This window comes from Tiliqua scincoides, chromosome 1 (assembly GCF_035046505.1).
Source record: "Tiliqua scincoides isolate rTilSci1 chromosome 1, rTilSci1.hap2, whole genome shotgun sequence".
NCBI classification, from domain to species: Eukaryota; Metazoa; Chordata; class Lepidosauria; order Squamata; family Scincidae; genus Tiliqua; species Tiliqua scincoides.
Genome location: NC_089821.1, coordinates 70728056 through 71015215, shown reverse-complemented (window position 1 = coordinate 71015215; position 287160 = coordinate 70728056). Strand labels below are relative to the sequence as shown.

Here is a 287160-nt window from a genome sequence, read left to right as displayed (position 1 = left end):
ACCTGGGAGTAAGTCCCATTGACTATAATGAGACTTATTTCTGAGTAAACATGCTTAGGATTGGGCTGTGAGGGCCAAATCCTATCCAATTTTCCAGTGCTGGTGCAGCCATGCCAACAAGACATGTGCTGCATCCTGCAGTAGGGGAGCCATCATGGAGGCCTCTTCCAGGTAAGTGAATGTTTGCTCCCTTTCCTCAGGGCTGCATTGCTGCTGCACCAGCATCAGAAAGTTGGATAGGATTGGGCCCTAGCACAGCTCTTGCAGCTGGAACTTGAATATTGTACATCAGTGGACAGAGTGGTTAGCATGTTTGTGGGGGCTTTTCCTACACAGGGTGACCATCAAATGGAAGACACAGTGCCTATACTGTTAACCATTATAAAGAAGAGGAAATTTTGGCAGGTGCAGCTGTTTAAACCCTTCCAAGTTGAGCTGCACCTGCCAAAATTCCTTCTTCTATACAATGGTTAAAGGTATAAACACTGTCCTCCACTGTATCTGGTCACTCTGTCCCTACAGCACCAGTACTCACAAGAGACATCATAATTCACAAAATGCTTATGCAACACAATCCCATTCTTTCCAAGCACTTTTCAGCCCGACACATACTATATTACAGTGCAATCCTATGTATGTCTACTCAGAGAAGTAAGTTCCACTGTATTCAGTGGGGCTAACTCCCAGGAAAGTGCATATAGAACTGCAGACTTATGGATGCCAACACAATGAGATTATGCAAAATTCAATCTTTTCCTATTAATGAGCAACAGCACCATTTCCCATACGGCAACATTCAGCAACACCTGTAGCTTGGACTCACGCCGCTGGGGTGCTGTCCCCATTCTTGTCTGCTCCATTGCAAAGAAAGCAAATGAGTTACTAACACCACTGTAAAAGTCAAAAGCTAAATACATCCTCGGAGTGAGAATGGTATACTTTTAACACCCTGGCCCCAAAGCTAGTGGATGGAGCAACAGCAAGCCTTTTACCAACATGCAAGAGGTCAAATAGCAATGGTTACGACTATTTACACCTTTCAGAGAAAAGTGATCACTAGAAGAAGGCAGCTCCCCTGTTGGTTTCCTCTTCTCCAGCACAACCAGGAATTGCTCTAATCTAGGGTCTTGTCTAAAGAAACACACAGAGAAGCACTGCCAAAAATGAGCCTCTCAAAGTATGTACTATGGGGTTCAGTTACTTACTCCACACTGCTCCCCATCTTTTGACTGGAACAGAACAGTCCCAAACAATACTGGGAAAGGCCCAATGTATTTGTTGCTAGTTCAACATTCTAGCACAACAGCCCATCCCACTTTCTGTATTAAAGGCTAGTTTCAAATACTGCTCAAGATTACACTTCCAGCATACAATCTTACGTAGGACATTGCAAAGCTGAGGACTTAGGCTTCAGTTATTCCAATGAACAACATGATCCTGCATTAATTTGCCTATTTTTAGTCTTTTCCTTTTGACCATACTCAATGGCAGTGAACTTCACAGGTTAATTGCATAATGGGGAGAAGGGAAAAGAATTTTGTGTTAATTGCAGCAGGTACCTACCATCTTACATGATGCAGGAGTCCCCAGCTTCCTTTTCCAAGCTATGAATGATTTATCACACAACTAGCATATTTCTCAGAAATACCTCTTTTTCAAGCAGAAAGGAAAAAGTAAATTGGACAAGATGGCTTTCTTATGGCCTTGCTCAGCTGCAGTGAAATGAACAAAAAAGCCTAATGAATGTTGCTCCTTTTGGACTACAGTAGCCAGAGAGAGGCCTTTCCTCTGGCCCTTGGTGTTCACTCTAGATTGAAAAAAGAAGCAAAGGGGATGATGAAACTGGGAGCTAATTCTGCAACTCAAAGAGAAACACAAGAGTGTTTTGCACAGGGTAAAATAACTAACTTTTACTTTGCAACACAGAAAAAGCCTGTCACGTTTTGATCAAAAGTGCAGATAGAGTTGAACTGAACCCCACTGTCCTGTGTACACCCAGGGGCTGTGATTGCTGGCTAAAGAGAAATGGAGGAACTCTGAGAGATGCTGGAAAAGCACTTTTCCTTATTTAGCCACCCATGGGAGAACACGACTTCCTCAGGGAAGGTGGTACCACAGACTGCTGACAAGTATATGACTATATGAGATGGCATGAACTCTTTTTGATGTTCCTTCTACTTTTATTATACCACTGTTGAGAGACTGCAGAGCCAAAACTGCAGGTTATCTGTAAAACATGTGCATACTATTTTTTTAGACCAGAGTTGCAGTATGTGCAGTTACTACTTTGGATTAGAACCATCACTCCCTACACTAATGGGGAAGACTGGAAAATCCAATCCCAGTTCCTCAGTTTCAGGACCATCTGGGCAGGGCTGAGAAACTTTACATTGACGAGTGATGGGGTAACCAGGTTATTTGGACCGTCTCCAGTGCTATGTAATAAGAAAATCTATTCATGGAGGAGAAGTCTATCAGTGGTTACTAGTCATAATGACTACATGCTATCTCCAACATCCAAATATGGCCCTGAATACTAGTCGGAGGCATATGCCTTTCCCACAATGCATCTCTGCATCTCCTGCACATGGGCTATCCCAAAGGACCCAGTTGGCCACTGTTGGAAATACGGTGCTGGCCTTGAAAGGCCTTTGGGTTGATTCAGCAGAGCTTTTTATGTTCGTATATATATGTTCATATGTATGTTTTTGCTACTATGATGGTGTGGAGAAAATTGTGCTGAAAGAACAGTGACATGCAGCTACTCAGCCTAACATAGCCTTGCATATGTGCACCTTATTTAGTGATTATTTGTTAACAACATCTTGCTCTGACATTTTGAGAGAACTATTATACACAGGGCGGCAGCTGATTCAGAGCCCAGTGGGGTGCTAGGCAAAGAATGTGAGAGTGGGATGGGAAATTCAAATGTGCATCATTTGGCATTTACCAACACTGAATTTCATCTATAATTTCAGTGCCCACTTGGCGCATTAGAACCACGATTGAGATCTAACTACCCTGAACAACACTTCTAGCAATGGCAACAGTGGGGGAACAAGCCCTTCTATCCTACGTGCTCTCCGGATGAAGCCCTAAGTGGTGCAGCCAGCAGTGCAAGAAACAAGCCTGGATACTGAAGCAGGACACTTAAGGTGCCAGATTCAGTCTGAAGCTTGGCTGCAGAGAAACACAATAATCCAGAAACAGTTCGTCAGAAGCCCCTGCACAACAGATAGGCCATTAGAGGAGATATTAATGTGCTTTAATTGCCATCTAGCCAAGGGTGGTGGTGTGGTGTTTGCCTCTTCCTGCACTTGAGATGTCATTCAGTTGCTCAGCAATCCCTGATCCAGTGTTGGAAACAGCTCAAAGAAGCCCTGGGAAGGAGAAAAGGAGAGGTGAGGGTTGGACTGGATGGAGAGAACAGTCTGGGGGGGGGGGGGCAGAAAAGCAGGGCAGCTGTCAACACACACATGATGGCGTCACCATGGCAGCTAGAGGATCATGAGGCACAATGTTGCCATAGCAACCAATCATTGACTCAAGGCCACCATCGTTGCTATAGCATACAGACAAGATTACAAGGAAGAGATAAAGAGTGGGAGGCAGCCGGGGACCAACCTCCTAGTCCAGGGCCAGTGAGAAAAATTATAACCCAGATCTCTGGGAGAATCCTGCTTCCCTCTGCCAAAGGCCTTTATACTCCACTTAGGATCCCCTTTCTAGCATTCTATTCCCCTATCTAGCTTTCCCACTACCTTATTCTTTTTATACCCTACCTTCTTTTTCCTGGCCCCCTCCCCCCAAGACAGCCTGACTGAAAAGCATTTATCTTTTTGCTTACATGATGCAAGAACTCCCTTGTCCTTTCCCTCTCCAAGTGACATCACCCCATCCCCACTGCCAAAGTGCTGGTGCACACCTTGAAAAGAGTGATGGACTGCAGGACACCTGAGGTGCAGCACATCTCACGGATGGAGTGCATAGCTAGCTGTGGGCAGCCTATGTCCAGGACACGCAAGCCGAGGCGGGAAGCCAGGATGGGCCCGATCGTCGTGCCACACCGAGAGTCATTCCGAACCATGAATTCCTGAAACAAAGAAGAAGGAAGAGGCATTTAACAACTGACTGGCATTGGAACTGCTTAGAGAAAACCCCTTTGGCCCCTGGCTAGGAAATTAACGAAGGTGAGGCCAGGTATGGATCACTGAACTTGGTTCCGAAATGCAGGTGTTGGGGTAAGACTCTGGGCACCAGCAAGTCAAACCTCAGTGTTAAAGAAAAAGCTTGATGTTTGGGGGGGGGGGGCTGTTGCAACACCCTCAACAACTAGAACCCAAGAGAAAATGGCTAGGCCAGGGAATGAACGTGGAAGGAGCCAAAACTTCTTTAAAAAGAGAGAAGCCCTTCTCTCAGCATTAAACTTTGCAATATCACTCTGTTTGGTTTCATCCCTCACACCTGTGTCAAGTAGGGTAACCTACCCCATTTGACATGGACTGCAGCTGCCCACAGTGCAGGGACACAGCAGTCCCGAATACCCTTTTCCCTTGAGAGTACTACACAAGCAGACTCATTACCGCATAAGCTTGCTCTCTAGTGGCCACAGGCTGCAAGTACAGGGAAAAAGATTCAAGTCATTTCAGGCTGAAGATCAAGACCTACTTGCAGAGGGACATCCACACGGCTTGCAATCTCACGGATCAATGCCTCAGTGACCGCAGTAGAGGCATAACGCTGGTTATTGTTCACTTTGATTGTAGGACCCTGTGTGGGAAACCAGAAGGCTCAAAAGAGATGCTGAGAAAGATTCCTCACTCTGAAAACGGGGGATTTGGCCTGCCCACCACCACCAGCAGGCATTTATTACCATTCAGATGTAGCATTTTCACTGTGCTTCTTGAGTGTTCACATGCAAGGATAATATCAAGACAACACAACATTTCCTGCAAGGAAAGTATAATCCCCCCTACCGAAGCTGAGGCTGAGAGTGACTTGCCTAAGGCCACCTAGTGAGTTCATGGCAGAGGCGAGATTCCAACAGGGCAAGACCTGATTCACAACTCAGTTTGTGCTACACCTGGTCTCTCTGAGAATTCCAGCTTGCTCTGAGAGAAGAGCCAGGAAAATGGGAGCCAGAAAAAGGTTACTGGAAAGCACAGACCAGCAGTTCTCTTGCCTCAGATTAAACCAGCGGTTCTACAGGCATCTGTGCAGCCAGAGACACGCAACCCTCTGAAGTCCCCCCCATTCACAGGACCAAAGTTTGCCACTGCAGTCCCTCCCCCTGAAAGTTCTACACCACCACCCTTACCCCACATCAATTCAAAAATAGCTCACTAGCAAAATAACATGTACAAATATTGTAAAATCAATGTGAAGGACAGATCTGTCCTGGAAGAGACCTGGAGCAGCTGGCCATAATGTGCAAACCTTCACTCACTCACATAGCTGGGACTAGGCAGGTTTTGTTTTTTCCTCTTTTTTTAAATAAGAAATAAGGCCTCATGTCCAAAAGGTCTTACTTCTAGCGCATTTCCCCATAACTAGGCCACTGGAGGAAAAGCAAAATTCTCCTGAAGTGTCTCATGGGTAGCTGAGGACACACACAACTTGGCTCAAGAGCAAGTTAAACAAATAATCTTTTTCAACCTTTTTTCTCTGCTGTTTTCATACTTGGTCACTCTGACAGAGAAGTAAGCTTTATGCCTTCCATGTTCTGCCAATGCTTTATGGGCTCCCAACGTACTGTTCACTGGGAGTGTGTCTCTAATTTCAACTTCTTACCACTGCAGTGTAGTTTCCCCTTCACCCACCTTGTGGAACTCAGGACGGTGGTTCTTATCATGCTTGTCCCTGCAAAAGGGAGAATCAAATTAGGCTCCATCAAGTGCTCCTGCTTTTGGAAACACACACCTGAACTTCAGGGAAAGGATGCAGGGCTGAAACTAGGAAGAGGAGGGGTCATTTCAAGGGCCAGGAGCAACTTCAAAAATAGGAGGCAGCTTTGCTGGTAGTGCAACAGCATTTTTGATGGATCAAGTGAGGATGCTAGTGAGCAGATCATGTGCTGGATGCAGGACTTTTATTCGAATCAAGGGGCACATATTGAAACAAGAGGTACAAGGGGAAAAGTGAAGTACATCCATGAGAAAAAAGCAAGTGTTATTAATGCTGTGTCCCAGCAAGAGGATGAGGGATGACATTAGTGATGCTAGAAATATCATTTGTGTGTGCAGGTGAATTTAGATTGGGTAAGTACTCTGAAACCAACTAAACCCAGACTCAAAAGACTGAAGGGCACCTTGACTTTCACCATATACTGCCTTCAGATAGCAGGTTTACTACAGCCCTGAGGCTTGGGGATGTTTGCCATCAAAAGCTGATCACATCTCCAGGCTGTGCCTGACTACCCTGCTCCAAGAACTTTTATCAAGGAATTCCTGAAGGTGGTTGCTGATGAGTTAGGAACTCTGGGAGGAACCGATTCTGCAGAGCCACTTCTGCAGGAAATTCTGCAGAGCCACTTAAGAGACTTCACTACCTGCTGAGTTAGAGTTGCTCCTTTTGAAGAATCCCCAGTCAACGGATTTGTAATTTACAGACTGGCCTAACCTGATAGGGAGATGTTTTTGTTCTGCTAGGTTTTTCAGATCAAACAGTTGTTAAGGTTGTGGGTCAGTGTCTTTGTATTACTGTCATATGATTCTATTAATCAGTCAAACTCCATTACTAGTTGAGCTGACACAATTATGAAGCCTAGAATGTTTGTTTTAGAAGAGGAAAGAGTTGCTCTGAAAGCAAAATTCAACATCAAATTCTACACTTGTTAAGCAACTGCCAACAAAAATGCTGTACACTTGATAGAAGTCTCACTAAGTCAGTAATATACACAGCCCTCGTGCAGCTCCTCCTGCTGGGTGCAACAGTGCACTTACGCATAATTTGGGTGGACTGCATGAGCCATGTCCGCGCTGATCATGCAGGACTTGGCCACAGCCTCCTCAAACGCAGTCAAATTCTGGGGTGAAGCCGAGATGCGCCGAAGAACAAGTTCAGTCAGGAGCGACCTGGCACCTTGCGCGCTTTCTGAGCCCACCTGCCAGGCAAGCGCAGTCAGTAAGGAAGCTTCCAGAAGATCTTTTTGGGTCCTACCAGAATTCATCTCCTTCCCTATTTGGAGAGTAGCTGCAGCCCATCCCCAGTTATGTTAATGTACACAGCACATCTCCCTTCCTGCCCATTAACTGCTTAAGCTACAATCACCAAACATATGGGACAAGACAGACTCCTTCCACTTTCTGCCCAGATAGGAGCCTTATCCATCTGTAAACAGCTCCCACTGACCTCTTCATTGTCGTAGAGTGCAACCAGGCGCACATTCGACTCTTGGGCAAGAGCTCCAGGCCTTTCACTAGATTCAATCAGGGCCTGCAGAGACAAATAAGGGGACAGGATAGTAATGCTCTGGGAGTCCCAGAAATACTTGCTGCCAAAAAGCTGTGCATTAGTGGCTTGTGAGCTGGTATGTTAACACACAACTGAAGCTTAGAGAAGGCAAGCAGCATCAGATTCCATAGAGAAATGGACTCCAGTGCTGTGATGGGGCATGGCCATCTGGCCCATATTCATCACTCATTCATGTCAGCTCAGGAGCTGGCTGACATCACCCAGCAATGCCAAAGGAAGATTAGGCTGGAACCCAGGCTCAAGAGAGTTTGTCCCCAAGCTGGGTCAGGGTTTGGCATACTTCAAATTCTGGTTGCTGCACAAGAACTGTGAAGAAGGTGTGCAGGTGGGTCTGCCACCACATCCCCAACTATTATCAGGGCCTTGGAATATTCTCTCATTCCTGACTCAGTGTCTTCAGAAACAGCCACAGCTATGCTGTGTACAGGAGGACAACAATCACAGCCTGGCTGTTTCTAGAGTCACAAATGGAAGCTGTACAGACCATCTGAAGGTCCTACAGACGTACTACTACCCCACCTGAGGTACTCACCTGCAGGGCACAGTAGCAGCTGTGGAGGTTATCCAGACGAGGGGAGAATATGAATTCATTGAAGGCACCACCTAGTGTCTGGAAGAGGAGTCACAAGCAGGAAAAGTTATGATAGATCTACTCCCTTATCCCTTCTTCCTTCCTAGTGTCTGTCATATTCATATAGTGTGTCTGTGCAGTTCCCAACAGGTAGGAAGGGAACAGCTGGGATCATCACCCAGGAGCAGAAGAGATAGCTGGGATAGGCATCTTTCTCTATGGATCATTGGTTAAGAAAAATTGTAGGGACCAATATCATGCTATCCAAAGACCAGCCATAATAAATTCATTTTTAATGCAACACTCACTGCTGGTTGTGTATCTACCAGACATAGTTCCATCTCTATCATTTGCTCAGGCTTCACCTCCAGCTGGGAGCAGAGAAGGGAGATCAGAGCAGGAGAGTGACGATTCTGTAGAAATACAATGGCAAGTGAGCAGCACTAACAGGCACCCTGCCCCCATTTGAAGGTACAATTATAATTGTACAGTATCTTATAATTTAGGCCCATCCTTCTGCCATAACCCTACATGCTTCCACTGATTCACCCATACATCCACTTTCCCATCTCACCTGGAGAGATGAAGCACAAGTTGTCCCTGCTTGGTACATGTCTTTCTCCAGTGCCTCCTGGGCTTCTGTTGCCAGAATTGGGACCCTGTTAAAGACAGGTGTGTTGGCCAGTTGGGCAAACCAAGCATTCTCACTCACTGGAAAGACCTGGTACTGGAGCAGGTCATGGAAAAATCATGGCTAGACATTGCCAAGAACTTCCAAGGAGTCTGTAGGAAATACCTGTTCCCCCTTTATACTGAAAAATATAAAGTTCCCCCTTTATATTGTTCCCCTTTTATACTGAAAAATAGTTTGTATGCCCAAAAAACACTAAGCAAATTGCTAAATGCTAAATTGCCTTATCTTGATTATGTCCTTATAACAACCCTGCAAGGCAAGTCAGTATTGTTACCTCCCCCTCCCCACACACACACACAAACACATACATAGATTGTCAAAAGGCAAGTGTTAAGAATAATGAACAAGAATTCATGGGAGAAACATGAGTCAAACTGGGGAAATCTCAATTCTCAGTAAACCCTCTTAAGCTGTTGAGCTACACCATTTGCATACCAGGCACTTTCTTAATAAAGCAGATCATTCAAAGTGGCTCACAACTACCACAAAACTCAATATTAAAACTATATATCAAAAACCCCATTCTGTTAGAATAGCCATTAAGTCCCAGACTTAAATCACACTTGTGAGAGTACGGTAAGAATAACATAATGTAGTGAGGGACTTAAGCAGGGCTCTTTGAAGGAGGACCTTTAAAGTTAAGGTGCCACATCCCAGGCCAGTCTCATGGGCCTAACAGAGCCTCTATCAAACCAACAAGAAGAAGGGAGAAAGAGACATAGTTTCATTATCGCTCTCCCTCTTGCTGGGAAGGTCAACCACCACTGGCACTATTGCAAAATGCTGGCCATGGCCTGCCCAGACAGGTTGGCCACCTTGTTTTTCCCCAACAGGGGTCAGAGACCAAGAGAGGATGGGGGAGGATGTTTTATACTCTCACAGGTGATTCTCAGTGTTTGGCCCAAAAGACTCGTTCACATTGTGTTGGAGATGGATGGCCAAATGTGGAATGCGCAGAATGGGACGCTCCACCCTCACCAGTCGTTGCTCCAGTCGCCCTGTGACCAGATCCTGAAATTACAAAACAGAAGGGATGTCATGGGGACAAACGACAGAGTACATGCACCAGGATTAACACTGTTTTGCCATAGTCATAACATGGTAAAGTTAGCATTACTGAACAAGGAGAGCAAAATTGTAAACTAAAGACTTCGGAACATACAGGCTCAATGAAAGATTCAGAAGACGTGGTAGACTGATACAAAGAGCTCTGAGGGCCAAAACAGATGCAATGCAAGAGTTCCATGATTGGGTTTACCAATTTCTATTTTTATTTTCACTTTTAAAGTAAGACAGAGATGGTGGTAGTAGTGGTGTCAGAAAAAATGGAACGTTTTGCATTTGGGGAGGAAAAAATCAGAAGCACATGTAAAAGATTGGGGATATGTGCCTGAGCAGTCATATATATATATTGGCAACCTTCAGTCTCAAAAGACTATGGTATCGCGCTCTGAAAGGCGGTTCTGGAACAGCGTCTAGTGTGGCTGAAAAGGCCAATCCGGGAGTGACAATCCCTTCCACACTGGGAGCAAGTGCAGTCTGTCCCTGGTCTGTCTCCCTGGCTATGGGCCTTCCTTCTTTGCCTCTTTGCCTCAGACTGCTGGCAAAGTGTCTCTTCAAACTGGGAAAGGCCATGCTGCACAGCCTGCCTCCAAGCGGACCACTCAGAGGCCAGGGTTTCCCACTTGTTGAGGTCCATCCCTAAGGCCTTCAGATCCCTCGTGCAGATGTCCTTGTATTGCAGCTGTGGTCTACCTGTAGGGCGCTTTCCTTGCATGAGTTCTCCATAGAGGAGATCCTTTGGGATCCGGCCATCATCCATTCTCACAACATGACCGAGCCAACGCAGGCGTCTCTATTTCAGCAGTGCATACATGCTAGGGATTCCAGCACGTTCCAGGACTGTGTTGTTAGGAACTTTGTCCTGCCAGGTGATGCCGAGAATGCGTCGGAGGCAGCGCATGTGGAAAGCGTTCAGTTTCCTCTCCTGTTGTGAGCGGAGAATCCATGACTCGCTGCAGTACAGAAGTGTACTCAGGACGCAAGCTCTGTAGACCTGGATCTTGGTATGTTCTGTCAGCTTCTTGTTGGACCAGACTCTCTTTGTGAGTCTGGAAAACGTGGTAGCTGCTTTACCGATGCGTTTGTTTAGCTCAGTATTGAGAGAAAGAGTGTCGGAGATCGTTGAACCAAGGTACACAAAGTCATGGACAACCTCCAGTTCATGCGCAGAGATTGTAATGCAGGGAGGTGAGTCCACATCCTGAACCATGACCTGTGTTTTCTTTAGGCTGATCGTCAGTCCAAAATCTTGGCAGGCCTTGCTAAAACAATCCATGAGCTGCTGGAGATCTTTGGCAGAATGGGTAGTGACAGCTGCATCGCCTGAGCAGTACTATGTGTGAAAAGGATCTAGGTGTTCTGGTAGACCATAAGGTAAACATGAGCCAATAGTGTGATGTGGTGGCAAAGAAAGCTAATGCAATTCAAGGCTTCAGACAGACGTATAGTATCAAGACTGAGAAAAGGTACCACTGTATTCAGTTCCCACCTGGAATACTGTGCCCAGTTCTGGGCATCATAGTTTAAGAAGGATATTAGCTACCAGGAGCAGGTCCAGAGGAGAATAATTAGGATGGCGAAAGAGTTGAAGACCATGTCCTATGAGGGCAGGTTGAAGGAGTTAGGCATGTTCAGTTTGGAGAACAGATACTTAAGAGGGGACATGATAACTACCTATCGGAGGGGCAGATGGAGATGGAGCAGATTTGTTCTCAGTTGCTCTGGAGGGTAGGATCAGAACAAATGAATTTAAAATTACAAACATTAGAGATTTCAATTAAATACGTATTAAGCCAAACTTCCTGACAGTACACAAAAGTGGAACAGTCTGCTTCAGAAGGTGACAGACTGTCCATCGTTAGCTATTCAGCCTCTGTTAAAAGATCTCCATCTGATTGAGGGCAACAGCGCAGAGGACAAGTGATGAAAAAAACCTCCTCCCTCTGCGCCACTGCTCTGACCATAATCCAAGTGTGTCCCCCTGATAGCTGCTTTGAAGTTTAAAGTGAAAAAGAAAGCCAGGCTATCCAACCACAGATCTCTTATGTCACATCTGTGTCGGACAACTGTCTGTTTTCAGAGATACAAGTTCTCAGTTAATGGTGTGTCACACAAACACGAAACAAAGTTAATTACCATTTGCACACACAATTCTACTTAACACAAGCCTGTTGGCAAGGCGGTTCTGTATACCACACACAGCACTCCTGGGAAGAGGCCCAGTTACCTCATTAAGCAAGAAGAGACACCCATGAGATTCATGCCTTGACATGTGAGGCAGGGAGTATTGGCTGTTTGCCAGGATGCAAATATGGCTGGCTTCCAACTCTCTTTACATCTTAATGCATTGAGAACATCACTTCTCTTCTCTGGCCATTATGGACCATGAATCACTTTTGCCTTTGTAGTTTTGTTTCCATGAAGGCTGAACCATGGAAGGTTAGGAGACTCCACTCTTACACTCCTTGCTTGCAAGTGTCAACAGTCATATCTCACTCACCCCCGCACAGATGCACACAAACAGGAAATATAATATATAATATAATATAAACTCCTTGCTATCCACCTTCTTTCAATACCAAACAATTTAGCAGAAACCTTCAATACATTTTTAGGTGTGCTTATAGGAACCATGAAGACCAGGAACACTTGCGGAAGTCTGGGCAAGCTATCACAGACTGCAGGTCTTTTTAGACATCATCTGTCTTTAATGAAGACATGCTAGCTACAAGCAATTTGTTTTCCTTTGGGTCCCTGCACAATATCATTTTATATAATTTGCTGTAATGTCTTTCCTGGTCCCTGGTCTGGTCCCTGACCAGGGACAGACTGCACTTGCTCCCGGTGTGGAAGGGATTGTCACTCCCGGATTGGCCTTTTCAGCCACACTAGACGCTGTGCCAGAACCACCTTTCAGAGCGCGATACCATAGTATTTCGAGACTGAAGGTTGCCAATACAAATGTCTTTCCAAGATTAAAAAGGTAAAATTAACTTGTCTGTTAATCCCCATAGTTCCCCTTTTGTATCATTCTAAACAGTAGGAGCTCTTTTTTCTCTTCTCTATAATTGGAATCCCACCAGTCCTTCAAGTGCATTCAATATAACTGGAGGCAGCCTCAGAGTACCCAGTTAATATCTTCAGGCACCCAGAAGCACAGTTTGCTGGGTCCTGCTGAACTACATTACTTTCATGAGAGCAAGGAAATCTCCTCCTCTCATGATCTACATGCATTATTCAACAAAGTTCAGATTGCAGGTCTGAAATCCAAGTTAAGCTGGAGCAGGAACAGAAAAAGGTGTAATTTAGACTTTACCCCTTTGGCAAGAATGCATGGCACCTACCCTAGGAGAATGGGAGACCTAGGGCCTGAAATGGGAAGGTCAACGAGGAAGAAAACCGAAATTGTCTGGTTGGAACAATTAACTTTGCCCCCTGAATAGCAGCTGAGTAGGCAGAGTGATGTATGTGATGAGCCTTGATCCTTTAACCCATTTTTCCCAGCTCACAGATTTATTCATTTGGTCCCTGTTGCGTATATGCAATGTTGGGCAGAAATAGCTTAAGTAGCAAAAGTCCTGAAATCCCAAACAACATTTGCCTAAATCAACGCTCTACACACAAATTCTTAATGTTAATCCCCAGAATGTTTTGAAAGACATATGTAAGATTCTTTTGATTTTATATTTTGCTTTCAGAGATTTTAGACATATTGCGCCAACAACTGCTTTGCAAATGGACTTCAAAAATAAAAACTCCCAGCTCACTACTCCACAGATATATGGATTTTTAACACACCCATAATTTCAGAGTTTGAAGAAAACCAAAACACACTCTGGGATTATAGTATCCCCCTACCCCTTTTTAAAAAGAAAACCAAAAGGGAAAACATATTTGATTACTATGTTGATGCATCTCCAAAAGCGCAATTCTTCTACCACTGCACAAAAGAAAAGAGAACTCTACAGCAGTGTACGAACTAAGGCTTCTGTGGCCAGAACTGTCACCAAAAGAGAAATTCATTTTTGGGAGCTCAGGCCATGTTCAAGAAGTCTGAATAGTTCCCCCACATTACACCCCAAGCGTATGTGGGGTTTTCTCAAGGGAATGAAATAACTACACTGATACTCAAAAAAACTGAGAACAAAGTATCGCGCTCTACTGCCTCGTTCCCTTGAGAAAGCCCCACATAGTTGGGGCGAAACATTGGGAAATGTTTCAGACTTCTTGAATGTGTCCTGAGAATCCAAAAATGAATTTTTCTTTTGGTGAACTTACAGCAGTGTTTCTCAACCAGTGGTATGGGTACCACCAGAGGTACTTGAGGTGGTGTACGGTAATACTTGTGGGACCCCCAGACTTCTGCTGCCTGACAGCAAGACTAGCAACATGACATGACAAACATTGGTAGGAGGCTTGGCTTGGTGGGCAGAGCTCAAAAGCACGCTTTACACAGTCTGAAAAGCCCTCCTGTCCACCCTGAGCCTCTTACTGGTGTTTCATCTGGCCTCTCAACCCAGAAGTAACTGATGATGACATCATTACCAGTTACTTCCAGTGGTACTTCCAATAGAAGGATCATGTAACGTGGAATGGCAGGGGATAAATGTTGAGAAATGCTGCCCTCTGGGAAAGTCAGTGATGCTTCCATAAGAGTCTTGCAACACTGGCACCGCTCCACAGCTTCCAATTGACTGAAAAACACTGCACCAGAGGCAATTTTCACTAAGCAATGAGTGTTTGCAACAAGCCTTTCCTATGAAATGAATACCATAATCATGCCTCCCTCCCAGCCAAACCATGAGTTATTTGCATGTCCCTACTTGAATGCATCATTTCTAAAAAGCTTTCAATTGTTTAAGAATTGTAGAACGTTGAGCTGTAAGAGACCAACACTTCTGTTTCATCAGCACCTTCCTTCCTTGTTTAGTTTTGGTTTCAGTTCCATTCAGACAGTATTCCATTTTGGTTTCTGCATCATTGAGGTCTGAAGCCTGCAAGCAAACTACGGCACTGTACACTTTGCATACTTGAACTGGACTGCAATCCTACTCAAAAGCAGCCAGCCAACCAGGTCCTCTGAGCACACTCATGGTCATGTGGCTAAAAGCACTGACCAGGTTATTCATTAAACAGCAGATTAAAAGTGCTGATTCTTAATAACGTCTTAATGGACTCTGTCCCCTGTGAAGGCTATTCACTGCTAATAACTCTGCGCTTGCTCGCTCTCTCTCTCTCTCTCTCTCTCAAAGCAATGCATGTAAAATGATTGTTCCAAAGGATGAATACTTCAGGGAACTTCACAAAGTATCCTCAGAATATATCAATTCATGTTGGAGTTTATGCTGTAAGCCAGGGGTGCCCAAACCCTGGCCCTGGGGCCACTTGCAGCCCTCGGGGACTTCCAATCCGGCCCGCGGGGAGCCCCCAGTCTCCAATGAGCCTCTGGCCCTGAGACTTGCTGGAGTCCATGTTGGCCGACACAGCTGCTCTCAGTGTGAGGGTGACTATTTGACCGCTTGTGTGAGCAGTGGGATGAGGGTTCCCTCCATTGCTTGCTGTTTCATATCTGTGATGCAGCAGTGGCAGCGAAGAAAAGGTCAGCCTTGCTTTGTGAAAGGCCTTTTACAGACCTTGAGCTACTGCAAAACCTTCATTCATTCATATAAGTTCCATCTCTAATAAATTCATTTATTACATATTACATTTATTCAAATTTGAAATGTAAATTAATTCTTTTTTTCTTGGCCACATTCAGTGTCAGAAAGATGATGTGGCCCTCCTGCCAAAATGTTTGGACACCCCTCCTCTAAGCAACTGCTTAAAAACCAGGGTAGCCAACCTGCAATTCAATGCACTTACACAGGACCCAGTCCAACTGAATGTAGTGATGCTTACTTCTGAATAAACACACATAGGCTTAAGTTATAAATCTTCACCTTGACAAAGTGCATACCATGAAAAGCACCCAAAACAAATGGCGCAACTTGGCCATTAGGGGTCTGCTCTTAGTTTAGCACTATTCCTACATCAGGATGCACACACAGCTGCCAAGATGCATAGGAAGCAGTGGGACTGCAATGGTATATGCAAACTGCACTGGGCTCATTCACACACAAGACTACGCGTTTGCAGTTTGTATGCATGTATGTTGCAGATGTGCAAACCATTATGATCCCTCTTCCTGCATCTGAGTATGTGTACAGTCAACACCCATAAGAGCAGCGTTATTGCCTCAGCAGAATGGGAACAGATCTACTTCCCACACTTGTCCCAGGGCAACAGTGGAAAACAAAGAAGCTGCATGCATGACTCTTCCAGTGTAATGCAAAATGTCAAATGCAGCATTGGAGGAAATCTGACTCCAACAGTTCTCATGCCACCAAGAAAAACTCTGAACAAGGGACTGGATGGCCTTGAAGGTCTCTTCCAGAAGGAAAGTTCTACAAATCAAAGTGCTGTTATACCATACAGACCCACAGCCAGGACTGACCTTGACAATGACTCTTCCAGCCACAGAGAGGTCACGGTCGAACCAGGTGCTCCAGATGCCACCTCCATAAGTCTCCACTCCCACCTGGACTGTACCCTCATGGCCACGCTTTGAGCAGCGCTTCACCTGCATGACACACAACCACATGGCTGTATTCCCCCAACACCAGTATCTCCCCATTTCACAAGGATGGTGTAACACAATCCAGTAGCAGGATGGGGCCACAGTTATGGTCGCAGGCGGAGGAAAAGATGGTTGAAATAATTGGTTTTACTACCAAAAGACAGGTGGGAACCTTCTTGTGGTAAGACAAGAGAGACAAATCTATTGCCATTTTGCAATGCTGAAAAATTACAGCCACAGTCAGGGCAAACAGCTGCAGCCAGGCTGGGTATTAACCCAGAAGATGAGAAATAAAGAGGGAACATTTCACAGGAAGTTAATGTTGGAAAGGGGGTGGCAGAGAGACAATCAGTGGAGAGAAATGTACTGCAGTGTTGAGCAGAGGTGAGTCGGACTGAGTTAGGATGCGATAGATAAGTGCTTACCCGCAGACAAGGGCTGTCTGTGTGGGCGCCAATCAAGCTGAAGCCATTGCCTGGCTGGTATTCACCTCCCACGGCAAAGGCGATCAACGTTGAGAAGTTCCTGGTCACAAAGTACTAGCGGGGAAGATAAGAAGAGAGATATCAGTGCTGTGCTCAGATCCTCAGGCAGCTCCCGATTCTATCTTTCCTGCCTGCCCCAAGCAGAAACAGAGAGGCTGCAGGTCTGTAGCATGGGGGGAGGGAGGGAAAAATCTCACTATGTAGCATCCACTCCCTTTCCCCACCTTCCGCTCCGGCTGGATATCCCAATGTTCAGCTTCCTTCAGCTCCTGGAAGCCAGCCTTTAGCAGGCGGCTCCGACACTCAGCGACCACTGTGGGAGAGAAGAATGCAAGCAGTCAGGCAGGAGGCACAAAAACTAATATGCGTCAGCTTTGAGCTGACAGAGTAACCTCTCGAGCAGTGTTTTCCCAACCTTTCTTGACTGTTTTTCTGTCCCATGGAGTTGGCACATGTTAATAATAACTTTAAAAAACCAATTAATTTGGGTAATTAAATAAAATAAAAATCACCCAGTTTTACAGCCGCTACCATGCTTTTCTGCTTATTTCTCATGTTCTTCCCTCTCTTCCAGACTCAACCAATCCTTCTGCTTCCTTGCCTTCCTCCTCTTGCGATTGGTCTCTCACAGGACCAGCAAGAAAGGGATGATCTGGGGGTTAGGAGGCAGGCATTCACACAAAACAAAAGATGCACATACACAACCGGACAGGAGAAGCCCAGTCACATGTGCCAAAGGCATCACAGGCAGTGTGGAAGCACCAGGGGCAAGCCAGGACAATTGCGTATCCAGGCAGGCATGTGTCCCTCCTCCACCTGGCACATCCAAGCAGGCAAGAGGCCTACAAGCTGAACCTCCCACCTAAGTTCCCAGCGTGCATTCACCGACCTGCACTCTGGATGCTAAGGAACCCATGCAAGGCATTTCACCTGCTGGGATTGCAGGTGGCTGAGTGTGTGCTAGGACTGCAGGAGGGAGGCTCCACTTGTGGGCTTGCAACTTTGCTCCAGATGTGAGGCTATGGGATGCCATGAAGGGTTCCTGGGTGCCAGGAGCACGTGCGTGCTGGGATTGCAGAAGGGAGGGTCAGCTTGCAAACTTCTTGCCTGTTCAGATGTGCCAGGAGGAAGAGAGATACATATATGCCCCCCTTATGCTCTGTTCCTATGTTCTGTTCCAGCAGGGCCAGCTGGAAAACGGATGGATTTGCCCTTCCCGTGACCCCCCAGAACACCCCTCTGACCCTTGTCCGGGTTGTGGCTTTGCTTTGGGAACCACTGCTTCAGAGCCATTTCACTTCCCTAAATAAGAGGTATATTTCAGGGACACTCATCATCAATTTCCCTCTGGTGCGCAGGACTCTCAAATGCAGTATGATGCAGCTTCCTTTGCACTCACCTGTCTAATGAGGACCCTGAACCCAGCTCAGAGTCCTGTTGGGTTGCCAGCAGCCATCTTGGTCACCCCAGGACTAGTAGCAAGGGGCTAGTTTGGACAATACTTTAGCTGCCTGGCTAGCCACGCAAAATAACAGACATGCATGTGCATGCTCATGGACCATGTATATTCTGGCCCTTCTACCACATCTGAGAAATCTCCAGCAATCCAGGTTATCTCCAACAATCATGCAGGAAGTGGTTTCTCAGTGTATACTGAGGAGCGGTTCAGGCAAGCAGCCCCCCCCCCATGATTAAAGGAAATGTCCAAATTCTCCCAGATGTGAAGGGAGGGGGCAGGATGCATGTGCTCATGAAGCACACATGCCTCTTCTTGTGTGGGACCGGTTGGGCAGGTAAAGTACGTACATTCAAGTGCTACCTCAGACCCAAGTCCTGCACGAGTTGTTCCTCACTGCCAAACCCCACAGAATGATTCAGGATTTGCTGCTGCCTCCGCAGTGAAGATATCAAGAGCTGGATGGCTCACTTCTACCAGAGCACTTTGAGTTCAATGTCCATGCAGAGCAAACAAGATGAATAGCAAGAAAACTAATATGGTCATCTGAGGGGGAGAGGGATTTGGACAGAGGCAAAAGGATTACACAGAAGCAAACAAAAGTGCAGCTTCTCACATAAGATTCTTAAATTTAAGTTCTTGTCGTATAAGGCCCCAGACTCCCTGCTTTTTAAAAGGTTTATTAGCCATAGCTTTTCCCCTTGGAAGGTCAGGGTACCCTAATTTAGGGTTAGATGTGAAACTACAGCAAGAAACAGAACTTGTATCCCAGCCCACTGTGCATCTGGGTATGATACCCCAAGAATAAAGCTAAGTATTTGGTAAGGATAAGAGATATGACAAGCAAATATAACATAACATCTACCGCCTCTTGCAATGACCATTGGGAGTGCTGCTGTTCTGTACGTCAAGAGCCAATTATTCCAGTACAAGTATAAGGAATCCAAGGGCTAAAAGTTAAAGAAAACCATGACCACATGATCAGTAGGCCCCAAGGGAAAGAGCAGCACTCGCCATGAGCAAAGCAACTTCTACAAATCTCCAAAAATAGAGGAAAACAGAGTGATAAAAGGAAAAAGGTGAGGTAAGCTGAATAGGTTCAGGGAAGTAAAAAAAGAGGGAGCTGTTGATGCCTGTCAGTCTGCACCCTCACAGAAAGGGACTCTGCCCAAACTCAAGAATCCATTGAGAACAAACACTAAGGGAAAAGGCACCCAGCTTCACAGATGGGCGTGGGCACACACACACCATCCTCTGGTTTCAACCACATTCTCAAGTGTCCCAATGAGCCTCCAGAAAAACCTGTTTGAGCTTCAACGAAGCTGGAATCAAGGCAAGTAATCTTGCATTGATTTTCACTCCCCATCATAAGATGAAGCAGCATGTTACATGCATTAGAGCACCACTGAACATGAAAAAGTTTTATTAAAAAATAAACGGGGGGGGGGGGTCTCCAGCACCAATCAGTTCAAAAAAAGGCTGGTTTATACCAGGGGTTCTCAACTAGCAGTACGCCGAGCAGTGTTGGGTGGAACGCGCAGCACCCGCTGCCTGCCAGTGAGACTGCGAGCTGGCGGGCAGAGCTCTAGTGTGTGGTTTCCAAGCTTAAGAAAAAGCTTGCCCACCCACCCCAAGCTTCTTACTGACCTTAGAAGCTCCTGTCATTGACTACAAATCTGGAAGTAACTAGTGATGATGTCATCACAGTTACTTCCAGTGGTGCCTCCAAGGACAGTGCAGCAGCATGTCGGGGGAGCAGTATTGAGAAATGCTGCTTTATACCATGTTTATGCCCACTTGGAACAAGGATTTGCACACTAAAAACATGGGATGATGCACAAGAACACAGTTGTGTGGGAGGGATAAATGAGCAGACAAATGGGGTCAATGCTGCAGACAAACTCAAGGGTGTCTCCGGCAGCATCATGCTGACTTGGGCTTGCGCAACGTACAGGTATGGTGGGTTGGAGCAAGCCTTTCTTGCACTAGTCAGGAGCTGATGGCACCCCGCAAAAAGGAAGTGGTGGTGACATGTGCACATGTATGGATTGTCAAGACAGGCCAGAAGCCCAGAGGAGAACCATTTTCAAAACTCAAGTGCAGATTCTAGCCAAGGCAGGTCTGCAGTCTTCATCAAGGTAGGTGTGGAAGGGCAGGGATTCAAGAGTGGTGCCAGTGTCACTTGTGGCAAAGTACCAGCGCAGGTGACAGGTGGAGCAGCTCAGGCAAGGGGCAATGGCCAGCTTGGGCAATGGCCGCAGCCCAGGGGCCTCTTCTGATGGCACATGAACCAAACCCTGGGCGCCCAGCTCCCCCCCCCCCCTTACCATGAAAGGGCGAAGGGCCCCGGTTCACGAACTGCAGCAGCTCCTGCGCCGCCGCCTGCACCGCCTGCTTGGAGCCTGCCTGGAGAGGAAGGAGGGCAATGAGACGGGAGGTGGGTGGCACAGCCCGGCCCGGCTGGCACCCCGCCAAGGGACGCACAAAGCTGGCCGGCCGGCCAGCCAGCCACGAGGCCGGCTCCCCAGCCAGCCCCTCCAAGCGAGTGCAGGGGAGCTCTCGCGCTCCAGCCCGGCTCAGTACCTGCATGGTCGCCCCGCTCCGCTCCGCGCTCCAGAACGAGGCGCCGCTGCCTGTGTCACCAGCTTCGCCCAGCTCCACCCCGCACCGCTCGGCCTGCTGGGGACTTGAGTGGAGGCGGACACCGTGGCCCGGAGCCCCCTGCAGGCGTCCCTTGGTAGGGCAGGCAGAGGACGATGCTTCTGCAGGCCGGGGCTGCGACCCTCGCCACACTTCCCCGGGAGTAAGCCTCACTGACTAGAATGGGACTTACTTCTGAGGAGACGTGCATAGGATTGGGCTCTGAAGCTGCAATCCTATCCACACGTACCTGGGAGTAAGCCTCACTGACTAGAATGGGAGGCTTGGGCTCTGAAGCTGCAATCCTATCCACACTTACCTGGGGGTAAGGCCCAATGACTATAATGGGACTTAGTCCCGAGTAGACATGGCTAGGATTGGGCTCTAAAAGCCATTTCTGCCCAACGTTACATGTACGCAACAGCCATCAAATGTGTACACCTGTAGCTGGGTAGAAATGGGTTAACAGGAAAGAGAATCTCTCACTTCAAAAATGAATGACCAGATCTGGCTGGAAACCCAAACCTGGGTCTTTTTGGTTGCAATTCAAATGTAATATACACTGAGCCTTGTTGACATGTGAAATGCAAATCACAAACCAAGCACAACCTTCTTGCAGAGACATATCTTAATCATGAATAAGCCCTACCCTCAACAGCTTCATTAACCATATCTCCTGGAAGAATTTGGGAACCACTGCATTAGACGAAGGTGCCACAAGATGATCTTTTTCCCCCACTTAATTCAGGTCTCACAAGAGTCATGCTTCACTCCTGTCAACTGGCTCATTAAAGTTTTAATTCTTCCAGATTAAGGGCACAAACCTATCCAATTTTCCAGTGCCAGTGCAGCCATGCTAGAGAGGCATGCATAGCATCCTGTGGTGGGTAGGCAGTCATAGATGCCTCCTCAAGGTATGGGAGCAATGTGTTCCCTTACCGTGGAGCTGCATTGTAGCTGCACTGGTGCTGAAAAGTTGGTTAGGATTTGGCCCTAAAGCATGCAGAGGTTTGCTTCACATTTGGGCTAATTACAGTGATCCTGTTTCCCTCCAAAGTGAGTGTCAGCTGATGTCTGGAATATGAAATCCTGAATCCCATCTCATGTTCTGCAACTACACCAATGGCTATTTCTGTATTATTTTGCTATCTTTCTGCATTTTATTCACAGCTACCTGTTGATTTCATAAGAACATCCCTGGATCAGGCCTAGGGCCCATCTAGTCCAGTTTCCTGTATCTCACAGTGGTCCACCAGATGCCTCAGGGAGCACACAGATAACAAGATACTTGCATCTCGCTGCCACTCCCCTGCATCTGGCATTCTATTTATCCTCGCACCCCACAACGAAGACACCAGACCACACTTGGGTTTAACTTGGGCCATCTTATTAAACACAAGTGACCAATTTTTAACACACGAAGACTACTGAACACACTGTCCCTCCCTTTCCAGTCTGGGGTAGGTGAAGAAACCGCCACCCACGGCCAATTGGGATGACAGAAAAATATTCCTACTTGGCCCTCATGATGAGTGACCAGCTAATCTCAGATTGTACATACCCATCATGGTTTGTAACCTGTAATGGAGTTTCCAATTTCCCAGCTTCAGGTTTGGTTTCTCTTTCTCCCCCATGGTTGTTTGTTGAAATCTTTATATCAGACAGCCATGTGTATGGCAAGGTTGCCTTCCACCAACATCAAGGGAATTAATAGCAACACCGAGAGAGGGCAGAGGATTCTTGATGAGAGGACTCCTATGGGCTCTTGCTGTTCTCTAATGGTTTAGTTCTGTCCCCGCTTGGGGGAGCTGCTGCTGCAACAATAGACTTTTCTACTAATAAAACCAGTGCTGAGCAAGAGCATTAGAGTGTGAGGAGCAGAGGCTGACACATCATTGGGGATGAGGGGGCAGAGTTTGCATGCTGCCTGAGGAGGACTTGGGCCAGCCCTGTGAGAACTACAAATCAGTGACCAACTGCGCAGATCCATGTGGTCCAGAAAGGACAGGTTCCAAAAGCAGATTACACCCATGCTTCAAAGTCTGCATGACAAAAGAACAAAAATCAAAACTCAGAAAAATTCAGGAAGCAGGTATGACCTATAAAAACCTTTAATGTCTTGGGCTCACTGCCTTTTAGGTTCAAGACCTAACAGCCCAAGCGAAGGTCATCCATCAGGGCAACCAAAGCAGCTTCTGTGCCAGAACCAGGCCTGAAACTGGACCAAAATAGATCCAGATAATCAGTTACAGCTAAGAAGGAATGGAGCTGCAAGGCAAGCTGCTGTTCAAGCACCTTGCCCTATTTGCAACTGTAGTCTGTCATGGCAATATTGTGACCTGGCAACCATAAATGGGAAGCAAGGGCCTAAAATCAGTTGAGGAAGCTGAATTGCACTTATTGATTTGTAACAAGCTGCCAATTCTTTATTCGCAGGCTTCTAGTATGCTGTATTAGTTTCAAGGTGGACACTTGCTGGCGTGAGGGATGGGAGAGGAGGTATGCAGCAATGCCAAACAGCCAGGTGAAAGGAAAGTTGGAAAAGAATGGCCAGTTCCAGCAAGAGATCTAAAACAGAGGAACAACACCCTTGAGAAGACTAATGGGTAGAGGTATTCGTAAACATTTTTATTTTTTCACAGATCTGCTTTTTCCCAAGGAGGAAAAGTGCAGAAAGCAGGGTTCTGTTTTTTTAATTCCAAGGGCACATTTTGATAAATTATAATTAAAAATTATAATTGCTGAAAAAGTGTACTAGGTAGGTGATCTTGGTGTTGTAGTGTTAGCAGATGCAACCAGTCATTACCCATGCACCTTCCGCTAATCCAGTTCAACCAGTCCACAGTGACCAATGTGCAGAGGTATTTTATTTTTTCACAGATTTCAAGTTTTTGTTTTCTTACAAAATTGATATTATATGTTATGGGATAAAAGCGAAGTTATGTGTTTTAATTTCATTATCACTGAAAAAAAATCACACCTCTGCTCATAGGAACATAAGAAAAACCCTGCTGATTCAGGCCAAAGTCAACTAGTTTAGAATCTTGTTTCCCATTGTGGCTCACTAGTTGTCCTTGGGAAACCCACAAGCAGGAGAGAGACACACACTTCTCACCCACTATTGCTCCCATGCAGCTGATATTCAGAGGCATACTACCGCTGACCTGGAGCTTTTAATAGACCTCCATGAATTTGTCCAATCACTCTTTAACACTATCCAAACCAGTGGCCATCACCATATTCTGTGGTAAAAAATTCCACAATCTAGTAATATGCTGTGTGAAGAAGTACCGTTTTTTGTCTGTCCTGAAACTCCTGCCTCTGAAGATGATCCATCTCTCTGATCATTTTGGTTGTCCTCTTTTGTATCTCTTCCAGCTCTACAGTATCCTTCTTGAGTGACAACTAGAACTGTAGACAATCTTCCAAATGTAGCCACACCATAGATTTGTATACAGGTTGAGCCAACTTACCCACTGATTTTCTATCTGCAGATCTGGCTCAACCTGAATCCCACCTGAAAATCCCAGAGGACTTTCTGAAACCCACAGAGGCCACAGGCAGGTGCACATGGCCTCTCAGAAAACCCTCTGGAGGCAACCGGAGCAGAGCCTTTAATGTTGCTTCAGAGGGTTGCTTCAGAGGGTTTAAAGGGGCAGATTCTGTTATCCGTGGTTTTCAGTATCTGCAAGGGGTCTGAGAACAGATCCCTCACAGATACTGAGGCCCCACCTGTACAGGCATTATAATATTAAGAGTCTTATTCTCAGTCCTTTCCCTAATGAACCTAGTTCATCACTGATAACTTAGAACTTAACAATGTATAAGTGGTTGGGATTTTTTTGCCCCAATGTACATCACCGCACACTCACCATATATACTCGTGCATAAGTCTATATGCCTAACCGTGACTCTGAAAACCTGGGTTGACTTATGCACAGATCAATGCAGTGGGGGAATCTTCTAAGAGCAGCTACCTGGTGAAGTGGGGATGGGACTGGGCTGAGAAGCAGGACAAAGGGTGGTGGAGAAAAAAAGGAGTAATTTTACTTACCAGTAATTATGGTATTCAGAGGCACCCATTTAGCTTCTTCTCCAAACAGGTAGAGAAGTAAAGGTGCTTATGGGAATTGTAGTCTGTATGATGGTTGCTGCTATGGAAGTGCTGCACTTAGTCCTCACAAAGTGTATGAAGCTTCAGAGGCACCTTCATCTCCCTTCCTGTTTGGAGAAGAAGGTAAAATGCCTCCTTTTTTCTTTTGCTGCTGCCTCAGAACAATTCCTGGTAAGTCATTTTCAAAGAATTTCATACACCCCTACATTTTACCTCTGACTTATCTGAGAGTAATAGAAAAATTCCATGATTTTTGGTTCAAAGTTTTCCCTCGACTTTCTGTGAGATCAACTTATACACAAGTATCTATGGCAGTGGCTCTCACACTTTTAGCACCAGAACCCACTTTTTAGAATGAGAATCTGTCAGGACCCACCAGAAGTGATGTCGTTAAGTAGAAAAACTTTTTACAATCCTAGGCTGCAATCCTACCCACACTTACCCAGAAGTAAGTCCCATTCACTATCATGGTTAAAAGAATATACATAGTAGCTTGTTCAAAGTACATGTCTGTAACATTTCCCCAAATGCAGTCACATACCATGGTGGCATCAAGTCTAATCTATTAATACTAAAATATTGAAATGAATGGGGACCCACCTGAAATTTGCTTGTGATTCACCTAGTGGGTCCCAACCCACAGTTTGAGAATCACTGATCTATGGTACTTATTATTGAACTATATTTGCCATTTTATTACCCAGTCATCAATTTAAAGAGGTCCTGTTGGTGTACTTCGTAGTCCACTTTGGTCTATACCAGATTTGGTGTTATTTGTGAATCTGGCCACATTGCTGTTTACCCTAATGGCAGATAATGTATTAGCAAGTTAAAAAGCATCCATCCCAAGGCAGCTCTACACAGGACTAAACTTCTTACTTCCCTCCACTGAAGGAATTGTCCATTTATTCTTACTCTCTGTATCCTGTTCTTTAACCAATTACCAATCCATTAAAGGATCTGTCCTCTTATTCCACAACTGCTAAGCCTTTGTGCAAAAGCCTTTGGTGAGGGACTTTGTCAAAAGCTTTTTGCAGGTTCAAAGATACAGGGTCAACAGAATCCTCAAATGCTGGTTGACACTCTCAAAGAACTAGATTGTAAGTGAGGCAGGACTTACCTTTTCAGAAAAATCCTGATTCTCCTTCAGCAGGGCCAGTTCTTCTTTAAGCTTAATTATTTTATCTTTAATTACTCTTCCAATTTATTCAAAACAGATGTTAAGATGACAGATTTGTAATTTCCTGGATCCTGCTTAGATCCCTTTTAAAATATATGTGACTACCTTCTAGTTTTCTGGCATGGAAGCCAATTTAAAGGGCAAATTACATATTTGTTAAATGATCAGAAATTTTTACATTTTTGTTTTTTTAAGAAGTCTTGGATGGATGCCATTTGGACCCAGTGATTTGTTGATTTCTAATTTTTCAGTACACTTTAGATCTTCATCTTTTGACACTTCTATTTGATTTAGTTCCTTCAACTCCCACCAAGAGATGGTCAAGGCATGGGTATCTTCCCTTCATCTGTAGCAAGGACAGATGCAAATAATTCATTCAGCTTCTCTATAATCCCTCAGTTTCCCTTTTATTCCTTTTTTGTCCAATGGACTCACCACCTCCTTGGCAGGTCTCCTGCTTTTGATGTATTTAAAGGAGTTTTTATTGTTTGCCTTGATGCTTTCAGTCATGAGCTCCTCACTTTCTTTTTAAACATCCCTTACTGTCAGCTTGTGTTTCTTTTGCCAGAGTGTATGTTCCTTTTTGTTCTCCTCATTTGGGCAAGACTTCCATTTTCTGAAGGAAGCATGCTTGCCTTTTATAGCTTCCTTCACTACTTAGCCATGCTGGCATTCTCCTGGATCTCCAGGTGCCTTTCCTACTTATATTACAATCCTTTTCCTGTCTACTCAGAAGTAAGTCCCATTGTATTCAATGAGGCTTATGCCCAGGAAAGCGTGTATAAGTTTGCAGCCTCTTTTGTTGTTATTGTTGAACTCTCATTATTTTGTTTTTATTGGACTCTCTTTATTGTCATTTCATATAAGTGCAGTCTGAAGATTCTTGACTTTCCCTTTCAACTCTCTTTTACTAGTCTCCTCATTTTATAAACAGATATTTTTCAAATTAAGTCTGCAGTGTGGCTGTTCTCAATTTGTATCTCTTTACTAGTTTTCTCCTCTTCAGCTGTGGAATTAGTCTTACTACATCCACTTAACTGCTACAGCAGGGCTGAAAAACTGTAAGTTTCTGCAGAATTAACTCCATAGAAGCTCTTGACAATTAATGCTCTTCTTTGTTGTGCCCTCATTTCAAGCCTGTTAGTTAACTAACAAGCAGCCTAATCCTAACCAAAACCCCATGTTGCAATGCAGCGGCACTAGAGGGGGCTATGCTGTATCCTGTGGGGGATTTTTTGGCTTCTGGACATTTGTCCCCTTCCCCTGAGGTAAGTCCCAGCAACCACTATCAGGCAACTTGGATCTGCACCAGCAACATCACTGGCACAAGTCCATGTTGCCCCGTGCAGATGGATTAGGCACAGGAAGGGGGTTTGGTTTTGCTTCGTGCTGTCACTGCTCATGCTCATAGAGATCTCCCTAGATCTGATTCCCTGGGCCTTAGAATGGAGGAGGCCAGTCTCAGTCTCCCACCTCCTCCTCTTGCAGATCCCTCACGGAGGCAGTCAGGGATTATAAGAACTTCCTATTTGGCTTTACTTTCTACTGCATCCTGCCGTATAATCCCCATACATTCTGTTTGACCCCAAACATATCTGGTCTTTAAACGAGGCTTTGCACACTTCCTGTGCTCCAGGAACTGTGAGATTCCCAGAAGGAGATCTTGCCCAGAAATCCAATAATATTGCCAAATGTTTCTCCTCTTGCCAGAACCAGCCACGCTTTTCCAACTTCCTGATCATCTTTTGTTTCAGCTTTGCTGCATTTTCCCACTTCTCTCATTCCTCTGAGGATCTACCTTTAAACACATCATTTGTTTCCCCCCCCCTCTGTGTGTGTTGAAAACAGCAGCCGCAGCAGACCCTAACTCAGATTGGTACTACAGTTTTGGCAAAGTGTTCAATTGCTCTACCACCACATCACACCACATTCCCAATCTGGAGTGAGACCTGGGAGATGCCATTTACAAACAAATATGATGTAGGGTCAAATCCTGTGTATATGGGCATGTCTAGTTTGGCTTTTAGTGTCCCTCTAAAACTATACAGCATACTAGAAGCCTGCAGCTAAAGACTTTGCTGGTTACTTTGAACTGATATGAGTCAGCAGTGTAATGTAGCTGCAAAAATACCAAGTACATATTTTGTATGTACTGCATTTTAATATTACAAATACTGTAATTATTTTTAGAAACAATCTGTTCTCAAGTATTTTATTTATTTTTGCATAGTTCAGTGGCTTTGCTACATAATTCAGGGTGAAATCTTTACTGGAGATGGGCTGGTTCAAGTCCCTTGCACCAGCCCAGAAGTGTTGCAAAAGTGCCATTAGGCACTTTCGTGCCACCGTTAGAGGAGGGAGGCTGGCACATGGATGTGCACTGGCCTCCAGAGGACAATGCAGATCTCAGGACACCAGCAGAATGGTAAGGCTGTGCTGGCTGAAGGCGTGGGGAGGGAGGGCGGCAAACTGGCCCCTGGACAGGCTGCAGTCAAGCAGGAGATGGGGCCAGTATCTCACACTTATACCGGATCCTAACCCCAGTCCTGGGTGACCCAGAGCAGCTCTGCGCTCCTTGGTTCTGCGCCACCTCCTTAGGTGCTGCAGATCCAAGTAGCCCCATTGGGGCTGTGGTGGCATTACCCAAGGTAAGAGGAATGAATTCCCCTTGCCCCAGGCTGAGCCACAGGCACTCCCAACCCTGCTCTGGATATGGGGCAGGCCAGCCAGCCTTCCCATTCCAGCGTGGGTTAGGATTGGGCTGTCATTGGCTTAGAGTACAAATTTCTAGCACTGGCATAGCTTTGCCAGTAGGGCATGTGCTGCATCCTGCAGTTGGGGGGCAGTCACGGAGGCCTCCTCAAGGTTACGCAATGTTTGTTCCTTTACCTCAAAGTTGCATTGCCCTTATGTCGGTGCTGGAAAGTGGGTTAAGATTGCGCCCTTATTCTTTTCACTTTTTGTAGATATGGATCCTGGTCAGAGATTTCAATCTTCAAGGTAAGAGCCAATACTATTTTTCAACAAGAATATTTATTTATGAAAAACATGAAAAAACAATTCAGATTTGCAAGTAAACAAAGGAACATTCTCACTAACACTGCTCTGCCTTCTTTCTATTGGTATTGGAAAAAATCAACAATTCTTTATCTGCACAAATGGGAAAACACCTTGTTTAGAAAGGGCCAAATAATTTGACTAAAGAAATTCCTTCCATTTTAAGAACAATCTTATAAGATGTATAGAAATGGGGACAAGTGGCACTGAGTTTTTACTTGAAATTTAGTGTCATCACTAGAGATGGACTCTGCTGAAACAGAGGCGCCTGCGTTGGCTCGGTCATGTCGTGAGAATGGATGATGGCCGGATCCCAAAGGATCTCCTCTATGGAGAAGTCGTGCAAGGAAAGCGCCCTACAGGTAGACCACAGCTGCGATACAAGGACATCTGCAAGAGGGATCTGAAGGCCTTAGGAGTGGACCTCAACAAGTGGGAAACCCTGGCCTCTGAGCGGCCCGCTTGGAGGCAGGCTGTGCAGCATCGCCTTTCCCAGCTTGAAGAGACACTTGGCCAACAGTCTGAGGCCAAGAGGCAAAGAAGGAAGGCCCATAGCCAGGGAGACAGACCAGGGACAGACTGCACTTGCTCCCAGTGTGGAAGGGATTGTCACTCCCGAATTGGCCTTTTCAGCCACAATCAACGCTGTTCCAGAACCACCATTCAGAGCGCGATACCATAGTCTTTCGGGACTGAAGGTTGCCAACTAGAGATGGAAAATCTGTTTTTTTAAATCAGTTTAAAATTCATGCTTAATATGTGTTAAGAGTAAATGTCAGGTAATTATTTCACTAAACCCCCATATCATGGAGCTGGGTTAAACTGTGACTGTGCACATATTGTTGATCATTTGAGATGTCCTCAGCCAGATTATGTTGAGCATAAGAGAAGTCTCTGTCAAGAGGTTGGCAGGTCAGCAGATATTTGAACAGAGAGTGGGAGCCTTTCCAGCAAGTTTGTTTAACATACCACATCACAAGCCACATGCAGCTCTCATAACTCAAACTAGCAGAATGTAGAATGAGCTACACTAGCAGGTATAAATGCAAATAATCAGGATGAACTGGGTATGGCTACCAGACTTCCTCTAAATGGTGACACAAGATGAGTGCTAACGAGGCAAGAGTTGAATACTAGAGGACACGGAGAACTCAGCCAGAGCCTTTCCCTCATCTTCTTGGACCCTTGGCTACCTGCTACCATCTAGATTTGGGGGGAATTCTCCACATTACAGGGAAGGAGATGGGTTCTCTCAGCTTTGTCCTCATGGTGGCAGTGGAGTCTACTGATTTGGTCCCTGACACTGAGACAAATCTGACAAAAGGAGGGTGACATAGGCTTCAGGGCTCCCCTCTATCACCACAGCACCCCATAAAGAATTCAGAGTAGCAGACCCACCCTGAAATCTAAACTGCTTCCAGCTGGGAGCTATGGATTCTCACTTCAAATGCTGGAGACAGCCTGCCCTGGACCTTCACTCTGTGAGACATCCCCTGCTGCCACTCAAGCCAGCAGCTCAGCTGCCAGATCTCCATGACAACGACAGGCAGCGGGGTAAACACTGGAGACAGGAATAGGCTAAGCAGGAATACTTGCCGTCATTGCCCAAGCAACAGCCAGCAGCACATCCCCTTCCAAAGAGGAGAGGAGGCAGAATGCAATGGAGGCAAAGCTTTGCTGTAATGTGACCTGCAATGAATGGCAGAGAGACACACTTAAGCATCCCTCTTGTCCCAGCAGCACAATCTCAACTTTGTGCATTTTTGCTAGTGATGCTTGCTTCTCTCCTTCCCTTTCTGTAGGACTGTAATGCAGCATGCCAAGGGATAAAGAATCATTCTGAATTCTTTATCCCTGTGAAGCCCTGGCAGGAAAGTGAATTTACAGTTAAGTTAAATCTTGACATTCAGTTTGATAAAGCACAACAATGTGTCCTGGCCAACTGTGATGAAGGGATACAGACTTGAAGAGATGGTTTTGTTCCGTGGCAGGAAGTGATGCCACTGGCCCCTCTCTTGATACTGTGGTCTCTGTCAAGAAGAAGCAGGGTAGACAGGAAGTGAGGAAAACGCTGCAATGGGAACTTTGTAATAATGCAAGTGTTTGGGATATGACATGGAAATATTGGTTTCTGTGTCAAGAGTGAAATACCTTCTCTTTTCAGCCTGGTCAATAATTCCTTTCTGAAATGGGCAATACACTACTCCCTACAGAATTCCCCTTCCCCACTTTCCATGACATGATGCTCCCTGCTCAGTTCCTCCTACTCAGAGATGTCTCAAGAGCAAAAAGATGTGTCTGTCTGTGAAAACCATTACCCTTATACAGTAGTCTCTTGTTGATATTAAAATGTGAATGGCTTTGAGGGGGAAATGGCCTCTTGCCCCATTTATGATATTGGTTATCACACTCAGCCCAGCACCACAACTTGCTCCAATAATCCCTTATCCAGGTCCATCCATTACAGAGAAACAAGTCCAGTTCAATCGGTGTTTTTAGCCCCTGGTTCCATTTGTTACATGTGTGATGGGCAGCAGCATTTTGGTACTCTGTGTGCAAGGAGACAGCTCTCTTACCCATTCCCTGATATGTGGCAGGTCAGAGGTGTTCAGCTCTAGAAACTTCATATTTTTTTGCTATCTTCTAAAACCTGGGAAAGATTCAAAGGGCCCCAATGTTCAACATGGAATTTAGCAACCCAGAGTTCCTGCTATGAGCATTCATACATCAACCCAGAATATTTGCCAGGAAGGGAAAAGCAGGAGCTGGCTTGCATAGGTAAAGCAAAGATGCTTTTGGAGTCTCCTCCTCTTGCATAGCAGAACACCCATTCTGCTTTCTAGAATTTAAGACCGTTGTTGTTGGCATCCTTCAATCTCGGAAGACTATGGTATCGCGCTCTGAATGGTGGTTCTGGAACAGTGTCCTCTCCAGTGCGCGAAGCCTGGGTAAAGTAGGTATGGAGGATAGGCTGTTACCCATGCAGCAAATCCCCCCTCTCCACGTCGCTGAAATGATCCAATGGAAAGGCAGAGGCCAATACGGTTGGTTCCAGCGGCGTCGCAGGAGTTGCCAGAACGTAACTGTGTTCAGCCATGAACTGCCTCAGGGACTCCAGCTCTGGATTTTGCCTCGAGGTTGACTCCTGAAGCCTTTTCCATAACTGGATGTAGCCACAAGGCAGTGGAGGTTTGGGATCAGAATTTTCCTCCTCTCAGATGAGCTGCCTTCCCAAGCTAACGAGTACCATCTATCCGGTGGCTGTTTAGTCTTACGACAAGTACAGCCAAGCTGAGGGCCTATTCTTATCCCCCAGCCCACAGGGGTTAATTTAAGACCACCCTTACTGAATCAGATCAAAGCCCATTGACTCCAGTATTCTGTTTTCAGCAGTAGCCAGCCATAAAAAGCTATGGATTATCTCAGGTAGGGCATGTAGGCTGATTTGATGAGAGGTTGTCTTAAGTTATTTCTTCACTGCTGAGTTTTTTTTAATTTGTCATACCTTTTATTGAATTATGTTTAATTGTGGCTTTATATTGTTTTATATTAAGCCACTTTGAGACTAAGGGTGCAACCCTAACCAACTTCCCAGCACTGACATTGCTGTGCCCATGTGGCATGCACCGCATCCTGCAGTGAGGAGGCAGTCAAACGGGCCCCCTCAAGGTAAGGGCATGTTTGTTACCTTACCTTGGGGCTGCATTGCAGCTAGGTCAGTACTAGAAAGTTGGTTAGGATTGTGCCCTAAGTGTCTCAAGTCATATACCTATTTTGCATAAAGAAATACACTGATGTTGACACCCTGCTTTCTCCCTACCCATTGGCACACAGATCTATACTGCCTGTAAAACAGGGAGCTTTTACCCAGTGGTCACAACTAACAGTCATTAAACTGCCTAATTCTCTAAGTACTGTATAGATCTATTTACTCTCAAAATGATTTGCAGAAGTGATCAGGTAATGAGATGTTATGTTTGTTTCTAATATGTCAATTCACTTCTGACCTTTCGTCTTGTAGTTAATACAATTTTGATCCCTGGGCTGAATTAAAGCCAGCACCCACTGCTAGTTGACAGCTTGTTATCCAAAATGTCCAGGTGGGGACCTGGAAGGGTAGGACTGTGCCCACTGAAGAGGGGGATTCCCTGGGAAAAGGGATTGACCATGTCTGCCCATGCCTGTTCAGTAAATTGATAGGCCAATTGATTTCCCAAGTATTACAATTCCAACGGGATATTCTATTTCCGGAACTTTCTAACACGGTGATTGGCAGCAGCTGCTGCAGCCCTCCCCCCCATATACGCCCATGCCAAAAGGCCAGGGTGATCACACCAGCAGCTATTCTTGGGTCTGCCAAAAAAAGACCATCCACCTCCACTATCTAGGGCTGTCTCCCATCTATCACTGGTCCAGAGTCATCGACAGACCCTCACTGTGATTGTTAGTGCAAAGTAAGAAAAATAAGGCATACTTTAGAACTGTAGTGTTTGAAATGAAAATGCTGTACTGTGGAAATGAAGAAATAAGAGACAATTCTGTCCAAATGAAGCCAGAAAACATCGCACAGCAACCGCATTCCCTCTGTCACAGGTTGTAAGCCATGAGGGGTGTGTGCAACTTCCTGGTTTTAGAAGTAGGCTGCCTCAGAATGCCAGATGTAAGGGAGGGCACCAGGAAGCAGGTCTCTTGTCTTGTGTGCTCCCTGAGGCATCTGGTGGGCCACTGTGAGATACAGGAAGCTGAACCTTTGGCATGATCCAGAAGGGCTCTTCTTATGCTCTTATGTCCTCCCATCTCCCAACTCTCACTGCTTCTCCTGAAGGCCATCTAAGCCTCACTTCCAGAAAGTCTCCCTCCCATTTTACAGAATGCATCAATTCTCCTCTTCCTTAGGCTACTTCTTTCCTCACAAGCTGTCTGTGACTGTTTTATTGCCTGATGTCAGGGAGACTGTGGCTGACCCTTCTTCCCCATACACAGTTTGGAAGGAAAGGGTTGCATGGACCCAGTATAAACTCTTTTTCTCTCCTTCTACTCATTTACTCATTTACTTTGCCCATGCTTGTATCCTTTCCCCCGTACTGTCTGAAAACATTCTGTTCATTTGCCATTTAGTTCTTAACATGAAAAAGCCTCACTCCTCCCCTGCATCTCTTGCACATCTAATGGGTACATAGTCTTTCCCCCCACACATATGCTCACCTACATGCCAAAAACTTGACCCAGCCCCTCAAAGCAACATGCAGCTTCTCTCTAGTTACTCACCCCCACCCTTTTTTTCCTGGTAGCAATGAGTCTGTTGCTGAGATCTGTCAGATATGTTTAGACTTATTGATATCATGGAGTCGAGGCTTTTACAGTAACCCGATTAACTCCATTAAATGTTCCTTAAAGCAGAAGTGCAGTTGGAGTTCAAGATGTAATGAAACGAGCATCAAGATGTAATGAAATGAGCATCAAGATGTAATGAAACAAGTTGTCTCACTGAAAAAACATGTTATAGAGCACTGGTGTGTCACAGAGAGTGCTAGCACCAGGTTACTGAGGATTCTTGGGTTAAGTCCTACACTGGATCCCCTCTGGTGTCCCCTGCCTATCTTCTAATTGCACATTGGGTGCTACCATTACCACTGATATGAAGCATTCAGTGGTACCAACCAGTCCTCTTCTGAACATGGGCCCTCCACTAGTGCCCCACCTGACCAGCTTTTGATGAGAATCTGATCTAAGTGAAGCGCTTAGCTGAAGCCTAGTTGTGATGGAGAAAGAAATGACAGAATTCAGTCTCTGGGCTTCTCCTGGTATTATTGCTGTTATATTTATGTCCTAACCATCCCCCAAGGTTCAAGGTGGTGCACATGAAATTATCAAAAATACCAAGTTTTTCACAATTTTTTTTACTAGTGTCAAGCTCAGGTTGTTGCCCCTGTAAAGCTTGTTGCCTGGTGCAATTGCTGCCCCCTGCACTCTCTTAGCTATGCCACTACTTCCCAATGCAGAGCCCCAACAAGAGACAAACAGTTGGAGAAAGAAAAGTTCAGCAATCCTTTCTCACCCATCCCATTGTTCTAAAGGAATTTGATATAAATATGATTGCGATATTCAGGTCTGCAACCATCATACCTAATTTGCCCTCCTCCACAAATAGCCACAAACCCCTCCAGTTATATTGTATAAGCTTCTAGGCAGGGGAGTCAAGGTTAGTTACACATAGCAGCTTTTAATATATATAAATTTACATATAACCTACACAATTGAGAACTGGGAATTGAACTTGTTTCAGAACCTTGGTTACTGCCAGTGACAGTGTGTAAGAGTTTGTCTCAGGTGGTACTAACAGAGGTCTATGTCCATGAACATAAGCAACTGATCCATACTTATTCTTTCAACTTGTAGAGTCAAATAACCCAAAAGATTCATCCATACTGATGACTGATTGAATGGTGATGGAAAAGCAATGTCCTTGATATTTCAAATTCAATTAAACAAAACCATACAAGGTTAAACCCATCCACGTTTGATTTTGTAAAACTTGCAACTGATGTGGTAATTTTCCATTGGCAGCAATTGTCTAAGCTTTTGGATATCATCTTTTAACAGTGGGTTGTTTAGGTGATTCCCAGTTGTTTGCAATCACCAAGCATACTGCTGCCAAGAAAAAGATAATTCACTATTTATGGGGAAAAGAGACCAGTAAATAAAATCAAGAGAGCCAAAGCTACATCTGGTTATAGAGGTTGATGGAAAAACTGTGAACATTCTGCAAGTAATTCTAACCATGATCCACCAAAGATAAACATAGTAATTTTAACTGAAATATGTGAGTCCATCAACAGAGTCCATCTAAGGCCAGAAATGAAACCTGCATCTTGGTACAGGCACAGCATAGGCTTTGGGTCAGTTGACAGTCAGGCAAAAGATGTCAAATGGGAAGTAATTAACTGCTCTTGCAAATGGAAAAGCGGATTCAGTGGGACCTATGACATTGGCTAGGTATTTGTTTTGGGGGTCATTCCAGGGGGCCCTCAACAAATGCCCCACCTGGCTGACCCTTGACCCTGCAGTTTACTGCAATTTTTTTTGGCAAAAAATATGCTCCAGAGAGCTATGATTGGTCTCAGACCCCCTCTGTGCTCTGTCATAGATGAGGTTGAGCTCTGCTTATTCTACTGTAAGAAGTTCTATGAAACCTTTGTATTTTTTCAAAATGGCTGAATTATGGAATGTAAATGTTACTTACTATTAAATAAGCCTATTTTTAAATGGAGTGAAAAGTTTATCATGTCAATTTTCTAGAATTTGCCCAGGGAAGAGGCAACAAGCCTTTCTTCAAGGCCTAGGCATCAAACTGCAAAGCGAGAGTTTAGCTTCCATTGCCTGTATTCTCTGCCACGGTCCTTGATGAGGATGATCTGCCTTTGCCTCATTCAAGCTGTATGCATAAGATCAGAGAGACTGGATTTCTGCTGCCTTCACATCTGTCTCCCACTCCTTTTACAGACATGAAACTACAACAAAGATTTCCCTAAGTTGGAAGTGTCTCTGCTGCCTGGTTCCCTTGCAGTCATTGTCTAAATATGAGATTGTTTGGGGCTAGATTGGGTTCAGGGAGCCAAAACTGTAGACCATGTCCCAGGCATTCTTCCCTGTTGGGAGTTCCATACAAAATGACAGTCTCACACACAACCATTAGTGAATGAAAGGGGATAAGGACCATAAAAGTACTGCTAAACACTAAAAAGTTATGGGGAGAAAGCGTAAGTTAGTTCTGGTTAAGAAAAGGATTGTAGGACTGAACTTTGGCTAGTCTGGTTCATTTGCTTCGTTCAGTCACTCTTATGCAGTTATACCAAAGGTTTAATTCATGGAACAGCAGTGTGAAATACTACAGTAGTGAGGGGATAATGCTGTACTGTAATTGCTTCTGCAGCTTGTAAATGAATTGACACATTCCACGGTGGTCATGTGAGCAACTACTAGTGTCAATGGCTATAAAAGTACAAAAAAAACACAGCCAAATGCAACACACAAATTAGCTTTATTATGTAGTTGCCATTCTTACCCTGTGTCGTCAACAGATGAAGTGGGCCTTTGGATGCTGCTAGGAATCTTCCTTCTCCTGTGTATTATTAGGAACTAGATAAGGGCTAAAAAATGCCAAGGAAATTAATTTCTTTCTCTCATTTGTATCCTATGGAAATCAAGAGAAGAGATATAAAGTCTGCAAAGAAAGCCATGTGACCTTTGTGAATACCATTGCACTACACCCAGTCAGTACTTGTCATTTCATCTCTCACACCTGGTCATCACCAAGATGACACATTTAGCTGTTCCTTTAGTCAGTGCTTCTCCATAAATCTTCAGTCTGTCTGCACTGTGTCTCTCCTAGGCTGTCTCTTGGACGCTGAGATGCAATGCCTAGATGGGGTGTGGCAGCTGCCAGCTCTGCTTTCAATTCCTCTTTTCCACATCTTGATGTCTCAGTTTTCCAAATCTCTCCACAGGAACATGGAAGATGAAGGTCATTTTACTACAAGTTGCAACTGCACTAGCAGAGACTCCATTATGTCCCTATGACCTTACCATGTTATTGGTATCTCAAGTCCCACCATGTGCGCTCTCTCTCTCTCTCTCTCTCTCTCTCTCTCTCTCTCTCTCACCTGCACAAAACATATTCCTCTCAGCATCTAAAGCTACTCATTCCATTTTATAACAACTGGAAAGATGACAGAAACTACAAACTTACAGTGTGCTCCCAGTAGTTACCTCCACTGTGCAACAACTGTGCTTCATTATATATCCATGTTGGCTTCCAAGACCATTTCAGCATTGCAATTTCAACATTACAGGGGTGCCATTTCAGATCTCAGCATGTGGGACAAGGTTCATACACATGGTCAGGTTTCTTAATAGACAGTCTAAAAAAAATTATTATTTTTTTTTTGAGATGGAAGGCTGAGGAATGTAGCTACTGTCCACAAAAACTGGCAGCTGTTTTCAGATTATTGGAATCACATTGGAAAAAGTAGAGCAGGCTACCCAGCAAATTCTCATGTTGCTTTAAATAATATGAGACAACAGTTAGAATTATGGATGTGTGGTGATGAGGAAATAAAGGCTAAAAAGTCCTTTATGTGGAAGCTATATTGTGAATGTAGTTGTTTATTTGGTTTCTTCATCTCAAAAATTAATGCAATTGGAAAAAATAAATAAGAACATAAGAAGAGCCCTGCTGGATCAGGCCAAAGGCCCATCTAGTTCAACTTCCTGTATCTCACAGTGGCCCACCAGATGCCTCAGGGAGTACACAAGACAACAAGAGACCTGCAACCTGGTGCCGTCCCTTGCATCTGGCATTCTGCGGTCACAATCCTAACCAATTTTCTAGCACCGGTGCAGCTGCAATGCAGCTCTGAGATAAGGGAACAAATGTTCCCATATCTTGAGGAGGCCTCTGTGACTGCCTCCCTACCACAGGATGCAATACACACTCCATTGCCACATTTGATAGAATTGGGCCCTGGAGCAGCTTACTTCTAAAATCAGGAGGTTGCACATACCCATCATGACTTATAACCTGTGATGGACTTTTCCTCCAAATATTTGTCCAATCCCCCTTTAAAGGCAGCCAGATGCCATCACATATCCTGTGGCAAGGAGTTCCACAGATTAATTACATGTTCAGTAAAGAAATGTTTTCTTTTGTCTGTTCTAACTCTTCCAACACTCAGTTTTAGAGGCTGTCCCCTGGTAATGGTGTTGTGTGAGAGGGAAAACAGCATCCCTCTATCCACTCTATCCATCCCCTGCTTTAAAAAATCCTAAAGAGATTAAGGGCTCAATCCTATCCCAATTTCCAGCACCAGTGCAGCCACAATGCACCCCAAGGTAAGGGAACAAATGTTTCCATACATTGAAGAGGCCCCTGAGACTGCCTCCCCACCACAGGATGCAGTGCATACTCCATTGGCACAGCTGCACTGGCACTGGAAAATTGGATAGGATTGAGCCCTAAAAGGTTGGCTCTCATAATGTCGCACACTCCCAACTATCCCAAGTGATGAGATTGGAAGAGGTAACACTAATTGGGTTTTGTTTTGATTTCCTTTAGAAGAGAGAATATTGGAGACTAAAGGACCAATCCTTGCCGCAAGGAAAGCTGGCACAGTGACATCTCCATTAGTGCAGTGACAGCCCTGCCTGCAGAGAAATGCATCTGCCAGTGGATGTAAGCTGTATGCTGGCACAGCATGCTGAAATTGCTACACAGTTGTAAACTGGGCATAACACAGACCCAGAGCATGGGCACCACCCATGGGCTGGTGGGGACAGCAAATGCAGAGCAGGATGTGGCATATCCTGGGAAGGATGTGGGCATGTTGTGGGTGGCTGGTACTAGTTACTATCATTGCCAGGCTGTACCCATGCAGTTGTTCACATGGGTTTGGACTATCACATGAGTGAGTGTGTGGTTGGACATGCTTTGCTCACTAATGTGGTTATCTCTGGTTTTGTGCATGCAGGGCTGCTGCAGCACATGCACATGTACATGCAAATTCAATGAATGAATGAATGGCTTGATTGCAGTGCCAGCATGACAATGTTCAGTGTGGTTGTTGCAGATGCCAGCCTTGTTGCTATGCTGGCTGCACTGGTGGCCCATGGTTTCCTCTCTGCTGCCTCTCCCCTTGCTGCCCAAGCATATGATATGGTATGCAAACATCTGTGCAATGTCAGAACCATGTCCGGATAGGATTGGGCCACTAACAGCACTTTGTAGAATGGCATTTTTGTCGTATAGTACTTGCTTTATTTACAGGTAGAGCATAAGTGAAGGCAAACACAATGCAGACTCCTGTTAGAAAGCTGTCACCCCACATTAGAACTCCAAAGAGAAGAAAGGGCCTGCATGCCAGAGCTCACTCTCAATTCTCCTCGCTTCTCTTTCTGTCTGTTCCAAAATTTAAAAAAATAAATAAGCCTTGCCAAGTGCTGTTTCTTCATACACCTTACATTAACCCCCTCCCCATAGTTGTGGGGCAGGAGTGTCCCCTTCCACAAGCAGTGGTAGCGCTCTTGTTTGCAACACTCTGAGCAATTCCCAACCACCTCCCAGCCATTGGCTCCCATTAAGGAAACATCAAGCAACTATCCTGGACCCCAACAGCAATCTGTCTGACAAGGGAATAGCTAGGCTAGCAGCCATCATATATTCAAGCTGGAATAATGAGAAAACCAACAAAGCATAATATCTGCAGCCTTGCCTTCCGGGTAAGTACAAGTGTTACCTCTGCTGACTCACAGTGTCACATGTTACTTTGTTGCAAGCCATAAAAAGTAGGTTACAAGTATTGTCCCCATATTGTAGATGGGAAGCTGAGGCTATGGGACTAACTGCACTTCATGATAAATCTATATTCAGAAATTGGTTTAAAAGCAGAAATGTCTTTTTTTTTTTTTTGGAGGGTTTTTTTTTTTTAAACCACCACAGCGGGACCTAATCTAGATCTTGACTTCAGCCCATGGGGAGGAGATGGACACTCCCTACATTTTCCTGCAAAATATCACCCCCTAAAGTGCAGGGCCAGCCCATCCATGAGGCCAAGTGAAGCAGTCACTTCAGGCAGCAGATTGGTTGGGGACTCTGCCTGAACTCTGTCTTCCTACTTGATTCTCCTGCTCCTTCTTCTCTTGGATTGGAAATAGAGAGGAAGAGGAAATGTGGAGGGAAGAGGAGAGGAATGTGCTGAGCTAGAACATTGGAGAGTGAGAGGAGCAGAGGCTGGTACATTATAGGGTAAAGAAGGCAGCATTTGGCATGCCACCTCAGGCATTAGGAGCTCTTGGGCTGGCCCTGCTCAAGTGGCTTTGGGACCCTGAAGTAGCCATTTGCTGCAAAGTTTGTCAGGGAGGGAGGGAGGGCTTGCTTGAGAACCACCCAGAGAGTTCATGGCAGAGGTGAGATTTGGACTAGGAATTTTTCATTAGTAGCCTCTAAACTGTTATGCTACATCAGCTCTCATTTCAAGGTTTTTTAAGTACGTATTTATTGACATTGCCCTTTCAATCTATACAGCTACCAGAAATCAAGGTACCACTAAGGAGTAATTGCACATGATCTGCAACAAGCAATATTCAAAACATGTAAAACATGCTGCTGCTCTTGCTTTTCCTTTCCCCTAAATAGTGCCCTTCACAGACTCCTCTCCTCCCCTAAATTCACATGATGGCAATCTCACCCTTCAGTAGGGCAGCACTGAATGTATAGTCCCAAAGAAACTTCTCAGGAAAAGTACATTTGTTTTTAAGTGATAATAACTTATGAATCACAAAGGGCTTCTTTTAAAAAATGCATGTGGAGAAACAGCAATTTGTTTAAAAGGAAAGACAAGCGAAGTCCATATCAGGCAATGTAATTCATTCCACAGCAACCTGCCTTCATATTCTCAGTACATACAATTCTGTACTTAACAATGTTTCTTTCTGGTCTCATCAAACAACTTTCCTTTTCCTTTTTTTTTTAGCCTGACAATTTTCAGATGATTTCAAATAATGGTAATAATGATGATGCAATAATAATATAACTTCTTTTCCTGAAACTTATCTATACAGACTGCCAAATCACATAAAATTGTGATTGTGCTGTTTGATCACTAACCAACACAAGCAGGTATACCTCATAGAGAGAGCTGTAATATACATCCATTATCATGAATTATTCCCCTGGGGGCTGGGGATAAGAATAGGCCCTCAGTTTGGCTGAACTTGTCCTAAGAGGCGACTAAACAGCAACCGGGTAGATGGGACACCTTAGCCTGGGAAAGCAGCTCATCTGAGAGAAGGAAAACTCTGATCCCAAACCTCCATTGCCTTGTGGCTACATCCAGTTATGGAAAAGGCTTCAGGAGTCAACCTCGAGGCAAAATCCGGAGCCGGAGTCCCTGAGGCAGTTCATGGCTGAACACAGTCACATTCTGGCAACTCTTGTGACACTGCTGGAACCAACCGTATTGGCTTATGCCTTTCCATTGGACCATTTCAGTGACGTGGAGAGGGGGGGATTTGCTGCATGGGAAACAGTCTATCCTCCATATCTACTTTACCCAGGCTTTGTGTACTGGAGAGGACACTCTGTTCCAGAACCACCATTCAGAGCACAATACCGTGGTCTTCCAATACTGAAGATAATCAAATATCAATAAATTTGCTTAGTTGTTTATTGTATCTCTTTACTTCTATGAGGCTAAGTTAGGAAAAATGTCAAGAACAAGAGTACTTGTTCTGGACATTTTATAGAGCCTATATAAGGTTTTATTTATTAGAAAACAAACAGTAAAGCTTCTTCAGCACTCAGATATTTAACCTATCTTTGTGCTGACTGTTCTTCTAAAGGTTCCATTTAATTATTAAAGTTATATTTAAAACAGTGTCACTATTCAGTCCTGCGAGCCCATAATTCCATATTTGGGGGCTTGTATTTTGGAGACCAGAAGTGGAAGGCACTGGAGGAGGGAGGGCTTGGGGGGAGCATGAATGGGTCAAGGCTGAAGTGAGGCTGTGCAGAAGGCAGGCATCATGGCTGAATGGGAAGGGATGATAGGCATGGTAACTGCTTTCCATCTGGTACTTGTTTTCTCCATTCCCATCTCCACCTCCCGCACAATGCTGAGATGAGACAATCCCCATCTGGAAATACCTTCCCTTTTACAGTCAGGCAAGGAGGCTCAGGCTGCAGCAGTGGGATGAGCCCAACCTTACCCTCTCCTTGGAGGTGCTCCAGTTGCCAGAGTGGAGGAAGGGAAATGCAGGATGTAGGAAGGCAATTATCAGGGTCATTGCCTCCCATGTCACAGCTGTAGGGATGGGGAAGAATGCGAACAATGCTCCAGAGACTTGGCTGACGCACTGCATCTTCACCCCCAGACAGTTCTCTTCTTCATCATTCTGAAGGGCGTCTTGTCAGATAGGCATGGAGGCTGCTTTGGAGAGTAATACAAGCGGATCATGATCACCTGCTGGGTCCTCCGTTCTAGAGGCCTTCTCCCACCTCTTCAGCTTCTTAGTTTTGTTAGGCATGACAGCAAGGAATGCCAGCAGAAAGTGCTGAAGCCTGCATCGCAGGCAGTAAACCAAAAGCATTCATTGGCAGCTTGGATTCAAGTACCTGTACCAGTTAGGGTTCACATGACGGGTTCAAGTACAACCTAGGATTGTCATCTGCCTTGGGTGACCAGATACAATGGGGGACAGAGTGCCTATATCTTTAACCATTGTATAGAAGAGGGAATTTTTGCAGGTGCAGCCCAATATGGAAGTTCAACCTTTAACAAGCTGCACTACCAAAATTCTCTCTTCTATACAGTGGTTAAGGGTGCAATCCTGACCTTGTGTTAGACCGGCGCAAGTCCCTTGTGCCAGCCCAGGAGAGTTGCAATCATTCCATAAAGCATGTTTGCACGTCCTCGTGTGTCGGCTGGTCCAGCGCAGGGATGCACGCTGGCCTATGCTGTGGTTGGACATGCTTTGCTCACTGCATCCATCCTCCGTGCCAACTTGGGGATGGAAGGTTGCGTGGGCCAACTCAGGGGTCTGGGAAGGGCATTCCGGGAACAGGAGGATGGGGAACTAGAGGTGGGGCTGGGACCCGAGAGTTTTGCAGGATCCCAATCCTGTTCCCTGAGCAGCGACCGGCCAGTTTGTGTAAAGCTTCCTCGGTCCCTTTTATGGGGGGGGAGGGGGGATGTGGCAACACGATCTCCAGGATCGCAACACTAAGGGAGGCAGGGTTTGTGATTTCACTTACGGTGTGCTTCAGTAACAGCAGGAGTTGCGGGGAGCCCCGCGAAGCCCTCCGCAAGTCTCCCAGAGGCTTCGAATGTTGACAGTGTGTACCAGAAGTGGTTTACGCGCACGGTTTGTCACATTCTAAGCCTCTGGGAACCCTGTGGAGGGCTGCATGGGACTCCCCACAACTCCTGCTGATTGCTGAACACCACTGTAAGTGAAAGCACCCCCTCACCACCCTTAGCGACACAATCCTGGGGATTGCGTCATTGCCCTGGCCTCTCCCCCGCAAAGACTTACTTAGGGAGTAAAACTCTCCCTAAATTTGAGAACTACTGGTCTAGTGTTTTATAATCCCCATGATCCAGCAATGTGTGTTTGCTGGTATAGGACAGGGCTAACAGCCCAATCTCATCCAGGATTGAGCTGTCTGGGGGAGAAATCTATGACAGTGGAAGAGTTTTCTGCTGTTGTAAAATGGCTGCTGATGAAACCCACAGAGCTCCATTGGTGGCCATTTTGGGAGTGCTGCTTCAAGAGGTAGCAGTGCTCCATGTAAGTTGTCAGTTCCTGAAACGCCTGCTGGACCAGGCAAGACAGTGGCAAAGGCAGGAGTGGGTTGGGAGGGAACAAAAATGGGGGTGGGGAGGGGCAGGGAGTTGGCAAGAAGCAGTGGATCTGGCAGCAATGGTATCCTATCCCCTCTTTTTTTAGCCTCCCCACTACTTTCTTCTGCTCAGACTTGAGCTCATACAGGTCCAAGGAGACTTGCTGCATGGGTGGGAGGAGGAAGGACAGTGTTGGGCAGATTTCTCAGGAAGGTTCTCTTGAGGCCTAATGAGGGTTCATACTGCTTTGGTTGGGGGGTAGCCAGAATGAAGGGTGGCAAGGAGACCAAAAGTAGGAACAATGTATGTTCCAGGCATTCAACAGGAGATTTATTAGGTAAGTCAAACACAAATAAAAGAGTCTATAGCAGTGGTTCTCACACATTTAGCACCAGGACCCACTTTTTGGAATGAGAATCTGTCAGGATCCACCAAAGTGATGTCATAACCGGAAGTGACATCATCAAGCAGGAAAATTTTTAACAATCCTAGGCTGCAATCCTACCCACACTTACCCAGGAGTAAGTCCCATTTCCTGTCATTGTTAAAAGAATATACATAGTAGCTTGTTCAAAGTACAGGTCTGTAATATTTCCCCAAATGCAGTCACATGGTAGCATCAAGTCTAATATATTAAAAATAAAATATTGAAATGAATGGGGATCCACCTGACATGGGCTCATGACCCACCTAGTGGGTCCCGACCCACAGTTTGAGAAACACTGGTAGAACAGTAATGGCCAACTTTACCCTGCAACAGCCCTTAAAAGACCAATCCCTGAGTTAACAGCTCTTGGGACTCCAGTAGCCTTCAGAAGCTCTTACCCAGACTGAGACCTCAACCTTATCTGCTGTCAGCTTTTTAAACAATGCCCTCAGAAGCTTCTGGCAGCATGTCCAAATATGGGCATTCTTTCATTTGACTTTAGTTTGGAAACCTTTATGAAGCAGATTAACCCTTTTAACTAACATACACCCTTTACTCTGACCTTTCACAGGCAGTCTGAGGAGATTTTAACCATAAACACTTCTGAACATACAGGTAACATGGTGTAACATTGCTTTGCTCTCACCACTCAGAATGGCTGCGATGGCGAGGGGGGTGGCACCGCTTCCATGGTGCATTGAGATGCCCTGCAAAACATATTGCTGTGCTCCTCTCTTGGAACGCCACTGTGGACCACCACAAATAAATAGCGTAGGGATTATATTCACTTGATCATGTCAGGATTTATTTTATTTTCAGCTTGCCTTTTAGCATCCTTGCCCATTTTTGTCACCCTGCTCCCTTTTTGGTCTCTGTTTTCAAGATCACCAAAGTCTTATTCTTCTTTTATTCTTACAATGTCTTTTCTGTTGTCCTCATATACTGTGTAGCTTTTAAAATAAGCTTCTTGTCCTTCTACAGTTTCACCTGCCTGTTCTTAGTTCACTCAGGAAGCTGTGGGTTGCCATGTCCCCTCAAACCATTGCATTCAATTCCCAACTTTTTAGCACTGGGACCCACTCTTTTGGGACCCACCTAATTTTATGAGACTTTTAAAAAGTGTGACTTTACCAGCTGCTCAAGCCTCTATTTTTATCCTTCTGGGGACTGCCTTCTGGAGTGTTCATGCTCCTTGTATTGGGACCATTCTGAAGGCCTTGTGTTTCCCTTCACCTGGCTTCCTATAAGAGCCAAGGCATGGTAAAAGCGCATGTGTAAAAGCACACGTGTAGCCAAGTTTCACTTTCCAAAAGGCTCAATATACTGTATTTTCCTTGCCAGCAGTGAGGGGAAACTTCCTTCTTGAGAGTTTGTTGGAGCCTGTGCCCATTGGATTGGGACCATTCTGGTTGCATTGCTCTCTGCTTGCTTTTTGAATTGGAATGAGGCATGGTTGCCTGCTCATGAGTAAACATGCACGGTTGGCAACCTTCAGTCTCGAAAGACTATGGTATAAGCCTACAGCACCTGGTATTCCCAGGCGGTCTCCCATCCAAGTAATAACCAGGCCTGACTCTGCTTAGCTTCTGAGATCAGACAAGATCGGGCATGTGCAGGGTAACAGTTGCTGTCACATGCTGCTCCATTTCCCTAGTACTCAATTTTTTTTTTTGTCAGTTATCAGCTTGTCAGTTTTGCAACCCACCAAAAATCAGGTTGTGACCAACTGGCAGGTCCCGACCCATGGTTTGGGAACCACTGCTCTACTGGATTTTGGGCTCCCTGTTAACTTGGTAGGGAGGTTTTCTGGGAGGTAGGTCACTGCTCTGGGTGGTGGCAGTGAAAAATACCTTTCCCTATTTCATTACCCAGGCAAAAATGTGAAACAGGGAGTTGGAAAGAGGGTGCCTGCTACTAACCACAAGGAACTGTGAATGACTTGCCCCATATCTACCCTTACAGATCTCTTAGTAGTTAGTCATACCTAATGAAGCAATCTGGAGTTTGTACTGCTTCTTACCAGCCCAGGGTGCATCTAGTCCAGCACTCTTCGCAAGAACAATCCCAGAAATCAGAAACTGACCAGTAAGCCACTCCTTTCGCCCACACCTGATCTACAATGCTGCAGAATAGGATGTGGATTGTGACTATGTAGTCTTTTTCTACCCTATTCTTTGCTCCCTACATGCATATACCTCTCTCGATCCCAGGCATTTCATCTCAATATTTTCAGATGAACCCACTGTGCCAGGTATTGGAAATACTGTGATAATGAAGGTAGGTATTGGCAACCTTCAGTCTCGAAAGACTATGGTATCGCGCTCTGGAAGGTGGTTCTGGCACAGCGTCGAGTGTGGCTGAAAAGGCCAATTCGGGAGTGACAATCCCTTCCACACCGGGAGCAAGTGCAGTCTGTCCCTGGTCTGTCTCCCTGGCTATGGGCCTTCCTTCTTTGCCTCTTAGCCTCAGACTGCTGACAAAGTGTTTCTTCAAACTGGGAAAGGCCATGCTGCACAGCCTGCCTCCAAGCGGACCGCTCAGAGGCCAGGGTTTCCCACTTGTTGAGGTCCATCCCTAAGGCCTTCAGATCCCTCTTGCAGATGTCCTTGTATCGCAGCTGTGGTCTACCTGTAGGGCGCTTTCCTTGCACGAGTTCTCCATAGAGGAGATCCTTTGGGATCCAGCCATCATCCATTCTCACGACATGACCGAGCCAACGCAGGTGTCTCTGTTTCAGCAGCGCATACATGCTAGGGATTCCAGCACATTCCAGGACTGTGTTGATAATGAAGGGAGAGCACAAGATAGGGGGAAATTGAAGTTCCAGAGTCTGCTTCAAGTTTGAAAAGACAAAGAAGTGGTATGATAGCACAAAGGTCATTACCAAGAAAGGAAGCAAGAGCCACTGGTGTACAAGGGTTCAGAATTCTAGAAGGATAATATCATTAAGTTGTATAGGAGCCCTGTGATATCTGAACCTCACCTTTGGATCCTAACCCACTGATGTCAAATTGCTCTAGGTTTTGCATTGCATTGTTTCACATACTCTGAGGCCAATGCAGCTACTAATGGATTACTCAAAGACTGCAAATGTAGTAAATGAAGATATCCCCTATTTAAGTAAATTGCCTCCTTCTTCCTTATATGACAGACATTATAGACACCATTATAGAGGGTCTTATTTTGGGCATCATCTATCCAGCAATTCCAGGCAACAGTGAGCTATGCAGAAAGAACAGTTGGTGCCACAGTGTGATGCATCCAGGCCACGCCCAGCCACCTTCAGGGCACAGAAAGCTCTGCAGTGGTCCTGCTGTTTTCCAGGAACATAAGGAGTTAACAGTCTTTCAATCACCCTCATGTCCCTCCTCCCTCCCCCTTGCTCTGAAATAGAACTGTGACTGGCCACATAGTTGCAGCTATTTTGGATTAATAGCTGTCACCTGGAGAATACACAGGGGGAGGAGATTCAAGGAGTATATTGGCTGCCTCTGACATCATTGGCTCTCTCCGTTCTGGGCACATTGATAAACAGGGTGACTCACTGCAGCCTGAGATTACTTTCTTGGGAAATGGCCAATAATTCAGCCCCCAAACTGGGAGGGGGTAGAGAAGAAAGGGCACTGCTTCATTTCCCCTAGTTTCCAGGGATATCTGGTTTGTTCGTAGTTCTTGAATCCAAGCCAGGGAGATTACAATGGCCTTTGGGCTCTGTTGGAGTGAATTCATTAGGGGTTGGATTTCCAATGTGTTGGAAGGGGGGTTTCTGGGAAACACATCTGTTAACTCACTAGAAACAGCACTTTCAGCTGTGGATGAATGTCAGTGGAAACCCTATTCCATGCACTCGTATCTCAAATAGGCTTGCTCTCCTTGCTTCATCCTTTACTCAGGAGCTGAGGTGGGGATTTGCCCAGAGGCCAAGGAGGAGATTAATTCAGACTCCCTATGCATGAAATGATTGCAGAGCTCAACTGGTCCATTTCCTAATATTAGGATTAAATATAGTGTTAAATATGCTTCAAGTATCCTGGGAGATTTTTTTTCAGCCTCTTTAATAAATACTTTGAATGACTTGGCTTCCCTCCCGTCCACGGGAACTTGTTTTCCTTCCCAAATCTTCAGTTTATTTTTTGTGGTTGTGCCAAAATTTTTAACTTCTTTTTGCTAAGTTGAAATTTAAATGTTCTTTGGTTCCCTGTGTAACTTATAAGTGGCCATTTGCACATCAGAAAGTATTTGCTGAGATGGTGTTAACTTGGTCAGTTTTCTCTCCTCATGTCACCCTTTCACAATCCAAATCTGGCATTTTTCATACCCGCCATTGCCCTCCAGGTCCATGTTGGGGGCCCATGCCTGCCGAGGCCTAGCAGTTGCCAAACAGAAGCGGAACTCTTATATCCTATGACTTGCTTGTTGCCACCCCCTTTCCCAGTCCCACAAGTGCTTTCTTACTTGCTGACAGCTGTTCCAGGTTGGGGGTTGGAGGAAAACAGGGAGGAGACAGCTGGATGATGTCAGTACTCAGAGATACAAATAGCCAGCGCTCTGATCCCCTTCCCGACTCTGACTTGCTCTTTCAGAGCAGCTGTTACCTTTCTGCCTCCATCCCACCCAGCAGCCATCATGAGCCAGTCCTACTCCTCCAGCCAGCGGCAATCCTCCTACCGCCGTACCTTTGGTGGGGCAGCCTCACCCTCCTTCCCGCGTGCCTCCTTTGGCACCAAGGGCTCCTCTGCTAGCTCTATCTCATCTCGGGTCTACCAAGTGTCGCGCAGTGCTGCACCACCCAGCCTATCCAGCTTCCGCACCAGTTACTTATCCCCAGTGCGCTCAGCCTACCAAGGTGCCGGTGAGCTCCTCGACTTCTCCTTAGCTGATGCCATGAACCAGGAGTTTCTACAGACGCGCACCAATGAGAAGGTGGAGCTGCAGGAACTCAATGACCGCTTTGCCAACTACATTGAGAAGGTGCGTTTCCTGGAGCAGCAGAATGCACTCATGGTGGCTGAGGTCAACCGGCTCAAGGGTAAGGAGCCCACACGCGTGGCTGAGATCTACGAAGAAGAGCTGAGGGAGCTGCGGCGCCAGGTGGAATTGCTGACCAGCCAGCGAGCACGAGTGGATGTGGAGAGGGACAATCTGCTGGACGACTTACAGAAACTGAAGCAGAGGTGAGACTGAGATGCCCACTCTGGCAGCCACTTGCTTGTCTAAGTTCATCCTTCCTGTCCTACGCTTATCTGTATACTTAGGGTTTTTCTTAAATGGGTATTGTTCTCCAGTCAGAGGTAAAGGCCAGGGCAGCACATTACATAGAAGGCAGAATCACCTTGGGGTTGTCATCCTCTTCTGGCTTCCCAGAAAGGAAGGCAGAGGTCCATCTGTTTCATGCCACTGTTGGACAGGGTTTTGGTGAGCAAGTCTTGCCTATGCACTGGGCATCTTTCCCTCTGCTGTTGCATTTTTCTTTAAGTTGCCTGTGTATCTTCTGCCACTGCCACCCTCAGCCATTGCCCAGGGCACCAGTCTCATTTATGGAAGGTATTTGCAGCATGCCTTCCCACTGAATGGAAATAACCTTCCTGGACAAGCTAATTTTGGACCGTTGTGGACACATGAGTATTCTAACTTGCATAAGGCCCAGGGATGGGTCCCCAAATGGTTGACTATTGTCCATCTTCTTAAGTACAACAGAGTACACCTCTCCTCCACACACCTCTCCCCACAACAAACTACTTATTTTTGGAATACACATTAGAGGTCAGGGTGTATTCAATAATGGTTCTGCCTTCCTGCAATACTCCCTCATCTGAGACCTTTTTTCAGTCTTTACAAACTGAGGAAATCCAGATGGTTTGGTCTGACATTCCTTTTAATGAGGCTTAGTTGAATTTAAATGTAACCATGCCCAAGATCTAAGAAAAACAAAACTGAATCTGGATTGAAAGCCTCTTCACAAGTGGTTGAGTGGGTCATGTTAAGAACACATAGTCTGTCCCCAAACCTAGTTATCTTCTCCTGTATTAACTGGATTAAGACAAGAGGACTAAATTGTGTTCATTAAACACCCTATTTGGAACTGGAGATTATGGACAATTGAACAAATGCATGCCTACGTATATAGGCACACTTACAATGATAGTAAATTAAATGATTTATGCTTTTGTAACAAGCACACCTGATTTCTCACAGGACCACATCTTGCTTGAATCCCAGCCAACAGTCTTTTTCTCAGAAAAGGCCAAACAAAAGCCTCAAACCCTTTGACACTCACTCTTCAAATAGCTGCTTACATATCCTCATCAGGCCACTTCTTGGCCTTTCTTTTGATAAGTGGAACATACTGAGTCCTTTGCCCATAAGCCTTGTCCCTCAGTTTTGGGGACATGGCATTTTCCAGCCTGCTGCAATCTGCCCATTTATATCGCAGCTCAGCCACTAACCAGGATCCAGCAGACTCTTCTCAAGTCTGTAAAATTGCTGTGATAGTGACCTACCTCAAAGGGTTGGTGTAAGAATCAGCTTAGTTAAGAAAATATTGGATCCTTGTCTCATCTTGAGCCAGTAGTGATAGTGACTCCTACCATTTTTTCACCTGAGAGACACTGAGCTGTTAACAGCTGTGTGGGAGACAGAAATTCAACAAGTACAGCTCTTTTCTGGCATAAAGATGTAGTGATAGAGAAAGCCACACCTGCTGAACTTCCTTGTGTCATGTAATTCTTACACACTCAAAGAACTTGAGACTGAAGGTTGCCAACCAACCAACCAACCAAAGAACAAAAGGTAGCAATTCTAGTAAATATATCCCAATGGAGGATGTAGATCAGGGGTGCTCAATAGGTGGATCGCGATCTACTGGTAGATCGTGAGGCAAAATGAGTAGATCGCAGAGCCCTGTCTCTCCAAACTGTTAATATGTCAGTTTCGTCCCCAGTATGTGGGGTGGGGAGAGAGGAGAGGCCTCCCGTGTGCTTCCTGAAGCATCTGGTGGGCCACTGTGGGGCACAGGAAGCTGGACTTGGTGGGCCTCCTCTGACCTGGTCCAGCAGGGGCTCCATACATCAAAGGGGGTGTCTGTCAGACACTTCCTTCCCCCCTGGTAGATCTCCGGGCCTTGCTGGGTTTCAGAGTAGCTCTCGAGCCAAAAATGTGTGAGCACCCCTGATGTAGATGGTGTAGAAAAGTACAAATTGCTTGGAAGGCTTCTGACAGCAGTATCCAGTTGTCTGCCATGCCCCACCCTCCCCATACTGAGCTTAAGATGAAATGGGGGAAGAGAATAAAGCCAACTGCTGACCAGCAAGCTGGCTCCAAGTAGCACAAAGCAACGAGGTGGGACAGCCTCTGTTGTAGTTCCTGAGCCAGAGTTAGAAGCTGAAAGAAGGAACCAGGCACAAAGAGGGCATGGTGTAATTGAGGCTCCTTCTTTCCACAGGCCCCCTGCTGGGCAGCTGTGGATTTTGGGTAATGCTTTATGACACAGCAGGGATGGGAGAGAAAGAGTAAATCAAGTAGATGACTATTAGAAAATCAGGTCCCCAAGGAGTAAGGATCCTAGCACCCTTCTTCAAGAAGGACAAGCCTAGTCCACAGCACTATGCCAGGAGTCAACATGAGGAAATTAGAGGTTCTAACATTTCTCCTCTTGATTTAGCTCCCTTATGATGGACAGGGCACAATTAGACACAGCCGGAAGCAAGGAATTCGGAATCAGCAAGGCTGACATTGACAGGAAGTTCTGGCACCCCGGAGCAATAAAAAGGGAGAAACCCTGAGAGAGGCAAAAAACCTCTCCCAGGCTGCATTGGACATGCCAGCTCTGGCTGAAGCTATTCCTGGAGATTTTTTCCAACATGATACAATATTGTAAATTTTTGGAAGTTCAGTTAAAATCTCCAAGATAGATTTCAGTAGCCACCTGGAGAGTGATGCTGACTCTGGGACACTCAAGATCATTTCTGGGAGTTTGGCAACCGCATGGAGTAGCCTCATGGTTCCCAGAGCAGTTGCTTTAGGAAGTCAATGACCTACACTCACATACTTCAGAGAGAGTATTCCCCAGCATGCACTGCTTCTGGTGCTTTCAGTGGTCAGAAAAACACACTGGCTTTAACACGCATTCTGCACGAAGCTATGAGGGTCCAGGAAGTAAGAGGAAAGGAGCTACACAATGCAGCTGCACATCCTTTTTACTGCTACTACTTGTTTCCATGTAGCTGTGGCAAGTGAACATATTGGTCATAGGAACAGTTTTGCAATGAACTGTGATCCCTTGGCTCTGGATACAAAAACCAAGCTGGACCCTTTGCAGAGTGGTGGTGGTGAAGTATGTGTTCAAGGCAGAGAAAAAATCTACTCTACTTGGAGTTGCAGTAAATTAGTTGACTTAGGAGGAAGTTCCATTACGAACCCTACCTTGGACTTGGGAGAAACCCTACACATACTCCAGTGCAGTAGGGTGCCATCTTCCTGTGCCATCCTCCTGATGCATTTGCCCCCAGACCACATGAAGGGAGATAGAGATGGCTGCAGGATTAGGCAGGAGTCCTGGATAGAAGCCTGTTATTGTCCAAATTCCCCAAATGATGTCATCTTTCTCTAGTGCCAAATGAGTAGGATACTATCCCCAGCATTCTAGCACCCCAGTGCATTCCACCTGTTGTGTGTCTGTGCACCTAGCATCATTCCATCACTGTTCCCCAGTACTCCAAACTGGGATCCCTTCTACCAAGGGTTTTTCCATGCTTTTTCTCGCAGGACTCTGGCTCCAGCCCCCTTCATGTAGCAGAGCTCTGCTACCCTAAAAGGGAAGGGGGAGTGAACATTACCCTTTAGTGAGCTCATGCCTTTGTGCTCGAGGCTTTGACTATAACAGGCAATGAGAGGACATGTTCCTGTCCTATTCCATCTTGGCCCGGAGCCAGATCCCACCCCACCCTCTAGATAATTGCCTATTTCAGATGCATACATTATTCCTGTGGCTTGGATGGAGTCACAAGCTGACAGTTAGAGCCACAGATACCCCTCTTGGCCCCATGGGGCATGTGAAATGCAATGCTGAATCCAGGCCTATACACATCTCCTCTGCTTTATCTAGCTTTCTGACCCATGCTTTCTGCCCCACTCCCTTAGGCTGCAGGATGAGATCCATCTCAAGGAAGAAGCAGAGAACAACTTAGCTGCTTTCCGAGCTGTAAGTTACCAGGGCTGCTTTTGATGCGTTTGGGGGTGTGAACTGCATTTTGACTAATTTGCAAAAATACACTTTTAGTCATGAGAAATAGTCATGGAAGACATTCCTGGTCATTTCGACCCGCTTATGTCTGGATTTTTTGCTCTAAGTGTATCTTGACCTGCCAAGATTTTGCTTTGTGTAAAACAACTGCTGGCAGGGCTTTTGATTACTAATGCAGAGAAACTGTGTAGTGTTTTAACCCTAGTGAATAATATAACTTGGAGAATTATATATCAGTGCAGTAGAATTTCTTATTGCATTGATGTTTTAATTACCATCTATCAGAATGAGTAAAAGTACTATTCAAAAGAATGAGCGAACTCTTATTCTAGCTGAAGAGGTGAAGAATCACTGCACACATTGTCTGAAAGAGGTTTTTTTAGCTTCTTTGCATTTCAGGAAGCAAATCTCTTCTTTAAGGAGTAGCCCCAGTCTGAAGAGTAACTCCTTAAGCTCTCTGCCAGCTCTTCAGTCTTAGGGCGCAATCCTAACCCACTTTCCAGCACCTACATAAGGGTAATGCAGCTCCAAGGTAAGGGAACAAACATTCTCTTGCTCTGAGGAGGCCTCCATGAGGGCCACCCAACTATAGGATGCAGCACACACCCCATTGGCACAGCTATGCCAGTGCTGGAAATTTGGTTAGGATTTGGGCCATAGTCTCTGAACATTTGATGTCATTCTTGAATTAATGTAGTGTCCTATAAGGGCTTAGGCAGCTGCTTCACTGTAAGGATACCAGAAGCTCAGCTGATATTAGAAAATGTCACCTCGAGGATCTTGGGTACTGGCCCTAAATGATTGCATTTCCCACTAATTTCCTGGTATTTCAGATCTTCCTACATGATTTTGATTGGTCAGACCCCCAGATGAAGTTGGTTGAAAATCAGAGAGCCAAAGCCATGGTCTTCTTAGAAGCACAGTTAAATAGTTGCCCCATGCATCGATCATCTCCCTTCCCCCCTCAAAGTTATGCAGATGTAATGGCTAGGGGTGTTTTTGCATCTGTTCCTATTGAGATTGTATCCCCCTTTCTTTACTACCACAGGATGTCGATGCAGCTACTCTGGCCCGTATTGACCTGGAAAGGCGTATTGAATCCCTGCATGAGGAAATAGCATTCCTCAAAAAGGTTCATGAAGAGGTAAGTGTGTACCTCCCCAAAGGCCCTTACCTTCTCCTTTGTGACTTAGCACTTTTCAAAAGGATGACAGCCAGAAGAGGAAGAATGGCAGTTGGGTGGGTATAGGAAAGGCATGGGCATACAGGCACACATACACCCAGAGCATTAGGCCTAATCTTTCACTGGCTTTGGCCCTTCCAGGAAATCCGAGAGCTGCAATCACAGTTGCAAGAGCAGCAAATTCAGGTGGAAATGGATGTTTCCAAACCAGACCTGACAGCAGCACTTCGCGACATCCGTGCCCAGTATGAGAGCATTGCTGCTAAGAACATCTCTGAGGCTGAAGAGTGGTACAAGTCTAAGGTATGGGGCAAAGGCAAGGGTTATATTCGTTGTGATTTCTGGGTGCAGTTTGTGCTGGGTCTCATTCATAGCATGACAAAGGCTCTCTTGTATTAATCTTCATGTACACCTGTCTGCCCCGCCCCCTTCTCTGCATAAAGGTGTCTGACCTGACCCAGGCTGCAAATAAGAACAATGATGCATTGCGCCAAGCCAAGCAGGAGATGATGGAATTTCGGCACCAGATCCAGTCCTACACCTGTGAGATTGATGCACTCAAGGGCACGGTGAGACTCGGTACTGAATTGGTGGCAGTGTCAGATTCAGAAGTCAAGCATGTCCTGTTGGGCAGCTTCTGTGCTCAAAGATGTCCTCATGATGATTGATCAAAATACTTGAGGAATAAGGGACTGTGCAAGATGGAGCTTTTACTGGGCGGAGACAGCTGCATTGCTCTGGGAGGTCATGGCCAGCCTCTTCCTGAAGGCCCACAGCACTTGGTGGGAGTGCACATACTTTGCATGCCTGAAGTCTCAGGTTCAATCCCTGGCATCTCCAGAGGATCCCAGGTAGTAGATATGGGAAAGACTTTCGAATGAGACATTGGAGAGTCTTTGTCATTCAAAGTAGAAAATATTGGTGCAGATGAACTTAAGGCCTGAGTCAATGTAAAAGCTTCCTGTGTCCATATTATGGGGCCTTCTGGAACTTCTTTATGTTCAGTGTGCTGGAGCTGGAAATGTCTCTCCCACTATCTACAAAGTTGTCCTTCTCTGGGCTTGGGTAGAAATTTTGGGCCTCTTGGTTGCCACCTCCTTTCTCCATATAACAACAACAACAACAACAACAACTAGGTATTTATATACCGCCTTTCTGGTCATCAGATTACTCCTCTGACTTTATTCAAGGCAGTTTACATAGGCAGGCGTTTCTAAATCCCTCAAGGGGATTTTTACAATCATATAGGTTCTCACTTTCAAGAACCAACAACATTTCACAATGGGTCTTCCTGGTTTGGTCTCACTTCTGGCCTCCGGTTCTCCCATGCAGGCTGACAAGCAGCTCCATCTCTCACATGGAGGGCAGCCAAGATGCTTCTTGCTCACACCAGGAGCAGGTGGAATCACTCAGCTCAGCTTGTCAGCTGCTTCAAGGTCCCGCCATTCAGGGAGCTGCCGGTGTCCTCAAACCGGCAACCTTCTGATGTTATCTTTGGGCTAATGGAGGCTCTACCCTCTAGACCAGACCTCCTGCCCTAATTCCAGTCCCCCCAACTCTAACTCATTTATCAGGTTATTATTTCACCTTCATCTTTCTCCATATGGACCAGTGGCCCACACCCTGATCCTGCAGCCACCATTTTTGTTATGTGACAGTAGCTGAAGAACAAGGAGACTCTGAACGAACCAGTTCATCCCTATACCTACTCTCTGAAGTGCTCATTTCCTGTTTCTGCCCTGTAGAATGACTCTTTGATGAGACAGATGAGGGAGATGGAGGAGCGTTTTGCAGGCGAGGCTGGCAACTACCAGGACACAATCCAGAGACTTGAAGAAGAGATCCGACACTTGAAGGACGAAATGGCACGGCACCTGCGCGAGTACCAGGACCTGCTTAATATTAAGATGACTCTTGATATTGAGATTGCCACTTACCGCAAACTGCTGGAGGGAGAAGAGAGCAGGTGAGTGCTGGTTTTGTGTTTATTTATAAGGGCCTAGCGCAGGTGCCAAGACTGTGTTGTTGACAGTTCAACCCCATAGAAATCAAGAATGGAAGGCAGCACATTTTGAATAGCCAACTATAAGGGGTATTACTGCAGCACAAAGGCCCTTTGCAAACCTTGTATTTGATAGCAGCAAAAGAGGATCAGGGAATGTGCACCCAGTGGATGAAAGGAGGGCTAGAAATATTATACATGAATAAAACAAATAAATGAATTGGACTTCTCTATGATGACACCTGATGGAGTTTGCTGTCACCTATGAAACAAACACACCAGTCAGTCTCTCAGGCATCAAATTACATGTTTTGTTTTCTGTTGATGAATGTTTTGGACCCATATGGGATGGGATCCATATTTTACAATGATGCTGTAGGATATGAGGGGGAACAGTAGAAATAGTCTGAGAGGAAACAGCCTCTCAGTAAGTGAGCAAAAGAAGCACAACCTGTTCAATTTCACAAAGAGAAAGACAGAACTTAGTGATTTTCTTTAAACATCTCCCTTGGAAGAGCAGTTATGGGCTGTTAGAGCAAAAGGAAGCTGAACAGGAACTAGGGAGGCTGGACTGACTCTCCTCTCTTTCCTTTCCATGTAGAATTGCATTGCCCGTCCAAACTTATTCAGCAATCAACTACCGAGGTATGTGACATGTTTGTGAGAGAGAATATTAGTTATGGTATACAGTACATTTAAAAACAGGAGAACTGTAGTTGTGGGGTTTTCAAGTTGGGAAGCCCCAAATTGGACAGAACTATAAGTGCAAACCTCCATGCTGTAGCTTGTAGGGAAAAGCAACTTTAGAAGACAGCAGGCGAGGTGGGGAGGGGTGCTTTTCAGCAACAAATTGTGTGCCCCATGCTCTGGTGGAAAAACAACTGGAGGATGAGTTTCAGGAGAAGGACTGGTGGCGCTTCTGTGTTCCCTCCACTCCCTAGGGCACATCCCTCTGAAGTTGATGTCTTTTTTTCTGACCTACAGAGACCAGCCCAGAGCAGAGAAGCTCTGAGGTCCACACCAAGAAAACAGTGACCATCAAGACCATTGAGACACGTGACGGAGAGGTAAATGGGCAAGCCGGTGGGCAGCAGGAATGGGCGGTTTGGTTGGGAAGCAGTGAAGAAGCCTATGAAAGGACCAAAATGGACTTTTCTTGTCTGCTGTGGTTGGGTATTGCTGACCCTTTCAAGTTAGGCCCTGCCGGGAGAGTAATATGGGGAGATAATTAGCAGGAACACTGAACCCTGACCAGCTTTCTCTTCCTTCTGTAGCTGTGAATGACTCATTTTGCTAGCAAAGGGAAGGCACATGGGACTAGAGAGCACAAGAACTCATGTGGGAATGGGCATAAGGCCCTGCTAATTCACAAGGTTAGGAGATCAAGCCGGGGGATTTCCTGAACCTCTTTCTCTTTCTTTGTCCAGGTGGTGAGTGAAGCCATGCAGCAGCAACATGAAATGCTGTAGATCTTACCCAGCTCAGAGAAACAACTGGCCCGTCTCAATCTTCTTCCTCCCATGTGCATAAACCTGGGGTCACGGGCTCCCACACACTCTTCTGCACGCCCATTCTGTGATGGTTCCACTGGAGAACCCCACACACTCAACCATGTGTATGAGGCTCTCCTTGCACCCAGTTTCCCAAAGCCTCTCTCCTTCTGCTCCCCTAATGCTCTTCCTGTCCTGCAAGTGGGGGGAGGGGGGAGGAAGGCAGGGCAGAGAGGCACAGCTCTAGGTGTATGTGTGCATGCATGTGTGTGCATATGTATGTATGCGTGCATTGGAGGGAGGGAGGCTTCCTGCCATTCTAAGGGCTGTAGCTCTGGCCCCCACTTGCAGATAGAATTCTCACCCACCCATACATGCATCATGCATGCAATAACCCATATAAACATGCTCTGGTATTCTTATATAGCTTCACCCCCAATCTGAACACAGTTCCCTGTCTCCTCAAGGTCCTTCCAGTTGCAGTACTGATGTGTCTGGTCTTCCGGCCATGAAGGGACAGGGGATGGGGAGGTAGGAAGGGAGGGGAAATGGGTGTAGCCCAGAAAATGAGGATGAACCGATTGCCCAGCCTTGTCTCTGGGACCAAAGCCACAGCCCACTCTTCCCCCCAGTGGAGCGGGACTCCTTGTCTGGGGGTTGGCATGGCTTCTATCTCTAGCTTCAGTGAAAGATTGTCCCTCCAGCTGAGCAGGTCTCCTTACTGTGACTTGCAATTTTGGATAAGGGTTTACCCTTCGACCTAAGTTGGGGCTTCCTGCTAATGCAGGGGGTGAAGGTTGTGAGGGTTAGAACCCTAAAGGAGGAAGTGAACTGGGCTATCTAGGATAAGAAGCTTGGACTCTTAATGGGAAAAAATTTCCACTCCTGTGGTGAAGCTCCTAGTTTGGGATGTGGCCTGTGAGGGTCATCAAGGAGAAGAGGACCTGATGTGCCCACCAGAGGCTCCCCTACCTTAAGGATTAACCCCATCCTATAGCTGTTTCACAGAGGCTGCATTTAAGGGGCTACTTAAGAATTAGGGGTGTGGGACAAGCTAAGAGAAGGAACTGGCAGGTGACAGATATGGGGAAGAGAGAGGGAGTGAGAAATAGTTTGTGGGTGTGATTGAAAGAGGAAAGAGGAGACGGAGAGAGGCTGCTATGCCCTGACCCTCCCACCCAGCACATACCTGGCTCTGCCAAGTGATTTAATAAAACATGGAGCACAAAACTGGTTGTCTGTATTTTGGCTGAACCCCCCCCCCCTTCCTAATTGTGGTGTGACAGGATTTCCTGGCCACAGGTGCCACTTTCACAGTGATATGTGAATGCCCTTGGGCTGAAGGAAAGTTGAAGTTCCAGAATTATACAGTCTGAAAGAACCAGTGCTTGGAGAGTTTATTGTTCCTGCATCTGGGATGCATGTCCCTATATCGTCACAGACATGGCGGATGGTCTGGGAGAAATCTCATTCTCTGAATATTGGATCCAGGTCCTCATCTGTCACATGGAGACATGTTTCTCACTTTCATACATGAATCAGTATTAATAACAACAAGGTAAGAGGGCAGGGTTGCCAATACCTGACCCAAAGATGGCTTCTGTTCCATCAATAGCTGTATGACAGGGAATGACTCATATGTGCAGCTTCCCTTCCAACAATGCTCAGAGGCAGGAGGCACCCAGCACCCAGCTGCACTCCTCTCTGCCACGTAGCTGCTGAAGGTACAGGGGTATACTTGAAAGCAAGACACATGCAATCACATTTGAACTGATATTTCCTATTGCAGCCCAATGCACAATGTCCAATAAGACAGATATACAAGAATATGCACAATGTCCAGTAAGGCAGATGCTGCCTTGTATACATGCAATCCAGCTGTGATGCTTTGCACATGCTTTCCTCTGTCACTATTTCCACAGAGCTGCTGGTTCATGGGGTATTTTTCATCCAAGGAGTAGTTTAAAAAAAAAAAAAAATCTCTTTCCAAGTTCATGTTGACACAAGTTCCTTATTTTAACAACCGCTTTAACATATGTCTTTTAATTTCTATTCCATAAAGAGGAATGCATGTACCCACTTCTGCAAAGTGTGTTCATGTGAACATTAATCCCTGTTCCCTGTCTTGTGCCCCTGTTTGCCATAGAGGGAAGGACTACTTCCTATCCAGACAGCAAAGCAAAATGGGCAATGGCTTTAGATTTTGGCAAATGCGGGACAGCAGGAAGGCTAAGTGAGCCCCTGCTTCCTGTTATGCACTTCTGAAGCGGGTCTTGCAAAGAAATTACTATACAGAAGTGCAAAACAGAAAATGTTAATTTACTCATCCTTCCCATCTGCTAGTTGTCATATGTCCAAAGCTGCTGTGTGAGAACCTCATCGTGTATAGGTTGGTGAGATGCAAATGGGGGGATTGGGCTCCTGTTCCTATTGTGTAGAAGAGGGAATATCAACAATTGCTCTTTGGCATGCCGAAGCACTGCAAGCGTGGGGAATGTGAATGCCTTCTTCATACAAATATAAAAGATTGGCAACCCCACCTTCTGTTTTGCCTGATCAACCCACTCGTGTTTACTTACGGCTAGAGGCTCTTTCATCACATTAGTGAAATGGGTTCTCTTGTGTGAGGAAGAGAAAGGAAAAATACTCTTGTATGTAGAGTGCACGAACCACAAGTCATTCATTCCCTGTTGAATAATCCCAGACTATCTTGATGAATATGAATGCAGCCTAAAACAGTGCAGGAGTCATGTGACGTAACTGTAGGCAAAAGAAAAGGGACTGCACTAGTAGCCAGTGGCATCACTAGGGTTTGCACCACCTGACGCAAGAGGCCAGTGCATCACCCCCATGATAGACGTCCTCCCATGCAATGGGCGGGGCATCGCCCCCAGCGGTAGGCAGGGCGATGCACAGTCACCCCCACCATTGCTGGTTTTTTGGCTATAAGTTTTGATAGAATATTTTGACACGGTTTGTTTCATTGCATTCAGTGTTGAATTGCACATCTTGCTGTATATGAAATGAATTATTTGAAAATACCAAAATTTTAAAATTTTGGTCAGTAGGAGTGTCACTTCCCCTGTGTGCATCACTGCAAGACATATATGCAGATGAACAATCATATAATTTTTAAAATGCAGATGCAGGGGAGGGCACCAGACATAGGTTGTGTCTGTTGTCTTGTGTGCTCCCTGAAGCACTTGGTGGGCCACTGAGAGTTAGAGGAAGCTGGACTAGATGGGCCTTTGGCCTGATCCAGTGGGGCTCTTCTTAAGTTCTTAAAAAGTCCTGCATCAGTTGTCAACAATAGATCCTTAAAACACTAATCATACTCTAAAGTTGCTCATAATAAAGATAATGTTACTGTGGTCACCCAGTCAATCTACTGGGCGATTACTGGGCGAAAGATTGCTTTCCACAATAAAGGGCTACACTACATGTTTCATCAAACAGGCTCCAAATCAGAGGCCTAGTTGGGCAATTTTCTAAAAGAAAATGCAATGGTATAGGGAGGGTTCCCAGTCCAGATCAGGTTTCCCTAAAACTGCTATTTGGCCCCAAAGCTTCTATGTGCTACAAATAGGAGATGTTATAGATGCATAGGGAAAAACAGAGAAACTGCTCTTGTAAATACAGGTCCAGCCTTGTTATACATGCATTTTTTATACAAGAATTTGATTCAGCGCGAATGGCCCCTGCAAATGAGAAGGAATGTGCTGATCCCTGGAGAAGGGGAAGAATGCATCCCTTTAAAATCACAGTTTAAAAAACTGCTTTTTACTGTTGTAGAGAGATAGTCATACAAGTGCTTACAGATATAACCTAAGTATTCACAGATTTTTCTATCTCAAAGCTGATGAGAAGGGCCTTTTAAATTAAAGGAAAACAGTCCTTTAATAATGCTAGAGAGGGCGTCCGGCTGACAATCCATCAATCATTCTCTCTGCAGGCTTCACTCCTCCCTTCCCCCTGAGCAGGTGAAAGAAGGCTAAATGGCAGTGATTATCACCTTCTCCATTCTTTCCTCCTTGCTGGGGCTCTTGCTGAAGGGAGGAATGGCTGCCTCCTAATGAAGCCTGAGAGACTGATTGACTCTCTGTGCATTACAAAGGTCAGCAAGGCTGTTTTTAAATCACAAGAGCAAAGAGACTTTGTTTTTTAAATTGATTTACTATAGTGCGTTTTTTGCTATCCACTGGAGTTCTGGGAACTGAACCCTTGCGAATAATGAGACTCAGCCTTGATCTTGATCTTGAATAATAGAAACCAGCATAGAGCTTCATATATGACTGAAATGTGAACAGTTGCCTCCCACCACAACATTAATACTGTAATGGAATGTTAAATGTTTTACCCAAGCTTTACAAGAAATTCAAGAGCAAGCTGCAATTACAGGTACAACCTCTGGGATGCTACAGCCCATCCATTGCTAAGTTCAGTGAACCTCACCCAGCTGGTAGCTCTTTTGGTGACTGTGAACCCAGAAAGAAGGCAACCTGAAGAAGGATTGAAGGGGCCATCTCTTGTGATATTCACAGGCAAAAAAGAGTAACTGAAAAGGGATGGGCACTTGACTCAGGATGACTCAACTTGAGTTATGCAAACACACATTTTTTGAGCACTTGAGTCACTGACATTGCTGGCCCTGACTCATCTCACAACTTGGGGTCAATGACTAAAAAAGAGTTGAAATGACTCAAGTCCTATCACAAGTCCCTCTCTCTTGTGTGTGTGTGTTTTCTAGCTTACTTTTTTTTCCTGCATTCTGCTGAAGACCTTGTGGGTGATCTGAAAGCCAGCATTCAGAAGGACAGCAGCAGTAGTCATTGTGGGTGTAGGTGGTTCCAGGAGGTGGGGGCTTGGGGGTTGAGGGGAGGACTAAGGTTTAACGCAGTGGTTCCCAAACTGTGAGCCGTGGTTCCCCAGGAACCACAGAATCCAGCCAGGGGAGTTGCAGGATGCTCGTGAATTGGGAGCTGCAGCCAATGGCCCAGTAGGTCAAGGGAGCCACCAGTTGAAAAAGTTTGGGAATCACTGACTTAAGGGGTCTTTTTTTTGTTGCATGAGGCTGGGGGGAGGGACCAAAAGACTCCGCTCATTTCTCAAAATGACTCATGACTCGACTCAAAGTCCTCTAAATTCCTCACAGGTCAAGTCATGACAGCCCACACAGTATGATTCATGAGTACAGTTGCAGGGTCACCGACTTGGGACTTAACTCATGACTCTGGCTCAGTGACTCCAGCACATCTCTGTAACTTAAGTGAAAAGGTTATTTAAAGGGAGACACACACACACAGAGCTGCAGAAACCATGTTCTTGATCTGGTAAGTTAATACTCAGACAGTTCCACAAATCTTGGTTCTGCATCTTTTTACATTACAACAAAATTATTCGAGCCTGTTGGGGAATGAAGAGGTAGACACACAACCTTGGTTTGGAATCAACATGAGCCTTGTGTGTATCATAGTAACACCACAAAGCAAGACTTTAGACATGAAGCAAGTCTTCTTCCAAGTCACAACAATATTAATTTCTGGGTAAAATTCTGGGTAAAAAAGATTTGATTCAGAGGGAATGAAGAATATACAGTGGTGCCTCGCATAACGAAATTAATCTGTTCCGCGAATCCTTTCGTTATGCGAATTTTTCGTTTTGCGAATCGCGTTTTCCCATAGGAATGCATTGAAATTTAATTAATGCGTTCCTATGGGCAAAGAAGGTCAAAACGAAGTCAAATTTGGTTTACAAAGTGTTTATTACGTGCTCTTTAAAGGCATACATACTGTACAGAGGATTTCTAAAATTTGAAGCATACACAAAATTTTTAATTTTTTAAAAAATTCGTTATGCGAAGCACGGACCTAAAAAGTTTTCGTTATGCGAAGCATGGACCTAAAAAGTTTTCGTTATGCGAAGCACGGCCAGAAACTTTCGTTATGTGAGTTACCAAACTCAATCGAAAAACTCTTTCGTTATGCGAGTTTTTCGGTGCACGGGGCATTCGTTATGCGAGGCACCACTGTATACAAATGCCCCAGTAAAGATGTGCGACTGGTGAAGAGTTGACCCCTCTGACTTTCAAATAGCTTGATCTAACACTCACAAGTGATAACGGTTATGTCTATGTCATGGAAAGTTTCCTCAGAAGATTACTGCCTAGCAAGCTGCTGTCAAGGGCATACCAATAGGCCAGACCTCTTTTTTTCTGATCAGTTGACAATTTTGCCTAGGCAGCAAATAGCAAGCATCTGAATGGATAATTCAGTCTACAAATCTACAAATGAATCTACAAATGAGTCTACAAATGATCATCTGAATCAAGAAGAGAACACAACAGATTTAAACAGCCAGTCAAAAGAGTTTAGAATCTGATAAATTTACATGTCAGAAGGAGCGACTAGTAAGATTGCCAACAAATACTGGTGCCAGGTTGCTGGGGTGGGGGGTCTGGGGTTAAGACCTGCACCGCGATCAACATCTCCTGCCCACCCCTTGATTGGGTTCTCCTCTGCCACCACTACTGAGGGCTCAGGGGTTCACTCAGCCAGTAGGCCTTGATGGGCATAGGCCTGCAGCCAGAGCTGAACCTGTCCAACCACTAATGCCATTCCTGTTACCAGCTTACCAGGAAAAAACTGGTCTGTCTTGTTCCTGTGTCTTTAACAGCAGCATGATGGTGGGAGCAGAAGATCCCTCCATGCACTCCATTCTCTTCTCTAATTGATGAATGCTGCTAGGCCCATATTGGGAACAGTAGCACAGGCCTATGCTGACCAGGAATGGAGGGATAAAAGATTTCAGCTAGGGTCAAACCCTGACATTTTTGCAAGCAGTAAGTATACTCATATTTTTACTCTTTCCTGGCATTTGAATTTCTTTCCAGGAACAGTTCTCCCTGCAGAGCAGCAGCTGAAATGCTGGGAAATAGAACAAAATGTGTTGTGAAACAGAAAAGAGACACCCAAGCCGGAAATTCCAAGGTATGCAGTGAAGCACGTAAAGGAGCACATTATTGATTATTCACCTGCTGATTATTCACAGTCCAAAGTGACTGGGGTGAAGTGTACTGATAGGGATGGGAAAATCCTGGAGTTACCGGCCCTGCAACTCAACTCAAAAACAAGTCATAACGGGGGCACTTTCCAAATCCCCGCATCACCCTTTCACAACTCGATAGGACTCGAGTTGAGTCGCCCCCTTTAAAAAGCCCACCATGGAAAAAAATGGGGCTGATGCTGAGCTGTGTGCAAATCCCTTTAAACATTACCCCACTGTCCCTGCCAACTCCAAAGTCCGGCAGCAGTGCAGAATGCACCAACCCCTTCCCTTCCCCTGTGCGATCCCACCCCGGCCACGATGAAGGAAACACCCCCTTCACTTCACAGGTATGGAGGGTGCATCCCAGCTTGGCCAGGCAGGAGGGCATGTGGGCAGCGTGAGCCGAGTGAGCGAGGAAAAGCCTGCCACAGCTCCGTGGAAGGAAATGGGGCTGTATGTCTCAGTGTTCCCTTTAAACTCTCCTGCTTTTCCCATTCCACCTGTCAGACAGCAGGTGTCTGTCTGTCTGTCGGAATGCACCTACCCCTTCTGCAACAGAAAATGCAACTGAAAAAATAGCAGGAGGACGACAAAAAAACTCTGGCAAGAGAGACTTGGATAAAAGTATGGGTGATAAAAGTCACACCCCTGCTGTGCCCACCTCCATCCCACCTTTCAGGCAGTAGTGTGGAATGTGCTGACCCCTTCCTTTCCCAGGTGCCATGACCCCAGCCCAGCCATAACAGATCCCACCCTCCCTCCCTCCTCTTGGCATGGCAGAGAGGGAGGGAGCAAGGACACATCCCAGCTCGTCAATCTATCCAAGTGTTATATTTGTATTTACAAGAGGTATGGATTGGGAAAATCGGTTTGGAAAACCTAGTCTGAATTCACAGGCTTTAGGAAGCCCCTTGAGAAAGGGGAATGAAAGCAAGTCCTTAGATGGGAGAAAAACTTGTTTAATATGCCGATATGGCCCAGTTCACAAATTACAGTAACCGGCTGCTATGAACAGAATGAGAGGGTGAAAAGTGGGTGGCTGTTTTTCTATCCTCCCAGAACAGTGTCCTCCTACTTGTCCCTGCCTCCTGCAGCCCCTCCTTCTGCTTTCAAAACCCACTACCCTGTGGTCCCTATGAGGAAAAATGGCTGCTCCTGTTTCCCTCCCTCTCCCGGAGATGTGTCCTTCAGCCAATGGATGCTGCAGAGATTCATCCTTTGGCCAATGGATGCAGCAGAGGACCAGGGAGCCGCCTCGCTGTCTGGGTTCTGTGCAAAACCCATGTAAAATTGAGACTTTTTGCAGAAACCGCAACAGGTGCCGCATCATGAAACTCTGCCAATCTTTTGGAGCGAAAACAAAAAAAAATTAACCCTTTCACTCCACCCCCCAGCCCATCTCTGAACATAGCGTACCTGGCTGCTGCTGCTGGTGCCCCATGTGCACCAAAAATGTCTTCTGGATCATTTGAGGAGGTTTTTGCAGGAGAGAGGGAGGCAGCGCAACCCATGACCATTGACACGCAACTTAAGTCGTCAGAGTGGAACGCGAGTCACAAGTCAAGGGACCCCTGACTTAAGTGTTTTTCCAAGTCTTCCATGTGTGCCACTCACAAGTCCACGAGTCGGCAAAATGCAGCAAAATGTGCATTTTCATGACTTGAGTCTGAGTCACTTGCTTGAGTTCCCATCCCTGCTGATCATATACTCAGATAGGGGTGTGTGCCCACAAAGGAGGCCACATGCCAAGCTGTGGCAGTCTAAATATGCTCATACAATGTTTTTGGGAATTCAAGGAGCTTCCATCTCTGCCTACTGTCTAATTGAGACTAGTACTACTGATTCTCTTACCTTAGTATTAGGTAGCATTTGGCCAATTTGACCAAAATGACCCAGCTATTTTGCTTTTTTCCTCAGGTGGATGGGTGGTAAACCATTTGGGGACCACTATTGGGACGCACCCTAATCTACCACCCTGAGATTTTTCCCATATTTATAAAGAGTTGGCCACATTGTGATATAACCATGTCATTTTGTATATTCCATGTTTTCTTAGCAAGGCCACTTGCTGGGATTGGCATACGCCCACCTGATCCTTTCAGAGGGTAAGTATAGATGCCTGGGTGTTTGTAAAACTTTGAATTGACCTTAGGCTTCTTAAAGTCAAGCCCAAGGATGATTATGCATGTTCCTGTTCAACTTCCTTAGGAACACAACTGCATGTGGTCATGTTCTCCTCTACCATCCTATCGTTCAGGAAACTGTATGGACTCTGCAAGCTGATAGTGGAATAGGGACAGTTAAGGAACAGTGAGATTTAGAAACTTTAGAGTTCAATTCTGTCCTTTCCCCCAGTCCTGCTGGTGCAGCCATGCCAAAAAGGAGCGTGCTGTAACCAGTAGGAGGCATGGCTCAAGAGAGTTTTTTTTGTTGCTGTACTGTTTTTTGTACAGTATTTCTTTCTGTAAAAATCAAGAATGCTACCCAAAGCTCAGAAGCTTGTAAGGCAACCCTTAGCCAGCAGGTGGCAGCACAGCTCAAACCATCCTATGGTCTGGTAGAGTCACATGCACAGCAGTCCTCTGCAATGAGATGCAGGATAAGAGCTCATAGTTATTCTTGCTTTCCCCAGTTATTCTGCATTACGCATTGGACTGTGGGCTGCAACACCTGTCAGAGCGTGCTGTTTCAAAGCCTTTCTCTGAAACCCAGGCAGATTTCAGAAAACTCTGCCAGTGTTCCTCAAAGGTGGCTCTTGTCTTTCCTGCTTTCTGTGCACTGAATTCCCCAAGTTTAGCAGAAGTCCAGTCCTAGTGTAGTCTGCTCCCCCCCATACAACCCATTCTGTGCTTTGCCCCCCACAATCCTTTCCCCATCTTTTTTTTCTCCCACTAGATTCTCAGACCTGGCTCTTTCCATCTGTGCCACTTGAACTGTCCCCCGTCCCCCCCGGTTTCCTAATTCTTCCATCTTTGCCACACCTTGCCTTCTTCTTTTTCTTCTGTCTGGCTGCATTTCTTATTTTCTCTCATCTCCACAAACACAAAGCCACTTTTTCACCTGCTGCGGTTTGTACGTTATAGTAAAGTGCTGGACTAGGACTAGGGAGATGTGAGTTCAAATCCCTTGGAAGCTCACTGGGTGACCTTCAAGCTAGTCCTTTCGTCTGAGCCCAACCTACGACCCAGAGGTGTTGTGAAGGTTAATACATTTCTGCCCAGCCCATAGGTGTACACATTTGATCCCTGTTGTATATATGCAATGTTGGGCAGAAAAGGCTTAAATGGTGGGGAAGAGAACTGGGTTTGGAAAACTGGTTTGGTGGAAGAAGAGGATAAAAAAGCACTGTAATATATATAAAAAAGTACTGTCTCCCTTCTCTCTGTCTGGCCATGAAACTGCATCAGCGTAATGAAGCCACACAGAAGTTGTCTGTCTAGTAGCCCTGTAGGATCAGCCTTTGATTGATGCTTCTCCCACCTGACCTGCAGACTCGTCAACTCATCCTAGACTTCAGAAAGTATTTGGCTATGAAATTCAGCTCTGTTTAAAACTTGGAAGCAGGTCATTTTCTCAAATATTTGTCCTGTAATCTTTCTGGGCCACAGAGGGCAGCATCTCAGTGACTGCATTCCAGGTGTCCGTGACATGCACGGCACAGGGATGAAGAAGGGAGGGCTGCCCTTGAGAAGTCCCCTTCCCCCCAGTGCACCACCCGCCCATGTCTGTCTTTGCTAAGGACTCTGAACTACCCCAGTCATACGCTCTGCTCAGCTCAGCTTGGGTTAAGAAATGTGATACTTCAGACAGCAGCTGCTATGGGGGGGGGGAGGAGCAGGGGAAAGTGCACAGAAGCTGGGGATCCAGTTATCCTGGGTTCCAGAAAAAAAGGGGAAATTCTGTGTTGTGAGGGGTGCTGGGCCCACTAAGCAACAGTAAGTGTTTTGGAAGCTACAGGTGAGGGTAGCAGGTGCTGGGAAAGCTTGGAAAGTGGCACCCTTGGCGAACAGCCAGGCCCCCTTGATGGGCTGGGATGGGCTGGGATGGTCTGACTGCAACCTGAGACCAGCCTAAAAATAACCCCCTGCCTGGCAGAGAAATGACCTTCTGGGACTTTGTCCGGCTGGGTGGGCAGGCACCTGGTGCAACGTCAGTGCCCCCTGGCAGGTACCCAGCAACTGGGGGTCACACACAGAGAGGGTGAACATCAAGCTAGGGGAGCGGTTGCTGGGGGGGCTTTGCTGGGCCCTGTGTGGCTGGTGGCACTACAGAGCCTCAGAGGAGGGGGTGTTATGGAAAAGGACAGCAACTCAAGACTATCTGAAAAGAGCGACTGAGTTATCAGGCCCCAAGCCATGCAGAAATCTCGGGGACAGAACAACCTCAGCCGGGCCACAGAAGAGGCTGGGGGGACAGGACGGGGCCTGGGGAGAGCCCCTCCAAGCCCTGCCATCCCTCCTAAGAGAGCCAAAGTCACATCTGAGCAGGGAGGCCCTGCAGCCCCAGTTTTCCTGCAGGAGCTGAAGGACATAGCCATCAGCATTGGCCACAACATCCAGCTGAGGGTGGTGGTTACCGGCAGCCCCCAGCCATACCTGAGCTGGTACAAGGAGAAAGTACCTATTGTCCCCATCAAGGAGAGGGAAGAAGAGGAGGAGGAATATGGCAGCTTCTGGATTTGCAACTGCAAAGTGGCCGACGCTGGAGCCTACAGCTGTGTGGCCAAGAATGACCATGGCGAAGCTGTCACCAGCGCCACAGTGATGATCACAGATATGGAAGGTATGAACAAAGTGGGACACAGGTCTGGGTGGGTGAAGCAGAGGGCAACCTGGGCGCATGCACCAGGGCAGCACCTGCTCTGCTAAGAGCAACCTCTGCATCAGCATTTAGCAACAAACATCCCAAGAGGAATAGTAATTGCTGCTTTTTCTGGTGGGCTCTAGGATTTCAGGTATAAGTAGGGATTAGCAGAGCAAAGTAAGTGTCCTGCCCTGGACTGCATCCTTTTTCCAGTATCAGCCTTGGAAGTTGTACAAGTAATTATAAAACGCCTTTGACCACTTGCAGAGTGCATTTCCCTTACCTGTAATTGAACATCTAGGATTGTGGGACAAGGCTGCTAGAACACAGGTTGTTGGCTGTTGGTTCCCAGCTGCCTCTGCTTGTAGTAATTAGTCACTAACCTACAGAACAGCTCTCTGCCACTGGTAAAGGCCGAGGTAAGGGTGAAATCAGGGCTTTCTGAAGATGAAGGCTTGTTTCGCTCAAGAAATATGGGCTTTTTTGCTTGCACGGAATGGGGGAACAGAGCATTGTAAGACAAATGGAATGGATTACTGAGTTTAATTTTATTAATGTTTAGGCCCAGAATCTGCACTCACCTAGAAAGTATTTGTTCCTGATGCCAGGCTGAGAATTAAACATAAATAGGAGAGTGTCACTGGGACTGTGTAGAGTGACACCCCTTTATGTCAGACCATCACAATTTGTTCTCACATGTCCCGGATTAGAGTAAAAAGTTTCCAAAGCAAACCCCAAACTGGACACGGTTGATACTGCACCAGGTAAACATGTACCTTGGCATCTCTTTGTTTGGAATGTAAGTGGTTGAGACTGCGCCTACTAAGGGTTAGATTCTGAAAAATCTGACATCAGTGTGCCATCAGTGTGCCCTCGGTGTGTGGCACTGTGGCACAGGTGGTGCCAAATAGTATGTTCTAGCTGCAGCCAGAGCACCAGCCCGGCACATCCTCCTCCCACGCCCCATGCCACATGAGCACAGCAATCCTTCACATCTGAAAGCTGAGGAGTCCTTTCAGGAAATTAAAACACTTCACAACCCTCCTGCATACTGCCATGTAGGTGGCTTCTCAGTATATAATCTGAATCACTCCCCCCCCCCATAGATTCCAACATAATCATGGTTCTGCCCTTGTGTTGGTTACTGGGTGGGAGCAGCTGGTTGTCTAACGAGGAGTGTGTGGAGTACAGCTGAGAAGACCTCCCATTTGTTCTACCTAATCTCTGCTCAGAGTTATCATTAGAACTACCTATGCTGGCTCCAGACTCCGAGGAAACCTCTGTTCCTTTAAGAGATGCATAAAAGGGAAAATAACTGTCAGGCATGCTTCCCCCTCTTACCTTGCTCAATGACAAGAGAAGGCGTTCCTGGCAACAGTCCCTTCTTTGAGGCAGAATTATCTTTCACACTCTGGACCTGGCAGCCAGAGTTTACATGTTTCAGGGAGACTGTGCTGCAACCTTGGCAGGCTCAGTGTACCCCCATCCTTACCTAGGGGAAAATCACATACATGTCCTACAAATGCACTCGGCACCCCTAGTGCACTTGGCATTCCCCTAGAATGATCCAACCAACCAGAGAACCATATGGCAGATGTTACTGGGGAATGGCACTGCCATCCATTTTGTCAGGAAGGTGGAGGTCATATTCTGGACTGATACAAATATCGCTGGGCTGGAAAACTATCCTGCCCATAAGTGGTTTTGTTGAAACAGTTTCTAACATAAGCATTTGCCTGACAGCCTTGCACGTCTACCTCCTGTGCCATGTTGTCTCCAGAGGCAGCTTCTTCAAGGCTGTGGCCTAGCTAGCCCCTTTTCTTGAGTCTTGAAAGCCCGTTTTCTTGGAAGCCTTGAGTCTTTCTCAAGGCCTGGGCAGAAATAAGCTTCATGTATTCAAATCCTCAGGCTTTGTTCTGAGTTGGAGGAGCTTCTACTTTTCCCTAGGCCTCCTGTAATAGCCAAAGGAAAATATTTTGTAATTTGGCCAGAAGGTTCTGGGTCCAGAAACATGAACACCTGAAAAACACAGAGCTGGTTCACAGTTATTTCATTGAGACAATTAAGAACATAAGAACAGCCCCACTGGATCAGGTCTTAGGCCCATTTAATCCAGCTTCCTGTATCTCACAGCGGCCCACCAAATGCCCCAGGGAGCACACCAGATAACAAGAGACCTGCATCCTAGTGCCCTCCCTTGCACTGGCATTCTGACATAGCCCATTTCTAAAATCAGGAGGTTGCACATACACATCATGGCTTGTAACCTGTAATGGATTTTTCCTCCAGAAACTTGTCCAATCCCCTTTTAAAGGCATCCAGACCAGATGCCGTCACCACATCCTGCGGCAAGGAGTTCCACAGACCGACCACACGTTGAGTAAAGAAACATTTTCTTTTGCCTGTCCTAACCCTTCCAGCACTCAATTTTAGTGGATGTCCCCTGGTTCTGGTGTTATGTGAGAGTGATCTCTCTATCCACTTTATCCTTCCCATGCATAATTTTGTGTGTCTCAATCGTGTCCCCCCTCAGGCGTCTCTTCTAGGCTAAAGAGGCCCAAATGCCGTAGCCTTTCTTCATCAGGAAGGTGCCCCAGCCCAGTAATCATTTTAGTTGCTCTCTTTTGCACCTTTTCCATTTCCACTATGTCCTTTATGGGATGTGGCAACCAGAACTGGATGCAATACTCCAGGTGTGACCCTACCATAGATTTGTACAATGGCATTATAATATTAGCTGTTTTGTTCTCAATACCTTTTCTAATGATCCCAAGCATAGAACTGGCCTTCTTCGCTGCTGCCGCACATTGGATCGACACTTTCATCGAGCTGTCCACCACCACCCCAAGATCTCTCTCTCCTGATCTGTCACAGACAGCTCAGAACCTATCAGCCTATATGTGAAGATTTGATTTTTTGCCCCAATGTGCATGACCTTACACTTACTGACACTGAAGCGCATCTGCCATTTTGCTGCCTATTCTGCCAGTCTGGAGAGATCCTTCTGGAGCTCCTCACAATCACTTCTGGTCTTCACCACTCGGAAAAGTTTGGTGTCATCTGCAAACTTTGCCACCTCACTGCTCACCCCTGTCTCCAGGTCATTTATGAATTCTCTTCATGTCACACATTCTTGTCACACACACACACATCACACAGGTCAATTCTCTTCTTGTCACACATTCTTGGTACAATATGCATACACACCCCAGTGTTAAAGGGGAGGGATCGTGTGAATTAGGCCTACAACAGTGGTTCTCACACTTTTTAGTACCAGGACCCACTTTTTAGAATGAGAATCTGTCAGGACCCAGTGGAAGTGATGTCATGACTTACCCCTGCTAACTGGGTAAGAGGCACTTTTTCAAGTGGGTGCTCCTCTTTTTAGCAAGGGGGGAGTAATGGGCCCATCTCACCCAAGCAGTGTCTTTTCTAGTGGCTGTCTGCTGGTGTTCTTTTGCATCTTTTTAGATTGTGAGCCCTAGACAGGGAGCCATTAGTCATTTGATTTTTCTCTGTAAACTGCTTTGTGAACTTTTAGTTGAAAAGCGGTATATATATATCTATATATACCGGAAGTGACATCATCAAGCAGGAAAAATCATTTAATTTTTAATCCTAGGCTGCAATCCTACATACACCTACCCAGGATTAAGTCCCATTTACTATAATTGTTAAAGGCATATACATAGTAGCCTGTACAAAGTACACATCTTTAACATTTTCTCAAATACAGTCATATATACCATGGTAGGATCAAGTATAACATATTAAAAATAAAATATTGAAATGAATGGGGACTCACTTGACATTGGCTCGCATCCCACCGAGTGGGTCCCAACCCACAGTTTGAGAACCACTGCTCTACCCACACTAGTCTCTGCATGGCCTCTCTATGTCATATCTTACATTATGTGCAAGGTGAAAGCAGATGTTGGGACAGGACAGAACAGGACGTAGAAGATGAGATGGGAAACAGAACACTTTCCTCCATCATGGGAAGTTGATTGTGGGCTGTAGAAACACGTGAACCAGTCTTCCAGGCTGTTCCAGTCTTCCTGGAACCAGTCTTCCAGGCTTGTTCAGGCTCCTGATGCTCCAAATTATTTAAATGCCAAAAAGCACAGCAGCCTTAAAACTCTGCACTATGATGTGTGGTAGTACAAGAATTGGTGTCTACAAACTGAAGAAGAGATTGCTACCTAATAAACATTTGCAAATAAGGCAAACGTGGATATTTTACCCTTATTTTAGTTAATTGTTTGTGGGCTTCATAAGATCCAGGTCTACAGAGCTTGCATCCTGAGTACACTTCTGTACTGCAGCGAGTCATGGACTCTTCGCTCACAACAGGAGAGGAAACTGAGCGCTTTCCACATGCGCTGCCTCCAACGCATCCTCGGCATCACCTGGCAGGACAAAGTTCCAAACAACACAGTCCTGGAACGTGCTGGAATCCCTAGCATGTATTCACTGCTGAAACAGAGACGCCTGTGTTGGCTTGGTCATGTCGTGAGAATGGATGATGGCCGGATCCCAAAGGATCTCCTCTATGGAGAACTCGTGCAAGGAAAGCGCCCTACAGGTAGACCACAGCTGCGATACAAGGACATCTGCAAGAGGGATCTGAAGGCCTTAGGGATGGACCTCAACAAGTGGGAAACCCTGGCCTCTGAGTGGCCAGCTTGGAGGCAGGCTGTGCAGCATGGCCTTTCCCAGTTTGAAGAGACACTTTGCCAACAGTCTGAGGCTAAGAGGCAAAGAAGGAAGGCCCGTAGCCAGGGAGACAGACCAGGGACAGACTGCACTTGCTCCTGGTGTGGAAGGGATTGTCACTCCCGGATTGGCCTTTTCAGCCACACTAGACGCTGTGCCAGAACCACCTTTCAGAGCGCAATACCATAGTCTTTCGAGACTGAAGGTTGCCAATACAATGGTGAACAAATGATATTTTTTTGTGGGCTTAGCTACAGAGACCTCTTTCTCTTACTTCTTTCTCTTAGAAAGGTTGCAGGGCAGAGTTCAGTCTGCCTTGCAGTGACCAGGGGCAGCAATTGCCCAGTTTTGTTTTCCATGATTTTCTGGAGTTAAAATGGCACTAACCGTAACTCTGTGCTTGACACTTAGTTGTTGTGAGGTGTGTAAACTGAGCCTCAAGATGCCCAATCATGTTGCTTGCCATCAACTTTGCTTGGGTTTGGAGAATGAACTTTGGCGAATGAACTTCAAGTTCATGATGAAGCCGGTACTTCCTTACCAAAGTTTGTACTACAGCAAAACCGTGAATTTCAAAGGTATCACAGCGTTTGTTGACTTTTTGTTGCTAGCAGCTGTTGGGGTCTTTGGATGTTGCGATGAGAATCCGTGCAAGCCCCTTCACTGCATCTCCTCCATCAAGTCAAGTTGCATTGAGAGGATGAATGCATTTGCCAGTAACTGTGTGCAGAGGTGGATGGATGGACACGGCAATCCTTTGGCCCTACTATGCCAGGTGGCTCTATACCAAAACCAGAACTGGCACAATATAGTCATAACCTTTTCCACATCAATCAGCAATATAAAAAGCACGAGAATGGCTGCAGAAACACAAACTAAAGTGGCAACACTGGCAGACACTCCCACAGTGTTCCTAGAAGATCTGCTACCGCCCACCAAATCATGACGCTGCATGCCAAAAATGCCCCCACATTAGCCTGGCAGGGAAGGAACCAATCTTCAGGCAGTGATGGGCACAAATGCTACAATGACATCACCCTCCCTTCCCCATCTCCTCCCACACAGTACTGCACAAGCACACTGTTGGGAAGAGCACCTCCCTCCCCACAAGTATCTTGTGACAGTGCTTCCCTGGTGAGAGGTGAGAACTGCATCTGAAGCCAGAAGGTGGAAGGCTGCTCAGATAGGGCTTCAAATCCTATGGCAGTCTACACAGGGCAAACTGCAGTCTCCATATACCCATCTCCCTCCCCCCCTCCCGGCACTCTGGGAAGAGAGGTCATTCCTGCCATAACAGTCAGCCAACTCCATAGCCCAGTGCTTAGGAGGAAGCTTATGCATCGAAGCCACATCCTCCCTCCAGCCCAGTAGAAGAATTCAAAACCTGTTGTGGGACCAAAAGCTCTATCCCCCCACCAAGATGGGAACATTGCCCACAGCATGTACTGGCAGCTGTGGGGAACAAGCATTTTCAGAGGAAGCCACATGCATCCAGAAAAATTCTCACTCCAGCAGCAAGACCACAGGTAGTCCCAGCTCCAGGATTTGAGGGAAGAGGTAGTGGACCATCAAGCAGAATTTGGTCTTTGGTGGGCCTCATCCCCTTCACTGCCACCAGCTTTGTGCAGCAATAGCTCCTAACCCTCCTCATCTCTATCTGCTGGTTTGACCAGACAGCAGGTAGGTGAGCAAGCAAGTAGTGAGGAGGAGGAGCGCCACCACCATCACTGGCTACCATTGCCCCTTGCACACTTAACTGAGCAGGTGGGCAAATGAGCAAGTGGCAAGGGCAGAAGAGTGATCAGCAGAAGGGTCTCTGAGGGACATAGGGCCTGCTGCCAGTGCCTGACCTCGCTGATTTCTGATGCCACCCCTGCCATGTCACCTCCCTTTCTCAAAACCCAGACATGGGACGGATCCCATCAAATAGCTCAAAACCGAAGGTGCCCTTTATGAAACCACCGCTAAGTGGAAAAGCAAAGCTTAGCGTATACAAAATTCCAAGCTTGATTGCTAGCTATGTTCCCCTGCCCCTCCGAAACTGATAGGAAGAGTTACATGTGCTGAGACAGAGCAGTGCCATAATCCAGGGGTCTGGACTCATTTCTACCTCTAAATATCTTTCATTTTGCCCAGCTCTCTTCAGCCCAGCTAGCCATACCTCCATAGGTAGGATCAGGGCCTCTGAGAGAAATTTCATCGGGGGTACAAAGTTTCTTTTGGGCCCCTTTGCAAAGGGGGAAGGGTGAAACAGAGCAGGGGAGGGTGGTGAAGGGCGAGCAGAATAGGGGCAGGGAGGGGGTAAAGCAGGGTGAGAGGAGAGGAGAGACAGCTGGAAAAATCTTTGGAGCCCAGGTCTACCCACCCATGTGGCATCAATAGTGTTCCCAGCATCCCCAGTCATGGTAGTGTTCCCAGACTGAGTAGATAGGAAAATGTCAGATCCCAGGAAATTTCTGGGCCCCCTCCTTTGGTTCCTGGGCTCCCCTTTTGACACTGGGCCCGGGTACAAATTACCCCCTTTACCCCTCTCTCCTAGGCCCTGGGTAGGATGACCAGTCCCAGTTCTTTTTCCAGCATATCTTGTGATGATCATTTCCTCCCTCCACGCTCTACTTCATGCAGTCCAACTATCTGGTTCATTATTACACTTTGCAGCAACTAGGATGGGAGAGAGAACATTCACAGTGCAAGCCTATGCATGTCTATGCAGAAGTTCCATTGTGCCCAATACGGCATACTTGCAGGAAGGTGTGAGTAGGATTGTAGCCTTAGCTCCCCCCCTCCACCTTATTACTGTCCTGTGACAAGAGCATGGATGATATACAGACTCCCCACCCCACTCCATCTCCAGTGGGGTGTTACAGTGAAGAAACCATTGCTCCCTTTCCAGGGTATTTGTACCATCATGAAGGCACATATGAACAAATATAGGAAGCTGCCTTTTGCTAAGTTAGACCAGGGGTGTCCAAACATTTTGGCAGGAGGGCCACATAATCTCTCTGACACTGTGTCAGGGGCCGGGGGGAAAAAGAATTAATTTACATTTAAAATTTGAATAAATTTTCATAAATGAATTTATTAGAGATGGAACTTATATGAATGAATGAAGGTCTTGCAATAGCTCAAGGCCTATAAGAGGCCTTGCCCAAAGCAAGGCCAGCCTTTCATTTGCTGCCACTGCTGCATCACAGACATGAAACAGCAAGTAGTGGAGGGAGCCGTCATCCCACAGCTCAGGTGAGAGGTTGAACAGTCGTCCTCATGCTGAGAGCAGTTGTGTCAGCCAACACAGACTCCAGCAAGTCTCTGGAGGGCCAGAGGCTCCTTGGAGACTGGGAGCTCCCCGAGGGCCTGATTGGGAGCCCCTGAGGGCCGCAAGTGGCCCCCGGCTTGGGGTTTGGGCACCCCTGAGTTAGACCATTGGTCCATAGTACAGTACAGGGCCCATGAGAGGGGGATAAAGGGGATAATTTGTACCTGGGTGCAGGGTCAGAAAGGGGGCCCAAGAGCCAAAGTAGGGAGCCCAGAAATTTCCTGGGAACTTCATTTTCAGATCTCACCCAAATGCGCTGTCTGCGCTTGATAACGGGGGCACTACCGCAGGCACACTATGGTGACTATAGCTGCAATCCATACACACCAGGCCCAGGAATGCATACATGACACTCCTTTACACAGTGTCCTGCTATAGTAGCTCTTTGGCTTGTGGATGTGCTTACCGTGAAGAAGTGTACAAGTGTACAGGTGTGTACAGGAGCTCAGGGGCACAGCTGCAGGACCACAGCTGCTGCAGAAGCAAGTTTTGATACACACAGGATACTTTCCATTCTAGCGTGAGCCTAAATATGATGATGCTAATTTTTTGATTTTAGAGAGACTTAGGTTTGGTTTTCCTATATTTCCTAGATATATTTCCTAGATATATTTCCTAGATATTACTATATCTAGCTGCCAATGCCACAAGTGCAGGTAGATCTGGGCTCTGCACTGGGAAACCTGGTAGACCTGGACTCCGAAGCTTACTCCAGCTGTTGCCACCCTCCCCCATCCTGTTTTGCCCCCATTCTGCCCACCCCCATTGCCATGCACCCCCACCCTGTTTCCCCCTTTTTGGGGGACGGGCCCAAAAGAAACTTTGTACCTCCTGATGAAATTCCTTTCAGAAACCCTGTCCTGTGGCACTCAGTTTCCTCATACCCTCACTAAATAATGCCCCTGATGCAGAATGAGACAAGCTCCTCTCACCAACCTGCAGCCCTGCTGATCTCTCCCACCCCGAGCAGCCCCCAACCTGTTAATCTTCCCACCTGTCCCTCCAGCCGTATTGATCTCCCCTAGCAACTCTCCTCTGGCCCACCATCTCTGCTGGTCACATCTCCTTGCTGTTGAAATGGCAGGAGGCAGGAGCCAGAGGAATGAGGTGAGGTGGCCAGCAGTGTTGGCAGGATGTTTCAGGTAGTGGCCAACTCTGCTTTTGTCGATGTGCAATGTACAAAATGGGCTTTAGAGCAGCTTAGATTGGGGGGGCTGCATTTGTATTAGGGTGCAATCCTAACCAACATTCCAGCACTGACATAGCTGTGCCAATGTGGCATGCACTGCATCCTGCAGTGGGGAGGCAGTCAATGGGGCCTCCTCAAGGTAAGGGCATGTTTGTTACCTTACCTTGGGTCTGCATTGCGGCTAGGCCAGTGCCAGAAGGTTGGTTAGGATTGCACCCTTAGTTGCATTTTACAAGAATTTACAAGTTGCATTTGTATTAGTTGGAGATCAGGGGCCATGAAAGTAGGGTGCAGGGGGTAATCTGTACCTGGGCCCAAGTTCAAAAAGGGGCCCAGGAACCAAAGGAGAGTGCCAAAAAATTTCCTGGCATCTCACATTTTCCAATCTCACCAGGGCCCATGAGAGGGGGGTACAGAAGTAGATAGTACCTGGGTCCAGGGTCAAAAAGGGTCTTGGGAGCCAATGGAGGGGACCTGGAAATTTCTTGGGATCTCAGAAAATGTTTGCATATATTGTGTGAAGATTAGCATTCATATTTTGGGTAAGCCCATATAGTTTTATATATTGTGATGTGTAGAAATTATGATCATATGAAATTATGATCCAGTGGAGAAGGAAGAGGGCTCAAATGATCTTTGTACCCCCAAAAGGACCCCCAAAACCTTTGTACCCCCTGATAAAATACCTCTCAGAGACCTTAGTACAGTACTGCCTAGCCTGAATTGCAGCAGCCCTCTGGCGTTTCAATATGGACAGATTTGTTTCCCAGAGTCCCAAGACATCAGAGGTAATGAGGGGGAGAGACCATCTTCTAACCATCCTAACAACAGAAGCACAGCTAGAAGTCACAGCTTTGTTAAACAGCTTCAGTGGCGGTGTAAGCCCTGACAGCATCACAGAGGGAAGGGCTAGCAACCCTCATGTCGCTGCAGGGTCTCTGCACCCAAGGAAGCTGCGTGACAGAAAAACAAGTGCGGTTTTCCATATTGCTGCATTCCGTATCACTGAGTACAACTGTGCCAGTTACACTGCTGTCTTGACAGGCACTTTGAAAAGATACAGGAGCCTAGTAAGATAAAAAAAGGTGGAAAACGTAAGAGAAAGACAGTTGGTTTCCTACTGGTGGTGGCTGCTGTTGCTGTCTGCATGGCCCTAGACTAGATCAGGAACATCCTTATCTCTGTTAGTGTTGCTGGATGGTTGCCTGTGAGATGCAAGGATCGGGATGAGGATGCGGCTGGAACAGATAGTTCCTATGATTGTGTGCTCATTAAAGGCTGGTGAGTGATGGCCAAATGATGGCCAAGTGGCGGCCAGATGAGACGCTGTTGATCCATGATTGTATCTTTCTTTCTTTTCTTTTTTTTACATTTCTGAACCTGGTGCTGCTCCTTGAAAAGTAGCTAGCTGCTAGGGGTGCCTTCCTCCATCTGTACCTCATGAGGCTTTCTCTCTCTTAGATGCGTCAGACCATGCCATCCTGGTCTTCATTAATGTCCAGGTTTGATTACTGCAAATGTACTTTTTGTGGGGCTGTCCTTGAATAGGACTCTGAAGCCTCAATGCTGCAAAATGCTGATGTGAGGCTCTTAGTTTTATTTACGAATCACATTGGAGTGTGTGCACATATCCAAGTTATGTGAGTTGCTGATTTGCTTCTGGACCCGATTCAAGGTGCCTCACACCATCCTGGGACCATCTCAATTCTCCCCGTATGAGCACACTTACTCACTATGGATGTCAGCAGGCTCTCTTGCCTTTTCTGTCCTTGCATCAGGCTTGAACCATAACAGTCAAGAGCTGAATTTTCTCAATCATCATGGAAATATTGTTGAAAGTCCTCCTGGTTAGGAGAGGCCATCAAGCTTTCCCCTGAAAAGTGGCTGTTTTAATGTGTGTTGGACATGTGATGTGTATGTGATGTTAGTTATTTGTATTTATAAAGTGTGTATTCTTTTACTCTGGACTGTGTGGAAAACCAAGATAAATGTATTTTAATAAATACTTCCCCAAGTCATTTTCTGCACAAAAATCACCATGCTGTTAGGGAAAAGGCATCATAAGTTAATCCCCCCATGCCCAGTCCTGATCCAACTCCCCTTCCCTGCTGCTTTTTGACAAAACTAGAATGAGTTGAGAAATCTGGTCATGGATGTCCAGCTCTCTTCTAGTTTATCCCTGAGAAAGAGTGCTGCTCCCCAGGTTCTCTGCTATTCCTTGTGCCTTGACCTACCTCACCACAGTATTCCCCTTGACATTGGATCTTCAATGGAGGTGATGTTTGGAATCCTGAGGGAGCATATCAGTATGGGTTCTGCCAAGACAAGTGTTCTTCACCTGCCATTTATTAATTGCATTCTCTCTGGCTTTGGGGCTTTGTGGAAAGCTTCCCACCAATATTCCCCATCTCCAAAGCCACCGCTGGTGTGTTAATTGATCTGAATACATCTCAACATCCATTAGTGTCCCTTCTTCATCCTGGAAGCACTGAGTGTAGCCTGAGATCTGTGCCTAGTGAAGCTAATCAACATGAGTCAGTTTATCACCTTCTGTGCTCCATCTTCAAACTGTTATAAACTGTGGGATTTTAGTGCCCGGCTAACCCCCACACCCCTTTTTCTGCTTTGTTTAACATCCAACCTGATGGAAGAATTCTGAAGAATTGGAAAGCTTGCAGGAAAATTTTGTGTCGTTTTGGGGTCCTAATAAAGATATTACCAGAATTGTAGCTCTTGGGTTCCCCTCTCCTTTAATGGATTGACATGTTCATCTATGATTTTATTGCTGAGGTGACCTTACTTCAGGTAGGTTCAGGGCATGGACTTAATCTGGCAATAACTTGACAAATTCATTGGCCTGAGGTGGAGAGACAAGATTAAATCATCTCAGCCTGCCCTCTTATCCTTGAAATCTATAGATACGTGATGCTGATGACAGCTCCACCCCCATCCTCTGCTGTCTTGGCTGAACACCTAGCAGAAAGAAGTAGAGGGTAATATGCCCCAAAAGGAGAGGGGGAAGTGGGTGAGGAACAGGAAGGAGCAAGTTTTGTTCATGCCTGGCAAAGTGGAAATGGATAGGTTGACAGGCTTTCTCTCGGATTTGGGGGAAGTCTCACTTACCAGCCTCTCCCCATCACTGCAGCTCCATACTTCCCTGGTTGACATTTATTTTGTGCTGATTCCAGCACCTTCATTAAGATTCCAAAAGCCATTACACCAGATTACAGAGGGCCATTGGGACTCCTAGGTTTAGCTCTGAAAGTTTTCCCACTTAGTGCTTAATGGTTACTTCACACATGGCTAGCTTCCTACAGGATATCGTTTCAGTGGAGGAAATTGTGTATATACAAGAAGATGCGTGAGGAGAGATGCATACATTTCTTTTTCACAGTGAACATATACTACAGGAACCCACTGCTCTTGCATTGTACATATATACTCGTGTGCGTTTGTGTGTGTGACAGTGCAGACACAATTTCACCATTGTGCACAGTAATATCTGGGTAGGAAATTTGTTATATGTGAAGCAGCTTGAAATGTGAGGTCCTCTGGGACTCTTAACAGCACATTGTGATTTCACAGTCACTGCCCCCTTTTTGCTCTCTGTAGCTTTGCACAGTCTCCCCAAACAGCCCCAATTTGTCTCTTCTTCATTCTTCCTGCCAAAGGCTCTTCTTGGGCATTTGTCAGTCAAGAAAGAACTAGACAAATAAAACCTTGCTCTCAAAGGGGCAGTGCTGCCATGCAGTCAGCTGAGCACCACGAGACAGATGTATTAAGTTCCAGCTAGCTGTTCTTCAGCCCCACAAGCCTGACAATCCTTGAACTATTTCATGCATCATGTGAAGAGTGGGGGGAGGGTAGCAGTGTTGTCAAAACATTTCAGGCTGTGGCAAAGGAGGGATTGGCCACTGCTTACATTGTAGCAGAGATTGCAATCCAAGTGGTGCCAGAGCTGGCACAGTCTCCCTGAGCTGGCTCAGAGCATTGCAAACATGCCATAAGGCACATCTGCGATGGCCTGTGAGCCAGCAGTGCTGGCTCATAGGCCTGTGTCAGCCCACTGGTGTTGCATCCAAGAGCAGTGCTGGCTGGAGCAGGTGGGGTTGCGCCAAACAGCGCAGGGGTGTGGGGTGAGTGGCAGGGAGGAAGTGTTTTGGGGCATGGGGAGGGTGGAACAGGAGGCAGATGAGGCCTAGCAGGGCAGGATCACTGGAAACTTCCTCTGCCATATCCTAACCCTGCTCTTGGGCCATCTGTTGCTAAACTGGATTTGCACAGCTATATAGCTGGTGTGATCTGAGAAGCCCCATAGGGCTTCAGCCCCATAGGCTGGGGCAATACTTGGGGTAAGGGGAAATATATCCCCTTACCCTGTGGAGACCTCCAGCTACCATCTAACCTGTGCTGGATACAGTGCAGGCCATGCAGCCTGGCTGTGCTGGCACAGGTTAGAATTTGGCTGTCAAAAACAAAATAAGGACACTAATACACTTCAGCTATAAAGTGAGATACTTTATCAGATTCCTGAGTCAGGGTCTCACACAGGCATTAACCCAAGAGGCTGACAGTTGTGCAGTCTGCTGCTGTGGGGAAAGAACATGAGGCATACTGAGGATGTATCATGTCCCCACACCCAAAATTCTTGATTCTTCTCATTATGATAGAAGGCTGTCAGGGGCCAATATCCTCAGACATAGTACTGTCACAGCAGACAATCCAGCTCAAAGGCATAAATGAACTGATAGAAAATGAGAGAGCAGAAAGACTTACTTTTGGTCTCTGGATGAGTTATAGTTGAGCCAGTATGGTGAAGGAGGTGTCATTTTTTCATAACTTTATATTCAGTTTGTTTTTTTTAAACAAATAAGGCTCTCTGGTTGTTTTTGACAGCATAGTCAGGGGCCTTCCTTGATGCACAACTGCTTGTGTTTGTGACTTGGTATACACGTGGAGCAGAGTGAGGTAGTAGATGAACGAACTGTACGAAGATGAAAGAACTGTAGTAGATGAACGAATGAGTCCGTAAATTGTATTTTTTAATGTCCCGCTACAGAAAATGATAACAATCTTAAGTATAAAACTAGCACAATAGGGAGCAGGACAAACCTCTTTCCCCTATGCTGGTAACATGTTGCTGGGGATGCATGGGCAAAGCCCTGTCCTGGGTCTTCCACAGCGCCCCCACCTGCCCCCAATAACACCTGAGGGGCTAATGCTGCAACCAGTATTGAGACGTCAGGGGCTAGCCCAGTTGGACAGGCCTTCTGACAGGTGTGGGCCCTTGGGCTTGGTTGACCTCTGGTACCACATCCAACTCCTCTGATGTGCAAACTGCAGGGAATAATTCTTACCTGCAGGGCGTTACATGGGGAAGCATTCACGACTGATGCCCCTACCCGTAGCATGAAATTGTACAGTCAACTCTGTCACCTGAGGTTCTTACCACCTCCTGCCGCATGTGTGGACCAGGCAAGTTGTTCAGAGGTCTGAGGCATGAAGTAGAAATTATCTAAGGGCAAAGGTGAACTGTGGCTAATCAGGCAGGTAGAACAAGATAAGGAGATGTGAGCTTAGTACTAACACACACAGCCAGGAAGGAGAGCAGCAATCTAAGGGAGCAAGACCCCAGCCCAGAATATGAACTATCTGCAGTCAGGGGACCTGCCACATAAGCCTATGTAAATGTACGTCCTTTCAGCCACTGCATCTTCCAAACCATACATGTGAAAGAGACTATGTGATAAGAATTGCGCTTGACTCGTAACAGTACTTTTTGAGTGTTCACTTCACCAACTCCAGTAATCCTAACAACCACCTAACTAGGGAGGACAGAACTGATGCTGGGATAAGTGCCAGGTAGCCCAATCCTGATGGCACATTATGCCCCTGGAACAAGTGTTCTGGCAGCATAATGTACTTTCTGGTTGTTGTGAAAGACGACACGCCAGAGTGCACAGGCTGGCTGCTGCCCGAAGCAGTGAGCGGCCACTCCACAAGACACCTGCTGCCCCAGGTAGGACTGTGCTGGGGCTGGGAGGAAGACAGGGAGGGGGTGGGATGGAGTGGGGGTGAGTGGAATTGTGAGGCAATGGGGGCAGGGAGGAGGGTGGGTCGGGCCTGGGTTAAGGGCAGCAGTGTCCACCAAATCCTCACCCCCTTCCTGGGGTGGATTGGGCTTGGACTTGAACTTACACCAGCTGTATAGCTGGTGCAGGTCCAAGTAGACCCACTGGGGCCGGTAGGAACCTTCCCTGACAAGGCCTCTGGAGGCCAAAGTACTCCAGTAAGATGGATTGGATGCCATGTTGGTGACACTGCATCATCAATGGGGAGATAGGTAGGATTGGGCTGTTAATTAAAGCCAACTGCAGCACAATCCAAAATACTTTTACTCAGAAGTCAGTCTCATTGTGTTCAATGGGGCTTACTCCCTAGTAAGTGTGTTTTCATTTGTATGTATTCTTAAAACTTTAAAGAAAGGCAAGATTTGAATGGGCTCTGTTCATGAATACCTGAGCTATCAGCCAAATTCCTCCACCTGAACGAGATTTTTAAAATCAGCTCTTTATGTTCTTGCTGCATCTCATCAGGGTTCTTTCTCCCCCCCCCTTCTCTTCCTTGCCCTTGGATCTCATTCCCTCTGCCCCTTCCCTTGGCAGCACTCGCTGATACTCTCATTCTATTGCCCTTCGCTGTCTGTCCTTTGCAGCCTTGCCAAGGACTCACCTGGCCCTTTTCATTCCCCTCGGCTTCTGACTTGGTGCCCAACCTTTTCATCTCTATGCTGCAGTACCATCCTTGGAGACAGAGCCTGCAGGAACACCTTGTCCTGTGCTGAGCCCTGCCGCTGTTTGCTTATATTGGTGACTTCAATAAGAGCAGTGGGAAGAGACTGGCATGCTGGCACAAGTGTTAGAGGGCTTCTTTCACTGTCTCCATCCATGATATGAGAGCATCATGCTCAGTCATTCTCATATGGCAGAGAGGAAAAGGAAGTGGCATCACTGCAGGCTTGACTTTGTTTCTGTGCCAGACGTCATCTTGTACCCTTCCTTGTACCCTTGTACCTTTGCCATTGTACCCTTGTACATTGTACCCTTGTACCCTTGCCATTGTCCTACCTAGCTGTGCTGATTTTCAGGTGACAGGTGGGGGAGAGAATTTTAGGAGCACAACGTCCAAGGGAGGTCATTTGCCTGTCTCAGGAGGATCTACAGAAAGGTATACTATACAGTCAGGTGGCATATGGACAGTAGCCTCTATGGGGACCATCACCAGCATAATGAACCTTGCACATATTTACTTACTTGCCATAACCAGAAACATGCTGCTTAAGGGAGGGGGTAGTACATGTGGAGTATGAGATAATGCACTGAAAGGAAGAAAGCATTTGGAAGCAGGTGCCAAGTCCTCCTTCAGAAACAATGCCTATACCTTTAAATGTCTGAGACATCTCAAGAGGATGCCATTGTAATACCTTCTGTCCTATTCCTCCAACAGCTACTTGTGCCTACTCTTGCTGCCCCCCACCACTTTCCTTTGTCCGATGTGGTGTAAAATTAGGACCAAAACAGACACAACTCAGGAGATCTGTGATTGGATCTTTCCCAATGTTTTCCTTTAAAGCAACTGTGAGGAGGGCTGCTCTGATCCCAGAAACAGCAGTGGAGGGGGTGGTGCTTAACCCTTTTCCCAAGCCCACATTGTTTGCTTGCTCTAAATAGCACCACTGAAGATGCTATCAGTCTTGCTGGGAGGGGAAAGACAAGCATGATACAAGTACTTCCCCCCCCCCCCCCCAAGGCTAATAACAGCTTCTGGGGAATCAATTCTGAGAACTGGGAAACAAGAGGGAGGGCTTAAGCATCCCCCTCCCCCAAGGAATTTACAACGGAGGGGGGGAGGAATTGGAGCAGGAAGATAAAGAGTTCTCCTGTTGAAGAGCTTTTGTTGTGCTTGGGAGTGGTGGAAGACCTGGAGCTTCACAAGGTTGGGTCCAGCATTTGCTGGAAGAAGGAGTCCCACTCATAAATCAAAAGCGTGGAGGCAAAGAGAAAGAGTGAGTGGGATTAGCGGGGACTAAGCCAAAGAAAGACTTTGGGCAGCCAGGAAGCCAGGGGCAGCCAGGGAGCCAAGCAGCAGCTGAACCTGTAAACTACATGAAGGCTGCAATCGTAGACAGGTTGTGTCTTGTTATCCACTGATCTGATTCACCACTGATACCAGAATCCACCTTTAAATGCTGTAACAAGGGAAAAAAGCACCAAAATTCCATTTCCTATGGAGTTAGAAAAGGTTTTAAAGACCCACTTCTAGGTTTCTTGCTCATCCATTGTTGCCCCAGAATACATAAATATAGATGCTATTCTGGCTAAGTGCAGTACAGCATCTATACCAGTGCATTCTGGGGTAACAGTAGAGGAGCAAGAAACCTGGAAGTGTGTCTTTAAAGCTATTTTTTCACTGATTTGGTATCCACTGATTTTTTTTTTAATCCACTGAGGGTTCTGGAACAGAACCCCAGTGGATAATGAGGCATAACCTGTTACACACTTTCCTGGGAGTAAGCCCCACTAAACACAATGGGACTTACTTCTAAGTAGACATGCATAGGATTATGCCGTAAATCTTCACTCTCCTAAGGAATGAGAAGATTATGTAGGGGCAAGCATTGGCAGTGATTAATTACAGTAAAGATGGATACAAAGAGCCAAACAATACATTAAGTGGACTTCCATGATTGGAACTCTGCATCTCTAAACCACACAATTCAAATTATAATAAGGGCATTAAAAACACAGAGTCAGCCTATGGATAAGGCTTTTCCATGATAGTGTCATTTCTAGACAAATGCCCTCTTAATTGTATAGTTTAATTAGCACCAGTATAATATGCCAATTTGATAATCCAGTTTAATCGAGTCCTGGAATTTCCCCAGTGGCACATTGTCTGCACATATCTGTTTTCAAAGAGCATGGGGAATGTTTGGAAAGTGCAGACATACTAGAGAATGTGCCTCTATCCCAGGCAACCTCTCCTAACAGATTATCTACTTCCACCAATGATAAACTATGGGATCTGGCTTTGGATGGTAACAGTCTGAGGCAAAGAGGCAAAGAAGGAAGGCCCATAGCCAGGGAGACAGACCAGGGACACACTACACTTGCTTCCAGTGTGGAAGGGATTGTCACTCCCGAATCGGCCTTTTCAGCCACACTAGACGCTGTGCCAGAACCACCATCCAGAGCGCGATACCATAGTCTTCCGAGACTGAAGGCTGCCAACACAACACACAAAATAATAATACAGGTATTTATATACCGCCTTTCTTGGTCGTCAGATTTCTCCTCAGACTTTAATTCAAGGCGGTTTACATAGACAGGCTGTTTAAATCCCCTAGGGATTTTTACAATTAAAGAAAGGTTCTATCTTTCAAGAACCACACAACATTTCAGATGGAACTTTTGCAGTCTGTATCACTTTCTGGCCTCCTCCCACACAAGCTGACAAGCAGCTCCTTCCAAAGAGCAGGTGGAATAACTCAGCTCAGCTTGTTAGCTGCTTCAAGGTCTCACTGTTCATGGTACCAGTGGCCTCGAACTGGCGACCTTCAGATGTTATCTTCAGGCAAATGGAAGCTCAACCCTCTAGATCAGACCTCCTGAAATGGGACATGTTTGAGACATACCAAATTATGCAGGGATGGATAGGATGGATAGAAGGATGCTCTTTTCCCTCTTGCACAACACTAGAACCAGGAGACATTCACTAAAATTGAGCGTTGGGAGAGTTAGGACAGTCTAAAGAAAATATTGTTTTTACTTAGCCTGTAATTAGTCTGTGGAACTGCTTGCCAAAGGATGTGGTGATGGTGTCTGGCCTAAAGGCATTTAACAGGGAAATGGACAGATTTCTGGAGGAAAGCTCCCTCGCAGGTTACAAGCCATGATGGGAATGTACAGTCTGAGATTATCAGGTTGCTCATCATGAGGGCTAGGTAGGATTTTTTTTCTGTCATCTTATTTGGCGTGGATGGCAAAGCAAAGCCTGGGTGAAGTCTCATGTTGTGTCTTCCTGGGTCCACTAGGACTTTTGCCGGCTAAATTGTTGTCTAAATAGGTCACAGTAAACCCAATGGGGCAGCAAAGGGATTACCTCCGGGCAAAGGAACAAATGTTCCCTTACCTGGAGGGGACCTCCAGGATTGCCTCCCATGGGATGCAGTGCACCCCTGGGTGGTGTGGTGTGGCTGCATGGGGGGGGGGGAGGATTGGAGAGTGCCTGCAATCTACAACTGACCCAGAATGGGGCTGCCAGTATGTTAACTGGAACAGGTCAGTCACACCAATTTTACATTTGTGCTGAATTGGTTTCTGGGCCCAGTATAAAGTGCTGTTGTAAACTGTGAATGAGGAAACAGAGTAACTGCCACATAGGGGAAGATGTTGGTGTTGCATACAAACCAGCCTTAGGAAAGCTACATTTTATGCTCTGTGGAAGGGAAACCCAAAAGAACATGAGAGTTGGATTGTGCCGCAGTCCTGATGTGTGGCACATAATACAGCACCCCCTTTTTGCTACATGGTTTAGCTGGATAATTGAATTTTCAGGTGGGAATATGCATTCCCAGCCACTGTCTTCTGCTATGAATGAATTGTTGTGCGAGATGTGATTATATCTGGATCAGGGCTTACAAAAAACTGGCTTGTGGTGTAGTTTATGTACCCTGTAACAAGTGACTACTGTGTAAAAAAATCTGCATTCGCCCAAAGAAAACTTTTGGAAAAAGTACTGTTAAGAAAAGAGCTGTTTCAAGAGCTTTCCTGTTTATGGACAGGCTTCTTTCTCTTGGGTGACAATAACCAATGTAATATTCAGAGCATGTTGCTATAAATGGCATAGGAAGCTCCTTTTGCAAAGTTTGCCAACTGCTGATATTTTAATTCATCATGTTATCTAGTGCCTACCTTTCATCTCTGCTTCTGTTCTTCTATAAATGTGCTAACAAAAGTGATCTTATGTTTTAGTGGTTAAGGGCCTGGTTTGTAGCACTGTAGTAGCTGGTTCAAGATCTACTAAGGGTAGTAGCATGATCAAGATCCATACTGTTGCCCTTGCTAGATTTTTTTTTTTTAACTTGCCCCTAAGAGAAGATTGCAGGGAGCTTCAGCTGTTTTTCTTTCACAAGGAGACCCTATTTAATAGAACTATGGAGCTCAATAAATATGCCCCCAAAGATTATGCTGTCTGCAGCATGTTGCATCCAATGATGTGGACTTTAGTCTATGAAAGTACAGTATATGCTGAAATAAATTGGCTAGTCTTTAAGGGGCTACAAGATCTTTGTTGTTTTTGCTGCAAACAGTTAAAACGGCTACCGTTCTGTGGGGATCTAGGAGTATGGGACCATGTTTATGTGTGTGGTTTGGGGAACTAAGGGTTTGGGAGTAACTAGGCAGAGGAGGGAAGTTTTGTGGCAGCTTCTATTACTCACAAATTTGGGGGGGGGAGGTATTAGATGGTGTTTGGCCTCAAGATTCCCAGAAACAGTACTATGTGCTGTGGAATATTTTGTTTCTTAATCCTAGATGCGTGTGGGCTTGTTGTGACTACCTAGTAGTAAAGGGTATACACTCTATGCATGTTTTGAAGTGCTCTCTTCTTTATTATTTCAGATTAATTGTAGACTAGGTTCAAAAGTCTGAGCCCTGTGGGGAGTCAACACATTTTTCTTGATTAAAATTTTTTTATTTTTGTTGCCAGGACGCTCTCCCTAGATGGGAGATTAGGAAGGACTCTTCCCTGCCCCTCCACAACATGAAACCAAAGCTTTCCCTATGGGAGTGATTGCCAATGCTCAGGTTCTTATCACTCTTCCTGGCATCTACTGGGCTATCAGTTTTCTTTGTTTAATGTGGTTCTGAGGATTCAGAATGTGTTGGGGTGTGGGGCCAGAGCTCATCTGTAATATGCGACACACAGAAGATTCTAGGTTCCATCCCTGTTATCTCCAGGTGGGGATGGCAAAGAACTCTGCCTGAAACCCTGGAGAGCCACTGCCAGTCAGACAATATTGAATTAAATGAACCAATGATCTGACTCAGTATAATGCAGTTTCCTGAATCCCAGCATTACATCTGGATATATAATTGAAACAATCTCTTCACTTTTCCTTTTCCTTTTGCCAACCAGGACATTTTCCACTTGGGGTGCAGGGTCAAACTCCATCTGTGCTGGAGGTGACAAGTAATAATGTGCTGCCTTTAGCCAAAGGTGAGGAAGGGTGCATGCACAGATGTGGGTTTGCTTGGCAAAGTCCTAACTTCCCACAGCTGTGGCACATCATGTCATGTTGTATCAGTTTGCTTTCTTCCTTCTGTCCCAAGTGGTGGGAAAGTCAAAGCAGGTGCTGTAAAGCAAGGGGCGTTTGGGATCATTTTCTGCTAGAGGAGGGGACACTTATAATATCTTTGGAAAAAAAGAAAAACTTGTTCAGTTTGCAGGCTGAGATGGAATGTTAGGGATACCATATCAGAACTGCCTTGGCATGTGCAGTGAGTTAGGATGGCAAAGGGAGTACTGGCTGCAGATCACTGAGATCCACATTCAACTCATAAGAACAGCCCCACTGAATCAGGCCATAGGCCCATCTAGTCCAGCTTCCTGTATCTCACAGAGGCCCACCAAATGCCCCAGGGAGCACACCAGATAACAAGAGACCTAATCCTGGTGCCCTCCCTTGCATCTGGCCTTCTGACATAGCCCATTTCTAAAATCAGGAGGTTGCACATACACATCATGGCTTGTACCCCGTAATGGATTTTTCCTCCAGAAACTTGTCCAATCCCCTTTTAAAGGCGTCCAGGCCAGTCACCATCACCACATCCTGTGGCAAGGAGTTCCACAGACCAAGCACACGCTGAGTAAAGAAATATTTTCTCTTGTCTGTTCTAACTCTTCCAACACTCAATTTTAGTGGATGTCCCCTGGTTCTGGTGTTATGTGAAGCCTGCTCAGCGATGAAGTCCCCTGTATTGCCTTGGGCTAGTCAGTCTAACCTACTGCATAAGGTTGTTATGAGAATATGAAGGGATGCCCTTGTGTGCATGAGCAAGCTGTGTTTATTTTTATGATTCTTGGATTGTTTTTAAATTGATTAGTAATAATGATACTGTTTTGAATGTGATAATTAGTCATCTACTTTCATTGGATAATTATTTAGCTGCTTTCAACATCAATGATAAAAGCGTGGAGTCCAAATGTTGGTAATAAAGACGTCATCCTAGGATCCCTGGAGGAAGGGTGTGGATGTCTGATGAGTAAATAAAACCATTCCAAAGCAACATGAGACCAGGTCTTGGAGCCAGCCAATGAGATGTAAGCATAAAAGGCCACATCTCTCGTAAATGATGCAGGGTCAGACCTCTTTGAAGATCCTAGCCTCCTCCTGAAGATACATGTAGCTGCTAGGGACTTGTGTGCATGGCTAGGCAACTGGGCTCAAAAAACTTCCAGAAGGACATCTGTCCACCTGAATTTTCCTGTCCTGATATTTGTAAGGGATCTCGTGGGAAAGTGGTACTTCAAGGCCAAGAAGCATTGAACGTATCTGTATTCTGTAAATACTGCGGTGTTTGTGTTGTTTTGTTGTTTTTCCCCAACTTCTCTCTTTGTGAAGCAATCTCCCCACTGGCAGCCTGAGCAAGCGAGGTGGAGATACCACAGCATTGTGCGGATGCGTCAAGCTTTGTGGCTTTGGCACTATCCAGTGCCACCAACAGGGTGTGATGGGGAAGTGTCACCCTCTGAACTGGGCCTCTGAATGGCGGGGTGGCGGCAGGTCCCAAAGGCTTTGCCAGTCCCCATTCCTGTGTGATGGCTCTGCCTGGTGCAGCTGTCCAGTCAGTCAGCCGCTTGCTTGAGGCTTGGAGGTTATTTTTGCGATGGAATGTGCCAGCCCCTCAGATTCTAGCAGGGTAGCATGAGCTTGTGTTACACACCGGGTTGAGAGCAAGTGCCAGGCCCACAAGGGGAATAAATATAGTGCTTATGCTAGAACACTGCATCTGAGTTTTGCTCTGAACTTTGCAGTGTCTTGCCTGAAAAAGTGGCAGGCTTTTTCTTCCTCCACCCTGACTCTCCTGCTGGCTCTTGACACCATTTCAGCACCTTCAATCCCAGGAGGAAGAGGGAACCTTCATCAGTCCTCACTTGATAAAGCAGAGTCCAGTGCCAGATGTCAAGTAGGGACAATGGAATGAATGAGATTCCCACTGTTCCTACCTGCCATTTGGCAAAGTCATAGCCAAAGGAATGTGTTTGGCAGAATCAGTGGGGGAAAAAGACCCTGTTGAGCTTAACTCCACTTGAGCAGTAGAGAAGAGACATGAAAAGTCCCCAGTGCTAGACCTAGAGAACAGGTTCTTACTCTGTAACCCATGGGTGTCAAACTTGTTTCTTGGAGCAGGCCAGATAGCATTCATGGTGCCTGCTGAGGACTGGAAGTGATGTTATTGAGTAGACAATGACCAGAAATCAGCACTTTTTTTTCTCATTACCAATTCATTAGACAGAAATGACTGAAGCAAAAATAACGCAGATCTTGATAATATTTTCAAGATATGAGGAGTCCAATTATCACATAGGCTGTCTTTTAGCAGGGCTGCTTTGGCTGAGGTGTCACAGCTGATGAGGTGCCCCCATCTGCTGTGGCTGTTTACATTTGTTTTCAAATGCAGGAAGTCCTTGCTCACAGTCTTCCTGTGTCATATGAAGAATCCTGTATCTCACTTGGCCTTTAAACGAAGGCAGGAATAGGGTCATTGAATCTGAATCTAAAACAGCAAGTGATATGTGCACACACACCCGCCCTGCCCCCCCACACTTCATGTCAGCTTGGCTCAGAAATAAGCGGAGCCATTTCCTGAAAAGTTGCAAAATCACCTGGCTCATTTCTGAGCCAATCCAAATTTGGCCAGACCTACCCTCACATCAGCTCTCATGCTGCATCCTTCTCTTGCACCCAGCTTCCTTCCCTCCTACTCACCCCTGATCCCCCAAACTACTCCCCCTTTTGAAATATATTTACCAGCTGGATTGGTGGCAATGGCACCCAGGAATAACATGTTTGGTTGTTATGTACTGTATTTTTAGAGTGGCTTCTTTCCTATTCACTACAATTTGGTATATGAAAAGCCAGAATTTGAGATTGGTTGCCAGAATTTTTAGCTGGATTTCTTTAAGGTCAAGAGACCATCATTCTCCCTTACCATACAGACTTGAACTGTGTTACTTGTACATGCATGTTCAGGAGCTGAACTTAGCTCCAGCTCAGCATTTTGCAGGCTGCCACAGGAGAGCCTGCCAATTGTGTGTGTTTCCCCTTGCAGGCTTTGTTAAGCTGAGGTAGGCAAGGTGGGTGTTGGCAGAGCAATTTGGTAGCGGCAGCTGTGGGGATTGTTCTCAAACCCTGCTCGGTTTCTCTTTCACAGCTGTGCTGGGGAAGCCAAGCTCAGCCTACCACACCTGTCAGCACCAGCTACAGCAACACACAGAAAACTTTTGCTCCTGGCTTCTCGCCCATTGGAGTCCATCATCCTCTGACCCCCACTTGCTCTTCCCAGTACCAAAATGTTGGAAATCAAAAGTTGCCAACCATCCTCTCCACTAGAACCGAAGCGGCCAGAGAGTAGTGCATGCACTGTTCCTATAAGCCACCAGGGAACATCCTCAGCAGGCCACTGCATGAACTGACTGGTTGTGGGACATTCAGCAGTTCAGAACTGTGTGCATTATACATTCAACACAAACTAGTGGTAAAGCTACTTCCGGACCATACCATTTCATGTAACAGGTGAAGGGTTGCATGTTTGTTTTTCCTTTGTTGAAGAGCATTCAATCTGCACCTAACAAAGAGCATGTTGTGGGGGAGGCTAATCTGAAGAAACCCCTTCTAGTTTTGTATGTGCACAGGGTATTTTAGCTGGGGAAGTACTGAACATGCAGTTTTGGCACCTGCAGCCTGAAGCAGTCCAGTCCAGGGAAACCATTACCATTTGATGGTGCTGAAATGTATCAATTGGCCCCAACAAAAGCCCCATGATGATGATAGCTTGGGGCACAGACTGGCTCAGCTGAGTACACTCAGGCAACAATCAGCACTCCCCCTGGAATGATACCACAGGAGCACTTAGCTCCACATCCAAAATTAATGAAAGACCTTTAAAAGGTTTTTAAAACCATTCAGAAATGGAATGAGCAGGAGTGGTGGTGGGGAAGAGTCTCTGGTAACATCTGGTGTCTTGTGAGGAATGTGAGCTGTGTCTGATGAAAATGTATCTTGCTTACTAAAGCTAGGGCCATAATAGGTGGACAAGTTCTTTAAGGTGACATAGGATTCGTTATTGTGTTTGATGCAACAAAGGGCCAGACATGCCATTAATCAAATAATTGCACATGTGTGTTCTTAAATGTGTTTTCTCAAACCCTAGTGATAATCCCACCCTACCCCTATTATTGAGAGATTACACAATTTGGGAAAGTTTCATTGGGGCTGCAGAATAGGGATAAACAGCTAAAACAATGTCTCCCATCTCTCTGTAGTCCTGATTCTGATCAACCTCTTGGCTCCTCTTGAAAAAAAATGTGTATAAGGCCAATTAGGTAGTTCACCAATGAATCTTAATGATGTGAATTCAATTGTGGTTCATAATGATGCAGTTGTTTTGTTTTGATCCTGTCTATTTGTTTCAATGGTTAACTTTAAGAATAATATTTTTTTATTGTTCTATGGCAGTGGTTCCCAAAATTTTTAGCACCTGGACTCACTTTTTTAAAGGACACTCTAGGTTTACCAGACTTTAAAAAAAAGGAGATCTAGAAAGAAATATTTATTTATTTATAAGCAATAATAATCAGAAACAAGACAAACATTTACCTCCCTATATTTACACATCGTTTCAAACTGCAGGAGCTGAGCTATTTGCAGGATAATTAACAGCTACAGTATCTGATTTTTTGAATAGCCTCAGGGCTTGAGGCAATTAGCTGATCTTTCCATCATCCTTTGGCAACCCACCAAAATCAGGTTTCGACCCACAGTTTGGGAACTGCTGTTCAGGCATTTGTTTTAATATTTGTAAACTATCTTGCTATGTTTCTGACTGTAAGGGTGTTATAAATATAGTGAATAAAGAAATTAATATCACAGCTAGTTTGGCCCTAACCTGGTTATTCTTTAGTGGTTGTAAAGTTGCAAACGATGCATTAGCCAGTTAGGTCCTCATGACACTACTACAACCACCGTTCACTCAGAACTTCATGAACTATGGATGTACGTACAGGGGGAAGAATTGAACATCCCAGCAACACAATATTGCTGGGTATATGTTATTTCCCTGAAGCAAAAGTGGTGGCTGGAGGAACAAACTAACATGGAGGTATTGGGAAACATGATAACGTGAAAATTACACAATAGCTAAAAATTTAGCAACTGAAACTTTTCTATCTCTGTCTTCATACTGGTCTTCATACTTTAGCTGCTACATTTCTCATTCTTATACAGCTCTTAAAGGTACAGGAGCACAAAGTAACAAAGAACCGGCTGTTGTGATTATTGTTGACCCAAGGATTGATTGTGTGTGTGTTACAGAGAGAGAGAGAGAGAGAGAGAGAGATCAGTGAATGTGAGATTCTGGTGTGTTAAGGTTGCCAACTTCTTCTGGCAGGGCTTCCATGCTTCTAAATAGCTGCTTGAAAACTAATAAATTACGTAGTTTTTTATTTTTTCAGCACACATGGAAGGTGAAGGAGTAGGAAGAGCTTCACTTGCTAAATGTCTACCTACGTGCAGCTGTTAAAAGCTCAGAAACCCAGTCAGAAAAATGTGTTAGTAATCTCAGCTGGCACGGTTCATGCCCACCCTTGTAAGAACAGCAGGATGGCAAGCCAGCTTCATCTGTTAAAATACTGTAAACCAATGCCCCCTGTCTTTTGTTGTTTTCTGCTTCCACTGTGATATGTTTCTCACCTTTTGTGCAGCTTAGCCATCCACCTGTGATAGCTTATGTAGAGCTTGTTCCTTCATGAGCCTTTGACCCACTCCTGCCTTCCAGTGTTTATCCCATGAACATGTGCTATGGTTTCTTTTATATTCAGCAAAAGATTGATGAAGGGGAGAGAGAGAGAGAGAGAGTACAATGGTAGGAGCCAGGCTCTACTCTTGGTTCAGTGGCTGGTGTGCCTGTGTACTATTATTAGGGAATTTTAGAAATGTGAACATCATTTTACATTTTCAGAACATCACAAAAAATCAAACACCAAATGCTATAATTTTCAGAATCTCAGAACTTATTATATTCTAGCTGCAAAGCCATGTAGTTTGCTGTTAGGGCAAGAGTGCTGGTACATGTTGGCAGCTCATGAGAAATGTTTGAAATTGAAATGTATTCTGCACTGTAGGTATGTGTTTGGTACACTTTGTTGTAGGTATTCTACTGAAAAATACCATTGGAGTTTATGCAGACACCTTGCCAAATGTAGGACTCACATTGCACAGTCTCCCCCACTTTCCTTCCCACCGATGCACTCAAATGCACGTCCCTTTTTATATTTTGTTGTCTCTCACTGCAGCAGGAAAACAGGCCAGGCCAGCTGAGGCTTGTGTCCCATGACCTACAAAGGTCATGGAATTGTAGGTAGAAGTGGCTGTGCTGATATGATACAGTCCATCTTGAATAAGACACACTGTCTTGTGAACAGGCACCCAGAGGGCCCAACAGGGAGTCATGTTGCAGTTTGGTTGCTTCCCCTGTTCTTTCAGTGCTGGAGGCACTAATAAGGCTGGTGATGTCATAGTCACCACCCACCAGTTCTTCTCCTCAAGGTCTCGGGGCTTAAGTACATAGTGATATAGGCACCAGCCAGCATGATGATACTATCTAAGGAACTCCTGGTGTAGTCAGTATGTTGATCCTGCTTCCTAGACTGGGCTTCTTTAAAATTCCTGTCCGGTTAGAACACATCAGCTGTTCTCTTTTTATATGACAGGCCATGTTCTCAAATGTGGAAGGTGGAGTAATAAGTGTGCACCCATATGCGAAAAAGAGAGAGCATATGCTCCAACCACCCACTTTTACCAGAGATTTTTGCTGGTTTTGAGTACAGTACTGTGCTCTAGTAAATTATTGCCCCTATTTTGTCATATGGGGAGATTTGGGGCAATGAATGACTTAAGAAAAGTTAATATGAGTTTGCCATTAGCCACCTTCCCAAGTTCCTAAAAGTTAAATCTTTGAACAGGAACATATGCATTTGTCCCTGGTGTGCATGCATGTAAATGGATGTCTATAAACACCAAATAACTCATGCACTCCTTTCAAACTCAACCACAGTAAAAGTTGCTAAACAATGCTTGAATTGCTTCATTTCTATACATAGAACCAGATCCATTTTTGAAATGAAATAATTCAACATTATCCAGTTTTAAAAAAGGAAACCATGATGGGACAGTTCACTAATGCAGTGGTTCTCAAACATTTTTGCACCAGGACCCACTTTTAGAATGACAATCTGTCAGGATCCACCGGAAGTGATGCCATAAACCTGGATTTGATGTCCTGCCTGGAAGTGACATCATCAAGTAGGAAAATTTTTAGCACTTCCATGACAAAAATCAAATCAATTAACTAAGTTAATTAAAAGTTTACAATATGTATGAATTTAAACATTTATAGGTCATGCCTGCATATCTAAGGATTTGGGATTCAGTTTCTATGGATTTGGGATTCAGTCTCACTGTAGACATGAACCCACAGATTTGCCCAGCCTGTAATCTTCAGAATGCAGTCGCATTTGGAGACCCTTCTGAGGGTCTCCCTTTTGACCAAAAATCAGAGGTGCCAATTTTCAGCTGTCTGGAGGCCTCAGAACGCCACACATGGCCTCCCTGACCCTCAGAAGGGCCTCTGAATATGACCAGAGCCCCTCTCCAGTCACACTCAGAGGATTTGAGTGCCCTGACTCACAGATTTGACTATTCATGGAGTTTGGAATCTGTGGGGGTTCTGGGAAAGGAACCCCTGCAGATGCTGAGGCAGGACTGTATTAAAAATAAAGAAGAACCCTCCTAACCCTCCCAAGCAATTGCTGATTTGTTTTTAAAAAATTCCCCAGATATTCTAAAGTTTGCACTTACCTTGGAGTAAGCCTCATTGACTATCATTGTTAAAAGCATATATATAGTAGTACAGATCTGTAATATTTACCCATATGCAGTCACATAACATGGTAGCATCAAGTCTAATATATTTAAAATACACATTGAAATGAATGGGGACTCACATGAAATTGGTTCGCAACCCACCTAGTGAATCCTGACCCCCAGTTTGAGAAATGCTGCATTAATGCATTGCTTCAAAAACCAGTGCAAGGAAGACAAAAAGCAGTAAAGACTAAATGAAATAAATGTACTGCACAGCAGTCAGGAAAAGGGTTTCAGAAATGAAGAATGGGGTGTGGGGAGTACTCAGGCAGTGATTCTTTCTGTAAGAATCTGGGTGTTTATAAAGAGGATCTCTATGTTCTTCTGTGAAATGTTGGGAGGGTGGAGATAGGGCTGAGAGTTGCTTTGAGTGAATTGTAGTGTGCAAGGAGAAGCAAAGGGGTGCAGTAACAGCAATAGAGAAACACTGATCCTTTATCATTACAATATCACCTTTTCAATCATTTTAAGGCCTCAGTTCCATTCAACTTTCCATACATTGGGCCAATGGGGTGTGCACTGTATCCTGCAGTGGGAAATCCTCAGGGTAAGGGAATGTTTGTTCCCTTCAGGCTGCATTATGGCTGCATCAGCACTGGAAAGTTGGATAGGATTAGGCCCTAAATGTCTTGTATTTCAACCAATTGCGCATTCTCTTGATAGTCGTTTCACCTAGCCTGTGTTTCTCTTGTCAACATATAAGAGATGTCTTACTATGGAAATGCTTCTTTAAAAGCCTTTCTGCTTGCATCATGGCATTTTCCTGATTCAGTAAATCAGCTACTGTTACAAAAAATGATGAGCATGGAAAGGATTGGTTGGGGGTGATTTATTTTTACTATCTTGGTTCCAGTGACATCACTTGGAGCATACTGGAATCCAAAGGTTTCAGAGCTTGCTCTTCCAAAACAGCTCAAGCCCTCCCTATCATCTTTGTCCTTTTGGATTGCTTCTGTGAGGTGGCAGAGGTAGCAGAGATGGGTTAGTCAGTTTCAAACGAGCCATGGCAAATCTGGAGGTTTCTAGGCCCATTGGACACATATGCAGAAGCCATGATCCTGCAGCCTTCAGTAAAAGCCAGTTTGGAGAGGCATGCCCCATCCCATGGGTGCAGAAAGTTCTCTAGTCTCCTGCAGGCATGATGTAGTCTTGAGGTTTCACTGATTTGTTATTGGTCAAAATCAAATGAGTTGATTTCGGACATCTGCTAGACTTGTTTATTAGTCAATTTGTAATGGGCCAGTCACATATTGTTCTCAGGGGAATTCATTCATTACTAATTTCCTGTGAGTAGCACCTCTGGTTATTTCATTTGCCATATTCTCACAATTACATGTCCATTCAGGTTTGTCTTGTCTGGTCCTCCATGAGAGTATTAAAAGAAAATTCACTGACCTTTTTGACTCAGCACCTCCAGTGTAAGCAGTGTTTGAATATTAATTCACTGCCAGCACAATCCTGTCCGTGCTTACTCAAAAGTAATCCCCACAGTGTTCAATAGGGCTTACTCCATATATTTTGGACTGAGAATAATTGCACACATGATATAAAGTTTCATATCGGGGAAAAAGTATATGAAATTGGTTTGTCATGGTGGGGGGGGAAGAGAGAGAGAGTACTGAGCTCAAAAGACTTTTACTCATTTTTTCTTGTTAGCTAGATGTTCCTTATACCTTTCCCACATGATTCTTTTGCACAGAGATCTCATGTGCTCAGGCCCTGGACTGATATGACATAACAATTCTTTTTTCTTTTTTTTTAAAGAACTAATTCCTTTTATTTTTTATGAAATAGACACGATCAGCTTATCAGTAGCATTAAGCTGGTCTTCCTGTCTGCACATGGGTATCTGAAGTCTTTAAGATATCTTTACCTCCTGCGTAGAATGACGCAGACAGCCCCTCAGTTTCTCCTCACCCACAGAGTGGCCTTGTTTTTGTGTATTCAAAATATAATTCTTGATACAGTATATGCTCTCTAATCAATTTTAAACTATCCATGAGAATTCCAATTGTCCTTCCAACTTTTCTCTTCCAGTGTTCCATTCAATGTATTTTGAGGAATCCCTTTTTAAAAAATCTGATGACATGAACCACATCATATGACAGCACACTACAAACATACCTTAGGCTTTCAGCCCATGTTCGAGAATGTATAGACCACTATGTCTCCCTTACAGTTTCTTATTTCCTCATCCCTAATTATGTCCAGCCTTGGTCTTGTTAGTCTTTGAAGGGAATATTGTGACACTTTGATTAAATGACCTGTTTCTGCTCAGGAAAAATCAGCTGTGGCTAGTGTGGAAAGTCCTGATTCAATGTATGTATGGAATTATAGGAATATGATCATTTAGCAGACCATATTCAGATCCACCCAGTCCAGGAAAGCTAGCTTGCTGAGGGTGAATAACAATTCAGAATTCAATTAACAGTCATCTTTGATATAATTCATACTGCCTCTTCCTTTGTGAATGTGTCCCTTTTGATATGTGATTACCAAATATGGTTCTCTTTGGAGCAATCAACCCATCTGCCTTAATGACAGTTTCCTTAACTGTTAACAAGATTTCATGCAAAAGGAGTCTTGAATTTTAGATTTTCCTTTTTGTCCCTTTGCTAAATTTGGGTTAGTTTTGTAGGAAAATGAGTTTTCTTTCTTATATCTTTGCAATTTAAAAGTTAAGGTTGCAATTTTCAAATTTTCTTATCCATACTTGCATAAAAGCCAAACCCCATTACACTCAATGAGACTTACTTGCAATTGAAACATACAGCGCATCCGTTTCTCCATCCCATGCTTCCTTGCTTGTTCTTAGGCTTAAACTAGCCATCACACAAACATGTGCTATGTAGACAGGTGTCCAACTGGATATGCCTTTTATTTAATAAAAGACAACTCTGTGTGTGTGTGTGAGAGAGAGAGAGAGAGAGAGAGCGCGCAGGGAGTAACAGTGTCAGGGTACCCTTCACCCTTAGTCTGCCACCAACTCTTTCCAGCCCACTGTGGACAGAGCTGCATTGATTCACTTTCTTACTTTGCTCCTTCCTTGTACTGAGCATTTAAATAATACAGGAAGTTGCACACTTCCTGTTTTTGGAAAAGAATTGTGCAAGGGAAGAGTTCAGTGAGGAAGTAAAGAGGTTGTTCTTCTCCCAGAGTTTTTTGGGGTGGGCAGGGAGGCAGCATGGGACCGAGTCAGGGATGATATTGGCCATTCCTGGTGCATGCTCAGCCAAAACTAGGACAATTGGGATAAGATGGACACATGGGGGATTATTAACAGTATTAACAGTATTGATAATGTAACAGTTATTTACATTTCCTTTTTTTGTGGGGTAAAGTCTTTCTGGGATTTTGCCTGCCTCTTCCCTTGGTGGCTGGCCTTCACAATTTCCATGGTTTCCTCATTCAGGTAATTTTACACATTGTTCCTTTGTCCAGGGATGTTATTGAGTGCCCTGGGAATCATCTGCCTTCAGCTGTATGGTCCCAGTTGCTGTGTGAGCTCATGACCCATTGGGTCAAATGCCTGGTGGCTTGTGAGGCTTTCAGTAGGGAGGGAGTGTGCGATGGCTCTCAGTCCTTGTCTACTGACTAGCTGTGCTCCAGGCCCTGTAGTTTTGTGGGCCCTTGTCTCGTCTTACTTTTTATAGCCTTGCCTCCCTGCTACTCAGGTCTGTTCCTCATTCCCCTTATTCCTGCTCTCTTGTCTCTTTTCTGTCTCTTTTATTTTTTTATGAGGTCATATTGGTCATCTTATGTCCCTTACTGTTTCATATATATTCGCATCCTCTTGGTCCCATCACTGCTTGTCTTTCAACAGGCAGTAAAGAAATACATGTATAATGAATAAGTAGTCCATGGCACTTTACACTGAGTGAAAAGAAGATGTTCCTGTCCCAATAAAAAAGTTCCTAATTATTTGAAAGTAATTACAAAAGTAGTTCCAATTGCTTTTACTAAAATGTAGCTTGCTAGTGCAGTAGTTAAAACTTCTGTTTAGATGGGAGCTAAAGTAAAGTAATTAGTGCTCTCATGGAACTCTCAGAGGCAGTGTTCAATTGTTATTTCCTAATGACCCCTAGAATAGAAGCTGTGAAGAAGGCAAATTTCATACTAGGGGTCATTAGGAAAGGAACTGAAAACAAAATTTCTAATTTTATAACCCCCTATACAAATCCATATGTAGCCATATTTGGAATACTACAACTCTGGTTGCCACATCTCAAGAAGGTTATTGTAGAGCTGGAAAAAGTGCAAAAGAGGGCAACCAAATTGATCTGAAGGCTGGACCACCTGCTTAATGAGGTAAAGCTACAACATTCACAGTTTTTTGTTCAGAAAAAAGATGGCTATAAGGAAACATGATTGAGGCTTACGTTATGGGTGGTGCGGAGAAAATGAATCGAGAGAAGGTTCACTCCTATTCTCAGACTCACAACATTTGAACCTGGAGTCATCCAGTTATATTCATTTGTAGGTGGTTTATCCATCTCTATTCCTGTCTGGTAGCCATGATGGTTATGTGCTTCCTGCAGGTTCAGTGCAACATGTCTCTGAATACCAATTACAGGGGAGCAATGGCAGTAGAGGGATGTGCCTTTATTTCCTGCTTGTGGTCTTTTCTGTCCAGATCTTATCTGGACAGAAAACAAGCAGGAAATCTTATCTGGACAGATCCCCCTACTGCCATTGCTCCCCTGTAATGGATGAAACAGTTATCTCCAGCCACTTTTGAAACAGAATGAAGGATTACATGGGCCTTTGGTCTGATCCAGCAAGTTTCCTCTTATGTGAGCTGAGATCTCAAATGTTACCAAAGATAGGTTTGTACATTGTAATGTTAATCACTGGAGCTCAGGGTGCTCAACCTGATCAATGGCATTGAGGCCAAAGGTGGGAAGAGAGCTTGTTCCCTCTCCCCTTTATCCAACTGGAGCTATCATGTGCAAGATAGGTGATCAGGCTTGGAGAACACATGTCCAAGGTGTACGTTCTTCAAAGACAGTCCTCCCATTTCATAGTCTCGTAAACTGCAAAGGGCATTCCATCTCATAATTTAAAGAATCCTATCAGAAGTGGGGGGTCAAATTGTGCTTAAAGGAGGCTCACCTGATGTTAGGCTTCCTCTCAGCTCTCCTCTCCCCTTATAAACTCAAGGCTGAAGGAAAGCAAATGACAAACCAGCTGTAAGACCCAGATGGCTGAGAGCAGGCTCCTGCATGCTGCTTTTTCCTAATATTCCGAGGCAATGCACAGGCAGCACATATGCACAGCTCTTGGCCCTTGAAAGCTTTGGGAAAGCCTGAGGTCTTGAAAAAACACAGATTTTCCTGCATGCTTCGGGGTTCTCCTGACATACTGGGACTTACTCAGTCTATAACCCTCTCCCTTGGTCTATTGGTGCACCCAGCATGTCTGCATGTGAGACACCCTTTTCACTGATAGATGGAGTGCCAGTTTGTTCACTCCAGAACCATTTAGGATGTTCTAAGTGTTCTTAGAGGAGGTCTGATCTAGAGGGTAGCCTCCGTTTGCCTGAAGATAACATCCGAAGGTCACCAGTTCGAGGCCACCAGCACTGTGAATGGCGAGACCTTGAAGCAGCTGACAAGCCTAGCCGAGTTATTCCACCTGCTCTTTGGCCGCCCTTCAAGTGAGATATGAAGGAGCTGCTTGTCAGCCTGCGTGGGAGGAAACTGGAGGCCAGAATGTGATACCAGATCATAAAAGATCCACCTGAAATGTTGTGGTCCTTGAAAGACAGAACCTTCTTCAATTGTAAAAATCCCTACAGGGATTTAGAACTGCCTATGTAAACTGCCTTGAATTAAAGTCTGTTGAGAAATCTGACAACCAAGGAAGGTGGTATATAAATACCTGTATTAATAATAATAATAATAATATTTATTATGTACACTTTCCAGTTCTTCAAACTCCATTGGTCTCAGGCTATTAGGTGGTTTTATAGAATATGAATAGTTGGTTAATTTCTGGTTTCTTATCCTGTGGAAATGGTAACAGGGTACTCTACAGTTGTCACCACGTTAGGCTAACTTTGAAGAGTGAAAATGGACTACAAACAGGTGGTATCATAATTGGCCCCCCCCCCCAATTCCTCAGTAGCTGAAATTAGCATGCTTAGTGTTAAATTCTCAGAAAAATGTATCACAAAGTATAAGGAATGCTGTTGCAGAGCCTATTACTTTGTGAATGTGCCCATGTTCATAAAATGATGGAATCATAGAGTTGGAAAGGGTCTCATAGGTCATCTAGTCCAGCTCCCTGCCTTAGGCAGGAAATCCTCTTAGATTTTGTATGAGTAGATGTTGTATGAGTAACTGTTAACTCGGTCATACTCTACTGTGACAACTTCCATAGGGCAGCTTGTTCACCTGTGGCAGCAAAAATAGAGTCATATGACACCTGAAAAATACAATACCTGAGTTAGCCTTTGAGATGCCACAAGACTCTTTGGGTGCAATCCTAACCAATATTCCAGCACTGACCTAGCTGCAATGCAGACCCAAGGTAAGGTAACAAACATGCCCTTACTTGACTGCCTCCCACTGCAGGATGCAGTGGACGCCACATTGGCACAGCTATATCAATGCTGGAAAGTTGGTTAGGATTGCACTCTCTCTTGTTCATTCCTCATTGTGAGGTGAGAAGGCCCATCATATAGAAGGCATGTTTATATTATTTATTATTATTATTTTAGAGATTTATATCCTGCCTTTTTGTCCAATGAAGAACTCTTAAGGCGGCTTACAATTAAAAACATATAAAACATTATATATATGACAATAAAACACAATAAAAAACCTTCATCCCGAATTAAAATACATTTAAAAAGCACCATGCCCCCTGGTGTCAGCATAAAAGGCCTTCCTAAATAAGAAAGTCTTAAGCCCCCACCGAAAGGACTCTTAAAGATGGGGAGCCACCACCGAGAAGACCTTTCTAGCCGCCATCCCCCTCACCTCCGATAGTGGCAGCACACTTAGAAAGGCCCCCTCTGATGACCTGAGAGGACGGGTTGGATTGTATGGAAGGAGGCGATCCCTCAAATACCCTGGACCCAAGCTGTATAGGGCTTTAAAAATCAAAAATAGCACTTTGAATTTGGCCCGGAAATGAATTGGCAGCCAGTGTAACTGCCAGAGCAGCAGCCCGACTGAGTTGAACCGACGAGCCCCAGCAACCACACGGGCGCATTCTGCACTAGTTGCAGTTTCCGGACTGTCTTCAGAGGCAGCCCCACATAGAGCACGTTGCAGTAATCTAATCTGGATGTCACTAGAGCATGGGTCACTGACCAGCTCTGAGCATATAGGTATATCACAGTTTAAGTGTCATGGCTTCTTCTCCTTAGGGATTTTGGAAGTCTAGTTTTGTGAAGGGAGAGCAAGAACTCAAACAGAGAATTCTCACCAAACTACTGTACATATGAACTTGCCTAATAAGGAGTCAGACCATTGGCTTTTCTAAACTTGCTGCCAGTTGTTCTTTAGGGGTCCTTCCTAGACCTATCTAAAGATACCAAGGATTACACCTGAAATCTCACCTACCACTGAGCTACAAACTTATTCCCAGGCCAGCAGTGTCAAGAAACTAATGGCCCAATCCTATGGACAACTAATACCACCAGAATGAGCATTCCACTGGTGTTAGGCACTTTCCAGCTATTGCAAAAATTAACATGCTAGAGCATGCAGCCTGGCCACTGCCACAAGCAGTGAGCAGCTGGTTCCAAGCACCAGTGGACAATGGACATCTGCCAGTCCCAGTAAATTTGTGCAGGGGGTGGGAGGGAGGCTGGGGTAGGCAAAAGGGGGCAGCGATGGGGATGGGGGTGAGTTGGGACTGGGCAGGGAGCAGTTTCGGCTGCAGGGGTGTCTGATGAATCCTAGCCTCCTTCCTGACCTCGATCCCCTGACCCAGGTTCATGTGGACTTGCACCAGCTATAGAGGTGGCACAGGTCTGACTATACCCAGTGGCCCAGTGCAGGTCTACCCCAGGGCAAGGGAACAAATGTTCCCTTACTTGAGGATCCCTCCAGACGCCAAAACTCCTCTGAAGGATACAGCAGGCACCACTTTGGTGCCGTTGCATTGCCATGTGAGGTGTTGCTTTGGACTTGGCTGCCCAACAGTTAAAGTGGTATCAGACTAATGCAACTTAACACATGTATTGAAGTAAAGTTATGTGTTGCACAGTATGTTGGGTGGGAGCTGTAAAGTTCCAGCCTGCTTGAAGGCTGTCAATCACATGTATAAGATACTTTAGCAGTGTTTCTCAAACTGTGGGTTGGGACCCACTAGGTGGATCGCAAGCCAATTTCAGTTGGGTCCCCGTTCATTTCAATATTTTAGTATTAATAGATTTGACTTGATGCCACCATGGTATGTGACTGCATTTGGGGAAATGTTACAGACATGTACTTTTAACAAGCTACTATGTATATTCTTTTAACCATGATGGTAAATGGGACTTACTTCTGGGTAAGTGTGGGTAGGATTGCAGCCTAGGATCGTAAAAAGTTTTTCTGCTTAATGATGTCACTTCCGGTCATGACATCACTTCTGGTGGGTCCTGACAGGTTCTCATTCTAAAAAGTGGGTCTTGGTGCTAAATGTGTGAGAACCACTGTACTATAGCATTTGTATAGAGCAGGGATGTCAAAACATGAGGCCTGTGGACCAGATATGGCCTGTGGAAGCTTTTTATCTCCCCCCCATGATGATTTGGCTCTCCCAGCACCACCATTTGCTGCTCTCAGCTGCTGAGCTATGAAATGGGATACTTGTAGGGGCATTGGAGGCTTCTGAAGGGTAATGATCGCAAGAGTCATAGGATGTGCGCAAGAGCCTCAGGATATGCCCAGGAATCCTATCTATCTCTTCTAGTCATAATCTAGTCATAATCTCCTTGTTCAGAGATGGTACACAGAAAACACAAGATGAGTATCGCCATATTTATTAACTGGAAATGTTTGCTATCCTGCTCTTCAATTTTCCAACTCCCCACTTACAGCCCAAGCTTAAAAACAAACATATAAAACAAGAAGAGCATGACTAAAAACTGCAGGCAAGATAAAAGAGCAGCTGCAGAAACAGAGCTAGAAGTAGCTAAAGATTTGCACCTGGTATTATGATGACAGAAACTCTGTGCTAGGGAGCCTCTCTGGGGAGTGCAATCCAGTAGGTGTCAAGGCTTTTTCCCCACTTGCCACTCACTTAGCCTCAGACTGCAGGGGAAAGGCCCAGAGAAGGGCCTTGGAAGATGAACATAAAATTTGGACTGGCTCATATGGGCAGAGATGGTCCTGGTATCTAAGCTGTGGTCAGCTTCAAAGGTCAGCACCAGCACTGCTCATCTAGCCATGTATCACGTGGCAGCAACCTTCCAACCTTTCAAAGAGGGGTCTTTGCCAGCTGTACCTGGAGATGCCAGGGGTTATACCTGGGACCTTCTGCATTCACGTCATGGGTCCCACCACTGAACTGTAGCCCCATTCCCAGTGTTCCATATGGCCACCTTGCATGGCTTGTAAACTTCTCTGTAGTTAGCCTCTGCAAGAGACAAAGTATTGACCGAGATGGACCAGTACCAGCAGTCTGAGTCATTGGAGTTTTTCTGTAGCAGTATTGATGTGCTCCCATTATTGCCTATATACCAACTTCTCCGTTACTGACTTAGTTTGGTTCAGGCTCCACATGCTAACCAAGGCCTAACATGTACGTATTCACGACACTTGGAAGTTATAGTGTCCTGATTTGGCTTTCCTTGCACTGCCTGGACTGAGTGGCTGTGCTTGGCAGCGTTGCCCAGCCTGTGACTGGAAAGACTCCTGGAAGGGTTGGCTGAATGAACAGAGCTCTGTGAGGTTCAGCTACATTGCATGAAATGTTTGACATGAGAGCATTTTGAAGTCATGTGGGTTGAGTGCACACTGTGGCTCTTTAGAGAGGCTGTTGAAGTGAATGCTTTGGGGGACCTGAAGAGCACAGTTGATTATGACACAACAAGGAGATGGAGGGCATGGGCGTTTTATGCAGCGGGCGTTGTGTTAAAAGCTGCACATGACTTACCTTTATTTCTCAACCCTATTACTCATGGAACACACCCACACATCCCTTCCCTGCCTCACCTGTCTAATGTAGATTGCTGATCCTCTATGCATGACTTTTTCCTGTATTGTTCTATCTATGCAGTGCCTGGAGTACTAGTGGCACTATGTATTTGTGACATGGTAAGAGATGTAGGGCTGGTTGGTACTGTGGGTGCCAGGTGGTCCAAAAACTGAGCAATGCTGGGGGTGTGCTGCTGAAAGGGCTAAACAGCAGATTTGGGGGGGGGGGGTTTTTGAGGCTGCTCAACCCGCAGCTGTCAGCCAGAGAGCATTAGAATTGCCTTGCTGGATCCAATCAAGGATTTATCCAGTCTCCAACACGCTGGTGACCCGGGCAATTCACAAGCAGGCAGGAGACCACACAGCCCTGCCTTGATTGTTTATCCCCCGCATCTGGGAATCGATATACCTGTACATGGAAGGTCCATTTATCGCAGCCAACAATCATTGTCGATGGATCTGCCTTCCAGCAAAGGACGTGAGCAGGTGAAGTAGCAGGAAGTCTTGGGCGATCCTGATGCCCACTTCCCACCAGCCCACTCTCTGGTTTGTACCTGTGGGCACTTCTGCCCATCCTTGCCGTGCTCCTCATCACGAGGCCACGTTCCTCTCCGCCCCATTTGCCAAGGTGGGTGGAATGGTGCCCCCCCCAGCTTCGAGGTGGAGGCAGCACTTCTGGGGTGGGACCCCGCGCCCCTTCCATCCCCCCGGCTCCTCCCTCCCTCCCTCCCTCCCTCCGGCCCCTCCCTCCTCCAGCACCCCCACCTCCCCGCCTGCGCCGTCATTGTCTCGGGCGGGCGGCTGGCTGGTGGCTCCACGCACGGCTCGGCTGGAGGGAGGCCCGCGCCCGCTCCCAGGATGCTCCTTCTTGCCCCCCAGCAGCCGCCTCTGTGCGCCGCCGCCGCCGCAGCGCGCTGACACTCGGGGAAGGGGAGGGCGTCCAGTGAGTGCGCGTGTCAGGCGGGGGGACATGAAGAAGATCTGGGTGAAGAAGCGTCTCCAGGTACCAGCTGGGGGGGGGTGCGTGGGAGGGCAGGGAGCGATGCCCAGACCAGGTGGGCATCAGGGAGAGGCGGGGGAGGGGGTCCTGGTGCTGCTCTCCGCGCCCAGGTGAAGAAACCCCACCCGATGTCCAGAGTGGAAACCTGGGGGGGGGGGGCTTGCCTAGTATGTGTCACTTTGTGGGGGGGTGTTGCCACATCTTGTTGGGGGGGTGGAGGGGGGGTGGCTCGCTGCCCATCTGCCCTTGGCTTCCAGACCCCCCCCCCAGCAGGTCGTTGGCACCTGTCAAGCGGAGAGGCTTGGGCTGCGGGAGGCAGGCATGGGGGTGGGGTTTCAGCGCGGATCTGCCCGGGGTGTGAGGTCCAGGCGCCTTCTTCTTCACCTGAAATGCCCGAGATGCGGTGGGTGGGTGGGGGCGAGCCCATGAGCCTTCCCAGCTCAGAGCCTGGTGGTCATGGAGGCTGAACACCTCTGCGTCATCTGGCGCTGCGCGTCAGCACCTGGCAGCAGGAGCTCAGCTCCTCGTGGCGTGGACGTCACTCGGGGCCTCCAGCTTTGCACACTCGTGCGGGGGAGGGGGGAGAGCATTCTCCCCCCCCCCATCGTCATCCCCTACTCAGGTCTCGGCTCCGGTGCCACCCTTGGCCACGATCTGCTCTGCTGCCAGCAAACGAGATGCTCATCTGCCACCTCTGCAGGGGAGGCGTTGGGAAGCAGGCAGGGGGACCAGAAGCGGAGGAGAAACAGCAGTGGAAGCTGCTCTTGCCTGCCTGAGCGCTTCGCGGGAGCATCTGGCTGGCTCTCAGATGACTCCTGATCTGATCCAACAGGGATCAGTTCCCTGCTCTCTGTTCCCGTCATGCGGAGGCGTGTGAAGGGAGATGATGGGCTTTTAGACCTCAGACTCTGTGAGAGTCCCTCTCCTCAACAGAGCAGAGAGCCTTGGCACCCAAAGCAGGCAGGCACTGAAGGGACTGACTTAAGGGACAGGGAAGAGGTTAGTGCTACTTCTCCCCACCCCACTCTCTTCTGGAAGGCTGGATATGAACTGAACCTGGCAGAGAAGGGGGAACCCAGGCTGGCAGTGATGATAGCCAGTGCCCGGGCAAAGTATTTTCTTCTGGAAATCTGGAAAGACCCCCCACCCTCACGGTGATGAGTAAGGATTTGTCTCAAGGCTACCCCAGGGTTCAGCGGTGCCACTGCTCACCTGGAATGTCATGGAACCTTCCATGCTTGGCACCTGGTGCTATATATTTTAAACAGCATCTCTGATGGACTGGCCACATCACATCATGCATGTTGTGTCCCATGAAATAGGGCTGTACTTCACCTGCCCACATGCCTCTGGGCCAGCTTCTGTGTGGCAAGGCCACTGGGCATATGATTCCAGAGCCAGTGCTCACCCATTGATGTGTGCCTGACTCAGGTGGATGCTGACCAAGTACTCATGAATGACCCTCAACTGAATGTTCATGTCTTAATGGGTGAATTATTTCATCGACAGCAAAGCTAATCTGTTCATATATCTTCCTGGCCTGTCATGTGGGCTGCCAGCCAGCATAGGATCATCACTGGGCAAGCTGGATTTGTGATGGTACCAAGCCACTGGCAGCAGATCACATGCAGTTGGGAGCATTTGAGTAAACCCATCTGACAGCCCACCTTACAGTGACTCCACCCCACCCCAATGATGTCCTATGCAGGAGAGAAAGGGGAGAACCAAGCAATAGGTGGGGTGTGTGTGTGTTTCCTTCTCCGCTCTGCAAGCACTCTGCCTCCCTGGATCTCCCACTCTTCACAGAATGATACTATCACCTGGATTCACTGCTGCACATGGTATATTTCACTGTACTGCTGGCCTTATATTTGACAATGTGGAAATCTGGTGAAGCAGATTTGCTGGGAGATGGGTCAGCAGGAAAGCTGGGGGTGAGGAGTGGGTGGCTTTGAGCCTGAGTTGCGCACATATGGCTATGTGTGTTCAACCTCGTGTGTGACTCTTATCATGTATCCTGAATTAAGAGAGGAGCCCTTCCCTGCTGGAGGGTATGACTGGACATGCCCTTGGCAATCTGTCACCAGATTAGTAGTAGTTGAATCTAGTGACTGCTTTTCACAGGGGGCCTATGAGGTTGGTTACTGCTGGCAGCCACACAGAAGAGTGTGATGAGGGTCACTTAGACTGAGAGTGAGAGATTAGGGGTTGCCAGACAGCCGTGCAGTTTTGATGGGTGTCTGTGCGTGCTCATACCACACATCTGTGATGCATGCAGATGTTTGTTGGACCATGTCAGTTTGGGATAATCCCCACTCTGGGGAAATCTACCCCTATGGGTGCCTCTCCTGTGTGTTGGTGGTCCTCCTCCTGACTCCCAGCAGTTCAGGACTTGCCAGAGTGTACCCATTTGAGGGCCATGGGTGAACCACTGCTTTTCCAAAGGAAGATGACCTTCTGAGATTTTCCTCAGAAATGTCCAAAAGTCAGGCATTACTTCCTTCTGATCAGTCTGGTGCAGCACATGACATGGTATTCTGAGACAGTGACTGCTCAGCCTATTCCTTTATCTCTGATTTTCCACCAAGCAGGGTCTACTTTACTTATGACCCTATGCTTGACACCCATCTCTGTCTTGTAAAGTATGTATATACATCTGAGGAATGTGGCAGGGGATCCATGCAAAAGCTCTGGGATAGTTAAGAAATCAAACCTACTATTCGTTGGAAGGTCTTTCCCCGACATTTGCTGGGGACTTGGTCTCCATGGTGATAGCCACTCTACCTTCTGGACATGACCCTTTCACCATATGTCCTCTCTGTGACTCCATCTCAATCTGCCAATCCTGAGGTAACGTTTTTCTTCTTCCTTTTGCAGAAAAGTGGCCACTCGCGGCGTTTTGGGCGCTTCACGCATGGTGCGTTGTATAACTTCTGTCCCTTCCTCTCACCATCCCCTTTCCCTACTTGCCTCACCCTGAGATAATATAGCTGGGAGAAGCTGACAAGTAGGGGGAGCGACTTAGCTGGGTTTGAGGGCTGCAAACAGAATCCCAAGACTTCTGGCCCTTTAAGAGCTAACATTTTGCAGGTACAGAATGTCCTGTGGTGTTGCAGCAATTGGAAAAAACAGCACCTGTTCAAAGGTTTGCCTGCCTTAGATCTATTTAAAAATGACAGAAGCCATAATCTTTTGGGAATAAGGAAGTCCTACCTGAGGGGGAAGATTAAAAGACAAGCTAACTGATTCACTTTGTGATGAAAAAGAACGAGTAGGTAGCTATGTCACTCTACTAGAAGAAGAAGAGGGGGGGAAAGCTGCAATCTGGTTATACGTTTATCCTCCACCTACCAAATGCAAAATCTTATGCAGGCTTTTGAGTTCTCCAGAACTCTTCATCACACTGGACATTAAGGGGGGGTTGCGGCCAGGCATGCTGTGAAGCCACCAAAGTGTGCAACTTGTAACCATCCTGAGATGGAGGGCTACTCATTAAGCAGACTTGGGATATATGAGCCTCACTAAGTTTGCACCCAGGGCTTCTAGGAAGAAGAAGAGACAATAATGGCTGTTTTGCTTTCAGAATATGAACTTCAGCAGATGTGTTATGGGGAAATCTCTAGTGCAGTGATGTCAAACATAAGGCCCGTGGGCTGGATGTGGCCCCCAGAAGCAATTTCTTTGGCCCCCTTTAAAATTAGGCTCTCCCAGCTTGGGCTCTCTCATATCTTAAAAATATGAACATTTGCACGTTTTCCCTTCTGTCCTTTGCAGTTAATGAGTTTCTATGTGAAAACAAAGTGCTTCTTTCTGGCCATCATCTGCTTGATGATGTCACTTCCTGCTTAATGATATCACTTCCGGCCCTCAGCAGGCAGCATGAATGCTAACTTCGACCCTCTGTACAAAAGGAGCTTGACACCCCTGTTCTAGTGTCTGGGGTGGAGAGTAAGAAAATGACATGGGTACTTCAGAAGACTAGAATTTCCCTGGATAGGGTGTAGTTGAGTTCTATATTAATCTTTTTAAAAGAAGAAGGGTGAAGGTTAGAGGTTTGTAAAATCATAAACAGTGTAAGAGGGAAATGTGGGTTCCCCCCACTAGAATGTGGAGTTGTCCAGTGAATGGCCTGGTGTATGTTCAAGACAGAAAAGAGGAAGCACTTATGGAATTCACTCCTACACAGTAGTTCTGCTGTAGTCAGTATAGGTAGCTTTCTACCTATATTTAGAATTAGAAGATTAGAGACCTTCCCAGTGGATAGATCTATCAACAGTTAATAAACATAGAACCTACTTGTTCAGCAGCACTGTATGTCTAATTAGCAGATGCTGGGGACAAATGACAAGGATTGGCTTTATGACTTGCTGGTGAGCTTCCATGAAGCAATTAGCCACAGTTGGAAAGAGAATACTGGACTAGATGGAGTTTGTCCCATCCAACAAGGAAAGTCTCATATTCTTATGATGAGGTCATAAGCACCACCTCGGGTTCTGTCACCAGCCAGCAAGATATACTTTACTCAGTTTCTCTTGCTGTGGCTCTTGCAGTGCTGCAGCACAGGGAAAGTGGTATGGAGAAAGAGGGAATATGTTCTTCATATCATTAAGATTGTACCAAGCTCTCAAAAACATGAGCTGATTATTGGATGTGTCTGACTTGCCCAAGGCTTCTGAGTTCATTAACTTTATTGATTTGTTTTCTTTGGATAAGCCTGATTGCCCTAGTCTTCTCCCCAGATCCTTATGGGTCTCAATGCCTGGGGTCCTCTGCCTTCCAATCTTCTCTTGTCACATCTATATGCCCCAATTGTCCCATCCACTCTCCTTGCATACATCACCCCAAATCCTCCTGAGTCTTCTAGGCCGGATACTTTCAATCCTCCTCCATCACATTTCAGGATATCTATGGGTCTGGGCTGGTTTGGGCAGTAACATTTTGTTGACGTGTATCTCTCTTTCTTGCTGCCCCTATGGAAGCGAAGTTTTCCGCTCCTGCAGAAAGCAAAGTTACGGTAGGAATTGTGTTCTCTTGTTTTTCTCTTCCCTGGCTCCATCTTTTCCTCATCCTATCTCAATGACACCCAGTTCTCTTCACTGCTCCCTCATCATATTCCTGTTGCTCAGTGATGTGCCATCATCTTCATCTGCAGCTTCACAGTTTACCAACATTGTTTGATGTAGATCAGTGGTTCCCACGCTTTTTAGCACTGGGGCCCGCTTTTTAAAATGACCCTCTATTGCAGTGATTTTCAGACTTTTTCATCTCATGGCGCACTGGCAAGACACTAGAATGATCACGGCACACTATCAGTTTTTTGATAATTTACAAGGCACACTGTGCTGCCAATGGGGGGGGGCTCACATCCCCCAATGGCCCTACTAATAAATGACCCTCTCCTAAATTCCTGCAGCACACCTGAGGACCATTCATAGCACACCAATGTGCCCAGCACAGTGGTTGAAAATGGCTGCTCTATTGGGACCCACCTAGATTGACCAGACGTTTAAAAAAAGGAGATCTAGAAAGAAATATTTATTTATTTATAAGTAATAATAGCCTGCAAAAAGACCCTCAAATATTTATCTCCCCATATATACACATGCTTGCAAACTGCAGGAGCTGAGTTCTTTGCAGGGTACTTAGCAGCTACAGTACCTGATTTTTGAATAGCCTTAGTGCTTGAGATAATTTGTTATCTGATCTTTCCATCACCTTCCGGTGACCCACCAAAAATCAGGTTGGGACCTACCAGTGGGTCCCAAACCACAGTTTGGGAATCACTAGTGTATTCCTTTGAGGTGGATGGGAGAGAAATACTTCTTTACTGTATATGAGCTTCCTGTGCCCACAGCTATCAGCATTTCCCAGCACCAGTTCATGACAGAAATGACTTTCAGTTTCCTTGCAAAACTCACTTGTTAGCACTGGTGGCTCTATTGCCCACAGAGTCGGACAGTGTGAGCCAAACTACACTGCTGTAGGGATTTTTTCCCTTCTGATATTGTATTGATTGAAAGCATCCTCTGGGGATTTGATATGCACACAGAAGTGTGCTTTGACCCTTAGTTTAACCGTTTTCCTTGTTTACCAATAGCCCTTAAAGGAACTGTGCAAAATGATGTGAAATGGGGAAGGGGGCTTTAGTCCATAGCCTCCATTGTGGTTAATATTGCAACTGCTCCCCCACCCAGTGTGCTATTTATAGTTTTTAAAAAGCTTCAATTGGCTTTCAAGGAGGAGCAGTATGGAAAACAGAAGCTGTTTAACACTTTCTTTCCTAGCTGTTGTTCTACTCAAAATCACTTTCCCTCCACCCCCCACAGACATGATGATATGTGCGGGTCTCACTTTGAACTGACTGCAATTCTCCTTGCATAGCTGTGTCATTGACCTTTCCGCAACCTGCTGAGCAATTTTCTCTCACCCTGCTTGTCACCTGTCTCCTTGCATTATCTGAGACTTTTTTGTTGCTTTTCTCAGCTCTGGAGTAAAGGTTTCTGTGGAAGGTGAAGAGCTGCAGCTGCCAGCAAAAATGAACTGCCAGTTTTACACCTGACCTACTGGAAAGGATGGGCTCTGAGGGTCTATGGCTCACTCCACCTCGAATGGTCTTTCAGCTCCCAAAGATTTGTCACATTTTTATCTTGTCCGTCTCACAGAGTGAGCAATGGTCCTTCCTTGCCTAGCCTATAGGCAATGCTAGAGGGGCAATCCGTAATGACACCATTGCAAGAACCTCGACATCACAGTTGAGCAAGGGGCAAACTACAGTTGCCTTTAATCATTTGTAACTTTCCAAGGACTTACTTTTTGTTTGAAAAAGCAGTTGCAGGAGGCCACAATGGGGAATGGAGGAAGAACAGATGAGGAGTGCTTAACACTTCCTTTGCTGGCTGTTTTTTTTTCAGTTTGGGATAGCTGCCATCAAGCTGCTTTTTACCCCTCCAAAGATATAAATCACCATATCTATCCCTTATATATTCCCTTTCTATCCCCATGTAGATAGATATATATCTCCCTTCTGTTTTGATTACTTCCTCAAAGAAACCTTTCCTTAAACTGCTTTTTTAGCTGACCATGTTCTGGACCCGTGTTTATTATGCAAACACAGAACAGACACTCTGCAGGGATGAAAATAATGAGGGGGTAGGTGATTTCAGGAGGAAAGCATTCTCTCCTTTTCCTTCTCTGATGTAACACAGTTTTGCAGGGGAGAAGGAGCAGTCCCGGTGTCCTTACACATAAGCAGCTGTGATCTGTGTTTGCCTCTGAACCCGTTAGCATAATATACAGATCTTTGGAGGATGGAGACATTGAGTCTTAAAAGTTGTGTTGCAAGCACACCATGGACTTTGTAGGGCCTATTTCCTTGCACACATCTGAGTCAATAAAGTGTGCCATATGTGGCCTTTACATGGACATGGTGGGCTCTCGGTCATGGTTGAACACATTGCAAAATACGAAAGCCCTAAAGGAAACTGAAAGCTCTACACTGAAAACGATACTACCTTTGCCCCAAGTGTCTCCTAATCTGAGACCTAGTTGTACAACAGTATCTTGGGGATTGATGGAACAGACAGCTATAAATATAAATAAATATAAATCTCTGGCTGCATATTAAATCTGACTGTTGGTGGGGTTTTGTTTTCCATAAACTGTTTCTTAGCATGTTGAGAACTGTGACTAGTTTTATGCAGCGTTCTAGTAGCTGGGCCGCCTGAAAATACGGTGTTTCTCTAACCCAAATGTTCAAAAACCTCAGCTGGTTCCTTAAAATTTACCCAATAATCATAAAATAAGACAATGTGATTAAATCTCAGTGTTCTTATGATGTGCCTCGGTACCTGTGCCTCTTGAATCAACTGTTGTCAGGCTTTTAAGCTTATCTGCCTGGTTGTGAAGGCTGGAAATGTACCTTTTTAACAACAGTTGAATTTTCAAGATGTTACCAAGGATTTGGGAGGTACATGAAGTCTGCTTGTGGCTCTTCCATGAAGTTGTGATGAATGGAACTGGACACCCAGGGTGAAGTTATGGTCTGTGCCCTGTTGAGCAAGATCCCCTTCTCATTTTGCTCCTCTTTCTCTCATTTCAGACTCGGAGACGGGAGAAGATGATGCCAGCAGCACACAGGTGACCCAAGGCTGCCAGCTCCAGGATGAGACCACCTATAGCTCCCCTACAGGTGAGCAGAAGTCAGGCAGGATGGAAAGCCTGAAGGAGTTTCTCTTTATGTCCCAGTACTCCTGCCCTATCACAGCTGCAGCCTGTAGACTCCCTACTATTTTGTTCTTGGTTTCCTGTAGCAAAAGTTGTATGCCATGCATAATTCAGTTCCTGTGTCTGGACCAGCAGCAATCTGCTTAAGAACTTTCTTTCACTTCAGTTGTCCAGGAACCCTTTTAAAGTAATCTGGGGCCTACATGCACAAATGTCTGCATAAGTAGGTCTCATTCATGCAATCCATCCACCATAAAAGCGAGTGGTCAAATTGTATGAAGAGTGACGACTCTTGTCCCTGGGTGTCTATCCAGCTCTCTTGGATCACTGGCCTAAGCATTCTCTTGCTTCAGGCTCCTGAGATACCTGTCCCTGGCAGCTACCGTTGGAGCATGGGAATTACAGTTCCCCAGAAACATGGCCAGCTTGTCAGCATCTTCTGCTTGAAGCAGGGCACATATTAACTGACACAGAACATTAATTTAATAAAAAGGCAACTTTATATCAGGGAAGGGCTTGACAAAGCATAAAGGTCATTCAGACTTACAGAAATAAAACTGAAAAAACACAGACTAATTAGCCTCTCCACCTCAGGTCCCTGCAGTGCAGTTACCTTGATGGCCTTCAAACATTTTCCCCAGAATGACAAGGCCAATGGGGAAAAGAGGGCTACAGATCACATATCCTAGTCAGCAATTCATTTTTAACAGGGGGTCATAATCTGAACTGGGCGACACACAGAACCTTTAATGTGATCTGGGGCCTCAAGGGGCTCTCCTTAGGTAACTTTGTAAAATGACACATATATTGATGGGTCTAAATAGAATAACCTACATATATATAAGATGTGTGTTCCCTTTTTCATGGGGGCCAGATTGAATAATTGGGGCCTATATACTCACTACATGGTGCTTAGATCTTTTCTTCCCAGGGACTGACCTTTAGGTCATAAATTCCACAGGGCGGCAGTAGAGAGCTTCAGATTTCTGTACCCTTCCCCCCCCCCCGCCCATCTGCATGTAGGCCTCAGTTTTCATTAAATGTTCTAAGCTGGGCAAAATTATCCCAAATGAGTTTAGTGTGTAGCACAGAGACAGCATGATGCAGTAAATGGAATATTCCTCCTGTTGGGTTCCGCTCACTTTGATCAAGCCTCTCTCTGGGAATGCACTATCTTACAGGTCGTTGGGAAGACGAGCAAAACCATCATTTGAATATGCTACACATTTTAAAAAGTTATATATATATTTGTATTGGCAACCTTCAGTCTCGAAAGACTATGGTATCGCGCTCTGAAAGGTGATTCTGGCACAGCGACTAGTGTGGCTGAAAAGGCCAGTCCGGGAGTGACAATCCCTTCCACACCGGGAGCAAGTGCAGTCTGTCCCTGGTCTGTCTCCCTGGCTATGGGCCTTCCTTCTTTGCCTCTTAGCCTCAGACTGTTGGCAAAGTGTCTCTTCAAACTGGGAAAGGCCATGCTGCACAGCCTGCCTCCAAGCGGGCCGCTCAGAGGCCAGGGTTTCCCACTTGTTGAGGTCCATCCCTAAGGCCTTCAGATCCCTCTTGCAGATGTCCTTGTATCGCAGCTGTGGTCTACCTGTAGGGCGCTTTCCTTGCACGAGTTCTAAGCTATATATATATATAAGCTATATATATAAAGCTATACATAAATGCTTAGTTTTCCTTATTCCTGCTACAAATGCCTGAACTTGGACATCATAGAATTGCATTTACCTTCTGTCTGGTCACCTTGGTAGTTGAATCACTTAACCATCAGCCAGGTCTTGTCTTCCCCCCCTTCTTTGTCCTTTCCAGCTGATGAATCCCCAGCTGGGAGAAAAATGCTTATTCTTAGCACCCAAGAACATGACCTTACTCTTAAATATGATATATGCAATGACTTTGCATGCTCCAAGAAACTGATATTTTAGTCTTCTTCTATAAAATCATAGAATATTATGAGCCGTTCTAAGGACAGGCTCAAGGTTCTGCTCCCTCTGCCTTGCTTCTCTGTCCAGCACTACCTCATAATCCTGACTCACAGTCTTGGTGCAAGAGGAAGGGCAGTTCCCCGCTCTTTCAAACAGCTCTGGTTTTGTGTTTTCGGCAGGGGAGTCGGACACGCTGGTGGATGCCTCCATGAAGACAACTCCAACTTCAGTGCCAGGCCTGTCCCAGACAGAGGAACACTCCAGTTGGTCAGGGAGTCAGAGCACCGTGTTGGAGAAGGATCCAGATGCTGGCCCCACAGTGAGGGGACCCTACCTGCACCCCAGCATTCCAAGGCAAGCACCTGCCGAGGCCCGGCACCTGGGGGTGGAGCCGCTGGTGCGGGCATCGCGGGCGGAGCTGATTGGTGTGGCCCCGGGGTCCGAGGACAGCCTGTCTCTGGGGAGCGACCCCTACAGCAGTGCCTTCAGCCTGTACCGGGGCCGTGCCCTCTCCCTGCACGTGTAAGTAGCTGTGGGGCCGTGGACTGGGGTGCAGGGGCCATTGTGCTGGGACCATCATTTCCCTCTACCCCCAGTCATAACCCCCCACTGAACCGCTAAGCCATTGATTCAGTACACCACCAAGTCCCTCCTGAGCCCCCTCATCACAACTCCTAAATCCTGATATCATAGCACCTACCATCCAAAGTCCCAAATAAACTCTCAATCCCCTGAAGTTACTCACACTATCCTGTCATTACCTCTCCTCATGCTCCTCCCCCCGCAGTATCTTTCCCCCTATTACCTCCACAGTCTCCTACAATCACTCTTTTTCTTGCTATGAGGATGATAGTCTGTCAACATAGGTAGGTATCTGGACTGCAATTCTTCTATCTGCATAGGGAGCAGAATCTGGGGTTTGTTCTCTCTTTGGCCTTGAGCTGATCGTATGCCAGCAGGCACCTCAGAGTCAGTCACTGGTATTATTGCATCAAACATGCAATGATGGAACTTCACATATCAAACTCCGGTTTGGTGCACCAGTGCATTTGTTACAGCTGTATTAAGAGTGATGGCCCTACAATATGGGTGTGACCCAACCAATGTTAAGCCCTTCTGAGCTCCATGTGTCCCACTGAAATAAATGGAACTCAGCAGGTTCTGGCAGGATTGTACCATACATAAATGAGTCAAATTGACAGACCTAATTTAATTTGCATATGTTTTTCCAACGGGAAATTGTCATCTTCATATCACATAAACACATATTTCCTCCAGCACTAGAATGGTGGGAATAAAGGAGGGGACAGATATGAAATAATCTATTGGGGGGTAATCACTGTCACAGAGATTGACTTGATTCTGACACACACACACACACACACACACACCGTTTGGGTCCAGATATCACAGTAAATACAAGAGGAAGGAATGAGGGAACTTTATCTCAAGGGGTCCTCAGTTTGGTTGTTACCACCAGACCACCTATTACTAAACAGGCAGGTAGGAAAACCTGGAGACACACTGAGGGCATGGGGACAGAGCGGAGAAGACTAAGCTACAGAGCTTGAAGCAGAGTTCCTTTGCCTTCTCTGCCTTCTCCAACCCCCCCCTTTTTTTTTTACTATAGGTCACAGTAGTATATTAAACTAGCAGCTAAGTGTTCCAAATCCCTTGAATTCACAGCCAAAACAAGGAGTAATTTATCAAAAGCAGTCTTACCAAGAAATAAAAGATTCCAAGTACAAACCTACAGAAAAAGAAGAAAAGAATGCATTACTTACCATGTATTGTTCTTAGAGACATTATTAAAAGGTTAGCGAGCAAAACACTGGATTTTTGAGGTAAGACAGAAACGCAATATCCTTATGCTACTGATCTTCACCATCTGACATCAAAGTGGCAGCTCTTGCTCATTTGGCAGATCAAACAGCAGATTTTGCAATCTGGTCAATTCACATTTAAGCAAAGGGCAAAAGGTACTTCCTTAATCTTTCTTTTTCAAGAAAACAGAGGACCTACAGGGCAGTGACTTCACACTAGTGTTTTTTTCTAGCCAATCCTCTTGGCTTCCCATGTGATCACTGAACCCTTTTTAATAAGAGCAGGCCTTCTGGGGAAAGATGCACACTGAGATTATGAAGACTTAGCCACTCATGAACCAAGAGGCAAAAAGCTAGGCAACCAGCATGAACCTTGGGTAAGAAGCCTTTGACATAGTTTGTCAAGAAATGTTCCTGTTAGTTTTTAGAAAAGTTCAGTGTTGGGGAGGAGAGACTGGTTACTGGCTGTGGTTAAGAATATCAGAAACATTGTAACAAGATCTTTATTGCAGTGGTGGTGCTTTGGTTATAGGTAGTGTGGATTTGTTATAGTTAACCCAGATAAACAATCATAAGAATTTCATTCAAGGAATGTAGAGTGGAAGGAAGGCAAACATGTGAGTCCATAGGGAGAGATGCTGTAGTGTAGAGAGTGCCAAAAAGCTTCCTCCCAAGCCGCGTTTAGATCCCCTCTAACTGCTGAGCCATTTGCAGGCAGTGCCCACACATTTTTATTCTTTTTGCCTATAATAATGGGAAATGTGACGCTAGCAGTTTTTTTTTTCTTGAAAGCTTTCATTGTCTTCTGAAAATGACAGCAAATCCCATGCTGAACTGTGGAGGCAGCAAGTTTAGTAGGTGGACTGCACCCTGGTGGAGGGTGGGTGCTGAGCTATGTTAAGATCAAGATCCATGTGGGAGTCAGTGACGCTTAGAGGCTTCCTCATCGACCACCTTTTCCTCCCTGAAGTTGCTTTCCTTACCTTATCCTCATGCTTATCATCCACACTGCCTGCTGTTAAAGAGTAAAGGAAAGGTTATGATACATCACTAAGCACACACATACATAATTGTCTATGTTTGTGTACAAGCATGTGTATTTAAGTATGCAGCTAACAGGCACCCCCTTTTTTGCAAGGAAATGGTGTTGGGATGAGTGTGCATGCCTGTTTATATGTACAGTTACTATGTGTACCTAGTTTCTTACAGAATCCTCCTCCCCTTTCCCTTCTGTTGCATTCCTGGCTGCACTATCTCCTCCCCCATGTTTTCCCACTACCAGGGGGGCAAACCTCTTTCAGTATCTGAGACACTGCTGCCCTCCAACCTGATTGACTTACAGATTCCTTCCTTTGGCCTAGTATGGTGCTCTGGTGTAGCTCATTCAGAAGGCAAGGCCAACAGGTGGATCCAGCCATCAAGCCTGGTTGTTTTTCCTGGACATTGACAGAGAAACCAATTGACCTAGCTGACCAATCTCTGAATCAGAGCTGGAAAAGAACAAAAGGCCAGCTAATCCAACCCCCTGTTGAGAGTCAGGACCTATCAACACTCATAGATGACAAATCCTATGCACACAGTGCAGTCCAAACCGTAGTGGAGTCTTCAGGTGCATTGAAGAGAAGCCAAACAGTTCTAGGAGTCATGCCACAGGATAAGGCAAAAACAAACATACACACACAATCCCTGTGGTCACAAGCAAATCTTTCCTTACATCAGGTCTTCAGCTTAGGACAAAGGTCTTGATGTGTGATGGACTCATGCGGTTGTTCCTTCTCAAGGAAGCGAAGTGTCTCTTTGTCTTTTCTTTCTCTTACCTGGTGCATTTACCCAGGTGCCACTGTAAGTAGGTGTCCTCATGCCCCAATTAATTGCCTCCTAGGTATTTGCCACCTTGCTGCTCACCTCCCCATTTTCAGGCTCTCATGTCTTCTTTTCCAACTGCAGCAGCCTCCCCCAAGGTGGGTATCAGAGGAATGATGCCAACAGCAGCAACAAAACCAATACACCAACCCTCCACCCACCTGCACAGAAACCTCCTCTCCAGCGTCCAGTGTCCCCCCGAGCAGGACAGTGCCCAGTCCAGCCACCTGGGGCCAGCCGTGGCTCCACACCACCCGTGGCTCCCCGCAGAAAGCTGCTGATGCCCCCTGAGTTCCAAGACACAGCATCAGAGGAGTTTGATGAGAAGTTGAAGCGCCCAAAGTCATCTGGCTATTCTCAGGCTGGCACAGGAGATTCACGGCCCCAGACACCACTGAGTGAGGCCTCCAGCCGTGTGTCTGTCCTTCGCCCATCCCCCAAGCTGCCACGGTCAGGTTCCAAGATCTTTGACAAGCTCAAGTTCTTTGAGGAGCGGCGGAAAAGTCTAGAACAGAATGATAACCCTTTTGCTGGTCACACATGGCTACCGCTACGCAAAACACGCTCCTTTGATCAGCCTGGCCTGGATGAAGCCAGCCCCTTCCTGTCAGCTAGCTCTCATGAGGACCTGCAAGAAGACACCCGTTCTGAACTGGGAGGTGTGGCCTGCCGGCGCCATGCCTTCCATCAGAAGGCAGCCTCCTTGGATGAGCGTGGCCGGTTCTCCAGCCGTGTGTATGACCTTGAGCACAAATTCACTGAGGAACTGGGTCGCATCAAGCGCACTGTCTCCCAGCAGCAGCTGCGACGATCACAAGAATTGTTCAGGTCACCATCTCCACGTACCACCACTGAACCTTCTGCCCCCAGGGTTCCACCACCCCGGAAACTCAAGCCCCTCAAGGCTTTGCCACTTACAGAGAACACACATGGTGTGCAGCAGCTGGTGTTGTCCAGTGTGGGCCTGGTGGGATCCAGAGATGAGACCAAGGGAATACAAAAGCCTTTGTTGAGGAGTGGAGCCACAACTGAGCAGACAGGAGAACGGAACAAAAGTTCAAAGGAAATTGAGCTGAATGGACAAGACCTGCGGCGGAAGGTGGAGCAGTGCCCACTGTCCTATGCTGCCCCGTTGGGACGGAGGGACCTGTTGCAGACTGGGCCGCTTGAGAGTACCTATGGCATGGATGGCGGCTCTGTGAATGCAGCCAAAGGAAGGCTTGAGCCTAAAGGTTCAAGTGAGGCCTCGCATGCCTGGAAACGAGAGTCTGGCCAGGACGGACATTCCCTGGCCTGGGCCAAGGCAGAATCAGGCACAGACAGAAGCAGGGCAGGAACCCATGGCACAAGCAGAGAGTCAGAGAGAAAGTCTGGGAAAGTGGCAGAGAAAAAGGAAAATGCACTGCAGCCTCAGGAAGGGAAGAGTACAAGGAGCAGAGGCAAAGGTCGCCGGACCCGGCGAATGTCACCTGAACCAGGTATGGAATAAGGACAAGTGTGTAGGATACTACTGGGGAAGCACCTGGCAAGGCCAGGCAAGCACACATTGTTGTTTGTGCAGAGGGGATGCAACTCACTTTCCCACAACGCTAAAGAGGCCCTTAGTGCCCTTTTTCCCCAATCTAGACCACAGCCTTGAAATTCAGCCCAAGCCACTGTGCCCAAATGGGACTGGATGAGCTCAACAAGGGGAATGGTCAGTGCTTACTCTTGGGCAAGGCTTGCCCTAATCTCCCCTGACTTCTTTTCTTACAACTCTGCCCACCTCATTAAGATCTAAGTTTGACCTGGAAGGATCATATACACATACTTGGCCTTGGCTGCCGAGAACAGGGGGCAGGGGGGCTGTAATTTCCCAAGCAGAATGAGTGGAGGAGAGTTTGTAATGGGGTGAAGTTGGAAAAAAGGGGGAAGTGCCTGACAGGATATGGGAATCAAAGAGAGAAAGGCGGACTCAGCCAAACTGCTTGGGACGGTTATTCCATTCTCCCTTCCTGCTTTGGGAAACCTCCACACACTTGCACTACACACTCTACACCTCTTTTTTTAGCTGCCAGCACTGGACCTACCTGGGCATACAGCATTTGCACTTCAGCTACTTATTCTGAAAAGACAAAGAGAGTTTGGCTGCCTGACAGAGCCCTTCATCCCCACCCCTAGTATGGGTGAAAAGGCTTGTGCCTGGAGATTCCCTTGACACTGTGTACTGCTAAATCTGACTTCTGACAAGCAAACTATCCCCTAGCAGCTAATGTGACCTGATCAGAACTTTCAGAAACTTCCGACAACCTTGGAAATATAGGATGTCTAAAAGAAGGGACATCTATTATGTTCTCTGGGGCTATGATGTTTATCTAAACAGAGAGCCTGGCAAGCCAAACCCCCAGCATCTCAAGGATTCTTTCTAATGTTCTCCTGTGTATTTTCTATGCACGTGTCAATGTCTGTGTGGACAAAAGAAATGAGTTATCTGGAAAGGGCAGTGTCATGGATATAGAAAATGATCTAGCTAACATTTTGCCCACAGCCTCTGTTCTAGCTTGACTTCTGAGATGGAAAAAAGCAGAGCAGGCAAAACTGTTTTTACAGTGGCAGTTTACATGAGATGGCTGCTCAGCTCAAAGAAGAAAAAGCACATTCTTACTGGTTTGCTGTTTTGCAAGTCTCATGGGCCAGGTAGTATTTTAGCCAATGAAATACATTTTTGATATAAGAAATTTAGAGCCCAATCCCAAGCACATCTAATCCCCAATATAGTCAGTGAGACTAACTCCCAGGTAAATGTGGTTAGGATTCCAGTCTTATTCACTCTTATGGAAGGGAGGAGGAAGGAAGCGGGAGTAGGAGAAGTGAGATTGATTACTGTATATTTTAAAAGTGGCGCTCAGTGAGTGTCTGACCAAACATCAGAATACAATGGGTATGGAATCTATGTTAAGTACATTCAATTAGAAAAGAAGATTGCTCAGTGTGATAGGCTGATTTTTGTAGCTTTGCTTAAAAAAGGACACAAACTGCTCCTTGTGTCTAGCGGAAGCTGGAGAGAGAAAGAAAAAGATTCCGAAAGTGGGTGTCTTTGACAGCAGGGGTCTGAGAGACAGAATGAAGAGCTCCACTCACATCAATCTATGAACAGGGCCTAATGGATGTAGCAGCTTCCTAGGTGGAGCTCAGGGCCTTGAAAACAGCTGGAAAGTGCAAGGCGCCATGTACAACAATTAATTGATTTATAGTTGGCTCTGCTTACAGATACCTCACAGGGAATATCATTTCCTTATGGCTCATTTAGATCTTGTGAAAAAAATTGCTATGCACAAATACACAACAGGTCATTATGGTTTGTGCTCGGTGGACCAGTGCAGGTTATTTGTCAATTTACCTAGTAGTTACATAATATGTGTTCCTCAGGAATTCCTGACCCAGCCATGAAAGGTGAGTTGGTATTATTCTCCCTGTATTACAGAAAGGGGTTGAGGCTGTGATATACAAGCCTGCAGTGCATAGAAGTAAAATGTACATCTCCAGTGGCTGTTACATTGGGTCTCTGGATTACTAATTGAAAAAGTGACCCACTTTGTTCCCAGACAGCCCAAGTCATGGTTCAGATAGGTAGACACATGAATGCCTAGTGTCAACTTTGACCAATGTGATGTTGTGGGATTCCCTTCCAAGTATTTTCCCACCTTCAGCAAGAGAAGTAATTTCCAGAGCCCCACGATCATAATACTAGCAACAAAGGGCAGAGCCCAAAATGGGCTGAGCAAAGAGGGCTCCTCTGATCTTTGGGATTCAGCTAGGTAACATCAGATGAGGAATCCACTCCACTTTGTGTTGGAAGAGCTATAGAGAGACTTTCAGATACATGATTTTGGGCAAGCAGTACGCACCAGCTCATCAAAGGATTTTCTCTCGGGCAGCCCTTCAGACAACAGAACTAGTTCTAGTCCCTCATCCAGCTTACTGTGAAAGGGGAACATAGACAGTGTAATTGCAGCCTGTTTGCTTTTTTCCAATGTAAATAGCCACTTCGCAGGATCCCAATTCAGATGAGAATTGTAGGAGGGCCAAGGGTTAAACCCCTCTCCCCGCACAGTGGTCCCAGTCCATTTTGACTATGTGGCTGTTTACTGTTAGGAATATGTTTTAAAAGAAATATGCATATAGGCTTCAGTCATGCACAGCCCAATCCTAATCAACTTTCCAGCACAGATGTAGCCACAGCACAGCCCTGAGATAAGGAAATAAACCTTACCTGCCCACCCAGAATGCAGTACACTGCCGTTGGCACTGCTGCATCAACACTAGAAAGTTGGTTAGGATTGGGCTGACAATCAGTATATGGTTTGGTCCTTCATTATCCCCAAGCAGAGTGAAATTTTGTCTCCATGTGGTTTTCAGACCTTCCACTCTCCTTCATACAGCTCCTCCTGCAGCTGTTCTTTTTCCCTCTCTCTGTCCAGAATCTTCAGATGATTCCTATATCTCGGCGGGTGAGGACCCCTTGGAGAAGCCCATCTTTGAGATCCCTATTCAGGATGTCACAGTCATATCTGGAACTGAGGTGCTGTTCAAATGTATCATCACCGGCAACCCATCACCAGAAGGCAAGTGCATGGGGTACCAAATAATAGGGTGGCTGATGCTGGGCGATGAGCACACATAGGTAAACATTGGGAACTGGGTGCAGGGTGGAATAGGGCAACCTTCAGGACAGGTGGAGACTATTCCTCCTTTACAGCTGTCTCCTTGATCGCAAGGATGTCTCCATTCATACAGATCTAGAAAATACTCCTTCCCACAGTAAGGATATGCCTGTTCCAAGGACTTCTTTTTTCTGTGCATCTATGCTGCCCACTTGAGTACTAACAGTGCCTGCTTTTTAAAAAATGGCTCTGGACCTTGTAGCCTTGGGGGCAACACTAGGAAAAAACACAGGTGGAGGTGGAGAGAAATTGCTATAATTCTAGTTGCAGCTGCCCATGAGTGCCACCATTACCACTCAGTCAAGAGTGAGATGGGGGAGCGGGGCAGCAGGGTTGCCAACTGATTAGGGAAGAAAAAGTCCTCAAGTTTGTTTGTTGCTTTCGTTGCTGTAAAAGCATTAGGCAATCTCTCTCTCCCCCCCTTTTTATTTTATTTTTTTAAGCTATACATCTTCAGAAATAGGCAACATTTGCACTGAGCTCTGCCCCACCAGGTAACAGCACCTTGATACAAAGGTTCCCTCCAGTCTCTGCCCAACACCATTAGTATTTGTTTGAATTCTGAGTACATTTTAGCAACCCTTACTGGGAAGTAATTTTCCAGGAGAAGCACCTGCTCTGCTCTACCCCAGTTCTGCTACAGCACCTCCGATGTGTGTGGCTCCCTGCTAGGGTTGGGAAATCACCCAGGGAAAGATACACCTGTCCACAGGTATGACAGAAATGCACAGGTTGCTCCTTTAAGGGACTTGAGAAAAGAATGCCTGTGATTTCGGCCACCCCCTTCTGGTGGAACGGATACTCTTGGACAGTGATGCAAGTCCAGCTTGCGCTTGTGTGTGTGTGTGTGTCTGTCCTGGGATAGCAAGGTATTCTCATCTGTTCTGAATTCCACCCTCTCTGTCCTCCACCTGCACAGTGTCATGGCGAAAGGATGGCATCACATTTCGCAGCAGCACCACTCGCCCTATCAAAGCAGAGGGAGAACGCCACACCCTGCTGGTCAGGAGTGCCCGTATGATTGATGCTGGCCTCTACACAGTCTGTGCCACCAATGAGGTGGGCGAGGCCTGCTGTAGCGCCATCTTGAGTGTGCGGCCAGGTAAGCATATAACGAATGAGGGGGAGGCAATCCAGAGATGCTAGGCTGCTACAGAGATCCTGGCCAGGCCAGCCTGATGCCTTAAAGCGTAGGCCTTTCACAGCTACACACAAGTGTAGGAGGAACAGATTAGGCCCTGATTCTAAGGATCCCATGTAAGTAGGGAGACCTTTGGCAGCCTTGTTCCTGCTGCTGCTACTGCTTATGGTGAAAGAGATGTGAGGCTGCCTTTACCTTACAAGGCTTGGTTTAGGCCAGCCTGCCTGACAAACAGCCAGCAATCTGGAGTGAGTGGAAGAAGGGGGAGAGGGCTTGGACTGCCAGGCTCCCAGCACCAACCGCAGCAGCTAGGGAGGGGGGACACAGTTGACGGTAAAGTGACTTCCTTGCCAGTGTTCACTCTCTCTTGCCCCCATGGTGAGACCTGTGTCGCTGGATGCACTGCCGAAGAGGATCTGGACACATGCAAATAAATGATCTGAACGACGCAAATGAGGTCACTCTTGGGTTGATCTGAAATGTGATCCTTGGAGAGGCTGGGCTAGTCTGGGGGCCTGGAGCGTGGATGCCTCCCTCAACTGTGCCTGGAAGGGGGTTTCGGACATGCTGCTGGCTTCATCAGCTGGGTTTCTGGCGTCTCTTTTCTCTCTGGTTAGCAAGATGTGCTTTTCCACCATCTAGGGTTGCCATCGCATTGGACGCTGCTTCGGAAGAAAATCGGGTATTTTGCTTGAAGTGGGCATTTAGAAATGCAGAATTCTTAAGCGACAGAGAGAGCCCATCCTCGGGGGATGTCTCCAGGATTATAGATCAGGGAGGGGTGTCCAATTTATTATCTGTTTCCTTGGAGGGGGGCTCCAAACAAGGGGTGTGTGAGAGCAATACCTCTGTGCTGCCTGCAGAATAGCCTTGTCAAGTCATGCTAAGTGTGTGTACCTTGTTCTTCCATTAACCCTTTGAATGTTTATCTGGATGATGAAGAGGGAGGGGGCATCCAAGGGCACAAACAGCCCTCCTTTTTGCCTTCTTGCCCTCATTGTTAGAAAGTAATTGGCATTTGGATGCTTGACTTGTAAACTCCCAAACTCTTTACCTCTAATAGGGACAACCAAAATTCTCCCTGTGTTTCTTACGTTGATGGGTAATCAGGTAAGAAAAACACATAAGGCGACTTGATTTCTAGCCCAAGATTTACTTGGGGGGGGGGGATAGGGAACGACAGGCCTCCAAGATTTCCCCTTCAATCCACAAAGGATAATTTTTCCCTGTCAATTGTTTGGGCCTTGCCATACAGATCCCTTTCCCTGGGACACACAGTTTGTGTGTCACACACCTGTAGTTGCTGGGTTGGGACTGTGCTAGAGGTTAAGAAACCTTCTCAGTTTTCTTGGTGCCTGGAATAGAATCAAGGTGTCTCCTTCCTATCTCTGTAAAAACAATTATTTTGTTGTAAATATCCCCTCACTCCCTTCCATGCAACTTGAAGGGTAGCAGTGGGCATCACTAAGCAAGCCGCTCACCCCGCCACTCTCTTATGGCAGGCACAAGCTGTATCCACCAGCCCTGGCCCCACAGCGAGGACTGGATCTGTTCCAGACCCTCCCCATCATGCATACTCGGCAAGTTGTCTCAGCCACTAATGTCACCTTGGCCCCTCTCAGGGAGAACAAGCCAGGAATGCCATTGCCAATATGAAAAGATAGTTGTAGCATCCAAGATTGGAACTGCCCAGTTCTTGGCTAATCACTTGTTCTTTGCAAGCATCAGATCAGTTATAGGCAGGGCTTTTTTTCTAATGGAACGCGGGGGGACGGAGTTCCGGCACCTTTTTGCAGGAGCCCCTCCCTTTCGGAAGCATTCCAGGAGGGGGGAGCAAAATAGAGGCATTCGCCGGATGGGTGCTGGGGGGTGCAGGGTGGGCGGGCACCTGGCCCCTGCCTGACCGCGCAACGACCCCCTCCTGCCCCTGCTTGTTTGCAAACATAGCTGTTTCTGTGTGCACCTAAGGACCCCTCTCGTGTAAGAATTCCTTTTTTGTTCTTACTCCCACAGTTGCTTAGAGTAATTTTATTACATGGAACTCATGTAAGCCATTTTTCGGAATCCATTCACTGCTTCCTGTCCTCGAAGTAGTGCCACACTACATACTACAAGTGCACCTGTACAGTATTTTTCCCCATGTGTAGAAAAAATAGCTAGGGGGAAGGGGATGTGGAGATTGACAGCCCAATCCTATGCATTGACTACTCAGAAGTAAGTTCATCTTTAGGGGGGTGGGGAGCACATAAAAAAATTTTTATTTCTCCAATAAAAAATGGTTTAAAAATAAATAAATAAATAAAAGATTAACAAGTTGTGAGTTCCTGCACCTTTTTATTTATAAAAAAAGCACTGGTTATAGGGATCTCTAAATGCCCATGGAACTTGCCAGGGTCAGAGTCAGCACTTGATGATGTCTTTTAAAGCAGTGTGTTGGGTGGGGTGGGGGAAGAGCTTGCTTCTGCTGTTTGTCTACCCGGCATCTTGCTTGGTATACTTGGTAATGGGGTTTTGCGCACACATGAACACACAGTGAGCTTCAATTAATTGCAAGTTAGATTATACACACTAGATATACACTAGATTATGCAAGTTGGAGGGTACCAATTAAGAAAATGTCCATTCAATTAAAATTGAAATGAGAGGGCCAGCCAAGCTGGGGGCTGTGACTGAAAAGGTCCTACCATGTGTCTTTCCATAGCCAAACAACAGAAGGATGGGAAGTCTAAAGCCAGGCTCCAGATGTTGAGGGAAGGGGGCAGGCAGACTCATATGGGAGTTGATGGACCTTCAGATAGCATGATCATAGCTGTGGTTACAGTACAATGTTTCCTCCTTCCTCATGGTTCCATTCCATGCTGCTCAGGTAACATTTGAGTGCACAAGATCTTTTTAGGGAAGGGTTGTCAATGTTAAAATCTCCTATCAGCAATGTGGAACAGAGTCCTGAAGGACTGGCAGTCATAATGTTTCTGTAATAATGTAAGAGAACTGGCCTTTATTCTCAGATGTTTTAGCGCTGAAGTTGCTGTGACCTTTTTTTTCACATTTATCTCTACAAGACAATTTTTTCAGGAGTCAATTGTATGCTAATAAATATCTATGGCCACTGGGAAAGGGCATGCAGTTTTTCAATTGTACTACTTTATAACAAATACAAAGTTTTAGAAAAAATAGAAATATATAAACAGAATACTTAACCATCAAAACAGTATCTTTTGCAATTAATGATCCTATTGTCTTAAGTGAACAAAGTGATTCTTTTAAAACTGTCTGTCTGTCTGTTCCTCCCTCCCTCCCTCCCTCCCCATCATTAACTCATCTAAAAAAGAATTCAAGTTAGCAGTTTTCAGGTGGGTTATATCCTGGTTCTGCTTCCCACTAGATCTAAGACCTTTGCCACTCCGCTGTGCTCCATTCAACACTTTCCTGTGCTAATGCTTTTCCCCCTTCTTAGCCCCCGCAGAGAGCCACAGCCGACTGGCACCCCGCCATGAGCTCAGCAGCCCTGTCACGTCGGATGAAGAGTACCTGAGCCCCTTGGAAGAGTTCCCAGAGTCTGGCACCCCTCGGCACCACCCTGTCATGAAAGTGCAACCCCGGTCTGAGATTGGCCCAGCCCCTGCGCACACGAGCATCAGCTTCAAGGCTGCACCATCCTTTGAGGTGAGGGGGCAGTTCTTCCAGCCTCAAGGATGGTATGGCAATGGGAAAGAGCTTGCAGCTTTTGACATAGCTTAATAAGCAGGTGCTCCCTCTAATTGAGGTTGAACCCCTGGGTTTTTGGCAGGGGCTGGCACATTCCTTCACATTCCCAGTTGCTTGGATACAAGAGGCAAGAAGCAAATTTCAGGTCTTGCTTCAGATAAAGTACTGTGTCCAGCATTGCTAACATTGTCCTGGCAGAGCTTTCCCCACACTTTGTTCATGCCTGCCCTAATGAAAACCTTCTTCCTAGCTCCCTTTGTCAGTTGGCATGATTCTGATGCCCTCTCCTGCAGGTGGCACTAAGTGACCAGGCAGTCCTGGAGGGACAGGATGTGGTCCTGCGTATTCGGGTGCAGGGAGAGCCCAAGCCCATTGTGCACTGGTGAGTGGATTATGTGGGTACAGCGTCACTTCAAGGGTAGCCATATTGTCCTGTCACCATATTGGCAGGGGTGAGATTTGGGGGCCTTTCCCAGGCATTTAAATGACCTGTGGCAAGCCAGAGTCACCCTCAAGAGATCCAGCAGGCAGACTTTTATAAATGGAGAAGAGAATTGGTTCTTTTTTCCTTTCTGGCCTCCAGGATGCCACAATTAACTAATGACTGTGTAAGCATGATACTAAAAATGTTTGTGGACTTATTTGCAAGCCTAGCCTTCCACTTTCACATGGCACAGGTCTAGCCTGGGAATAATTGGTTTGTGTGTAAGTGGTGGTGTGGTAAAAAAGGAAGCCGAGTTTGGGCATTTATCATTGGAAAGGTACTTGGAGTCTGAACTGAGATTGGCAGGCCTGGGTGAGATGGAAGAGAGATTTAAAGTGAGAGGGAAAAAGGATCTCTCATCTTCTGGGTTGGACTTCCTTAACTGTTTTGTCCAAAAAAGGAGTGTTTACAGTGGCAGGACCAGTCATGCAGGTGGACTGGGTACAGTAGTCTCTTCCTGAGGCAAAGTGAGGTGGAGAGAAGTGACAGGCTCCAGCAGAAAGGCCAAAGAAGTCTTGTGAGAAGTTGACTGGGGAGTTAAGTGTGACAGGCTCTCAGGGCTTCTCTTCTGTCCCTTAGGTTGAAGAACCGGCATCCAGTAAAATATGGACGGCGTATTTCTGCAGTGGAGGAGGATGGTGGATCTTTTTGCCTACGTATCCATATGGTTGAGTGCACTGATGCGGGCTATTATGCCTGTAAGGCCATCAATGAGTATGGCACCAAGCAATGTGAGGCCAAGCTTGATGTGCAAGGTACCTTGGGGAACCACAGAGCATGGGGGTTCATGCTTGCCTATCATGGGATGATCTTAGAAGACCCTACCTGCATGCCTGCTTCTTTCCTTCACTCATCTCTCCTGCTGCTCCATCGTGTGAGCATGCTTTCTACTTGCCCTAACCTCTGCCATTCTCCAGGCTAACATCCCTTTACCCGCTAGTAGTCTGTGGCTCCATGGCTGGTTCTCCCAATGTCTGTTGTTACCATGGCAGTTTTGCCCCTTCCTCATTATCAGGAATTACAGAACCCAGTTCAGGGCACCAACCTGACATCATTTCTTGAGGAGCCCAAACAATGGGACTTTAGTAGACACTTTAGCTAAGGCCGTCTGAAAGGGCAGGTGGTAAGAGGTCATGAGGAACAGATGGAGGGTGACAGGAGGTTACGAGTGCCCAAACATACCAATACCTATCATTTATATTGTACACTTTCTGTGTATTCAAAGCTGTTCATAGTCATTATCTCAGTAATCCTTACAGCAACACTCAGTAGTAGTACCTTCCAATATGCAGTAGTACCCTCCAATATGCAATTTAGGGTTTGAGGGTTGTCATGGGCTACCTAAAGAATTTGTGGCAGAACTAAGATTTGATGAAGGAATTTCCTTCTTCTTTGCTTATCCCCCTAGCTCCTATATCGGTTGTATAGCACTTGACCTGCTAGGACTGGCCCTATCTATTTAGGCAGCATATGGTGGTCCCCCTCAGCAGACAAATTGGGGGTACTTTAAAACAACAGCATACTGTATTGAATTTTTTTATTTAAGCTGCCTTGAGTGCTAGAGAAAGGAGGCGTATAAACAAACAAACAAAGTGTTATGTTTTTACCACCATGGTGTCTGTTGGGGCAGTTGCCATTTGGATTTTCTGCCTCAAGCACTAAAATGTCTCTGGTTGGAGCATTTTCCAAAGAATCTTGGGAATTATAGTTAGGTGAGATGCTGAAGAATCCGTGTACAGATGCCTACCACCCTCTCACAGAATTTGGATTCCCTGGTAGGAGGGAATAAGGGCTAAACTGCTCACAACACAAAGTTGTATGTTTCTCTCTCCCAGTGTGTTCAAAATGAAAACCAGCCTTGGAGGTTGTGATCCAGGACCACAGGAAAGGGGACGTTCCACCCTTTCCCCTTTAACGGTTTGTCTGTTCAAGCACCCAGTCTGTGGTTGTGTTTGTACCTGCAAAAATATATTTCCCCTCAGATAGAAAAACAGCTTGAAGGGACATTTTAAGGGACTGGAAAGTCTAAGCGCACACATGCGTGCACACAGCTCTCCACCAATCCCAAGGCTACTATCCATTTATCCAGGGGTGCCCAAAACCCGGCCCTGGGGCCACTTGCGGCCCTCGAGGCCTCTCAATGCAGCCCTCAGGGAGCCCCCAATCTCCAATGAGCCTCTGGCCCTCTGGAAATTTGCTGGAGCCCACACTGGCCTGACGCAACTGCTCTCAGCAAGAGGGCGACTGTTTGACCTCTTGCATGAACTGTGGGATGACAGCTCCCTCTACTGCTTGTTGTTTCACGTCTGTGATGCAGTAGTGGCAGCAAAGGAAAGGCCAGCCTTGCTTTGTGCAAGGCCTTTTATAAGCCTTGAGCTATTGCAAGACCTTCATTCATTCATATAAGTTCATCTTTAATATATTCATTTATGTAAACTTATGTAAATTTATTCAAATTTTAAATAGAAATTAATTCTTTTTTTCCCCCTGGCCCCCGACACAGTGTCAGAAAGATAATGTGGCCCTCCTGCCAAAAACTTTGGACACCCCTGATTTAAACAAAAAGCGTGAGAGGAACAAAATCTGGGACTACATATTATATCTTGGCCCTGACTGCTAAATCACTGTACAAATGCAGTGTGAATATGCCCTTAGCCACTAGACCACACTCTTGTCATATAGTTTAGTTATGGAGAGCCTTCTTCATACCACCACTGCCATCCTCTTTTCCTGTTCAGGGTGGAGGTTGGGGGTGGGGTTGCCTTAAAACCCACTGCAGGTTTTTCTGCACGGACAGAAGAGCATTGGATTATTACTTAGCAATCAAGCGCCAACTGTTATGTGCTTTTAACCATCACTCTAATCTATTGACATAGTGGCAGGAAAGGAACCATAAGCATCTATGCAAAAGAGAGGGGTGAGTGGGATACTTTTTGAGGATATCCATGAATCCATAAGCATTCCATATGTCCATATCTAATGCCAGCTTAAATATAGATATTTCCCCCTCATTATTCAGCTTGTCCTGCTCACTCATATCTTCTTTTGAATCTGCTTTGTCAATTATATCCAAGACACTGTTCCCAATGGTGTGCATCCATCTTTTCAGTTCTTTCTTTCCCAGCAGAATGTAGATGCTTCACAGTGTCTCACTGCACAACTTGCAAAGTATCATCTTCCCCATCAGGCAAGGGAGTAACCAGCTCCTTTCTACATGGGTATCTCTTTGCATGTGATGCTCAAACTAAATGTAATGGGGGATGAATGGCTGCCACTACCTCCCATAACTAATGACATCAAATCATGCATCATTTTTACTACACATTACCAGAGAAATTCAAGCCAGCTGCAGCCATGTGAGCAGATAGCCTCTAGTTGGAGCTTTGCAGAGAGCAAACTTGAACAGGAACCAGATATGTACTTAATCTGGTCTTGATGATGGAGGGGGCTATAGTACAGTGGGCCAGTTTGGTTGCACACTTTTTTCTTTGCCCACATCCAGCTGGTTGCTGCCATTTGGAGATGTGCCATTTCCAGCTTGATCACCCTCCCTTGCTCCGTGTGCTCAGCAGAAATTCTTCTCATTGGCCAGTTACTCCGCATATTGAGGAAAGAATGACAAGCAAAGCTGCTTTGCGAGGGGCTGAGTGGAAGATACTTGCAGGATCCATTTCTAGTGTCACTGGATCTGCAAATTTTTTCTAAGTGACTTGTTTACCTAAATAGGGAGCTATACCTGACTCTTCATATGATGGGTTCTGCCTGGTTTTGGTATGGGGCTGATTGGCCTTGGAGCTACTGGACAGTCAGGCAGTGTGTGTGTGTGTGTGTGTTTGTGCTGACCCTTTGCTTTGCCAAGCTGTGTCTTCATTTGTGTCTTTGCTCTACGCATCCTTTGCTTAGATCAGGCATGTGTGAATTTGTTCTGTGCTTTGCTTCTCTGTCCACCATGCTACACTAACCCTTTGCTTGCTGACTGTGTTTTTGTCTGTACAGGGGGAGTGAGCTAAGGTGCTGCTGGCCCCCGGGCCATTCTAGCCAGACACCTTGGGCAGTTGCCTCTGCTCCCAGCACGACTGAACAAACCAGGCTGGCAAGGCTTGGCTCCTGCCCTACCCACTGGATGGCCAGCGCCGAGACTCACCTGGACCCACAGGGCCTGTTTGCAGTTGGGGAAGGGGTTGCTGCAGGTGGGAGAGTAGTTGTGGGCTCCCCTTAGTTGTGTGAGCCAAACCAATCTGTGGCATCTCCTTAGAGCTTGGGCAGGCAGCTTTTATACAAATGGGTCTCCATGGGGTCCATTCTAGGGCACATAATTGCAGTGCTGGACACCGTGGCTGTGTACCAGGCACTATACCTCCAGGTTTCAATGGTATATAATCCCTGTGCCAGGAGCAATTTCTGTCTGGCCTGAACTATGGCCAATGTGTGGTGCTCTCTGTTTCTTCCATGTGTCCATGTCTCATTGCCCCTGTTTGCACACTCCTGTTCTCAGGGGCCTAGGGAAGAGCATTAACTTGTCTATCTCTTGCTAGCCCTCTGGAAGCTTGTGCTCACCCTATGGGACCCACACATTAAGGATAGGCCGATTGGAAAGATCTGGGCCAAGTCTGGGTCTTCCTATCACATAAAGCCAGAAAGGTCTCTTTGGGTAGAAGACCACATAGCTCAACATCAAAAAAGGCAGCCACCCCAGTCCTCATGCAGTCTCTGGTCAGCACAAACTCACTGGGAAGGGACCCTTGTCCCAGAGTTGTGTGAGATGGAGGGTGGCTCAGGGAAACAGTGGGAGCCCATTAGACTTGGGTCTGCTGGGTATGGAGCATCTCCAAAGGAAGAGGCCAGGGATCCATTCTTTTACCACTATTGTGCCCCCCAGAAGGGTCCCACAGGGGCTGAACTACAGTGAACCCCTTTTTTGTAGATGAAATAAAGTCTGTTTGTTTGGTAAAAGTGCTGTGTGGTTTGTTCCTAGCACAGAGCCCCTGTCTCCCTCTACCCCATATCCCCTTCTCACCCCCATATCCAGCTCTTGTGTTTTCCACACTCCATCATTCTTCCACTCAGGTTTAATTTGCTTCTGAATATGGCTGCTTTCCTTTGTCCCCTACCCCCCCAAATCACTCATTTTCTGTTGCAGTGGTTACTGGGTTGCCAGCTTTCTGGGAAAAAGCCATTTCATTTGTGGCACATTTCAAAACCTATCCCCTCTCTTTCTCTGGGGGAAGAGAAAAGGAATACTCACTTTTAAAATTTTGTTGAATAAAGTATATACTGAAGTATTTGCCCTAACCTGCTAGTTAGACATGTCTGATTTTTCCAAGCTGGTTTCCTACTGAGTGGAGGGAATATGTCCCTAAATTTAAAACTAAATCAACACAGTCCTTTAGTGAGGAAGACTTAGTTTCTATGGTCTCACATCCTAGTTCAGTCCTGGCGCTAGAGTCATTGGATGAGGTTTTTCCATTCTGCTGTTTACAGAGGCTTTGGATGTTGAAGGTACTGGCAAACAGGAAGCATGAGTTATGTGTGCATCCTGTTCCACTGCATTTTGAACACCTAAGGCCAGTTGTAAGTGAGATGACATCAGTTTCCTCAGTGAGTTGCACAGCTCTTGCTGAAAGAGAAGTTGCTATACCTCAGACTTATGCTGGGAGAATGCTGAGATCCTAGAATCCTGTGTTTTTTATGCTCATTACATTATAGAACAGACCTTGAGCATAGCTAAACATGTGGTGGGTCAGGTACCTGCAGCTCAGAGCCAGATAGTGGCAGTGAAATCTGACTGAGTGTCAGCTTCTAAGAAAATTCACAGAAGGCTTTGGAACATTGCCTGGCACTTACACAGGAAGGGAATCCCACCTTTGACTTTGAGTGGCAACAAGCACTCTAGTCAGCACTGGCAACACTACCTAACAAGATGCTGGCTAATTTGGCAACCTTGTTTACCATGTGCCCACTGCATGCACTTCCAACCTTGTCCCCTGCATCCTTTCCTGTTTTTGTTCCATTGCTCAGAGACGCATCTCTCTTTTTCTCTTTCTCTTTTTCCAATTTCCTCCCTGCCCTTCCTGCTCCCCAGTGCACCCTGAGACCCAGTCCCTCGCAGTGCTGGCACCCCTACAGGACGTGGTGGTGGGGGCTGGGGATGCAGCTATCTTCGAGTGCCTGGTATCTGGCCCGTCAGATGTGGATGTGGACTGGCTGTGGCGGGGACGCCTGCTCCAGCCTGCCCTGCTCCAGTGCAAGATGCATTTCGACGGGCGCAAGTGCAAGCTGCTGCTTACCTCTGTGCATGAGGATGATAGTGGTGTCTACACATGCAAGCTAAGCACAGCCAAAGGTAAGGAAGAAAAAGAGACTGCATTGCCAGAGGTCAAGATGGTCTAAGAGAAAGAGTCTGCACTGAGGCAAGCCAGGGTATGTGTGCAACTGGGTCTGCCAACTTTTCAACCAGCCACTGTAGAGGAGCTATTAATAGCTAAATAGCCACAATGTGCAGATATTAGTAAGTGGCCATGTTTATCTTAATGGCATGAAAAGTGTCACTTGCACATTTCTGCATATTAAGCTGTTGTTAAAGGCATAAGAACAGACCTGGCAGTTTCATTCTGGTCACTTGGAGATGGTGGGAGATGTAGATGCATGGTACGGACCACAGGTACTATCTTCTGATATTTAAGCAAGGAAAATAGGCACCCTTCTGTTTCAAGTGTTACATTGCTAGTATTTCTTTTGCAGTGCAGTTGAAAGCAAGAAGCATGAATAATCTATTGCTGTAGGGCCTGGACCTAGCAAGCCCCACTGAAGAAAGGTGCAAACCCTACCTCCAAATGTGTGTTTCCCTGCCATCTAGGAAACATCCAGTTTTGGTTTTTTTCCCTTTCATATACGCTTGGACCTCTTAGTGAAATCCTGAAACTTAACTTAACTTGGAAACAAGTCTTGTTTTTTTTAACAGGGCTTGTTCCTATGATTGCAGCCTCAATATACAATCTAACATTTATTCCACGTAAAATACGCCCAGGAGCCCACACAAACATCTGCTAAGTTTTTTTCCCCCTTCTCCCAATAAATGCTGTCACCCCATTAGCAGCTTTGTGGAGGAGACAGGATGGTGTTGGCTATCAGCAGCTGAGCATAGCTGCCTCTGCTCCTACAGATGAGCACGGATGCTCCTGCTGGCTCTCAGAAGGTGCTATTGGCAGAACCAAGAGTGAGCAATCATGTAAGCTTAGTTTCCAATGGAAATTATGCAGCAGCTTTCACTTCTCCCTGAAAACGCAAGGAGATAGTGTGTCGAAGGAACTTTGTGTGTATCAGGTAAGTGGAGAGCCGAGGGTGCCAAAGCTTGACCTTGAAGAGTGCTCCTATGCCATTACAACCGCATAGCAGATATTCTCTGATTGGGAAAACAGCACTTGTCAAACATCTCCCTGATGATTATTAACGGCATGAGAATGCTCTGGGTTGGTGTGTTTACACACAAGGCATAAATGAGCACTTGTGGGTCTGATCTATATTATGCAGGGCGTGTGCATGTGTGTGTAAGTAAAAGAGATAAAGAACAGTAGTTATAGTAAGTATATTTGGGCTAACACCGGTCTGGCGGTTCCTACTGTACTACCGCCATTAAGGAACTAGAATGAATTTCTGGGCAATTTGTGATGGGGGGGAGGATGAGGAAGGAACCCAAGCTGCAATAGGAAAATCTTTCTTAGCGAAGCCTTCATAACTGAGACTTGCAAACCATTTGCTACTCACATATGCAAGGTTACAGTCCAGGGTTTGGGTTCCCTAGTTCAGCTGGGGGTTGTTTTCTGGATGTATGTAACGTGTAAGTAAGTGTAAAGTAATGTATTGGGGCAAAAAAATCAAAACTTCAGATGTAGGCTAATGGGTTCTGAACTGTCTATGATGGAGCAGGGGAGATATCTTGGGATGCTGGTGGGCAGCTCGATGAAAGTGTTGGCCCAGTGTGTGGTAGCGGTAAAGAAGGCCAATTCCATGTTTGGTATCATTAGAAAAAGTATTGAGAATAAAATGGCCAATATTATAATACCATGGTACGATAGATGGACAGGTCACAATTGGAATATTGTGTCCAGTTCTGGTCGCTACATCTCAAAAAGGACATAGCAGAAAAGGAAAAGATGCAAAAGAGAGCAACTAAGATGATTACTGGGCTGGGACACCTTCCTTATGAGGAAAGGCTACGGCGTTTGGGCCTCTTCAGCCTAGAAAAGAGACGCCTGAGGGGGGACATGATTGAGACATACAAAATTATGCACGGGAAGGATAGAGTGGATAGAGAGATGCTCTTTACCCTCTCACACAACACCAGAACCAGGGGACATTCACTAAAATTGACTGTTGGGAGAGCTAGGACAGACAAAAGAAAATATTTCTTTACTCAGCATGTAGTTAGTCCTTGCCACAGGAGGTGGTGATGGTATCTGGCCTAGATGCCTTTAAAAGGGGATTGGACACATTTCTGGAGGAAAAGTTCTTCACAAGCCATGATGTGTAATGTGCAACCTCCTGATTTTAGAAGTGGGCTACCTCAGAATGCCAGGTTCAAGGAACCTGCAGGATGCAGGTGTCTTGTTGTCTTGTGTGCTCCCTGAGGCATTTGGTGGGCAACTGTGAGATACAGGAAGCTGAACTAGATGGGCCTATGGCCTGATCCAGCAGGGCTTTTCTTATGTTCTTAAAGTATCAGAGAAGGAAATGTTCTTAAAACCTTCTTTTTAAGAAAGAAGTAATGGTGCTTCTGAATTCACTTAAGGACAACAAAACATGGAATTCATAAGCTGAATACCCACTTTAATTTCTGCACAACACAAGCAGAAAACCCATTTCATAGTCTCATGTTCACTTGTGTATTCCAAAGAGCTCACTTACAACTTACCTCCCATTTATCAACCTTGGTCCTTGAGCCCCAATGCTTCCCATAAATTGGGCTCTTCAACCCATATAAAGCAGGTCATTCAACCCCAATTCTCTTCTATATCTCCCCTTAGTCATGTTTTTTTCTTGGGGGGGGGGGGAGGTCTGCAGTAAAACACCCTTTATAGGAGCATTCTTCACAAATGAACTGAGGGACAAACAGACAATGCTGCCTGGTGTATGAGGAAGGGCATCATTTTAACAGTGGTTGCAATCAAAAACAGGGCAACAGGAGATTAGGGGGGCAGAGGAAAAACAGCTACTTGTGGGCAGGGGCGATCATAGTCTGTATATGGTTTATTACACCTGAAGCTGTGTTTAACTTGACCTGCCTTTAGATTGGCTATTTCCTTGAAAAAACCAGTGACAGAGCAAGACCATTGCAACAGGTTGTTCAGGGAAGTTCATCTCAACCCAACATCTCCAAACATCACACTTTCACAGCATTTTGCTTCTAACTGATAAGAAAATAAATAAGCACAAAATGTATGAGAGCAATTATAGGGCAAATAGAAAAGAGAGGGACTACACAATCAGAATAAACTACAATTATGCACACTTCCCATTTCTTTGAGAAGTTCTGGGGCAACACTTCTCAGATGCTTGGCAGAGAGGTCACTGGAGACTTATGGTGCGTTTGTGATATTTGGTTCGTGTACAAGCTGGACACAGGTGGAAGTAAACAACATGTATACTCCTATGAGTCAGCAACAGGTTACATAAGCTCCCCAGAAAGGCACCCCTAAGGTCCGGTACCTTCCATCAGATTTCAGTTTGTCTCAGTTTCTAAATTCAATCTCTCCCCTCCCTAACAGAAGTTCTTCTTTCTTCTTCAGTTCTTCCCGGTTCTTAGTTCTTCTTCTTAGTCTCTCCTATCAGTTGGGGCTACCCAACTATGGCAATTGACTCAACTTTTGTAGCTTCCTATCACACCTTCAGAAAAATCTCTGCAGAACCCTCAGTCATTAGCTCACATTAGAAGATGTTCTTCCTCCAGAGTCATTAAGGAAATTTAGCTGCCCAGTCATTGTCTTTTGGGAATGCCACAGCGAGAGGCTACTCACAATAATTGCACCTAAATCTTGTCACAGTACAAAATTCAGAGTAATGCTACTCAGTGCTTAGATTTCAGTCTTTGATGTTAAACTCTTAAACACTGTGTGGATGAGAAGAATAATTTGGACATCTCATTATATCAATTTACACAAAGGAATCAGTAGCAAATATGAAGGGCTTGAAGTGGTCCCAGTGATTTTAATGAACCAGCTCCTCTCCACACACTGCTGACAATGTGACTCCTTTTTCAGTGGCAGTGACTATTGGGGAATTACAATAGCTCTTACAATCAGTGAGGCTCACAAGGAGAACCTCATAGACAGACAAATGCCATTTGCTTTCATTCCTTTTCCCTTTCTTACAATCTCAGACATGTCCAAGTACAGTACATCCCACGACAAACTCTGTCAATGACAACTTCCAAACCAAAAAAACACAGTATCAGTTATAGAGAGTTGCAGAGAACAACCCTGGCACCTGTAGCTATACAACAGAACTTTTGGTGCTACTACTATAGACATTTGATCAGAGACTGGAGATTTCTCAAAGTAGGTTTGCCATTTCATTTTTTCCTTTGTCTTTAAGAGCAGACTGTCGTACAGAAATGTAGCAAGTGAAGCATTTCCGGGCATGGAGATAAAATGAGAGAAAAATCCTCACTTGCTTCATTTCATATGTAAGGTTACTGTAAAATGCACAAGAGCAGGACCAGAAAAAAAATTGACACCACCCCCACCCCCCCAGCCAGCACCAGAGCTATAGTCATAACTAGCAAAGAGAACTAGAGGTATTCAGACCTGGGTGGGCAACCTGAGCCCATGCACCAAGGATTCAGACAAGCAACAGGAACAGACAGTTTAGCTTTTGCAGTCCTCTCTTCATATCCCAATCTGCTTTCCAAGAGCTCTCTATAGTCTTTTGCCCCGAACATTTCCTGTGCTCACAGATCCTCACAAATACCTCATGGCCAGGAGCCCAAGACGCTGGTCAGGTCCCGCAAGCTGCTGCCACCCTAGTCTGTGTGGTCAGATCCTAATGTCAAGGTCCTAAGAGGGGAAGAAGAGATTCCGCATTGGGTTCTGTGCTGATCACTAACCATTCATTGTGCTTTACAGATGAGCTGACCTGCAGCGCCAAGCTGACGGTATGGCCTTCCCGCCTGCCACTCTTCACCCGCAAGCTGGAGCCTGTGGCTGTGGTGGAGGGGCGAACAGCACGGTTTGACTGCAAGATTAGTGGGGAACCCCCACCAACCGTCTCCTGGACCCGGTTTGGTAATGGCTCCTGTCTCTTGATAATGCAACACGGAACTACAGAAGATTGGAGATGGGATATTCTACCGTCTGCTGTCTCGTCTGTGGTGGGAGGGCAAACAGATATGGGGCTTCTGGTCTGGTGATGCAGGGAGAGAGAGCAGGCCCCAATTGCCCTCTGTTCTCTTTTGGGATGTGGGGAGGGAGCAGGGGAATTCAGCTTATGGATGGTCACACCCTTCTGAGGACCTCTGTCTTTCCTGTCCCAAAAAGATAGAGTCATGTCCCATTCCATACTTTTCAGGCCTTGTCTGGTTGGCTCTGAGTTTAGCTGAAGCCTGCCTGTGTATCCGCTTCCCTTCTGTGCCAGGCTCTTACTGAGACATGTTTGATGCAGGCCAGCCTGTGCAAGAGGGGGAAACCATGCGCTTACAGCAGGACGGGGGGCTGCACTCACTGGTCATCCTGCACGTGAGCTCCGAGGACGAGGGTCAATACGGGGTGAGTGCCAGCAACAAGCACGGCCACGCTGAGTGCACCGCAGAACTGTATGTGGAGGAGCCGCGCCCAGCAGCGAGCTCTCAGATGTGAGTGGAAGGAGAGCAAGGGTTGAAGAGGGTGCAGGTTGCTGAAAGCCCCGTTGCATGGAAAGACACAACCAGTGGTGTGCACTTGATGCTGCCCCACAACCAAGACACTGCCAGGAGAGATGTCCTTGTACTGCTTTGGCTGTGCCAGGGTATCTGTGGACTCCTAATGCAGTTAACACCATACCTTGGTGTTCTATCTTCTCTGGGAAAGATTGAAGACATGAGACATCTGAAATCCTAGACCACAGGATCGGCATTGTCTCTTTCCTCTGACTCGTAGCCACGCAGCCTCTTCTTTTTTCTCAGCCCTTCTTCAAAGTTAGGCCACGAAGAACTGTATGTTGTTCTTGTAATACTAACCCAGATAAGCATGGGTGTATTGACATGTGCAAATGAGCCATTTGTTGTGCATTATTGCCCCACCCCCTGCCCTTGGGAGCAAACAAGCCATGCTATTTGAGGACATAACCTCCCACATCTGAGAGTCACTCTGTATTGTATGAGAACCAGGCCCAGCTGCGGTTCTCACTGACCCAAGCCCATGCGCAGCTCCCTGGAATGCAGGCTGCAGTACCACCTGGCTTCTTGCCAGGACCTAGCGTACCTCATAAGCATACATTCCAACACATACACGCAGAGCCATTGAGGTCTTTGAGACCCATAGCTTCATAGGCTGCTGCTTGGAGCCTATGCAGGAGTGGCCTTAGCTCACAGTCCTCACTCTCAGACTTTTTCAAGATACTCCACTGAGCTGCCCAGTTTCTGGTTTTATGAATGCACTCAGACTTCAGAGCACAAATCCCTTAATGATGCCTCAGCAACTATAATTAGCATGCTTACAATAAGGGGACATTAGCAAGACAAAGCAGAGACATTTTATGTTAAGGTCAATTGGACTGATTACATGCAACAAAACAAAACAAGACTAGGAGAGTTCATCATAACAGATCCCGTATCTCCCGATCTCCCGAAACGGGAGGCAAGCCAGCTGTTTTCTGGCCATTCATGACAATGGAAACTATTATCCGAATAACCAAGATGTGGGTTTGACTAGACAAACCTCTCAGTCTTCATTAAAGTAGGTAGTTTTCATTCCTCATAAGCATGGACAAAATCCTGATGCAGTTGCACTGGTTTGAATTCTGAGCGGTGTTATTTTAAACAACCAGCTGCCAGCCCCATGGCTATTAGAACCTGCTTCTCTAGCTACATAAGACTGCTCCAAGACGGTATATACAGTGCACAGATGACAAGAGCTTCCCATTTTCTAATTTAAAGCTCAGAGAAGTGTATTCCTTGGTGGACTGTGCCTGGTTTATTTCTCTGTGCTTTGTTGATTGTCTCTGTCAGAAGCATTCCTACCTCAGAGTGCACCCAGAGTGGCAGTGCTTACCTTCCAGACATTTGGGGGTGACACATAATTATGTCACTGTGACCTTCCAGGCTTGCATATGGGCTTAAATGCAAAAGCCCATCTCCCTTTGGTGATTTTCAGGCCATTTGGGGCCCTGCTGCTGTGTGCTCTCACTGATGAGCTGCGAAAACACAATCGAAGGTGAGAGTGCATGGCGGCTGGGCTCAAAGTATCCCGGAAATCACTGAAGTGAGGCTTGGGCAGTGTCGTATTGCCTTCTGCTGAACCTTGCACCTGGGACAGCTTGCCCCCATAGCCCCTACCTTTGATGCCACAGATCTCTGTATATTAGCTACCAAATAAAGCAGTTGGAGTCCTTGTCCCCTCCCTTCCTAGCCACAGCAAGATTAGATTGAGCTAGTGTATTTTCCTTGCAATTATTTAATAACCCAAATCTGTTTGATACTTTCACAGTCCAATTGGGGTCATCTGATGTCCCATTATCAGTGATGGGAGAGCTTCCAAATTCATTGGCCAGGAGCTTTTTCACCCTGGAAAGTATTTGCAAGAAACTCTCATGATTTTCCTTCTTGTCTGGGCTGTATTTTATTTAAACTCTGCCTGTGCCTGTTCCTATGAGGTCTGATAATGGCTTGCCTATGGAGGTAGTTTCTCCTGTGACCAGTGGATAGGGGCAGATGATTACATCTGTGGCCCTGTCTGACTTCTTTTCATGGGACTTTGTGAGGTTCCATGAATGGGGGAGCCCTGGGGCCATGCTAACTACTATCATTTATGTCTCTCTCCTGCTCCATTCTCCCTGCAGCTCCAAGCTGGAGAAGATGCCATCTATCCCAGAGGAACCAGAGCAAGCAGAGAGTGAAGTGGAACGCTTCACCATGCCTGACTTCTTGAGGCCCCTGCATGACCTGGATGTGGTGGAATCCAAGGAAGCTGTGCTAGAGTGTCAAGTGGCCGGGCTGCCATACCCTTCCATCACCTGGTTCCACAAAGGCCAGCGCATTGAGAGCACTGATGATCGCCGGATGATGCAGTGTATGCTGCACCCCTTGGGTTTCCATACGCACATAGACTCACCTCCCCCCTGTTGCCAGTGCTACCAGCTTCTGTGGTTGCTCGAGCTCCTCTTTACCACTGCTGCCTCCTTGCTTACCAAGGGAAGAGCTGGTGGAGTCTGGGCAAGCTGGGTGGGTGAGAGGGAGCAAGTCATGGTAACTGCTCTTCCTCCTCCTCCACTACCATTGTTATCTTGCTCACCCCCTTTGGGCCAAAAGAAAAGGTCAAATAACCCAGCAGATGGAAAAGGCAAAGAGGGCAGAGGCAGAGGCCAGGAACAGTGAGCCCTCTGCAGGGAGATGGGCCTCAGCGCCCATCAATGATGATGCAAATGTCAGCTGGAGCAGGGGCATCCAGTGAGCCATCTTCTATAGGACCAAATGAAGGAAAGAGAGAGTCAGGCTGAAACGTTTGTGCTTGAAGCCGAAAATCCAAAGGTCGTCCACCTGTTCTTTCCTTTTACTAATTAATCTATGTTAATTAGTTCTACTGAGTAGGAGATGTTCTACTGAGAAGTTCTCCCATGTGAGCCTGATTGGAATGAATAGGAGCTGAGCTCTGACTTGGGCAGCTCTCATCATTTCAATGATGCTTATGTGGAACTTACTGGTGAGTTGTGCCCAGATTTGTTTGCCTCCCTCTTTGTGCTCCCTTTATGATATTTCAAAACTATTGCCTGAAGTGGCTGCTGCATCTTGACCCATGGCAGGGCAACCTCTGAAAGCAGGTCCTGTAGTAGTTGGCGGTGCATGGTTGCCCTTTTGTTACTCTGACTCCCACCCAAATCTACTTCATCTGTGAGACACCGTGCACTTACAACAGCACCTGTTGGATTCTGCCACCTGACTAGCACCTCTCATTTTACTTCCCCAGCAGCGTGACGGTGTTTGTGTGTCTCTGCTCTGATTGGCTGTTCCCTTCTACAAAAGTTGTAACCCCATTCTGTGTTCTCCCTTTTCTGCTCTCCCATCTTCCACTGCCCCTTGCAGACAAGGATGTGCACCGCTTGGTCTTCATCTCTGTCAGTCATGCCCACGCTGGGGTCTATAAAAGTGTCATTGCCAACAAAATGGGCAAGGCCACCTGCTACGCACACCTTTATGTCACAGGTAAGGACTGGCAAGAGTTCCTGTTTAGTATCGGCACCCCAGCATATGTTCTGTTTAGGTGTCTCTCTCAGCTGCAGTAGCTACCCCTCTGGAGCATTTTGGATTACTTTTGGCTGTGCCAATGAAAATGGTCACAAAATGGCTGCTGTCAAAGAAAGAAAGAATTTATAGGTGGGTGGCTGACCTACAGCTGTGATTAGAGAATGGGGGAACCTGGGCCCAATTGAAGATTAAGATTTCTCCATTGGGGCAGTACAGCTGCTATTTAGAAGTCTCAAGAGTGCCTTAGACATGTGTGATTTTCACAGTCATTCCACACATTACATGGCAGCAAACCAGGGTAGGGAGCTGCAGCCAGTCTCTCCAATGAAAAGATCCGTATGGTTCAACATGTGTCCAAATATCTGTTTGTGCCACTTGCATGTTATTTTGTTAGGTGAACACTTGAATATATACTAAAAATGTAATGTGTAAGACACACAAGTCCTAAGAAACCTATCCCAATATGAAGTGGTTCATTTTGCTAGTTTCATGTGAAGCAAGAAAATCAGCCATGGAAAGCTCCAGGACACAGCTCATAGCCCTCCATTTTTTGAAGCCCAATTACTGGAAGACCACAGAACATGCTCAAAGGTCATCAGTGTCTGGAATTCACTGAGCAGATAGCTTAAGCATCCACAGATGGGGGAAAATACTCAGCCTGGAGGAGGGAGGCAGTGGCAATTCTGAACAAGAAGCAGTGTCCACCTGCCTTTTCTTTCCATCTGCTCTGCTTGGGTGCTCAGCTTCCATGTGGGTCTTTTCCAGATGTGGTGCCCACTCCCCCTGATGGACCTCCCACTGTAGCTGCTGTCACTGGCAGAGCTGTCACACTGAAATGGAACAAGCCCAAGTGGTTTGACTCAGCTATAGGTAAGCAAAATTGCTGGTGCAGGTTCAAGGAGACCCATTGTGGGGCGGCGGGGCTTACGTGTGTTGGTCAAACCCAAGGTAGTGGATTGTACCACTTCAGATTGCTGTGCTGCAAGTTGCGTTTTGAATGCTCTCCTGCATTTAAAATAAGGACTTTTACATACACGTTTATGTCAGAGAGAAAGGTTGTGGCCCAGCTCATTCCCTGCTGTACTAGTTTCTACTTGTTGGAAGTTAAAAAAAAAATGAGGAACACTCAAAAATGTGATCCCAACTTTGATATAGTACAAGCTGACTTCAGACTTTACCATTTCATTCTGCTACATTGTCTTGAACAGAAGTGTTTCTGGTGAAATGGGGAAGGGGAGGAAAGGAATGGGGGATGAGCAAGGTCCATAGTCCAAACACTAGCTATGTTGTCCAGAGCTTCACTGACAATCTTCTGAAGTCTCTCTCTTCTCCCATATAGACCCTGCCTCTGTGACCTATACGCTCCAGCAGCAGATTGCTGGCAGCAGCCACTGGACTGTTTTCGCTACAGGTGTACGTGACACTAGCTATACAGTCATGGCTCTGACCAAGGGCATCCGGTACATCTTCCGTGTCATCACAGCTACAGCTAAAGCCAACAGCAAGCCCTCTCCACCCACGGATCCTGTGCAGCTCCTGGACCGTGGTAAGATGGGAAAGAGGAAGAAGGCCAGAGGTAGGAATAGCTGGGAGGATGGAGCTGGAGAAGCAAAGTCAGTTCCTTCTGCCCCTCAAGTTTTGACTGAGAGCAAAGGAGGCCCCTGGCAATAACTGGTGATCCCAGCAAGTGGGGAACAAAGTAGTGAGTTCCAAGGATAGTTTTTGTGTTGTGTAATCTGGTTTTGCAGGGCATATCTGAGAATACATGTGGGAAATATTAAAACAGCAGATGGGAGCAGGGAGCAGATAAAGCAAGTATTCCTTTGAGTTGTTGATATACCACCTTTAAAGCCTTGGTCACTCAGTGGAGTCCAAATACAACTGAAAACTGGAAATAGTCAGGCAAAAGGAGCAAATCGTCAAGGTCACTTAGCAAAATAAAATACGATATTGCATTACTGACTTTGCTGGGCTGGTATTAAAGACTGCCAGGCTGACTGAAGTTAGAGTACAAAAGACTAAAAATTCAATCTCTTGAACATCACCATTTCTCCAGAGTCCAAGGAAAAGAAACAGGAGTGGCTCCTTATTTGGGCGAACTGCTTGCTGTCTCCCTTACCACTAGGTCACACCTCTTCTCAGGTTGTTTCCATCACCCCAGTCCTTCTGATTCCCTGACACTCTGGGAGTCCCCCTTTTATATGAGTAATGATTAGTAACCAGAAGCTCTAAGCTGTAATAACTATCACCCCCCCCCCCAAAAAAATCAGTTTGGTTTTTAGCTAGTCTCAATGCTCTCTGATGGTCCATTTGAGCACAGGAAGTTTTCTCTACCAATCTAGGAGGCAGAGGCTAATTGCAGCATCAAAGCCTTATGGCATAAGTTCATATACAGTGAATATGAACATGAAGAGTCCTATATCATCCAGGCCTGGAAAAAGAAGACACCCAATGGTCTTAAATAGCCCACCTAGCACACATTAAAAGATTAAAAAGAGTGTGGCTTTGCTTATCATCCAGTTTAACCTGGAAAGGGACTTCAAAAAGATAATGCTGCCTGATAAATGCCAGGGAATATGGAATTTCCATTTCTTTTTGAAATCTTTTCACTATGCAAAATGTGTTTCCCTTTTGCATAGTTGCAGTTTGACTTAACTGACACCCACCTCCATCCCTGTTGCAAAAGATCACGTAACAGATGTGATGGATGAATTGACTAAGGAACTTAGGGCAGCATGCAAGTTTCTCTCCTCTTTTCTTCCACTCTTTTCCTCACAGCCATCCTTGTGAGGTAGGACAGTGAGTGAGTGAGTGAGTGAGTGAGTGAGTGAGTGAGTTAGGGGCCACCTAGTGCACTTCAGAAACAAAAAGAATTGCTGGGGGCAGAAGTCATAGGAATGGGTCCAGTTATCCTTACTCAAAACTGGCTGATGTACCACATTGAGTTCAGTACCACTTACTTCAAAACTGATACAAAGAACAGGGCCATTATGCTTCTTATACCGGATTGGGGAAATTCCAAAAGCAATTTGGGAGGCCTCTCTACACCACACATTTATGTGAGTTTTATACCAGTTTAACTGTTGTAACTTCCCCCAAAGGTTTCTGGAACTTGTCATTTTGTGTAAATGCTAAGAATTCAATGTTAGAGATCCCTTACTTCCTCTCACAGAATTACAGAGAGAGAGAGAGAGAGAGAGAGAGAGAGAGAGAGAGAGAGAGAAGCCACTTTCTGTACATAGCGTATATATGTCCTTAAAAATTCTTGTGCAGGGAGCATGTTCCTGATAACCTGCAAGTCTCACATAAGAATTGAGAGGTAGGCTTTCTTTTGGCTAGAACATTATATTACAGCCAATTTGACATAGTGCTTAATCTTGACATGTGCAAAGGCCCAGTGGTTACTCACTGAAAAATATACAGAAATGGCATCTGGAATGAATCTACAGAGTCAAGGTCCCTGTCCCGTGGATCCGAAGGAATCTAGCCTGGCTACCTGGGAACTGGGGAATCTCTTATTTCACCAGCCAGTGATTTAGGGCTGCCAAACTGTCCTTGGTGCTGGTTGCTATTATGGCTGTTCTTGCAGGTCCCTATCTGGCAGAGGCTCCCATGATCCTAGACAAACCAGATACGGTATATGCAGTGGAAGGGCAGCCAGCCTGCATCACGGTGACCCTCAACCACGTAGAGGCTGCTGTCACCTGGAGGAGGTAGAATAACCCACAAGTTACACCATTATATCCAGCTCACAGCTCTGCGACCATGTTGGTGGGTTTGCTCAGTAGTAGAAGAATGGTAAGATTGGGCATGAGAACAGCTGTTCTCTATCTTGATGAAAGGGAGGAAGAGAGCCAAGGAGAAACAGAAAAAGGACAGAAAGTGAACTGTCCCAGAATAACCTGTAGGAAGTACTCCTGGTGACTCCACTATTTTGTTTGTTTCTTTAGCCTGACCGACTCTTTGGGCTGGGTGCCACAATGATTTTGCTGGACATTGTAGGTTCACTATGTCCCCAGAAGATTTATAATCTAAGGGCCTTTTCACGATCTTGAAACATCTTCAACCAATTTTTTATTTTGTATAACTTGGGTGCCTGGTGTGTCTGTAAGGGCTTTCCTGCTGCTAATGTTGTGAATTCCATGGATTCTGAAAGGCCAGTGTTCATGAAATGTGTAGTGCTTCACAGCAGGAGCTTAGTCAACAGATTCTCAACAGGCATCAGCTGTGTCCTTATTGCTGAGGTACCTGGCCTTGCTATGGAGATGTAGAAGCAGGTGACAGGGCCATTTTTCTGCAGGACAGTTGAATCTGATGCAGCATAGCCATAAGGCAGTTTGACAAAGCAAAGTGATGGAGCGTTGCTAGCTGTGGAAGACATACAATGGCAGGCTGGGTACTGATGTCCACATCTTCCCAGCCATCATCTTCTTCCTCATCCTTCCTAGATCCGGTGTGGTGCTGAAGGATGGTGATCCCAGCTGGGAGATGAGAATGCCTGATGATGACCAGCACACATTGCGATTCTCCCGGGTGGGCAGGGGGGATGTGGGTGAACTGACCTGCGAGGTGAGCAACCAACATGGATATGACCACTGTTCCATCAGCTTGGAGTTGGCAGGTATGAGATGTTCAGCTGAGCTTCACACATTTCATCTTCTCCCTCTATCCCTGCTCTGCCCCCAATACTTTTCCTGAAGAATATGCCCTGCATCCTTCCACAGATAAGGTTACAGACTGATAAGGTTACAGATGGTTACAGACACACGTAAAGGGAAAGGACTGGTTTTCAATCTGTTCTCATAATCTAAGGGCAGGGTTTCTCAACCATGCATCTTAGGGGTGCACTGTCTGTTGTCAGAGGATCTGCCTCTTTGAGTTGGTTCAGGCCAAGATTTTCACATGAGGGTACCTCATGAGGCTGGAGATGGAAAATAGCCAAAGCTAGGAAGTTATGGAGCCCTTCTTCATAAGAGGGAGGGAGTGGGACAGGCAGCGCTTGTGGATGAGGAAGCTGAATGAATCATTCCCTGCTTCAACAGTGCTTGTGTTTCTATCCTCAGAGGCACCCCGCTTTGAATCGATCATGGAAGACATTGAAATTGGGGTGGGTGAGACACCACAGTTTGCTGTGGTGGTAGAGGGCAAACCCCTTCCAGATATCATGTGGTACAAGGTGAGTGTGGGTCCAGGACTGGGGAAGGCTGCTGGGATTGCCTGAGACTGAGGCATCTTCTTAAGCTCCCATTCACACCTACTTGAGCCTTTTCCCATGCCCCACTTTATCAGTGCTTCTTCATTTAAGACCTGAGGACCCATTATATCTCACCTGACCCTCTTCCAGGCCATGCTGACGCCCTTCGAATCTAATCCATTCTCAGTCTAGGTTTTCTTGGTCCTTGCTGAGGTAGCGTGTGGTTGGGTGCTTGAAAGTGGGGGTGTGCATTCTCTGCTGGAATGCTGATGGTTGGTCAGACTTGTGCTTGTCTCAGACCCAGTGCTGTGAAGTCATTTCAGAGTTCACCTCACAGACTCTCTCCTGTATTGTGAATAACCAAACTCAGTGGAGAGCCTTTCAGAGCAGGAAACCACTGAGAAAAAGATCAGGAAGACTCAGGCAGGGAGGCTCAAGGAGGAGTCCCACCATTCTTGTAGCTTGCTTAATGGCAGATTGTTTCATGTGAGAACTCAATAAAAGATTTTCTCTTGCATCTAACTTCTACTTTGTCTCAATGAAATGTCCCCATAGGATGAGGTGCTTCTGACAGAAAGCAACCATCTGAGCTTTGTCTATGAAGAAAGCGAATGCTCGCTAGTTGTGGTGAACACCACCGAGCCGGACAGTGGGGTCTACACATGCATTGCACGCAACCTGGCAGGAGAAGTGTCTTGCAAGGCAGAGCTTGTTGTTCGCAAAGGTAGGTGATATTATACTTGCCATAAGACCTACCAGGTTTTAGTTCTGCTAACTTGTAGAAATCGCTGGATGCCAGCACTACACAAAGAGAAGACTGGCAGCTGGTCATCAAAAACTAGAGCCAAGGATGGCCATACATGAATCCAGATCTGGAAGGAAAGGATGTTGTCCCACAGTCCCTGAGGTCAAGAGCTGGAGGCTGGGGATTGCTGTGCAGTCACAGAAGATATCACTCTCCTGATCAGGCAAGGGGGAAAGGCCAGGCTTCTCTGGCTGGCTTGGCTAGGCCAAACTAGAGGTTTACATTCCATGCCCGTTACAGCGGCTAGACTACACACCCTTCTTCCTTTCTGCATCTGATGAGTACATTATGTTCTAGGTTTTACTCTAAAATCCTGAGGTTCCTGGTTTAAGCCCTAGAGTCCATGGATTTCCTGTTGAGGTTCAGGCAACCTGTATCTGATACATCACACCAACCTGGAGCAGGAGAATTTTTGAGGGGGGTGGAAGTTGGGTCAATGTGAGATTGTGAAACGTAGGACAAAGCCTGGTTGCATGAATGTCAAAGGAGAGCAGAAAGAGTCAGGGGAGGAGTCAGAGGTTTCTGCTAAGGAAGTTCTTCTCTTCCGCCTCTACTCTTCTCCTCATCCGTCACTCTTACCACTCTCCCCTTTATTGTTTTCTAGCTGTGCCAGACTCTGATGCTTCCCGAGCCGAAGAAGAATCACACTCAGCCCGTCGCCTGGCAGAATATTATGATGTACATGAGGAAATCAGCAGGTGCGGGGAGATCACCTCTGTGAGCAAGGAGGAGGAAAATGGGCCGCGTCTATGGCTGCTTGGGCTGGGCTATTTCTTGGTGGACAGTAGCCCAACATCTAGTTTCCCTCAAAGAAAGGGCAGCATATTTTGATTACAGGAGATAGGCTGAAGTTATGGTGAGATTTATTTTTATATTTTAAAACATGCATATCCCACCTTTCCAGCCTCAATAGGAAGGCCACTTACAAGGTTACATGACTTACAAACTTAAAAACCATAATATTCTTTCCTACTGTAGCATGGCCTAGGCCAGGGGTGTCCAAACTTTTTGGCAGAAGGGCCACATAATCTCTCTGACACTTTGTCAGGGGCTGGGGGGGGGGGGAAGAGTTAATTTACATTTCAAATTTGAATAAATTTACATAAATGAATACATTAGAAATTGAACTTGAATGAATGAATGAAGGTCTTACAATAGCTGATGGCCTATAAAAGGCCTTCCACAAAACAAGGCCAGCCTTTCCTTTGCTGCATCACAGACGTGAAACAACAAGCAGTGGAGGGAGCCTTCTCCCACTCCCAGTTCACACAGTTGGCCATCATGCTGAGAGCAGTTGTATTGGGTCAGCATGGGCTCCAGCAAGTCTCTGGAGGGCCAGAACTCATTGGAGACTGGGGGTTCCCTGTGGGCCAGATTGGGAGTCCTCGAGGGCTGCAAGTGGCCCCAGGACCAGGGTTTGGGCACCTCTGGCCTAGGCCATGCGTGTGATCTTGTGGTGGAACTTCTCCTAATTCATGATTGGAGGTCCCTCCTTTAAATCATGTTTAGAAAGCCCTTCTTAGTGAGCATTAGAGAGGATCAGGGCCGAGCCTGTTTTGCAAAAAAATGTCTCTCACTTCCCCTTCATACCTCTGCCTGCATGGGAGTTGCTACTTTGTTCTCTTCCCACCTTGGCCATCTGGGTGGAGATCAAAGCAGAATGACTTTCATTTTGCTAATGAAGGAGAGGTTCAAAGAGTCAGGTTGGGTGAATTCTCATTTGATGACCCCCTTTCTGTCTCAGGGGAGCCTTTTCATACGTGCGACGAGTGACCCAGAAGAGTACTGGCTTGGCCTTTGCTGCCAAGTTCATCCCATGCCGTGCCAAGGCCAAGAAATCTGCACGCCGTGAACTTGGCATCTTAGCTCAGCTGGACCACGAACACATCGTCTATTTCCATGATGCCTTCGAGAAACGGAATGCCATCATCATTGTCATGGAGCTGTATCCTCCATTTATGAAATGTGGTTGGGAGAGACACTCCCTTAGGCAGGAGGCAGTATTTTCAGTGGCTTAGTAGGCCACTGCTTTGGGGAATCTGATTGTTGAAGGGACTTATAACGTTGGCCTCTGCTGCTTTATATATTGTTCCCTTGACGGATTATGCAGCTGCACTGGAGAGGAACTGCTAGAACGTATAGCAAGGAAGCCCTCTGTGAGCGAATCTGAAGTAAGTGAAGCCTGGGGTAGTCTGTACAGATCCTCAAGGCCATTTCCATCTGCTAATCATCCTGGAAGGGTTTTCCTGCTAGGATCCTTTATTTATTTAAATGATATATGTTCTGCCTTTTCCTCTGAATAATCAAAGCACTTTGGATGGGCCAAGGATATGAGGCAATGACAGGTTGGGGGCTAGAGCTCCAGTCCTGTCCCACCCCCACCTCCAGAGAGCTAAGTGGCTGTCTCTTTGATTATAATTTACTGATTATAACTCTGGATTACTCTCTTTGCAGATACGCTCCTACATGCGGCAGGTCCTGGAAGGAATCAGCTACCTCCACCATCAAGGCATCCTGCACCTTGACATTAAGGTGAGCGCATCCCAGTGTGCTCTGTGGGCCACTCCTGGGTCTTCTGGATTTCATGGGCATTTGGTGAAGCTGAGCTGTATAAATTATTGCTGTAATATGTTGCCATTCACACTGTGTTCTGCACATTTTACTGTTGTGAGTTACTTTTACTTACCTAGCAAGTTGTTATTGGGGCACGCTCCTTACTGCTTTGCCATCCTCTTCTTCCCCATAGCCTGAAAACCTGCTGCTGGCTGAACTCGGTAGTGAACAAGTGAGGATCTGCGACTTTGGCAATGCGCAGGAACTGACTCCAGATGAGCCGCAGTACTGCAAATATGGCACCCCTGAATTTGTAGGCCCAGAGATTGTTAGCCAGAGTCCTGTCTCCAGTGTCACCGATGTTTGGTAAATAGAAGCAACCACATGATATAATGTATATTTGTGCATGCACCTTACGCATCCCTGAAGAAAAGTAGAGAAGGAAAACCTAAAGGGAAAATCCTGAGTTTACATGTTGGGCATGCATGAAGAACAGTGATTATTAGGAGAGGGGCATGTTCAACCTGCATATAAAACACTGTTCTAGGGCTGTGATGTGCTTGGGGCATGAAGGCATTTATGTTGGACCAGGTTGTATCATTCCTGAGTTGCATGGAGAAGAGTAAGAACAGGGGGAATTCCAAGATTGTACAACCTGCTTTTCCTTTATTCTTGAGATCAGTATCTGATATTTCCTTTTAAGTGCAGAGAAAATCACATCTTTGTCTGAGGCCTACTATGGGCATGAGAGCATGGCACAATGGTTTGTCACTGCCCTCCAGACTGTGGTGCACTTATAGTGTGTTTGTTTGTTTGTTTGTTTGTTTGTTTGTTTGAAGATCCCAAATTGTCTAGTGACGGCACTAGCCTGGCTTCCCCAAAGATCCTGAGGTGACATAATCTGCAAACCAGTGGTGTCTTCCCTTGGAAGCCACTTGGGCTATATAATAGTGCCAACAGATGCTGATCAAGGCACTGATAATCTGTTTCTCCTCTTTTTGCAGGCCAGTGGGAGTCATCACATATCTCTGGTAAGTCTCAGTTTGGGAAACTGGACCAGGACTACCCAGGCCTTTCCCATATCTCTCACAGGCCCTTAATTAACAGATAAAAGGTGGCAGAAGTAGGATCAAGATCATGGGTCTTTCTTGTTCCAGGGTGACATTTCATCACTAAGCTCTTACTCAGTGCTCCTATTTGGCTCCCCACAGAGCCAGGTTCCACAGTTCCCGTGGTGCAAGGAAGATCCTGGAGAAGCTATCCCAATTGATTCTCCCCTCCATCACATCCATGCATATGGGTCATGGAAATTCCTAAAGAATTTACCCCAAGCATGCTTGGGGAAGTGGAGGGGGACAGAGATGACTGCTGGTGGTTTTCTAACTTTTCCTTCTTCCAGTCTCACAGGGATCTCCCCGTTTGTGGGTGAGAACGACAAGACAACGCTCATGAACATCCGCAACTATAATGTGGCTTTTGAGGAGAGCATGTTCACAGGACTGACAAGAGAGGCCAAAGGCTTTGTTATCAAAGTGCTGGTTAATGATCGCTTGTGAGTAATGTGGGGTATTGTGGGGATCACACTGGGGGCAAGAATTGAGCATCTGCTGGGACACACAGAGGAACCTCTCTCATTTGCTTCCTCTGACTGTGACAGGCAGAAAGCAAGCTTCATTGAATTCCCCCTCTGCTGAGAAGGAAAGTGAAACCCATGCCTTCTAACAGGCAGAGAGAAAAATCACCCCCCCCCCCCCGGTGGAATAAAAGGATGGGTCTTACTGCCTGGTGTAAAAAGAAATTCCCACTTACTCCTTGTATGCACAATGTAACTTGAACACCTGGAAAACCAGTGGGAGCCTCTAACACAGTAGCATTCCCGGGAAGGGCACAGCATGAAGTTTTGCAGGTACCTCAACGCACCATGTAAGAGTTCCCTCCCCCTCGCCTTCAGAGCCATTTTGGATGGCAAGAGCAAAGCTGAGGAGATGCCTTCGTGTTGCTCTTATCACCCAGAATGGCTCTGAAGGCAAGGGGGGCCTCTTACGTGGCGCATGGAGGTGCCTGCAAAACATAGTGCTGTGCCCCCCCTCCAGGAACACTACTGCTCTAAAGACAGCTTTCCCCTAGCCTAGTGAATGCCATCTCCACATCCTGACTTGTTCTTGTCTTTTTAATAGGCGGCCCAATGCAGAACAGACCCTAGAGCATCCTTGGTTCAAGGTGAGTCCAATTGTTGAGACCTTTTCAGGGAGAGCAATGAGACCCACTCTGGTTTGGGTTCTCATTAAGCAGGAGAAAAATCATTCAAAAACACATTCGGAGCGTAAGAGGCTCCTTCTAGCCACTCTTGTCATATATTCAGAGAACAAAAGCAACTCTTTCCAGCTGTCTGACTTACCTTCCATTCATCCGTTTCTTTCAGACACTGGCCAAGGGCAAGAGCATCAGCACTGATCATCTCAAACTCTTCATATCTCGCAGGAAGTGGCAGGTAAATTTTGTTATGGAGGCAGGGAACTCCTTGGCAGCTGCCAAGGTGCTGGTAGTTGGTTGTTTGGTGGCAAATTTCCCCAGACTGGAGTCAGACAATGTCCTTACAGTGCAATCCTGAGTTGCACATGGGCCGGCGCAAACATGCCTTAAGGTACGTTAGTGCCTTCTTGGGAGTTGGCAAGGCCAGCTCGCAGAGGCACACCGGCCTGCGGAGGCTGACACAAGCCTCCGCACCGAAAGAGGCAGTGAGTCTTGTGTCGGCCGAGCTGGGCCGACACAGGGCTCTGGGCTGGACAGAGGAGGCGAAAGGCAGGGCTGGGATCCGGCAGTTATGCCAGATCCCAACCCCTGTTCCTGGGGAGTTCAGAGCGGTTTGAAGCCCCTCCGCCTCTCCTTGGACTTGTGCCACCTCCGGAGGTAGTGCGGGTTCGAGGAGACCCATTCGGGCGAGGGCGCCTTACACAGGGGTAAGGGGAAAAGTTTCCCCTTGCCTCTGGCTGAGCTATTTCTTGCCCCTATCCTGCGCTGGATACAGTGCAAGCCTCTTGGCTTGCCTGTTCCAGCACAGGGTAGGATTGCACCCTTAATAAGGCAAATGGGCTGATCAACGATTTGTTTCTACCACTTCTGAATCAAAATATTGACTAATGCAATAACAATAGGGACCAGAATGCAATATTAATGCAATAAGAATAGGGAACAGAATGCAAAATGCAGAATAGGGACTAATCTGCAAAAAGAATAAGCAGTCATTGTTCTCTTGAGAGGAAGCCCTTATTCTGTGATGGGAGAGACTGGTCCTTCCCCCCCTCCCCATACAGGTGAACTATCTCTTCAACAGAGCTGTTCTCGTACCACACTTTTGTGTGCTCCCTAAAGACATCTTTATGAAAAGAGTTCATTCAAGAAAAGCTAAATGAGTCTCTATCTTTTTTGGGAGGAGAATGGAAATTTTCTACATGACTGACTTGGATATAGGAGTGGAGGTGTTACAGCAGAGGACAGCTTCCTCTGGATACATGAGCCCTGAAAGCTTATTGTTCCACAATCAATATTTTCAACCATTTGTTCTCTACACCAGCTAAGTCCTATAATATGTACAAAGGGAGAGGAGCTCTCTGCATCTTTTCTTGAGCCCCAGCCCTTTCTTCCCTTCTAATAGGCTTTCTCTCCCCAGCGCTCTCAGATTAGCTACAAGTGCAACATGGTGCCCCGGCCGATCCCTGAACTTCTGGAAGATACATCCAGCCACTTGTCCATTGCTGTTCCCCGCCTCCTTAAAGAGACCTCAGTGCTGTCCTCTTCATCCGACTCTGATGACCCAGAAGAGTTGCCCTACATTCCCATGCCCCATCAGCCTGAATTTTCTGGCTCTCGCATGTCCCTAACAGAGATCCCTACAGATGATGAGCCCCTAGGCCCAGATGGGGCTCCAGTGGATGAGGAGGGTGCATCCATGGAGTGGCAGGATGAGGGTCAGGGAGCTGGAGGGGATACTAAGAGGAAGGAAGACGTGGAGCCTTCTGTCAGGAGACAAAAGGGTACGTTGCCATGGAAGCGCTCCACAGAGACCGAGGAACCTGGCTCTTCTGATGAGGAGACACGGGAAGCCCGGAAGAGGCCTGAGTACCCTAGGAAGGCCTTGAAGAAAGGTTCCAGCTTAGATTCACCAGAAACATTTGACAAAGCCTCACGCAAGGCAGAATTGCGTCGTGGCAGTTCTGCAGATAGTGCTCTACTGCTCAGCCTTCCTTCAGATGAAGCTGAGACCCAGCCCCGTAAAAGGCTGACTAAGGCAGCCTCCATGGAGTTGCCTCATCGGAGCCCTAGCCCTGGCACCCTGTATCGCAGGAAGGGTGGTTTGCCGGAGGAAGAATACACCCAGCGCCTGGAGCTCATGCGCCAGCGATTGCTGCGTGGCAGTCCCGTGGATGGCAAAATGAGCGGCTTGCGGGGGCCACTGCTGGAAACTCTTGGCCTTGAGAAGAAGGGGGTGAGGCCTCCCAGGTTGGAGAAGCACCTCTCCCCTGGACCTAAGATGGTGCGTGCAGCCTCCAGCGAGACAGCTCCCCAACACTTACCCCCTGAAGGGCGTCTCCTCCAGAAGAGCAGCTCCTTCAGCCAGGGTGATGGGGAGCCTGTCACCTTGCACCGCCGCTCTGGAGCACCACTAGAAATCCCCTTGGCTGAAGCTCAGAGACTAAAAGAAACCCCATCACTCTCAGCTCTGAATGAGTCACGGCCCCACACGCCCCATGAAGTTCTTTCCAAGCCAGCCACCCCTGAGCAGAAAGAGGGAACAAAACCCAGCACCAGGCCTAGCTTGAGGAGACCAACCCCCAGGGGATTTGAGGACAAGTCATTGACCAGACTGGCCAAACCTGACACACCAGCAGCTGTAAAAACCAAAGTCTCCCTCAGAGAGCCAACACTGCTCACTCCTGGTGGCTCAGCACCCAAGTATTCTGCCTACGCTGCTGTCATGCAGTCTCTGGCTGGTGAGGTTCCCAAGGACCTTCCTAGAGAGGCAACAGAACCTCTGCCTGCTGCCCCAGGAGTTGTACCCCATCTCTTACCAGCAGATATGCAATCCCACACTGTTGTGTATGCCAAGATGGCAGCACTGGCACCTAACAAAGAGCCACCCCCCTCAGCTCGCTCCTCCGGTAGTACCAAACACATCCAGGACATTGACTCTCAAGAGGTGTTTGAGGCCAAGTTCAAGAGAGGCCGGGAAGGTTCCCTCAGCAGGGGTCGCAAGCTTCTCTCCAGGTCAGAGGAGCGGCAGCTGGCTGGGACCCTGGTGCGAGAGGAGGGCATATACCGTCCAAGTCCAGTGGGTGCACCACTTGAACTGTCCAAATCAGTGGCTTCTCGCCGCCTGGGTGAGCGCTCTCATTCCGTGCAGGATCTGCATGAAGTGGAGAAGGAAACAGGTTTCATTCGCAGAATGTCAATGCGACTCCGACGCACCCCTCCCACCGAGAGGAGGAAAGTGCGGGAGGATGAAACTGGGGGAACAGGCACACAGGGCCGGCGGCTTTCCTGGGGGCTGACTTCCAAGGACAAGAAGGATTCTGAGAGTGGGCAAGCCGAACCCTGCTCCAGTGAGTCACCTGTCATGGCTGTACGCAGAAAGATTGGCACCACCATGGAGCGCCTCTCCACACACCTCCGCAGCCATTCCCAGCAACATGCCGATGAAGACCACACTGTCAGTGATCACATCAGGCAGCCTGAGAAGAGAGCTCCTTTCCTCTCTCAGCTGCGTCGGGCAACATCTGAGGGTGAAAACCTGCGTCAGGTGGGCATCCCCCAGAACCAACTGGCAGCGCAATCTGCCGGAGTCCCCTCCACAGAGTCCTTCCAGTCGGAGACATCCACGGAAAATGGTAAGCAAAGATCCAGGGTCAGTATTGAAGAGAGGCACATTTTGGGCACATTGCTACACAGGCCTTTAGAGAAGGGGGAGCAGGAGGTTCAACCTCTCAGCAGTGTCTCTTTAGAGCTCAGACAGAGCAACAGAAGCCCCCACATGAAGAATCTGTTATTGGACTCCACCATTTTACGTGATGTGGGAGTTCAAATGTTTGAACAGATCCTGAGCTAAAATGCTCCCTAAATATACAAAATTAGTATGTAAGGCCTAGGGAGCCTAGGACTTCCCCAACATGCTAATTTTGGATATATAGTACAAAATTACTATATCTACCCCTGCTAATTGGGTAAGAGGCACTTTTTCAAGTGGGTGCTCCTTTTTTTAGCAGGGGGAGAGTAACTGGCCCACCTCACCCCAGCACTGTCTGTCCTAGTGGCTGTCTGCTGGTATTCATTTGCATCTTTTTAGATTGTGAGCCCTTTTGGGACAGGGAGCCATTTAGTTATTTGATTTTTCTCTGTAAACCGCTTTGTGAACTTCTAGTTGAAAAGTGGTATAATAATAATAATAATAATAATAATAATAATAATAATAATAATAATAATAATAATAATAATAATATATGAAGTATCTTACGTTTAACACCATCTCTCTGCCCCCTGGCTGCTGACTGAAATTCTACAGTCCAGCTGTAGATGCAGCATGTTGTGTGGGGCTTCAGCTTGCTGGTTTGAGCTCTGTTAGCAATCCCTCTGCACAGTGGGGGAAGAATGGGAAGGTATTCTTAAAGTTGCTAGAGAAGAACGCTGGGATTCAACTTTGTTAATCTTGTCATCCTCATGCCTGCTCACATGAAAGCTATTCTCCCTATCTCTGGGTATGTGGAGAACAGCTGATGTCATGTTTCACAGTGGAGAGACCATGGCACTGCACATATGGAAACTGGCTCTTTCTTTGTAAGTCTGCAATACTATGCATGCTTCCCTGGGACTCAGTGGAATGTTCTTGTCTGTGCTACCGCTTGAATGTGGTGAGTAAGTGCTGTGCAAATCCTATTGTGGAGAAGAGAACAGTTTAAAAATGAGCCCACCTGCAATTGCCACCACTGTCATGGAGCTCCAGGGAACAGAAACAAAAAGTGACCTGAGCACCCAGAGGTTGCAATATAACTATGGCATGAGGAGTACATGTGGGAAGAATGGGTAAGCCTGCAGTGTGCATGTACATTAAGGAGAGGTCAGGGTTGTGTCAAATTTCTTTTCCTTTCTTTTCCCAAAAGAAACCTTCATATGACTATTGTCTCCACAGTTTCGGGTGACAGCCAGCGGCGCGGTTCTCGCTGGGAACGCTGGAACTTGTCCCGTGCCAAGAAAGACAAAGTTGCATCACAGCCCAACATTCCTGCTAGCCTGAGAGGGGATGGCGTTGTCATTTTGAGTCAGCCCTATGTACTCAGCGAGTCAGGTATGATTATGGAATGGTGCGTCACTGTGGGATCGGTACTACCAGTGGGGTAGCCTGTGGGAATCTGAATTGCTCTTTCAGTTGTGCATAGAAAGGTACAGCTGCCTGAGCAATTGGAATGGATTGTTTAGGGAAACATGGCAGAGAAGGTTTCCCAAAGAGATTGAGGAGTCCTCCCCATCTCTTTCATCTGTTTGGCCACAGCTGTATCTTCATACAATGTTTTAGGGGATCCTTCCCACCCTAATGGCAGGATTATTCCAAAACCCTGACTACCAGCCAGGTGGCACCTCGCAGCATCTTCCAATCAGGCTTTCTCTCCTTTTCCCTATCCAGACTTCCCTCCAGTTTTCCACATTAAATTGAAGGACCAGGTATTGCTGGAGGGAGAGGCAGTGCAACTCTGCTGCCTTCCTGCGGCCAGCCCTGCCCCCCAAATACTGTGGATGAAAGGTAGGTCATGCACCAGCTTCCTCATGATGTCTGAGAATCAACGCTTGTTAGCATAACTCAGCAGTTCCCCAGAGGCCAAACAATGGTGTGGGACAGTGTGAAGTCATCCAAGGCTGGTTCAGTGATGGACCTGAGAAAAGAGTGACACATGGCCCTGGAGTTCTAGTTCAGCCCTGAAAGTAGACATCTGACAGCACTATGATGCAGATAGATGGAGCTGCTTGACTCACACATCTCTGTGGTGCATATCCTGTATCTTGCCACTATGATGCCACTCAAATGGCTACATTTATTCATGGCATGGAAGTACCCATTGAATTGTGCTGGGATTGGGACTCTTGGGGTTCAGCTGGGGAGGGAGATGCTCCTGCTTGTGATCAAGCTCACATGTTGAAATATATGGGTACCAACCTGAAGTTGTACTGCCCAAGTTGGAGGTGGGTTAGGAAGGGCAGTGCACTATACTGGTGGAGACTGGGTGAGGTTGTATGAGTCCGTGTTCCCTCTGTCTTCCACAGATAAGCATACCTTGGTATCAGAGAGTGTTCTCCACATTGTGGCGTGCAAGGATGGCCGTCAGCTGCTCACCATCTCCAAAGCCTCCAAGAAGGATGCAGGGTTGTATGAATGCAATGCTACCAATGCTTTGGGCACTGCCACCAGTTCTTGTACCCTGGCTGTGGCACGTAAGAACAGGATAAGAATGTCTTCTGGCTGTCCCCTCCCCCAGCCAATAATCAAAGAGCCTCTCTCTGTCATGTATCTTGTATGGCATGTATGTTCATTCACTTCTTTTTTCCCCTCACTCTCTCCTAACAGGGATTCCCGGGAGACCAGGCACCCCAGAAATCCCTCAGAAGTACAGGAATACTGTTCTGGTGCTGTGGAGGCCTGCAGAGAGCCGGGCACCCTGCACATACACTCTCGAGCGCAAGCTGGATGGTATGTCCCTGCTGCGTGTGGCCGGCTGCTTTCTGCCATTTTCATTTTGTGGCTTTGGTGGGCTCTATGTCTGTTGTTCCTTCACCTGCAAGCTATTTCTTCCCCCTTCTACCAGGGACACCAGAAGTCATTGCAATCAGCTGTAGACTGGTTTGCAGAATCTTCTCTGATAACCTCTTTGGAGAGTATATGGGGCACCAAAACTTGCTCCATGTGCAGAATGTGCAGAATTCAACATCCCTCTGATGAGCCTACAGTGCAACCCATGTCCTTCATCTGACCACTCCCAGTGCCTACCCATCCCCAAACAACCAACTAATGCAGAAAAGGATCATCTGCATCCCCCTGCCTCCATGATTTCTACAAAATCACTTATTGACTCAGCCCAAATATGAAAACAAGTCCCAGAAGTCCTGGAGGAACAAATGTTCCCAGTCCCCCTTCAAAGCATGGTCTCTTTGCTGCCACCTCTACTTAGCCCCAAACACAATATTCACCACAGCACTAAGTCACTCTGCCTCAGGAAGAGCCACCCCACTGCTGATCTCCTTGTATTTCTTCCTCAGGGGAGCACGAGTGGAAAATAGTCAGTTCAGGCATTGCTGACTGTTACTTCAATGCAACGGATCTTCCAGTAGGGAGCACCATCAAGTTCCGTGTTGCCTGTGCCAACAAGGCTGGACAAGGCCCCTACAGCAATCCCTCAGGAAAGGTGTTCATTGAGAGTGCAGGTGAGGATGGAGGAGACTGCCTTAACTCCAACTCAGTCTGAGCTGACCAATAGGTCAGAGTCAGAGTATTGTGGGGATTTGCTTACCACATAGTTCACAAGCCAGGTGCTCCACAAGTCCTCTTCATGGCATCAAGACACAGCTGCCTTTGAGAGGGAAGGCATTTCTCTGTTCATCACACTCTATATTGTTGGAATTTTCACTCCTCTGTGGCTAAAGGGCCCACTCCAGAATCCTTTGTGGATGTTTCCTGACTCCTGCTTCTTTAAGATTGACTCACTCTTTTTCTTCCCATTCAGAACCCCAGGCTACCCACCCAGCTCTCACTGCCAAGAAGAATATCAGTGCTCCTGAGAAAGGGGCTTCCACCAGATCCACACAGACCTCTTCTGATCAGTCTCCCAGGTTGCCACTCAAAAGCACAGTTCCACTGCCTTCCACCCCGCCCAGGAAGCAAAAGGGGTTGGTGGCTGCATTAGAACAGGCTCCAACTGTTGCATCGGTGACTCAGGCCACAGAGGAAATGTCTCTGACTGCAGAGAAAAACAAACCCCTGAACTCAACTCAATCCCCCAAGGATGTCCCCTCTTCCAAGTGCCCAACTGTTACAGCGTCAACTTCTCCAGAGCCAATGTTAAAGCCTTCCAGGACTGGGTCTTCCCTCAGCACCCACAGTGCCTCAACGACCACCAAGGTCTCACTTGCTCCAACCACCACCACTGGCTCTCCTCTCACCAAATTTTCACCTATCTCCCCTGCATTACCGACCCCTATGGCAGACTCACCAGCAGGTGTCTTCCCCAAACCTGTCCCATATGTAGTCACCTCTTTCGTTTCCAGCCCACCAGCAGCACCTGCCACCACGGAAGGTGCCCCCAGCCCCCCAGTTACCCCTACTGCAGAAGAGGTGCCTTTCCACACACGCTTTCTGAGCCGAAGCACTACCCCTGGCAAGGACACTGGTAGCAGACTGGCTTCAACTGCCAAGGATGAACTGTCATTGCGCCAGGGTGTCCCTCAGAAGCCTTACACCTTTCTGGATGAGAAAGCAAGGTAGGAAATAAGTCATATGAACATTTGAAGCTGCCATATGCTGAGTCAGATCATTGGCCCCCTAATCCTATCCTGACACATTATAGCATGCAGCCACTCCAACGCTGCATTCTATGGTGGTCATGGTGGGGAGATTGGACAGCTTGGAGGAAGTAAGTAAAAATATTTTTCACTTACCTCCTTGTAGGCTGCCTGATCACCTATGGATCTCCTTGGACATACACCAGCCATTTTGGTGACATATGTCTGAGGAGAGGAAATGGGCGAGAAGGTTTTAAAAAGGGGATAAGATCTGGGGTGTGCCACTGAATCCACTCCCTCCCTCCCCAACAGGCCCAGGTTCTTCACCCAACACACCACAAACTGTCCTCTTATGCTGCTTACCTGCCCTGGCACACACCACTTCAGCAGGCCTCCAATGCTGTTGCCACTTGGTGGCTGTGGCTCAGAAATGGCTGTTAGCGGTGTACCGCTCTGCGCATCGTTGGCAACCAATTTATGACAGTGGGACAGTGTCCCACTGCTGTAAATCCACTGATAGGATTGGACAGTGAGCCAATCTACCTCTGCATCAACTGCAGTGGTTCTCCAGGGCTTTTGACAGAAGTCTTTCCCAACTCTCCCTGGAGATGCTGGGGATGGAACCCTGGAACCTTTGACTTACAAATAAAAAATGGTCCTTTTTTGCACCTGAATGTAACAGAGGTCTCCATATTGCTGCTGCTGCAGCATTCTTAGTCCCACCCAACCCCTCAATTTCTCTTTTGAGGTTTGCATCATAATTCAGAGACAATCCCTTGCTTTTCCACCCAAGTTATAGTTACCCCAAACTTTACCTTGTAGTACAAATTGGTCATCTAGCCAGAATCACATGGCCCAATCCTAATTGGTTTGGGCACCGATTCAACACATGCTGCTGCATAGCAGTCACAAAGCAGCCTCCACCAGCATGCACTGCCAGGCTGCTGGCAGGGAGGCCAGAGTGGCCTCGCTGGCACTGGCAGACAACCAAAGACCCGCTGGAGCAGTTAAGGCTATGTAGGGGGCAGAACAGGGCAGGGGGTGGCTAGAACAGGGCTGTGACGGGGGTGAGTAGGAGGGTGGAGTCAACCCCGGAAGGAGGGCAGGTTTGGCTTTGGTGCATGCTGAATCCTTCCCCCTCTCCTGGCCTCATCCGCCTTCATGGTTCAACTCAGACTTACACCAGCTTTTGAACTGGTGCAAGTCCAAGCTGACTGAGGGCCACCTCAGGGGCTTACCCCAGGGCAAGGGAAAATATGTACCCTTGCCCCAAGGAGGCCTCTGGAGGCAAAAACTGCATTGGGTGTTATGGTGTATTGGGCTGTTAAGTCATCTAGTTCTACATTTCTCCAGCCCAATGAGCTGCCGAGCCATGGTAGAGCTCTCAGGACATGGTACCAGCTATCTCAGGGTTCCCTTACCTGCTCAGTGAGGAAGTCAGTGGGATATGTGGGAGAGGGAGGCACAAAAATTTTTCCTTCCTCTCTGTGCCCGACCTCTCACACATCCTGAGCTGTGTTTATTTAAGTATTTTGAAGGTAGGATTTGAAAAGGACTAGCAAAAGCATAACATGTATAAGTTTGCTCAAGCTTGTTTGATTATTTAGCCTATCAGCTTTGTGTAATCTTTGATACCTTTCAGCACCACAAGCCCCTTACCAGGGAGTGGCAGCTGTTCTCAAAGTCAAACAGTTAAAAGCAGTTTTGGATGTCACGCCTTGCTATTTGCACTCTCTCTGTTCTCTGAGATCTTTGTGATGTCTAAAGCCGAGCTGGTGCATCTTTTATCCATACATGAGTTGTCTCTTTGTCTGGAGCCCACACATTTCCCTACCGGGGAAGATGAAAATATTGTGTCTGGGACATCACAAAGAAGTGCGCAGAACAGGAAGCATCAGTCCTCTTCCTCCTGCAAATTGTAATATCTGTAACTACTCTGACACTGGCAAGAGCACTTGCCAGTTCTTTTCATGAACAAGCCCAAGCATTGAAAAACCAATCTGATTGGGAAGTGCATCAGTTCTGCCACAGCGTTGGTGCCATCAGCATTTTCTTGTGTGGGTGGGGGACTGAGCTTATGTACAGCTCTAGCAAGCATTCCAACATACACTGAACATGCTCCATATCTGTTTTCAGGGGCCGATTTGGAGTGATCCGGGAATGTAAGGAGAATGCCACAGGCAAGCGCTTTATGGCCAAGATAGTGCCATATGAGGCAGAAGGCAAGCAGAGTGTCCTGCAGGAATATGAGATCTTAAAGGGCCTGCATCACGAGCGCATCATGGCATTGCATGAGGCCTACATCACGCCCCGCTATCTGGTATTGATAGCTGAACTCTGCACTGGGAAGGAGATCCTCTACCACTTTGTGGACAGGTTTGCTGGGGAAGGGAGAGGGTGGAGAGGGGTTGGGTCTTAGGAAAGAAACTCAGAAGTCTGAGTGGGGTAGGCATGGAATGATGGAGAGTGTTGGTAGACAAGCAAAGTCATGCAGAGTTACAGATAAAAGTGCATTTGATTTAAGGATTTGCCAGTTTCATTTTGGCCACACATGTTAGGATCTTTGGATGACTGGAACTATTTTAGTTGATCTAAATCTGTGAGGGAGAGATAAATGGACCTGTTCAGTTCAGGGCAGTCCCAGGGCAAGCTATACTACTGAGTCCTAGAACAGGATAGAAATGAAAGATGGAGGCAGATGGAGGGAAATGAAAGTCATTTAGTTCAGTCACTTCCACTTTATCCAAACTCACTGTTGTCATTCAGACTTGACACAGACTGAAGGCAGGATCACACAGGCTATAGCAGCAGTTTTCAAACTCTCAGAGTTTCACTTTTTAAGCTGCAGGGAGCCCTGCAGAAGGTTGCACAGGGCTCCCCGTACCCCCGACAGGCTGCTACAGGGACTGGTAAGTGCATCCCAGTCCCTGCAGCCCCTGGGGATCGCGTCGCTGCCTCCCCCCCTGCCCTGCCCCTTAAGTGGAAAGTGGCCAGGGCTCACAGGCTGGGGCGTCACAACACCCCATTTTGAAAAGCTGTGGACTATAGTATAATAGAGGACGCTGTAGAAAACATTTAGTAAAACATAGCAATGTGGTTTGAAAAAGGGTCCAGTTTGCCTGAAGAGTAGGTGCTGAGGACACTTCCCACATTATGAATCATTGCAGAAATTTGCCTGCAAGCCATGAAAGTGGGAAAAGCAAGAGCAGGTCTGTGGTGTCTGTCACCCTACCTATGCTTCTGACCAGCTCCTGAAGCACGAGCTGTCTTGAAGTTGACATAGGGTCAGTAACATCACTGCTGGATGCCCAAGCCTGGAGAAACGTTAGCAACCCAGCTCCCGGCAACTCAGGCATAACTGATGGGAACGGGAGGATTCAGAAGGGAGGGTAGAAGAGCTAGAAGAAGGGAGAGAGAAAAGAGGGTGATGAGAAAGGCCAGCAGAACAAGAAGAAGAGAAAGATGGGAAGAACAGCCCAGGCAAGAAGGGGACGGGCATGAAGAAGAAGGAGGGTGTAGCAGAGAAGAAAGAAGAGAGAGTATGGGGGATGCCCAAACGGGGCAAAGGAAGGAAGGAAGAGGTGGAGAAGAATCTTCCCCCAGAGGGTTCCACTGAATTGGTGGGCAGGGACTCTCCCCACAGGCAGGGGACTTCCCAGGGCTGGGGGAAGGAGAAGAGACCCAGATAGAGTACCAGCCACTGCTGGGTGACCCAACCCTAGAAGACTTGCCTGGTCAGCACCCCAGCACCCCGAGGCATACTCTCATCCTACCCAAAGAAGGACTGTGCAGAGGTGGATGATGGCCAGCGGTTTTCTGAGGAGGGTTTCACTGGAAGGAAAGTAGGAGAATATTGTGATGGCATATGGTGTCAATAAAGAATATGGAACCAGCACTTTTATTGGTATCTGGTGTCATATTTTGGGGCTTCCCAGTCCTCTCCCCCTACTTCACATGGCATACCCCATCTCCTGTGATGTGGAGCTGACTCCTTGGGGTGTATCTGTAGGGGCAGGGCAGCCACAAGGCCCATTTACCATAGAAATGGCTTCTGAATGAATTCCTGTGAACATGTAACTGGATGTGCTTACAATTTATTAACTCTAAAAATGTGTTAATTTTTGCCTATTTCTCTCATTCTGTTGTCTCTCTGCCCCTCCCTCTGCCAGCTGCAAACTCTGTGAATTGCAAACTCTGCTGGGCAAAGACTTGGTATTTTGCTCATGTTTCTCTGTAAAGCACTATGTACACTAATTGTACTGTAATAATATCAGGAAGTGATCCTGGATGCTACTAAACGTCAGAGACCCTGGGTGGGTTTCTGTTGGTGCCGCTAACATTGATACTCTTATTTCCAAACATCTGAACAGTGTTTTCCAAAGCCCCTTTTTAAAATGTTGGCAGTCAAAAAAATCTGTGTCTGTCCTGGATCTAGCATTGCTCAATATTTTGATTAATGACTTCAACAGAACATTGGATTTCGCTGATGATACAGAACTAGAGTAGGTGGGGTGACACTGCAAAATATTTGGGCTGTGATTCAGATTAGGAAGATCTCAGTCAGATGGAGCACTGGACAGACTAGGGGTAAAACAATAAATCTGAATAAAAAGAGTGATTCGGTATAGGAAAGGAACCCCGAGAGCAACAAGAAATAACTGGATTACCATTTAGGGATCCTGGGAGGTGTGAGAGTTGATTTGCTCCAGTCTTTCAGAATATACATGATTTATTCCTTAGAATTTCCTATATTTCTAATTATTGTAGGTATGAAAAAGTAACCACAATCCAATGCTCCCAAAGAGAGCTACGGTAGAAGCTGATATAGTATAGTGGTTCACAGCCCAATCCTACCCCCTGCCAGCTCAGAGCATGCAGTGCCACTGTGGCAGCCTGTGCTACATTCTGAGGGTCAGCTGGGGACCCGGCAGCCCAGAAGAGGTGAAGACATTTTTTACTTACCTCCCTGTAGGCTGTCTGGTCCCAGTGGGTCTCCTCAGATCTATGCCAGCTCTTTTGCTGGCTTAAGTCTGAAGAGTCTTTGGGGGGAGGAGTCTAGGCTGGAAAGGGGGATAGCTTTTGGTGAGTGGTTGCCACTGAGATTTACCCTGTACGTCCCTGAACTGTCCTTAGCCTCACTCACTCCCTACCCCAATCCACCCTGACACTGACTTACTGAGGTTCTGTCTACTGAGGTTCTGTCATGGCCTCTGAGGTTTTACACTGGCAGCAGCTTGGTTCTTACTCTGTTGGATCACAAGATCCAACAGCGTAAGCCCAGCTAGGATTGTGCTGTAAGAGACTGAACTGTGAATCTTGCCCCTTTTGAATCTTGCTTCTGCCAGAGTGGCCTTAGGCAAGCCACTCCCTCTCAGCATCAGTCTTCCCCAGATGTGACATGGGGAATACAATACACACTTTTCTGGGAGTAAGGCCCACTGAACACAATAGGACTTACTTCCAAGCAGGTATGCATAGGATTGTGCTGGTAAAGGACAACATTTAAATAATATACATTAAATATTTTGCAGACTCAGAAATTGTTCTGCCAAGAAGGTTGGTTCAAAGGCTCAGATCCTACCTATCTCAGAGATCAGGCCTGGCTTATGGCAGGCCTTCAAGAGAGGTTGAGTGAAGGAGAGTAGGAGTTGTACTGGGAAGCTTGTAAATGGATAAAAATTGCTCATGAACTCTTTGCTCATGAATCCCTCAGCATAGCACAATACTTTTGTTACACAGGACTCTTCAATAGCCAGAACTGAAGCAAAGCTAAACCTCAGACATCTACAAAGCCAGACTGAGAACTCATTAAAATAATGTAGCCCAACTGACACTATTTTGAGTTTAATTAGGAGAAGCACCATGGCAAAGACAAACATTATATTTTACCCATGACAGGTTGGCTCTTTACTGTGTTCATTTGCAATGGTTGTAAATTCACTGGTCTCCTACACAGCTGTCCTCTTTGGGGGAAGAGACTTAGTTAAGGGCACAGAACTCACTGACAGTTCCTTGGCTGGCTTTTCTAAAATTGTAACCTGTTATAGCCTGAGGTTCTTGGTTCTCCAGCACCAGTTGCTCCAGAGGTAGCTGCAGGCTAGAATTAACATATATAAAATGGTGTTAAAGTCAGCCCAATCACAGAGGGAAACTAGATAATTTTCCAAGGTGCTAAAATGTCAGGGGTACCTGCCACAGCAACAGACACATCTTGAAAGAGTACTGCTGCTTAGACTTTGGGATTTATTTGCTTTCTCGGTGCATGCTGGATAGACTGCTCTAATCTATGTTAGTGACAGCCCTTAGGAATCTAGTAGTCAATTCAGATTAACCAAGGGTCAAATTGCACAAATGTATAAATGCATTCTCTGAGGTGTGCTTCCAACTGAACATTTCTCCTTTTTCTTTCAAAATAGCCATGTGGGGCGGCAATTTCAGTTAGAACTGGAGTGGAGAGAGGGAAGTTCATTCTGTCCCTAAATGCCATTTTTTCCTTGAAAACTGACCTGCTGAAACAGCAATTTCACTTCAGGAGTAAAATGTCACTTCAAGCAGAGCAATTTTGGGGAAGCAAAAAAAAAAAAAAAACCACCATAGGGGGGCAGAACGAACCTCTCCTTCCCCACGTACTCCCATTCTAAATGGGACTGCTGCTCTGTGTGACAGTTTTAATGGAGAAAAGAAGTGCCTTCAGTTTGAAGCGCACCCCCAAAGCACACATTAAGGTGCTCGTGTAATTTGCTCTTAATGTGAAACAAAACAGTGCAATGGTTAAATGATGGGGATCAAAAGTAAAGTGGGAGGACAGTATCCTGCTCAAGTCTTGATTAATTAATAGCTAGCATGATTCTAAGCACGCAGTAATGAAAGGGGGGGATTTTTAAGTTATCAAGATCTGTAAAACTTCTTGGACTGGCCCTGAATGCACGAAATAGCTTTAGGGAAAGATCAGCGTCATAAAGCATATGTAATAGAAAAGGTTTATAAGCCATTGGAAAACATAGAAAATATACCAATCACAGATCTTCATTATATAGCATAATGTGGACTTGATTAGGGTGTCTCCTTTGTAACAGTATAGGCATTTGAGGTGGGCTCTTGGAGTCCCTGCACCCTCTTGACTGTGCCTGTCTGTGCCTACAGATTCCGTTACTCAGAAGACGACGTGGTGGGGTATATCACACAGATCTTCCAAGGTCTAGAATATCTCCAAGGGCGGCGCATTATCCACCTTGACCTGAAGCCTGACAACATCATTGTCTCCTCCACACACACAGTAAAAATCATTGACTTTGGCTGCGCCCAGACGTACAACCCACTCGTGTTGCGCCAGCTGGGGCACCGTGTTGGTACATTAGAGTACATGGGTGAGTAGATTTATGGAGTTACTTAGCAGGCCAGAGGGTTAGGTAGAAAGGAGCTGAAAAAACCCCCAACCAATATAAGCTGATGAGTTTCTTCAGTACAATCAGCAGAAGAACGCCTGTGCCCAGTTTGGACTTTGGTAAGGAACATCATACACAGGGCTGTGATAATGCTTTTCTTCTTCTGCAGCTCCAGAAATGGTGAAGGGAGATCCCATTGGTTCAGCAGCTGACATCTGGGGTGTGGGAATTCTCACATACATCATGTAAGTAATTGAGGACCAATTTTTTTAAACTAAGCTATGAGGATTCATGAATAAATGTGTTCATTTGGCCCCGATTCTGATGTTTAGAATAGGTAAATGCAAGAGTTTGACCAGCAGGGGTGGAATTACAGGTGTATGTCAGGGAGCAGAAGGTAGAGCTTTCAGATCTCCTTCTGATTCATCTGGTTGTGTCACTACTAAAGTGACAGGAGCAAGCTAGACCCCATCCTGCGTTGCTCCTCTGACTTCCTACAGGTGTCAGCACTTTCCACAAATAACTGACAAATAACTCTGCTTCCCACCAATGTGTTTTTTCTTATTTGTAGCTTGGAATGCTGGCTTAATAGATTATAACAGGGTTTCTCAAACTGTGGGTCGGGACCCACTAGGTGGGTGGAGAGCCAATTTCAGGTGGGTCCCCATTCATTTCAATATTTTATTTTTTAATATATTAGACTTGATGCTACCCTGGTATGTGACTGCATTTGGGGAAATGTTACAGACTTGTACTTTCAACAAGCTACTATGTATATTCTCTTAACAATGATAGCAAATGGGACTTACTCCTGGGTAAGTGTGGGTAGGATTGCAGCCTAGGATCATTAAAAATTTTCCTGCTTGATGATGTCACTTCCGGTCATGATGTCACTTTGGTGGGTGCCGCCAGATTCTTATTCTAAAAAGCGGGTCTCGGTGCTAAATGTGTGAGAACCACTGGATTACCAATATAATTTACCCTCTTGTGTACCACTGTTTTTCCTGGCTACCCTCTCTATTCTGTTGTTCAGGCTCAGTGGCCGCTCACCCTTCTTTGAAGTGGATCCCTTGGAGACAGAGAGCAAGATCCTGGCAGGGCGCTATGATGCCTTCAAGCTGTACCCCAACGTCTCCCAGAGTGCTGCGCTCTTCATCCGCAAGGTCCTTACTCCTTATCCATGGTGAGCATACAGTATGAAACGGTTGACAAACCTAGGGGCAGGATTGCAGGGTGTGTAATAGGGAAGAACTGTCCTGTGCAAAGGCCTCAGACCAGCCAGTCCCAGAATTTGGGGGAGCTTCAAGCCACATCTCAAATGAGAGAGATTTCTCTTCAATGATCCTGATGTCATTTGATCCATGGAATTCCACTACAGTTATAAGGGTGGGATCATAGCTCCTGCATCCAAAAAATTCCAGGTTCAATCTCTGATATCTCCAATAAGATGGAAAAGACCCCTGGCTGGAGCCTAGGGGAGTATAGGCAGTACTGAGCTAGATGGATCAAATGGTCTGACTCAGTATAAGACAACTTTGTGCATTCATAGTTCTTTGACAAAAACTGACCTAGTCTTATGAAAATGTCTGTCCTATCCTAATTTTCAAATCCTGCCGACTATGCCAATTTGTCCCATCCAAATATCTCAACTCCCCATTATTTGGAAGGTGGCAAAGCAATGAAGTCTCTTACAAACATTTCTTGATCTTGCAGGAGCCGCCCCACTGTCAAGGACTGCTTTGCCAACCCTTGGCTCCAGGATGCCTATCTGATGAAGTTGCGCCGGCAGACCCTCACATTCACCACCAGTCGCCTGAAAGAGTTCTTGGTGGAGCACCAGCGTCGGCGCAACGAAGTGGCCACCAAGCACAAGGTCTTACTGCGCTCCTACCATGGCGCCAGCAGCCATACGCCCTAGCCGCGTGCCCTGCTGGAGGAGCCACAGAACATTCCAGCAGGGGGCGTGATGGGCCAAGCACCCATCCACCCAGCCAGGGTGGGAGTGGTCGATATACCTCATGGATCAGGAAGAGTCGTCAGCACTGGCCGCTGTTCTTCATGCCACCCACTAGTCCTGGCAGCAGGCTGGCTTAGGGGGGTGACATGGTGCCTGACGACAGAAAATGGCAGATTCTCTACTGTGGGGTTGGGTTCAGGGAAGGATGACTTGCTCTAGAATATGCAAGAGGCCTTGAAGCTGTTTTGTTACCAAGTCAAGGCCAAGGAGAGGAAGTCCTGGTATTTTCTCCTGATCGAACACCACCTCTCTTGGACAGTGCCTAAAGTGCTACATCTGTGTCCTGTGAAGGTCAAGTTCCTGTGGGCAACCAGTCACTTTTGCCAAATAAGAGCAGATACAAAACGTGCCATTTGCAACCCCAAGCAGTGGGGCATATCTTCCTTTTATATACCAACTTGAGTTGGGAGGGGGAAAAAAATTGGATCAACCCTGGAGGCTTGCCATTAAGGTAAAACAGCACTGGGAAACCTCAGTCCCATCCTGTGTAGCTGACACACAACACAGGGTTGAAGAAGTTTCAGCATCATGGATGTTTCTGATCTCCAAGGCAGGGACTGAGAAGGGGCATATGGTAAATTAATCCTACACTTAGGAGAGCAGCCAACAAAATGGAATGCCAGGGGAGAGAGAAATCAAAGGGTGATGGTTCCGCACTCTACCCACTTCTGCTTGGGTGACACGAAGAAGCTAGACAATGTAAGGCACCTGCCAGCAGTTCTTCCCTGTCCACACCTCCACCATCCCATTAATGCACCATCTCTTTCTTGCTGCCTTCTTTACATTTTGCACATTCTTTTCTGGCATCCACAGATATCTAGTCACTCTACAGTCCCTTCTTGTCCTTCAGAACTGGTACAAACTCCTTTTCCAGCACAACTTCCTGAATCAAGTACATGCTTCAAATACCCCTTTCCATCTACCACCCATACAATATACAATGCACACTCTTCTCCATTAATGCCTTTTCGCCACAGTCCACCTTACAGAACACTCATAACAAATTCCACACAGATAGGAACAGGCTCTCCAGACCTATGCACTTTCTCTTTTCACAGGCACATAAATGCCCCCATGTGCTTTTCCCAGCCTGTAGACCATGTCTCTGATGTGGGTTCATTTCACTGCTGAGGTGGGGAAATGGATGAGATTTATGCCTTCCATTCAATTCAGCCTATTGACCTCTGAGCCTTGGGGTATTAGTGGTGGATGACTATCTCTCTGACATTGGGGTAGTGCACAAATGAAGCCACACATAGAATCAAGAGCAATGAGTTTGTCCACAGGAAATTGGAGGAAACAGGCCCGAGTCTTCCTGTTTTGCTATCTGGCCTTGCTTCCTTAGAGAGCCATACTTGATGTGTGCCACTGAAAAGGGCAGAAGCCATTGTGAGAACTAGGTCTATGAGCTCTCATACCTGCAGGCTCTCTGCACCAGCTGAAGACATCCAGGTGATGGAGAGATACAAACCTGGATCTTGCAGGGTAGGGGAATGGTAGAGAATGTTAACTGTTGAACAGAGCTGGAAGCAGACCCAAAGATCTGGCCAGGGCCAAGGACCTACTGCATGAATGCAATTATCCTGTCCCGGCTTGGCTATGTGAATCCATAACCATGATTCCGTTATCTCTGTCTCCATTCCTGACCCCACCCTATGCCCAAATGTGTTTTGAATGTGGAGATGCTAATTTCCCTCTGGCAAGCAAAGCAACCAAAAGTCAAAATAAATGGCAGTGGATAATCTCAAGGACTCTGTGTGGTCCCTGGCAAAAGTAATAGCCTGGGAGGGGAATTCCCTTATCCCTGAAAAAAAAAAAATAGAATGAAGCTTTCCCTATATTCACCTTTTAAAAGAGCCAGTTGACTTTCTATGTCCCCTCCCACAACATGATGTCAGAAACAAGCACCACCAACTGACCCACCTTTGCATAGGTATAGCATTCCTAAGGACAGGAATTTGCCTGTTTGAGCCAGGCATACAGTTTTCAGAGCTGAGTCCAGGAAACCTTTTGCCAGTCTACAGCAGAAGATGGCCATACACAGGACTGATTGGTTGGGGCCTCCCAACATCATGGATCCACCTTTCCCAAGAGCAGTTTTGCAACTAAAGGAACACCTTAAAAAGGGTTTTTTTAAAAAACAATCAAAAAAAAGGTTAATGAACAAAATGCATACACGTGCAAATTACAATTACAACAAAAACATTGGTCCAATGCATGGGAGGGCTGGAGAAGCAAAATCAGCTTTCACATTGAAGGTAAGTTTGTTGTTTTCAACATGATGGTACAGGAGAAATTGGGTTCGTTTCCAGTAGAGCAAAAAAAAAAAAAAAAGTGCTAGCTTCTCTGTCTTAGGAACATCTTTGTGCAGTCTTTGTTGCATTTTAATTACCCTTGGGGAGACTCTCACAGGTTTCAGTCAAAAGGGGTGACATGTTTTTCAGAAACTGCATTATTACCCCCACACCCACAAATAAAGAGACCAGACTTCGGCTTGGATGCAAATGGGCCACTTTATTGATTCACAAACTGCAGCAGGGCAATAAACTATAACCTCAAGCGTGCGGGGCAATATGGGGGAAAAGGCCCTAGCCGTCTGTCTCCCCCTGCAAACTCATTGGGCGTACCACCTGGCTCGAGGCCCCAGCTGTCAATTGCCAGCCTAGGTCTGTCAACACCACCCCCCGAAGGGGGCAAGGCAGCCGGACTTCAGACCAGTCTACAGAGCCTCATCGGCCTGACAATCCAGACAAGGGGTTCGCCTGCCTGCCTCCTGGAGCCGGTCAGGCATCATGGGAGCGGTTCAGGCTCACCCCTCACCTTGCTGCCTTGGATGGACACCGAGCCAGATACCTACCTACCCAGCCCTGCACGTATCCTGCCCTAAACGACATAAAGTGACCAAACCCTCCCTGGGCCTAAAGACCGCACCACCCATTGCCAGTCTGAGGTAGGCGAAAAAACAGACATCTCAGGGCCAATCACGATGACTGCAAAAAATTCCTACCTGGCCCTTTAAAGCGACCAGCTAATCCCAGACTGGTTAAATGGGAGGGCGGGTGGGGTTGCTGGCTGGGAGCAAACTGAACCCAGCCGGAGCACGCGCTCCAGGCTGGCGCTCTGGCCCCGCCTCTCCCCAGCTGTGATAGCCACTCATGGCAAAGCCTCAGCCTGGTGGCACGAGGCGGGGAGGGGGGTAATCGGCTGCTGGTGCGGAATTGGCGCCAACAGCTTTTATGCATATTTTTGCCCCTGCTTCCTATCTACCTTCCTAGATAGGAAGCCTTCCAGCCTGTTAACCACTAAGTATAGTCCTATCTTTACCTTCCATCTATTCTTATGCCCCCTTCTCCGTAGCACAGACAGCAGCAGAATCTTGTCAACTCTGCCCTTATGCACTTTGATAGCTCACAAATAAGCACAAGCAGCAGAGGAAAAACAAAATTAACAACCATTGTAGGTAGCCATATTGGTCCAAATTTTAAAAAATCATAACATTTTGGATAATGGGATAAGGCCCTTTTGGTTTCAAAGCCTCTGCTGCTCTTCAACTTGGAAAAAAAGCCTTTTCTCCCTGCCTTGGTTTGCTCAGGAGAAGTGTGGTGCCAGTTAACCAAGGGCTGGTCTATGAGACCCTTGGCTATGCTGGGGTGTTAGGGGAAGCCAAGAGGGGCTAGATTGGGCTCCCTGTGCTGCCATGTGCCCATATCTCCTTTACATGGCTTTCTTAGTCCACGGTTTTCAGTTTGCCAAGAGCTGGGACCCACTTCAACCCTCCACTGAAATATGGAACCTCCAGTCAAAAGCCCAGTGGGCAAGTGGTAGACATGGTTCCTCTTCTCTTCCCAGCCAATGGTGGCCAATCACCTGCTACTGTGTTGTTTTTCTCCTTCTTTCCTTCAGAGAGAATTGGATGCAGCCTGATGTGCGCTCAGTTTTGAAAAGGAGAGAGAAACAGGAAGTGAGGTGAGAAAGGCAGAAAGACATTAATCCTAAACATTCTCGCTAGGCAAGGTGAAAAGTTGGCACTAGGAGGAGACAAGATGTCTTCTGCATAAGCAGCATGTCTAGAGGCCAGAGAAAAAGATACTGTCAGTCTAAGCTAGTCAGAGGAGGGCACAGTATACATAGCAGGCTAGCTTGGAAGAATTGGCTGCTTAGGACGGAATGATGGCAGGAAGAGAAAGCTTATGATTAAAACAAGTATAAGAGGTAAAAATCAATATGGGAAATTAAATATTCCCCCACAATGCTCCCTGCCAATTTGCTGACCGAGGTGACTGCTTCAATTGGATGGAGCTAGACCTGCCTGAACCTCAAAACAAAATGTCATTGGTAACACTCCCACAATGCACTTGAGGGCAAGTGGTGACCCAACATCTGGGTGACAACCCACCTGTTGAACACCCCCAGTTGTAGGTTAATCAACAATGGGTTACAGTGCCCATGTATATTTTCTATTCTTGAATCTCATCTCGTTTACACTTCAGTCTCAAGTTAATTACCTGATTGTAGCTAAACTGGTAGCATCCAGGAACAATTCTACAATTTGATTCTGCTGAACATAAGAAGAGCCCTGCTAGATCAGGCCAAAGGCCCATCTAGAAGGTATCTCACTGTGAAATACAGAGCTTCCTGTATCTCACAGTGGCCCACCAAATGCCCCAGGGAGCACACAAGACAAGAGACCTGCATCCTGGTGCCATCCTTTGCATCTGGTATTCTGAGGTGACCTGCTTCTAAAACCAGGAGATTGCTCATACATATCATGGCTTATAACCTGTGATGGACTTTTCCTCCAGAAATTTGTCCAATCCCCTTTAAAGGCAACCAGGCCAGATGCCATCACATGTGGAACTCTGTGGCAAGGAGTTCCACAGACTAATTGCATGCTGGGTAGAGAAATATTTTCTTTTGTCTGTCCTAATTCTTCCAACACTCAATTTTAGTAGATGTCCCTTGGTTCTGGTGTTGTGTGAGAGGGAAAAGACCATATCTTTATCCGTTCTATCCATCTCCTGCATAATTTTGTATGTCTCCCCCTCAGGCGCCTCTTTTCCAGACTAAAGAGCCCCAAACGCTGTAGCCCAGGGGTGCTCACACTTTTTTGGCTCGAGAGCTACTTTGAAACCCAGCAAGGCCCGGAGATCTACCAGAGTTTTTTTTACAATGTTCGCGCCATCATAACATATAACATTTATGTGTACAATGTATGTTGGTGTACCTTGAGCCCCACTGAGAATAACAGGACTTACTCCTGAGTAGACATGCCTAGGATTAGGCTGTGAGGCTGCAATCCTAGCCACACTTACCTGGGAGTAAGCCCCATTGAGTACAATGGGCCTTACTCCCGGCGTTTCCTCCCAGAGGCACCTGAAAGGGGGGGGGTCAGCACTCCGCGATCTACTCATTTTGGCTCACGATCTACCGGTAGATCGCGATTCACCTATTGAGCACCCCTGCTGTAGCCTTTCTTCATAAGGGATGTGCCCCATCCCAGTAATCATTTTGGTTGCTCCCTTCTGCACCTTTTCTGAACTATAGCTCCGGGTACTGAGGGAAAAACTACTTGCTTATTACCTAGCAACAATCCTATGTGTGATCTAGACACTTGGATTAGGAAATGATATGGAAGATCTTCCAAATTCAGCATGCTGCCACTGGAACCTTCATTCTCTTGCACTGCAGGCCAGAATGCTGCCTGCATGCCATTCTGGAAACTTCTGATACACTCATCGCTTCTCAAACTCCTTAGAGACATCTGAGCTATTGCATGTCCTTTTGAGCTAGCTATCATACCAGCAAGTACCAAAGCATACAGGCAGAGTCCATAAGAACAGTGAACATAATCCATAATAGCTTAAAAAGTCCTGTTACACAGTCCAAACTCTTATTTATCAAAGAAAATCGAGAATAATCAGACACATCATAGACAATAAAAATATTAAAAGTTCCAAGAATTGTCTGAACTGATATGGACCAGGGCAGAAAGGTAAGGAGATTCGACAGGGTGTAGTTCTCACATCTAGCATCTCTGACTTTCTCCCAAATAGTCACCTGTATTGTCCCAGCATATATACAAACATACAGACTTCTTTTCCCTATAAGAATCTGTTTCGGTGTCTTGGTGTCACTTCTACATCACACCTGTTAACCCCCATTTTGCAGTGGCATTTTTTGTCACCTGGAATGATTGACCTCACTTCTGCCAGAGGGGTAGCTGTAACAGTCCATCACTGCAAAAACATGGAGTCTTGTGGCTGCTTAAAAACAAACAAATTTATGGTAGCTTTAATGCAGCCCACTCCATCAGCTGCACGAAATGAAATCCTCAGTAGGCAGGTAAATATATATGGGGAGAGGGGGAATGAAACCAGGAGTGTCAGATGCTGGGAAAGTGGCCTGATTTTGTGACTAGTTTAAGAATATACTAGATAAGCATAGTGATAATTCACAATTGGTGATGACAACCTCATAGCAATGCTTACAACTCAATTCTATCCATTCTCTTCTCCCCCCCCCCATGCAGCAGTGCCAAAATGGTGACCACTGCATCCTATGGGGGGCAGTCCAGGAGCTCTCCACAAGCATTCCCTTACCTGGGGGCAAGCCTCTGTGTGTGGGGGCTGTTTAAATAGCTGGTGTAGGTCTGCATGGATACACGCAGCTGGATTGGATCCAGGAAGGGGATTAGGCTACAGGTGGTGCAGCACCACCGATCCCATCTTCCCCCTGACTCTGATCCACCCATCCCCTGCCCCCTCCACACTCTCCCCCTGCCCCATTTTGCCTCTGCCCACTTTATTCCTCCCTCCCACTCTTCCACTTACTTACCTTCATTGGTAAGCAGCAGGAGAAGGTGCTGGAGCGGGCAGGAAAGCACAGGTCTTACCTGCTGGCATTGCCGGCCGTGTGCTGAGTGGTGCACTGTTGGAGTGCCTTTGAGACTGGCACTGACTGCTTTACGGTAGCAGTCCATATGGTAGCCACCACTGGGTTGCACATGTTGGATTGGGCTCTATATAATTAACTGCGTGTACCTGTAATATGAAAATAATCCATAGTCTTTATTCAGGCCTGCAGAGATGGTGCTGAGTCTTGTTATACATTCTGATTAAGGGCCCAATCCTACCCAATTTTCCAGCACCAGTGTAGTTGTGCCAATGGGGCGTACGCTGCATCCTGTGGTTGGGAGGCAGTCACAGAGGCCTCCTCAAGGTATGGGAACATTTGTTCCCTTACCTTGGGGCTGCATTTTGGTTGCACCGGAGCTGGAAAATTGGATAGGATAGGCAGCTAAGGGCCCAATCTGTCTAATCTCCCTTGAAACATTGTTTTGTGGAAGAACTGTCAGTCACCTTAAGATCTGCAGCAGCATATCCAGGTGTGTTAAAATGTCTTCCTGCTGGTGTTTGAATATTACCATTTCAGATGTCAGATCTGCTGTGCTCACAAACACTAACATTGGCACATGCCCTAAGGGGTTTTTGTTTTTTGGTCCATGGCATTTTATTCATTACTGTGATGATTGCTGTGAAGATCTTGGCCGTAGATCTGCTGCTGGCAATGGTTGGAAGTTTTTAGTTTAGTGCTGAGCAACAGAGTTGCCCCGCATTGTGAGCTTTGTGCCCAAAGCTCATTGTGTGAACTTTGTTTTATTTCAGACGTTTAAGTTGACATTGACCCCATGTGTATAGAGGCACTGGATAAACCCCAGTTCTCTGAAGTGATTTAATCTGGGATAAGGCCCGGGTGGCATGGAAGCAACACTTCTAATGGCTTTCAATAATCACAGAATGAGTTTGCAGTGCAGGCAGGGCCCTCTTGAGAAATCTAAGACAGGTGGTCATGCTATGGCCCATTAACAGGTCTAGTGGAAGTTTCAGCAATCATTATCAAGTTGTATAGATAGAACTGTGAGCACCAACCTTGTCTGGTTCACAGTGCCATTGATTTAGCGAGCTAGACAGAAAACCACCTGCGCAGAAAGGAGAAACTGGCTGGTATAGCACTGAGTAGGTACTGCATGTTGACATTCTCTCTTCTGATCAACTTGTTAAGGTGCTGGAGCTTTCTCCTGGCATCAAGAGAGATGAGCTATTGCTACAGTTCTAAAGGGAAAATTAAATCCTAGACTCCAGTGCAGAGCAAAAGTTCTTTAAGATGCAATATGGAAATATATGATATGGGGCGATCTTCCTTTGAATAGTATTGAATATTTATTATTATTATTATTATTATTATTATTATTATATTAATATAATAATAATAATAATTTGTACCCCGCCTTTTTGCCCAACGGGCACACAAGGCAGCTTATAACATTTTTTAAAAAATACAACATTAAAAACAATCAACAACAGTTTTTAGATTTTTTTAATTATGTAAACAAACAAACTCCGTGGATTTTCATATAAAAGCAAGAACGCCAGCCAGCCTGTCAACAATTAAAAGCTTTTTGAAATAAAAAGGTCTTCAGTCCATGCCGAAACGTTAGCAACGAGGGAGCAGTTCTCAGTTCTAAGGGGAGGGTATTCCACAGTTCGGGGGCCACCACCGAGAAGGCCCTCTTCCTGGCCGCCACCCCTCTCACATCTCTTAGTAGCGGCACAGTCAAAAGGGCCCCCCCAGATGATCTAAGAGCACGGGCAGGATTGTAGGGAAGGAGGCGGTCCCTCAAATACCCCGGACCCGAGCCGTAGAGGGCTTTAAAAGTCAAAACTAGCACCTGAATAGCTGAGGGGCTTTTATTATTACAGAATCTTCATAAAGGAATGTCAATGCAGTTTGAAATATGTCAGTAAAATAAGGGTGAGAAGAACCGCTTCAGGGCCATACGATCAAATTGGCATACTCACAATATGGCTTGAACATATCCATGCAGGGTTATGTACACAATGAACTGGGTCACCTAATTCCCACAGAGCACATCCAGCTAGGGCTGCCAAAATTTCATTGGCCCTGAGCCTGCATGAAAACAAAACAAAACACAAGGCCTGACCTACAAAGTCAGGTGAACAGGTGAAGTTTTCCCTATCATGTTCTCATTATTTATGTCAGGAAAACCTACACCTGTTGAATTTGGACTATTGTTAAAAACAGGGCCAGTATAAAAGGTGACAACCTTGGGTTCATTTGTAGATTAGTCCACATTCACTATGCCATCACTGGATCTACATTTAGCATTTCTGTGATGATACTGCTAATGTGAGTTGAGTAGCGAACTGAGTACATGGTAAGGTGTTCCTCAAGGGTTTTGCCACGTACCAAGGCCTGCTCCTATTCATTCAGCCTATATTTTCAACATGCATTTGGTTGTGTGAACTGCAGTGCCACAAATACAGTGCCACAAGAATGCCCAACTTTTTCATACCAAGTCCTTTATTTTGGGAATCCAGTGGGGTTTTGAATTAACTTGTTTTTCCCACCTGCTTTTTAACTTTTAAGAAGAGGTAAATATCTTCCCACACAGGACAATTATTAAGATGTCTTTTTAGCAGGGGGAGAGTAACTGGCCCACCTCACCCCAGCAGTGTCTTTTCTAGTGGCTGTCTGCTGGTGTTCTTTTTGCATCTTTTTAGATTGTGAGCCCTTTTGGGACAGGGAGCCATTAGTTATTTGATTTTTTCTCTGTAAACCGCTTTGTGAACTTTTAGTTGAAAAGCGGTATATAAATACTGTTAATAATGTCAGCAGTGAAGAATCTTGCTGCAGAATTCCACAGGAGGACCTGAAGAAAGTGCCCATCCACAGAGAATTCTTGGGCGTGCATCAATGTGTAACCTGCTTTATTTCACCTATCCTTATGAGTGGAAGATTTGGTGCATTATGCTAGGTAAGCCACTTGTTAAGATTCAGAAGCGGCTTGTTCTGATCAGTGTAGATCAAGGGTGTCCAAACTTTTTGGCAGGAGGGCCACATTATCTTTCTGACACTGTGTTGGGGGCTGGGAAAGAAAGAATTTACATGTAAAATTCAAATAAATTTACATAAAGTTATATAAATGAATATATTAGAGATGGAACTTATATGAATGAAGGTCTTGCAATAGCTCACAGCCAGTAAATGGCCTTAAGAACATAAGAACAGCCCCACTGGATCAGGCCATAGGCCCATCTAGTCCAGCTTCCTGTATCTCACAGCGGCCCACCAAATGCCCCAGGGAGCACACCAGATAACAAGAGACCTCATCCTGGTGCCCTCCCCTACATCTGGCATTCTGACTTAACCCATTTCTAAAATCAGGCCAGCCTTTCCTTCACTGCCACTGCTGCTTCACAGATGTGAAACAGCAAGCAGTGGAGAGAGCCCTTGGCCCGCAGCTCACGCAAGAGGTTGAACAGTTGCCCTCACACTGAGAGCAGTTGTCTCAGGCCAGCTCAGGCTCCAGCAAGTCTTCGGAGGGCCAGAGGCTCATTGGAGACTGGGGGCTTCCCAAGGACCGGATTGTGGGTACCCAAGGGCTGCAAATAACCCCTGGGTTGGGGTTTGGGCAACCCTGGTATAGATGATCATGGTAGACACAGAGGGATGTTTTGCTCTGCATATTTTACAGCTGCTCTGTAAATGGGTCCCCTTGGGGAGAAAGTTGGGGTAAAAATACTGTCAACACATGTTAATAAATTATAAATGGCTTGCTTGTATAGCTTGTCTTAATATTACGATATCTGGTGCATTTTGAGTAAAGCTCTAGAACTCACCAACTGTTTGGATATCCTTTGATCCTGATGCATCTTAACCCATTCCCATACAATTTGCTTCCTCCCTGATAATTTCAGATCCTCCTAAGGCAGCATGTGTTGGTAGCAACTCAGGCAGTGGGGGGCTTGGCCTGCCACTCCCCCCTCTCTGTCTCTCTGCCAGAGGGTAGGAATGGTGCAGCTGCTCCATCTCAGTCCCTCTGGGCTGGTCAATGTGATTACACAGCACTGGGCTGCAATCAGTGCAGCCCCAATTCTCACAGGTACCTGGCAACAGGCTATATTAGGGAGTGCCCAGGATTCCCGCCTGGGCAGACAGCACAGCTCCCCTGGCCAAAGAAGGAGACATCAAGGCAGGAATGCAGTAGAGGGCATGAACAGAATTGACTTTTCCCTGCCAGAGATATAAATTTGGGTGGGATATAGGGACTGTGGCCTTTTCCATTACGGTAGAGCTGTGTTGGTGCTATCAACGGTAAGAGATCTCAGCCTTGTGGACAGAGCCTGAACCCTTAGAACCCCTGCCCCCACTGACTATGCATGCCCACACATACTGCCACCCTGCCTGAGAACTCCCCTCAGTGATTGGGGGAGTTGCACCTAACTGTGATTCTCCTGGTGTGTCCCTTTCTGCCTTTGTTTAAAAGAAGACCCTCACCTTGACGTGAGTATAATGGAATAGTTGCTAATGATTTACAGCAGTTCAGTAGGACATCTATCAACTCTGACTTATGGAGGTCTAAACTGGGGTGCAGTAAGTAAAACTGGGGAGCTCTCATGGTCTGGAATGATTTGCCCTGGAAGGTTCTGGAAGAGTGAGAAATGGCACTCACTGGGACTTCTTTGAAGAATATAGGCAAGGCTGGGAGATGTCTTCCTGAGATGGTGGGAGTGTCATGGTAGGATGGCATTGGGGGAAGCTGGAAGTATGGTGGGGGTCTGCAGCACTGGGGAATGGGTGTTTTCTCTCCCTGATGTTGAACTCTTTATTCCTCCACAGATGTCAAAAGCTGCACCCAAGAAAGCAGCCGCGGCCGCGGCCGCGGCCCCTCCCCCACCAGGATTCAACCTAGATATTAATGACCCTCAGGTGCAGAATGCAGCTATCCGCATCCAGGCCTCCTATCGTGGGCACAGGTGAGAGGGTACGACAGGTGGGAGGATGTGATTACAAGAAAAGAAAAACCAGAAATACTGACTTGGTATATCCAGGAACAGGATTAATGGAGCATGATGGGGAGGGGAAGCTCCGAAAGGGAAAAAGCATGGAGAGAAGGAGTCTCAAAACTATGCTGAAAGGGAGGAGGGAATCCAGAGGATTAGTTAAGGACAGACAGAATGTGGATCTTGCTAAGGACATATCTCGTGTAGAAGGTGTACTGGTATGACTGGGGAGGGAATGAGTGGGATATTTTGAGACATTTTGTGAAAGATATCACTGGACAATGGAAGGGAGCCAAGTTTAATATGGTCACAGAATGGACAGGGGGGAAGAGGATCACTCAGAGGGGTAGGGGAGAGAAGCAACACTTTGACTTTGGAAGAGCAGAAAAGGATATCTTGGGAACCCAACTGGACAGCAAAGGAGTGGCATCAGGGATGGGGCAGGTAGACAAAAACTCCAGCAGGGTGTGGAACTGCAGTTCTGGCCTCTGCAGCTTCTCTTCCAACCCAGAATGTTCTTCAGCATCTGGAAGCTGTCTGCATACCGATTTGCTAATGTTTTCATGTTACCGTGAAATGCATGATGTAAAGGAGGGGAGCATAGACCTTGTATCTCCCTCTCCTTTTCTAGATTTAACATTTATAATTCATCCTGGTGAAGCAGTCATTACTCAATCATACCCCAGTTCCTTTGCTCAACCTTTTTTGAACTATTTACCACTTCCAACCAAGTGCCTTCCTTCATTGCTAACCCCTCCTATATACCTTGGAATTGTCTGCAGAAAGTGAAAACATCAGGCCATTCTATTGAAGGAGGCAAATCCAGCATTGGAGAAATCTACACTAAATCCATTGTTGTCTTTTTTCACTAGTAGTTTCCTCTTCCATAATCTATCAGTGTCAACCCTGACAGGCAACCAAGCAGAAAACAATCGCATGGTTTATCTACCCAGTCCGATTCTACCCACTAATACCTTTAAACAGTGGTATCAAACTTTTTAAAATGATACCCTATCAGAACCCACCTAGATCTATGAGACTTTTTAAAAAGGTGATCTAAAAAGAAATAATATAGGTATTTATTTACAAGTAATTATTCATTTGTAAAAAACTGGATCCATTTCTTGTAATGAGGAAGCCCTAATGAATAAAGCTTGAGGGGTTTAGTTATGTGACCTAGCCTTCACCTAACCTCACTATCTGTCATGGATGGACTCAGAAAAAACAGATGCTCAAAACTTTATCTCCTAGATTTACACAAACTTGCAAACTGCAGCAGCTCAGCTGTTTGCGGGACAATTAGGACCTACCCGATTTTTGAATATCCTCAGGGCTTGAAGCAATTAGTTCTCTGATCTTTCCATCACCCATGTTTTCATTAGAGGCTCTGCAGGACCCACCAGAATTCAGGTCACAATGCCACCAAGTGGGTCCCGATCCTTACTTTGAGAAACACTGCCTTAAAACATGTTATGTCATAATATTTTTAATTAATTTGCTCAGCTTTAACAAAGTTAACTTGTGAATGACCAGCAAGTTGCTACCTGCAGAGGAGCCCTTCCAAGTCATGCAGATGCCTTTGTCCATAAAGCTGCTTGCCTAATTTTGTCAGGTGTGGACTGTGATATTCAGAAAGACTGCCATCATCATCTGCCCTTTCCCTCTTTATGCTCAAACCTGGGTGCCACTACAGGCGTCAGCAATTATCCCCAATTACGGGAAAAGAAGCTGCAGCCTCCTCCTGAGTCTTGAATGTCTGCTGCCTAACCCACTTCTATCCTCTGCCAGGTCCCGCAAGGAACTGAAAGAAAAGGGCCCCCCACGAGTGCTGCAGAATCTCCAGGATGTGGTACTGATTGACGGTAGTGCAGCCAAGCTGACTTGCCGCATCAGTGCCTTCCCTGACCCCTTCATCCGCTGGTCCAAAGATGGTGCGGAGCTCAAAGATGGCCCTAAGTACCGCTATGTCTTTGAAGACCCTGACATTGTCGCCCTGGTTGTACGTGATGCTGGACTTCCTGACCTAGGAAAGTACACCATTTCTGTAAAGAACCCCTTCGGAGAGTGTTCAGATTCAGCCCGTCTCCTTGTGGAAGGTAACGTGGCCAGTTTCCCTTCCTTACATAGCCACACTCCTCCTCTAAACATAGCCACAGAAATCCCCTGGGCAACCAAATCACTCTGGTGAAGTTTCTCTCTTACAGAGTATTTTAGTGTGGTGCATCTCTCATGGGGAACAGTAATACCATCTCTTTGCTTCAAGTCATAGCCCTGCCCTATATCTATTCATAGCTTTGTGTCTTGTGTAGAGAATACCAAGCCCCTTCTAACTTTAGACATGTCTCTGTCAAGACATAGCTTTCCTCCCTCCGAGATATACTCACAACCCTTGTCTACCTAGCTACGATCTCAGATCAGCAGGGAAGAGTCCCTCAGTTGAATATTCAGGACAGAACTAAGGAAACTGACACATGGGATCCAGGATGCCAGAGAAGATGGACCTTCGGTCTCATCCTGCAAGATCCTCCAGTTCTTATGAGACTGCTACCTAGGATGGGTCTAATTTCACATCGCTTATCTTCAGCCCAAAGTTGGAAAGGGATCTTTTAGCCAAATGGAGCATGCCCCCTCACAGGTCTAATGTGTGTTCCAATAACCCAGTCCCCACAAGCCAGACAGCACTTGTACTGTCTGTCCTCACAGACAGTACAATGGATCCCCAAGTTCATACAGCAACTGAAGGAACCGCAAAATTGTCATGAGTAGTGGTGTCCACGTTATGCAAAATCTTCCACAATGTAGGCACATTTGAGGTAATTGCATTCCTGGATTCTGTTTGGAGACTTTCGCATTGAACTTAAAGCCTGGGGAGCGCTTATGTGGATGCACCAATTCAACTGGATTAGCCAAGTGACAACTAGAGCTGATTCCATAAACAGACAATAGAAAAACAGAATCCATCTGATAACCTCAAATAAGATATGATCAGTTTTTAAACTTGAAGGAATTCTAGTTCTGTACTTTCCAAGAATATTTCTTTTCTAATCATGCTATCCTATCTACTCTGCTTTTGATGAAAGGAAGCTAGTCCAATAGAGGGGATGGTTCATTTCTGGAAGCAGCAAGAGTTACCTGTAATGGCCAAAGGGGCATCAAGTCTGCAAAGTACCCTAGTCACCCAGTCTGTCCTAAAGCCTGCAATCTGGAACAAATTAAAGCTAGAATCATCACTTGCCCTCTAAAATCTGTTCACAAAGACCTCAGCTGGGGAAGCAGCATGGTGTACTTCATGAGAGAAATATTATTTTTTCTCATGCCCTGTCCTTAGCAAAATGGGGGGAGTAAGTGCCTGATCCAAAAAGAGAGCATCACTTTTGACTCAGGGCTGGGCACAGCAGAACATTTAACAAGACCTGTAGACCCAGCATTCAGTTAAAACTCATACCTTAACATAGGATCTGCTGCCAGAGAAATGACCCAGATCAGAGGCCATGCTCTAATCTCACTCACTCTGTCTCTCTTGTAGTGCCTGCCAAGATTGAGAAGGGTCCAGGTAGCACCAAAGCCAAGAAGGGCAGCACAGTCAATTTGACAGCCCACATCAGTGGGGAACCGGCACCTGATGTTGGCTGGGCCAAGGATGGTGAGGATATTGAAGAAGACAATCGGTGAGTGAGCGTCTCATCCTCATGGTTGTTATAGAGAATCTGCTATGCATAGTACTTTTTGTCAAAAGCATAGAAACCTCTGTGAGACTTTCATTGATGGTTGGGGGGGGGGGATTGACTTAGATCCCAGATCCTGTACATTGCTCCTTCTTGCTTGTATTAAACCAGAGTGCTGGACAGACTTGATGGATCTCAAAGCAATCAGATTTGCAAGTCAGAGTATTAGCCCAAGACAATTTGGCACCTGAAGTGGACCACCAAATCCCACCCTCATTCCCCCAGGCACATTTGTCCCCTACATGGTTACCTTGCTGGCTGGTACCTGCATAAGGGGTGGTAGTGGCTGAACAGCATTGCTGAGGTGCCACTTTTGCCTTTCTTTGCCACTTCTTCTTCCACTCATCTTCCACCAGTACATCTTGTACTCAGGGTCAAATTAGGCATGCATGTCATTGTGCAACATGGCCAGTTGGAAGTTAGTTTTTTTACAAATAGCAAGTAGTGGTTATTGCCAAGATTCTATGCTGCCAGCCACAGCAGAGGGGAACAATCAAGGGGTGAAAGCTCCAAATCTGCCCCCCCCCCAGATTTGCTGCCTGAGATGACTTGCTTCACCCTACTTTGTGGTAGGGCTGGCCTTGATAGTGGTGAAGTGAAGAAGGGGCAGGTGGAGAATCTCTGTTCACAGTAGTAGGGTAGTGTGTCCCAATTTGGGATGCATCAAGACTTGTCACTTCAGACCTCCACCTTTCCCTTATCTGCAGAGTGTACTTTAATATTGGGAGTGACTCAACAACTCTCACCATCAAGAAGGTGACGCCGGCTGATGCTGGGAAATATGAGGTCTTCGTGGAGAACAGCCTGGGCATGGACCAGTCCTTTGCACGCCTTGATGTTGTTTGAGCTCCTCCCCTGTAGTTATATAGTGCCCCCAAGAAGCTCTTCATGCTTACAATGAATGGCTCAGGGCATTGCATTGCTTAACCCTAGGATCTGGCTGGGCATGGAGAATGGTACTCAGAGCTGGGAAAAGAAAAACTGGACTGTCCATGGCGCTGTAAGGCAAGGGCCATCTTGTCTCACTAAGTTGCAGTCCAAAGCCCTGCTGATTCTCTGACTGCACTTTTGGTTTTCTCACCAATGTAATTTTGCCTGAGTGGCAGAATTTTCCCTACTCCCTGACAAAAATTCCCCATCTTGCCCCAGGGCTGAATCCAATTCTTAGGCAAGTGAGAACTCAATCTTGCCAACTAGTAACTTTGCCTTATGTACACCATGGGCAGCAACTCCTGAACAGCCAATATCTGGGGGGCACAGAAGGGGCCACTTAAGTTCTTATCATAAAAGCCTTTCTCCAAATTGTGAATCATCTAAGAAGCTTCCAGGCTCCTTCTGACCTGTTTTCATACTACTGTACTGTATATGAACTCAATAAAACCTGTTGATTATACAAAGGCCTTGTGTGTGCTACATGTGGTTTGGGGCACAGAGACTGAAATCCCAGGAATCTCATCTGTGAATTGCAAGGGTGGAAGGAAGACATCAGAGTCAAAGAGATGAATTTTGCCACTGTAATGGTCTATTCTAAAACCTCAGTAAACCAAGATTTGGGGGGAGGGCTCCTATTGACTAAGGGAATGGGATTTCCATTCCTTGCCTAATTCATTATTTCTTACACACAAACACACACTACAGTTGTAGTGTTCTCCTTCTCCTTTGTGCTCTGCACTTTCCCTTTCTTATATCAATTACAAAACGAGATATCCCAACTGCCTGTCCCTAGGATGCTCATAGATGTTCACTCAAGTGGCATAGCAAACTTGCAGTACAATCCTATGCATGTTTATTCAGCAGGAAATTCCACTGTGTTCAATGGGGCATCAGACCCTGCCACTGATCCTAGAAGATGCATAGCCCTCATGGCTAAAGTGACCATGAAATTTGTCTAAACTCCGTTTAATGTCACTTAAGTTAGTAGCCATCATCACATTTTACAGCAGCAAACTACATACTTACAATTTGTGTGCAGAAGCAAGACTTTCTTTTACCTGTTGTGAATCTTTTTTCAATCACTTTCACTTCTTTGGAAAGGAAGAAAAAATTCTATATACTTCCTCCATACCATGCATAATTTTATAAATCTTGTGTGTGTGTGTGTGTGTGTGTGTGTGTGTGTGTGTGTGTGTGTGTGTGTGTGTGTGTGTGTGTGCATGTGTCACTTAATTGTCTTTTTCATAATATAAAAAGTTCCAATTGCTTACCATTTTCTCTAGTAAAGATGTTCCAAATACTTGATCTGGATGATTAAGGTTGATGGCAGCCTTAATGAGTAACATGGCTGGTTTGTTAGGTGTTGAAATGTCACAATTCACATGAGACATTTGCATTCTAGTCCGCACTATAATCTTCTGTACTGGCAGAGGACTGGCATCTTTGCCAGTTACCAGTTGAAGATTAGCAAACATTGGCATACCTCAAAATGTGATGGAAAAGTTGAGAATTGGGATTTTGTTTAGTTGCTATTGTTCAACTGGATAGCTATTTTCTGATCTGTGTGAATGGGTGAAAGATGTGATATCAAGCAAGCCCAATTTCTCCCAGAGAGACTGAATGCCCTCTCCTAGCCGGCCAACCCTCAATTAATCCTGAATATCTTGCTGCATTTTCCAGCTGTCATAACACTCTGACCTGCGGGACTCCATAACAGTCTTCAAGGTCCTGCTCAGACTGGAAATAAAACTGTTTAGTTTAACATCCCCTCTTCTGCAGGCATTTTACTACTGATATTCTGACTCCATGCCAGAACAGCCCCTAACTGGATTCACTGGACAAAACCCCCAGTGAACCTACTAAGTCCCTACTCTTCCACAGAGTCTCAAGAATGTAACAGTTGGTGTAGGTAATAAGTCCTGTGCTGTTGTCTGGGTCATGAATTTAACTCAAGCTCTCTTCCACCATTGCACCAAAATGATGCTAACAACTAAACTTCTCTCTGCACCAAGCACTATCCAAAAGTGTCTTCACCAGGCAGCAACAATCTAGCATTCTGTTTCCAACAGCATCAGTTCCTGAAGAACACTCTTTGGTTCTTAATGTCTATACAATTCAATTGAGACTGATAGTTCTGGAAGCAGGACTATTCCCTTGGCAATGCTGCCTCCTTCAGGTGCTAAAAAGCATTGCAGGATCCCCTTCCACTATACCGGGGTCGGCAACCTGCGGTTCTGGAGCCGCATCCGACTGCTGCGGCTCCCTCCGGAATCCAAGCACTGCCGCACTCCCTAGGAAGGGGCGCGCAGGAAGCTGCCGGTCCCCCAGCTGGGCAGGGAGAGTGCGCGACCCTGGAGACTCCCAGGAGCAAGGTGAGGCGCGCGCTACCCACCTGGGGAGTTTGGCACCAGTGGAGAGCCTCTCCCTGCAGGCAGCGGGCGGCGACAGCAACGACAGCGGCGGGGGGGGCGCGCCTGGAGAGCCGGCGGCGGTACCAGGGCATGCAGCCTGCGCTGCGAGGGGGTTACAGTGGATGAAGCTTACTCCCAGAAAAGGTTGCCTGGGATTGCAGCCTTGGAACCTGCTCCCATGTGTGTCTACTCAGTTGTAAGCCCCATTACAGCAGATGAGGCTTACTCCCAGGAAAGGTTGCCTGGGATTGTAGCCTTGGAGCCTGCTCCCATATGTGTCTACTCAGTTGTAAGCCCCATTACAGCAGATAAGGCTTACTCCCAGGAAAGGGTGCCTGGGACTGCAGCCTTGGAACCTGCTCAAGGTCAAGTGCAAGGATGGGTGAGTGGGAGCCTGCGTCCGGCAGATCTGTTTGTGAGTAGTCCCTGGGCTACTCCCAGGAAGGTGTGGAGGGCTGCAGCCTCAGCCCCCTCCTATGCAGGTCTCCTCACAAGTGGTCAGTGAGGCTTCCTCCCAGGAAAGTGTGGAGAGGACTGCAACCTGAGAGCTCCAACCAGCTTGTCTGCTCAGAAGTCCCATTGTAGTCAATGGGGCTTACTCCCAGGATAGTGTGGAGAGGGTTGCAGTGTGAGTGAGGGAGGACAGGCAGGCAGGGCAGACACTGGCCTGTGGCTGTCCCCCCAGCTCCCCCCCCCCCAGCTCTGGCTTCTTCTTTTCCCCACCTCTGGAGTCTGTGTCCTTGTTTCCTTCCAGCAGGGTGCCTCTGGAAGGTGGGGGGGGGGGAGTTCTTTAGTATCCATGTAAGATAAGCAGATGTCATAACCACCATAAACCTTGCCACAGGATGTGGTGATGGCATCTGGCCTGGATGTCTTTAAAGGGGGATTGGACAAGTTTCTGGAGGAAAAATCCATTACCCGTTGCAAGCCATGATGTGTATGTACAACCTCCTGATTTTAGAAATGGGCTATGTCAGAATGCCAGATGCAGGGGAGGGCACCAGGATGAGGTCTCTTGTTATCTGGTGTGCTCCCTGGGGCATTTGGTGGGTAGCTGTGAGATACAGGAAGCTGGACTAGATGGGCCTATGGCCTGATGCAGTGGGGCTGTTCTTAAGAATGTATGACAAAACTAGCTACAAGGAGGGGCTACATTATAAAAATGGGACCTATAAGAGCATAAAGGTAAAAAAATATATATATGCAGTGTTATCTTCATTTTAGATGTCAAAAGGGTTTTGTGGCTCCTGAGGTTTTCTTTTCTCCAGAAAACAGGTCCAAATGGCTCTTTGAATGTTTAAGGTTGCCAACCCCTGCACTATACCAAGTTTGTGGGGCAGAAGATAAAAATAGCCCTTCTGACTATATCAGGAATTGTTTGGACTCTGCGGTGGCAACTCATCTTCCCCATGTGAAAGGGGCACAAAAGAGGGAGAGCCCAAGAGCAGAACATCTCTATCACATGCAGTAATGCCGTGCCTGCTTCTTCTGTGCTAAAGACACATCAGAATTTTTTTTTTAAATGAGTCCATGCAGTAGTAAAATTTTATTAACCTTTTCTAGTCAAAACATGTTTAACAAACAAGAGATCAGAATGACTAAAGGCATCAAACAAAGCCAAACATGCACACAAGAACATACTGCTTTGCCAGATTTCTAGTCCAGACTTCACTTAGAAAATTATGTCCACTTTCAGCTAATTAGCTCCCCTTCTTTCCCCCAAAACAACCCTAGTTCTGCCCTGCAGCACTGCTGGACCCTACCACCAGGGTAGATCACCTGTTTAACCTGCAGAGATCCTCCTCCTGTCACTATAGCAGCACTTTGGTCCTCCGCAGGTCTTCAGCATGGCAGCCAAACACCAATCTCAGTGTCTCCAGTAGTCTGTTCCAGCCATCTCCAAAGTCCATTCACCAGTCTGTCTTTCCTCCTTCTACTACCCCCACAAACGCTCCCTTCATCAGGTGCTTTTATGCCTGAGGGCCCTATTGCCTTCAAGTGGCTGCAGCTGTGCAGCACACTCTCTGCTGAATGCCCATGCCTAACCCTTAAAGGGGCCACTGCTAACACCACATCCTACCTCCTCGCCAGATCTTCTGCAATTCCAATACACATACTAGGTGGAAATGATGGAATGAGCCACAGAACTTTTCCAGGTTCTCCATTCTGGGCTATAGATGGTTTTCCCAGAAAAAAAGGTTGTAACACCAAGTTTCCAGCAAGGCAGACCAACCAACCTTGTGAGCCCCACTGGACAAATTGGGAATTACATGGTACGGTAGTACTAATTACTACTCACAGTAGGCTGTAAAATGTCCTCAGATTCCTTGTTCTGGTACACATTTCAGGGAAATGCACAGAAGGGGGGCAGAATGTCCATTTCTGAGCTAGACAGCCCACCAAAATAATGTCCTGTTGAACAAGACAGTAGTGACACAGTAAGACACAAAACTTCAACCAAACTCACATTCCAGCACCCATTCCAGGTGACAATGATATTTCAGGAAATTGGCCAGAATGCCACATTTCAAGCTATGTTTCATGAGCAAAATTACAAGTGCCATTTGACTATGAGAGTGATGCAAAGAATTAAAAGCTCCTGCCCATTAGGTGAAAATATCATCTCCTCTGGAGTGCCTTGATGCCCTAATGCAGATGCCTTAAGGGGCAGTTTCAGCCTTCTCCTGTTCTTTTTAAATTATGTTTTATTTATTTAACTACTACAGCAGTTTGGATTTTAAAAAAACTTTCTGTCTTGAGGTAGGCTTCACTCTTGCAACTTGGAATGAAAAATATAACCAAGAAATTGGCATTCTGGGCCTTTTCCTAGAATACAGGAACTGATACGTGGATTTTATATAAATATTTTTATGTGGCTGATGCCATCATTCCCATCTAGTCCAATGGGATCTGCCATTGGTCCTTTGGGTTGGTCCTCTTCAGTTGGAAGTTGGGGTTTGAAGCCCTTTTCCAGAATTCCATTAACAGGTATCAGAATGTGAAACTGGGGGAAGTTTTGTAGCTTGCTATAACATTCCCAATTCCAGGAATGATCGGGAATTCATTCCCATTCACTAACCTCTGCTAACTGAGTAAGAGGCACTTTTTCAAGTGGGTGCTCCTCTTTTTTAGCAGGGGGAGAGTAACTGGCCCTCCTCACCCCAGCAGTGTCTTTTCTAGTGGCTGCTTGCTGGTGTTCTTTTGCATCTTTTTAGATTGTGAGCCCTATTGGGACAGGGAGCCATTTAGTTATTTGATTTTTCTCTGTAAACCGCTTTGTGAACTTTTAGTTGAAAAGCAGTATATAAATACTGTTAATAATAATAATTATTATTCCCAATCACAATTAATTTTGCCCAGCCCACAGGTGTAAACATTTGGTCCCTTTTGAGTATGTGCAACATTGGGCAGAAATGGCTTTAATGACATCTACATCATTTTGCTTAGTACACCTTGCTGGGAAGTTGGTGTTCCCAGCCCTTTCTTCTGAAAAACTGTTGTATATGGGGCTTTGATGCCTTAGGACCAGTCATTCCAATCAATTATTTATTAAACACACACTGTGGCTGAAAAAAAAATCAATCAAATCATAATATAGCATGGATGGCATTTCCAAAATATTGTTCTGATGTGCCTCTTAACACACCCCACTGTTTGCACAATGACGAGTTATCTCAAATGTCTGTTTCAGCCTGTTCTGGCTGGGAAAGAGTTAATCAAAGCATGATATTGGAATTGCTTTGGGTCTAAAATAGTCTCCAACACATCCCACTGTTGTTTGCATCTGTTTCATTTATTAAAGGCTTGTTCAAGCCCAGCTTTTACCTTGTTTCCATTACCCTGTTTCCATTTCCATAAAAGAAGATCAGATGGATGACCTTCAATGAAGCACAGCCCTGACACTTATTATTTCAGAAACTGAAGTAGTGCAATAGACACGTTTATCTGCTTGGACAGTCTTTTCCTACATTGCTCAGGCAGTTATACTCAGCCTTTTCCCCAAATCTTAGATACGTGGGTGTTGATTGAATTGCTCCAATGGTGAGGGAAAGCCATCTGTACGTGCTCAGAATCACTCTTTCCAATTCCTTCCCATGGTTCAGGGTTGAAAACCGACTCTGCTGCTGACACTGGGAATTAAGGGCCCAATCCTAAGGCACACCACCAAGTTTTTGATAATTGACAAGGCACACTATGCTGCCAGCGGGGGCTCACATCTCCCATTGGCCCTATTAATAAATGGCCTTCCTCAAAATTCCTGTGGCACAACTTTGGACCAGTGGCGTAGCTAATGATTGTGTAGCCCAGTGCCAAGCTCAAAATGTTGCCCCGGAAGTGATGTCACACCTAGGCTTTTTAAAAAGTGAAAACTGGGAGGAACCCACCTCCTCCCCCCAGCAGCTCACCACCCACTTGCTCTGCTGCCTCTCCCCAGTCAGTGGCATAGGTAAGGCATCTATCTGCTACCTGGGGTCAAAGAAGATTTTGTAGCCCCCCTGCATGACAAAATCAAATTTAATTAAGTAAAAGTTATTGGTTCCATGCTGTATCGTAATAACATCTCATTGGCACTCAGAACAATCAGTCTCATAGGTCAGTTTGGAGTTAAGCAAATGCACTTTTTGTTCCACAAGGCAGTTGTGTTTTCATTTTCTGGTTAATTGGCCATAACCTTTGATAGAAAACAGATATTCCAGTGCAGTTTGTTTCACTGCATTCTGCATTAAATTACCTTTCCAATGATATATAACATGATGGTATTATTCATACATACCAAGATTTTCACAATTTTGGTCACTAGTGTCAAGCTCAGCTTGTTGCCCCCCTAAAGCTTGATGCCCAGTGCAACTGCTACGCGCTGCACCCCCTTAGCTACGCCACTGCTGTGTACCACTCATGGCACACCAGTGTGCCATGGCACAGTGGTTGAAAAAGGCTGTCTTAAGGATGGGAACATGTGTTCCCTTACCAGTGTTGCATTGTGGCTACACCAGAGCTGGAAAGTTCCAGCTCCGATGTAGCCACAATGCTGCCACAATGGTCAGGGATCACATGTTCCCATACCTTGAGAGGACACCAGTGACTACCACTCCACCACAGGAGGCAGTGCACACCCCACTGACACAAGGGCACCAGAACGAGAGAGAAAAATGGCTAAGATTGGGCTCTAAATACTGATTCTGCCTCGTAAAAAGCACCCGCTTTACCTGGACAGGGCAAAAGCCTCTCTGTCTAGCACTTCTGCTTGGGCAGGGTGACCAGATGTCCTCTTTTTCCAGGACACGTCCTCTTTTCTTAGCCTTGTGTCCTGCAAAAGAACTTAAATGCCTTCCTTTTCCCTGTGAGCAGGCAGTGCAGAGCCTTCTTGCCATTCATACATTATATGTAATATAGTTTTAAATTTAACCATGAGCGATGTAGGGTTTTTAACCACATGGACTCAACATACAAGCATTGTTTAGCTTTTATTTTGTGGTGCCCTACATTTTTCTTGGATGTCCAACATTCTGGGGTGCCTGGTCCTCTTTTGCGCTTATGACGTCTGACCACCCTGTGCTTGGGGGATCTAACTCCCACCGAGTCCCGTTTGACTCCCCCCTCCCCCAGGCTTCCCCCTGCGTTCCCCCAGGAGCAAAGGAGGAGCGAACGCCTAGGCACGGGCCAACGAGCAGCAACAGCGTCCGATCTCCTTGGTCGTCGCACCGAGATTGGACGCCTGCAGCGCCGCCCTGTGACCGAATCCAGTGGCGGTGACGTGGCGTTCTCACGTGTTCGGAAGAGGGATTCGGCATTCAGCTGGTCTAGGGGAGAAGCCTCCCCTTAGCCGCGGTGCATGTGCCGGGAGAGGGTGCCTTGCTCCTCCGCGCCCTGGGACCACACAGCCTCCCTTCTCTCTAGCCTCCCACCAGACGGTGTGGACGATGCTGAAAGCCGTCGTCCTCATCGGGGGTCCCCAGAAAGGTGAGGTCCCTTCGTCGGCATTCCCGATTCCCCACAGCGGGCATCCAAGCCTTGCTCCCGGCCCACCCAACCAGACTCATTCGTGTCTCTCCCCCCCCCCCCCAATCTCTTATTCGCCCTTGAATCGCAGCAGCCCAAGGGTGGTGCAAGACGGAGCAGGGTTGCCAAGAAGCTCTCTTGAAGGGGGGGGGGGAGAAATTGGTCTTAATGTCATTTGGAGAGAGGAAGAGGGGGTAGCTCCAGTTCCTAGTTGTGTCTGTACAGCTGCCGCTCAGGGGGAGGGAAAGACACCCTACACATGTTCAGAAGCACTCTTCATTATCAACTGAGAGGGAGGCACGTTAAGTGTTTATAAAATGGTGCACAGTGTGGATAGAAAAGGATTTCTCCCTTTCTTATAACCATGACCTCTGGAGCCATCCAATGCTACAGATTGGCAGGAGATTGGTACATAATGTGGAATGTGAATTTGTGGAATTCACTGTGGGATGAGGTGAGGATGATCCCTCCTTGCTCCAGTGCTTTTAAAGAGGTGATATAGAGAGCACTCTTTAAGAACATAAGAACAGCCCCGCTGGATCAGGCCAAAGGCCCATCTAGTCCAGCTTCCTGTATCTCACAGTGGTCCACCAAATGCTTCAGGGAACACACTAGACAACAGACACAACCTGCATACTGGTGCCCTCCCCCGCATCTGGCAATCAGAGGCAGCCTGCCTCTAAAACCAAGAACTTGCACATACCTATGTCTTGTAACCCATAATGAACTTTTCCTCCAGAAATTTGTCCAGTCTCCTTTTAAAGGCATCTAGGCAAGAAGCTGTCACTACTTCCTGTGGCAAGGAGTTCCACAGACTAATTACACGCTGGGTAAAGAAATATTTTATTTTGTCTATCCTAACTCTCCCAACACTCAACTTTAGTAGATGTCCCCTGGTTCTGGTGTTATGTGAAAGGGAAAGGAGCGTCTCTCTATCCGCTCTATCCAGCCCCTGCATAATTTTGTGTGTCTCAATCATGTCCCCCTCAGGCGCCTCTTTTCAGGCGCACTCTTTCTAGTCTATCCATGGTTACCAGTCGTGATGGCTAAGTGCACCTTGCAGGTTCAGAGGCAGGCTATCTGTAAATATCAGCAGGAGAGGCCCTACTCGGTTGCTGTTGGACTAGGCAGGCTTTGGTGATCCAACAGGGTGCTTCAGAGCCTGAGTTCTGGAACTGAAAATAGGCTCCAAGCCAGGGCTCTGGAACAAATGAAACTGGTTGCACCTGAGTGTACCTTTTCTTCTCCCCCATCTCCCCTTGCACCCCTCCCCTTACTCAGTCCTGGACTTGCATCCCCCATAGCTTCTTCTTCCTCAGGAAGTGTGGGACCATTCAACATGGTCCCTCACCAAAGGCTACTAAAAAAACTCCACAGTCAGGGAATTAGAGGACAGGTCCTCTCATGGATTGAGAACTGGTTGAAGAGCAGGAAACAGAGAGTGCGTGTCAATGGGCAATTTTCACAATGGAGAGAAGTGAAAAGCGGTGTGCCCCAAGGATCTGTCCTGGGACCAGTGCTTTTCAACCTCTTCATAAATGACCTGGAGACAGGGTTGAGCAGTGAGGTGGCAAAGTTTGCAGATGACACCAAACTTTTCCGAGTGGTGAAGACCAGAAGTGATTGTGAGGAGCTCCAGAAGAATCTCTCCAGACTGGCAGAATGGGCAACAAAATGGCAGATGTGCTTCAATGTCAGTAAGTGTAAAGTCATGCACATTGGGGCAAAAAATCAAAACTTCACATATAGGCTGATGGGTTCTGAGCTGTCTGTGACAGATCAGGAGAGAGATCTTGGGGTGGTGGTGGACAGGTCGATGAAAGTGTCGACTCAATGTGCAGCGGCAGTGAAGAAGGCCAATTCTATGCTTGGGATCATTAGAAAAGGTATTGAGAACAAAACGGCTAATATTATAATGCCGTTGTACAAATCGATGCTAAGGCCACACCTGGAGTATTGTGTCCAGTTCTGGTCGCCGCATCTCAAAAAAGACATAGTGGAAATGGAAAAGGTGCAAAAGAGAGCGACTAAGATGATTACAGGCTGGGGACCCTTCCTTATGAGGAAAGGCTACGGCGTTTGGGCCTCTTCAGCTTAGAAAAGAGGCGCCTGAGGGGGGACATGATTGAGACATATAAAATTATGCAGGGGATGGACAGAATGGATAGAGAGATGCTCTTTACACTCTCACATAACACCAGAACCAGGGGACATCTGCTAAAATTGAGTGTTGGGAGAGTTAGAACTGACAAAAGAAAATATTTCTTTACTCAGCGTGTGGTTGGTCTGTGGAACTCCTTGCTGCAGGATGTGGTGATGGCGTCTGGCCTGGACGCATTTAAAAGGGGATTGGACAAGTTTCTGGAGGAAAAATCCATTACGGGTTACAAACCATGATGTGCATGTACAACCTCCTGATTTTAGAAATGGGCTATGTCAGAATGCCAGATGCAAGGGAGGACACCAGAATGAGGTCTCTTGTTATCTGGTGTGCTCCTTGGGGCATTTGGTGGGCTGCTGTGAGATACAGGAAACTGGACTAGATGGGCCTATGGCCTGATCCAGTGGGGCTGTTCTTATGTGGGATAATGCACCTTGTTGATTCTTGTCTTTTTTGTATGGCATGCCATTCCCATGCTATCCAGCCCATGACTTTGGTTGCTCCTCTTGCCTCGAGTCAGGAGAGGTAGACTTGGTGTCCTTCAGCCCTGTGATTCTGTGATCTTCCTCTGCAGGGACCCGCTTCCGACCCTTGTCCTTTGAGGTGCCCAAGCCCCTCTTCCCTGTGGCAGGAGTGCCTATGATACAGCACCACATTGAGGCATGCACCAAGGTGAGACTTGGGATGGGGGGCAGCTCAGATTGCTGGGTGCTCCAGCTTTAATACTCAATAAAATGGACAGGGAAATTGAAGTGAGCTCTTACAAGGTTGTGGGGAAAACTGATTCAGAGTTCAGAAATCTGAATCGTAGTTCTGAGAAGAATTTCCGATTTCCCACCTGTCTCTTACAGGTGCCCAACATGAAGGAGATTCTCTTGATTGGGTTCTATCAGCCCAATGAGGCCCTCAGCCGTTTCCTGGTGTCAGCCCAACAAGAGTTCAAAATCCCCATCAGGTAGGTATCCAGCTGGCATCAGCCAAGGTGTGTAGGCAAAGGCCCTGGCCTCTGAAGTTGCCACTTCCTCTGCAAGGTCTGAGCTCTCTTGCAGCTGCCAGTTGCGTTGGCCACCCTGTGCCACTTGGCATAGATGACTTGGTGGTGGTGGTGATCTCCTGCTGGAAAGGCCCCCCAACCTTCCATTTGGTATCTGTAGGTACCTGCAAGAGTATGCAGCCCTTGGAACAGGGGGTGGCATTTACCACTTCCGGGACCAGATCCTCACCGGGAACCCCGAGGCCTTCTTCCTGCTGAATGCTGATGTCTGCTCCGAGTTCCCCCTCAAAGAAATGCTAGACTTTCACCGGCAGCATGGCAGTCCGGAAAGTTTCCTTATGCTGGGCACCACGGTAACAAGCAGTCCTGGCCCCATCTGTTGAATTGCTGTGGAGCTGGACGGAGAGCTCAGCTCAGTGAATGCAGTGGGAAGGCTAGCTGTGCAGGCTGTGTCTGTGCAGGGGGCAGTGTCCTGGGCTTGACTCCTGTGCACACTTACCTGGATGTAAGCCTCACTGATAGAGATGTTTGAAAATGGTGTTATTTTATCAGGAGTAAGCCCATTGTGTTCAATAAGGCTTAGGCTGTAAACCTATCTTACTCACCAAAAGCAAACACCTCTACCCGTCAACTATAATAGGACTTACTTCTGAGTCGATATGCCTAGGATTGGGCTGTTAGCAGAGCCATCCATAGAAGTTTACAGGCAAGGTGCAAATGCTTCCCCTGCCCTCTGTTCTCTCCTGTGACCGCCTGCTTTCTCTGTAGGCCAACCGGAAGCAGTCTCTGAACTATGGGTGCATCGTGGCAAACCCTGACACGCACGAGGTACATGGAGGACTCTCTGTGCTGTTTTCTGGGTCCTGGGTGCAGACAGAGCAGTCCCCACCACAGTGGGGGCAACTCACAAGGGTTTTTCTCTGTGCTGCCCATGTGGTGCTTTTCTTCTCCAGGTCCTGCACTATGTGGAGAAACCCAGCACTTTTGTCAGTGAGCTCATCAACTGTGGCATCTACTTGTTCACCCCGGCCATCTTCCATCACATTGGCGCAGTTTTCCAGCGTAACCAGCAGGAACTGCTTCTGTGAGTACGTTCCCCAGCCTTGCCCCTTTTCCATCCTTCCTGCTCTGGAGTGAGACCAGGTCACTCATCTACCATCTCTCTCTTTCTGTCTTTCTTCATCACATCCTACTCCTCCTCCTGTCATCCCTTGTCCACCTTTAGGGGCTCATGCATTGGGTAAGTGTTGGTCCCTCCCTTCATTCTGCATGTCCCTTGCTGTTGCAGCTCTCCTCTGTAGGCACTTAGGCTTAGGACTGGCTTTGATGTTTCCCAGGTATTGGAGGAAGCTATGCCCTTTCCCTACTCAGCTACCAACTTGAAAATGAGCTTTGCCAGACCTAGATAAATGCCTTTCCTTTTCCTGCTAGTTGGGTGTCATCTTTCTCCCTCTGAGTGAGCAGTGTTTTCTCTCTCTCTCACCCTTTTTTTGTCCTGTTCCTCTAGAGAAGAGAGCACCAATGGCTGGCAAAGAGCCGAGGCCATCCGACTGGAGCAGGATGTATTCACAGCCCTTGCCGCGCAGGGACGCCTCTTTGCCTACAAAACAGAGGGGTTCTGGAGCCAAATCAAATCTGCTGGGTAAGGGAGAGAGAGGCCCTGTCAGACTGAAGTCTGGGTGCCCTGTGGCATGTGAAGGGGTAGGAGGTGACTGTAAACCAGTCTGTGTTTCTATGAAATTGCTAAATATCTTGCACTCAGTAAGTTTTTTATTATAAGGAACTCAGCCTCCTTTTTTTAGCAAGTATCTAGCCTTCATGGCTGGAAAGGAAAGTTTTGAAATGCATTGGTGAAGATATTGGTGGAGATATAGGGAGACACCAGGGGAAGGGGCTTTTTAACTGATTACTTCAGTTACTGGGAGCTGGAAAGGGTAAGTTGGGTACTGGTCACTTTCCTCCTCTTGACTATTGCAAAGCCATTAAGTGATGTGGCTGGTTATATACTTTTCTCCCTTTCTATTTTTTCCTCAGATTTTCTCTAAGCAAATTTCAAACTAATAAAAATGTAGGCCTCTGAAGCAGAAAAGGCATAGCAGTATAATTTTTGTAACATTTTTGAGTTAGAATTAGAGTTTCTCATATATAGGTGGCAGGTTCAGTTTAAAAAACAAAGACAAGGAAAAAACGTTTTCCTGGTGGGTATTCGGTTTGGGGCGGACAGGATGGGTACTCTCAGCAGGAAGGAGTAGCATGTTAGTCTTGTTTTAGGTAAGTTTGCTATTCATTCTCTCTCAGCCCTCAAGATGAGAGACTGATGTTGTCATGGTAGTTGCCCAGAAGATTGATGCAGTCTTTGAGGGTATTGCCCTACATAATATCTGCCTTGTTTTTTTTGCCAGATCTGCCATCTATGCCAATCGTCTCTACCTGAGCTGCTACAACCAGTGCCATCCAGAGAGGCTTGCCCAGAATCACCCTGGTGGGCCCATCATTCGAGGTATTGGGTCCCTTCTTCCCCCTTTGTGAGACACCAGGCGCAAGTGAATCCTCCTAGCAGGAAAAGGGACCATTTGTATTCCAGAATTTAAAGGAACGGTCCCCTCTAGCAGTGCAACAGCTGGGGCCAAAGCCTGTATTTGTGGTTTGGTTCCCAGGGGCCTTAAATGGTGCCTGTCTATCCCAGAACCAAAGTGCATGACGGCTCAAGGATCAGGCAGCATTCTTTTTCTATTGTGTTTCTGTGTTGCTTTTAAGATCATTTCACAGAGGAGGAATCGCTTTCAGTTTTGTGTGTATGTGAGAGTCTAACTAGATGCTACTTCAAGCATGTGTTTTTTAAAAAAAATGTTAAACAGTAACCCTAATGGATCAAGTGTGGGGAGGAGCTTTAACTTTGTCTAAGCTGTCTATGCAATTAAGGGAACTGGTCCCAGACTCTCCAGGAAGTGAGTGGAGTGATGTAGGGTCAGGACACACATGCACACAACATTAAAGGCTGGTTGAGCATCATCACTCAAACCCTTTCTCTGACTTTCCTTGCTCCAATCTCCAGTTCTCCTGTGATCTCTGAATAATTATACTTGGTACCAGAACCTGCTACAATTCTACGTGGTGAGAGCCTTCCCCAGTTTAACGCATGTCCCTATAGAGAGGCACTTTATGGTGTAAAGTTACATCTGGCAGCCCAGTTTGTTACGGTAGGGGTAATTTACAACATTGAGTAGAATGTGGATAACAGAGATACTGAGTCATGGGGAAGGCAGAACCCTGTAGTAAGGTTTTCAGAGGTCCTGAAATAAATTCTCCCCATCTTGTTGTTTCCACACAGGGAATGTCTATATACATCCAACAGCCTCTGTGGATGCCACCGCTGTGGTGAGTCTGGGGTGCCCAGTGTTTGACTCAAGCCAGCGTGGGACAGGGAAAATCCTGTTTTAGATCCTGGGGATTTGTTGATTTGTAGAAGTCTAGAGATTGTCCTGTGCAGAGGAAAGCAAATGGTTGAAGTGATGTTCTTGAGTGCCAGTTCACTGACACAGTATGTGCTTTCCCTGCAGCTGGGTCCCAATGTCTCCATTGGAAAAGGTGTGACCATTGGTGCAGGAGTACGTGTGCGTGAATCCATCATTCTGCATGGAGCTTCTCTCCAGGTAGGTGCTGTCCAAAACTGAGTGCTGTTAGTCATGTCTAACATCTCTCTGGAGACTTCCTGGACTGTCACTTTGGAGAGCCACTATGGTATAGCACATATAACATGTCCTTAGGATCAGAGAGACCCAGGGTCTTAGCTCAACCTATGTCAACCTATGTCATAGCTCAAGCTATGTACACTCTCCTATTTTGGAGAAAGGATGGGATAAAAATAATTTTAATAAGTCACATAACAAATATGTGATTTTATCACTCCCTTGTTGCTGAGGATCCAGATGCCTCCCCGCAAAGCAGTGCTACTTCCAGAATTCAAATAGCAATATCTGTAGAAAAATGAGACTTCCTTTATCTTTAGTATGCCTATTGCAGTAGATTTTATGGTGTAGAGTGTGGCTGCACACTTGTCCCAGTCATGACATCATGAGTTTATGACAACACTAGTGATAAACAATGCATCTTCCTCCCCATTCTTCAGTTCAGTTGTGTGCCTGCCATAGACTTCCCTGGGGCAAATGCCCCAGGCGCTGGCCACTAGGACCCTACAGAAGCTTCTCTGAGGCTCCCGACGGGGGCGGAAACTGTGCTTCCGGTTTGCCGGAAGCACAGTTTATAGTGCTGGATAACCTCACAGAGATTTCTCCGGCATGAGAGGAGGTTGAGTGAGGCTCCATGAGCCTCTGGTGAGTGGGGGGGGGGGGGTGGATTTCTGCATGGGGAGGCAGTGATAGCTATTGCGGAGCTTTGCCCCGGGCACGGGGCTGCTTCAGTTTTCCCCTTTTGTAACATTTCTACATTTTCCACTCTTAAGATCCGGTACACTCACTCAGTGCACTGTATGAAACCCTTTAGAATGTAAAAAGGGGCCAGCCACAATAAGGTTGTCATCTCCCTTCATGGCAGGTGTAGTTAGTCCCTTGCTGTTTTGTGAACTTTTTCATTCTATGGGGTTTTTTTCTCCCTTTGTTTTGGGGCTGTATGTCCCCTCTTTAAAAAGGTGGGGGAGACATGAAATGGGTTCTCCTCTATATGTTACACAGCCACAAGATATAGTGCCTGGATGGGCTAATTGTAATGGGGCTGAGGGGAGGGTGTTCCTGGAAAAATCCCTGACATTTACATGCATCTTGTTATTTTGCTTATGACCAGCAGGTGGCACTAGTGCATTGTAACTCCCCACTCTACCTACTTTTCTAACAAAAGGTACCCTTTTAACCTGTTAACCTTTGTTAACTAGGGGTACAAATGAAACTTCTGAGGTGAGTGTTTCAAGTTCAATTTTGAATGTGTGCTGTCCTAAAAGAGGCTAGACATTTTTTTTACCATGCTTGTCAAAAATTCAGTTAGTTTACAATGTTGTTTCATTTTATAAGAAAAACATGACTCAAACTTTGAAGCGTTGCTTTATCTCTGGCAAACAGCTTGCCCTTGATTTACTGCATGGATTCTCATCTCTTCCTTTTCCTCCTCTATCCACAGGACCATACCTGTGTACTGAACAGCATTGTGGGCTGGGACAGCACCATTGGGCGATGGGCTCGAGTAGAGGGTACTCCCAGTGACCCCAATCCTAACGATCCCTATGCCAAAATAGACAGTGAAACTCTCTTCCGGGATGGCCGCCTCACCCCATCTATAACCATTCTGGGTAAGCTTCCATCCCCTTTGTTCCGGTTCCAGGTAAGCCCCCTTCCCACCCACCTGATGAGGAAGATCTTCCTGCATTTCTGAATACAGATGAAGCTTATCTTGAGTCAGACCATTAGGCCAACTCAGTTTCTGCTGCAGGAGCCTCCTCCCTCTTTAACTCATCACTCTTGTGGGTATGTTTCCCACTTCTCCCCAGCTAATGCCTCTCACTGTGTCCTGCTCCACAGGTTGCAATGTAACCATCCCTGCTGAAGTGGTCATCCTCAACTCCATTGTCCTGCCCCACAAGGAACTCAGTCGCAGCTACAAGAATCAAATCATTCTTTAAGGGGCAGGAGATAACCCGCCTCCAGTTCTCCCCAGATGGGAATGAAGAGAATCCCATAATGAGGCAGCCCAAGACATCACTGAATCTACTCTCAAGCCACGTTCTGTCTTTCTGTCTGGTGGATCAGGACTTGCAGCTCTGGCATCAGGGCAGTGCTACCAGTGGGGCTGCTCATGGAGGGAAAGGGGAAGTGAGCTTCTTTTTTGGGCTGCAGGGATTTGCAATGACTTGCCTGTGCTTTGTTCTAAAATTCCCACAGAACATCCCCTGAAATAGAGAGGTCTGTTACAGCTTGAGATCATGGTGCTACCTTACCACCCACAAAGTTGCTGACTAGGAACTTCTGGGTGCCTTAATGCTGCACACCGTGGTCCTCCCAGCCACACCAGACCCCTCTTGGTTCTCCATACCAGGATGAAGGAGAAAGATTTGCAATCCAAACACAATACCCTTTACTCTTTCTGGTACTACTTCATACACTTCCAGTTGTGCACTAGGGCATTAAACCTTCCATGTAGGCTATTCTTTTTGCAAGTACTTTCTCCACACTTGATCTCTGTCCCTTTGTGGTGTTAGAGAACTGGTTTCCAGACTCCAGAATGATGGGGCTTCAGAGCAATGTGGAGAGAAGGCAGAATGCCTGATATCACACAGATTATCCTTCTGCAAGATGAAAATCTGGCCAGCCCCTTTGCCCTAATATCTCAACACAGAGAGGTTTATGGAGGATGCGAAGTCCAAAGCAAGCAGGTGCCTCCCTAGGTCCAAGGTGTAGCTTCATTTTGCCACCCCTCCTCTTTGGGTGACTATTGAGACAAATGAATCAGGTATTGGTGATTGATCAATAGCAGCAGGATACCATGGAGAGTGGTTGGGTGTGTTAATTTTGATTGAATGGGAATACCTTTCCACAAGAGTGGAAAATCTTCCACTGGATTTTCCAATGGATCTTCGGATCAGATGAAAGGAAGACTCTAGCACACAAGAAACAGCTTCAGGGCTATAAGGGGGACCTACCTGCACTTCAGCTCCAGGGAGAGGGATATGCTTCAACTATCAACTGTACTTCTTCATCAAAGGCATGAGGCTGCAGGTTATAAGAATTGTATAGAGATGATAAATATCCTAATCTGCTTCTTTATGGTACAGGTCCAGTTAAAGTTGGGCCATTTTGCCTTAATGACAGGATTACTGCTACCTGATGAAATGCGGCATGGAATCTTGGGAAGCTAAGCTGTGCTCGGAACCCCCCCCCCCCAAAGCATTCTGGTGAGGTAGCAGCAGCTACCTGCTACCTTTATAAAACTGTGGATCACCTTGATCTTGATATTTAACCAAAGGGTTTATCCCAGCCATTTTCAACCACTGTGCTGTGGCACATTGGTGTGCAGCAGATGGTCCGTAGGTGTGCCACAGGGGTTTAGGGTCAATTATGAGTAGGGCTGTTGGAAGATTTGAGCCCCTACCAGTAGCATGGTGTGCCTTGTCAATGGTCAAAATTTTGATGGTTTGCCTTGGCAATTTTAGCACCTTATCAGTGTGCCATGAGATGAAAAAGGCTGAAAATAGGTAGTCTATTCTATGGTTGGTGTTCCTCACAGGTGAAAAAGCAGAAGGCTTTCCTCTTTGTATTTCACCTCCCCCCCCCTGCCCAGCGCACACAGGTAAGGGTAAATTATTCTGAGTGGATTCATACAAATGAAGCTGCAGAAACTCTAGTAGTCTGTTGCTGTGTGTTTACCCAGGATGCACTGGACATCCCTTGTTTGATGTTATTAGTCAATTTTATTACAAATAGCTTCTCCCTTGGGGGGAAAAAAAAAACCTGAAGAGATTGAATTAAATTTAAATATTTTAAGTACTCTGAGCGGCAGGCCTCTGTAAAATGCAATTGATTGAACAGAGTTTTACTGGGCTGTGAGGATTAAGAAAGTGATTGTAACGCACTTCACGCACTGATGAGATTGTGGGTGGGGAGCAACTCTCTTAAAACAGTTAGTGTCAGAGAGGTAGGTTTCTCCCACATTGCAGCCAGTATGCTGTGTCCCACGGAACCTGCTGGAAGCCCCTGATAATCAAGCTAGTTCCTGTGTTCCGTTCTTAGGCAATGCTCAAATGTGACGGGAGTGTTGGGAATGTGCTTTTGTATGTATTGATGCTTTCGGGAACAAACGCTAGCATGTGGGGGGAGAACTAGCATAGTTAGGAGAAAGGGAAATTGGGCCTCACAACTTTGCTTGAAATCTCAAGAGAGTGTCAGTCAGTAAATGCAATAAAAGTTTGTGTAATTAGACTTTTATAAAACAGGTTGTAAAGTCCCGTGTCAAAGGCTCCTTCAAAAAGTTAAGTAGTCGTGGCATTAGCAGAGACATCCTTTCGTGGCCTAGCAAGTGCTTGAATGATAGGAGGTAGGCATAAATGGTCAATTTGCACAGTGGAGAGAGAGAAACCACAGGGAGCCTCCAAGATCTATAATGGGACCTGGTGCTTTTTAACATATTCATTAATGATTTGGAAAAGGGATTGAACAGGGAAGCAGCAACATTTGCAGATGATAAATTATTCAGGGTAGTTAAATCTAAAGCAGATTGTCTGGAGTTCCAGGGGGATCTTTTAACGGTGGGAGAGTGGGTAATGAAATTCAGTGTTGATAAGTGCAACCAAGTGCATTGGGAGAAAAATAACATCAGCTTTACATACTCTCTGTTGAGTTTGGAATTGGCGACTTCCATTTAAGAAAACAATTGGACAGCCTGGTCCTAGGCACGTTTATTCACAGTAAGTCTATGAGTGGTTCCAGAGGGTATAAAGCTGGGCCAGTGGCCAATGCCCCAAGCCCAGTAGGCTGGACAAAACTTTCAAGCAAAAACCTTATGGGCATTGTTTTCACTTTTGTGGTGGCAGGCTTGTTAGTTCCCTCAAGTGAAAGCAACCCCAAACTTGCCCATAAGCCTCCAGAGTCCTGCTGTAGTTGGCACCTACAGTATGGAAGACCTTTGGGCATGCCCCTTCAGTTTGTGTGTCCTCTCTACCCTGCACTGATCAACGGGGTCTGCAGATGGTCTCCTGGTCAGGCAGCCTCAAAATTGTGAAGCTGGCCCTCTTAAACCCTACTGCAGAGGTTCCCGTAGAGCAGGGCTGTCCAAACTTTTTGGCAGGAGGGCCACATCATCTCTCTGACACTGTAGGGGGGGGGGGCAGGAATAAAATTTGAATAAATTTACATAAACGAATATATTAGAGATGGAACTTACATGAATGAATGAAGGTCTTGCAATAGCTCAAGACCTATAAAAGACCTGTCACAAAACAAGGCAGGTGTTTCCTTCACTGCTGCTACTGCATCACAGATGTCAAACAGCAAGCAGCCCTTGTTGCACAGCTCACATGAGAGGTTGAACAGCCACCCTCACGCTGAGAGCAGTTGTGTCGGGCCAGCATGGGCTCCAGCAAATCTCTGGAGGGCCAGAGGCTCATTGGAGACTGGGGGCTCCCCGCGAGCCGGATTGGGAGTCCCTGAGGGCCGCAAGTGGCCCCCGGGCCGGGGTTTGGGCACCCCTGCCATAGAGGATGGTGCAGCACAACTGTACGGGATGCTCACCACCCAGCAGTGAGCACACAGTGCAACCCAGAAAACAGTGGTAAGAGGCTTGGTGGGCAGAGCTCAGTGCATGAGGTTTTTGCTGCCCAAAGAGCCCACCCGCCCTGAGCCTCTTACCAGTGTTTCTGGGTCACGTCGTGTGCTCGCAAACCAGCAGTTAAGTGGTGGAGACATCATCCTGCATTCTCCACCATTGCCAACTACTTCCAGGTGCTGAGCTTCATGCCTGCAGCATGGAGAGTGGCATGACAAACATAAGTTTGGAGACCACTGCCTTATTGTGTTCACTGGGACCTACTTGCTAGTACGTACTTAGGATTGCAGCCTTAGAATTGTTCCCTAACATTCAAAATACTATGTCAAGCAGAGGGCTGGATGGCCATCTGTCAGGGATGCTGGAGTCACCTATGCTGAGAAGAGGGTTGGACTAGATTACCTCTGAGGTCCCTTCCAAATCTAACGTTCTCGGATTCTGCTGTTAAGAGGTAAACAGATTGCAAACATTTATTAGAAAAGATGGATGCCTTTATGTCAATCAGTGAAGTTCTGCCACCTTGAGGAAACACCTGTGCCGTTCTGAGAGCTCTGTGCACACTGCCTAGAAAGCTCTTCCTTCACTGCTGGCTTCCCCCCATCACAACAGGAAGCCACAGCTGCTCACCTGCTGTCTTTCTCTCTGGGTTTTTGTTTTCTAGGAGACGGGGTGGGGGGTGGGGAGGCATGCCCTATTCCTCTCCTTCACCCACCCTCTTTTTCTAGTGGTACAAATGAATGGCTACCTAAGAGTAGAGGGAAGTCATGGAGGGGGTTTTGCCTGAAGGACCCCCAACTCCTGGAACCATCCTTGGTCAGTTCACTTTAATAGAATAACTTAGTAATGGGATGGTTCAACAAGGGATGGGCAGCCAAAATAATGCACTCAGGTGGTGTGTAAATCAGAACAAAGGAAGTAGGGGTGTTGTCATCTGACTGGTGCAGAGCCATGCCTTGAATCCTGTCCCCAGTACTTCACTACTGTTTTCTCACTCAGTATACCAGAGTAGGTCTGTACAGTCTGTGGCCCACCAAGCCAAGTGGCCTCCCTGCCATGTAGTGTGACTTGTTAGCCGACTGAAGCACCTCACTTTTGCAATCCCAGGCAGGAAATGTATTGTACCTCTAGTGGGCCATCATATGTGGCTGGGGGGTGACCTACCTTCAGCTTGATGAGCCACAATGTATAGATGCCTGGACCACAGTTGGAACCAAACCAAGGTGCTGCCTCCTACTAGGACCTTGACTTGTGGCACACTTAACCCCCCCCCCCCCCCAAAAAAAATTGCCTGCTGCTTCTCAAAAGGATCTGCAATGGCCATGCTTTGAATGATGGGTCCAGTGAAGAGCACCAGATGATCAAGCATTGCTGAAGCCTGATCGGGGCTTGGATCGGGGCATCCGAGGTCAGATCAGGGCTTGAATGAGAGGTGCCTGTAGGCTGCTCTCGGCTTTCCAAAGGAAGAGGGGGGTGTAAATATATAAAAAGTAAATACAGCACAAGATGAGGTGTGTTGTTTGCTTGAGTCACTAAAGTAGGTTTTATTTCCTTAAATGGAGCTTTGAGGCTCATGCTGTATTTATGGGCCATTTTTGTGGGCTGCAAGCCTGCTGAGTTGTTGTTCTGTGTGCATTTGACCTTGTTGAACTGGTATTGTCAATGTTTCAATACACATTCAGGAGCTACAGTTGCATAAAACAAATTTGTTGTTGTTGCCTGAGGTAAATCTAAATTAAAAGCAAGGAAAATAATTCTCCGAATGAGGTTGGTTTTTTTTTTCTTTTTTTGGTTCCTCACGTTAAATTAAGCAACTTGAAGAATTCTGCCCCATAAGAAGGAAATACAGTGATGCTGAGCGAACCAGCTGGTCTGGAGAGAGGTGGGACTCATGTACAGGATCTGCCTCTTCCAGTAGGGGGCACTCTGTAGACAAGGACAAAAACACTACATACAGAAGAGAGTGCTTTCAAAGGTGGCGCTGCAGGGAATAGGACTGAAATGCCAAACCCACAGAGCCTTTCTGTTGCCTTCTCTCCTGAAGTCAAGATGCTAGCTTGCCACTTGCACAGGGGGTGGGGAGAAGGGGAACTGCGGCTCCAGAAATCACATTAGTTGTGCAAGAATCCATTAGTCCAGCCTCTGAGTCAGTGCCTGACTCCTGGTACCATCGCCATGCTGGGAGGCAAATGGTATAACATGATTTTCTGCTGCATGATTGAACCAGCTTGCTTTGGCCTGCAGAGCTGTGGGAGATGGGGAGTTGCATAACAGGCAGAAATTCAATAGGTGAAGCTTTCTTCATCACTGCACTCTTGAATTTCTGCCTCTCTTGCAACTCTTGAAGGCACTGATGCATTGGCAGCACCCTTTTCTCAGTCAGACTGAGTGCAGGAGTTTTTAATTTATTAAGCTGAAACAACTATTCCTGTGTATCCTAACACAAAGCAGGAGAGTTAAGCTCTGGGCCAACCCATACCGCTCAGTTATCGTTGACCCACACAGGACTGCACAGGCATGGCTTAACATTTCTAGCAAAGGCAGACCAGAGGAACTGGGCAGAAATGGTGAGCTTGCATAAGATATTCCAGGTTCCTTAGGGAGCTGGACAGGAGAGGGTGGGAAGGGAGGTTTAATCGCTTCCTGCCTACGGCAAGGGTAAAAAGCTGAACCATGTTAACATGCCAGGTTATCCAAACCTGCTTAGGAAAAACAAAGCTTTACTCAATAGGCTAATCTATTTTCTGTGTCTGTTGCCATTGCTGTCCCCTTCCTCCCACCTTAAGCCTTAACATATTCTGAAGGGATCTCTTTTAGGCATGAATCACTTCAGAAAAATGCCATTTCTATGAAAGGCTTTTCTTTATGCTCCTGTCCTTATCACATGCACGGGCTACCAAGGTAGGGTGCATGCGACAGATGGTAGAATAGGGATCAGGTCCTTTAGCTGATATGCCCCACAGCTATGCAATCCAAATAACATTTCTGTGGTTTGAATTGCCTTACTCTTCATCTCTGCTTCCCCAGCTCATGCCTAGGCTTTGATTGAATCCTGAGCTGGTTTACCAGTCTCGATCATGGGGCTTATTTGCACCATCTCTGGTAACAGCTTCAGGTGACATTAAGACTTAGACAATGTTGGCCCTCCATTGTCAGCCCATATCCGTTTTGCTTCTTTATATAAGTTAACCTGTTTCTTGGTCTCTGGTTTCTCTTGGTGCCTACCCTATCTTTGTATTAACTTGTTGGCCTTCTTGCCTGCCAACAGAGGGCAGTAACACCATTACTAAGATTTTTAGCAGCCTATTTGCTAAAAATTAAATTTCCTGTTGAGTATTGAATTTTACTTACACACTCAAATAGCGCAGCCAGGCTGTTTTGCTCTCTCTCTTTCAGCTTCCTGGCCCCCGGCCCTCCTCTATGTGGCAAATTGCCGGGTCATGCCAGAATCACCCCTGGAACATTTTGTCCAGAGTGAGAGACAGGAAAGCACATTCGTCCTCAGGCACATATTCAAAATCCTAATACAGATTAGCTACCCCTTAACACATCAGGCTCATGCTCACAATGAAGGTGACTAAATCATGCTAAAGGGCTGGATTTTCCCACCCTTTGAACACATGCTTATTGGGAAATGGGGATTCTAATCTGTGTGAGTGATTCTGAGTATAAAACGGGAGGGGGCAGTTATCCTTGATTAATTACTGTGGAGAACCCACCTTTCTGTGGAGATGAGCACAAGTTTATGGTAATGTGCATGGAGCTGTCCATCAGCATATTTGTTCTTGTAAACACTTTCCATACTGTGAGTGACTGTAGAGTTCTAAAGCCTTAGGGTCCAGTATGGCCTGAGAATGACCAATAGAAAGTGCAGAATGAAGGGTGCTAATTGAGCTGGGAGTGGAGTTACACCAATCCTGGAATCTCCCAGCAGAGGGCATGGTAACGTGTGTGGGGAACTTGCTCTGGTGGGATGTACAGAGACTGAATACCCTTGTTTAGTGTCTGGAGGAGATGGTGTCCTTGGGGCTGAGTGCTGTGTTGGCTGCTGCACAGAGACTGTGCGTGCTGTCCCATATGAGCCTGACATCTCTGGGACAGATGTCCCACTGAATGCTAAGTGGCCAGGTTGCATGAAGGAGTGGCAGGATGTTACAGACAGATCAGCAGGAGAGCTTAGCTAGGACCGTTCTATCTGATCCATGCATCCCTCCATAAACCACAGCTTTTCTATTCACACCTTGTGGGATAATAGTCTAGAGCTGTTATGCTTGGGGTATGATTAGTGGGAGGCACTTAGCAGGCCACAATGTATTTCATCTGTTTATAACATGCCTTTTTTCCACAGGGCTGAAGGCAGCATTCAAAGGACTCTCAAGCAGTCTCCCATCCACAGCACTGACCAGTCTTGCAACAGCTTAGTTTCAATAGGGTGACTTCCTCCTCTGTAACTTCAGACTATGCCCACCACATAGAGCATGGTGGTAGTCTGTGTTTGCCTCAGTGGGTTCCAGCTGCACAGCCTCTCTTATCCCCTGCCAGGAGACCTCCATGCAAATCCCTTCTCAGTTCTGACTGTGCTCTTGGTCTCTGTTCCCTAATTTGTGAGATACAATTAATAGCCTACCTCATAGGGATGTCATGAGCATGAATGAGAGAAAATGAATGAACAAAAGATCACAAAACACACTGTATGAGACAAAACAAAACTCAAAGATATAAATAACAAGTCCCTCCACATTTTAGGTGGTGACTCCTGCAGAGCGCCTGAGGCAACAACGTGGAGAGATTTGTGCTCTAGTTGAGGTTGTCTGATGTCAGTCTATGCAGGACTCTGATGCCTTATATATTGCTGAGAAGTGCTGTCTGTGTCGTGGTGCTGCTGTGGACCTTCTGCCACCCCTGCTATGATCAATGTGGAGCTGGAAACCTAGTATTCAGGGGTAATGGGCTGCAACTCCACCAGAACAAAATGATCTGGCATAGATCTGTCATTTGAATTAGGATAAAGTTTCCCTCCATCATCGCTCTTAAGTATGCTAGAGATCACTCCAAAGTGGGATTTGGGAGGACAGATCTTAGAACCTCAACTTTTTCACTGCATTCTTTGTTCCATTCAACATTGCTTCCTTACTTTTATTCTAATAACAACCCCCTTAATTCTAAGAGAGGTCTCCATTCTGACTCTGTCCCTTTTGGAAAAACCAGATCTTTCCTAAGCTGGTACTTCTTGCTCTTGCAGACCTCTCAGGTCTGTCCCAGCACTTTTGTGTAGGCTTTCATGTGGAAATACATAAGTAGAGCATTAAATGTGAAGACCATGCACATTCATCCATGTTCCATGCATGTTCATTCATTTTCTCTGTTGCACATGCAACACATAGGTTTATCACTGCTGAGCTGTTTGAGCAGCTGCTTCCCGTCATGCATGATACAGTGCACACGGGAGAGAGTGTCAGACAAACTGGGAGGAATGGGTTCAAGTCTCTGCTTGACCATGGCCTTGGGTGAGTCACTGCTTTTCACTCAAACCTTGAAGGGTTGTTGTGAGGAACAGTTGCAAAGAAATCCATGGATGCAGCCTGCCCTTTGTGGGATGCAAATGTGATAAATACAGGCATTTGTACATGGTGTGAAATAAATGTGTGCAATTGTTGGCCTTAATGATTTCATTCACTGGGGACATGTGAAATGGACTTTACTCCAGGGTACAGAAAGATGAGATATCCTTTCTAACCTGTAGAATTCAACTAACACCAGGAACCACATTCTAAGCCTGTGCCATGTGGGGCTGCCATGTGGTTGTGCCATGTGGGGCTGCACCAGGTAGTGTGAATAGGCTTCAAGGCAGTATAGGAGGCTACCTTATACTGATCACTAGGCCATCTGGGTTAGTGCTGCCTGTGCTGGCTGGCAGTGGCTCTCTGGGATTGTGAATGGGGCCTATTTCCCAACCTGTCCTAGAAGCCAGGAATTGAGTTTCTGCATGCTAAACAGGGGCTCTGCCACAGTGATGCAGCCCCCTCCCCTCAAGCCCTCCCTCTCCTGGATTATACCCGAGGGGTTATTGGCCATGTTCCATAAACCATGGTCAGGTTTCCAAGAGAGGAGGAAGCCTCATGGGGCCAGGTGCACAGCCCTGTCTCCATAACGGCCCATGAAAACCCAGCAGCAGACTCCCCCCTCCCCCCCTCACAGGGTGAGGGTGTTTCTCACATACACCAAACTGCACAAGGCTGAATTTGAGTAGGAGTTTGGAGCGACTTTAATTACTGCTAGATCGATGGGCTCTGCTCAGCATAGCAGAATCCAATAGCCAGCCCCAGGGGGCTGCTGAGGCTGCTGCTAACTGGAGTTGAAGGCTCGGGGGAGGCAATGGGGCCCCTGCCTCCACGGGACAGAGGCCCTCCAGCTGCTTGTGCCAGGGCACTGCAGCCCAGACAAAGAGAAAATGCCCTGCCAGTTCAGCTTCTCAGTCCTGTTTCTTGCACCACAGATCAATGCAGCAATGAACTGGGCAGTATATTTAAAAGGCATGGTACTAATTTCAGAATACCCCTAATATCTGTTCTAGAACTGCTTGCAGAGCAACCTCTGCCATCCCCCACTCCCCTGCCTAGAAGATCCAACTTTCCCATGCCTTGACTGGTGAAGGCTGAGTTTAGCAGAGATCCAAGAGTGCAATGAAGAGAAGGCCCTTCAGGACAACCAAGGCCAGGGCCAACAGTAGACCAACATCCTGGTCTTTCTGGGGTTTGGGGAGGCATAGACAGATTGTTTGGGATTTCCTTTACTCGCGACTGTCTACGACAGGCAAAAATGGCAGCTGCAGGAACGGGAGGAGCTAATGCAGCCATTTTCAACCACTGTCCGTGGCACACTGATGTGCTGTGGATGGTCTGCAGATGTGCTGCAAGAGTTTGGGAAAGAGTCATTTGTTAGAAGGGCCACTGGGGGGTGTGGGACCCTGTCGTCAATGTTGTGTGCCTTGACAATTGTTCAAAAACTGATGGTGTGCCATGACAATTTTAGGCTGGAATGAAAAAGGTTGAAAATTCATAAGCTAAGGTCTGCCAGGCTGAAGAGGCTGAAGAGAGAGCAAAAGAGGGGAGGAAAAGAGCAAAATAAATATTGGGGAGCAAGGGTGGGGCATGGGACACAGTCCATTTGCCATAGGTGCATGTCAAGAGTTGGTCCTAGACTAGGTGACCAGATACAAAGTGAGGGGCAGAGTGCCTCTACCTTTCACCCTTGTCTAGAAGAGGGACCGTGGGCAGGTGCAGCTCCACATGGAAGGGTGAAAAAGCTGCACCTGCCCACATTCCCCCTTCTAGACAAGGGTGAAAGGAAGAGGCGCTCTGGCCCCCACTTTGTATCTGGTCACCCCAGCTTAGGCCTTCACACCCTGGCTCTTCGGCAGGCAGCTGAACACTGAACACGCCCCACACGTGTGCGTGCATACATGCATGCATGCGTGCATGCACGCACGCACGCACGCACGGGTGGGCAGCGTGAGTCTGCACTGCTTTGGGTGGACCCTTTGCGAGCGCACGTGCGCACACCCTGCGGGACATGAGGAGGCCAGGAGGAGGTCTCCAGGCCTGGCCCAGCGCGGCTGTGCGCGTTTGTTGACAGCGCGTCCAGCCCCGCGCCTCCCAGCTGCTGGCTTTTTATCAACATGCTGCACCGGCGGGCGAGCGAGCGAGGCTGCCGGGGCTGAGGAATGTTAATGAGGCACCAGCCACGGCGTTTATCTCCCCAGGAATAATTGGGGCGCCTGCGCTCGCTCACAAATAGAGTTCCCAGGCCCAATTCAGCGCCACCGCCGGCCGATAAAAGTGCAATTCCCGGCTGGCGAGTGGCGCTGAATGCAAATAGGCTTAACCCTTTGCGGCCTGCAGGGAGCTGCGGCCGCCTGGGTGGGAATCCCTGCCCGGAGCCGCTGGGTCCCTCCTTCCCACCCCGGAGCTGCAGGGGGCTCTCTTGAGCTTGCTGCACTTACCAGGAAAAGAAGACATAAACACTGGAGACTGCAATCCTAGCCACGCTGACCTCTAATGGACTTACTTCCAAGTAGACATGCACAGGACTGGGCTCTCAGGCTGCAATCCTATCCACACTTACCTTGAGAAAGCCCCATTGACTCTAATAGGACTGACTTCCGAGTAGACATACATAGGATGAGTGGGAATGGAGCGTTTGCGCTCTCTCTCTGCTTTCCAAGGAGATCATAGGAGGGACTTGCAGGTTGGTGGTGCGTGCGGAGGTTGGAAGGGGGTCCCTGGAAGATCACCGACACCAACACGTGGCTTCGGGAGATGATCGCCCTGGCGCCCCCTGATCGATGGTGGTGCATTGACCCCCGGTGCTTGCAAACGCCCGTTGCCATGGCAGCAGGCAGGGGGCATCAGTCTCTGCCTGGACAAGCTGTGCTCACCAGGTGACTAAGCGGGCTGCAGCAGCAGCCCATTTCGGTGCCAGGCCGAGGAGCCCCTTGAACGAGCCCGGAAGGGACAGACAGACCTCCCAGTCTCGGGGGAGGAGAGGATCTGTGCAGGAGGGCGGTGCAGGAGCCTGGGGACGGGTGGCTGCTGGGACTCATCGGGGGAGATCAAGTAGGGGGCGCTCCTCCCCTGGCCAGCAAGAGTGAAGAGGCGAGGGCAGGCGGGCGAGGTGCTTGGGCCAGCGGCGAACGTGCAGAGAGGCGCTTGCCTGCGGAGGCAGATGCCAGTCCCCGGGGTCCCTGGCATGGCAGGCTTCCCAGGCACTGCAGTTAATCAATGGCTCCGTGCGGGCTCTCCAAAGTTTCCCGGGCCAGCTGCGCGCCAGCCCACCTCCCCAGCGCCGTCTGCTCGCTGCTCCGCCGGAGTGCTTAGCTGAAGAGCTTTCTTTGCAGGCTCAGGCACGATGCCTTCCCCGGTGCCCAGAGGAGGCAGCCACTGTTGCCAGGGCTGGGCCCGCGCAGCCAGACGGGCCGAGGTGGCCTTAGAATTAAAAGGAAGCCCGGCCACCCTGCAAGGAAGGACTCCACAGCAGCCACTTCGCAGGCTGCAATCCTATACAGCAGTGGTTCTCACTCCTTTAGCACCGGGACCCACTTTTGAGAATGAGAATCTGTCAGGACCCTCCAGAAGTGATGTCATGACTGGAAGTGACATCATCACGCAGGAACATTTTTAGCAAACCTAGGCTGCAATCTTACCCAGGAGTAAGTCCCATTGACTATCATTGTTAAAAGAATATACATAGTATATTCAAAATACAGGTCCGTCACATTTCCCCAAATGCAGTCGCATACCATGGGAGCATCAGGTCTCACATATTAAAAATAAAATATTGAAATGAATGGGGACCCACCTGAAACTGGCTCGCAACCCACCTAGAGGGTCCCGACCCACAGTTTGAGAAACACTGCTATACACACTTACCTGGGAGTAAGACTCATTGAATTCATTGCAGCTTACTTCTGAGTAGACATGCATCTCATGGATTGTGCCATGAGAAGGAGCAAAGGGAGGCTTCCATCCTCCTCCGGTGGAAGTCCCTTCTGGTCACCTAGGAGTCCCCTGCACCATCATGTTGATACTTCCAGCTGCTCAATCCATACAGGCTTAAGGGCTAGCAGTCCATATTTGCTTATTTCTTAATCTATCCCTGCCTGCAGCTTCTCATAAATGCCATTCCAGGCACAGGAATTAACAATGGGGATGCTTGGTTTAGTTAATCTTTTCATTTTTTTAAAAAATGATTTAAATCCTGTTTTTCCCTCCTTTTTTTTGTGAGGCCCCAAAGCATCCTCCCTCTTCTTCTTTATTCTTTAGCTAGCACTCAGGGAGCAGGTTGTCTTCTCAACCAATACGCTGCTGTAGGTGCCACTGGGATCCATGTGCCATTCATAACATGCTTCCACTGTTTAAGATTGTTGGCGATGTTTCTAGCCTCAACAATGGTCAATCTTTGGTTCCTTAGGTCTTCCTCACTGTGTTTGATCCATGTTTTCTTTGGTGCTTTCCTTTAAACCCTCCAGGAGGGAGGTCGCTCACACCAAAGGAGCTTGTGAGGCAACCTAAAAGCATCTTAGAACGCCCAAATGCATGTAGTTGTATACAAATCAAACCCATCTGCCAAAATCCAATCTATGGCAATTTCAGACCAACATGAAATCACAACAGCATCTCCTCCCCATAAATGCTGCTGAGAATGGCAGTATTTGGCGCAGGCACTTTTCTTTGAGGATGGAGTTTCACAGCGGTCATCATAACATAAAGGGCCTGCTCCAAAGCTCTCAGGGATTTCTCTTCCTGCCCCAGTTTGATGGACAATGGAGGAAAGCCTCACCTAGAGATTGTCATGGTGAAAGTGGTTGTAAAGGAGAGGACCTCTCTTAACATCTACTGTTTTCAGGGCACATAAGGCTTTATAAGCATAAAACATCTCTTTCACCTGTGCTTGAGGATTGTGTATAAAGTATGTCACACGTAAGGGGGCCGAGAGTTGCATTGTTTGATTATCTATATTCTATTTTTTCCCATTCAAGAGCTCAAAGCAGTGGACGTGTGTTCCAGGGAAGTCACCCATCCAGGCATTGATCACACTAAGATCAATACTACTTAGCTTTGTACCATGGGCCCTCAGACCATGCCCTGGGGACCAAGCTGCAGTATTTGAATGTGCGTTGGTTGGTTAATGTGTGACAAGTGGGGATGGAGATAAAATGCCTTTAAAATTACCCTTGAGAGCAACAAATGATTCGGAAGAAGAGGAGAGGAACTGAACTGTACTGTACATTGCTTGCCCTCAAAGCTAGCAGTCACTGTTCTTCTGTATTACTGTACTGAGTTATAAGTGCCCAAGAACAGGGGAGCAAGATGGCTGTGGATCAGGATATTGACAGAGGTCTGGCAGTGGCACTAATAACAAGGGTGCACATTATAAACGAGCGACATCAGCAAAGCCAGAGATGAGGATCCACAGGTGGCAGCTATGAGGGAGAGGTAGATGAGTTAAGACATCAATGTGTCTGTTAGAGGATTTAACCTCCTGTGGTTTTTCCTCCCATCACCAGACAGACAGTTTCTCAGGTTTTCTAGACTTATTTCATTGAAGTGGAACCTGTGGTTCACCTGAGACTGTGATAAAACCAACTGAAAGGCAAACATTTCCAAGAGGAAACACTTTCCAGTGGTGCTCTAAGTACTGGCAATTTTGGTATGAGCTGGGCCCTTCGGTGGGCATGGGGGGGAGCCAAGGGAGCATTTTGTGCTCCAGTCTTTCCTGGCAGCTCAGCTATATCACACAGCATGATGGGAATGTGAGCAATTGTAGGGAATTTACTTTTATCCTACATGGATATAGGGTTGCTAAACCTCCAGGGCTGGTGTGGAGTCTTCAGGGATCAGCAGTGATCTCGAGGTGACTCCTGAAAGCAATCCTGGAAATGTTAATAGGGTCTCCTCAGCTTAATGATATTATTGCACATGGAGGATGGGGAAATGTCTAGGAACAACCTGAATTCAGTCAGAGTTGACAACCTTAATAGGCTAATGTGAAGGAAATAAAGCATTCCTGGGGCAAATTAGTCATATGCATTTTATTTCATTCATTTGTGGGCAGGGTATGTTCACAGTGATTCAGGCTGACCCCCAACGTCCCTCTTCAGGAACTCAGTGGGTGGAGGGCTGAGGCTCGGGATTCCTCATCGAGTATTATTGAGACCTCATGACTGAAGGGTACCCTTAGCCAGAGTCAGCAGGAGGTGCCCCCGTGCACATAGATGTGGTGAATAGCAAGTGTATTCCGTATGTGAATTTTTAAAAAAACCATCCCTGGGGCTTATTCCTTTGGGGCCCCTCCCCCCCCCCAGTGGCTCTGTCTTTGCATCAGGAACCGTGCTGGGAAATGTCAGCACTTGACCTTTGCAGCTTCTGGATTAGCCTTTCTAAACAGCGGGAATGCGTTTTAGCAGGGAACAATTACCGCTGCTATTGACTGATCCCAGCGGAGTTAATGGAGTGGCAGCCGGAGTCGGGAAAGAGGGAGTGGGGAGAGAGAGAGAGAATGAGAGTGGGGGAGCTTCCTGCCTGTTGTCACATGTCACATGCCTCCTCATTCTTGCATTAGGGTCTCCTTCGCAAGCACTGGTAGTGATGTGGGAACCACTTCCTTGTGGCTGAGGCTGGTCATGTGGTTCTTTCCTATCTGATCTGGCCAGGTTCTGCTCCCAACTCTCCCTAGGGAGCAGGAAGAACATTGTACCTGGGCACCTAACTAAGCACATCCAGGCAAGCCACAGCATGGTAAGTTTCCATGTGTGTTTCAGATGCACCTGCAGCCTCCTCAGTACTGTTTCCCCATGGTGTGGTCCCACATTATGGGGGGACTGCATGGATGGTTCACTTGTTGGTCCTCACATGCACCCCTAGTAGTTTGGAATCTGCTGCCATGAGGTCCAATCACCCACTCTGGGGAGAATATGTGAGACACCCATCGCCACATATTGCATTATCAACATGGTCACTGCTCCTCACTTATCCAGGCACTAACCCAAATTTCTATCTGTGTGGTGCTCCCAACTTCATGTTAATACACCACACAAGCCACACCTGTGCACACTCATGAAGTGGGCAGAAACCTGTGCGCATTCACAGGTCAATGTGGGGGCCGCCATGTTGATGAAGGAACATTAAAAAAAAAAGCCAGTTTTCTCTGTCTTCCCTGGGAGGTAGGCATAGGGAGGCAGTCAAACCTGGGAATTTTGTGCTAGGCAGAATGCAGGCCTATTGTGCTGGAAACTTGGGCAATGTGTGTAATTCCTGCATGATCCCAGCAAGCAGGGTACAGTGTGGAATGCACGGGCATATGAAGTTGTTTTATGCCAAGCCATGACTAGCAATACCTATAGTTCCTTAGTAGTATCATAATGGGTATGGGTATGAGGCAATGTGAGAGTGCAACCTGGTTACTGGAACTGGGCTGCTTTTCTCCAAGCCATATGAATGTGAAGCTTAGAAGTCATGAGGCCTGAAAAATGTTTAGCACAACAAGCCTCTAAGAGAGCACAGAGAAGACATGGCAGAACATGGAAACTGTCCACATCTTTGAAATCACTACAGGAATTCGTTAAGCTCTTCTGGTCTTCCCCAGGTTCTTTGGAGAGCTGAGCAAAAGAGGAAATCCACTGTTGACCTTTACTGAGGGAGAACCTGTGAAGTGACAGGAACATGTGTCTGCAAGCACAAGTTCCAGTTCTGGCACTACAAAAAAGCAAACCCTAAGCAGGGTTGAGGGAGTCCCTTCCTGGGACAGCATATCCAGCAACAAAAGACACTGAGGTGCTATAAAGGCAGAGATATAGATGTGGGAGGGTGGATGAGTATCATAAATCCCATTCATCCCATCCAGTGCGATTTCTCTTTCTGGCCAGCAAAATTAATTGCTGCAAATGAGGCAACTGGGCTGATCCCGCAGGGTTGATTGCCCTCTGGGAAATTCATGCCAACTCCACAGAGGCTGGAAACTAGCCAGAGGACGTAACCGTAAGTCATGCCAGAGAAAGTAGTGGGAACTGCAGCTGCTGGTTTGTCTAATAACCTGGCAACTGGTACTAGGAGAGCAGGGGCTGTCTCCCGAATGAGGTGAAGCACGTAACATAAGAACATAAGAACAGCCCCACTGGATCAGGCCATAGGCCCATCTAGTCCAGCTTCCTGTATCTCACAGTGGCCCACCAAATGCCCAGGGAGCACCCCAGATAACAAGAGACCTCATCCTGGTGCCCTCCCTTGCATCTGGCATTCTGACATAACCCATTTCTAAAATCAGGAGGTTGCGCATACACATCATGGCTTGTATCCCATAATGGATTTTTCCTCCAGAAACTCGTCCAATCCCCTTTTAAAGGCGTCTAGGCTAGACGCCAGCACCACATCCTGTGGCAAGGAGTTCCACAGACCGACCACACGCTGAGTAAAGAAATATTTTCTTTTGTCTGTCCTAACCCGCCCAACACTCAATTTTAGTGGATGTCCCCTGGTTCTGGTATTATGTGAGAGTGTAAAGAGCACCTCCCTATCCACTCTGTCCATCCCCTGCATAATTTTGTATGTCTCAATCATGTCCCCCCTCAGGCGTCTCTTTTCTAGGCTGAAGAGGCCCAAACACCGTAGCCTTTCCTCATAAGGAAGGTGCCCCAGCCCCATAATCATCTTAGTCGCTCTCTTTTGCACCTTTTCCATTTCCACTATGTCTTTTTTGAGATGCGGCGACCAGAACTGGACACAATACTCCAGGTGTGGCCTTACCATCGATTTGTACAACGGCATTATAATACTAGCCGTTTTGTTCTCAATACCCTTCCTAATGATCCCAAGCATAGAATTGGCCTTCTTCACTGCCGCCGCACATTGGGTTGACACTTTCATCGACCTGTCCACCACCACCCCAAGATCTCTCTCCTGATCTGTCACAGACAGCTCAGAACCCATCAGCCTATATCTAAAGTTTTGATTTTTTGCCCCAATGTGCATGACTTTACACTTACTGACATTGAAGCGCATCTGCCATTTTGCTGCCCATTCTGCCAGTCTGGAGAGATCCTTCTGGAGCTCCTCACAATCACTTCTGGTCTTCACCCCTCGGAAAAGTTTGGTGTCGTCTGCAAACCTAGCCACTTCACTGCTCAACCCTGTCTCCAGGTCATTTATGAAGAGGTTGAAAAGCACCGGTCCCAGGACAGATCCTTGGGGCACACCGCTTTTCACCTCTCTCCATTGTGAAAATTGCCCATTGACACCCACTCTCTGCTTCCTGGTCTCCAACCAGTTCTCAATCCATGAGAGAACCTGTCCTCTAATTCCCTGACTGTGGAGTTTTTTCAGTAGCCTTTGGTGAGGGACCGTGTCAAACCCCTTCTGAAAGTCCAGATATATAATGTCCACAGGTTCTCCCAAATCCACATGCCTGTTGACCTTTTCAAAGAATTCTATAAGGTTCGTGAGGCAAGACTTACCCTTACAGAAGCCATGCTGACTCTCCCTCAGCAAGGCCTGTTCATCTATGTGTTTTGAGATCCTATCTTTGATGAGGCATTCCACCATCTTACCCGGTATGGATGTTAGGCTGACCGGCCTATAGTTTCCCGGGTCCCCCCTCTTTCCCTTTTTAAAAATAGGCGTGACATTTGCTATCCTCCAATCTTCTGGCACCGTGGCCGTTTTGAGGGACAAGTTGCATACCTTAGTCAAGAGATCTGCAACTTTATTCTTCAATTCCTTAATAACTCTTGGGTAGATGCCATCAGGGCCCGGTGACTTATTGATCTTTAATTTATCAATGAGGTCTGAAACATCTTCTCTTTTAACCTCTATCTGACTTAACTCCTCAGTCAGGAGGGGCCGTTCGGGCAGCGGTATTGTTGCACGGTGTCTTTAGGGTTCAAAACAAACTCAGCAGACTGAAATTGTGGTGATTTCCAAGTCTTTATTCATTGCCAGCAATGGGCTTCTCTCAGTGGTTCAAAATGGGGAACACAGAGAGCTGTGGTCTCTCAGTGTCCCAGAGAAAAAGCAACATTCCCTTCTGGGTGTGACCATATATACCCGTAGGTTCTTTGTCTTGAGAAAACTCCAATCATATTTGTTAGAGCCTGTGATGTCAGATATGGGGATTTTCATTGGCTATTGCCATATCTGGAGCATACATTAAATATCTCAGGTTACTGTATTCGCCATTTTGGAGAACTCCTCCCCTTTCTGTAATGTCAATACTATTTCAAAAGGGGGCAGTGTGCCTCTATCCTAATTTTCCCAATTACACTAATCTGGTAATAATCCATTTATTTTAATCCGTGTTTATACTTATTTTATTCAGCAATTTATCCTCTGTCTTATTCTGGATTCAGATATTTTATATCTATTTTCTGCAAGAAGTTATAAAAGATTTCTGATTTCTATAAAATCTCAGTTCTTCTCTGATATAAGTTGCATTTTTAAGAGAAATCTCTAACTGGAGGCCTCTCTCTCCCACATTCCTGAGGCTTCTTCCTTATCGGATTCTGCCTACTTTGATATGTAGTTCATATCTGTTCTGTCAACTCTGAGTTTGAACAGACTCCCTGTTAATGAGTCTGTGCCTACCAAGATTAATTATTCTCATTACTAGAAATATTCTTAAATTCACTATCTATTCTGGCGCCTAGGAAAGTCTGGGCATTTTAGTTAGTTGTCAGGTTTGAAATATTCCTGCTTAGATAAGAATTCCACATTCCATATTAGCTGTACTGCCTTTATTTTGCAAGCCTCACTCTAAGGCAGACTTAAATCTTTTTAACTTTGGTATTCCCTTATTAATTTAACTAATATTCAGCAAAGAATATACTTGCTAACTTCTGAGTTGACAAACAATAAATTTTGTAACATTATATGTGCTACCTTCCTTTTAAATGACTTCAGAACAGCTTTAAAGTCCCTATTTGGTACTGGAGCGTCTGAATCACTGTTCAGAAGCTGCATTTTCACTTGTGGACTTCATGTGGCTTCTGTTGACCTCCAATCTATTCCTACTAATTATTTACCCAATAAATAAACACTTCTGCTGGTAGCAGAAGCTGTCACTCTCTATCTACTGTTATTGCTCTGGCTAATTTTGCTACTGTTTTAGAGATCATAAAAGGCTGCTCTGTTGTCTAATTGTAGGCCTTTCCGTCTGCAGCCTAACTCTTAAATGTTACACTGTTTCTCTGTAAATACATTTTAAACTTTATTTTGGTTTAACAATGTCTTTTGGCTTTTAAAATAATCCAGTGTGCTCTTCTGCGTGTTTTTCCTTTCTCTGCTCAATGCTGTCTTGGAATTGCAGATGAAGAGGGGGGGATTCCAGCAGCAAGCAGTTAGTCAAGGGGATTCTTTGAAGATTCAGCTTGACTATAAATCTTACTAGTTAGCTTGACAACTAATTGCTGTTATCTTGATTGTGTCAAATTGGTTTATTGCTTAAGCAATTAACTACCTCTGTTTATCTATCTGGGACCTCTCTGTGTTAGGCTAGCTCTGACTCTGAAGGGTGACACAGAGTTCATTTGATTTTCCCTATTCTCTATTTCCAAACTTATTTACTAACTTATTTACCCATTTCCTCTACTTATTATTCTTCTCCTTTAATTTTTGTTCTTATAAAAGAGCAATTAGGAAGTATCCTTGATTCCTTCCTAACAGACTTTTCCTTGAGGACTCCTAGCTTGTAGTCCTTCCTCTAAGGCTTCTGGGTAAAATGGATCTAAACTCTTCTTGGCAACTGTGCTTGTGAACATGCTAACATACATATTTCTCTCTAACATAACATAACATTTGATTCATATAAATTCTGATATCCCAAATGCTCTCTCTCATGAGTCTTCTTTGTGAGATGTATTTGCATCTAAAATATTTTGGTTCAGCATAATGGCTACATACAACTTGTAACTTCCAGGGCCTTCCCTCAGTATCTGCCCGAGGTCTTCTGCCGTGAAGACAGATGCAAAGAACTCATTTAATTTCTCTGCCATCTCTAAGTCTCCTTTTATCTCCCCTTTCCCTCCCTCACCATCCAGAGGGCCAACCGCTTCTCTGGCGGGTTTCCTGCTTCTAACATATTTGAAGAAGCTTTTATTATTCCCCTTAATGTTGCTGGCCATGCGTTCCTCATAGTCTCGCTTGGCCTCCCGTATCAGCTTCTTACATTTCTTTTGCCACAGTTTATGTTCCTTTTTATTCTCCTCATTAGGGCAAGACTTCCATTTACGGAAGGAAGCTTCCTTGCCCTTCACAGCCTCTCTAACTTGGCTGGTTAGCCATGCGGGCACTCTCCTGGATTTATGGAACCCTTCTTTCTTTGCGGTATACACCTCTGCTGGGCCTCTATTACTGTTGTTTTAAGCAGCCTCCATGCACTCTGGAGAGATTGGACTCTTTTTACCTTCCCTTTCAACCTCCTTTTAACCAGCCTCCTCATTTGGGGGAAGTCTGCCTGTCGGAAGTCAAGGGTTTTTGTTAGAGATTTGCCCGGTATTCTTCCCCCAACGTGCATGTCAAAACGGATGGCAGCATGATCACTGTTCCCCAATGGCTCAGTAACGTTTACATCTCTAACCAGGTCCTGCATACTGCACAATATTAAATCCAGAGCCACCTGTCCTCTGGTGGGCTCCGTGACTAACTGCTCTAAGCCACAGTCATTTAGCACGTCAAGAAATCCGGTTTCCTTATCGTGACCAGAACACAAATTGACCCAGTCAATATGAGGATAATTGAAGTCCCCCATGATTACAACCCTGTCACTCCTTGTCACCTCCCTGATCTATTTCCTCATTTCAAGGTCCCCATCCAATTTCTGGTCTGGAGGACGATAGCACGCCCCCAGTATTACATCGCTGCACAAGCCTGGTAATTTAACCCACAGAGATTCTACAGTGGAGTCGGACCCACCTTCAATCTCTACTTTGCTGGATTCTATCCCTTCCTTAACATAAAGGGCCACCCCACCTCCAACACGCCCCTGCCTGTCCCTCCTGCAGAGTTTATAGCCCGGGATTGCGGTATCCCACTGATTCTCCGCATTCCACCAGGTTTCCATTATGCCCACTATGTCAATGTTTTCCCTTATCACCAGACATTCCAGTTCTCCCACCTTTTCTCGTAGACTTCAGGCATTCGCATAAAAGCATTTGTACATGGAATGCCCTAGGATGGGCTGCTTATTCACTCCTTTGTCCCCGCATCCTCTCAGTGTGCCAAACCATCTATCACATCCCATCACGCTACCTTTCCCAATTTCATCTCCTACTCTGCCTTTGTCTTGTTGTTCTCTAACCTCCCCATCCTCGTCCCATAGGGATGAGGAGTCCCTAACCGGATGCCCCTCGGCTCCTGTCGGCTTTCCCCCAGGGATCAGTTTAAAAGCTGCTCTGCCACCTTTTTAACGTTATGTGCCAGCGGTCTGGTTCCATTCTGGTTCAAGTGGAGCCCGTCCCTCTTGTACAGACCCCGCTTGTCCCAAAACGTTCCCCAGTGCCTAACGAATCTAAACCCCTCCTCCCTACACCACTGTCTCATCCACACATTGAGACCCCTGATCTTCACCTGCCTAGCTGGCCCTGTGCGTGGAACAGGTAGCACTTCTGAGAACGCTACCTTTGAGGTCCTGACTTTCAGCTTCCTGCCTAAAAGCCTAAATTTGGCCTCCAGGACCTCCCAGCTACACTTGCCCACGTTGTTGGTGCCGACATGCACCACAGCCGCTACCTCTCCCCCAGCACTGCCTGCTAGCCTGAAGGACCCAGAAGGACCCACCTAGAAGGACCCAGAGGAAAAGTGGGTTTGAAAAGAGATAATTCCAGAGGATGATACCCATGTACAAAGGCTACATATAGATTGGGTGAAAAGGGAATCAGAGGAGGGTAAAGTTGCCAGGTCAGAAGTGAGCATTGTTATGCTACATGCCCTGGGCATGGTGGACAGGGCAGTGTTCTCTTAGGTGGCAAATCATCTCTTTTCAGGGTTTGACCAGCCTTGCTCCTATTCCCTGGGGAAAGACAGCAGTGCCTACCCAAGCCGAGACCCTGGAGGGAGGTAAGAAGAATCAACACAAGGACAGCTGGCTTAGTAGATCCAGTACCCAAACATTGTTCCATTTACCTCAATGCCCCACCCAATCATGCAACACCTTGTATCCAATTATAGTAAGGAAGGGTTGGCTTAAGGAAAAAAAGAATGCAGAACAGTTGGGTAGGGGGAAGGGCAACGTGGAACAAAGCTGCTCAGAGCAAAACAAAAGATAAAACTCCCTACATTCCCTTTGCAAATTGTGTTCCTATTTTGGGGGTGCTGTTACCTTCCCAAAGAGAGTCTGGTCCAACAAGAAGCTGATGGAACATACCAAGATCCAGGTCTACAGAGCTTGCGTCCTGAGTACACTTCTGTATTGCAGCGAGTCATGGACTCTTCGCTCACAACAGGAGAGGAAACTGAACGCTTTCCACATGCGCTGCCTCCGACGCATTCTCGGCATCACCTGGCAGGACAAAGTTCCAAACAACACAGTCCTGGAACGTGCTGGAATCCCTAGCATGTATGCACTACTGAAACAGAGACGCCTGCGTTGGCTCAGTCATGTTGTGAGAATGGATGACGGCCAGATCCCAAAGGATCTCCTCTATGGAGAACTCGTGCAAGGAAAGCGCCCTACAGGTAGACCACAGCTGCGATACTGCAAGAGGGATCTGAAGGCCTTAGGAGTGGACTTCAACAGGTGGGAAACTCTTGCCTCTGAGCGGCCCGCGGTGCTGCCGTTGCCTCCACTCCTTGCTATGGGCCACCTGGGGATCAGGCAGTTGTGGGGAGGCAAGTAAAGAACTTCAATAATCTATTCTGCTGCTCCCTGGTCCCCAATGGACCTATGCGGATCTACATCAGCTCTTTTCCTGATGTACAGCTGAGTAGGTCCAAGGGGGTGCATTGGGCCCAGGCCAGGGGCATAGAATCTCAGCATTACTGCTGCTGCTGAGATTGCTCCCTGGCCTGTCCTTAATATGCCCACAGCCTGGCCTGATCCCCATTTCCTAATCCTCCCACAAATCACCCCCCTGCCACCTTACCTGCTCTGGTAGAGCATCCAGGTGGCTCTGGTGTGAATGTGGAACCTCTGGCCTTTTGTGCCAGCAGCTCCAAAGCGCATGATAGCATTGTGGCTTTTGCGCAGCTGCAACAGGGCCTTTGGCAGCAGATCATGATATCCACCACCATAGGCCGGTGATAGGATTGGGCTGTTCGTCACCTGATTTGGAAAGTGTGGCCCTTCCCATCTGCTATAGGATAATATAAAATTCTTTCTTGATCTGGCAGGTGTGAAGAGAGGGTGGACAATGGCAGTGAGCAAGGAGAAAGGCTGGAGATTCTTCCTCTTCCTCCATGACTATAGGGCTCTGAGAGACAGGAGAGCTGTCTGAATTGGGAGAATTTTGGCAACACTTAAGAAAAGACACTCTGTTCTGTAGGCTGGGCTCGAAGAATCACAAGACTGAGAAGATGTTTAGCTCTCTCCTATCAAGTGATGCTTTAAACAGAACCATTGACTGTGATACAGGGAATGTTAACAGAGCTCAATGTAAGATTGGCAGATCCAGACCCAGAGTCTCTGTCTATAGCTCCAGGAGCTCATGGGCCAGAAGGCAGCATCATGCATCAAAGGTCACCACATCTGGGGCTCCAGCAGCCCACTTACCCATCATTCTATCCCACTCTTAGTGCAGATAGAGCCTTGCCTGTGCCAGCAAACAAGAAAGAAGAGTATGGGCAAAGAAAAGTGGGACATCTTCCTTATGAGTAAAGCAACAATGTTTAGGGATCTAGAAAAGAGGCGCCTGAGGGGGGACATGACTGAGACATACAAAATTATACAGGAGATGGATAGAGTAGATAGAGAGTTGTTCTTTTCCTTCTCACATAACACCAGAACCAGGGGACAGCCACTGAAATTAACTGTTGGGAGAATTAGGATAGACAAAACATTTCTTTACCCAGCGTACAATTAGTCTGTGGAACTCCTTGCCACAGGAAGTGGTGATGGCATTTTGCCTAGATGCCTTTAAGAGGGGAATGGAAAAATTTCTGGAGGAAAAGTCCATCAGGGGTTATGATAGGCATGTGCAAGATCCTAATTTTAGAAGTAGGCTACCTCAGAATGCCAGATGCAGGGGAATGCACCAGGATGCAGGTTGTGTCTTGTTGTCTTATGTGCTCCCTGAAGCATTTGGTGGGCCACAGTGAGATACAGGAAACTGGACTAAATGGGCCTTTGGCCTGATCCAGCAGGGCTCTTCTTATGTTCTTATGTGTGCCAGGGAGGGGCAGGAAATGAGGAGGAGGGAATGGGCCACTGAGGTGCTATGTGTGCGGGCAACTGCTGCACACGCTGTTTTATTGATTGATTGATATTTTTATGCTTTTCATTTTTAACAATGCAAGCTTAAAACACACCTTTTAATTCATGCCTCCCTTTCTAAGCAGCACAAACATAATGGAAGCCCTACTGAAAAATGGGGAGGGGAACCCGGGACACAAAGGGAGGGAATATAATCAAATGTAGGGCCAGAATTCTGGGAGTGGGGAGGAAGAGGGAAATGGGGGCAGGAGGAAGGCATACAACATTTGTGATGATGGTTGTGGAGTTGTACTCCTCTGTTCCAGCTTGAAAAGTTAAAACTGTTTACCTTGGTCATCGTGAAGTACAGCTATCTGTATACAATACCTTCTTAAAGCTATAGGCAGAGTCTCTGGCTCTGAACCTAACCAGTCTGTGAAGCAGGAAATGCTTACACCAGTTCTGTGGGAAGCTCTGTGAGTGCTATGGCACCCCCCCTTCCATAGTTTGCCTGGGGTCCTATTTTGACTTCTTTATAATCCTGGCCTGTCAGAAGGAGGAAATAGGCCCATTTTCTTTCCAGGAAACTAAGTACCAGATGAGCCCAAGCAGTGTTGTAATAAGGCAAGTGCTCAATAAAACCAAGCCAGGTGAATTCACATAGGTAACAGATGGGCTAATTAGAGACAAAGTCCTTTGCAGTAGAACCAGCCAGCCACAGCCAGTCGACTGAAGTAAACAGGCCTGACTTTGCTAAGTGCAGCTGAGGCTGGAGGGGAAGACAGCAAACTGTGCTTCCCAAAGCAAAGTGACGGCAAGCCCTAGCACCTCCTGAGCAATGTGCAGCCAGCCGTAAGCACAAGAGAACGGGGAAAGTCACGACGGGGAGAACATTTGTCTACAATAAACATGAACATGAGTAAAGCCCCAAGGATCCTCCCTCCAGGGTCTCTCTCCAGGAACTCCCACACTCCATCCCTGTTCTTCTCACAGTATCAGAGGATGCTCAAAATGGAACATCATGAAAAACTCACAGCAAAACCCACATAAATCTCTTCTTGCAATTCCAGAGCGAATTCTTACCTTTCTGGATAACCACAACAGTACAATGATCAGAGACAAAAGAGGAGGATGCAAATGTGGTTTCTGGAAAGAAAGAAAGAAAGAAAGAAAGAAAGAAAGAAAGAAAGAAAGAAAGAAAGAAAGAAAGAAAGAAAGATTTTAAAATCAAATTGTTTCTTTCAGGAGCCTGTCTAATACCTTTTTCATGTGAACATCACATCACATGCTATCTCCTGAGTCCAGAATCTGAGACTAGAGAAGGATCAATGGCCTCCCTTGGATGAGATTGAAAGGGATGAGCCTAACCTAGCCCAAAGGAGGCTGAGAATAAATACATGACTGGTTAAAAGATTACATGGATATATGCTACTTCTCAGCAATACATCTGAATAGTCTTTAAAGCTGCAATCCTTTGCACACTTTAAGTTACAGTCAGAAACACTGGTTTTTGTATTTATTTGTTTTTAAGAAATTTGAAGGCACTTTGAAGGAGGGGGTGATTCTGTTCATGGGATGTTGTAATAAAATGTCTATATTTTATGTGTATCTGAATATTTTTTGTTTATTTCCTTATGTGGGAGCAGTCTTAAATTCTATAGCACCAGTCTGTGTCATTCAAATTGGGATGCAAATTGCAACCAGAAGGGGAAAAAATGCAGATTAGAAAGCAGCCAAATTGGTTTAACCAGTTTCAAGTGGATGGAATGAGTGGCCAGGCAACTGGCACTCCAATCAGAAAGATAGATGATGCAAGAGGGAAACAGTTCTTGGCTAGAAGCACTCTCTCTCTCTCTCTCTCTCTCTCTCTCTCTCTCTCTCTCTCTCTCCTTCCTTTGTCTATCCAGAGGGGAGCCCACCAGCCACTCACAGAGAAGGCAAGGGTTGGTGGTCCCTTCTTCCAAGCACAATCAGATAAGGAACAGTTCGTTTAATCAACAAATCATTAGCCTTTTGTGCAGATTTTAGCACTGCCTTCTCTAGCTAGGTATAAAGCTTGAACTTGTTGTAAAGTTTAAACTGAAGTTTGAAGGCAGCAGCCCAGAGTTAAAAATGCATCCCTGAGATTCCACCATGCTTCACCCCCATCTGCTGGCTGTTTGAATGACTGCAGTAAGTCCTTTTCTGCCAAAATCAATTCTCATTCTTTTTTCGTATTCATTTGATTTTATCTCCTTTTTCTTTCATTAGACTTTTAAATAAGTCTTTTACATTACTCTGCCTGGTCCCTGGTATGGGAAGTACAGTGAATTGTCAGTCTCCTCACTCTGCAGGTTCTACTGTGAGAGTGGTTTTGATCGAGACCCTTGAGGTTCAGTACTGTATTAGGTGGCGGTTTTTACCCAGGGAGCCGCTCTGACTAGTCTGATCTGCTGGGCTGGTGGCAGTGGATTCAATCTACCAAGGCTTTTCCCTCAGTATGCTGCATGTCCAAACAGGAGGGAGAAGGGAGCAGGAAGGGAGCATGCTACTCACAAGAAGCTTCTACCTTGGATCAGCATGCAGTTTCTGACAGTGAAACCTGCTTAACTAGAAGTGACAGTCAGATAAATGAAAGATGTCAGACAAATGAAAGACAGTCAGACAAATGAAAAATGAAAGACATAACACCAGAACCAGGGGACATCCACGAACGTTGAGTGTTGGGAGAGTTAGGACAGACAGAAGAAAACATTTCTTTACCCAGCAATTAGTTTGTGGAATTCTTTGCCACAGGAAGTAGTGATGGCATCTTGCTGGAATACCTTTAAGAGAGGATTGGACACATTCCTGGAGGAAAAGTTCATTACAAGTTACAAGTCATAGCAGGTATGTGCAAGCTCTTGGTTTGAGAGGCAGGCTGCCTCTGATTACCAGATGCAGGGGAGGTTACCGGGACGCAGGTTGTGTCTGTTGTCTTGTGTGCTCCCTGGGGCATTTGGTAGGCCACTATGAGATACAGGAAGCTGGACTGGATGGGCCTTTGACCTGATCCAGCAGGGCTCTTCTTATGTTCTTATGTGTATACAGGAAGAAAGCAGTCAAACCACTTTCAGTGTCCCTAAAGTCTATTCCCGTTTCTAGCCTTTGGAGAATAGGCTCCATTGAAGCTAAGAGGGCTTATTTCCAAGTAAACACACAGAGGCCTGGGCTGCTCATATGCAAGGAGTTTCACATTCCATATTATGCTCAGCTTCATAATATAATCATAAGACTAAACTTCCCACTTTATAAATGGGGAACTGGGGTTGAGAGCCTTGAATTTACTCAAAGCTGTCAAACTGAACTGAATATGAGCTCAGGCATTTGCAGGCCAAAGGACTCTCTGTTCATTTCATGTTGTGGCTGATGTGCTACAGCAAGGCGTTTCAGATGGAGGCCTGTCTATTTTCCCTTCCCATACTGAGTGTGGTCCCATGCTTCTGCATGGAGCATAGGAAAGTGTGTTTTGTTCTTCAGCAAGGTAGTATTCCTGTCTAGTACACAGGCCTAGTCAATGCTTAATTGATTGCCCACTGGGGAAAGATACATTAAATTTCAGCAGGTGGAATAAAGGTGGTGTTGTAGGTTAGAGGTTCAAAGGATAAAATGGGTGTGTGGGTGGAAACCAGTCTTGGGAATTCTATGTCACTTATTATGAAGAATAGAGAAATCACATGGAGAAGGGCTGCTAAGCCATTAGTCAAGTGTTTTTTGAACATCATAAAAATTGCGCCTCCCTTCTAGTTTTCTAAATATATTGCAACACCTACCTCAAGCTAGAAACCGCATGATGTATTCATTCTTAGCTCCTTTCCTGCCTTGCTCCCCTTCTATACTCTGTCCATCTCCTCCTCCCACCCCCTCCATCCCCCACTCCCCCAGCAATGCAGGAAGTTGGAGGTGTCCGAGGGGATCTAGACAGGAGACCAAGAACAGCCAGGGAGCTGTCCTGTAGAATCTAGGTATCAAGAGCAGAAGTTGGCCAGGAGCCCTGCATAAGGAGGGGAGCTGTCCAGAATCTGAGCAGCCAGCATCAGTCTTCGACTTTGGGTCACTTCTCTCACAGAACTGTTGCAATGGCACTAAGTACCTACAAGCCAATGGCTTTATAGAGCAGGGGTGCCCAAACCCCGGCCCTGTGGCCACATGCGGCCCTCGAGGCCTCTCAATGCGGCCCTCAGGAAGCCCCCAGTCTCCAATGAGTCTCTGGCCCTCCAGAGATTTGTTGGAGCCTGCACTGGCCCAATGCAACTGCTCGCAGCATGAGGGCGACTGTTTGACCTCTCGAATGAGCTGTGGGATGAGGGCTCCCTCCACTGCTTGCTGTTTCACATCCGTGATGCAGTAGCGGTAGCAAAGGAAAGGCCAGCCCTGCTTTGTGCAAGGCCTTTTATAGGCCTTGAGCTATTGCAAGACCTTCATTCATTCATATAAGTTCGTCTTTAATACGTCTAATATACGTCGTATATTCATTTATGTAAACATATGTAAATTTATTCAAATTTTAAATGTAAATTAATTCTTTTTTCCCCAGCCCCCAACACAGTGTCAGAGAGCTGATGTGGCCCTCCTGCCAAAAACTTTGGACACCCCTGTTATAGAGGAACTGATATCTTCAACTGATCTCAAGGCTTCTATCAAGAACACATCAGAATATGCTAATCTACTAAATGTAGAACATGCTAATGTGTTCTCCTACTCCTCCTAAGTAGGCCAGTTGGTGGGAAGACCTGACATTGCCAAATGGGCACTGTGTCACACTTCCAAATGGACACTGGGCTCAAGCAAGGTCTGTCATCACTTGTTGCTCCTGAGGTTCCAGGGATGATAAGGATCTGGGGCGGAGGCATCAAAAGCATTGTGTCCCTTGCAGTCTTCTTGGGTGGGATGCCATGGTTTCAGATATTCCTTAGAGATGTTGACCAAGTGTGCAGCAGTACATTTGTAAGTAAAGAAACTTGGCATGACAGCCTGCATGGCTACAACCCTATGTAGCTCATGCTTCTTTAAGAAAACAACAACAACCACCTTTACATTTCTTCTTTAGAGTGTTTTCTTCCCTTGCCACTTATCTCTACTTTGAAGCTATTATACTTCATTTAAAGATCTACCACATTTCATCTGAAATTCGTGGAGTGAGTTGCTATAGTTATAAGACAAATGTATAAAAATGGAAAAATAGGGTATTAAACTATTCCAAATAAATGTAGCTGGTATGCGGCAGCCCAATTCAATCCAGTCCCTAGCATGCAGCACCGCTGATGGAGCATATGCTGCATGCTATTATGGGGTGTGTGTGTATGTGAGCAGATAGCCTGGGAGAAGAAAGTAAAAACACTGTCAGTAGTTCCCTGTTACAGCAGCTCTTTTGCTGGTATAAGTCAGAGGAGAGTCCAGGGGTGGGTCTGGACTGGGAAAGGAGAGAGAATCCAGTGTGCGCTGCTGCTGCTGCTGATATCCACACCCACCTGGTTCCTCCCCATAACCTCCCATGACCTGTTTCTGCTGCCACCTTACCTGCTCTGGTGTTGCCTGGGTGGGCTGTTGGTGGGAGCATGGAGCCTCTGGCCATTTGTGCCAGTGACTCCAGAGCACTCAATGGTGTCCCGCCATTCTCACCACTCTAACTAGATTTATGGCGGCAGATTGTAACCTGCAGGCCCAGGGTTGGATTGGGCCATTAGGCTGCTAACCTATGCATGTCCCACTGTGTTCAAGAGGACATAATCCTAGATAAATTTGCATAGGTTTATAGCCTTTATGTCCCCTGAGCTACATCAGGGGTGTCGAACCCGTTTCATATAGTGACCCAAATAGAATTTATGGCGTCTGCTGAGGGCCAGAAGTGACATCATTAAGCAGGAAGTGACGTCATTAAGCAAGTGATGGACAGAAATAAGCACTTTGTTTTCACATAGAACCTCACTAGATGCAAATGACAGAAGAGAAAATATGCAAATAATTTCAAGATATAAAAAAGCCCAATTATCATGCTGGGAGAACCCAGTTATAACAGGGGGTAGAGAAACTGTTTCCAAGAGCCACATCTGGCCTGCAGGCCTTATGTTTGACACCCCTGAGCTGCATAGTGTCTCTTACATAGCCCTTGGGAAAGACCAGCCCTAGACATTCACTTATCATGCCCCTAGGCTTAGATAAATTCTTTAACCTGCTTCCTGATGTTTCTTCTGAGCTAAGATCCTTCTTAAAAAATGTTCAAGGGCAATGCCTGAGTGTCCCTGCTGGTGATATCACTCCAATTGTAGGAGAACTAAGCTCCCCATTGCTCTCCCATGGCTGTACCCCTGGGGTTGACCCTGGGGTCTCCATCTGTGGTGGGGGCCACATAGGATCTTGCTCTTATTGACTTCAGAGTCTAGGCACCAACAGTTCCCAACACATTCAAGCCCTAAAGCATGCTTCCACCCATAATTCCTGCTCCTCTTTTTCAGCAATTCTAGTAGTTATGACACCCAGTTTAGAAACCCCAAGCACTGTCTCTTTCAAGACTTTTTGCCAATAAGACATGCACAACAGTTGTACAGTGGGCCCTCCATATCTGCAGGAGGTTGGTTCTGGAACTCTGCATAGATACCAACATCCGTGGATGTTTAAGTTTGCAGATGCTACATTTATGAAATGGCATAAAATATACAATATTGCATAAAATGGAAGGATCTGTGAAAGAGAAAGGCTCAAGAATGAGATGGTATGTGGATTTTTTTTCTGAATACATTTTTGATCTGCAGTTGGTTGAATCCAAAGATACAGGACCCCCTGATACGGCATGCCTACTGTACTTTACTTGCACTCACGCACCCCACATGCACATATACACATCTGTCCCACTCAGCCCAGTTTGAGAAACACTGTAGTACAAGTATTACCTAAAGCAGGGGTGCCCAAACCCTGGCCCTGGGGCCACTTGCGGCCCTCAAGGACTCCCAATGCGGCCCTCAGGGAGTGCCTAGTCTTGTTGGAGCCCACACTGGCCCAACGCAACTGCTTTCAGCGTGAGGGCGACTGTTTGACCTCTCACATGAGCTGTGGGATGAGGGCTCCCTCCACTGCTCTCTGTTTCACATCTTTGATGTAGCAGAGGCAGCAAAGGAAAGGCTGGCCTTGCTTTGTGCCAGGTCTTTTATAGGTCTTGAGCTATTGCAAGACCTTCATTCATTCATATAAGTTCATCTTTAATATATTCATTTATGTAAACTTATGTAAATTTATTTAAATTTTAAATGTAAATTGATTCTTTTTTTTCCCCAGCCCCCAACACAGTGTCAGAGAGATGATGTGGCCCTCCTGCCAAAAACTTTGGACACCCCTGATCTAAAGGGAAACTTTACATTGAAAAGATTTCTTTAAAAATCAGCAAGAACAGATATAGCATCAGAAGCCCCCAAATAAACACATCCTTTTATTTTGGTGAGACTGTGACATTTTAATATTTTATACACCTTGAGTGTCACGCTAGAAACCGTGCAGCTGTTTTGACTCTCCCTAGCTCCAGCCCATCTCAGCTTATCTCAGGTCTTTACTTGATAGACTCCTTTGTTTTATTGTGCATTGGACTCAGACTGTTATGTGGTTAAGGGATGCTGGACAGAGGAGAGCTAAATAACTCTTTCTTGGAGCACTGAGTAGGGAGTCAGTCAAGACACAATACCAAATTAATACTTGTGTTTCTACCTTTCTTTTTTTTAAAAAAAAAAAGAGCTATGAAAGGTGAGGCAATTCAGATCAAGACCATAACATGGAGCGGGGGTTTGGAGACCTGATTAAAAGTATCTTCCCCTGAAACTCCTACTTGCCTCAGGAGGGCAACTGCTTCTAACACCAGAAAATTCTAAATACCCCTGCAAGAATTTGGTGACAAGCTTGAATTCTGGCAGAGATCAAAAGAGAGAAGGGGGGGATAGGGACATTCTCATTGCCTGACTCAGGTTGAAATGCTAAGGAGAGTGCCTTGTTTGCCACTCAGCTTCACTGGGCTAAGAGTACTGACACCTGGGTCAGAAGTCAGGCCACTGGCATAGCTAGAGGGGGTGCAAAGCACTAAGTTTTGCAGGGAGCCTCACTGCAGCATGCAAGCGGCTCCTCCCCTTCAAAACCATTCCAGGCAGGGAGAGCAAAACAGGTGAGTCTCCCTGCAAAACTTAGTGCTTTGCACCCCTTCTAGCTATACCACTGAGTCAGGCTTCTTCTTCTTCATACTCTTTTATTTATTTATAAAATAAATAGCTGTCACTGGTGTACATTTGCAGGCGTGTACAGAAAAAAGCCACATAAGTGCTTGCTCAGAGACTCACAATCTGAAAAACTCAAGACAAAAGGAGAGAAGAGCTGGAAGGGGAAACCTTGCAGAAGCTGGGAGTGAAATAAGAAAAATGTTCCAAAGTACAAAGATTAATCTAGAAACAAAAAGAAACAAAACAGCTAATTAGTGTAACCTTGGGACAGGAAATGAGAGCAGATTTCTAATAATCAGAAATGAAATCCTGGCACTGTCCCCAGAGGGCTCGATAGGATTCCACTGACAGCTTCAGAGCCTTCTCCCACTGCTACTATCTTCAGACCGCTTGTCCTGACCAGCCACTTAAATCTTATCTACCAGAACAAGCTTTCTTACTGCCATTTTCCCCTACACTTTGCTCTCTGCCACCAGACCTTGCAAACAATACAACTATGAACTTGGTTGTAAAATACATTCAAAAAAGACACAAAACATACAACTTATCCTGAGTGCAAAAGTAGGAGTTTCTTTGGATCAGTACACATAGCCTCACAACCACAGGGCACATTTAGTTATAAGAGCTATCCCCAGGAGGGGTATTTAATTGTGTCTCAGGCTGCAATTCTCTACACGCTTTCCTGGGAGTAAGCCCCACTGAACACAGTGGGACTTATTTCTGAGTAGACACTCATAGGATTTTGCTCTCAGTGCGAAGGGTAGGGCTAAATAGTCTTCAGGGCTACTCCAGTCCTGTAATACTCTTGTTTGTAGTTATCTTGACAGAATACACCAAAGATTCTAGTGAGGGCATTTCCTGTTATCCCAAAGTCCCAGAGACCATGTCATATACTGGTGCAGAGTCCATGCACTGCACACAGGAGGTGTCTATTCATGAAAACATGGATAGAATCCAAGCTCAGTGCAAAGAAATAGTGTCCCAAAGGGGAACATGGGAAAGGGAGATTCTGCATGGGGATGGAGGTAAACTGAGAATGTGGGACCCAAATGGCCAAGGAAATGGTGGTGTCAGGCAGCTGCCTCAGCTCAGTGCTCCCCTGGGACTGGGCCTTGTGTGCTCCTGGGCGTTCCTCACCCCAGCAGGTGCTGGATTAGCTTTGACAGAGACATGCTGCCTTGCTTGTTCACTTTGGCAGCTCCAAGACAGGCAGCCTCATGGGGGAAAGAGTCCAGTTGTTTGTGTCTGGCTGAAATGTCTCTTTGCGAAGGGCAGGAGGCCTTGATTTGGAGTCTGTGAATCACAGCAAAGCCTTCCCTCCCACAAGAGCCTGTCCCAGTGCCTAATCTCCCTCTTTGCTAAATGGTGAGTGAAGTACCTGAATGTATGTGCTTTGGAAGGGTGGGGTGAGAGATGCTTTCTAATGGAAAATGTGCTCAGCTTTTGGCTCTCTCTCTCTCTCTCTCAAAACCACTGCTTTCCTTTTCCCTCTCACCCCACCCCACCCCCAGTGTTACTGAAAGTCGGTGGTTGTAGATGCTGGTTAATCTGGGGCCCTTAATGGATACATAAAAGCAGGATCAATGTTCCCCTTCTAACCTAATCACTTGAAGCATCCTTCAAAGCCTGACTTTGTTGGCAATTCTGGCCTCTGCCAGCCAAGAGGTATCCTGTGAGATTTCCCCACTCAGCATTGTCAAGACTCTCTTCAAGGCTCTGGAGTCTTTTGATCTGGACAGAAGGATCTGGGCCCTTTATCTTTGGTGACTCCATCTCTAGATCACATCAGGTTGCCACTGGGCTGAAAAAGAAAGTAGGATCCTTTGATATGCAGAGTCCCAAGGAGAATGTGCTCAGCACCTTCTTTCCCATAATGCAGAGAGAAGTGGCATCTTAAGGCCACAAATGTACATTCTTGGTGCAGTTTTCGTTTTGCAGGTAAGGACACTAACATTTTTACACACACACACACACACACAGAGAGAGAGAGAGAGAGAGAGAGAGAGAGAGAGAGAGAGAGAACACACAGCTTTAGAAAGGAAGAGAGAGTCTTTCTAGCATCTTGAAAGGGGTTCTAAAATTAGCATTATGATGCTGAAGGGAGTTTGAAGTAATGCAAAGGGGGGATCCATCCCAGCAGACAACATTGTAGGCCCATAAATTAGACACTTTTACAACTCCACCCTCCAGTTTCACAGATTGCACCCACAGGAAAAATGTAACCTTCTCAGTTGTTGTAGCTAACCTACCAACTGTCCCACAACTGTGTGGTGTAATGAGTTTGCACGTGCACAGGTTTACCTACACCAAGGGTCTCCAAACCCCAGCCCGGGGGGCCAGATGTGGCCCATGGCAAGCCTCTATCTGGCCTGCTACAAGTCTCTGGTCCCCTACAAGTCTCTTCACTGAATGTGACCAGTAACATTTGAAAGGCCAGGTAGGCCACACCTCAGAACAACTCCTAAAGGCCTAAAAACATCACTTCCTGGCTTTCCTAAAAAACCAGAAGTGACATTTTTGGGCCCTCTGAAGGCCTTAGGCTTTCTGAGGGTCAGGGAGGCCTCCACGGCCCTCAGAACATGCCCTGGGTGTTTCCTGTAATGTGCTGGTTCTGAATTATTTACTCCTGTACATACTCCTGAAATGTCTGCGTGACTTCCTCTTTGCCGACGATGCAGCTGTCACTACCCACTCTGCCAAAGATCTCCAGCAGCTCATGGATCGTTTTAGCAAGGCCTGCCAAGATTTTGGACTGACAATCAGCCTGAAGAAAACACAGGTCATGGTTCAGGATGTGGACTCACCTCCCTGCATTACAATCTCTGAGCATGAACTGGAGGTTGTCCATGACTTTGTGTACCTCGGCTCAACGATCTCCGACACTCATTCTCTCGATACCGAGCTAAACAAGCGCATCGGTAAAGCAGCTACCACGTTTTCCAGACTCACAAAGAGAGTCTGGTCCAACAAGAAGCTGACGGAACATACCAAGATCCAGGTCTACAGAGCTTGCGTCCTGAGTACACTTCTGTACTGCAGCGAGTCATGGACTCTTCGCTCACAACAGGAGAGGAAACTGAGCGCTTTCCACATGCGCTGCCTCCGACGCATCCTCGGCATCACCTGGCAGGACAAAGTTCCAAACAACACAGTCCTGGAACGTGCTGGAATCCCTAGCATGTATTCACTGCTGAAACAGAGACGCCTGCGTTGGCTTGGTCATGTCGTGAGAATGGATGATGGCCGGATCCCAAAGGATCTCCTCTATGGAGAACTCGTGCAAGGAAAGCGCCCTACAGGTAGACCACAGCTGCGATACAAGGACATCTGCAAGAGGGATCTGAAGGCCTTAGGGATGGACCTCAACAAGTGGGAGACCCTGGCCTCTGAGCGGCCCGCTTGGAGGCAGGCTGTGCAGCATGGCCTTTCCCAGTTTGAAGAGACACTTTGCCAACAGTCTGAGGCTAAGAGGCAAAGAAGGAAGGCCCATTGCCAGGGAGACAGACCAGGGACAGACTGCACTTGCTCCCGGTGTGGAAGGGATTGTCACTCCCGGATTGGCCTTTTCAGCCACACTAGACGCTGTGTCAGAACCACCTTTCAGAGCGCGATACCATAGTCTTTCGAGACTGAAGGTTGCCAATATACTCCTGTACATGTAAGTTGCTTGTTCCAGAAATCCTGGAACACAGAGCCCATTTATTCATCTAAGTTCCATCCCTAATGTGTTTATTTACATTTTATTTATTTAAATTTTATATTTAAAGTTTATTTATTTTTCTGGCTTTTGACACCATGCCAGAAATTTGATGCAGCCCTCTGGCCGAAAAGTTTGGAGAACCTGATCTACACCACAGACTTTGGGTGTATACATGTGTGCCTAATTTGCATGGTGGGTCCTCTCTGGAAGTGCACATAAATATCAGAGATATTCACAAATTATGTTCAATGTGCATACAGATTTTGTGCAGTGTACACAGTTGTTGAACTGTACATATGTACAATTCTTTACACATTATGTTCAATGCACATACAACAACGCACATACAACAGAACATATGATCTCTATGTTATACTTTCAATGAAGCCATCCCTTGTGTTGAGTTTTGAGTTGCATGTACAGTCGTTCACACAAAATCGTGTATGCATGTACAGAAACCTGTATACACGGTAACATATGAATAATCCTACAGCCTTCTTTCCCAGATGGAATTCAGAAGAAATTGGTTCTATTATTGGGAGAAATTGGCTACGAAGTGTGCTGATTGGCTGGAAATATGTGACATCATCATCTTTCCTCCTCTTTGAAGCAATTTTTCAATGGAGAGAGGATAATGTGTGCCTTGCTTTTCCACCATTTCCTTCATTAGGGTGCAGGAGGGATTGCATAATGCATACATGCACAAACATGTGCGGCACTCTCTGGACATATGAGTCATTTATAAAAGTTCCACTGATCTTGTTAGAGAAGAGGAAAAGTCCTCTTTCCTAACCTCAAGGCAAGAAATAACGAGGCTCATCAACTCCCCCATAAACCCCTGTATATCTAATTTAGAACATAGTTCTCTGTGAATCTACTCAGAAGTAAGTTCTTCTGTGTTCAATAGAATTTACTCCCAGAAACATCTAGAACCGCAGCCATACAGCCCCCACTTTCAGCCGGCTGAATGCATGTTATGCCAACGGGAGTGTGAGAATGCTGGTAGTAGTGACGTTCTGCTGGCCAACACAATGAGGCCATCAGCACAATAGCTGGTAGCTGCATGCACAGGCTGGTAGAGATGCCACAGCCTGCTGATGCTGGTGAGTTGGTGGTGGAGGACAGTGATGGGTGGAACAGGAAGAGGGAAAGGGGGGGAAAGAGGGAGTTTCTGAGTGGGAAATGGGGGGTGTTGAGGGTGGGAAGGGGCGGTTAGTAGCAGTATTTCCACTGATAGCCAATCCCCCTTCCCACCCTTGATGCACCTCTCCAGTTTTGCTTGGACTTGCACCAGCAAAATGACTGGCACAGATCCAAGAAGACCCATTAGAGCAGTAGCGGCTTGCTCCAAGGCAGGGGTGCCCAAACCCCGGCCCAGGGGCCACTTGTGGCCCTCGGAGACTCCCAATCCGGCCTGTGGGGAGCTCCCAGTCTCCAATGAGACTTTGGCCCTCCAGAGACTTTCTGGAGCTAGGCCTGGCCCAACACAACTGCTCTCAGCATGAGGACAACTGTTTGAGCTGTGGGATGAGGGCTCCCTCCACTGCTTGCTGTTTCATGTCTGTGATGCAGCAGTGGCAGCAAAGGAAAGGCAAGCCTTGCTTTGTGCAAGGCCTTTTATAGCCCTTGTGCTATTGCAAGACCTTCTTTCATTCATATAAATTCAATGTCTAATATATTCATTTATGTAAATTTATTCAAATTTTAAATGTAAATTAATTCTTTCCCCCCCCCGGCCCCCAACACATTTCAGAGAGATGATGTGGCCCTCCTGCCAAAAACCTGGGTTAAACTGGGCTAGTCCTTCTCCAGGACTCTGACTATGACGTGGAGCAGGGGTGCTCAAAGTTTTTGGCAGGAGGGCCACAACATCTCTCTGACTCTGTGTCGGGGGCCAGAAAAGAAAAAAAAGAATTAATTTACATTTCAAATTTGAATAAATTTACATAAATGAATATATTAGAGATGGAAAATGAATGAATGAATTCAATCCAGTTTATGATCCCATTCACCGTAATAAGGGGGGGAATCTTCATGCCAGTTTATGATCCCATTCACCCTAATAAGGGGGGGATCTTCATGCCAGTTTATGATTCATTCACACACACACAAATGGAGGGGGGATCTTCCACACTTTCACACATATATACCAGCCTGCTCACCTGCCTTCTCGCCCTCCTTCCTTCCCTCCTTCATTTGCTTAGGCTGCCTGCAGGAGGGGAGGGGAGGGGAGCTGAGCCAAAGGAGCGGAGCCCAGCACAGCCCAGCCCATGGGCAAGAAAGAAGAGACCAGCAGGCAAGCTCGCAGGGTCTTTTATAGTGGGAAGTAACGTGAGACCTGCAAGTCTCACGTTACCTTTCCACTATAAAAGGCCCTGCGCACGCGCTGGGCTTGTCTTTCCTTTGCTGCCACTGAGCTCAGCGGCAGCAAGGGAAAGCAAGGCGCTGAGCTCACGTGGCGGGCCAGCGCAGGCTGGGGTGAGGGCCGAGTGCCTATTGGAGGTGGGGGGACCCCCTGGGGGCCGGATGCAGACCCACAGCGGGCCGCAAGTGGCCCAAGGGCCGGGGTTTGGGCACCCCTGACGTGGATGGAATGATTGGTTTAGGGCATCTTTTCCTGTCCATGCAAGAGTTAATGAAACTAGGCTTTCCTTGCTGAATGAACAAGGCTGGAAGATCTGATGGTGTGATCCTCTCTAACAATAATGAAGCCACAGAGAAACCATTGCATCCACTTCTGCAGCAAAACTACGTTTGTGTGGTATTAATCATGCTCACTTTGTTGCACCTAAGGGGTTTGGATGGAATGGCAAAGAAAATAAATAAAGCATCCTGAGATTTACATAGCTAGTCCACTGTTCAGATAAGCTAATATACTCTTTGATCCTATGGAAATATAGCACAGCTCATTTCCATATGTTGCAAAGGCTTTAGGGAAGGGGAAGCAAGCAGAAAGCTGGCTTTAATACTTCAGTCAAATCATATTTAGCAGTGTTGTTTTTGCAAATGCGTAGATTAGAACAACATGTTTCTCTTTCTGAAACTTTTGTTCTCACCCCAATTACTGACAATGCACTTAATGATGTTGCCACATCACCAGGCTGGGTTTGGTATAAGCTTGTTGGCTCTCTCTGGGCTTCCTGCTCTGCCTCTACTAATGAGTGTGTGCATGTGTGTATGGGAGAAATTTCAGGCCTATAAAATACAACACAGAAAGGGAAGGTGGAGGCTTGATAGTCCTGGGACTGGTCTATGTTTCCATTTGCAGCACAGGCCAACACACATTTTGCTTCCTTAAACGTTACACCAATTCCTGGGTATATTTGGGGTGCCGATTCCAAAAATGGCATATGTTTTGCCCTCTCACGTCTAGTTTTGGAGAGATAGTATAGCCTCTTTAGTGAATGGTTCAAGCAGCTTCCTCATGAGGAAGCCTACACCATGAGGCTTCCTCATGAGGAAGCTGCTTGAACCATTCACTAATGAGGCTATGCTATCTCTCCAAAACTAGACATGATAGAGCAAAATGGATGCCATTTTTGGAATCGGCACCCCAAATTCATATCAAACCACCATAAAGTTTGGGAAAAACCTTTCTGACCCTCAGTTTTGTAGGCCTGTGAAATTGATCCTGAGGAAATCAAGACAATAAAAACAAACACTGAGATATTTATGCATCCGTGATGCATACTGAATTCAAATAGGAGCAACAGTTCCAGCTGTATTTACTAGGAAGCATGGAATAAGGGTGTGGCTTTCAACATAGCTCACACCAGTACATGGTAGCAGTTACTCTCCTGCAAAGCTCTCATCTATTGCTCTGTGAACTTAGGCAGCCTAAAGCTTCCTATCCACCACCACCTACATTCAGTGTCATAGTAACTCCTAAATTACCCGGAAGCCCTCAGTCTCCACTTCATGGTTCCTTCCCTTTCATGCATACTTGCATCTACGTCTTATCTGCTTTTTCAAACAATCCACTCAAGCTGTGAATCAAAGAGAAAGGAGATACCGTAACATAGAAATGACTCTTCAGGGTCACTGCAATGTGCCTGGTTCGTGCCAATAGCCAGGCACATAACCAGAGGAGAGGAAACCATGATCAGACTGCTCATAAACTACTCCAGTCCTTACCATGAACTAGCATCTTCTAGTTTAGGGATGTCTTCTTAAGCGCCTGTGCATCCTGCTCAATCATTGTCAACCAAGCCTACAGTGGTACAGTACTTTGAGACTGGTGCCTGTCAGAATCCCCACTGGTTTGAATGGCATTTCCACAACAGTTTAGAGTTGCAGCCCTTATGAACATGCTTATACTGCTGGGCATCATGACTTTCGGGGCTTTTCCAGATTATCAGTTTTTTTGCCTGAAAAGTGTTAAAAATTACCGGTTTGTTGCAGAGAGCCCAAACATCTTCCTCAAGGCTACACTCCGATTGCAGAGCCATCACATTTTCCAGGCACTTAAGCCTTAATGTTTTGTCAACAGGAAAATGTGGATCTTCCCCCATAGTGCATCTTTTATCGTAGGCATCTGGTTTGCAGCTGCCATGGACCCCGTAATAGATAGTGCCGGTGGTGGGAATCTTCGATACGCATCGTGCCATTCTGCGATTTTTTAATTCAAGATTTTAAATTTTTAAAGAAGTGTAACAGGCTGAGCACTCCCTGTACCACCTCATGCCATCTTGACTTTTTTTTTTAAAAAAAGATCACAACGTCCCCCTGCAACACTGTCTCACTATCATGAAACACTTGCTTTTATTTTGGTTCTTTGAAGGCTCTCCATTTGCTCTGACATTTTAAAAAGAGGTGGACAGCAATAAGGGATTTCCTCCACCTCATTCATTACATGCAGGCTGATACTGTGCTAATATTCTTAAACAGAGTTGCAGAACTAGGTGGTTAAGGGCACGATCCTAACCAGGTCTACTCAGAAGTAAGTCCTATTTTATTCAGTGGGGCTTACTCTCAGGAAAGTGTGGTTAGGATTGCAACCTAAATTGTATTCATTTCCCCAACTGTTAACTTAAGAAGAGATTAAGCACCCAGTATCCTGTTTCCAGCAGTATTCTGCCAGTTACTTTTGGGAAGGCCACAAGTAGGAGGTGAAGGGCCCAATCCTATACAATTTTCCAGCGCTGGTGCAGTTGTGCCAGTGGGGTGTGTGCTGCATCCTGTCGTGGAGGGGCAGTCAGTGGGGCCTCCTCAAGATATGGCAACATGTGTTCCCTTACAATGGGGCTGCATTGTGACTACACCAGAGCTGGAAAGTTGGATAGGATTGGGCCCGAAAACAGCAATCTTCTCCTGATATTTGTACCCAGCATCTGGTATTCAAAGGTATGTTGCCTCTGGACCAGGAGGTTCCACTTAGGTAATAGCTGCTGATAGACTGATCATTAATATGTTTTAGCCTTTTAAAAAGACAAGCTAGTGGCCATCACAACATTTTGCAATTGTGATTTCTTTAAGTTCATTATCCACTGTTCTGAACCTCCTGCCAAACCAATTTTGCTGTATGACTCCAATCTCTTTTATTATGAGAAAGGGAGCAAAATCTCTCTATCTACCTTGCCCGTTCCATTAGTCATTTTATAATCCTGTCGGAGTCCCCGCCCCCCTTTTCTGTCTTTTTTCTACAATAAACAGCCCAAATTCACAGGGAAGGTGCTTCATTTACCCCACCCTGGAAAATTTTCATTGTCCTTTACTGCATGCGTTCTATCGGTGCAAGTTCGTTCTCAGGATAGAGTGGCTGGATTTGTACATAGCATTCCCAGTACGGCCACACCATATACTTGAATAAAGACATTATCATCCTGGCGGTTTTATTTACAACCCCTTTCCAAATAATTCCTAACATCAAGTTAGCTTTTTCCCCCTGCTTTAAAACAACTAAAACCATGAGGAGATGTACAATAAAAGACAGGTCCTGCCCACAGGCTTACAATCTAATTCAAGATGGGACACATTAGGGAGGAAAAGTAAGGAAGGGTCAGTTATGGAGAGGAAGGGTGAAGACATTTGTCTTCAGGAGGCACTTGGATATGCTATAGATGAGAGGAAGAGTACCAGTTATCAGGAGGAAGGAATTTCCAGCTAGGGAGCTGCAAGAGAACGGGGCCATGGTGGGGGCGCAGAGGTGACCATTAGACTTAACTAGGAGATTGATGGCAGTAGGGCAAGCGACCTGGGCAGGTACATACAGAGAAAGAAGTTGAGGTACAAGGTCTCAACTTTATTTATTTATTTTTTATTTTTCACATTCTTTATATCTGTCTCTTACTGATCTGGATAAGCTCTTAGAAACAGCAAGTTTCACAAATAAACTGTAAAAAATGTTTCCTTTTGTCAGTGGTTTCTAGTCTGCTCCACGCATACTAATTTCACCAGGTACCCTCCTGCGCCAGCATTAAGTGAAAGGGTAAGCAGTCCTCTTCACTACATAATTATGCCTACTTCAATCATTTCCCTTCTTTTCAGTCTATTTTTCTAAGTTGCCATGCTAGAATTTTATCTTTTCCTTGCATGGAATGGCAATTCAGATTTCATGATTCTTTGTGCTTTTCTTCTCCAGATGAAGTGACCCAAGTGGCACAGAATATTCAACGTGGATGCCCACTGATGTCCACAAGGTCATCATTTGCTAAATGCTCTTCTGTTCCTTTCTTAGTGATCCCTAATACCTATTTTAAAAACATGGAGCCTATTGTGCTGATGTTTCCCAGGAGCTGCCCATAATAACTCTCCCCACTCTTCAGGCCCCCCCAAATCCTGCACGGTATGCCATTTTTCAATGAAGATTGCACTGCCTCTTTCTTGCTGGGAAAAAATGTCCATACCTGCAAAAAGGTTCTAGCAGTTGAAGGCGGAGGAGGGGCGTGCACAAGGCATTAGGAAAGTGTTGCATCCACATTAGCTTTTTTCAGTCTGAGTGGACATCATTTGTTCTTACAGAGAATCCAGGCATCATAACAGACTGTTGCATTCCAATGTTGTGTGTGTTGCCCTCCTGACTTTGTTCAGGTTTGATTTGTGGCCATCTTTTTTAAAACACCAAACTCAGTTGCTATGCCAGCTTGTCCAGTGTGGACTGGCAAAGCACTATTCTCTCTGCTGTTGACCCTTTAATTAGCCATTTAGTAGATAGTAGGTAGTAGATTCTCGCCACAATCAGTCCTCCAATTGGTTGTTTCCAGTTTGTATAATCTCCCTTCCTTCTTCCAGAGGGGTTCTGAAAGGCCATGGGTGTCTTTGGCAGGACAACAAAAGGAAAACAGAAGGTGAGTTTAATGGTCTTCTATGACAACATGTTCACACAAAAAAAGAGCAGGAGCCAGGGTGGGGGCTTCTTTGCTGGCTTCTTCACCCTTTCTCTTGTCAGGCTGGTGGTATTGTGCACAGGAATCAGGCAGATGCTCTCCTGCCAGAAACCAGTCTGGGAAAAGGCTTTCTGGGGCATGCCCTTCTGGGGCGTCATAGTGCCCAGGATAACTGCTGGCTTATTGTCTTCCCCAGATCTGTGGCTGGGTAGAGCTGCAAACCCCTGCAGTTTTGCCCACTGGCCCACTCCTGGTTGGGGAACAGCTTAGGATGGCAACCTCCCACAATGCCCCAGCAACATCTTACAAGGACTTCTGAGATTTTCTGGTGGGGTGGCTGACGAGTCACCACCCTCTTTTCTCCCTGTCCTCTTTGATCTTCCCCTTGATTAGCCCAGATCTTTTCTGTCTTTCTTTCCTATACGCCACATCTCGCCTTTCTCCCACCTTCCCCAGCCTCTCTTCCTCCCACATTTTCCCCTAGGTTTCCCTCTCCTTCCCTTTTTTTCCTTCCTCTTGTCTGACACTTCCTCTTCTGTCTCTCTTCCTCTCCCGAGCTATGCCCAAGACACATCTTTAAGGGCTGATACCAAACCTGCTTCTTGCCCTCTAGCTGACCCTCATCAGCTTTTCTTTGCTGCAGCTGGGAGCAGGTGACAGCCAATGAGGACATCAGCCAGCGCACCACATCCAGGATGATTGGCAATGCTTCATCTTTGGCATGGTGGCGGCAGGGTTTATCTTACAAGATAAAATAACAAGATTTGATTGCTATTTATGTTGTATTTATTATTGCAGTATTCCAAATACAGTAAACAATTAACAAGTCAATGTTTACTGGGACTGCTGAGGCTGCAGATAGGTAACAGCTTAGTGGAAGACTGTAGCTGGGAGCTACTAGGAAATGACTAATTAAAGGGCCAGTAACAGGGAGCAGTGGAGGCCACTAAAATATATCAAACATGGAAAAAGGACACAAGTAATTAAATGGCTGGCAGAAAGGAGAAGTGGAACCTTTTATTAAATAAGACTTTTCTTCTTAGTAAACACGTATTAGGAATGGATCGTTCCCATAGGAACAAGAATCGCAGCCTGTTATGAGGAATATAGTGCTATATTAAGAGTTCTGTAGGACCACCATTTTAATTCTACTTTCAACTTATTTCAGAAGAGCGATGTCTCAGCAGTGCCAAAGGGGCCTAGTATGAGTGGAGGCAACCATGGCTGATACTGGGAGCTTGGGAAAAGCCATGAGACCCTCAGAACAAAATAAGTGCCTTGACCAATTGCCTATCACCCTTGCTCAGATAACAGCCAGCCCAATGACTCTGATATATTCACAGGCAGGCCATGAAGATGATGGTATTTCCCCATTGCCTGGCACCTAGAGACATACTGGCTGTTTCATTTGCAACATCCTTCCAGAGATACACTACCTCTGTACATGGAGTTCCTTTCAACAATCTTCACCAACTGGTAAACCTAGTCCCCATTAATTTGTCTCGCCCTTGAAACCCATGAGAGCTAATAGCCATGGCCACAACTTAAAGATCTGAGATACTGACCCAATACTGATACTGTTATTTGAGATACTGTATGAAGAAGTCCTTTCTTTGGTAAGAAACTGACCACCAATCAGCTTCCTGACACCCACATACTAATACAGTACTATGAGAGGAGAAAAAATAATGTCAGAAAATCTCTATCACAGCCCTTCTTAAGCCTTTAGAGATCAGTGAATGGAAGCCAATCCCTTTTTTAAAAATGCTTTTGGAAAGCCGATACATTATGTATTTAATTATTCTACATCTACTGCACTTTCATAAAGGGATCACACAATACTTTCCTTGTAGCTATTTTAAGAACAAAATGTTCATTTGGATTTTGGAATTTGCAAATCCTAGTAAAGGTTTAGTATTACAGATCAATTTCCGTCTGCAGTTTTCTTTTGATTTGTTCCCTGCCACTGTGCAAGCCTCCATTCTCAAGTCAGCTACCCACAGTGGGAGCAACTTTCTGCCTCCAGGACAGCACATACCTATCACCCTCTGTACCGAGCATATCTGTGTGTGCACACATACACATCCTTTTCCCATAAGCCAATGCTGATTTATCTTCAAGCTAGCATTGACCTTTTGATCATTCCTTCTGCCAACCTATGTGGGTCTGGTGTTGGGTTTGAATCTGGGATACCCAAGTTCACATCCTCCTCTTCATTCTTCTGGGTTCCATCCCAGGTAATACATTTTAAAGATGCTGTGTATCCATTTCTGGATGTTGCCTTGAGTTCTTTGCAAAGGTGACAGATAAGTATAGAAAATAAATAACAAACCCCTGCACCTCAAAGGGTTAAGAATAGAGTATTGTCAAGGGGATGAACTTACTAGGTGGAAGAGGGAGCCAACATAGCCTTCTCCTCACAGGGCTAAAGAAGGGAAGTGGGGCAGGAAGAGGCATAGCTACCCACTACTAGTTTCAGGGGATGTAAACACCAACACCTGGGTGTGCCAATGAGAAAAACAGTCTCCAACGGGAGAACAGCCAGGCCACTGAAATCCAGGGAGGCTCAAGTGTCAGCCCAGTGATGGGAGGAGGGGTAGCTCAGTAGCAGGACCTCAGGGTGGAGAGAGATACTGGCCCATACTGATGCCCCAGGGCAGTTTCTGAGACCTTGAAGGACCAGGTTGACCCAGGAGGGAAACTTAACAGGGGAGGCCCCAGGTGGGTTGACAGGTAGGGAAATGAGAAGGGCTGGCAGGGACTCTGACTGACTTGGGGCCCTAGTATATTGTACCTTTCTGGACTGTTGTGATGAGGCAAGAAAAAAAATAGAGAGGTGGACCCCATCTCATGGGGGTCATTGCAATATGTTGTGGCCAGGAGACAATGGCTGCAATCCAATATATACTTTCCTGGGAGTAAGCTTCATTGAACTTACTTCTGAGTAGACATGCATAGGATTGTACTGTATGACAGATGACACAAACATACTGAGAATCCATTGCTACCTGCTTAGACGGCTTCTTCAGGCTGGTGTTGCAACTTTCATTTTGATGATTCTCCCAGTTATAGAAGTCCCAGTCAATGAATGAAAGAGAAAAACAGGGCTACATTTTGATGTAGTTTGTATGGATGTGTTTGGAAATGGGGAAACACTCAGAATAGTCCTTGTCACTAAGAAGTGGAAGAGATCTCTGCCCTCACTGCCCTGCAGATGAAGGCACTAGGAAAGCTGAAGCAGAGCAGTGTGTGGATGGTATTCCAGACTGGACATGGTGCTGTGGAGGATTCCAGCATGGCCCATGGGAAAAGGAAGGTGAGGAGGCAGAAACAACAGCCTGAGTGTGCTGATGGCCCTGGGATGGAGGCTAGGGTGTGTCCTCCTCTTAATGTGTAGGTCTCACACAGGTGGCTGAGAAGGGGCTGTGTGCATGGTGTGGCATGATCAATTCAAGGGAAGAGAAATGCAGTTCTGTGCATCAGTCAGGTACCACACCAAGGGAAACGCCAGCCGTGCAGTGTCTTCTGGAGGAGCCTCCTGGCTCATTTGCTGGCGGCAAGGCTGACACTCTCACTACTTCAGAGACACAGGCACCTGGCTCCGCTCCAAGTGCAATGATACTGGATTATGAGCTGGCTGTTACAAACGAGCTAGTAATTATCATAATCTGGTAATTGAGAAAAATCTAATTATGCAAAGCTAATGGATTTAAAGCCTTGCTAAAGGTGCGGGGGGGGGGAGGGAAGGAGATGGGGAGGTGGATCCAGCTGAAGCTGAGCATTGCTGTCTGGAGCCTGTGCAGTCCTGGAGAAACCCCACTCCCAGTCACCCAGGTTGGCACCTGCCAAGACCTTCTCGGGTTGCCCCACTAATCCTGGGGATCAAATGGTGCATGTGGAATGTGTTCTCTTGTGGGGGGAGGCTATGGATGGGACCCAGCTCATAGCAAGACACACTCTTTGTCTCCCCCAGAATTTGCTGACAACTGAGAGGTCACTCATGCACACCTTTGTCCCTGGCACAGGGGTTTGCAGGCTTTTCATGGGTTAAATGGTGTATATATGGGAATACAGGGTACAGCTATTGAAATGATGGGCAATGAAGTAGGTAGAGGTGGCAGACTGGGAATAGAGGCCCAAGTGGGTTAGTGACATCAGACTGCCTAAATGGCCACTCCTGCCCCCTCCTATGGGGCTGCATTTAGAAGTCCAGATAGCTGCTTTTCCCACTGATCAGGCTTAGCAAGCATGCTCTGTATAATGTCAACTCTGTTTAAACACTTTATCAAAAGCTTTTAGCTGTTCCTTCCTGTCTCTCCTAGGAGACATTCCTTTACCCCCTGCCAGCTCCTAGTTCAAATCAATTACCCTTCACCCATCTAGTGAGAGCTTGTTTGTTCATTCAATTACGGTATATGTCTGGTCCACTGTGAACTAAATCAAATATTCATATATTCTACTTTTCTTATAACCTTTACATTCTGAATAAGATTCCCTTCATCCTGTGATTTTTGGGTCTCTCTAAACTGATGGGGTGAGACATGCACTTGGCTGTGTTTGCATTTCCATTATTTCACTCTGTGTACAGTTGTTGCTTGCATAGCAGACCATCCAAAGAATGGTGGGTCCTTAATAGTCTATTTCTGCACCAGGGAATTGAGCCCTCCTGCGATGACCCCCAAATCTTCTCCTTCCAAATTTTTAGGAGGCCCCTGCCTATTTCTTCCACCATCCTACCTTTTGTTATCAGTTTCCATGAGAAAGTAGAAAAAAAAGAATTCATTTATCCCTAATGAAGGGGCTAAAATGCAATCCTGCAGACACTGACTTTGTAACTCCCATTCAGCTCAGTGGGGCTTGCTTCTGAGTTGATAGGCATTGGATTGCACTGTAAGTCCATTCCACCTGCAGGTTTGAAAGCTCCCGCCTTCATTTACCTCTATTTAACCTTATCTATTTCCCCAAATACCTTACTTACATCTCAGTACAGGCTATATATCTGCCTTGACAGGCTGGGTAGTGCTGCATCAGGAGGCCACACCAGTGACAGGAATCTGGCTTTGGTACTGAGAGAAGATCCATTAGCAACCTGAATTCTGGGCAGGTCTGTTGTGGGCGTGACTATGCCTAGAAGCGGGCCTGGACTTTTGAGAGCTGCCTGCCTGCATCCTGGGCCTGGCCACCAGAATCCCTCAGGCTGAGACTTGTGGTGTTAAGAGTAGTTGTGGTCCCTCACACAGAAGTTTGTGGGTCGCAATGCTCCCTCTCCTGACCATGGGGATTTAACTCAAACTGTGCCACTCCTTGCAGTTCTGATATTTATTCCCTATCACGTGCATGTGGGCTGAGGGGACCAATCCTAGTCCTCTGCTCCCCACTACCTGGGGCTTCCTGCCAGGCTGTTCCTCAAGGCCAGAGATGCCTGCTTTCCAACCCCCAAACCCTCATGCTAAGTGCTGAAGGGGATCAATGATGCATATGGCTAATTAGCAGCACCAGTCCCAGAGGAAAGCAACAGACTCGGCCTGTGGTTTGTGAGGAAAGCATTTGCTCCCCCCCCCCCCCACCTGGCAGCTGCTCTTCCGGGATCCGGCAGTGCTAATTGCCCTGGATGAGCATGTTTACCATCTTGAAACTCCCAGGGGGGACCCAGGGTAGGCCAGACCAGACTTCTCTCCCCGCCCCGTGGCTGTTAATGCTATGCAGTAAGCAAGCCCCACTGCCAGTCAGAAACGTGCATCATCCCATCCTAACTCTGGAGCCTGCTGACTGCTAGCACTGCATCTTCGGGTGGCTTGTATCTATTGTCTGTTTTTAAGAGGGCATCATGATGATGCCAAGGACAGCAGGGCCGGATGAGATGCCCTCCTGGCATCATTTCCCCCCCCTGCCCAAGGCTGTCCAGGATGCTGAGGGTGCTTCGCGTGATATGCACTCACCTCCAAGTGCTCCATCTGTTCCCAGCCTGGATGAGTTTGCCAGTACTTCAACACTCCATGGCATCAACCACATCTTCTGTCATGGACACTATAGAGTCCGTAAGTTTTTGTGGACAGTGGCTTTCATGGGCTCTCTTGCTTTTCTAATCCATGTCTGTGCTGAACGGGTGGACTACTACTTTCAGTACCCACATGCCACCACGTTGGAGGAAGAGACTCTCCCCAACCTGACGTTCCCTGCCATAACCATCTGCAACATCAACCGACTCCGCTTCTCCAAGCTCTCTGGCCATGATCTCTACTGGGCCGGGGAATTCCTGGGCTTTCTAGATAGCTACGAGATGATTGCTGCTTCAAAAGAAAGTGCAGACGCAGAAGTTCTGGAGTTGGTAGGCAAGAAGCTAAACCAGAGTAAGAAGGAGAGGAATCTCCCTTTTGACTTCAAGGAGCTCCATGATCGTGCTGGGCACCAGATGGTCGAGATGCTTGTCGAATGCAAGTTTGGCAATGAGTCGTGCCACGCTGATGACTTCAAAACTGTGAGTCTGCATCCCCTGCTGTCCTTAAGATGAGGTTATCTTGTCTCACACACACTTGCTTCAAATAAGGGGAATGCTCATGAAAAGGGTGGTGTTGGTGCTGTTCTAGCCTGGCATAACTTTCAGCAATAAGGGGAGCAAGTAAATGGTATTTTTCGTTAGTTAAAGGGAGCTGCAGCTTCTCTATCAAACAGATCAAATGACTTATTCAGGAAAGCTCTTGAGAAAGGGCAACTTTCTTTGGTCTCCATGAGGAGACCAGAGACTTTCATAGGATCATCCTTGCTTCTGATTTCAATTGTCTTATCTGTCTGAAGACCTCCCTTTTAATGTGCAGGTGCACATGATTTGCATGCTGGCAGAGTCTGGAAAAGATCTCTCTCTGAAACCCAGGAGCACTGGTCCTGGTGGACTATATTGAACTAGATGGACCAAAAGTCCATTGTTGGTACTGAAGTACGAATGCTTCTGTTTCATTAGACAAATGCAGGTTTTGCCACTTGTTGCTTCTGACTTTGCCGTTCCCATTTGTATGAAACTCTGCCCCCCCTCCAAATAAGGGGAATTCAATGTCTTTGTGATGGTATGAACTCAAATCTGGCTCAGCAGGCAGAACAGTCTTTCTGTTATCTCTGCTTGCAGAGCTACAAATGATATTAACAATACAAAGCTCCATCAGTCCACAAGGCCTCCTGCCAATCAACACTCCAGGTCAGCTAGGCACTACATGCATGGACTGGCTGTAATCCTATGTTCACTTTCCTGGGAGTAAGCCCAATTGAACACAGTGGGACTTGCTTCTGGGTAGACATGCTTAGGACTGTGTGGTACCCTTAAGCAGGGCTCTTCATGTCTTTTTCTCCCATGGAGCAAGCCTGGCTTTCCTGCACTTTCACAAACCTTTGATAGATGGACTTCTCAGATGCTGAAATCAGTCCTCTGTCTTGCTTCTCCCCTCACCCCAGTCTTCAGATGAGCTGTTCACATTTTTGAACTGCAACGTTAAATCACGTTTAATCACTGAAACTTTTGTTTATTTCTTTGACATCCTTTTGTATGGGAAAAAGCAATTTTAAAAGAGCAACAGATGACTTCAGGGTAAGACAGAGGTGGGTTGTGATATTATAAATACTAGCCAATCAACACTGTACACTGACAAAATGGCTTCCCTGAGGTCAGTCCCTGTGCACCCCGAGGTCAGTCCTTGTACACAATTCAGAGAATTGTACACCTGTACACAGTATGGTAAGTGTGCTTCCATATTAGCTCAGTCACTCAAACAATGTATGTGTATGCTCACCTGTACATTTATATCCCTCTACATAGTTGAGACATCAAGAGGTAACTACTGTATTTACTCTGAAGGTGTTGAAAACTTACCTCTAAGCAGCATCCTGAAATAGTTCACAATAGGTAACAGACCAGAGGAAGATGATCCATGTAGGGGATCTTTGCTGAAGATCACAGTAAAGGAACAAACTATATGTTAAATGAGTAGTTCAATTCTTCGTGTTTGTATTTTCAAACTTAGGTATCAGCTGTTGGGATTGGGACTGTGGCATGGCTTTAATTATTTCCCCTGCAGAGGTGCCAGTCTGCTTCAGGACTATAGAAGGAGAAATTTTTTAAGCCCCTGCCATGGTCCTGATCCTGATCACTCACTCCTCCACCTGCCTATTCAAGTTTGAAAAAACAAGTGCCCAGGACCAAATAACTTGGCTAATGTAACATTGTAGTATGTGCAAGTTCACTTTTCACATGAGCACATAGATCATGGGGGGGGGGTGTATTTGCTTATTCCCAGATTTCTGGTTTAGCAGGTCTCATTGCTGTGCAGCAGAAGAGGCTGCTGCTGCAAGCTGAAGGCTGGAGGCCTTGTGGCTGGTAGCTGCTGTGCGCTCAGTGGCTTGGAGCTATGCACAGGAAGGACCTTAATTCAGTGTGACGGCTCCACTCATTGCAATAATGAGAACAAAGTGAGGCTGCTGTGCGGCACAGTGCACAGGTGTCAGGCGGCTGGTGCTCATTGCATCGAAACACATTCAGAGACGAGCGAGTCTGGGTGGGGGTGGGGGTTTATCAGCAGTTGATGCTCTTAGCAATCAGCACCGAAGGCTGGAGCCCCTCTCTGAAAATCCTCAGTGTTTAAGCAGGAACTCCAGGGCAGCACCAGCCATAGAGTTTGAAATGGGCACAGCTACGGGATGTGCTCAGCCTCCCAGGCCTGGTTCCATCAGTACAGCACTGGCAGAAGAAGCACTGACAAGAGAAGATGGTGCCATCTGTCCTAATGAAGGCTGAGGTGGGCACCGAGAGCTTGCTGTGGCCACTTTAACACTGACCCGGCTGGAACCTCTCAACTAGTAGCACATCTGTTGATACCATGCCCAGATTCATGCATGTGCACAAAGCTTTCTCCTGCAGCACTAGTCGAGAAACATTTCCTGGACAGAACTGAAGAGGATGTTGCCAGCTTGATGATGCAACTGCCAAAAGTGAAAGGGCACAGTCAGTCTAATGCTGCCAAATCTATCCTATGGGACATACATCTGGGGAGGGCTATGATGCATATCAGTGTCCCTGTGAGATCCCCAGGCCTATAGAAATAGATGATTGTATCCTTTGCTGCCAGGGGTTCAGACAGTAAGTGTTGTTTTTTTTCTCATGTTAGTTTTTCTGCTGCCTCGTCACATAATCTGGCATCTGTCGGGCTGCTCAAAAAGTAATCCTCTGCTCCCCCCTCCCCACTGGCTTCTAACAGCAGCTGCCAGGACTGGAGGAAGGATCCATGCTCGAAGTGTGTAATAATCCAGAGAAAGGAGTCCCACATCCTGCCCCTCCTCCTCCTCTGCTGGCCCTGAGTCAATGGGGCGAGGATTATGGGCCATAAAGTTGGTGATCAATGGATGCTGATGGGAATGTTTCCGGTGAATAAAGCTGGCACACGGGAGGAGAGAAGGGAGGGAGAAATGATGCTGTTTCTCACACTTGGCACTGTTTCACTAAGGAGGGGGGGCAGGTGTGGCATTGCCAATGGGCATCGTAGGGTGAGTCCTGACGAGGCTAGGGGTGTAGAAGGATGGGCCTTTGGACTGAGAACTATATTGGTGCTTACAACTGAGGAAAGGCCTTCAAGAATAGGATAGTTTGGAAAAAAGGTAACTAAGGTGACATAATTATGCTTGGGACGGAGATAGTAGATAAAACAGGTGAGGAAGAATTGTATGCACTACCCTGGGCTCCTTGAAGTAGTGAATATAATAATCATTGTTGAAAAGTCTCTGTGAAGCATTTGCCCAAGATCTCTTTGGAACAGCTTTCTAGGGAGTCTTTGCCTGGGATATTATTTGTGCTCCTGGTTTGTGCTTTAGCAGACATACCAAAGCCCCATGGAAGAGAAAAATCAACGCAGCTCAGGGGTTCCTATGCAGAGAAATGACAAAGTGATACTTTATGCAGTGAAGAGTCTGGGAACAGAGGTAAACTAATCAACTTGGGGAGGGGGGGGTCCTGGCTCCACAGAAGCAGAACACCAATGTGGGGGCACAACATATCTTGACTCGCATGATCCTGAAACCTTTTACTCCTTCCTCTTGGTGGTTCAAAGCCATTATTCTTGCATTCCATACCCATCATCCTGTATAACAGATCTAGGTTGGCCCCACTACTGGTAGGAGGGTGCTCTATACTGAGTCAGAACACTGGTCCATCTTGCTCACTATTGTCTACATTCATAGAAGCAGCAATCCAGGGTTTCAAACAAGGGTTTTTTTCAGTTCTGCTTGGAGATGTCAGGGATTGAGACTAGAACCTTCAGCCACTGAGCTATAGGCCCCCGTTCCTTAAAACCTGCAGAAGTAAAGTTTCCCCCTGTCCTCTTCAGGGTGTGAAAACTCCAGACACAGCTGCCTTGAATCATAAGTGAGTGACAGTCAAAGATTTCATGAGCCCTGACTTTATTCCCTGGGGAACAGGAGTGGCATACCTGTTCAAAGCCCAGTTCGTTTGCGGTGCATATACCTACTGTTTGGATCCTTCTGATTAGGACAAGGATCACTGCCTCTGTATTTCCCCAGAGTTGAATGGTTCAACTTACTTCCCCCCAACAATTAATCAGACAGTGCAATGCTCTATGGTTAATTACAGTCAACAACAACAAGCAAACTGATTTTGTAATGATAATGGCAAAACAGTTAGGCAAGGGGAAAATGAAATAGTTGCATGGCAAAATAAAATCTACATACAGTTCTGGCCTACTGAATGACAAATACAGAAGTCATCCTCTAGTGTGCCAGCCTGAGAAGATGGGAATTGGTATCTTGTAACCAAGGGCGCAATCCTAACCCCTTATGTCAGTGCTTTCCAGCACTGGCATAGTGGTGCCAATGGGACGTGTGCTGCATCCTGCAGTTGGGTGTCACTCAAGGAGGCCTCCTCAAAGTAAGGGAATGTTTGTTCCTTTACCTCAGAGCTGCATTGCCCTTATGCCAGTGCTGGAAAGCACTGACATAAGGGGTTAGGATTGCGCCCAAAGTGTCTAAGCTTATATCCTTCAGTTTCCTGGGCCCTTCCTTTTGTGTTTGAGAAAGTAATTCCACCAACAAACTGACCAGTCCGGTTCAATCTCCTTCTTGGCTTCAGCCAAATCCACAGTTTCATTTTCTCGCAGGGTGAAACTAGACAGATCACCACCCTTGCCTGTTTGGCATGCTAAATACTAGCTGGCAGAGAATGTAACAGATATGAAAAAGCTTAGTTTAGTCCAGCCAGAGATGACTGCAAATGAATCCCTGGCCACCTACGCAGCACAGTAGTATATATAGCCCCAAGGAAGGGTAATGGTGGTAAGCTTGATAGCAAGGCGGGGGAAGCTGACTGAAAGTTGCTGTTTGAAGAAAATGTGATCTTAGGCCAGTGACAGTCGGATGCCTTGGAGAACTTGGTAAAAACAGCAGAGATTCTTGTGGCACCTTAAAAACTAAGAGCTTTTGCAGTCCAGAGCCCACTTCATCAGATGCATGAAGACACGTATGAGGCAGGTATGCGAGTATCTGGGTGTATGGGTAGAAGACAGGCAGATGTTATTAAAAAGGAAAGCCAGAAGTCCCAGAAATGCAAGAGACAGAGTATGCCACATATGCAAACCACAGGTGAAAATGAGATCACATCCAAAGAGTCAAGGATGAGATCAGGTGGACTTAACCCACTCTCAACTGCTAATGTACCAGGAATGTAAAATGAATAGGTACTGAAGCATCAGTTAACCCATTTCTGCCCTGCCCACAGGTATACACATTTGATCCCTGTTGCATATATGCAACGTTGGGCTGAAATGGCTTAAAAATGGACTGTGACTTTCTGTCATTAACAGTATTATTAACTGTATTTATATACCGCTTTTCGACTAAAAGTTCACAAAGCGGTTTACAGAGAAAAATCAAATAAATAATGGCTCCCTGTCCCAAAAGGGCTCACAATCTAAAAAGATGCAAAAAGAACACCAGCAGACAGCCACTAGAAAAGACACTGCTGGGGTGAGGTGGGCCAGTTACTCTCCCCCTGCTAAAAAGAGGAACACCCACTTGAAAGAGTGCCTGTTACCCAATTAGCAGGGGTTAATGTAATGGTCATGCCACTCCCGGTCTCTACGGAGTCCAAATTGGATGGTATCAAATCTACAAATGAATTCCAACTCAGTAGGTTAATGCTGAAGTATCCTTCTGAAACCTCCTTGTTAAAGTCTAGCAACTTCAAAGACAGGAAGCAGGAGATCCAGGGAAAGAAATGCTCCATCTGAAATGTCCTCAGTGTGTATTCAGGTGCACTCTGCCTAATAAGCTTAGTGTATAAGGAAGGTTCCTAAGCCATTGCTGATTCTGTGATCATACCCCCATTGCTCTCCAATATTACTACAAGTGAGCAAGAAGGGTCTGGGTGGCATTTGTTCACAAATCCCCTGAAATCCCAACACAATCTTGTTAAGAGCCACTTAAGAGACATCTTAGCGAGCTGTGATTCAGGCAATTGGAGGCTCATCTCCCTGACAGCCCCTGCAGTCCGTAATAGAGCCAGCACGGTCCAGACATCAGTGGCACTGCTCATCCCCCACCTACACCCTATGCCAGCAGCTTGGCCTCAACCCCCTACAATTGATTTTACAATCCTAAAATACTTGGGAGAGGAAGGTGGGAGATAAGGTATGACTCAGTGACTTTTCCCAGCAGGAGGTTGCATGGAAGAATATTTTTAGGCAGGAAGGGATTAATGGTTTGCTCAGGCTGCAAGGAGTGAGGGGGTTGTTAGAGTGGGGGAGTTTTACAGGTCTTTTTCCAGCTGTGCTCCTTTACAGTATGCATGCTGCATACCACTCATGCTTGAGGAGGGTCCAGTTGGCTTGGCTACAATGCTGTACCTGCACAAAGACATGAGGAGTAATCTGTTGAGGAATCCTCAGCATGCCATGCCTCTAGAGAGTTATACAGTACATCTCTGTGCAGACAGAGCATCACAACACCTATATAACTTCAACCAAGCCTTTTCCACTGCTTAGGTACTGCTTAGTGGTGGCAGCTAGAAAATGCACCATGTACCACCATCTGGGCCACCTCACCTCTCAGCATGGTGTTTGGCTTACCTGCACAGGAACATTCAAGCTCTTTGCTTTGCACATTGTACACCTGCTCTTTGCCACACTTGCCTATGTCGCCTTGGTGACATTGATTATTATGCAGGGTAATCAAGTGCATCAAGTGTGTACCTGATCCTACCTTTGGATTGAACTAGATGAGTGACTTTTGGTCACTCCCTGCTATCCACTCAGGCTCAGCTAGGTGACTGGACTGTGTTAAGAAACATGGGACGTATGCTGGCTGTGGTCAGAATACACGGGTGTCCTTCCCTTTCTTCTAGCCGTGCTGAAGCCCCAGAATAATGAGGAATGGACTTTCTCAAGGGCAGTTTGAGGCTCTGTCCTATACACAGACCAGATCCAGACTTTGCACAGAGATGCTCCCAACATGCCACAAAGCCTTCTCCAGAGCCTGTCCAGACTCTGACAGGTAAATACCAGGCTATTTTTAGCAGCTTCCCTGCTGTGGGCTGCAGCTGTTCTTTTCATTCAGATGAACAGATCTGCCTCAATTTCACGTCCCAGTGAGGCACAAGCCTAATCTCCCTGAAATTAACCTTTCCTGCTTCCCAGAGTACCTGTCCCCTGGGTTGGGCCACTTGGGATCAAGGACTAATCTCCCGGTAATGAGCCAGAACTAGAGCTGACTGTCACCATATTCAGTGGGGCATGCCTGATGGCTTCACCTCCACCAGGGAAATTTCTGCCTTGACCATTCCCTGACCCCAAGAAGAGAGAGTTACTTTGCCTAGGAGGACACTAGGTGTTCCCAAATCACAGGTGGGTGTGAGTTAAAAGCTCTACGGGACCACACGGGCGGGGTCATGGCCAGAAGGGTCAAGCCTCAGGTTTTATCCATCTCAGTCCCTTCTTCCTACAATACTGGAGCATCATGGGCTGAACATGAATATCAGAATACTAGAGCATTGGGGACTGATCATGAATATTGGAGATATTTGAAGACCCTTTGCTAATCTCTGAAAGCAAGAAAGTAGCCATACAGCAGAAGAGGTGATCACTTTCCAGACCTTGCTCATTAGGGCTAGGCATTGAAGAGTCAGCCACCAGGGGAAGAATTTAGTCACCACCTAACTTTGTCCCTGGTAGCAGTGTGTGATGGTATATCCCTGCAACCACTTTTAAAATTTTTCTGAGCAGTGCATACACGTGTGGTGCCATTTAAGAGAGACCATTACTCCAACCCCTCTGAAAGCAGGGGAATACATCAGTGCATGCCACACCATGTCAGGGGCACCTAAGGGGGGCAGTTTTTTCTGGATAAACATCCAAAATCTTCCATTGTGCTCCAATCCACCATAGCCTTTGCCATCTATCCCCAGCACCTAGAGAGAAGACCAAGAATCAGGTTGAAACCCATTGCCTTCTTGTCTTTACTTTTTTAGTCTCCAGTTCATGGCGCTGGATGGCACTGTGGTGATAGGGCTATATAGATACATTTTGCTTCCATTTTTCTGTCTCACTTCAATGAAGCAAATTATTGTTTTAATTGGAGACATAAGGCTAACAAAGGAGACCCATGCTAATTTTGTAGAGATAAGTAATTAGAGGGCTACAACTGGTATTCCCACTGCCAACCCATCATAACACCAGTAATGCGGTGAGCCTGAGTTCAGGGTACGGTGGACTACTGAAGTGCTGCAAAAGACAAGCGGAGATCTGTTTACAGCACCAAGCCCAGCTTCCATGAGAAATGTGTACATTCCCCAGAGCTCGCTCCTTGCATTTCTATCTGTCAGTAGCTAAAGTTGCATTGCTAGGAGCTTCCAAGCCTGAGGTGAAGGCAAGGGTGCTATCCTTGGTGCTGGCTCACTGGTGCTGTCCTAGATCGGGCTCCCACCGCCTTAGGCTTGTTCATGGTGCTAATCCATCTCCCAAGTTCTGACTGGATAGAGCTAAAGATACATATGGTAAACATATTGCCCACTTTCCTGCCTAAAAGGGAATTCGAAGTGGTTCACCATAATGGAAAATATATGATAAAATCAAGACCAAACCACATTTTAAAAATAGCAAACAACATAACTCAGTGACCCCTAGCACAGTAAAATTGCCATACCTGCATGAAAGCCTGTTGAACTCGGGTGTTTAACTAAAACTAAAGAGAACTACTGCCCAGTGGCCTCTCTCCAAACAGAATTCCAAAATTGTGGTGCTACCACAGACAAAACCCTGTTCTACAGCTTTCCTTTTCACTCCAGTTGGAGGCCCATGAAGTGAGCCACCTCTGCTAACCTTGGTAGGTGAGATGAACTATAAAGGAGAAAGTGCACTCTGACTTACAGCATGTCCAGGCCATTGAGGGCTTTATAGCTTCAAATAATGTCTGGAAACTGGTAGCCAGTGCAACCCTTTCAGCCCTAGTATAACAGGCTCTGTGTGGCCCTCCCCAGCAATTAGCACTAGCTGCAATTTCCAGGCGGTTCTCAAGGGTAGCCCAATAGAGAGGACATTGCAGTGAGAAGTTATTGCACGAACATGAAGGACAGTGGCCATATGTCCCTCCACAAGGCATAGCTAGCATCATCAGCCCAAGCAGGGAAAACAGTTCTGGCCCCTTTCGCATTGTCCAGGATGGAAGGCCATCTCTTGATTGCTCTATATGTAATGCTGCAGCCTGACCCTAGGATGCTGACATGCTTTCCTTCCTGCTGTGCCAGCCATGGCCCTTTCTGTTCTCTTCCTTGTAAGAAGGTGAGATAGGGATGGATTTTCAAATGGTTATAGAACCAGATGTTTCCACCTATTACTGCCAAGGTTTGCAAAGGAGGCGCAACAGTTTATTATTAGCACCAGCTCCTCAGTTGTGGTTGTTTGCCTATCATATTGGCCCATGTTTTTAAGTGCAATAAATGAATAAAGAGAATGCAGGATTGGGCTGCCAGCCGGAGCACTTTCTGACAGCAGAATGGAGTTCTGCTGTTGCAAAATGGCTGCCATCAGTGCTCCATTGATGGGAGTGCTCCATCGGCAGCCATTTTGGGAATGCTGCCACCAGAGGTGGCAATGCTCCACATCCATTGCCAGACCCCCCACTGCATCCATTGGAGCAGGTAAGCCAGTGGGGGTGGGGAGGAGGCAAAACTGGGCAGAGAGGGGGAGGAACAGGGGGCAGGATCTGGCATATGCTGGATCCTTTCCCCTCCATGGGCAGCCTCTTCATCCCCTTTCTCTCCCCAGATTATGCCAGCTACAGAGCTGGTGCAGGACCCATTAGGGAGCAGGGGCTTATGGACAGTTAAGGGGATTTAAATCTTCTTTCCCCTCTGAAGCTTTACTGATCTGCCCTCCCCCTGCTGGACATAGCATGCTCCTTTTCAGCATAGTTGCACCAGCAAAAGGGGGGGGGGAAGACAGGATAGAATTGGGAGAGTGTTGGGGCTAAGAGATGGAGCTATGAACCAGAAAGTTCCTGATTCAAACCTTCTTGCCTCTTCCATAAACTCAGCAGGTGTCTTAGGCAAACCCCTCAGCCTCAGCCCTCCCTATGCATTAGGCCAGGGGTGCCCAAGCCCCGGCCCTGGGGCCACATGCGGCCCTCAAGGCCTCTCAATGCAGCCCTCAGGGAGCCCCCAGTTTCCAATGAGTCTCTGGCCCTCCGGAAATTTGTTGGATCCCGCACTGGCCCGATGCAACCGCTCTCAACGTGAGGACTGTTTGACCTATCGCATGAGCTGTGGGATGCGGGCTTTCTCCACTGCTTGCTGTTTCACATCCGTGATGCAGTAGCAGCAGCAAAGGAAAGGTCAGCCTTGCTTTGTGCAAGGTCTTTTATAGGCTTTGAGGTATTGTAAGACCTTCATTCATTCATATAAGTTCATCTTTAATATATTCATTTATGTATACTTATGTAAATGTATTCAAATTTTAAATGTAAATGAATTCTTTTTTTCCCCCGGCCCCCTGACACAGTGTCAGAGAGATGATGTGGCCCTCCTGCCAAAAACTTTGGACACCCCTGCATTAGGCCGATAATAACACTGACATAGATTGTGGGTTTGCTGAGATAACATATCTGAAGCACTCAGACAATACTAACAAATGCTAAGCATTATTAATTATTATTACAGCTATTTATTCTTATCACCAACATCCAGGCCCTATCACATTGTTACATGTGCAGCCAGAGATTCAGCATAGAACAAGAACCACCAGAGAACCACAGTTCCACAATATGTTCCATCCTGCCTTCCTCTTCTCGCTCCCAAGCAGAGCCACCCAGCTCTCCACCAGCTGGCTGCCTAGTAGAATTACCCCATCCTTCATGTTACCCCAGGAATGCAGCTGGCTGCAGAGCAATCTGGCATCCATCCACTCTTCTCTTAGCTTCTTGGTTTCCCCAGAAGCTGTCTTCTTCTCCCCATGCCAAAAACAGGCTTATGGCAACCAGAGGTGTGATGATGGGGTGGGGGAGGAGAAAGAGCAGGACTTCCTCCCTCAGTCTCAGCAACAAAGAATCACTGTGCAGAACTCCTGGTGGATGTTCTTCCAGGACAGCTCAAATATCTATCCCCATAGAAGTTACAGCTCATTCCCCTGTGCATGTGAATTACCAGCCTTTCAGCTTTGCTGTAGTGGGGCTCAGTGGGCACTTTTCTATCAGTCATATTCAGGCCATGAAGGCAGGTGGCAGTGTTGTGGTCAGGAACTTGGTCTTTCCTGAGCAGTCCATCTGTCCTGAATTCCTGACTAAAGAAACCATCTTGCTGTTCAGCTCCCACCAGCAGCACAAGGCACAGCAGTTGCAGCTGCAGGGTATCCATTGCCTCTAGATCAGGCCAGGATGCCAAGCCAAACACAGTCTTCTGGCCAGGCCTTTTGCTGGGCCTTGAGCTTTGGCTGGAGCTGAAACCTGCTTTGGGCACCTTAGCCAACAACAAGGTGCAACTGGCCCACCTGCTGTATCCGGTGTCAACAAGTGAGTGGACAACCCCAGCAGCATGAAAGGTTGCCTCGTGCAGGATAAAAAGCCACTGCTGTGACACATCTGTCTGGCAGTCTCTCTTAATCATATTTATTTGGGAATTAGCTCCATTTCCTGGTGGCTGTAGCGGGTGCACTGCAGGGGAGGCCATCACTCGTGGCTTGCACGCTGACAAGGGGGCTGGCATGGCAGGCAGGGTATGCGCTGAGCGATCACATTTATAATTGCAGGGATTGCTGCAAGGGGAGTGTGGCCTGTCATTAGAGCAGCACTGCCAGACCATCAATAACCCACTCCCTGGGCTCGTAGCTCAGCCAACTTATTATTTATGCTAGCATGTTTCATGCCAGTGACTGCTTGACTACCAGTGCCGCTGCCCCAAAATGCTGCTATCAAAACAGCTGGCTCTGCCCCCTTGGCACTGATCTGCTTCTTTTGCCACTTGCTTTGCCTTCAAGGGCTGCTGTCTTTTTAAGCCTCCCAGAAGCAAGGAATGTTGTTCATCACAGTGCAAGTCAATGTCTCATACATTTCCCTTCTTTTTTCTCTATGATCCCTGAGGTTTCTTGGTTGCCTGTGAGAGGTTCTTCAGTGAAAAGAATTCTCATGGTGAGCAGGCTGCCCAAACAACAGTTTGTCCATCACTATTTAATCCCATCCTTCCTCTAAGGAGCTCAGGATGGTGTATATGGTTCATTTCTCCCTTCCACTTTCTATCATCATCACAACAACCTGGTGAGGTCAGTTAGACTGACTAACCCAAGTTTATCCCTATCAACTTCAAGAAAGTGTGGGGATTTTCACCCAATTCTAATCTGACACCCTAACCACTACACCATACTAGCACTCACATCCATCTCCCATGCAATATGCAGCTTTAGTTCAGGATGGCATAACAGTGCATCCTGTGTGAACTACGTACGTGCCCTAGAATATTCTCCAGAATTCCTTGCAAAATGCAAGGATCCCACAGCAGGTGTCAAGAGATTTCTTGGCTGACAAGCCAACGTTAGAGAGGCTTCCCTGAGCATAGAAAGTCTGAAAACTGCTTGCTGTCTTACACCAAGGGTCTAACATGGAACTGAATGGAGGCATCTGGTTTTGCCTGCAACTTCCCTTTTGTTGAGATTGGGACAAGTTTCCAGATGCATCAATCTCACATGGTCTGGTCCATTGTTGAGGTCACAGGCTTCCAGGTGTCCCATGAGCACACCCCTTCTATGCCCACTACTCAGGTCTTGTTCTCAGGCCTCGACCTTATGGCTCTTGATCTAGGGTGAATGATATCAGCTGAATGGGAAAACAGCTGGCAGAATGAGAAGGGGAGTAATTTTATCTCTGATGTGTTTCACCTGAAACCAGTCTTTCTCAGGAGAATTTTAAAAAAAAACCCTTCAATATGAGGTTCAAAAAAGACTTCAAAGGAACCTAAGCAAACAAAACTTGAAGCAACCCATTTTGCCTTAGCTTCAACTGAACCATGTCAGAAATGATGCTACCAGTCCTACCAGCTGTTTTTTTTTCACCTCCATTTGCAGTGATCAACTGCAAATGATCACAACTGCTGTGATCCCTCTTTTCTCAGCATTTGCATCTTGATGGATTGCTGCCATCTCTGGTTTAAGGACAACTGCACATGGGTGCACCCACACTCACTGGAAGGGGGGACTCTGTGGATGATCATGAAACAAGGAGCCTTCACATGTTCACTGAGCCCTGGACCATTACATAAGGCTGTGCCTCACCTTGCTACCTTCAGGGCAACCCCAGTTCCTCCCGTCAAAGCAACCACCTCACTGTTTATGTTCCAAGGTGACCTTGGCCGTGACTTTCCCATCTCTCTGGTGAATGTGTTTTTCTGTTCTATTAATAGTTTTACCCCCTTAAATTATTGATCTGTATTTACAGCCAGAGCAAGCGCCAGGCGAATGGTGCTTTGTCTGAGAATAAATCTATTTCGACACAGGAAATACTTGAGGCTGAAGTGGTGGGGGTGGCAAATTGCGACTCTGGAACAAGAAGAGCAGAAGCAGGAGAGAAGGGGCAGACCTGAAGTGGGAGCACAAAGGTTGTACATTCTGAGCAAGGAGCTCATATGAGACCTGAGGAGGAATCTATGACGGGGAAGGCCTCTTCAGGGGGCCAGTTCTACAAGGGGCCAGTTCTTTTGCTTCCTGATCCAGGGTATGTATGCATTGGCGCGCGCACACACACACACACACACACACACACACACACACACACACACTTTCCTAGGACCTGGACAGAGCTATTCTTCTGTCATGGCCCAGCAGGGGTTAGGTCCCCAAGTAGTCAGGGGTTGGATTTACAGGGTGCTAGCACTGTTCCAGGGAGAGAAGAGGTCACTAGTGCAACCCACAGCAGGCACATTTGTCAGCCCATGCCTGACTTGGTTGGCCTACTCCCTCTTCCTCTTCCTTCTCTTCACCTTTGGTCAACTTCCATCTCCTGGCTTACTCCCAGCTGGAGCAGGCCTCATTTCCAGAGCAGGCAAAGGGACCAGAGGCAAGTTAACTTGTCCAAGATGAGTAGTTACGTACTGAGGGTCCAGAAACAGGGAATGTGATTTGAGATGGCAAGAGGTGTCAGGTAGCAACCAAAGAACCAAAAGGCCAACAGCAGCGACATAGTCTAAAACAGGCTGACCAGAGGGTCCTGGTTCGAAAGGCAGCAGACAGGTCCTTTTCTAGTGAAACAAGTTGCTCAAACTGAGAACCAAGTTCTAAGCCTTATTGGGTCCAGTGAATAAAACCAGTCCTCTGGATCAGCTCACTGGGTGCCCAGTGACTAGTATTGTAACCTAGATTATGCCCTTTATGCACAGATCCAGTCAAGCTACATGTTACATTATTAATTATATGCTTGGCCCTCAGATGTTTGCTCCCTGTTCTCTAAAGGGCATCTGGAGGGGGCCAGATCTGAACTTGGATGGCAGTGAGGGGAGGGAAGAGCTTTAATTTTTTGTCCCCTCTAGGCCAGGGTCCCCTGCAGCTGCTGTTTACCCTGAAGGTGGTAAGGTACCAGAACCTGGCTGCTGGGCACTTTAGTTTGAGAAACACACACCTCCGCAGCTTACACCTTCAACCCTCCCTGCCCAGTTTAATTGCATCATTGCAAGGGCTTTTGGGAGAAAGGGGATGGTGGGAAAAGGATATCCTGCCATGAGGTCAAGACCATGAGGTGCCAGCTCCTCCTCCTTCTGCCTTTCCCTTAGGCCAAGGAAACCTGCAGCAAAGGCAGCAGCACTGCAAGTCTGCCAGCTGACTCATGACGCCACTGCCATGACAAAGAGGTCGCCAGGTGTGGACCTTTGGACCATGCCTGACCTGTCCTACCCATGATGATAGTACTGTCTCCTCCTTCCCTTCACCATCTGTTAATTCCCCATCTCCTATCTTATTCCCAGTGACAGCAGGTCTCCTATCAGGGCTAGTGCTCCATTCTTCCACCCCTTTGAAAGGATAGCCCTGAATTCAGAACTGGTAATAGGAGGATGAGTTTGATATGGATAAAGGTAGGGTTGGATTTTTAGATGGTAAAGTTAGGGTTAGGAGCTAGAGCCGTTTGGCAGGGAGCAGGACTAAAACAGCAAATCAGAGATTTCAGGACTTCAAGTATTGCAAGACACTGTCAGAGTTGTCCCCTTCCCCCAACAATGATTCTCAACAGCCCCAGACTCTCCACTTTCCTTCCCTGCTGGGATCCATCACCCGCCCCTCTACACACACACACACTGGAACAGCCCCAGCGTCATCAGCTGGCCCCAGGGAAGCTGCTATCTCAACAGCTCAGACACTGCCTGGGCTCTGCATCCAGCTGCCTCCGGGAACATCTGTGTCGGGTTCACGTTGGTGAATTATTTAAAGCTTTCTCTGGTGCGGCATAAAGATAATAAAGCCGGAAATGAAAGAATCAATAGCAAGAACTGAAGCAGAGCGAGGGACTGCCTCCCGAGTGGCTCCTGGTGCAGGTGGAAGCAAATTTGGGAGATTGTTGGGCTGGCACTGCTTCCTGCCTGGAGAAAGCAAGAGTCTTGCTGTGCTCCAAGATCTCCCCCCACCCATTTACACCAAGGCCCTATGGACTACGCATGCTTTCCCCCCTTTTCATTCAAATCGCCACAGCTAAAGGTATGGCACATATCACATTTTTAAGTGCAGTGGGGACAGTTGAAAGCACTTGTCACCAAGTCAGACATACCTTCATACCAAGGCAAAGCATAGATGCAGGGCCTACATTTATCATGGGGTTGTAAGACAACAGGTTCTGGACTGCTAATATTTTGACATCTGTGCGTGCATATGTCCAAAGGGAAGGTGCCCCGAATACAAATTGTATATCAGGCCTAAGAAATAATCTCAGCAACCCTGCTGAGAGGGACTCATGTCTGTCTCATGCTCACTTTCCAGGAAGAAAAAAGATGTTAGAGCTGTTTCCAACAATTGTCAACACTTTTCATAACAAAGAACTCCAAATAGAAACAGCCTTCACATGTCAGTCACAGCATGTGGTGTTGCTACTGTCGATGCTCCAGATGTCACAATGCGAACTATGTAGGTAAATTGGAACAATCTCTCTGAAATCACCCAAATGAGTTTGTTCAGAAAAACGATTATGTCACATCTCACCCAAGGATGAACTTTTCTGACATAACTTTTCTGCCATAGAGGTGGACAACTGAACTGAACTGAGCTCTGTTCCTGAAAAGGTACGGAAGGCTTGTATTTTTTTAAACCTTGATACTCAATAACATTCCACTACTCTTTTGTGACCTATTTTGGAATTTGTTAGCCCAGTTCCACCTAAAAGCTGATTAGCATCTGGTAGGTTTCAGGGGATTACTGGTGAGAGTTCTGAACCCCTTGGACTGGCCTGGAGTCTCCAGGAATCAGCCTCAATCTCCTAACAGGAGTAGCACCTTTCAGGGCTCTCCCAGCAGGGTAGGTACAGCACAAAGTTATCAATAGGTCCTTGGAAACTACAACTTTAAGTGAAATGACTTACAACAAAACCAATTTTATTTTAAGCTAATTACTACATGTAAACAAGTTCCTCTAGCACAGCCATTTTCAACCACTGTGCCGTGGCACACTGGTGTGCCACAAATGGTCCCCAGGTGTGCCACGAGAATTTGGGAGAGGGCCATTTATTAGTAGGGCCAATGGGGGATGTGAGCCACCATAGACAGCATGGTGTGCCTTGTCAGTTGTTAAAAAACTGATGGTGTGCCTTGACCATTTTAGTATCTTGATAGTGTGCCGTGAGATGAAAAAGGTTGAAAATCACTGCTCTAGCATATTTCTGGTAAAAAGAAAATCATCAAACATCCAACTAAAGAGCCAAAACACTTCTGATATTAAACATTGAAATAAATATGAGCTTTCCAGGCTGTAAAAAAAACCCACACAGACAAGGGGAGAATGTGCAAATTCCACACAGACAGTGGTTCTGACTGGGAATCCATTTTTCTTCTCAACAATTTTAAAATGAAACAAGTTATAACCAAAAGACTTTAAGTAATGACTTGCGATAACTCAAGAAAGCAATCCTGGAGATTTTAACAGGGGCTCCAGGAATTTCTATCATTACATCATGCTGGGGAAAAAAAATCTCTAGGAATCACTTCCATCAGAGTCAGAATTGGCAACCCTAATTCTGGTGCTTCCAAACTTTGGTGGGGGAGAGGGGTGCACAGTAGGCCTAGCTGCATGTGCAGAGATGGATCCTGTGACAAAGTGGTATGGCGAGGTCGGTGCTGTGTTGGCACTTGCAATGAGGCCTCCTGCATTGAAGAAACCTGCAGAGCTACGATACCATGCCTGGTAAATGTCCAGTCTGTGTCTACTTAGAACTGCAGGTTCTCCCCTGAATTCAACCTGTGGTGAAATTCAACAACACCTCTGATCTTCTTACAGACTCTCAGTTTATATTCCAACAGAAAATATGAACAACATTTGTACCAAATTCACGAGGACTGTTGCTGAATAGAAATGAGTTGAAGCTCTTAGGGCCTGATCTTATTCTCGACCCCCCCCCCCCCTTGCCAATGCAGTTATGCCAAAAAGGAATGAGCTGCATGGGGGGGGGGGTGACCCAAGGGCAAACAGGTGCTAAGTGTAAAACATTTATATGTATCCCCTACTAGGGCTGCTTAAGAGTCTCCTTGGACATGCACTACCTTGTTTAGTAGTGTATGTCTGAGGAGAAGTAAAGGGTGGGGAGCTTCACAAAGGAGGGGATAGGAACTGGTATGCACCATTGCCACCCAATCCACTCCCTCTCACCACCTCCCTGCTCACCCCTTCCCCCTCTGTTGGTCTGGTGAGCATGGTGGGCCCAGCTGTGGAGCTGTGGCCTTACTGCCTCTTGCAGCTCCCTGCAGCAGTTCAATCCGCCACAGGATTGGGCTGTTAGGTTAGTATAACAATCTGTAACTTCCCGATTCTCCATGCATCATATTTAAAATAAAGGTATGTTTTATGTGTACTGTCAGGAAATAATGGCATTAATCCTGGTGAATAAGCTGTCTTTCATTCTGTCAGATGTCGGATGAAGAATTCTGTGTCCCAGATGAGTGACCAGGAATGTCCGTGCAGCCATAATGTGTATTCTCCTAAAGCAGAATTCCCTTCCCCAGAACAAATCCCTTGCTAACTACTTCAGCTCTCCTTTGGTTCATTCTAGTTTAGTTGTGTCAGGGGGAAATGGACATGTGAGCCTGTCCTCAGCAGGTGAACTAAAATGGCTTCACTCTTACCATTTGTATGAAGGCTCTGGGTTGGAAGCTCAACAGTTGATGAAGACTAGAATATTGTAGCCACTGGTGAACAGCAGGGATGGAGTTGGGGGGGGGGAGCAGAGAGTTAGGACCTGTTCTAGAGCGGAGTATCATACTCTTTTCATGTAGCCAGCCAAATAGTGTTCATGGAGCCTGCTGAAGACCAGAAGTGACATCATGAAGCAGGATGTGACTACACTGAGCAGACAATAACCAGGAATAAGAACTCTGTTGTCAAGCAGTCTCTGTTTCTGTCAAGCAGAACTCTGTTGTCAAGAGTTGTCAAGCTCTGTTGTCGAGCTAAACAAACGCATCGGTAAAGCAGCTACCACATTTTCCAGACTCACAAAGAGAGTCTGGTCCAACAAGAAGCTGACGGAACATACCAAGATCCAGGTCTACAGAGCTTGCATCCTGAGTACACTTCTGTACTGCAGCGAGTCATGGACTCTTCGCTCACAGCAGGAGAGGAAACTGAATGCTTTCCACATGCGCTGCCTCCGACGCATTCTCGGCATCACCTGGCAGGACAAAGTTCCAAACAACACAGTCCTGGAACATGCTGGAATCCCTAGCATGTATGCACTGCTGAAACAGAGACGCCTGCATTGGCTCGGTCATGTCGTGAGAAAGGGCGATGGTCGGATCCCAAAGGATCTCCTCTATGGAGAACTCATGCAAGGAAAGCACCCTACAGGTAGACCACAGCTGCAATACAAGGACATCTGCAAGAGGGATCTGAAGGCCTTAGGAGTGGACCTCAACAAGTGGGAAACCCTGGCCTCTGAGCAGCCTGCTTGGAGGCAGGCTGTCCAGCATGGCCTTTCCCAGTTTGAAGAAACACTTGGCCAACAGACTGAGGCAAAGAGGCAAAGAAGGAAGGCCCATAGCCAGGGAGACAGACCAGGGACAGCCTGCACTTGCTCCCGGTGTGGAAGGGATTGTCACTCCCGAATTGGCCTTTTCAGCCACACTAGACGCTGTTCCAGAACCACCATTCAGAGCGCGATACCACAGTCTTTCGGGACTGAAGGTTGCCTACTGTCAAGCAGGAACTCACCAGCTGAAAATTACAGAAGATAAAATATGCAAATCTTGATCATATTTTCACGATATGGGAGAGTAGAGTATGGCCACATTTTCAGCAGCGCTGCTTCGCTGAGGCGTCACTTTGCAGCTCAGCAGCTGAGAGATGCTCTGCGAAGTGATTCCTTCATGAAGTGGGCAGGCTGTGTGATAAATGGACTCTCCCAGCACCTCAACAGCACGTCCCTCTCTCGCCCCTCTTGGTCTGCCTCTTCCCCCATACAGTTCCTCACCTTCTGAGGCCTCCTTCTGTCTCTGTCCTTCCCAGAGCCTCCAAAGTGGTACAGCTGAAAGGGCGGTTCTGGGAGAGCCCAATTATAATGGGAGTCAGGTAAAGACCTTGGGGGGGGGCTGCATCCAGTTCGCAGGCCTTATGTTTGATACCCCTGTCCTAGAGCAAGAGTAGTTACGTCAACAGCAGAAGCGCTTTAGATGCTGTCTTGGAAATGTACTTCAAAAGGTTCTTGGCCAGAAACAAGCATCAGACCCAGCAGGAGAGAAATTAAGAAAATTGCCTACAGGGATTGATAATGTCGGGGAGCCATTCTCTTTCCCAAGAGCTGCCTGAGGGAGAGTATGGAGCTCATGTTACATTAAAGTTACAATCCTATGCAAATTTACCTGGGAGCAAGTCCTACTGAACACAGTGGTACTTACTTATGAGTAAACATTCAGAGGCTAGAAGAACTTTAATATACCTTTTATATTTATCTGGGATATTTTTAAATTGCATTTTCCAGTTTTTAGATGTTTGTTTTAGACTATTGCAACTCCCTCCAAGAGTTTGTAATGAAATGAGCTTGATCTTTCAATGAAGTATTTAGTACGTTTCAAAGTACGTAACAGTGGCTGAAGAAGAAATTAGAATTTATTTCTAATGAAGAAATTTAAAATTGATTTTTCTTTCTGCTACATTGTCACAGTGGGGGGGTGTGTGTGTGTTGATGAGCTTTTGCACTTCAATATCTGGCACTACAAATTTATCTGACAAATTAATGATTTTAGGATGGGGTGTGGTAAGTAGATGGGGTAAGTAGAAACGGGTATTACAGTGAAATTCACACTAAGGCTAACGTGGCTGTGACACACTTGGTTATCATAGTGTGAAAAAGCCGAAAGAGCTAAACAAAACTCTGCAGTTCATCTAGCCCACCCCACTGCCCTTAGAAACTATGTGCTAGGTCTAAGATGCCTGTTTAATCCTCCCTTGAAAATTTTCACAAGTTCCTGGGCAGCTCAATCTTATGCAGGTTCGGGTTTCTAAGAATGGAATTCCACTGTCGCAATATGGCTGCTAACAGTGTGCGGAGCACTCCATCAGTAGCTATTTTGGGAGCGCTGCCAAAGAGGCAGCAGCGATTCCCATCCTTCACCGGGCCCCACCATGGCTGCTGGAGCAGGTAAGTCACTGGTGGGGAGGGAGCAAAACTGGGTGGGGAGGCAGTGAAAGTGGGCAGGGAGGGGGGAACAAGAGGAGGCTGTGGGAGGAGTAGATCCAGCGATTTAAGTCTCCTTTCCCCACCAAAGCCTCCCAATCCCCCCCCCCCCAGGTTGCACTCTGTGATGGTTGTTATGAAACTATTAGGTTCACACTATATTTTTAAAAGGCATCATGCAATGCCTCTCAACTGTTCCTGGGGACATATTTGCATGAAGATTCATAAGAACAGCCCCACTGGATCAGGCCATAGGCCCATCTAGTCCAGCTTCCTGTATCTCACAGCGGCCGACCAAATGCCCCAGGGAGCACACCAGATAACAAGAGACCTCATCCTGGTGCCCTCCCTTGCATCTGGCATTCTGACATAGCCCATTTCTAAAATCAGGAGGTTGCGCATACACATCATGGCTTGTAACCCGTAATGGATTTTTCCTCCAGAAACTTGTCCAATCCCCTTTTAAAGGCGTCTAGGCCAGATGCCATCAGCACATCCTGTGGCAAGGAGTTCCACAGACCAACCACACGCTGAGTAAAGAAATATTTTCTCTTGTCTGTTCTAACTCTCCCAACACTCAATTTTAGTGGATGTCCTCTGGTTCTGGTGTTATGTGAGAGTGTAAAGAGCATCTCCCTATCCACTCTGTCCATCCCCTGCATAATTTTGTATGTCTCAATCATGTCCCCCCTCAGGCGTCTCTTTTCTAGGCGTTCAAAAGTTCATTCCTTATGCATGAACTGAGCCTTCTATGAAAAAGCCACACATTTCTGGAAGTAATTCCTATGATCATATTTTTTTTTTTTTACTGTTGGAATTTCCAGGTGAGATACCACATTGGCAGGAGCCCCTCACATGCCTGATCTCGTCTGATCTTGGAAGCTAAGCAGGGTCAGGCCTGGTTAGTACTTGGATGGGAGACCACCTGGGAATACCAGGTGCTGTAGGCTTATACCATAGTCTTTCGAGACTGAAGGTTGCCAACCATACAAGGAGCCCCTCTTATTATGTGTGAACAGGCCCTTAGTTCCAGCATTCCCCTCATGTTTGGGATGTGAGCACTTAGAGTGGCAGCAAACAGTTTTCACATTGTTTGTGCACTGCTGTGAGTCCTGCCAGAGTCTCCTGCTGCAGTGTTTAGTCTCTCTGCTGCAGTATGTCCTCTGTAAATGGGCTTGCTTGCTCCATGATGGTCCACCTTCCTAGAGAACAGGAGGTTGCAGAACAGGAGGCTGTGAGCTGGTGGGTTGAGGAGCTGGGGAGAAGGGAATCTCCTCCTCTTACCATGGTTGCAATTCCATTTGGCAGGAGACGTAACACCCTCATAAATATTATAATTTAATTATTGCTTCTAAGGCAGCCTGGATTCCAGCAACTAGGAGGAGGGGCAGCTGCAGGACTTCCACCCAAAATGGGATGGGGAAAGGGAGTCAGAGCATGAAAAAGGGCCCTTCAGAATTATGAGACACCATCCTGAACCGGTATATGTGACAGTGATGTTGCTCAATGCAAATCCAGGCACTTTATACATCTCTATACACCTCTCCCAATCTGAAAAATTGTACAGGAATTCATCACAACTCACCACCGACTCTGTTATCTGAGATTCCTCCCCAGGAGCCGGAATATCTAAATGAAATTGCCGATGGCTTCTAGGCTTTCTGGGAGCTTTAAGGCCAAATTCTATTACGGCCTTACATTGCCAGAACAAGCGTAAAACCCTTTGGAACTGTCATAAAGCACAAGATGACATTCCATGCAGCCCAGCTGCCCTCACAAGCAGCAAGTGGCTGGATCCACATCCCCCAGTGCTGGTAAGTCAGTGCAGAGAGCAGGAGTGAAATGGGAGGGAGGCAGGGAGAAGGCAGAACTAGATTGGGAGGAGAAGGACTGAGTGAGGGGAGGAGGGGAGAGTGAGGCAGGGAACAGTATTGGTGGTAGCGGCATCACTGATATCATAT

The 287160-nt window shown here is 46.5% G+C and overlaps 5 protein-coding genes across 8 annotated transcripts; 4 read left to right on the top strand and 1 right to left on the bottom strand.

The window, feature by feature from the left end:
* Positions 1 to 1895: 1895 nt before the first annotated feature.
* DNPEP (aspartyl aminopeptidase) lies at positions 1896 to 21043 on the bottom strand. The gene is made up of 15 exons (XM_066611588.1): positions 20941 to 21043; positions 20685 to 20763; positions 17126 to 17214; positions 16842 to 16955; positions 16294 to 16419; positions 9619 to 9749; positions 8619 to 8703; positions 8353 to 8457; positions 8006 to 8083; positions 7351 to 7434; positions 6942 to 7102; positions 5820 to 5859; positions 4669 to 4770; positions 3926 to 4093; positions 1896 to 3380 (listed from the first exon to the last, which is right to left on the bottom strand). Exons 1-15 carry the CDS (start codon positions 20944 to 20946, stop codon positions 3330 to 3332), a joined length of 1419 nt encoding a protein of 472 aa, XP_066467685.1. The 5' UTR covers positions 20947 to 21043; the 3' UTR covers positions 1896 to 3329.
* A 28682-nt stretch (positions 21044 to 49725) lies between these two features.
* DES (desmin) lies at positions 49726 to 60316 on the top strand. Its single transcript, XM_066611585.1, has 9 exons — positions 49726 to 50344; positions 54309 to 54369; positions 55460 to 55555; positions 55736 to 55897; positions 56038 to 56163; positions 57340 to 57560; positions 58198 to 58241; positions 58581 to 58663; positions 59024 to 60316. The coding sequence occupies exons 1-9, from the start codon at positions 49797 to 49799 to the stop codon at positions 59063 to 59065; spliced, it is 1383 nt and encodes a 460-aa protein (XP_066467682.1). The 5' UTR covers positions 49726 to 49796; the 3' UTR covers positions 59066 to 60316.
* Positions 60317 to 70409: 10093 nt separating this feature from the next.
* On the top strand, positions 70410 to 181100 carry SPEG (striated muscle enriched protein kinase). Of its 3 annotated transcripts, XM_066611583.1 has the most exons (43): positions 111410 to 111559; positions 114434 to 114473; positions 116541 to 116570; positions 119655 to 119744; positions 121890 to 122232; positions 125481 to 126874; positions 129857 to 130000; positions 131019 to 131201; positions 134698 to 134906; positions 135242 to 135330; positions 136012 to 136187; positions 141515 to 141775; positions 146553 to 146711; positions 147088 to 147277; positions 149461 to 149690; positions 150701 to 150820; positions 151628 to 151732; positions 152202 to 152408; positions 154452 to 154575; positions 155311 to 155483; positions 155926 to 156038; positions 156612 to 156780; positions 157466 to 157559; positions 158606 to 158806; positions 158972 to 159032; positions 159316 to 159393; positions 159608 to 159780; positions 160419 to 160445; positions 160814 to 160966; positions 161592 to 161634; positions 161837 to 161905; positions 163085 to 165299; positions 166595 to 166750; positions 167087 to 167203; positions 167722 to 167889; positions 168023 to 168145; positions 168712 to 168876; positions 169176 to 169929; positions 172087 to 172326; positions 177094 to 177317; positions 177505 to 177580; positions 178369 to 178518; positions 179049 to 181100. In XM_066611583.1, exons 1-43 carry the CDS (start codon positions 111527 to 111529, stop codon positions 179251 to 179253), a joined length of 10074 nt encoding a protein of 3357 aa, XP_066467680.1. In that variant the 5' UTR covers positions 111410 to 111526; the 3' UTR covers positions 179254 to 181100. The 3 variants fall into 3 exon arrangements, with proteins under 3 accessions (XP_066467679.1, XP_066467680.1, XP_066467681.1); XM_066611584.1 differs by lacking the exon at positions 116541 to 116570; XM_066611582.1 differs by lacking the exons at positions 111410 to 111559; positions 114434 to 114473; positions 116541 to 116570 and adding an exon at positions 70410 to 70912.
* A 9952-nt stretch (positions 181101 to 191052) lies between these two features.
* SPEGNB (SPEG neighbor) lies at positions 191053 to 195787 on the top strand. Its single transcript, XM_066618712.1, has 4 exons — positions 191053 to 191189; positions 193005 to 193312; positions 194743 to 194884; positions 195649 to 195787. The coding sequence occupies exons 1-4, from the start codon at positions 191053 to 191055 to the stop codon at positions 195785 to 195787; spliced, it is 726 nt and encodes a 241-aa protein (XP_066474809.1).
* Positions 195788 to 204066: 8279 nt separating this feature from the next.
* GMPPA (GDP-mannose pyrophosphorylase A) lies at positions 204067 to 214930 on the top strand. Of its 2 annotated transcripts, XM_066611577.1 has the most exons (13): positions 204067 to 204246; positions 207021 to 207118; positions 207298 to 207401; positions 207601 to 207793; positions 208209 to 208268; positions 208394 to 208524; positions 208666 to 208680; positions 208948 to 209082; positions 209843 to 209940; positions 210772 to 210818; positions 211001 to 211093; positions 212571 to 212739; positions 212969 to 214930. In XM_066611577.1, exons 1-13 carry the CDS (start codon positions 204207 to 204209, stop codon positions 213067 to 213069), a joined length of 1284 nt encoding a protein of 427 aa, XP_066467674.1. In that variant the 5' UTR covers positions 204067 to 204206; the 3' UTR covers positions 213070 to 214930. The 2 variants fall into 2 exon arrangements, with proteins under 2 accessions (XP_066467674.1, XP_066467675.1); XM_066611578.1 differs by lacking the exon at positions 208666 to 208680.
* The last annotated feature ends 72230 nt before the right edge of the window (positions 214931 to 287160 follow it).

Coding starts and splice junctions, on each gene's coding strand:
- SPEGNB (XM_066618712.1), top strand. CDS start 191,053: ATGTCAAAAGCTGCACCCAAGAAAGCAGCCGCGGCCGCGGCCGCGGCC. Junction 191,190..193,004: donor GCCTCCTATCGTGGGCACAG/GTGAGAGGGTAC, acceptor ATCCTCTGCCAG/GTCCCGCAAGGAACTGAAAG. Junction 194,885..195,648: donor GATATTGAAGAAGACAATCG/GTGAGTGAGCGT, acceptor CCTTATCTGCAG/AGTGTACTTTAATATTGGGA.
- DNPEP (XM_066611588.1), bottom strand. Junction 5,860..6,941: donor GCAGTCCACCCAAATTATGC/GTAAGTGCACTG, acceptor TCCCTTTTGCAG/GGACAAGCATGATAAGAACC. Junction 4,094..4,668: donor GTGTGGATGTCCCTCTGCAA/GTAGGTCTTGAT, acceptor TCTTTGTTTCAG/GAATTCATGGTTCGGAATGA.
- DES (XM_066611585.1), top strand. CDS start 49,797: ATGAGCCAGTCCTACTCCTCCAGCCAGCGGCAATCCTCCTACCGCCGT. Junction 57,561..58,197: donor CTGGAGGGAGAAGAGAGCAG/GTGAGTGCTGGT, acceptor CTTTCCATGTAG/AATTGCATTGCCCGTCCAAA. Junction 58,664..59,023: donor TTGAGACACGTGACGGAGAG/GTAAATGGGCAA, acceptor TTCTTTGTCCAG/GTGGTGAGTGAAGCCATGCA.
- SPEG (XM_066611582.1), top strand. CDS start 70,486: ATGCAGAAATCTCGGGGACAGAACAACCTCAGCCGGGCCACAGAAGAG. Junction 146,712..147,087: donor CGTCTCCTGGACCCGGTTTG/GTAATGGCTCCT, acceptor TGTTTGATGCAG/GCCAGCCTGTGCAAGAGGGG. Junction 152,409..154,451: donor TGTGCAGCTCCTGGACCGTG/GTAAGATGGGAA, acceptor CTGTTCTTGCAG/GTCCCTATCTGGCAGAGGCT.
- GMPPA (XM_066611577.1), top strand. CDS start 204,207: ATGCTGAAAGCCGTCGTCCTCATCGGGGGTCCCCAGAAAG. Junction 207,794..208,208: donor TCCTTATGCTGGGCACCACG/GTAACAAGCAGT, acceptor CTTTCTCTGTAG/GCCAACCGGAAGCAGTCTCT. Junction 209,083..209,842: donor AGCCAAATCAAATCTGCTGG/GTAAGGGAGAGA, acceptor TTTTTTTGCCAG/ATCTGCCATCTATGCCAATC.